Raw genomic sequence first — 257,927 nt, forward strand, 5'->3', positions numbered from 1 at the left:
GTGTATTTATTGTGAGAGCAAATGCCACATCAACTTTTTAAAATGTATTTTGGCCACAATTCTTCCAGGGTTACACTGTAGGCACAACTTCAGATTCAGATCTTTATTCATGTCCCAATGAGGAATTAAATATAAAGCAAGTCACAATAAAAACAACACACCAACATTTAATATTTAGTTACAACCCAGGGAGGTTAAAAGCACAAAACTTGTCGATCAAAAACAAAAGCTGAATAAACCAAAGAATTAAAATCCCTCAATGAGGGACAATTATCTAAAAAAAACAAACAAACATTAAAAGGACTGAAATAATTGAAACAAGGTATCAGTGAGGATAAATGGTCAGTATGTCCTCGTCTAAGTGTACAGTAGGATAACGAAGGACAACTAAGAGCAATTTGACTTTGTAAGTTAACTTCTTAATATTAGGCCTCTGTCTCTTTAAGAAACTCCTGCTTTTTCTGAAACTACGCCTTCAGGAAATCATCACAACATGGCTCCTCTATTAACCCTTTAACAGTGTTTTTACCAGTGTTGCACTGAGACATAGCTGGTATAATTAGCTCAGCTGATGCAGTTCAACCAGGTGTTTGCTAATTGCTGCTGGCTAGTCTGAAGGAGCTGAATGGGGAAGTTGCAGGGAGGGCTGCTCTGAGGGGCAGAAGCTTGGAGACTGTAGGTACGAGGGGGAGCTTCATCCTCAAAGGTGGGGCTAGATCCACCTAGACGATTTGCACAGATGAATGGTTGCCACGAGAAACATGCATGAAAAAAAAAAATCAAGACAACACAGGTATTTTTTTGATGAAGAAATAATATAACATGATGTAAAGCTCAAAAAAGTTCATTTTACATGATACCGCCACTTTTAAAGTAAACAGGACGACTTTCTCATACACTAATTATGTATAGAAACTTCTAAACCTTGTTTTAAGAGCTGAATAAAGGCAATAAAAGTTATTTCTACCAGGTTTTGGCATTAATACCATCATATTCTGTGATGGTGCAACTTGCCTCTTTCTCTAACTAACCAGAAGGCTCTGCAGCAGTAGCAGGCGCTTGGGTAGCAGCCAGTTGGGTTAACATCAGTGGATGACCTGGTTGTGTGCTGACTGTGGCAGATGTTTGTGATTCAGCAGCAAGGTGTTGTACAGATCCTGTTGGGAGACTCAGAATGTGCAGGAACTGGATCAGTTCTGGGCAGTCGGCTCTCAGGAGACAAAATGGCTTCAACATTGCGAGCGTCAGAGTACAATGTTTGATGCAACATGCGTAATTAAGCTGCTTTGTTCTGGAACTCTGCGTTGTTACTGAACATGATGTACGTAACCTATTGGGAAGTGAAAGGGATAGCGCTGCGATCTGTGTGCAATCATGCTGCTAACTGGATTAGGTTTCAGATGAACTTCACAATACGCACAATAACTGCTATGCAAATACCTGCTCCACTATAATGAATGGGAGCTGTTACGTCCCACATCCTTGCCAGTTTTTTTTTTCTTTTCTTTCCCTGTAGCTCACTGACTGTAAGAAAAATGTATGAATGAACCGACCACTGTCAAAGCTTCGGCTGTATGCAGACCCAAATTGCTGCCTATTACTAATTTCCCTTCCAATTACAGGTTAGGCTGCACTCTAGAACTCGTTGATTATCCTGTACAGCACAATTCATTGCTGTCATAGTTTCAAAAAGAAAGGGGAATTTCCCCAGTTGAAGTCCACTGAATAAGACTGAATGTTAAAGGAAGAGAAACGACAAAGTGAAAGATTTAAACCAGTTTAAGATTCAAGTAATATCTAAAGTATTTTCTTGAGTTTCCCTTTTCTCTGTAAAAACACAGCTTCTGTCTCATTAAAATGCAATTGAAAGTATTGGTATAATTGAAGATTTTAGCAGTTTTGAGAAATCCCACTCTTTTAAATCTTTGGTACATGTAAAAATGAGGAAATAGCCCCAACACCAGCTCATTATAATAGATGAATGCCATTGTTGAAAGAAAGTCAGAAACGTGTCATTTGCCACAATCGATGCAGGAGGCACAAGAGACATGAAGAAAAAGGTAAAAAAAAAACTACCGTATTTTCCGCACTATAAGGCACACCTTCAATGAATGGCCCATTTTAAAACTTTTTTCTTATATAAGGCATTATAAGGCGCATAGAATAGACGCTTCAGTTTCAGGTTGCCAATTTGTTCCATACTCTATTATTACACATCCACATTTGTAAAGAAGTGGTCCCCAAGTACTTTATATAGTAGTCTCCCCCAGTCGTTGTTTCACTCACGGTGTTGGTGTTGCGATATTGTGCCCAACTGCTTTCTGGGTAACACAGACCAACCGAAACGCTGCCGCCGCAGTCTCTGTCTCTCTTTCCCCGCCCCTCCGGCCCCCCTGGCTTTAAATGTATTATCAAACTTTATTAACAAACCAGCGTTCTGACAACTATCCCAGCATGCACCGCGCACTTCTTCTTCTACGGGGGAAAATGAAGTCGGTGGCTGCTTACCGTAGTTGCTAGACCTGTTGTGGCTCCATATATAAGGCACACCGGATTATAAGGCGCACTGTCGGCTTTTGAGGAAATTGAAGGTTTTTAGGTGCGCCTTATAGTGCTGAAAATACGGTAAATATCCACATCAATGTGAAAGAATCACGTTACTACTGACATCTTGCATAATTGTGGGGATACATTTGTACACTGCGTTTCCCGTTGCACCAAAGCAGACTTAAAAATGTACAAAAATCAAGATCCTTATTAGTTTTCTTGTACATGGCGGTACTGTTAAGGCATTTTCTTATTGGTAACTAATGATTAAACGCATCTTACTAATGTTACTTACTGGTCTGTTTGTGCAGCCGATCCTGCAGCACCCTATGACTATTTTTACAGTGAAATCAACTAAATAAATGGCTTAAGGTACGGACTGTCGACCACCATTGACGAGTTTTACTGGAGTAAGGGCACACATAGCTGGCCGCTGTCTGAAGAGCGTGACATCACGCGCAAAGGGTCAATACTGGAAGGGTTACATCCAGAAATAATCAGCTGTTAGAAAGACCCAATCAAAGTCTAGATCTATGTCCAACTTAGAATCTGTAGTAAAACTTAAACTTGATATTCACAGATGTTCTCCATCAAATCTGAGTAAGCTGAGGTTGTTTTGCCAAAATGTTTCAGTAGTCTCTAGATGTATAAGACTTTGCATCTTTATCACTTGTGGGCCACATGTTTTGGCGTACCCCATAAAATACAAATAAAATACATAAAAGTTTGTCGTTTTAAGGTGACAAAATTAAATTTAAACAGATTCCAAGCCGGAGTTTTCCGTTACTCCCACTCACTCCGTTTCCATTACTCCTGCTGCTGTGTTGACTAAAGCTGTTAAAATGAGAGGCGTCCTTTTGACATCCATCTGGAACTGCTTGGTCCAACACGCAGCCAACTGTGACCTGCATTAACCTGCAGTAGCCAGAGCCTGAGACAAGTTCCCAGTAAGAGGTCCTGCTTTGGGTTAGTCTTAACGCAATACTCACACACCGCATGCATTTGGACAGATTCTGTTTTTTGTACTCCGTGTATTTAACGTGTCTATGCTAGTGCTAGAAAATATGAGGAAGGAAATTGACACTCATTTGCACTGTTGTTCATTTTAATATTATTCATGGAGCACGTGGGCTTGGGCCCAGATGTGGTAAGCTTTCCCTGCGTCCATTGCAGTCGAGATGAACTTCCATAGTTATTCTTTTAGGCAGTTATGCTACATTTACTCTTGCTGCAGATTGCTCGCTTTCTCTCCGTCCAGAGAAAACATGTTTAGGCAGTATTGTCAGACATAGTGGTGATTTTTGATTCCCTTTAGGCATTGACCCATTGGCTGTATTCATTTTACATAATGCCTTTGTACTTGGTCTTAAATTTTCAATATCCAGCCATTTATATATGGTCTATATCCACCTAGGCTAGTGCCTATCCTCTAATTTTCAATATAGAGGTTTTAAAAGGAAACATGACTATTTTAGCCTAGTACTCTAGCTGTATGTGTCCTACTGAGCAACACCAAGCATGTGGAAATTTATAAATTTGACTCAAACCCATAAACCCATTAGGGCATGTAAAGAAATTTAGTCTAATTACACATAAATAGAAAACGACTTTGGAGAATTTGGTCCGTTCTGTTGGTCTAAATGGACCTTGTTATGGCTTTACGTAAGCAGCCCAGACCAGTGCTTGATCCGTAACTTCAATGATGCTATCGAACGCCTTGGCTGCCCAGGTTTCAGCTGGCCTGCATGAAGCTGGACCTGTGCGGGAAGGTAAACATCCATAAAGGAAGGTAACAAAGGTAAGGAAGGGTATTCAAAGGTGATAGGTTTTCTCATGATCAGCAAAAAGCACAAATTCCTAATTTTTTAAAATATATTTACACGCTGTTTTTTTTTTTTGGCTTGTCCAGTGGCCTTTTCTCTATTTTCCTACAGTAGGTAGACAGGAAAGGGGACAGAGAGAAGGGGGGAAGACATGCTGCAAGGGTATTGAAGTCCGGAGTCAAATCTGGGACAATCGTTACTACAGGACTATGGCCTCTGTAAACCCGGCACCCACTCTACCCACTACACCATGCCACACCTCTGAAATTTCTTACTTTTCAATATTCTAAAGTTTGAAAGAGAAATGTTTGAATGTTAATTGCATTAACTTTAAAAAGTGAGTGGAACTTTACAAATTCGCTGTGCTGTGTTGCTGTGAATTTGAGGTATTTCAACAGATCAGGGATTAAACATGAAACCATGATGTATGGTTTTATCAGATCTATGGTCTGATAAAACATCATATTCTAAAGAGGAATACATAGGCAGGCCAATGAATGGCTGGAACACTTGGATGGACTGATGTACAGAGTGATGAACAGATTTAAAGGAAAGATGATTGGCACATGTATTGGTTGGATTGATGGACTGATGCAAATGGGAGGATTTATGGATAGCTTGACTAACAGATGACTTTCCAACAGACAGTTTGATTGATTGATTGATAGATGGATGGATTGGTGAACAAATCAGTAATGGGCAGATGAAGGGGAGATTAACGGATGGACAGTTGGACTGATGAAGGGATGGTAGACAGGCAAATGGACGGACTAATGAAGGGAGTGGTAAAAGGACTGAACAGATGACTGACAGATGACTAGAGATGGATTGATAGATCGATAGCTTGACAAATAGATAATTGACCAACAGACACTTTGACTGACCAACAGATGGATGGATTTATGAAGTAAAGTTGGACTAACAGATGGATTGATGGATGAATAGATGGACAGGTGATTGAGGACGGAATGAGAGACAAATGGAAGGATAGATGATGTATTTAGCCAACTTTTACATGTCTTTTCTGACATTAGCAATAGAAAACAGAATAAAGACTGGTATTACAAATACTTTTTCCATAATTGACAGCAGTATTCCTAGAAACACCCTCCTCCCCCCAACCTTATTTCAGTCTTCCACAGTTAACTCCTTACTCTAAAGTTCTGACTAAAATGGCTCAACTACCACCACACTCGGGCCAGCATTGGGCCAGCATTGTCCCAGTGTCCGATACTCCATAATCCACACCCTCTGTCTTCATGCTCTGCAGCCAGACATGCACATATCCCACATAGACGGACATGACATGTGTACAGCGCTCGGTCCAGAGCCATTATAAACATCATTATGTCACAGCTAACTGGGTGCTATCTGATTCTGAGTAATGGTTTAAAAAAAAAATCCCCCTCCCACGTATTATGCTAATACTGTTTTTGTAGTCCCAGTTGGGACGGATGCAATAGACATGCCAAGGAGCTGAGACAGGGAGAAAAGCAAGTGGGCGAAGTCAGTGTTTGATGGGATTTCAGTTAGATATTAGCTGAGAGGTTCTACTTAAAGTGCACGCTCTCGAAACTCTTGATCCCCTTCCGCTGAAGAAAGGGAGTTTGTTGGAATAAATTTTCAGAACATGGTGCAAAGACAAACACTTTTTCTCATGGCTTTATTCCAGGTTTTAGATAGTCTAGCCCAGTGGTCCTCAAACTTTTTCCTGTGAGGGCCACATAACTTTTCCCTTCTCTGGTGGGGGGCCGGAGTCAGTCTGTAACAGAAAAAGTGTTACACGTTTACCACCTGCGCTGTCGGAAATTGTTGACGGGGGGGGTTTGAAGGTTGAAACTGTTCAGGAAGGGGTGCACGTTTTTCGATTGATTTTTACCCAGAAAGCACATGGGGAAAAACCGTTAGTGAAACAGTCACTATATATTCCCTTGAGGGAAAGTAACTTTAACATATGAATTCCTCATATGTTAATATAAAGGCTCGTTTTGAAGTATAAGCTGCTACTTACAGGCATTGCTTCGAAGAACTCGACCTGGAATGCAGCGTTCATAACAAACACGTGTGTTCATCTGCTCTACTGCTAGCAAACAACCGTACTGATTAAATAACGTAAAAGTCAAGCAGTTCCCTAAAAGTCCAACAGATGGCAGCAATGCGCCATGCAAAACAAAACACCCACAGTTTACAGGACACATTTCCTGCTAAAGAGCCCCCTGGTGGTGGAAGAAAAATCCACATATAAACCGGAAAATACAATATATGAAAAATAAATCTGAATGCTCTCTGGTATTGTTCAGGGGGCCGGACCAAATGTGGAGGCGGGCCGAATCCAGCCCGCGGGCCATAGTTTGGGGACCACTGGTCTAGCCCATGATGGTGAAATTAGGTTATGCATTTTTCAAATGCAACCTTGGAACTTTCCAGGTGGTTAAAAAAAAACAAAACAAGGGCACCACTGATAAAAATGACAGATTTTTGACAATTGAGTTCATTTAAGTAAGCGTGGGTAATATCAATAATATGATTTTATAAATTGTACAGATATAATTTGGAAAAAGTAGAAATTGTAACAGAGTAAAAAGTTTTGTGTGCATGTCTGTATTACGTGGGACAGTTGGCATGTATATCCACCATTCCCTTTTACATGAATATTTACAGGTTCAGGTCAAAAATCAACTTTTAGATTTCATTTCATTTCATAACATCTGCTAAGAAAAGAGAATAGAATAATAAAATATTTGTAACAGAGAATATATGTGTGTAATTGTCTTAAATTTAAAGTGATGCGAATTGTCTCACTTTGACCTCCGTTCACAAAAAGAACAGGAAGACCTCGACGGGGATTGTCTGGAGAACTGGGTTTTGGCCAAAATGCAGAATTTTGTGACAGATGGAAATAAACAAGTGTGTCACTGATGAGCTGAAAAGCCATTCAGAAAGGAAGAAGCGAGTTCCAACAGCAACATAAAAAGCCTGACTAAAGTTCTGAAGACTTAAATTGTCTTATAAAACAAAGATTGAACTTTTTAGGGGAAAAGTGGGATTTCTGCAAGCCATCCCGGCTTTATAGTCCCGGGGTATTCATCGCGTGGTTTGGGTGGTTTTGGAACATATTCTACTTGCAGAGTTTTCACTCTGTGTTTTTTGCTCATGGTGTCTCTGGAGTTTGTCTTCTTCTGTTTCCCAAACGTATTCTGTGACATTTTTTTGTATGCTAGCACACCTGTGTAAGATGGGAGTCCCCTGTTTGGCTCTGTGTGAGTCAGATGTTTGAGGATTGACAAAAGCAAGTGAAGACACGGAGATCAGGACTAATTAGAGACGTCTTCCAAAAGCTGCATTGCTGATGTCAGCTGCTCTTTATCCACACACACCTGGGCAGGGTGGAGGGGCTGGACATGTGGGGGGGTCAGGTGGGGAAGGTGCTGATCTGTCATTCATCAGAGATCACATGCTGACTCAGGCAAACAGCCACTCAACAGTAGCTTAGCCAGGGGCTTCCCACATAGGCTGCCATGCCACAATAAAAATACTTTATGAAAAACAAACTTAAATGTTTTAAACAAAATCAAAATCCATCTTCCTGCAAGGGAACAGTGGTACCGACTGAGTGCCACCATGCAGCTCTGCTCACTTTCCCATTTTCTGGAAATGTTAACAAGACATTGATCTCAATCTTGGAATTCTACAATTCCCTTCGTTACCAGCTGGAGGTAGTACTGTTTGCTAGCTCATGGATATCCACCATTCCCTGTAAATATTCCCTTTTACATAAATATTTACAGGTTCGGGGCAAAAATCAACTTTTAGGCAATAAACTCCTTCCGCTAGCCAAAACTTGCTAGCAGTCCTTTACTTTAGCTTTAGGTTTTTGAAATAGTTGGCATCATAGTTATAGGACTGTATATGGTATGATGCAGTCAACTAATCTACGACATACATAGCTCTTGCTAGGCTATTAGCTTAGCCTAGCATGCTGTAAAAAAATAAAAAAAGCTAGCCTGGCAGAGTTTAATAAGACACTGAAAACTTTTTTATGATACAATTTTTGTACAACAGGTTTTGTAGGCGTTTGAAAGTCGTTTTTTCATCAAATTTACATTCATTATGCTAAGCTGATGGGGTTACCATTGCTATTAAAATAAGGAAAATAAAGAACCATGATTAAGGCCCCGATTTCATTTATGTTGAACAACTTCTGGTGCATCACTTTGCACATGGTCGCTGCTGCCCTCAAATATGCAACAATAGTCTCGGTCCTGGCAGAGATTCTTTGAGTTTCTGCTTGAAATGTTGCAACATCTTAATTATACATATAGATATCTGTGCAATAGATTATTGCCGCACTTGTGGTTGTAATTGGGTGATATACTTTACATGTTAATTGGTAGAATTTGTATTTATTCTACTTCCATTTCTACAGTATCACATGTTGCATGCTCCTCTTTCCTCAGACATGTTTTATTTCCCCTTTTTAGCTTCTATTTCTGCCCATTGTTGTCTTCCCACCCACAGAAACCCAGACTGCTGGAACAGCTTGCAACACGACAGCCAAGGTTTCAGTCAACTGACTTCCTCCAAAGACAGTAATCTTGTTTGTGTTGCCAATTTGAGGACTAACAACATGATTCTAGTGTTTAGCTAAAGGTTCTTTATCAGCCCTCAGCCAACCTCAACATTCCCGCAGACACTTAATGATGACATCATTAAGAAGTGGTGTGTGCTGGTCGCTGATAATCCCTGAGGTCATCCGCAGAAACCGACCAGAGAAGATCCTGACATTGGCCAGGGACTGAGAGATCAGCCAGCATATCACAGTATGTGCAATCATAAATTTATAAGTTATCTGCTTTTGTAAAGAATTCTAGTTTGGCAAACATATAGGTATAAATCAAAGTCGCTAAGTTCTTATCTGAAGATTTTTACCTGAAGAGATAACCCAAGGTGACAAGCAGAACCTTTTCTCAACCTTCTAAGAGGAAAAAACTCAGAATATGCTAAATTTATTTCATCCTAATATTAAGCTTTTTTATTGAGTGTCCCACATCTGTTTTCTACATATAGAGCAGACTGCGACTTTTTTTCTCCTGCAACATTCTAGCTTGCTTTTTCACTGATACAGGATAATGTTGTGGCTGAATTTCTCCTTAACAAATACAGTGTCTCGCTAAAGTTTTCACACCCCTTTAGCTTTTTCACGCTTAAGTCATGTGGTATGCACTGGTTTCCAGCCCCCTTTACACTGAACCCTTTAATAAAATCAACTGCAATTTATTGATCTCAGAAGTGACCTGATTAGTAAATCGAGGCATGTATGTATCTCCATTTGAACCCAGCTGTTCTGTGAAGGCATCAGAGCAGTGTTTTTCAAAGTGGGTTCCACCAGGGGGCGCCTCAGACAGCTGGAGGAAAGATGAAAAAAAAAAAAATACATTTTTAAATACACATTTTAAACTTTTATATTTTATCATAAAATATAATATGCTTTTTAAAATCAATATTATTAAATGTAAGTTTATGATGTTCGTCTTTTTGATTGCAACATTTATCAAGCTGCTTTGCTCCTCAGGCTAACATAGCAACCACTAAATGGAGAAGTTTTTTGTAAAAAAAAAAAAAAAAAAACGAAACAGAAGGAACCTTAAAATCTCACGACCAACTAAAATCAGAAGGTATGAGGGAATATTTATGTTAGATGAATGTAATAATTACTAAGCAGTGAATAAAAGTGAGAAAAAAAAATCATCCTCAATGTTGACGACCAGAAGCTAATGCTGTTTGGGGGACGGCAGGGAAAAGTTTGGGAACCTCTGCGTTTGAGAAACAAACAGCGTAACAAAGATTCCAGAGAAAGTTCCTGAGATGTTTAATATAGAGTCTGCTTATAAAACAATATTTTCCAAGCTTCTCACAGACCTCTGGTTAGTTAATCATCTGCAATGTTAGTCATGTACTCCACAAATCTGCCCTTTTGGGATCAGAAATCATGTAAGGGACACAGTACGTACGAACGCAAAGGGAACAAGATCTTCCACTCAGAACAAACTGAACTTTTTGGCCTCCATTGCAAACCGCTTTGTGTGTGTGGAGGAAAACTTTTGCATCCCAACATCCTCCTGAACATACCAACCCCTCTGTGAAACATGTAAAACCAGGCATGGATACCCAATCTGAATTAGCATGACATATTTTGTGAAGAATGTGCAAAACATTTCGGTCTCTAGACGTGAAAAGCTGGTTGAGAAATATTCCAAACAGCTTGGAGATGTGGAATGCAGGAAAGTGTCTTTCTACAAAGTAATGACCTCGTGCTGCTGGATGCAAATGCAGTACAAAAATGTATATAATTTTCTTTTAATGTCATATTTACGCACTACTTTGTGGTATCCTGTCACATACATTAATGTTTACTGTTAAAACAGGATATATTATGAAAAAAGAATATAAAAACTACTTTGAACTCAAATTTAATGTGTTAATGTGTGTGTCTGAATGCTTGTGTGTGAAGAGTGAGGAGGTCAGATTATCTTATCTCTTTGCTACTGACGGACTTTCACATCATCTTTCCTTCAGAGATTTTTAGCTACTTAAGCCCAAGTTAGAGAAACTGTTGAGCCTGCTGTGAGTTTTGCTAGCTTAAATGTTGACTAAGGTAAGAAGCTAAAGCACTTTCTGAAGCAGCTGAGCTAATGTGTCTCTGGGGCCATGTTTTCCTAGAATATGACGAAGAAGCACAACAGTTGTTGCTTAAGTCTGGGCAGAGGTTGTAAAGAACAGAGATAGAGAGCACATGGTGTTAATGCTCTGGTTTTTATCATTTACTGCTTCTAATTACCTTCTTGTTCCCGTAAAAGACGTGGCTGAAGGCGCTTCTCCTGTTGTCCGGCCGGAGCGTGGTGCTTTACTGCCCTCATGAGGTCCAATGTGGTACTACGTGTGGAGAGAAAAGGAGGCGCATCTGTTTTGTCTCTTCCATTTTACCGTGCGGATCATGCTGTGTTAAATTAGGAGGCCATGTGCCGCTGCATAACCTCATTTCCTGTGGCCGCAAATCAGATTTAAGGTGGAAAGAATCAAAGTAATTGCTTCATTTTGAGAGAATGTTAAAATTACCACCAACTGATAAAGGTGATATAGAAAATTTGCATATATTACACCTTACAGCTTGTTTATTTGTGTTTTCCTACCTTAACAGTACTGTTTGTGATTACTGTCACAATTTTTTTGTCCTTTTGTGGTCTTCATAACACAGTATGAAGTATTGGAAGTATTAATATTTTTTATCTAACAGATCAAACAGCCTTTAATTATTTTTTTTTTTTATTTCAGAAGGGCAATTTTTTTGTCCATAAGAAAAAGGGTGGGTGACCTAGCGCCATCTAGTGTCTATTTCTCCACCCAGCAACCCCATGCCTTCAAAAGATATGTAGTCCCACAGCATGATGCAGCCACCGCCATGTTTAAAAATGTATTAACTAAATTACAGTCATACTCGATGAATTTGAATATTTTTTCCCATGAACCTTGTTTGTCGGATTAAAGGCACTTTCTGAAAATAACTTTTTGTAAAACCTGCATTTCTGTCTTACAAATGCTATTTTTGTTACTATTGGTTTGATGTAATATTCTAATCTTAAATGTCAGTTTTTCACTAACTGTAAGCAGAAAATTGTGATTGAAAGCATCAGTCTTTGTGTAACTCAGTGTACTTTATTTGTACAGCACCTTTTGAATAAATGCTACAAAGTGCTGTACCTTAAAAAAAATCAATTAGAACAGCATCAGAAACGATACAAAAACCTCAAAATGTAAACCAAATACTGTTTTACCAAAATAAATGAATTTGTCAATAATGTTCTCATTTATTAAATTAATCCATTGATCAGTCTTGAATGTAGTTTGCTGCTCTACAAAAGCCTGCCACACTAGTAAGATTCATATTTCTTGGTCCACTACATGTACAAATCCTAACAAAACCCACAGAAGATTAAGATTACAATGTGACAAAATGTTGAAAGTGCATTAATATTTTCGCAAGGCACCGGCGCTGACGTCAAGATTTAGTTTTGATGCGGAGAGGGAAGGCATTCATGTGCGATCTCTGAGATGGAAAAGGCATCATCTGAGCTCGCCGCGCTGCAGTGAGCCAGCTGGACTCCCGATCAGATCACAGACGCTCGGCCCATGGCGCTCGTTTCATACATCAGCTCCCTGCCTCGCTCGGCCACCGCACAGGAGACAGACAAATGGGAGGGGGGAGAAAAAAAAAATTATTGGTGGCTGGGGGAAATATTTTATATTAGCTATCATCTACATACCGATGGATACGTGGATCATCTTTCTAAAAATATTGGATTCCCAGAAAAATAAGCCTAAAGGATTGCAAGCTGCTTCTTGCAATACCTAAAAAAATCAACAAACCAGAAAGGAGTCGATGGGGCTTTTCATCAACAGCACACTGGATATTAAAAGAAAAAAATAACCAGCACTTTTCTAACAGCTACTGTTAGGATTTTACTGGGCGATTAAACCAAAGCTACATGTGATGACGCTTCTGAAAGATGCAGATCCATAAAGTTAACATGCAGCTGTCAGCGTTGTAGGTTTGGACTGGGAATGTCCTGATGCTGACACCTTATACAGTAATGGTAAAAAAACAAGTACACTCACTTTAAATTCTGTTGTTTTATATATTTCATACAGATATTGCAAGTTTAGGGTGTATGGGTTTGCACACTTGAAGTTAGAATTTAAGTCAAAATATTTGAATATTTAGTTAAAAGAAGACAGAAGATTTTGGCAATACCTTTTGGAAAGATTTTGTTCAGATTTTCACAGACTGAACCAACCTTTAAAAATAAAATAAAATCAGGTTATGAAGAATTTGCAATCATTGTAAAATACATATTAGTCCAGGTATGACTGATCCGGACATTGTTTTTATGTTCAACTTTATCTATGGAGGTCTGATCATGCCAAAATTGGTAGTAAATGTATAAATAAATTTCAAAAATACTCCGGTTTCCTCCCACAGTCCAAAAACATGACTAATTAAGTTAATTGGCCTCTCCAAATTGCCCCTATGTGTGTGTGTGCGTGCGTGTGTGTGTGTGCGTGCGTGTGCGTGTGTGTGCGTGTACGTGTGTGTGTGTGTGTGTGTGTGCATGGTTGTGTGTCCTGTGTGTCTCCATGTCGCCCTGCGACAGACTGGCGACCTGTCCAGGGTGACCCCGCCTCTCGCCCGTTACGCTAGCTGGAGATGGGCACCAGCACCTCCTGACCCCACTGAGGGACAAGGGTGTAAGAAAATGGATGGATGGAATTTTAAAAAATGATTTTGATAAAGTAATTAATGTACAAAATATTGCATCCAAAAATAGATTTTCAACAACTGACCACAATTAATTATTCCCATCCAAGTGAGATGTCTTCACATTGTATTGCTGTACTTTGTTAGGCTTCGTTCACACCAGCCGGTGAATCAACCTAAATCTGACTTGTTCATCGCAGTCCGAAGGCCCAGATGAGGTCTGTTCACCCAAAGCAAAAATCCTGCCTGTGACACTTTGATTAGATATGCATCAGATTGTTTTCAAAACCTTTGCAGCCAGAATGGTCATGTCGCATTTTCTCCAAATTTTACGTCATTGACATGAGACGTGCATCATAATTCTGCACCAGAAGAAGCCAGATGTGGTAAATCCACATGTAAACAATGTCTGAAACTTATAATTTACTTATGAAAGAAGTCTGTGTCACCGAAAATCATCACAATCCCACCACTTTTGGGTCCGGCTACGCATCCAATCAGACTTCTGAACAGAAGATGCATTTAATGCTCCACAAAAGGGCATGGCAATCAGCTGTTCTTTCTTTTTATTAGCTTTCTTTGTTGGATTATAATAATGTGGCATTACTGCCAGCTCCCATTGCTGATCTAAGTTTTAAAGTTGATCTATATACAACGGTATCCATTATTATTACTATAGCAAATGTGTAGCCTCTTTTCTGGAGAACGGTAAGATCAGGTCGTTTTGTTCAAGATCCACCATCTTTGAGCCAAAACATCTACCATCAGATACTAGTCCACCATTATCATTCAAAATACAGCATCTTCTTACTTATAACATTTTTGATGTACCGTTGAGAACTCGAAACACAATATTACCTCTTTCAATGCATCCCTTATTCCTAATACTGTACTTTACAGCATGCTCCCAACAGGGTGGGGGTTTTGGACTTACATGGCGGCCAACACTGTGAAGGTCAGCAGTGATCTGGATAAAGCCAAGAGCTTCGTATTAAGACTCAATCAGCTTCTAAGACTGAACCCACTGAGAATCAGCAACCAAAAGGTTTAAACCCCAAGCTGTCCAGCTCAGAGTTTCCAGCACTCAACTGTCAGCACAAATTCTTCTACAATCACATGAAGCATTTATTAAAATGTTACGTAGTTGACCAAATGTCTGAAGCAGTTAAATAACTAGAGAAAGTATGTAATTTTTGAAAAACCAAAACAGAAAAAAAAACACAAACCCAGATTGGTTTTTAACTGTTTTGTGCAAAAAAAAAAAGCAAAATGCTACAACTTCCCAAACTTGATTGCATTCAGAACTGTTTTACCACAATGTGCTTTGTAAATCAGACATTATGAAGTAACAAAATAATGAGTAAAGACTCATTGTTACGTCTCAATGTCTGATTTACAAAGCACATTGTGGTAAAACTGTTCTGAATGCAATCAAGTCTGAGAAGTTGTAGCATTTTGCTTTTTCTTTATTTTTTTCCATTTGTCCGATAAAAAGTAGCTTTGAAAATAACATCCATTATCCAGATTTAACTGTTACACTTTGACTTGATGAAGAATGCCAAAGATACTTTATTGCAAAATGTATAGCGAGTTTTAGATGAAAATCTTCCAGCAGGGCAAAAATCCTAAATGCATCAGACCTTATTGCTATGGTAACCATTAAAAGAAAAAAATCATGCAGCTGACAAAAAAGAATGCTGAAAATTAAAGTTGATATTAAATGTTTATTTTAAACAATCATATCCAGAAGTGAAAATTCAACATTGATGGAATCGGTTGATAAGACATTCAAACAAAAAAGATCAAGTCTGTCACATCTAATCGGCTGATGTCATTTTTTGCCCTGAAATTTGGGGAAAGAAAGACAAATTGTATAAGTTTCAATCTAACGAAGAAGCCATCCCCCTGGAACAGCATTTGATTTATTTCAGAAGGTTGAAAGTGCCGGGATTTGCCCAGATTCACCTCCTAGTTCTGTTTTTCTTTAACTTTGCAGCTTGGCTGGATGATCACAGGACCTGAAACGCTGCTTGTTTTTGATTTGGCAAAAAGTGCCAAAAGAAACATCCTTACATTTGTGCACTTCTGACACCCTGGTTTAAGATCCAGCATCTCGTTCAGGGGTTGAGGAGACGAGTGCTCCCTCCGTACTACTGTGATTCTAACAGTTTATATTTGACAAATAATTATGACATGAAATGACTGATCAGTTTGCTCTTCACATTATTCCTTCTGATATCGGAAAAATGCAAAAAATTGAAACACAATTTCAATTGTGTTTCAATTAAACAAAATGGTCATTAATTAAACAAAATTACATCAATAGTGTTCCTATTAATATTGAAACACAAGTGAAGTCACACGTGATTAAGTTTGTTCACACAATAAGTCATGTCGCGTCATGATCCTGTTGTCTTCTTCTTTGTGGTTTGCGCCAGTGACATCATCCGGTTGTTGGTCATGTGACTCTTGTGATGCAAAAAACAAAAAAGTGGTTCCATTGAGGTTTGCAAAATAAACTAATATCCAAAATAGCCAAAATAACCGCCTCACCACAGAGCCAAAACTTTTTTAAATCAGAAAACGACATTTTTCTAAATTGCCGTGTTTCCATAAAAGGGAATTTGTGTTCAAAATGTCAAATCGCACAAATCACACGGTCAATGAAAACTCAGCTGGTGAAGACAGTCTTTACAGCCCAGTAACTGAGGTGAGTATGGAGGACTGATCCTGCCAAAATTGGTAATGAATATAGAAATAAATACATGGCTTGATTAAATAATAAAAAAAAAACATAAACTTCCCCAACTTATTTATTGAATGCAGGTAAACATAAATTAATACTTATTGCTTGAAACAAAATTAAATTAACATGATCAACATTGTTTCATTTCTTTACAGTTCTTGTTTCCTTAACTATTTTATCAATGTAAAAATCGATAAAATAATGAGATTGGAAATGAAATGGGAAATTTAAAAAAAGTGAAATGTTGACAAAAGCTTTACGCAAAAGTAGCTCCTGTTTGCATTTGGGTTGTAAGCTACACAAAAACACAACAAATACTGAAACAGGCTTTTACTGTTTTCAAATCAGTGTAATAAAAATTACAGAAAATTTAGGAATAAAAGTTTAAAAATACTAAATATGAGAAAGGTATCCCAAATTTAGTAATATAATATGAATGGATGTGGACTTTCTTGTACAGTTGAGTGTGGTATAAAAGCCACATTAGTAAACAGATCAGATCGTTAAACATCTTTTTGTCTTAACCAAAACGTTCTTCCTTACTGTTGTCACCCTCTAAGTGACCTACAATTGTTCTGATTATTTTCTTGTTTTGTATGAAATACTCCATAATCTCCTGTCTGCGTTTGGGTTCTACGCTACACAAATATACTGATACAGGCTGATGCCGTTTTTAAACGTGGATATCGGGAACGTGTCTTGAAACCCAAAACACTCTGATTTCTTCCATTCCAAAGTGAAGTAAAAATTCATTTCATAGTAAACGTTCTTGCTTTTTCTCCCGTAATAACAAACAACGAAACATTGCTTTCCTGCCAAAAATGTTTGGCCACCATCAGCCTTTAAAATGTTCTGCTCTGCAGATCTGAATGGTGATAAATATTCTCAGAGAAAAATTATCTCATTTGAGAAATGATGGAGCAGTAGCAGTTTTAAAGCCAGGCCTCGCACCTCGTCCTAAAGCGTTTGTGCCTATTCGTGTGTATTTTAGTTGTGTTTTTTTTTTGACAAATGTAGGCTGGCATAGGCAATAGGTTTTCTGCTCATTAATTAAACAAAATTACAGTTAAACCAAAATGTTATCAGCAAACTCAAACACTCATTTGGGTTGAAATTTGAGCTCCTCTCTCCGCGTTCTGGCTTTCGCTGCCCCTCTCACACTTTATATAAACACTTTATAGATCCTTTCAGTTGCGAGTAAAAACCCGTACAAAAACCAAAATATCTTCGAGCGCCAAGCAATTATTTAGAAATGAGGGCCCGCCTTTGATTGTTCATGGAGAGTTTGCAACGAAAACCACAATCTGCGTGAAAGCGAGAGGCGAGAGCTAAAGAGCTTTGGCTTGGTATTCAGGCAGATTGGATCAGAGGGATTTAAACATTTAAACTGATGCACTTCATCCAACGCCTGCTTTAGGCTCTGAAAATATTTCACATGCGTAGGTTGATCAAGTACACGACTGCTGTATTAATATCAGACGATGATTTCAGGGTACTGGAGTCTTCCTTTTTTTTCAAATTAGAGACAGTTCAGGAGAACGAACCCCTGGCTGATGGAAGGAGGGAGGTATGGGGATCAGATGCAGAGGATCTGGCTCATGAATGGCCCACCAGAGCCCCATTAAAATCTCAGTACTACAATGGAGAAAGAAGAGGAGGGCGATGATGACAAATGGATGTATGTGCTGGACGGAGTCCATGAGCCGCTTTCCTCGCCGACAAGAGCAACAGGCCCGGATCGTGTTCCTCAAATCAAATCCCAGAGCTGGACCAATCGGCAAGAAAGTAGGGAGGCTTGACCGCAAGTCTAGAAGCTAGAGTTTCTCTATCTGCTTTTATGTATTTTTATGCATTCAAAGAGCATTACGATGTGGCAGGGTTTAGCTTAAGAACAATTTGAAAGTTGGCCGCTTCGACTCGGAGCTGTTCCATGGTCTCAGCTCACTGTTTATCATCAGGGCTCAGTGTTAGGCAGCGTTGTATGGTGACATTAGTCACAGATTAATGTGTTTTCAGCCCCCAAACTTCAGAACTCTCCATCTTTAACAGCACACTCAGAAATATTTTGGTTTTTACAGCAGAAATGTATTTTTGATTCTATCTTTCCTAACACTATTTATTGGCAGTTTTAAAATGAGCCTAACAACTAACAGAGTTTATCGCACTTGAGATCTAAAGATTAAACTCAACATTGCCAAATGCTCAAAGAAAACCACAAATTCTTCTTTGTTCTGATTCATTTGTTCTCAATTTAAGTTTAGAAACAACTTTTTGAAGGATTTTATATCAGCTTCTCTTCAAACTTTTTTTTGCCCATAAAGAAGAACAACTGAATCAGGCACGAATATGACATAACCATAGCTTCAAATGTATTTACGGCACCAATACAGTATGTTAGCTTTGTTTCTGCAGATTTCACAAACACAAACACAGGACTTTGGAAGAATCTTATGAGTGGTATTTAAGATCTGAATCTCTACAGAAATACACAAACTTTGTCGCTCCAACTGGCAATAAATTTGCACTTACCCATGATAGAAATAAAGGTTAGCTAGTTAGCTAGCAGGTGTATGATAGTGAGTTACCAGTCGCCTTAAGCGAAGACACAAAATAGGTGCAAATTGCTCCCACCTGGTGGACTCCATTGACCGTCTGCATCTGCCTGAATTTAGGGTCTTCTGCTCTGATAATCCAGTAATGAAGTTAAGGAAATAGAAATCAAAAAAGGAGGAGATAGTATTGTTTGAGAATTCCCTCCACAAAGTCCTTCAGAAGTGAAGCACCTTTCCTTTCACTTTTATAACCTTTTTTTAAAATCCAAAAGTAATGCCAAGTATAAACCCTATTGAGCAATATGTTGTACCGTTTTGTTACCAAAACCAGTTTTTCCACTGGTACTCTTTTTTTCTCCACAATTTATTTCATCAAAGTCATCTCCCCTCATTATTGTCTCCAGGGTCAGCAGCTGTTAGAAATTCTCCTTTGACTCGTCTCAGTTTGAAACGTATAAAAGCGTTCAGAGCTTGAAAAGAAATCCAGGAGCAGAATCTGTAGTAACCAGATGCAAAGCTTGTTAAAACGAAAATGTTTCTTGTTAAAATGAGACGGGTTTTATATCTCGCTGCAGCAAGAAACTTTCACGTTATATCGAAATGCAAAACTTGTTAAAAGGAGAAAGTTTGTTGTTAAAACATTTCTACGCGAGCGTTTAAATGCCGGAGCGCGGAAGTAAATTCAGGAGCAGAATCTTAAGACAAGAAAACTCTCTCGTTAAAACAAGACGTTGAAAAGTCATCATGAGATTTGTATCTCATTAAACCAAATATCTCTCTATTGAATAAGAAAGGTCATAGCAGTAAAACCTATTTTTAGATGACCAAACAAGATGAGTCAGAGCAAACCAATTTGACTTTTTACAAAGTCTCAATTTGTCAGAAGAGCCTATTTTTAATGTTCTCGTTTTAACAAGATGTGCATCTCGTTGCGTTAAAGTTTCTTGCTACGTCTCATATAAAACTTGTCTCATTTTAGCGAGAAAAGTTGAACATGAAACAAGAATGCTTCTCGTTAAAACAAGATGAGTGTGTGTTTTGATATAATGATATAACAAAATGCAAAACTTGTTAAAACGAGAAGTTTTATGTCATAACAAGAAACCTTCACGTTATAAAGAGAAGCAGTTTAAAATAACTCATATTATATCTCGCTGTAACAATTAACTTTCACCTTATACAAAACTAGTTCAAACTAGACTTTTTTGTTAAAACCAGACTAGTTTTAGCGTTATAATGAGATGCACTACTTGATTCATTTTATATCTTGTCTTAATTAGAGATAAAAATAGGCTCCTCTGACAGGAGGAGCAGGTTCGCTCTGACATTCCTCCTCCTCACCCCGTTTGGCCATCTAAAAATACGTTTTACTACTAGGACCTTTCTTATTCAATAGAGGGATATTTGATTTAATGACATACAAATCTCATTAGGACTTTTTAAAGTCTTGTTTTAACGAGAACGTTTTCACGTCTTAAGATTCTGCTCCTGAATTTGTTTCTGAGCTCCGGCAGTTAAACGCTCCCGTAGAAATGACCTTCTGGTTCTTCATCAGAAAAAGCTACGATGACACACTGTCCATATTGTGTTGCTTAGGCGGGTCTTTAATACCAGTGTGCAACACTAACATGACATTTCACTCAATCTTTATTACAAGTTATAAAAGGGGACAAAATTCAGCAGGGGAATTAATTCCATTCTTGGTTTGGTCATTTGGAGGATCCTTATTTTCTCTGTTTTTCCTTTGATATTGTGGTTCTGTGCAATGGAAAACAGGAAGAACACATTGTAACAGATGGGTAATGTTCCAGTACTTCCTCGCACCATTTGTGATGGACATTTTTCTACCCGGTGACCAGTTTACGCAAATAAAAAAAACACAAGGAAAAAAAAATAAAAAAGAGCTAAAGATGTGTGGCTCAGATAGCAGACCTCAGTAATAACAGCCTGGTAGCCGTGATGTATGAGCCAATTTAAATAGCATAATCCCTCACTTCATCTGGAAACCCGATACACGCAAACACCCGGCCCGAACCCACTCAAATATACTACATGCCTGTATTTAATATTCAGCCGTACATGTTCAGAAAAGCGCCGGGTAAAGCACATGTGGCATTAACAAACAAACATTCCCAGTTTGCTCGTGGACATGCCTGACTCCCTGGAGCTGCTGGAGCCGGAGCTACAACAACTGGGCTACCTCAGTCTATTTGGCCAGTCCGCCTCAATCTGCATCAGCGGAGCAGCAGGAGCCACAGGATATTGAAAAGTGAGAAACAGAAAAGCAGGAATTTTCACTCCCTCTGAATGTACTGTAAACACGTCGATTCCCATTTAGCTCTATTTTGGGAGAACGTAACTTCACTCAAAACGAGACTTGGTTCCAAATGTACTTTTAGGGTTAGCATCCATTGGCTGTTTGGGGAAAAAAGTAAGAAGTTGTGTTTAGGAGTTATGTGGTGCCTTTTGTGAAGTTATACAGTAAAAAATAAAGAGCCATATTTTATTTTATTTAGTTTGCCGTAGAGACATAGAAATGTTTGTTCATTTTCTAAAATCCACATTTTCACCATGTTTTTCATACATTTTTAAATGTTGGAGTTCCAAACTAAATATTTCATTTAGAAACAAAACATTTAGCTTTCAAGTTGAATATTTAGTTATGAATAGGACTTTAATAACAAATTCTGTTGGATAATGAATTACCCCAGAAATTATCGCGATATAATATTGTTGTTTTGAGATGATTTTCGAGTAATATATAGATGTTGGCGTAATAATAAAAGTTTACTGTCTCAAATATCAATAAACTTTACTATAATAATGAAGACTTAACACTGGAACAGGAAGATATTTTAAATATCCAAAATAAAACGACACTAATTAAAACAGAAATAAAAACATTTATACAACCAAAACAATACATAAAATGGATTAGGAAGACTAAACAAAATTCCTCTTCAAAAAATAGTAATTATTAGAATGGAAATTATGAAGCTCCTTTTATTTTACAATGCAATTTAATTAACTGCTTATTGTGACAGGCTTAGTTAGGAAGGTCCTGTACTGATAGCTGGACATTCTTCTACAGGATTTCCTAGTAATGTACAAAATTCAGGACTTCACCAACCTCTTCAGGTCGACGCCCGCCCTGTGGCGGGCATGACGTCATGCATTTAAAAGGCTTCCGTATAAAAAAAAAAGACGGCATGAGAAGTGTGCATTTCAGTTCTGTTGGACAGTAGAGACTTCAAACTTTATAAAAATTGTGTTTTTATATTGATTTTGTTTTATATTTACTTCCAAATAAAACCAGGAATATGATCGATCATTTTCGCCATAGCGTAAAGCGCATTTTACGCACGTTGAGTGCAATCAGTGGATGTTTAATGACCAAAAAGTGAACGAATGCGTCATGAAAGCCTTTTTTCCGAGTTCCTGCAAACTCACCACATTTCTGAAGCAACCAATCAGAAAGCATTTTGATTTGCGATCGGAACAGCAGCACAGAGTTTTGTGGGGGTAGAGAACGGCGCGTAGTTGACATTTCGGATTTAGCTAGTGGTGTTTTGTAGTAGATTTTTCGACCGTACGTGTGTTAGTTAGTGTGCTAGTGTGTGTGTGCAGTGTTTGTAGACGTTTTTTATTGTGTCAAAATGAGTCGCTACATGACTGCGGAGCAAGCCCTGAAGTACATGTACGAATGTGAAGAGGACGAAGGCGCGCTGCCAGATGGCTCGGACTCGGAGTTTGAGCTTGACGATGAGGTTTGTTTTGTTTTGTTCTTGTTGTTTTATTTCTTTGTTTGGCATCATGGGATATGTACAGTAAATTATTATAATCGGAGTAGATGCACACGGAACCAGATTACATGCTAATTTCCATCTCTAGGTTGGTGATCCCTCCATTTTGTTCGGTGAAGAAGAGGAGGAGGAGGAGGAAACTCCCGCCTGCTCTGTCCAGTTGAGGCCCACACAACGGAGAGCGCCACGGAGAGCCAGTGGCGGAGCTAGAGGGGGGGCCAGTGCCCCCCCAGTCATCTGATTGGCCCCCCTAGTGGCCCCCCAGATGATTGACATGTAACAGCGCCAGGTTATTCCTGCACATTATTTGGAATCATTCTAAGTCAACCTAATATCTAAATGTGACCAGCAGGTGGAGATATCTCTAAAAAAGTAACAAGACACACCAGAACACAGATTTAACAGTGTACAATACTTTATTAAACAATTATCTAAAAGTTCTTTTTAAAACACTTCTTTTAAAATCCAAGGCATCGGGCTCACTACTTGGTCGCCGGAACCAAAGAAAAAGGGAACACACAAGAAGGGACAGACAAGATGAGGTTGTTCCAAGAAAACAAGCAAACCATGCAAATGCAGCAAAATAAAGCAAGAAAACAAAAGAAACACAGCACTCAACAGAAACAAATGAATACTTCAACAAACGGTAAAAGAAAATACTTCAAATGATGGAACAAGTTGTCGTCGTCTCTCCAAGTGCCCTTCTATGGGGGCCAGAGGAGTAATGCCCCGCCCACCAGCCTGCCCAATCCACAACAGGCTCAGCGGAGAGCGGCCAGAACAAACAGTGATAAGACAAAGCAGCAGAGCGTCCAAAGCACTGCAGCTCCCAACACTCAGTTGCCTGAAACAGAAAACTCATTAATGCTAAATACAAAATAAAATAATCCAAAACTAAATGGCAGGTAGCTTACCCAGGGATGGAGACACAGCCTACACCAGGAGGGAGCAGATCAGCAGGCGAAGACTAGGCAGAAGCCACACACCACCACAACCTCCAGCCGCGGCCGGCAACGCCAGCAGAGCCGCACTGCGGAAACGCACGACAGGTGTAGCACCCAACAAAACCAACCACGATCCCAGCCCGGATAGCAAAAATGGCACTTACGATATCATACGAGTGGACCAAACACCACCAACATGCAGCCGCCAATTGCGCAGACAGTGGAGGAAACAAGGGCACACACACACCTCGCAGCGACTTACCCAGCTTTAAAGGCATCTGCCCCGCCCACCAATCAGTGGCGCGCCTCTCGCCACACCCGACGCAAAGCGTGGGGGGAGGGTGAAACACCATCCCACCACATAAAGAAGAAAAACAATAATAAATATATTAAAAGAAAATGTATAAAACTTTATATAAGTCCATGTGATGACATAAATAAATAGATTTAGATCAGGCACGATACCAGCCTCCTTTATGCTCATAAGAACAAGCTGATATTCTTCTCCTGGGTGTTTCAGTTGTGCTGCGCTGTGGTGCAACTCAAAGGCTAAAGCACTTCATACCTGGTGGTGATGGTAAAACACCAATAAGTTATTTATTGATCCTCCGCAAAAAAAAAAAAGAAAAAACCGAAGAGGGGCCGACAATGTTCATAGTTCAGAGCAGAGGTTGCGCTGGAGTTTATTCGTTGACCGTCAAAGAAAAAATCATTTTATTTTCAATTTGTAGTCATCAAACGAAACATTTATTATTTCTCTGCGAGAACGTTTTTGAAATCAGGTAACATTTCACGAAATGACGTGATTAGAAGACGACAGAACTCTGATCGTTTCCTGATCCCGCACTGACTTCCTTCAGGGGGAGAAAAACCCAGCAGAAGCAGATCAGCTGAGCTAGACGCTCCAAAGTCTCTGGTCCGTTAAAGCGTCCAGATCAGAGATGATTCTCTGACAGATGTTGTTCTTAGTATGATTAATAATGAGCTCCACGATGTTCTCTGTGCGTAAAGTTGAAACTGTCTGAGCACCAAGTGGTCAGCTGATCACAGTCTGGACAGAAACCAGCGAACTGCTCTCTGTTCTTATCAAGACGAGGTGAGGAGGGAATCTGACATATTAACTCAGTTAAGTTTTTACTGGTTTTGTTTTTAAAACACCATTAACGTAAGCAGTGTAACTATATATTGTATATTTGGCGTTTGTCGTCTCATGTGTGATTAATTGGAGCGTAACGGTGGAGCATTTATCGCCCAGCGCTCTGCGCTTGTTTCTGCCTAACGGATCTGCACTTTAATATATTTCCTCTCTCAACAGTCAGCTGTTATTCCTCTACTTGAACTACAATAAGTAGATCACATTCTCTTTAGGTTTTCTCTGTGTGCTCCAAACTCATTAAATGTAAACTCATGAGAAGCCCGAGCCACCATCAGGCAAATAATTCTGGTCCGACCCAAACTATTTTTATTTGTCAAATTACCTGTCCAAACAGAGCTTCCTAACCAAGGTGTCCATAACTCTTCAACACGCTGTCAGCTCCCGGTCAGAAAGACGCATTTAGTTCAGTGTCCATGAGATGATATTCAGAAAGGATCTTTTATTTGATTGATTTTAGTTTCCTCTGCAATGAACTCTTAGCGTAAGGTCTATCATGTCTCCATGTGCGCCAGTCAAAGGTGTTAATTATAACATGTCAAATGACAGAGAGGCCTATATATATATATATATATATATATATATATTTAAAATTTTGCCCCCCCAGAGGTAGTCCTGGCCCCCCCTTGGCCTCCCCAACTTTAAAAGTCTAGCTCCGCCACTGGTTATGAACGCCGCATTCCAGGTTTCCCTCAATGGAATATATACTAGGCAGTCCCAGTGACCGTTTCACTAACGGTTTTTGCCCATGTGCTTTCTGGGTAAAAATCAATCGAGTAACTCTCTGAGTTTGAGGAAAACTTTTCAGAAAAGAAAAATGTAAGAGTTTTCTGGATTGTATGAAAGAATATTTATTGAAATGTCTCTAGAGAGAGTATTTGAATCAAACAGAATATCTATTTGAATCTCGGAAATAGTTCGTGTAAAATTACTTTATATATATTTAGGAAAAAGTAACATAATTTTCGCTGTAAATCAAATGTTAGAGAAACCCTAATATTCCCAAAGGAGTTACTTACTATTGGGAGGAGAGGATATCACCCAGTTAAGTCTTTATGAGGCCCAAAGAAGAAGAATGTCTTTTATTTTAGCCGAACAGGTTTGATGGCCTGAAGAGATGTTCAAACTGATGAATCATCAGAAGCTGCGATTCTTCGTGAGAAGAGAGGACAAGGCAGAGAGGATGTTCCAGGAAGACACTGGGATTTGTATTTGACATGCCAAAAGGTGTTGGCACTCCAAACTGCTGACTCATGCATCAGGTCTGCAGGGATTATTGGGATTATTAGTTTTTAATGTGTCCTTGGCATTATTTTTAAAAATGTTGCTCCTGTCAGCAGAAACCAGAGGGATGCACAAGCTGAGTGACTAACTCTGGCAGAGATAAGAGATTTAAACAGCAGCGTGTGGTTACTTTTAGGTTGATTTAGCATGCAGCAGAAATGTATACTTTATCTAAAAACCCGACATGGCAACCTAAAGGAATAGTATTGCAGCTCTGACTTGCATCCAAGACCCAAAACCTGAATTTCTACCTAAATACAAAATGTCCCCTGAGGTTGAGTTGCAGCAGCGCATCAACTGTAACTGTGTTCATTACTTATTTGGAGTAAATTAACCTTTTTCATTGTGTTTCTTTATATTTAGTTACTGGCATTGACATTGATAATGAAATATGTAAAATGTTGACACTATTTATGTTTCAAACTTTACTAAATCTGGACAGTTCCAGTCAGAAACTCATCTGCATTAGTGTCAAATTATTTAGGGGCTTTTAATGATTCATATTTAGAGTGGGATTTGTTGTTTTTCAGCTTTTCTGAATGGTTTCTCGTTTTTTTTTTTCTATTAGGAGTGAAGTTGAGATGTTTAAACTGATAAATTAAGTTTATCTGCTGCAAACCCAGATTTGATCTGTGTTTCTGATCATATCCTGTTGGAACTGGCAGCTTTCCCCCGTCTCAGACATCTAGATGCTGATTTGATGTGGAATTGAAGAATTTGGAAGAGGAAGTAAGAATAAATCCTCGCCACTATTTTGCCTGGTTTGTGTAATGCACCAGGACCAATGGCAGAAAAAACAGTAATCCACAGCATGATGCTGCATGAATATGACAGCTGGTACGGTGTTCTTAGGTTTATAAACCTTAAATTGTATGATTTGGCTTCATTAGAGTATGAGATCGTTTGCGTATCTTTGACATTTATCATATTTTACTCATTCTTTTGTTCTGCGCTTGTGTAGTTTGCTAAATTTTAAAGCCCTACAGTTACCTTTAGTTACTCTTTAATGTGGTATCGCCAGGGGTGAAAGTAGTTTTAAATTCTTGGGGGTACTATGACGAAAAATTAATAAATACATTTTATATATATATATATATATATATATATATATATATATATATATATAAAATGTGTATTTTTGCACTACAGGAGATTTTAGACTTGTATAATTTGCACAACACTACAGTATTTATGCGTTTTATTGATGCCTCTAAAGCATTTGATCGTGTGAATCACCAAAAACTGTTCGGCAAGTTAGAAAGCAGAGGTGTACCCAAATATCTAATTAGAATTCTGGTCTACTGCTATGGTCATCAATCAATGTTTGTAAAATGGGCCAACACAATGTCTGATTCGTTTAAAGTTGGTAACGGAGTAAGGCAGGGAAGTTTACTGTCCCCTTACCTTTTTAACATCTAGACAATAATAATACAAAAAATTTTTTAAAAAAATTTAAATTGACCAAAAGGGCACTTGGGGGCACGGAGCGAAAAGGGCAGGTGCTCAAGCCCCCCCAAGCCCCCCCTCTGCACGTGCCTGGTCTGTATTCATCAACTCTGTAGAACTTTGAAGACCTTTGCACACTTACCCAGCTCAGCTTTCATTGACCTCACTTCTTGATTTGACTGACCTGACAATTTGTTTCCAAGTTGCTGTAGTTCCCAATTGCTTTCACTTCGTTATAACCCCACTATTCCAGCTACAGGTGGAATATTTAGTTGCAAGATCATTCCACAACTGGACTCACTGCTGGATTTCACACGTTTGTGGACACGGAAGTGACACCTGAGTTCAATGATTTAGAGGGGTGAATAAAAAGCAAAAAAATATTCAACACCTCCACCAGACTTCAACAAACGTCTTAAATTGAACTGCAGTAAAACTCAAGTAGCAGAAAAAAAGAAAAAAAAACCAACGTAGAAGTAATTGGAACGTTACTTTCTAACTAATCATAACTTCCATGGTAATATTCCATAAAAACTGTTTAGCATGAGGTACGTGTGTACCGATGCAGAGGTGCTGAAATTTTTACATTAAATACAATCGCAACGCTACCAGATTTAGTCCATTCATCAAACATGACCTGTTGACTAAAAACTAAAACATTGGCTTAGTGGACACTGTACACAAAAATGCAGCTCTTAATGCTAGTACTTTAAACATTCAAGCTAACAGGCTGTGAGATTTAATCTTTTATGCTAAAACTCATTGGCATACATAAAATCAACTGCTGAAAAGTCACAGTAGAGTTCAGGAAAATGTTTTCTGTATGACATTCTTACAGAAAACCAGTTCTTACAGTTCTGCACAGTAGCGCAGGGCTGCACAGTGGTGAAGTTGGTAGAGCTGTTGCCTTGCAGCAAGAAGATTCTGGGTTCTGGGTGCATGAAGTTTGCATGATCTCCCTGTGCATGCGTGGTTTTCATCGGGTTTCCTCCCACAGTCCAAACACATGACTCTCAGGTTAATTGGTTTATCTAAATTCTCCCTTGGTGTGTGTGTGAGTGTGTGTGCATGGTTGTGTGTCCTGTCTGTCTTTCTGTGTTGACCTGTCCAGGGTGACTCCGCCTCTCGCCCGGAACGTTAGCTGGAGATGGGCACCAGCAACCCACCCGACCCCATTAAGGGACAAGGGTGTAAGAAAATGGATGGATGGATGGATGGATGGATGGATGGTTTACAATTACTAATTATTCACATGTTGTATTCAATAATTTACACATGAACATGAAAGGTACAACACAACATGTCAAAGAACATTACTAATAAATTGGAAATACTTAAACTACCCACTTGTTCAATGGAACTTGGTTGAACAAGCTCATCACCTGCTTGACCATCAGTTGTTTCTGATGAAAAGTTTTCTGTATTAAGCTATTTGTGGGAGGAAAACGTACAAAACCACATGAAAAAAGCATGAAGACTGTTGATGGAGTCTTCAGTGGAGAGTCAAAACTTGTGCAGGTCACTTGAAAGAGAGCGTCAGGAATAAATCATTCTGTTTTCCTCTACCTCTCTCAGCTCTTTGCATGCTCGTACATACGTGGTGGTTTTCACACGCCCATGTGCTCGAAGCTAAGGTTGAACGAAATGACACGCTGGGAACGCCGTCTTTAGGCCGTAGCTTAGATAGCGGCCAGCAAAAGAAATTAGAAACTATTGTTAGGTTCCTCATCAAAAAATGTATTGATGAGGAAAACACTGTTGAGCAGATTTAATGGGAAACCAGGTGATTGTGTTTTGCACATTGTAAAGCCTAAATCAGTTACAGCCACATTGGCTGAATCTTGTCTAAATTGTTGGAAAAAGTTACATTTGTGTTAATATGAATGAGTTTATTTGGAAATGTTTTGATGGGTGGAAACATCTCCTTCACTAAGAAGTGTGAATCACTTCAGAGCTTTTCCTGGTTACCATAGCAACTGTTACACTTCTACCCAACTGATGATGTCACTAGGAACCCAGGCTTTGTGTCATAGATTCTATGACATCAGCTCTGAACCCTTTGAATATCTTGTTACGTGTGTTCTAAAGCCAGATGCGCAGAACTCAACGGATTTATAGAGAAGTGCAATTTTTCACCCAGAGACTGAAACGCAAGATGGAGCCCCGTCGATTCCCCAGGAGGCCTGATACACCTATGCCTATGATGAGAAAGATATTTGACCCAGACCTCCCATGTGATTTTGGATTCAAGAAGAGCGTCAAAATTGAGGATCAGGACCATGCTTTAAGGAAATCGATTTTAAAATTACCTAAAATTAAAAAAGATATCCATCCTACCCCCATACCGCAACGAAAAGTAGAGATTCGGGAGGATTGCGTAGATATTCAGGAGAATTCCGCCACAAGTGATTCCAACTCTAGCACAAGCTCAGGTTTCCTTCTAAGTTTGGTAGACGGAATTGATATTCAGGCACGCATTAACCAGCGTAATAAATTTCAAAAAGTACAGGAGATGAAAGAAAGACACGAAGCTGCTCTTCGTAAATTACAGGAGAAGAAGCCAAGACCAACAAATGCCTATGCACGGGATGTGCAAAACTGGAGAGACAAGCGGGAGAAAACTCCTTCAAAAACGTTGCTGCAAATTGACATAGATGGGCAAAAACTTCTCAACTTGTCCACGGATGTGGACAAGTTTAAAGCTGACAAGTTGAGAGTTTGTCCAAAACTCATTGTCCTTTCCAATGAGGATTCTGGAAAGGTCAAACATGGCATACAGTTTAAAAAGTCTTTGTCACGTGGAAATGAACAAAAATTCATCAAACAGGTTAGTGAGAAGGCAGAGGAACGATTGGTAAAGCCAAGGCAAACACCCAGAGTTAGTGAAGGCAAACGGTCAGAATATGTACATGACGAGAGGGAGAAAAATGTTCACGAGCAGGTAAAATTTCAAGAGAAATGTAAGAAGATGGCCTATGAAAATATAGAGAATATAAGGAGAAAAGAATATGTCAAAGAAGCTGTTGAGGAGAAAAAGCTTAATGAAGAAAAAGCTAAGCAGGAGTTTGCCCAAAAGTTACTTGACAAACAGGAGAAAGAAAAGAAAGTCAAAATGCAAAAGTATTTGACTGATGCATGGGATGATCAAGTTGAATACAAACGGCAAAAGCAGATTGAAATGGACAAGATCATAAATAAAGGGTCTGATTCCTTGATGGACTGCGACATTCCTGATAAGGATAGAAGTCGTGAAATACGTAAAAAAATAGTGTACGACCAACTGTCACTTACAAAGAAGGAAGAAGCTAAAAAACGGGCTTTTATGGAGGAAAAGTTTCTGAAAGAAAGGAAAGAGCGGGAATCTGCAGAGCAAAAGCGTGAAAAACTGGAGAAAGAGAAAAAAGCTGCAGCTCTAAAAAGTCTGACCAATTCTTGGGATTCCCGAATTCAACTCAAACGGCAGGAGAAAAAGGAACAGTGTGAGATTGAAAGGAAAAACATGCAGACCTTGATGGAATTAGACAGAGTGTGTGGAGCTGCCAGGGAGGTACTTCTGCCAGGGAGAACTACCTCCCTGGCAGAGTCTGCAAGAAGATCTGCAAGAAGATCTGCAAGAAGATCGGTGGGAACTGCTGACAAACATGACGACACAAAGAACAGACCTATACAGAGTAGTCAGAAAGTTAGGAAGCCTGTCACACTTCCTTTACTCAAATCCACCTCTGTGCACTTTGCTGAGGATCACCAACAGCAAAATAAAAGAGTGAAATTCCCATCCATTTCCAGTCCCAGATAAATGTCTGTTTCTCAGCTGGCCAAGGAATGTGATGGGAATCCCCCGGAGGAGCTGACCCAAGTGGCTTAGGAGAGGGAAGTTTGTGCCTCCCTACTTAGGCTGCTGCCCCCATGACCTGAAGAAAATGGATGGACGGATAGATGGATAGATAGATGGATAGGTTTTCTCTGGGTGCTCCAGTTTCCCTTCAAAAACGATCGATAGATGGATAGAAGATGGATAGATGGATAGATAGATGGATAGGTTTTCTCTGGGTGCTCCAGTTTCCCTTCAAAAACGATTGATTGATCGATAGATGGATAGATGGATAGGTTTTCTCTGGGTGCTCCAGTTTCCCTTCAAAAACGATCGATTGGTCGATAGATAGATGGATAGATAGATGGATAGATGGATAGGTTTTCTCTGGGTGCTCCAGTTTCATTTCAAAAACGATCGATTGATCGATAGATGGATAGATAGATGGATAGGTTTTCTCTGGGTGCTCCAGTTTCCCTTCAAAAACGATCAATTGATCGATAGATAGATAGAAGATGGATAGATAGATGGATAGGTTTTCTCTGGGTGCTCCAGTTTCATTTCAAAAACGATCGATTGATCGATAGATGGATAGATAGATGGATAGGTTTTCTCTGGGTGCTCCAGTTTCCCTTCAAAAACGATCAATTGATCGATAGATAGATAGAAGATGGATAGATAGATGGATAGGTTTTCTCTGGGTGCTCCAGTTTCCCTACAAAAACGATCAATAGGTTTTCAGCTTCAGAATGGAGGCCCAGACTTCCCTCTCCCCAGCCACTCCTTCCAGCTCCTCCGGGGGAATCCCAAGGCGTTCCCATGCCAGCCGAGAGACATAGTCCCTCCAGCGTGTCCATGTCTTTCTGATTAGCTTCCCTGTGTATTTAACCCCACCTGTTGTCTCTGTCCTTCGTCGGGTCCTCGTCATTAGTTCATCGTTCGTCTGTCCGTTTCCAGTGCCGCATGTCTTTCTGAGTTTGTTCCTGATTCTTTATTAAATACATAATTTCCTCATTACTACCTGGGTTTACCGGCGTCTTCCTCACCTACAACCACGCACATATGACAGAATGTCCCTAGTATTAGCTACGGCAGATATATGGCCAGGGCCGTACAGAGACCACTACAGGGGCAGGTGCTCAACAACAAAAAAGGGCCCATCTAACCGCCTTCTAGGACAGAATATTAACAGCCTCTCAGCTTCAGAGTTTAATAAACAATGATAAATTACAAAATTGTGAGACATACAATCAGAGCTAAAGGAAATCTCTACATAGAGCATAACACTATGCATATGTAAGATATTTTATTAGTAATTTCTTTCTGCAGGACTATTTTGTAAATCAGATCTAGTGCTCTTGCTCTGGTATACATATTTAGTATTTACAGAATTACACTATTAAAAATATAAACAAGGGCACAAAGCAACCTTTATGCCCTTGTAATCTTTTTATAGATTACAGATTAGTGGACTGTAATCTATAAAAAGAGCTTCCTGTTTGCTGCAGTGGAGATGAAGACGGTCCAATCAGGAAAGCAGAGCTGCATCAAACTTTAAGGTGGAACTGCAGAAAAAAGAAAAAAACAAAAGCAAAAATTGAATTGTTAATGCACGTCACCATGAGAAAAGCATACTGAGTTTTGCTTAAAAAAACTTTTTTAAACATTTAAATTACACATTTGTCTCATGAACAGCAGTCTCATGTCTCAGTGATTGTTTTTGTTAAACAAACTTATTTGTGCATGTCATAAATCTTTTCTTGATATTCTAAGTTTTTGTTTGACTCAAAGTTTTGCTTGTGATTCTCACATGACGTTGTGAGCAGTGTCGTAGCCAGAGGGGGGGGGCAGGGGGGCCATTGCTCCCCCTGTCATCTGATTGGCCCCCCCGATGATTGACATGTAACGGCACCAGGTTATTCCTGTACATTATTTGGAATCATTCTAATTCAATATATCTAAAGAAGAAAAACAATAATAAATATATGAAAAGAAAATGTATAAAACTTTATATAAGTCCATGTGATGACATAAATAAAGATTTTTATCAGGCGCGATACCAGCCTCCTTTATACTCATAAAAACTGATATTGTTCTCCTGGATGTTTCAGTTGTGCTGCGCTGTGGTGCAACTCAAAGGTATGTAAAACACCAGGTATGTTTTACATACCTGGTGGTTGTAAAACACCAATAAGTTATTTATTGATCCTCCGCAAAAAAGAGAAAAAACCGAAGAGGGGCCGACAATGTTCGTAGTTTGGAGCAGAGGTGGCGCTAAGAGTTTTTTTGTTGTCCGTCAAAGAAAAAAATCATTTTATTTCCAATTTTTAGTCATCAAACGAAACATTTATTATTTCTCTGCGAGAACGTTTTTGAAATCAGGTAACATTTCCCGAAATGACGTGATTAGAAGACGGCAGAACTCTGATCGTTTCCTGATCCCGCATCACTTCCCTCTGCGGGAGAAAACCCAGCAGAAGCGGATCAGCTGCGCTAGGCGCTCCAAAGTCTCTGGTCCGTTAAAGCGTCCAGATCAGAGGTGATTCTCTGACTGATATTGTTCTTAGTCTGATTAATAATGAGCTCCACGATGTTCTCAGTGCGTAAAGTTGAAACTGTCTGAGCACCAAGTGGTCAGCTGATCACAGTCTGGACAGAAACCAGCGAACTGCTCTCTGTTCTTATCAAAATGAGGCTGAGGAGGGAATCTGACATATTAACTCAGTTAAGTTTTTACTGGTTTTGTTTTTAAAACATCATTAACGTAAGCAGTGTAACTATATATTGTATATTTGGCGTTTGTCGTCTCGTGTGATTAATTGGAGCATTTATTGCCCAGCGCTCTGCGCTTGTTTCTGCCTAACGGATCTGCACTTTAATTTCTTTCCTCTCTCAACAGTCAGCTGTTATTCCTCTACTTAAACTATAATAAGTAGATCATAAAATTCTCTTTAGTTTTTCTCTGTGTGCTCCAAACTCATTAATGTAAACTCATCAGAAGCCCGAACCACCATCAGGCAAATAATTCTGGTCCGACCTGAACTATTGTTACCTGTCCAAACAGAGCTTCCTAAAATTTTGCCCCCCCGAGAGTTGGGGGGGGCCAAGGGGGGGCCAGGAGTAGTCCTGGCCCCCCCAACTTTAAAAGTCTAGCTCCGCCACTGCGGAGAGCCCAGCGAACTCGGGCAAGATCCAGATCTCCTCTGGCTGAGGCAGCACCAGAAACACGGGCTGGACAGTGGAGCACTGAAGAGGACACAGATGCAGCCCCTGTTGTCAGCCAAAGGAGTGAAGCCCATGACGCACAAAGACTTTCAATGTGGAGATGGCCAGTCAGCTTTGTAGTGTGGACATGGCAGGTGTTCCAAAGAGAAAGGCAGCTGAACACATTCCTGTGCCCATTAGTGCTCAGCAAAATGCCAGAAATGGCAGACTGCAGTGCAGACACTGCCTCCAGGTGAACAATGTCAGGAAGGACACTCCCTGGAAATGTGAGGGCTGTGATGTGCCACTGTGCCTTCTGATGGACAGAAACTGCTTTGCACAATGGCACAAGTAATTTGTTTGTCTTGTGGCACCCATTTTGTAAATATTGTAAATAGTTGAAAGTGGGTGGGGGGGGGGGTTGAGACATTGTGATGTTGGAGAAAATTTGTTATGGAAATATTAGACCCATGACTAGAATGGGTTAAGGCAAGTCAGGAGGAAGCAAAGCTGCCACGAACCACCGTGTTTGACTGTCAACATGATGGTCTGGTTCTGAAATGAACCTTTTCTGAAATGCCAGGATTGGCAGAACCCCTTTTCTCACTCTGAAAATGTCTCCCTAAGGTGTTGGGAATCGTTACGTTGTGTGTTTTAGGTAAATGTGTGATGGGCCTTCATGTTCTCTGTTTGGCCAGCAGTAATTTTAACCCTTGAACTCTCCCATCATGGCCATTTTTTGCCCCCCAGTCTGTTTCTTATTGTGGAATCACAAATTCTGACCTTAACTGAGGGAAGCAACAACTGCAGTGTTTTAGATGTTTTATTTCTGGGTTGCTTGGTGACCTGCAGGTTGAATCACTGATGAGCTCTTTAAGTAATTTTGGCCGATTGGGCTCTCCTGGGAGGTTTCTCCAGGTGTAGAGTGTGGCTCTCGTTTGGGTTTGCTGTGATGTCTTACTAATCCTTTCCAAGCTCAGAGACGTCAATGACTTTGTTTTCCTATGTGTTTTGGCTCTTTTAGAGTTGAGATCTTCCCACCTAAGTTAAAGCATTTAAAAATTAATCGCATTTAATTCATGAATTAACAGTGCAACTACTTTTTCCCCATGGAGTCAGAATGGTAAAATGTATCCTTAAATTTATCCAGTATTAAATTTTAGCAAAATAGAAAAAATCTGTAACATTTTTTTTCACAATGCTGTCTATAAATTATTACTGTGATATAATTTCCTAAAGCACATCTCTGTGTCGCTGTATGAATTTTGTATGACTAGAACTTTTCATTTTTTCCTGTTATCGTGCCCGTTGTCCAGCATAGCAGTGAACATTCTTCAAATGTGAAAACCTTGTTGGTGAATATGAGTCACTTCCCTCTGGATGAGTGTTCAAAATTTGATCTTCTAATGACTTGTTCTAACATAAAACTGCTGGTGACTCCACTTCACGTACTGACAGTCCGGCTAAGCTTCCGTACGTCTGCTACCAATTTAAACGATGTTGGTCCATGTTGACGGAAATACCAAAGCAGTAATTCAGCAAAACGAGGCAGAAGTGAATGTGAGCGCCACCTGTCCCTTCCTAAGCCGCAAAGACGGACCTGCAAGTTCGGGAAAAATAAAAAGCAGCACGGACTTCGAGAAAAAACATAGACTAAACAGAAAACAAAGAACTCCAGGCCTATCTTTCAAACAATCACACACCAACCTGAGCAGAACGACACAAGCACTGAGTGAGACACGCTTACACAATATGAACACTCCCACAACACAAGTATTCACACACATGCACTAAAAACCCAGTCGGTAGTCCGTGGTAACGGCGTAATAAAGAACATGTGAATGTCATAAGGAGGTCTCTGCAACTAACAAGGAGCAAGAACGTAAACAAGTACATTTTAGCAATTAGTAATGTCGTCTAAACCACAGTGGCTCACCAGATGAAGTAGGTCAAAGAAGTAACAAACATATATAAATATATAAGTCATAAAAAAATTACCTTTTTTGGAGCCACTTGCAAAACCACTGCCTGTGCAACTCAAGCCAAGAATAAATGTTTTCTTGATGTTCCTCTGATGTATAGATGAAAAACTGAAGTCAGCTTTCGGATGAGCAAGATAGGAGAACAAGATCTGCTCAGTAACAAAGGATCCCAGAGGCCAACAATGGACAAAACCAACTTTATTGTTCTGTAAATGGTGATGCTGTCTGTCTGAGGAGGGACTGATTTACCTCAGTGAGAGGTAAAACAAACTGAACAAGTGAAAGAAATGTGTAAATAATAGTCATCTCTAAGGATGCATTCACACCAGCCCTGTAGTTTGCTTTAATCAAATTCTACTTTGTTTTCTAGAAAGTTCTGTTCATAACAAGCTCATCGGTTCTGAATGTTATGAACTCTGACTACAAAAAGCAAACTCAGGTCTGCCTACAAACCTAAGTCTTGTTTAACTTGAAGGGGACTCTGGCATGGTTTGAATACCAAGTGGAGCTAAGATCACTCCAAAAGCAGGAGTCAGACTAAAACGCAGGGAATTCTGGGTAAACACAACCAAAACAAACATGCAAATCTAGCTCTAGCGGGAAAAATGAATCGCAATCTTTTGCCAAAGACAAAAGAGAAATCCTACAACCGCTAAAATCTGACCCCACTCCATTTTTGTTTCCATTTCATGAAGAATTAAGTTGCCCTAATGTTTTCTTCAGAGGTTTTTGTGTCATTTCATTCAGTGGTTCTTGGCACAGCGCCACCACAGGCGAGGAGGCGAATAGGTTTATTCAAAAGGTTTGGATTGTTTGACAGTGCAGTGAGAAAGTGAACCACAAGAGTGAAAATGTTGCAACTTTGGTCCTCAATCAAAGCGAGACTATCAGGTGTAAAATCACCCTTATTGATTTCTTCAGAATATACAGTGATATACAATGGAAGCCAGTAAGCAGACTAGCTCTGCATGAGGATACCATGCCTAAACATGGCTGGTGATAAGATGAATATGTTAGGATTCGGGTTAGTGTGGGTACTCTTTCCTATAGAGGATCTTCGGGGCAGAGTTCTGACGGGCTGACGCACCGGCAGCGGATTCCGAGTGATTGACTGGTGGACCTTTAAGAAGCAGTGGAGCCGTCACTCATCGCTCGATGGTCCCACTTGTTGGTCAGGGTCTAATCAGAAATCATGTTGAGGATGTTCTATTAAATGACTTCAAGTAACATTTTGGTCTTCCCTCAGAAACCGAGGAACTGAAGGAATCAAGCCAAGAACCAGGTCTGGACTACAAACGCGTTTCCTGCCAAGACCGGACATCTCCGCCTGCCGCTCTCCTCCCCTCTCCATCACTGATCAAGAACGCTCCCGGATCCTAGCCTTTTCCCTCCGTGCTGCCACCCTCCGAAAAAACAGTAAGCGTATCCCTCTAATCCAGTCAAGATCTCTCAACTCCGGTCCCTACTAAAGTCTCCCTTCTCCGAACAGAACCTGAGCTGACCCGCCTACCCATCCTCTGGAATACAATCCGACTGTACCGTTTGAAATGCATTAAACTTTCACTGAACAGTGTTCTCTGGTGTTGTGTGAACTTGCATGTGGGTCAGGAAACTTAAATCCAGCATGACAGAATAGGCTGGATTAATTCCAGTAATGGTCAACCAACCCACTGGTAAATTATGAATGAACCACAATTAACTACATCTTTTGCACAAATTCCAGTCATATACATTATGTGATTGGAAGTCTGGTAACTTCATTGTAACGTATGCTGGTTTTCCCAGCCTGCTTATCCTGTATCTTGCTGGGAATCCACACAAACACTATGATATTAACTATAATACTTGTGTTACTTCTTAACTTTTTATGTTATGGGGTTTTTTTTACATCATGTGCCTTTTTAAGCGAGTTCCTCTGATGACATGTCACCTCGGCTCTGTGCCACATACAGAAGTTGTTCTTAGTTGTAGTGCAGAACCTGGACAGAGGGAAAAGTCAGAATAGCAAATCTCTTGGATCTCCACAGAACACGCTCATGTTCACATCAGGAGGATATCCTTTAGGCGTCCTAATGGCTCCACAGAGTTTTACTGTAATCTGCCTGTCTCAGGAATAGTGATGGGGCTTACAGAGACTTGGCTCCTTTGCTTTTCTTTGTCTTGCTCTGTCTTTTTCTGCCGTGATTTTTCAAATTTTGCCATTTTCTTTCATAAGTTATTTTAGTCCATCTTTTTTTTTTAAAGCCTCTTTTTTTCAGCTCACCTTTTACCAAAATGTCATCAGGATACATTATGAATTTCTAATGAGGCCAAGACTTGTCAGAAGACACAAGAATAAATGAACAAAAATTAGAAATTGCGGATTTATTCAGGTTCAAAATTGAGTTAAAACATTTTAGACATGTTTAAGATAAGGCTTTTGAGTGAATGTAATGTGTAATGGTCTAAGCTATTTTTAAATATTTTTTTGCATTTTTTTTCTTCTCACAGATTCAAATTTGAATCAAATTGGGTCAAAAATAAATACCTGCCTTCTAGTATTGTGTGGATGTATTCGCTGACAAAATTTGTCTGAACACAGAAAAATGAGTAGCCTCTGGGGAATTCGGAGTTCTCTAGTGCAATAAAAACTTGCTTAGTATTAGCTTTAAAAGGACATTGAAGGATAGTTTTGCAAAAGGTGCTGGATTTAGATTTCGTTAAATCTTTCGTAATTTGTTGGTTGTGTTTAACAGGTTATTTGTATGGTTCAATGTGTGGTTTTCAAACCTAACGGGGCACCAATTGCCAAGCATGGTGATGTTAGGCTGTATCATGTTTTTGTTGGTGTGTTTCATTGCCAGAGCAACTAGAGCACTGCACCAATAGTGGTGTGATAGGGGACTGCCTCCAAAGTCTTCATTTTCTTCTCAAACAATCAGCCAGTTAAACCAATTGATTCTGCCAAGAGAAGCGGTCCAATATCCAGCAGAAATTCTGCCAGAAACCTGGTGGTGTAATTATTGCGATATATTACTTATGCGACTAGACATCCAACCCAATATTAAACAACATTATGAGTTTCCAATTGTGTCAAAGAAGAAACAATGTGTTTCAGGTGTGGCCTTACACTACACCCACAGTTGTAAATCCATTTAACTCAAGTTAAAGATTCAATTCTAAAACACCGCAGAAAACTGACATCGTTTGCAACTTCTTCTGTTTGCTGATTGGCCCAGTTGAAATTCTACTGGAGGGAATCTAAGTCAACTAGAGATAGATTTAAATCAGAATAGCATAGCAAGGCTTTGTTGTCACTTTGAGCAGTGCACTTCATGACCATACTGTCCACCCAGGTGGATGGCCATCCATTGGTAGATTTGCAATTTTCCACTTTCCGCTTTCAGATAATGGAACATTCACGCTTTAGTAAACATCATTTCCAAACCATTCTTAACTAAGAAAATTCATAATCATACATGTCATTGGCTCAAATAAACAACTTTAACCTAATAAATTAACAGTTGAAGTCAATATTATAACACATTAATCTGACAGCAAATTGATTCATATTATTTTTTGTTTCACTTTTTATCAATATTTATACATAACAAATATGACACGAGGTCATTTTGCAGTATTGGGAAGTATCTGGATAAAATGTGGACTACAATGTGCAAATGGCTAACTAATAACTTAGAATGTCCCTGCTTACATCACCTTTCATTAGGTTTACCTATAGTTAGCTATAGGTAAAACTTGTGTACTTTGAGTGTCTTAAAAATGTATTCTCTCCTATTGCTGAATAAATATCCTTGTGCTGTTTTGAGGTTATATTTTTCTGTTTGGTTTTCTCTATTGCCTATGACGTCGCCACATTTGCTGTGCAACTGCTAAACAAGGTCATGACTTCCAGTTAATCAGTTTTGTGAATCCACCACTACAAAATGAGCCTCAGAACAGGTGTAAACAATGTGTCTATGGAGCTTCAATAATGAGGAATTCAGACCAAAGCATTGTAGTTCTACTTTATATAGACCATAACTAATTTTTTTTCATGTAAAAAGGAAGGATTTAAAGATATGTTCAGTTTAAGTTAAAATGTATCAGTAAAGCATGTAACTAATGTGACTTGACTTGATTACAAGTTTGTTTCTTTATCAGCCATTTGTCTAATTTGTCTATTAAAGGCCTTTCTGTGAAACTTAGAACAGTGGTCTTCAGAGGCTGTTACGGATTGAAGCTTCTTCAAACAAAACGGAGGCTCATATGTCTTTTACTGAACCTTTCTGTTCAGTTTTTTATTGAAGAGAGAAAACGGCGACTGCTGATAACGGCAACAGCTGTTCGTAACCAAGACAACCAAAATACCAACAAAGCAAGATAGTGACAAAACAGAACCAGATACTTAAGCATTCTTCAAAATAAAAGACTTCTTCTATTCAAATAAATCATGTCTTGCACTTAAATATATTTCACTTCATCCTTGTAATTATATACAATCATGTTCAATTCAATTAATAATAATCATGTAATCTATGCTTAACATATAATTGTAAATCAGTCACTTATTATACTGAACAACATATAAGTGTAAAAAAGTCACAACAGAGGCACAATCGAACTGTTACACATTCCATATGGATCATTAAAAATTTAAAATAGTATTTTCTAACATTACAATGCTAAAATGTCAAAATTGTGAAACAGCCCTCTAGACAAATGTTATTTAGTATTGAAGGCAGAAATGTGTTTTGAATTGTATAAGTGGCTAAGCCTTGTCCAGTCCGACCTGCACTGACTTTTACTTTCACTTTCACTTTTTGTTTTGTCAATGCAGTCATGCCTCTGCAGAGATAACATCTTTGTCAAAACGTTCCTGTCTGTTACACCTGGCTTTCAGAGAAATAAACCAAACTGAAATGTTATTTTACTAACCTAAAATGTGTCTCACTCTCAGCATACATTTGTAGCACTTCTCATCTGTGCATCAGCTTAGGATTATGTTTATAGTAACACTTGCAGAAAATCTTTTGCACCAAGTTGTAGATCCTACAAGGTACTTAGTTGAGTTTAATGACAACAGGTTTTCAGTGGGTGTGGTTTCCAGCTTGTCCAACAGGACACTTTCTTCCTGGTATTTGTGCCTCATGGTACATGATAGTGCTAAGGTTGAGTTTCTTTGTTCTGTGTGTGTGTGTGTGTGTGTGTGTGTGTGTGTGTGTGTGTGTGTGTGTGTGTGTGTGTGTGTGTGTGTGTGTGTGTGTGTGTGTGTGTGTGTGTGTGTGTGTGTGTGTGTGGGTGTGTGTGTGTGTGTGTGGGTGGGTGTGATACACGGAAACAGTGTTGACTCAGGTGCCTGCTCGCTGTAGAAAACAGCTTCTACACAGGTAAGCTTCAGCTACTTTTACATTTATGTTTGGAGACAGGTTGTGTTAAAGTATTTTAAAAATATTTTTGTACAGATGGTGTGACAACTAATTGAGGGAAAAAAATTTGAAGAAAAAAGAAGCTTCCCCTCAAAGAACTGTCACTTTTAGTTACTAAGTAGAGATCGGAGACGTTCACTCAGACTTGTTTGCCTAGTGACTGATGACTCACACTTTAATTCTTGCAAGAATGAGAACAGCAAGCAGATATATTTAATGTCTGTTCAATCTGGTTTGTTCTACTTATCACTGAGGTTTCTCACAGGTTGTCTCTTTTTGAGGTAAAACACAGAGACAGAAGCTATTTTCTGAAATTCAACAAAATTTACATTTTGTATACTTTTTTAAATAATATACTTATACCTGTACCACATTTTGTCATATGTGTGAATCACAGTGATAATTTACTAAGCTAGTACTTAGCAGGTAATTCAAAATATGGTAAATGGTCTGTACTTGCATAGCACTTTATCAAATCCAGAGGACTTCAAAGCACTGTACACTACTTTCAGTCTTTCACATTCGCATGGTGATGAATGTGTGCAAATGACATTAATCAGCAATATTCCAAATAAGCTACATTGGTGAAAAAAAAGGAAAAAAAAAAGAAAAATGTTCACCTATAGCCATGAGACATGGATCATGACTACAATAATAGGATCCTGGCTATAAGGAGTTTATAACCAGGTAGCCGTTTATAGCGGGTAGCCGCTTCTTATTCTTCTTATTACAAGAAGAAGCGGCTACCCGAGCTTCTTCCATTGGGTAGCTGTGCTTAACCTTAATCACAGCCTGAGGAACACCTGCAGAACACTATGAAGTGTTCTTACCCCAGACTTACTCACAGCCTGGACTCACAATATGAGGTTCTACCATCTGGCAAACGTTATAGAGTCCCTCAAACTCAATGGGTGCAAATATTCAAGGAGGATTTGTATTGATTGCATGTTAGCTAAGAATAGTTGTTATTCAGTTTTAGATTAATTAATCTTTACACTAATTATTTCTGTCTTCCACAGCCAGCTAATCCTCTCTACTCTGCAACCAGTCAGAACTTACTGAGGAAATGTACTGGAGGTATATTATATTGCTTTTTTCTTAAGATTTGAAAGAATTTGAAGTACACAATATCAAAGATCTTTATGGGTTCACTTTTTAAATTTCAGACTTGTACAACAACGTCTTCATGCTGCTAAACGTCTGCCAACTGAGAAGTCCAAAGAACTTCTTGTGAAGTCCAATTTATAACTTGCAATTCAAAGAAGTAACTGTAGACATGGCAAGTAACCCAGGACTACAGAGAAGTAGTTCCATGGACAGTTTAATTTTATTCCAACAACATAGTAAATGTTCCCAATCATTCATCAGTCTACTGGATCAAAATGAACTAAGAATGAGAATTATTCTACAAGAACTGAAAAGGATTTCTGACAGAGTCAAAGAGCTACACAGTGAAACTAAAAGAAGACGCCTGATTGGAGGAGCAGTTGGAGCACTTGGTGTAGGACTGGGAGTGGCTGCAGTTGGAGGATTATTATTTGGAAAAGCTGAAAACACTCTGAAAATAATTTTAGGAGTTCCAGCTATTCTGGCATCAAATGTTATAACCTATGTTGGATTCAAAGATATTTATGATTCAAACTCAGAGATGATGGCAAAAGAGAGAGAAATGATGGAAACTGCAGATAGGTTAACTAAAGAGTTCAAGAACATCATTGAACCACAAAAAGCCACATTGGAGGACTTGAAGAATGTGTTGGAGGAGATAAATGAGAGATCGGCTGAATTGAGGACAACAGCTGGACCCCAAGCAGATGCAACTCTCTCAGAATTTGACAAATTTTTGGACCTTGTGCAGCAAATGGATGAATCGGTTGTACGTGACAGAGCTACACTCCTCTATACACAGTTAGTCAGTCAGTGTGAGAGAACTTATGAGGAACCCACCAGAATGAGGGATGTCCTAAGAGATTTTAAACAATGACTGGACATTGACATCAACGTTGGATCAAGAAACACTTGAAGACAGGTTATTACTATAGAGTAGTCTCAGAAGCATTTTTTATACCCAAAGAATCTGGAGACATATAGTTCTGTGTAGTATGAAATAAATTCTCCTTTTATGTTATAAACAAAGTCAAATGATCCTTTAGATGAGACATTTCCTCAGAATGGACACACTGATAGACTGAAAACTATTACATTTTGTGATGTATCATTAATCTTCAAGTTAATGATAAGGTCAGGCTTCCTCGGCTGCTCAGTGACCTTGTTGTTCCTCTCAGATCTGAAAGCTTAGTAACTCTTGCTGCCTTCTCATAAAACGTCTTTTGTTCAAACTGATTTTTTAAAGGATTTTTTTGGCTGTAGTGGTGTTTGCTTGACAATGATGTGACAGGATGAGGCATGGAGCAAAGGTCAACGAGGACTTCGAGAACCGTTGTCATGCAACTTTTACATTTATCCCTGGTCCAACACACTTCAATCATACAGCTGAATCACCTTCTAAATGGAGTTATGTTCTCCAGAGTCCTGCTAATTACCTCATTATTGAAGCAGAGACAAAATTTAAAAGTTTCAGGATGCTGACCTGCAAGATTGGATTTTAAGACCCCCGGTTTACAGACAGAGCTGTGGCCATGTTTTGCAGCCGCTTTGTTAAATTATTAAAATACATCAAGAATTCTCTGTTTCTGTTTGGTAGAAACAGATGATTCTGGATGTTTTTGTGTTAAAAATCAGTGACTAAATGATGTTTTTAATTACTTTTATGTTTTTATTATGTAATGCACTTTGAAATGCCTTGTTGCTGAAATGTGCTACACAAATAAACCTGATTTAAGACCAGAATGTAAGAGGTTTGAAGGGTTGCTTGTATAAGTAAAGATGAGGCCTTCAAACCTATGAACAGTGCACCAACTGCCAAGCATGGTGGAGGCAGCATCATGTTTTCTTTGGTATGTGGTTTCGCCAGAGGTACTGGTCCATTGCACCCAATTTCAATGTTCTGCTCGGTAATTATTTAACTTCCCTTAAATAAATACTGCTAGTCAGCTGGAAAGCAACCAATTGAAACAAATTCTGCAAAGAGAAGTGGTCCAACATAATCAGTAATTCTGCCAGAAACCTGCTGATGACTGAAAGTGAAAGTGAAACTTCCTAAGGAACATTCAAGGCAATACTGTATCAGGGTTCAAGAATAATTTTAACTGTTTGGGTAGAGAAAATCTACACTAAATTAAAACTTAGCACCCAATTATTGTTTTAAAAATATGTTGTGTGATCACTCCACTCTGGACTATGACGGATTCAAATAAATGAGTCAAGATCTAAAAATATCATCCCATGATGGATGCATGTAGGACTCTAACAGGAACTGTGCAGCTTCATAACCTATCTTTTCTGGATTGACCAGTTTCAGTTCCTCAGCCAGATGAAGCCAGTCCATGTTAACAACTGAGGCTATTGTAGTCAGAGCAGGGCAAATTATTATAACTCCCAAATAATCTAATGTTGGTTTTAGTTTCAATATTAACTTTATAACTAATAGGGTTTCAGCTTTTACTGAGACTATTAAGAAACTTTTCAACAGGATATTAACACATTCTAAACATCCTTCTCCTGAGAGATAAGTGATACAAGCTTGGAAAGCATAGATATTCTCACTGTATTTCATTAAAAAAGAAAAAAGCATTTTCTTTATCTAGTGACTTTTTCTATATCTGTTGTGTGTTTTATACAACCCTATAATTAGGAATTTGTTTCTGCCTGTATGCAGAGACAGCACTGTAACAAAAATATAGTGTTGCATGCAGACATCTAGAGAAAGTCCCTAGTGGTCAAGTATGGATAATGTAGTTCATGTCACACCAAATTTGTGGTCAGGTGGACACTAGAGCAGACTGGGAGGTATGAATTGGGTCTCAGTTCTGCAAGATGCTGCAAAAAGGAAAGGAGGATTGGAATCCAGCAGAGTTAGAAAGGACAACTGGAATAATTATAATAATTATAATACAGAATAATTCCACTTGTCAATGTATAGACCTGCTTAGAGAGACATACCCCAAGAGAATCAATCAGAAGGGAGATTACATTCATATAGAGACACACAGAAAGGTGCTTCTCTCCCAGAAGTAATGGCCTTTACAAAAACAACAACAACAATGTGCTCTAAAAGGTAGAACAGGTTGGATTATTTTCCTGGGAAGAGACGTATTCTCTTCCCAGGAAGAGACTGCCAAACTGGACTGCCAAACCCTGCTACATGAAAAGTTCCCAGTCTCTACTGAAAATAAGTAAAGTATTCATGACAGCATTATTGTGTGGTAGACACAGATAAAGTCGAGGTAAGAAAAGTCTTTCTATTAAAATCTGAAGGTTATTTTGACTTTTTTGTAGTTTGCTTTCAAACGACAAATAAAAAAGCCAACAAAACATGTTTAAACTCGGTTTGAACACGGGGTTTTAAAACGGCTAGACTAAGAACAATGATTGGGTTCTCATGGTTTTTCAGAATAAGACAAACAGCAAAGAGATAAACTGAGAAGCACTACATTCTGACCACAAAGACCAGAAATGAGCAGCTATGAAACTAGAAGGTCTAGACTGGATTTATTCTCGTTCTTACGGCTCATGTCCTGTTGCCTAGCAACTGTGACAATACAAAAGCAGGTAATCTGGGTTCGATTCCTGAGGTCTTTCTGTATGGAGTTTGCATGTTCTCCCTGTGCATGCGTGGGTTTTCTCCGGGTACTTCGGTTTCCTCCCACAGTCAAAAACATGACTGTCAGGTTAATTGGTCTCTCTAAATTGCCCCTAGGTGTGAGTGTGTGTGTGCATGGTTGTTTGTCCTGTGTGTCTCTATGTTGCCCTGTGACAGACTGGTGACCTGTCCAGGGTGACCCCGCCTCTCGCCCGGAATGTTAGCTGGAGATAGGCACCAGCACCCCCTACTGACCCATGCAGAGAAGCAGTGGTGGGAAGTAACAAAGTACAAGTACTTCGTTACTGTACTTAAGTACAATTTTCGTGTATCTGTACTTTACTTAAGTAGATTTAATAATGGGGACTTTCTACTTTTACTCCACTAGATTTTACAGTAAATATCTGTACTTTCTACTTCACTACATTTCTACAAAACTGTCACGTTACTCGTTACATCCAAGTCGCGTTGTGATTTTTTTTCCGTTAAAATGTGAAGTTCAGGGATTTAAGGTGGCGCCGTAAAATACTAGCAATAACGTGACTTACGTGTCTGTTGTCACCCATCGGCTCCACCTTTACTCGCACGCGGAGCTCCAAGACATGCGCAGTGGTTTCCTCTGTGCGTCAGTAATATAATAACGCTGCATAAATCATATGATATGGCGACATGTAAAATCAGCAGCGCTTCGCTTTCACAGACGGTGGGACTTTGTCCAATTTTTAACGTCACTTGGAAGGAAAGCTTAAAGAAAGGTAAGATCTGTGGACGTGATGCTAGCAAAGCTAGCTGTACAGAGACACATGTTGCATCTGCGATGACTGACATGTCGCATATATGGGACAACGCTGTGACCAAAGTGCAATATAGTAATATGACATTCATGGACGATCCGATTCTTCTGGACGGATCTTGACCAAGTCCTATAGTGCTGAAGCCTCACTGAGAGCCGTTCTTTGTTCTTGTAATGCTCTGCGTACAGTGCAGTAGCTATTTTATTTCATTAAAATATCTTTATATTTAATTGGCGAATAAATAAAACAAGAACGTAGGAACGCAGAGCATGCTCATTGCTCTTTGTTTTTGTCACCTGTCATGGTGGCAGACGTTGCAGCAGGAGGGAGGATGAGAACAGTCACAGTGCTCCTCCTGCCTGGTTACTTCTTGCTTATTGGGCCTTGGACAGTGTTCATAGTTGAGCGTTGTTAATTGCTATGTTTAATGGTGCAGACAATTATTATTTCTGACATTGGCAATATGGGCAACCGCACAGGGCGTTATTTTTTTAGGGATGGCAGGAGACCTCTGTGTATTGTGGCACAGAGATGAAAGCAAAACAGAATGAAGAAGAGTTTGAATTGTCACTGGTTAAATTTATTTCAGCTCTAAGTATTTAATATCTAGGTGGGAAAGTGAATCTTTCAGATCAATTTGAGAAGCAGTTTTGATAGGTGCACTAAATGTTATTGTCATATAGCACGGGGTGCTGGTTTTGATTTGGTCTTGGGTTCAGTGGTCTAGACTACAACTCTGCTACGAGGCTCCTTGGTTCCATGTCCTCCTGTGCCAGTTGGATTTCTTTCAAAATAAATGTGTGGCAAAAAAAGTGAAGTTCATGTTATGTTAGGACAGGAGACCAGATGTTTCCATCCCTGAAATGATGATGCATAGAATCATATATCTAAGTCTAAACTGTTACAGAATAAACGCAATAAAAACATGCTTTATCTGTGGCATATGATCATATGATCGGTACACTTAATGATATTAGTGATTAGGTAATGCATTCAGCAAGTACTTTTACTTTTAATACTTAAGTATTTTTAAAAACCAGTACTTTTTCACTTTTACTTAAGTAAAATGTTAATGTGGTACTTTGACTTTTACTTGAGTACATTTTTGTCTGTACTTTTACTTAAGTACATTTTTTGAGTACTTTCTCCACCACTGCAGAGAAGACAGCCAGCAAACATTCCCATTCTAATTAACAGACTGATTGGCACTACAACGGCCTTCTTTGCTCTATATGATCAAAGAAGGCCTAGGCTGAATGCTATAGTGCAGGAGCTGGGAACAATAGCTGATGAACTCAAAAAGCTGCATAATGACACTGACATTAAAAGCCTGATTGGAGGAGCAGGTGGAGCACTTGGTGTAGGACTGGGAGTGGCTGTAGTTGGAGGATTATTGTTTGGAGAAGGTGAAAAAACTGAAAAACTAGTTTTAGGAATTGCAGCTACAATTGCATCAAATGTCCTAACTGCAGCTGGATTGAAAACTGCTTATGATGCAGATTCAGTGATGTTGGTTAAAGAGAGAGAAAAGATGGAACCTGTAAACGAACTGTGACAAGAATTCAAGAATCTCACTGAACAACAAAAAAATGCCCTGATGGAGATAAAGAAGGTGCTGGATGAGATAGATGAGACATCAGCTGTGTTGAGCACCACAGCTGGATCTCAGGCAGATAAAACTCTCTGAGAAATAGACAGGTTTGTCGAGCTTCTGCAGCAGATGGATGAACTGACTGAACATGACCGAGCTAAACTCCTCTATACACAGCTAGTCAGACAAACTGAGAAAACTTGTGAGGAGCTCAACAACATGAGGAATGATCTCAGAGACTTTGAACAATGACTGGACATTGGCATCAACACTGGACCAAGAAACACCTGAAGACAGGTGGTCCTATGGATTCATTGAAACAAAATGAAAGGGAGGATGAAATGATCCATGCTGTGTCAGTCTCCTCCACACAGGGGGGAGCAACAGGCTGCTGTGAGAAGTTACAATTAAGGATAATCTGGTTCAAACTATTCTCTTTGACCTGCAAAGAAACTTTCTGGAATGTTTTCATGGGGAAAAATAAGTTGCCAGCAAAGAAAGGCCCGTCATCCTTTACTGGCGATAATGAAACATCACACTTAATGTTTAAGAATAATTCTAAAACATTTTGCTTTTAGTAAATAAACTCTTATTCTGAAACATCCACGAGCTGATATTGAATCCAAGATGCTTTTCAGGCTGAATATTTTCTTGGAATGTGTGTAAAGAAACTGGAAAAAAAAAAAACATAGTTTGGTTCAGTCTAATTTCATAATCTGATTAAGCCACATTGGATTAATGGATTCTGTTTGCATGCTGCTTACTGTCATTGTTCTAGTCCAGCCTGTCATAATTCATTCTTACTTTCACTTTTAACAGTGTAAATGGGTTTTTGCTTTGGATTATGTTTCAATGTTGAATAAAATAATAATAAAAAAAAGGAACACTTTTTAAAGAATGTTTTTAGTGAAATGGAGCGGAATGTGACAAAGTTTGGTGCTTCTAGTTATGATGATTAAACACTTCTGTAATAATACTCATTCTGAGCATCACAGTCTGGATCAGTTTTGTCAATGTTCGCATTCAGCGTATGTATACATCTCTACTTTGCATTCATAACCTGACAATTGTAGCAAAGCACAAAGGAGTACAATTGCTCCAGGCTCACCTCTGCCTGCAGTAGGAGGTCAGAGGTCAGGCCATAGCAATATAAATTTGTGTCAATCTTCTTATTATAGTGTAAATAGCGGAGTAAATTTACCCTGTTGAGGAAAGAAATAAGATAAGATGCAAGCAGACAAGCACAGTGCACTATTTTGAAAATTGTATAATGTTCACTTTTAATCTAAAATTCCAATCAAAGTAATTGTTAAAGTAACTGTGACAGAGCAGCAGGATTTGTACTGATATCAGTTTACACACAGGCTCCATTTAGTCATTAGCAGTGATCAGCTAACTTCTGAGGGGAATTAGTTGCACTCATAGAAAGGGGGCTGAATAATTTTGCACACCACATGTTTTGTTTATTTATTTGTAAAAACTGCTGAATCACATATAATATTCTTCCTACTTCACAATTGTATACCACTTTGTGTTGGTCTTCCACATTAAATTCCAATGAAATGTTTGTGGTTGTACGGACAAATTATTGAAAATTTCAAGGGAAATTAATACTTTTGCAACCCATTGTCTATATAGTCAAGGTGACTGCACAGCTGATCCACTAATACTTGGCAAATCGAGACCACCATTATATTTCTAATAAACATCTAAGACATATTGTGGACATCAAAAAATGTTGTATTTTGCACCAAATGTAGCACAAACAATTTCAATTTTATTTTGATGTATTTATGTACTTTAAAGTAATACATTTGCTGGTAAGTCATGCCCTTATTTTTTTGCCTTTATCCTATATGCAATGATATTAAGTGAGTTGTCAAGGTGACCATCATCTAATTGTTTAAAGGACCTACATGAACTAGGCAATGAAAGGCAAAAGTCCAATTAAATTTAAAATGATTTTAAATTTAATTTACATTTCATTTGAATCAGAAACAAGAAGTTTGTTTCTCAATCAAAATAAGACCTGTCTCAAAAGGTAATATACTTTAATAATGAATAAAATGCCATTTTTGTCAGAAATGTTTTAAGTAAGGCTTGTTTACAATTATTTATGCACTTTTCAATAATCAACTTAAATCTTATAATTGGTATTATACCAACTTATACTGAGTTCAGCCTGAACACAATTTTGAGCATCATGGGCATCTGGTTTACATGCAAAGTCTATGTGGAAGCATGTCCAGGGCACGTTAAGAGTGCTTCTAGCGCAGTTGAAAAATGTTCAGCATTATAATTGGTGAACAGCATTCAGCAATTTTCCACAAATATTTTCTTCAGGTCTTTAGACTTGGAAGGCTTCCTTGCCATAACCCTAATCTTTTGCTGTCTCATCAGATTCAAATCTGATTGAATCTGTGACCAATCCCGAGCTTGGTCACTCCAAACGTTAATACTACCTCCAATCAGAAGAAACATGTTGAACCCTCACAGGGGTGTGAATAATTCAAGCCTGGGTGTAACCCCAACCCTGTAAATTGAAAACAATAGAATGAAAGTCATTGTTTCAGCCATAACAGGTAAACCATGTTTAATTGTCTTTATGACTGAGGAGAGAGGACTGCTGTTAGAGACATGCCATTAACCTGACAAACATTCTTAGGCAAAATCACATGACAAAGTGAAAGGGATGACAGAAGGCTGACTTTGTGACTGTCTTCATATGGCTCTGAAGGTTCAGGTCAGAGTCCGTCACTATAGCCAAATTTTGAGATCTCAGTTTCTAGCTGCCATAAACAGCTAGATCACTATTCTCGTGTTTTAACCTATGTTGAGTTTCACTCACCTTAATAATATGGTTCTGAGTAGGAATGACAAAATCTTGAATACACTGTAAAGCAGGGGTCACTAACCTTTTTGAGACTGAGAGCTACTTCACGGGTACAGAGTAACAGGAAGGGCTTCTTGTTAGATACAGACATACATTTTCTTGGCTCAGCCTTTATAACAATAATACATTTACGTATATATGATTACATATATAACATTGATATGATGCTGCCTGTTCATAGGGACTACTCACAATCAGTAATGATTTACTATAGCAGAGATGATTAATTCCTATTATGTGTTCAGAAGTTCTTAGTACACAGAGTTTTAAGTTTGATTCCCTTTTGGAGCTTTTCTGTATGATTCTAAATTGCCCACAAGTGTGACTGAGGATTGCTGCAGCAGCACCTGCAGCTGTGCCTATTGTACCTACGTTGAATTTTTCTTTTAAATAAAAATGTTACTGGTCAGTTTGTTTGTTTTAGTTTATTTGGCAGCTTGGTGCTTCATCTGCAAGCTAAAAAAGAATTAGCAGTGCTGCTGCTTTTCGCTTCTTAGCATCAGGTAAAACTCTGGGAACCCCAGAACATTACGCGGTGTCTCTTTAAATGACTTAAACCTTGGCACGCCTTGATATCAATAACCTGCCCATAACTACATGGGACTCAGTATAGTTAGAAACATGATGAGAACATTAAGAGCATATATTTATTAAATTAGTTCCATTATAATCAGATCAATGGAAGATGGAAAATACAAGCTAAATAGAACATTTTAGACACAAAGACCATCAGATCACCCCTCTAGCTTGTGGTTAGAGGCTGTAGGTAATAGGAGAAAAGAAATCATGCTGGATTGTGACGGACTTCAGAATCATGTGTTTCCACTTTGGACATGCCTGTAAACCTCTTCATTATTCACCGGGGCAGAGTTGCAGGAGCTTCCAGCGTTTGCAGCGAATGCCTTCATGTGTGTCTAATTACATGTTTAACACGAGGTGAAGTCATTAACACACGGGCACCGCGTCAGATGTGGAGCCAGGCGGCCATGGGTGAAAATGGAGAGAAGAGCACACAGACGGTAACGTGAACTACTCCTACGTCTGACTTGTACTTATCAGCACATTTCTTTTATTACAAGATGAAGTTTACATGTTTATATTCGTCAGAGTGAAGAGAAACTTTCTCTAATGCATTCAGGGTCTCAAAATCCAATTTGAAAATCCTTTCAAATATTTATCCTCTACTTATAAAATATTCATATTAATGACATGATATAACATGGTGTAACAAGCTGCAAACTGAATCAATTATTCAAAGAAACCAAAAGTTTTGGTTTGTGTTAATACCTAAGTAAATGGCTCCACCTGGTGGCAAAGAGGTAGAACTGTAGTCATCTAGTGGTGACAGAAAAATATCTACAAATAAGGCAAATAAGGCTATTATATAACATTAATGTTATATAATAGTAACTGAAATTTTATGGCTAAAGAAGTAGAAAGAAATACTTAAAAATATTTGTCAGAAGAATATAATGCATGTGAGGATGAATTTAATTTGGATTTATCCAAATTCAAGGTGATTTTACTACACATGTTGAACACATGGAGAAAAGTTTCTGCAGCTCCACCATCTGATTCATAACTCAGCTGAACATTATGAAATAGATTTCTGACTGAAACTGGGTTGAAGAGTATATCTACACTGTTTGTGTTTGTTCATGTTTATATGGAATATAACTGTTAGAGTTGCTTTTGAAACCTAATCATGAAACATTAATCAATAATCTGCAAAATGTAATGCTGACTGTGTGTTCTATGACTTTGTATTTTTGTGTCTTTATGATGTAAAGCACTTTGAAATGTCTTGTTGCTGAAAGTGCTGTATAAATAAAGATTTGATTGAGTGATATAAAGTCATGAGAAAAGCCGAGCTAAGTCTTTGTGAAGTTGTGGTGTCTCACCTGAGCTTTTGTCTCCAATATTTTTGCCCTTAATTTTCTTTTAAGTTGGAGAAAATTCTAAAGAAGAAGTAATTTTAAATTCTACGGTTACTTAAAAGTGTTTATGTTCATCAATCAAGCAGTCACAATGTTTTTTACTGCATACATTATATTTAAAGATCATGCTATGCCCAGATAACTGTTTACAGCAATATACTCTCTCAGATACAGGAAAATATTCTCCTGTATCTGTAGCATCTCTGGTATATCTCACATTAAAACACTGTTTTACAAACCTACCATTTTCAGCTCCGTTCAGATTTTAAATATTTCTTTCATTGCCACTTGCTGTTTCATATTTATGTGATATAACATCCATTGTACCTGGTTCAAGTCCAGGTACAAGCCTTCATAAAATCCTCACAAAATCCTTAAAGTTTTGAATATTCTCTACATTTAATGGGAGCTATTCCTTTAGCACATACACCAAAAAAAAAAGTTAAAATCCTTCTATTACTCCTTCTTTTTTTTATTTTTACAGTGGGGAAAATAAGTAGATACACCACGAATATTTCAAGTTTTCCCTCTTAGAAAAAACAGAGGTGTAATTTTTATCAGAGGTACTCTTTAACCCTTGACAAATCAGCTATTTATCTCAATATAAAAATACCCATATGCAGTTGTGTGTGTGATGATATGACATCACCAGGCGCTCAGCAGTCGACAGGATTTTTGTCCTAAATGCAGCAGCTGTTCAGTATCAAAAAGAACTGAAGCTGCGTTCAAGTTCCTCAGTTTAAAATGAAAAACTTTTCAAATACAAAATTTTGATAAATTATTAAAATGACATATAAATCTCATTTGACTGCACGTGTTCACAGCACTCCAATGTGAACCAGAGCGACGTTAAAGGTGAGTTAATCCTTATTGCTGTTATGAGTTGTTTCATATTCTTCATAAAAAGTACTTATCAACTTTTTCCCGTTTTGTCATCTTACAAACACAAAATTCTACTAACTTTGGAAAGTAAAGCAGCCCCGGCTCATCAGCATGGACAGCATCCATGAATGTCATTCTTTACGTCTTGCCACATGTTCCAGGTAGGATTTATGTCTGGACTTTGACGAGGCCATTTTATCATAAGGATATGATCAAAACCCTTCCATTCCTATAACATGATACTGCCAACACCATGTTCAGGGTGATCACAGTTCCACCAAACATGCTGCTTTGCATGCAATCTTAAAACCATCCTGTCCATAAACTCCTTAACATAACACTGCCTTAACATTTGTTGTTTTAACTCACAGAAATCCTACAAAACTTCCATCATTTTGGCTCTTTGATTGCAGTTACAACCTCTAAGTATGCTGCATAAAAACAGCTTTTGTTCCAGACAAATCCAATCATCACCTGGCCTCCTGTGGGCCGCCGCCTTGTTTGCAGAGTTTATGACCATAATCTATCCTGCAGCTCAGCTATCTGACATGCGCTTGCTTCTGAGGCGATAAAGCAAAGAGACCTCAAACATGAGTAATGGCCCCTAAAAGAGGGGATCATGGTGGGTTTGATGAACCGATCTACTGATCAGCCTGATGATCTTGGGAATTTGATCCCTTTTGTTTGTGCTGATTGATCAGAGATGATCCTGGAATCAACTTAACAGGGGGAGGGAATAAACACGTCATTCTGATATGTCCCTGTTCAAATAGTAACGGGGGGGGATGTGGGAGAAGGAGCGACCATGTTGACCAGGGCTTGGGTTTTGTGGAAAAGTGAGCATTAACAGGTGGCTTTTGAAAACGCGCCTCATGTGCGTCACTGCTCCGCTGTTCGTTTGCTCTCTTGCGACTGGCCTGATGCTGATAACAGGAAACTGGCCGGAGAAACACATGAAGAGGAGGAACGGCAACAAAACATCACAACGCGACAAGTTTATGCATCACGTTAAAGTAGTAACACCTACTCTGTGCTGATGTTGCAAATATCTTTTGTAATTTGTTCTAATGTGGACTGAAAGTCTGCAAAACATGTACAGTCTTTAAATCTGATAAGAGTTCTACAGTTTGTAAAATCAAGTATATATACTGATTAGTTACTGAATGAGACAGATATCAGTAATTTAAAGTGTTGGTTTGCAACAAAATGTGTTGATTCCTAAGAATTTTGTGGAAGATTTCTTATTATTCTCGCCCTATTGTTCTCTATGCTACCTTAAACTTTGGCAAAGTTTTAATATAGGCAAAGGCTGTACAACATCTGTCATATCAAAAGTTCATGAAATGAAATTTTCTGATTCATACTCGATTCAATAAAGAGAAACATCAAAAATAGAAACTGGTTTGTAAATCATAAAATGTTACCAGAACAGTAATAAACTTATGAAATGTATTCTAACAGATACATAAATGTTTCACTGACAACAGCAGCTATGATGTGACCTTCATTACCAAAAAAAGCTTCTGAGTTATGAAGCTCAGCTTGCTAGCTAATTTTGCCGTTAGCGTTAGCTCTTTTGCTAGCTAGCTGAAGCTAGACACAGGCTTTCATTCTTTTTCACAGAATCTTCCTCAGCCACATGTTGACATATTCATTCATAAAAACATTCACAACATATACAAACATCTAACACATAACTGAACAGCTTTAATTAAATCCTAAACTAAATGTTTACGTAGGATTTGCTAGCTAACGTTGCTAGAAATCCAACTTTCTTAATCACTGCATTTCAAAACCAAATTGTTTGAGTTTAATATTCAATATTCTCCAAAAATCATTTTGACAGAGTACAAATTCAATTAACAAGACTCCAAACTACATAAAAAATAAAGGAAATTAGTTATTATTGAGCAATATGTTTAAAGCTAATGCGTCTGATTTAAACAATTTTGATTATCTGAAATTATATTGACCTAACCCAGCCCAAAAACTCCATAGGAAATATGTTTATGACTGAACATTATTGTACAAACTAATAGGCTTGATTATAGTTCTTTATTATTATTATTATTATTATTATTATTATTATTATTATTATTATTATTATTATTATTATTATTATTGCATGTGTGTTTGCAGTGTGAAAACCAAAAAAACAAGCCTTCACACTACAAATGAAGGAAAATAATTTTGATTATTTATGTTGAATTGCTTCCAGAATCAATTTTTATAGTGTACAAACTGCACATTGCAGACAAATTAGGAATATTTTTGTTTTTAGTTGCAAATACTCAAATAAATAAGCACAAAATAAGTCTGAATAATTCTAATGGCTTATATTTAATTCCCTTCAAAATTAAGTTTCATAGCTTAGGAATTGGTTGAAAAGGTCAAACTAGAGATTAACGGGAAATGAGTCATTTGTTTATTTATTAATTGTTGAATTGTTTTCACCTTCTCTTTGTCTTTCCTCTTCCGTCATCAATGAGGACCCAATGCCCAACCCCCCACCCCCCGCTGTTTGCAGAATACAGGGCCAGCCTGTGCCCCCATCCCCTCTCCTCTCCCCCTCACCTCATCACCCGTCCTCCCCGCAGCGCAGGTGCCGGGGCTCAGTCCACTCTGCTTGACAATGCCAGCAGGAGCTCTGCGCCTCTCCCTCTGCCTCCTCCTCGCCGCCCTCCACCTGAGCTGCGTCCCCGGCGGGGCTCTGGATGAGGCGCCCTTCGAGCTGAAGGATTTCCCCCGAGCTCCTGCGTTTTCTCCGCACAAGAAGGCGCCGCAGTTCATGCTGGATCTGTTCAACGCCGTGTCCGTGGCCGACGGGGCGCACAGAAGCCAGAAGGAGATTCTGGAGGGGAACACGGTGCGCAGTTTTCAGGACAAAGGTGAGCGGAGACACATTTATTACAACTTTATTGCATTTTATAGATTTACAGGGGGGTATGCATTTTTTTATTAATAAGGAAGATTTTTGCGCTGAAAGGCACAGATGTCAGTGCGTAAATCTTCGGGGAAAGGAACAATTACGCACGGACATGCGTCTATTTGACTTGATTTTCTGGAGCAAATGTAGCCAATCATGTTCCTTCTGTTTTCTGTGGCCTGCAGGACACACCGGGCAGAGGATCCACTTTTTCAACTTGTCCTCTCTGGGCAGAGAGGAGAAAATGATCAAAGCTGAATTCCGCTGGTTCCGAAAGAAACACAAGTTCTACCTCGGAAACTCCTATGGGCCTCATTTCTATAAGGTGACTCTTAAAAGTCACCTTTATTCTTTATTTGACATGGCTAAATGTGCAGAATATACTCCAAACTTTTATTTAATATGCAACACATGTCATTTAAAAAGTCAACTTTTGATACTTCGTCACAGTGTAGTTTAGTAAAATAGTAAATATTTCTGGTGATCATGATTTACAGCCATTCAGCAAAAATGTTTTATTTGTTTTTGCTTACAGGTAATGAAAACATGACATTAGAATATTACATCAAGGCTATAAAAAAAAACTTTAAAAAGTCATGTGGGCTTAAAGAAAATTATGCTACATACCTGCTTAACGTTTACTTTCAAAACAAAGTTTTGATCTGACAAGACTCATTGGGACTAATCGTTTATTGAATATATATGGAAAGTTAAGTGAAAGGAAAAAGTGAGACAAGAACACATTGAATTGATTCAGAATTCCTAGGACTAGGAATTGCAGTGATCATTCAAACTGATTTTTTTTACCACACTTCTACTGTCATAGCAACCAGAGCTTCCTCAACACCTGAGCAAATACAGTAATTTATGCCAAAGTAGCCCCAAAAAACGCGTTGATAGAAGTATTTCTTCAGCGAACGTTGCTGCGTTTTCTCGTCCAGGTGGGAGTATACGAGGTTCCAGACAGCAGACTGAAAGCCCAGAGAGGAAACCTCATCACGTCCAGGCTGGTGCCCCTCTACACACAGGGATGGGAGGTTTTCAATGTCACTCAGATGGTAGGAGAAAATGTTCACAGTAGAGATTCACCGGTCAGATATTAATATCGATGATGACAAAAATTCTAGGTCAGGTATCGGTGACGTTGTGTCCGATCCAACAGACTTGGACCAATCTTGTTTTGGTGAATATCAGGTGTCTAAATGGATCCAGAAGAGTCAGGAGAACAACGGCATCCTGGTGGTGACGACGTTCCCCTCCAGTGACTGGATGAACTCTGAATCCAAGCAGCTCCAGTTGACAGACACGAGTGCCTACCTGGTCGTTTTCTCAGACGACGGGAGGATGGAAGCGAACCGGTCATACCTGGGTAAGTCGATATGGGGCGAGAGCCTGAGACCAATTCAACTCCGTTGCCATGCTAACGGTTTCCATCCTCCTGGAACGGCAGCGTCCGAGTCTCTGGACCACCTCAGCAGGAGGAGACGCGCGTCCTCAGACTTCCCTCCCCGCGGTCGCCCCCAGTCCTGCCGGCGCGTGCCCCTCTTCGTGGACTTTGACGAGATCGGCTGGTCGGGTTGGATCATCTCTCCGCGCGGCTACAACGCCTACCACTGCAAAGGCTCCTGCCCGTTCCCGCTGGGCGTGGGCCTGAGGGCCACCAACCACGCCACGGTGCGCTCCATCATGCACGCGCTCAAGCTGCCCGGGGAGGACTTGGGCGCCCCCTGCTGCGTGCCCGACAGACTGCAGTCCATCAGCTTGCTGTACTTTGACGATGAGGAGAACGTGGTTCTGAAGCAGTACGACGACATGGTGGCGCTCAGCTGCGGCTGCCACTGACCCGGTTTGGCTCTGAGACATGATTAGAACTGATGATTAGAGCTGGTTAGAACATGTTTCCTTGTATATGTTTAAATATTGATTTATTTTAAGAAATAAAAGATTCCTTAACTATTAACCCAAACATTCTCTGGTGTTGTGAAAAACGGTTAGTGGGCAAACCGCTTTAGGGTCGATGAATCTATTGTACTCAGAATGGTTTGATAAACCAACGTTTTTCAAAGTTGGAGTTGCCAAGGGGCCCCAGAGGGGCCTCAGAAAGCTACAGGGAAGATGAAGAAGAAAAGAAAAAGAAATAAAAATGGATCCAGTACATTTGTGTATATTCCTTAAGCTAACTTGGCAAACGCAAAATGGAAAAGTCTCTGTAAAGAAAAAGAGCAAAGGAAGCGTCCACCAGCTTTGCTTTGCTGCTGCAATAAAACACTAAGAACTCAGACGCTCCAGGTAAGAAGCAGCACAAACATGATGCTGTATTCACTAATCCAGTGATTCCCAACCCTGGTCCTCAAGCCACACATATTTTAGAGGTTTCCCTGCTTTAATGTCCTTGATTCAGCTGATTGCAGTTCAACAAATGCCTAATCAGGAATCAATTGAAATCAGCTGGACTGAAGGAAGGCAATACAAGAAAAAAACCTTCTAAAAGTTGATGTTTGGTATATTATCTTAGCATTGTCGGTGCATTTGCAAAGAGAATGTGAGATTAAATACAATAAATTATTATTTAATGTACATAAAATAATAGTTATGTTAACTTAAATTGGAATTACAGTTTGACAGTTGAGAAGCATTTAATTGTTACATCTGTAGGAGTATGAAGAAATTTTCAGCAATAGCTTCACGTTTATCATGTTATGCACTTAAACATTGTTTATAGATCAAATTCCCTGTCAGCATAACTTTAAAGAAGTGGCTGTGTTTTCCTTTTATATTTTTTTTTATAACTTAAAATGAATAATCAGCAATCAAAGCTGACTTATTGTACATCCTTTTAGTCGTTACAGATCTTATTTTATGTTGCATGGAAAGACATTGATCACCATGTAGTTTTAGTTCCCAACATGTGTCTGGTTTTGTATTTAGTTTGTATATTTCCAGGAGAGTTGGAGTCTTTACACATTGTGGACAGTAGGTGGCATTGTAGAGTCGTACCTTGAACACCTGTACGTTACAACACACAAAGCAAAAGCCTGAAGGACAACCACATATTTTGTGCTGAATGGGCACAAAACGTTGGATGTACTACTTTAACTTGCTTTGTTGACCCAGTTATTAAATGTGAATCAGTACTACTGGATACATCTCAACTTGTGAGCCATCACTTTTAGAACACTTGATGGATCCAGTTGAACTGGAGTGAATAATTTGATTTGTATAAAGTTTTTTTTTTGAAGATACACAGTCTTCACATTTTTACAAATAAAACTCCAAAAGTAAAGAGCATTTGTATTTAAAGCTCAATACTTGGTTGAACCACCTTTTGAGGGTATTTTGAGGGTATTTTTCTAGCAACTTTTCACAAATATAGACTAAATTCTTTCCCCATGTCAAAAGTATGGCACTTGTTCAGCAAAACATTTCTAAATTATTAAAATTTAACTGATGCTATTGCAAAAAAAAGTAATACAAACCTAAGAAAAAGAAGCAAAATTATTGAAACGTATTTGTAGTGAAATAAAGAGTCCAGCTGAACTCTGTTGAAAACAGTTGTTTATTTCATTGGAATGGATCACAGACACAAGACAGCTCTGCTCGACTAGCTGAGAAAAATGCAAATGCAAAAAAAAAAACTTGCACCAATTCTTCTGCACATCTGAAAAACAATCCGTGAATGCAAAGTTCAAACTTTTCCAATAACAACTGGAATTTGTGGCGTTCGAAATACATTCAGCAGATGGCTAATTAAACACACGCAAAATGTCTTAAAAAGTGTTATTGTGTGGATGTTAACAGTCAAACTCAGCAGTATGAAAATTTTGTATTGCTATTTTAAGTGTTGAATGGATTCAAGTAAGTTTAATGGTAAAGGGTTTCAACTTATCAGGCGAAAATAGAAAGGCAACAAAATTACCACGTAAGAAAACAAAACCCACTACACCTGAAAATAAGTGACGATTTATGACTACTTCTGTAGTGTATTACAAACTTTCAGCATTTACAAAATATAAACATCTCGCCTTGAAGCATGTCTTTGCTGTTTAAACAGCAATATATTTACATCAATATGTCGGTTTTTCCTTACCAGATGCTGCTCATTTCAACATGAGTTTATATTTTTACATTGGCAAACAGAAACGAGCGAGCCAAAAGTTGATATTTCTTCTAAATATGTACTTGACTCAGACTCACTCCTCTATACAGGTGCTGCAGAGGCTGAGGTGCAGTCAGAAAGCCAGGACACGTTCTGTCCTGCATTAGCAAAAATTGAGGTCAACCAAAGTCAAAGAACAAAGACATGAGCATAAAAAGTTCATACCATTAGCATTTATTCCTCCATGAAGGCTCCAAGAACATTCATGGGTGAATAACTGGCATTGTAACACTGCATTGGTGGTGTGCTTTGCATTTGAAGGCTCATTTTTGTGGTGTTTTTAGGTGAATTACTACTGAAATATTAAAAAAATTGGGTAGAAAACATTTGGAAACTGTAGGAAACCTAAAGTAAAAGAAGTTAAGATTCGTTGAAAAAGGTTAAACCATGACAGAACATCACAAGAATAACTCCTAGAATGCAACAAACACCACAATGAAGTGAAACAACGGCCACATCAGCAGGGACAGTCCAGCTCTTCTGTCCCCAAGAACTCCCCTAACATCAGTTCCTGTTGACCATAGGCTGTCTCTAGGTATGGATGTCCCTCTTTAATATGCATTTTCCTTCCCCTTTCCTGGTGCCTCTGCTCTAACCCATTTGGTTCCACAAGCGTTGCTTGGATTTTGGCTTTCGGAGCCATGGGGGACAGAGGAACTGGCACAAAGCTGTGGTAAACGACCAGTGGTGAAGTCAGGACCTCTACGTGGGGCGCTTGAGGAACACCACCATCTGGCGGCTGGACTGGCAGCTGTACATAGCTTCCTGTACCGGGATCAAAGAAGGTTTTCGTCTTGACTTGTACTGGCAGGTCAACAAAGAAGTACTGCCCTGAGTTTGGATCCTGAAGGAGCTTTCGTTGGGTCATAGGGATGGACTGCGTGAGAATGGCGGGTTCCATGCTAGACTGACGAGAAAACTGGCTGGTTTGGCTTGACTGGCGAGACAGAGGCGGAATCTCAGTGCTGTATGCATCAATACTTTGACTTCTCCTCAAGGGGACACCTCTGCTCTGCTTGTCGGCGGCTCTGCCTCTCTGTTGAAGCTCATGCATGATGGATTTCTCAATGCGCTGATTCCTGGGTTCAAGCTTTTCGCTGGCTGGGATATCAGCACTAAGCCTATGCTCTACTTTACCTCCCAGGTACCTATCAATGCTCTGTGATCGATTGAAAGGCCTGTCTGACACGGGCCTGTCACTGATGTGAGCTTTGTACACTGGCACATTACTGATGACGCTGTCACTGCTGTAATCTCTGTGTTCTGACTTCTCTCGAGGATGTCTGTTGGCGCTCCGACCTTGTCTTTCCGATGCTGGATTGGGTCGTTCATCAGTTCTTTGGCTGTTCCCTTCCACTGAATCCTGACTCTTCCTTCGAGTCCTGTTTGTTTCTACTTTGTTTTGATTGTGGTTCTCATTGTGGGATTCGCGCTGGGGATTGCTGTCATTTCTGTGGTTATTTGAATTATGACGACTGCCATCTTTGTGCTTTTTATCACTACTCCTGCCAGTTTTAGCATTGCCACTGCTTTTGTGCTCTGATTTATCATTCCTCACCTTTTCAGCTTTGTGTTTGCTTTGAGATGACTTTTGTGATGATTTCTGGGTCTCTTCCTTCTTCATCCTTCTGTTTGTTAGTTTAATGGCTTTTTGAACCGCTTTTTCAGATTTTGGCAAGACTGCTGGAGGTTTGGGCAGCCCAGTTTGACTGTCATTACCACTGGAAATGAATCCTGATTGCTCACTGATGTCCTTTGTCATTTCACTCTCTTCAAGAACTTTAGCATTTGTCACTGCATCATCAGTTGGGTCAGCAGTACTAGTTGGTAAACTCTCAATATCTTCAGATGATGGGGTCACCCTGGAAAACCTTTCTTCTTCCTGTGGGATTAGTAGAGAATTCCCAACTTGGGATGTCCTGGGGCTTTCGTTTTGGATATCTGAGGACACTGTCAAGAACTGTGGTGATTTGCTTGCTGAAATCTCTATAGGTTTAAAGTCTTCAGGTGGAGTTATGATGATATTGTTGGTAGAAATGTAATTTACCAGTGAGAGCTCAGGGTTTTCCCTTGACTGATTTAACTCTTTGTCTATTTTGTCTGATACACTGTTACTACCTCTTGGAGACCAGGGTAGTACATGTTTCTTTGTCTTGCTATTAAAACTGTTGTCTTTGACTTTGAACAAGGCCGGGATTCCCAAAGTTGGAGAAAAAGTACTGGAAGATGATGTAGTTGAATTGCTTTCTTCATTGCCAAGTCTTTCATCTGTGATGACAATGTTTTTATCCATGCTATCCATATGCTGTAGCTCTGGTTGGTTTTGTGTGGACTTCAACCGTTTATTCATGCCTTCCAGCTCGCTTTCGTGATCGCTTAAGCAACAGTAACCCACCCCACCTCCATTCGAATTGCTTCGTTGTCCCAGTTCAATCACCTCCTCCACCTCAGCTGGTGAGTTCTCTAAAGAGTGGAAGACATTTGACTCAGTCTCTGTGGTTCTGTGCAGAGTACTTTCCACAGAGAAGTAGGACGACTTGGAGGACAAGCTCGCTTGATCAGGTGGGCTCTGTGCAACACTGACACCTTTTATCAGCAGCAAGGGTGATATAATGTTTCTGGGGATTTCACCAAGTTCTTCTGCATCTATAGTTACATCCTCACTAGTTATTTTGAAATGTTCATCTGGTTTGAAGTTTTTGATCAGATCGTCATTGTGTTTAATTAAATAGTCTGGTTTCAAGGGGGCTTTTCGTTTCACCTTGCAGGATTCCTGAGTGTTAGCATGACTTCCAGCTGTGACTTCCCTTTTTGGACTAGTGTTAATCACTGCATTGTTAACTAACCCATATGTAAATGCCACTGCTGCGGTGTTTTTTACCTCGTCCTCCCTCTCTTTTAAAGAGGTTTCTCTCTGACTAGGTAGAGCTTCCTCAGTATCTGCGTTTACATATATTTTAGGGCCTGTCTTGATGTCACATGACTGCTCTTCACTCCTTTCAAAATGTTCATTTTTATCATAGCCACCCACCAGATCTTTGTCACTTGTTGCCCTCCCATCTCCTCTACTAACTCCTTTTTTGCTCCTTGGTGGAACAGGAGGAGCATTTAAACCTTTGTTTTTCCTGTCATTTATCAAGTATTCCCTGCCGTCTTTACACACCTGCCCTGCTGTTTCTGGTAAACTGACATTGCAATTATGAGCATAATTATCAACTAACTTTTCCCCAACATCTTTATCTTTAACTTTTAAGCGTAAATGTTGGTCATTTCCTGCTTTGTTTACATCCAGTAGAGCTTCCCTACTTCCTAATCCGAGGGTCTCAGCAGGTCTAGGTTGGTTTGTTACTCTTAAATCCCCTAATCTCTGTTTTCTGTTTTTCTCCTGAAGTGGAGAAGTACTGTTATTCTTTTCTTCTCTTGGTCTAGTCATATAGTCTTTACAAGCTTTACCATCCTGTAACCATGTTTCACAACCTTCATCTAGAATGTTGTTTTCAGATGCTACAACTGCTTCCTGCTCTGTACATGTATTCCTTCTCTCCCGCTCTGAGATTATCTCCTCAAGAGCCATTTTAGCTTTGTCATAATTATCATTTAGAAGTACTTTGTTCACAACAACGTTACTGTCTACCTTTGTGAAGACCTCCTGCTTGCTCTGCTCCTTCTCTGCAAATATTTTTCTCTTAGCCGACGTGTTTCCTCTCATCGATAGCATACCTCTCTTAATGTTACGAAGCTCCCTGGAGATCAAGTTGTTTTTAACCTTTGCCTCCTCGTCAATGTTAAAAACCTCTTGTTTGTTTGTCACATTCTCAAGCATGCGATCACCAAGTCGTGCTCTTTCCAGCTCTTTCAAAGCCTGCAAATCGTTAAAAATATGCTCGCTATCTCTTATGTCTCCTACTGACTTTACTTCGACATCCGCCTCCATTTTTGCATTCACGTTCAAGTTGCTCTCCTTTGCTTGCTCGTCATCTGTCAATGTGCATCTCTGATGTTTGATAAAATTGTTCTGTCTGGATGAGAAGACATGCTTAGGTTTGCCTTGTTTATGGACAGGTTCATGTTCTTTATTTGGTAAATCTGGTTTTGCATCTACCAAATCACTATTAGAAGCTTTGTCAGCATAACGTCTTCGCTGCTTGTCAGGAGACAAGCAGAGCTGCAGATCTGATTTAGTAAAAGTTCTTTTTGGTACTGGTGGAGGCTCTTTGCTTATGTTGCTACTTTTGCTAACCAGTGTTGTATCAGATGGTTCATTTAGCAATAACCCATAGTTGTTTTCTGTTACCAAACTATCCCTCCCTCTTTCAAAGGGCTCTTTAGAAACTCTCTGATCCCTTTCCTTCTGCCTCATTACATCTGCGTCTGGTATCTGCTTGCTGTTGCTGTCTGAATGACTTGCTGATCGAGCTTTATTTTTGGCTGCATTAATTGCTTCCTTTGCGGCTCTGATTACATTTGTTGTACTAATGGTTTGGCCACCTGTGTTGTCTTCCTGTGAAGCCAGCTGAACTGCAAAGTCCTTTGTATCTTTCACTGGCCATTCAGTTTTCTCTGGGACATTTGGCTGTGTTTTCTCCCCTGATGATAGCCCCCCTCTCTCCAGTATGTGGGGTGAAATTATGGGTGAATAATCTTTGATGACATCTAAAGTACTTGGTGAAAGCCCTGTGTTTGTTGGCAGTGCATTTGGAGAAAGCTCTCTGTTTTTTGCATTAATCATTAAATCAGCGTTGGTCGAAACGTTGTTGCTTGGGGGCACTTGCAGATATTTCAGATCACTGTCAACAGGATTGGCTTTCTTGTACAAATTCAGGGATGGATAGTTTTGCTTTTTTGCCATTGGACTCTTGTTCTTCTTTGAGGACAGAAATGATGAAATAGAGTTCTCCTCTCCAAGATTGCTATTGTCAGCATCACATTTAGTCTGCAGTAAATTTGCCAACAAATAGTCATCTGATAAAGGCTTGTCACTGCAATGCCCTGTAAATTCAACATTTGATGGGGATACAATATGTTCCAAAACAGAGCCGCTAACTGTCTGCCCATCTTTGGCCGGTGTACTTAAGCCAGAGCCACTGCCTTCAGAAGGAGGATGATTCGCATTATCTGAGGGTGGAGATTGGACGCCACCTTCAGAAAGTTCCAGAGTTTTGAATTTATGTGGGCTGTATCGACTCTTCACCCTCTTCCTGTTATCCTTCAAGTTGAAGAGGATGCTCGATGCGAGCGATTTGTAGGTTTCTCGCTTGACAGGAGGTTCAGGAGTCACTTTGGCCTCAGAGTGAGGCCTGCTCAGAAGGTCGAGGACAGAGGGTGAGAGAACTGCCTGGAGGATTTCTGAAGTTTCTGTTGGCTGTCTGGAGGGAATGACGGGAGTCATCAGCTGACAGATGCTAAATGGAGTAGAGGCTGAAGAGCTTGCTTCCTGAATTGCCTTCACTTCCACAGATTCAGTGTCCTTTTTGACCACCAAAATGTTTTCATCCATTGGTTTTGAATTACTTTCTTGAGGTGGTTTTCGAAGTTGATTTGCTGGGATCACACTTTTTGCCCTGGGGCCATTGCGTCTCCATGGGGCAGCAGTCTTATCCCCTCCATCTGAGGAGCACCTCTTCTCAGCCAGAGGGGCCGCAGGCTTTGGCAGGACTTTTGGTGGAGGAGGGGCTGGGCTGGGTTCAGGAACTTTGGCGGTGGATGGCTCAACTCTTACTTTCTGGCATGACTGTACCTCCTCCGTATGCAGGATCTCTGATGTATGTGCCTCAGTCAGCTCCTTATAAAAGGGCAAGTCGTACCACTTAGGAACATTGTCAGCACAGAGAATATCGGTGACTGTGCTGTCTTGGCCAAAGGGGTACCGATTCAAATCTGTCCATGTTTGGAAAGGACTAAACTCGCTGTGGAGGAAAAAGTTTTTTATGTTCAGTTTTCTAAGCTTTGCTGTGGATTTTGCATTTTTAATCTTTGTCAGATTCCCAGATGAAAGATTGACATTCTTGCACTTTTTAGTAGAAGAACCACAACCAGACTTATTGTTCTCATAATGTCTATTGGTGAGACTAGTGTGATAGTCAGAGGAGAATTCTGAAAGCTCTCTTTCTATGCTGCGAAGTGCCGATTTATCCCACGATTCACCATTACAGTCTGTCATTCCTCCATTCCTTTCCTCTGTGACGCTTAGCACCTTGAGGAAGGACGACATGTGGGATATGTCATCCTGCTGCTGCTGTTTGCAGGGCTGAGCATCGTCTTTATCCTGTTTGTGTTGTCCTGCTTTTTTAGATTCCTTATGTGGGTTCTTTTTAAAAGGCTCCCCTGCTAAAGGCTTGAGGCAGCTGTACGGCGAGTATCCATACAAAAATTCGTCGTTGTACACTGCATCATCCCCGACGCAGAGACTACGGAAGGCCCTGTCGGTCAGGGTGCTGACCTCTCGATCCGTCTCGTCCATAAACAAGTCCGTGAAGCCGTTGGGGAAGCGATGGTGTAGCATGCTTCCCATCCGGTGGTTTACGTGTCGCTTTTCCACGCAACTCATGGTGTCAGCAAGTTTCTTGCTATTTTTTCATCACCAGTCTTGTGTCCTGTGTTGCTGCTGCAGCTCAGTGGGTCTTTCCCTTCAGCTCACACCAACATCAGGGAACTCTCGGGATCTGTCCTTCACCTACAAAGAAGCCACAATAAGCAATGTCAGTAAGGCAATGCATATTACAGGGTAAGCAGTGAGAACCTCGAAAAACTCATGTAATGAACCAATCGAGCATTACAGTATGATCAGTATTGACTAATCTGTGGCTATGCTCCATCAAACTGCAATTGTGCACCAACATTTGTTTTGCAAATATATCCACATTAATGCACCATTGTTTGCTTCCCACATGCATCCATGAGCCTGCAGTCGATCACTGGTCATAATGCTATGCCTGATCTTAATATTTTGAATGAATCTAAAGGGATTTAATCTGCCGTTGCACTAATAACCTTTATGTACACAGCATGTGGTGGCCTGGACCAAGCTGGAGCTATGCAGGCAGCAGACAAACACTTCAAAACATGCACTTGGCTATTTTAAGCAATGTGTGCTTCAAGCTGTTAGCACCAACTGACCTGCTGTTTCACTCAAAGAAATATAGTTTTGCTCCATTTACAGGTAACATTTAAAAAACAAATAAATGAACTTGATCCATATCATTTTTTAAAAAAAATACAGCTGCATCCCATATGTACGATTCTTTTTTATCAGGAAGGTTTAAGTCTGAGAAGCTAACATCCGGATTATTGCAAAGAAATGCAATACTATTAAAATGTCCAGCAGTTAAGCTGTAGCATGTGGCACAGGAAATGAGACACAATTAATTAAAAATCTCAGTCTACCTCAGCAACAGCTGCTCTACTGTATCTCGCTCTAGCTACCCCGAGTTCTCAGAATAGTTCAGTAACCCATTTATACCTCCTGACCTGAGAGCCTGCCACTCACATAAAACCTAAGGCTTCAACCACTCATGCAAACATCTCTTAAAAGAAAATGACTTTGACCAAATGAATAGTGAATCTTGCTGTTTGAAATATAATGAAACACAAGAAAACAAAAGCATTATGTCTAGAAATGTTCACATTCACTTTGATGGATGGCCTGATGAAAGACAAATTATTGCTGAATATACACTTTCCTTTGTAAACAACTTTAAGGACATGCTCAGATTTATTCAAAGCGAATTTCTGTCAAGTTGTTCCCTAACCTAAAGTATGAAGACGTGTTTTTAGGGGGCAGTGAGTTTGTAGAAAAGTAGATAAATCATTGAGTCATCGGGAAACTAACAAATTTTTATTTATTTTTTTCATAAATTTAGCCTTCAGAAAATCTTAGCCGAAAATTCTTATAGCTCTGCGATTCAACTCTTATTTGTTGTACTTTTCTAAGCTGAACGAATGGTGGGAGGCTTCTAATAAAGACAGACTAGTTGATTTTATCAACTGAAATTGAAAAACTTGGTGCCTGCTTGTGCAGGCACCAATATTGTTTGGAAGCTATCAACACTAAATCACAATTGGATGCATCCAGCAATCCAAACTAACAGAACTGTAGTTACATGCAACCTATTCGGTTGAAAAAAAACCCTGGAATAACCTTAACAGTCTCCTGTGAAGGTTTACATTTCATATCCATTATAATTGTCCTGCAAGTGATGGATTTAAACATTTTCAGTGAAGTTGTTTGAAATGACTAAAGTTAGCTTATCCGGGGAATGACTTTGACTAATGTTTAGCCTTCAAACACTTTGCAGTTGTTTAGCTGAGGAAAAAAGCAGCAAACTTAGCAAAAGCCTTTTGTTAATTTGTAGTTACAGTGGACGCCTGCCTATTTGCGGATTAGTATTCACGAATTCACCTATTTGCTGATTTTCAGTGGTATGCGACTAATTTATTCATGAGAAATGCACCTAATATTTTGTTTAACATATCTAAAAGTTTTGAGAGGAAATGCAGTTTGGGAAGCTAACGGCGTAATGCTATTTGACATGCCATTGGCTGGCGTTTTGGGAGTTATTTAGTTTCCTTAGCACTGCTACTCTGGAGTGAAAATAAGGAAGACTATTAATGTTAGCTTCTGCAATAGTGCTAAGACAGATTCTATGTGTAGCATTGCATTGTATTCAATAATATAGCATTGTGCTCAACAGAGATAAGCATTTTCAATTTGAGCTGTATCAATTGCTAAAATTAGCTTCCATAACTACCAGCAAACTTTCCATTGCTCTGAAGTTGTTTACCTGAGAAAACTGACACAGACTTAATGGTTTCTTTTTAAATATAAGTGTTTTATTGTTTGATAATATACAGTGTACCCCATGGAGATGAATGTATAATGTGAGTTGTTTTTATTGCTAAAATGAGATCAGTGTCAATTAAGCTGGCAGTTAGCTTGTCATGGCTCTGAAGTGTTTTGCCCTGAATAGCAAACAATTTAACAGTCTCTTGTTAAATTGTAGTAATTTAATATAAATAAAATGGAATTGCTTCCCATAAACATTTTTAACTTAGTTTTAATCACTAAAATTAGCTTTAATTGCTCAAACATATTGTCCATTTAGCTAGCAGTTAGCTTTCCACCACTCTGGGGATTTCTACACATTTCTACAAACTCGGTTAAGAGAACTATTACTAATTTATTTTTTCATAATATCCAGACAGCTCAATTCACCAGGTAAAAGTCTCAAGACCTTATTGACTTCACTGTATCTAAGGCCAGACTTACTGAATATTTTGGCTTTCTAGGACCTCTTGGTTGCCAGCAGCCTTCTACCTCTCATAACTAGATATCAGTTAGCAGCCACGGTACTTTCCCAGCATCTGCTTGTGTATTTATACTCACAAACGGAGATGGCCAAACTAACTGTACTGTACAAAGACTCAAACTATAAAGCGTAGACATTCTTTTTCATTGTAGATATTACATTATGGGTGAAATGAATAAGACAACATGTCTGTTTAGTGGTTTAAAAGTAAGAAAACGCATGAGTGATTAGCCAAAACACTATGAAAGGTTCAGTGTCGGCCATTTATCACATTTTAAATAATTTAATTTTAGTTCTTCCTTACCTTGGTGATGGGTGTGTCATGCTCACAGCAAGAGGTCTACCCACACTAATGTACGGTTAAGAACAAATCCCCAGAGTTAAGTCCAGCAATCCAGAGCAGCACCTGTAGCCAATACTCCAGTTAGTAATTCCTCATCACTAACTTTCTCTAAAGTTATGTGTTTAAGATCTAGGACAAAGAAAACTCACCTCAGTGAGTCAAGCCCCTGGATCCATGTTCAAATGCGCTGGTGTGCCCGGCCTGCTCAGCGCGAGCTCACAAGATACCAAAATAGACGCAAGTCAGCGTGGCCAAACTGAGCAGCAGCACAGGACCTGGCTTGATGCCTCTCATTGGAATAACCAGTAGGTGTCGAGTGGCAGGGTAAGACGGGCCAGCCGCCATGAAATGGACACTGTCATTGGTTATTTTTGTAACCGAGCATTCAGATCTGATTGGTTCTTGTATCGATCTTCCTTCTCTTTACTGTCTGGTACCTTTGAAAACAAGACTTGTCATAGAAGAGGAGGGAATTACTAGTTTGGACAATATATAGTGGCTGGAGGGTGAACTTAGCTGGTTATAACACTGGCTTATATTTAGCTGCCAACTTCTATTGCCTGAGTCACTCAAAGAAACGTTTGAGTGTTTGATATTGCACATTGCCTCATAAAAGTCCAGATTAGACATGCTGGGTGCAAACGTCTGCTGACTGGCATAATCAAGGCAGGGCTGGACTCATTCTTGTTGCTCAAGCTCTGTTTACAAGGCCGTGATGTGGAAATGTGTGACCGGATAGTCTAGTTTTAGGACTGATGCAGCTGTTGTTGCTGTGTGATTATCCTGAAACTTAGGAGGGGTGTTGTGTTGACTTATTGTGCCTCGTGGAAAGATAATATATGTGATTTATGTAACGGATCATCTCTGCGCATTCCGAAAGCAGAGATGTTTTTATTTCTCCAACCTCTACTGTGTGGCTCAATGCAAGTGTTAAAGCCATTAACAGCTTTATGTTTATTAAAGCCAATAAAGTTGTTTTTCCCACTTTTCCCACATTATTAATGTGCAAACACTACGAATGTCGCTTCAACCTCAGTAAAATGATACAGAAAATGGTCTTCAGGTTTTTCCCATAACCCATTAAATAACGTAACATTTCTATGCATTTGTCCTTGTAATGATGATGATTGGACATTTTCTTACCACATGCACAGCAGTTTCACAAACTTATGCTTCCTGTAAAAACGTCTATGAAAAACCACTCTGTAGCCATAAAAACTATCAAAACATCGAATAGTAAATAATGCAGTTCTATGGTATTTATGGAAGTGGGGGAGGAGGTTTGGATTGAAGCACAATCATGTATTGGAGTGACCCAGTCAAAGTCCAGACTGAAATCCAACTGATAGTCTGACTTTAAACACTTCATCCAAGCTTGGGCAAAAACATTCTGTCTCCAGATGCAAACAGCTGATAGATATGCTATAAAAATGGTGAATATGAATGCATGAGATGGTCATTTGCACAAAATCTAGAAAACCAGGCTAGATTATTTTCTCTTCACAATTATATGCTAATATTTATTGCTATGTCAGATAAAATCCCAATAAAACACATCGAAGGTCGTGGTTCCAACAAGACAAAGTGTGAAAAGAAATAAAAGGTGTAAATACTTTTGCAGGGCGCTGTGTGTGTTTTTGATGTGCCACATGCTGGACAGCAGACTTCCCCTTTTTGTCATGGCCTAAATAGACGATGATGTTCTGTGAAGTCAAAGTGTGAAGAAGTAGGTCAGTGTAGAAGTGAAACCGTGTGAACCTTGTGAATGAGGACCTTTAGGGATGTAGCACAGATGCTATCTTCTTTGTTGAAGTAACTCGCGATGCTGGTGTTCAGCATTTGTAAAGGAAGTTAGTTTGTACTGCTGTGTCTGGAGTTTGCAATAATTGAAACTAACCAAAGCTGACGAGGCAATTAGCAAAGATCAAGGCTCGTTTATCAGATTAAAATTTGATTTAAAGCTGCAGAATGCAACTTTTATAGATGTGTAAAAAAAAAACATTAATAGAATATGTTTTTTACATCTCTATTAAAACTGCCTCCATATTGTCACAGTTTGCTATAAGGCAGATAATCTGTGAAAAAATCGTTCTCTAACCTTGGGCTGCATCTGGAAAAATGCACCGCTCCAGAGCAAAAACAGCCAATCAGAGTCAGGGGGAGGGTCTTAGCGCTACCAATCAACCACATGTATGCACTGCTAATTGCGCTAATAGTGGAGAAACAACTTGCTGTTGGAGGAAGTTGTGGGGGAGGGAGGATGAGCAGCACCACATGAGATTGTGACTGACAGCTCTAAGACCCGCCTCCAGGCTCTGATTGGTTGTTTCCCATTACCAAAAGGAGGACTGGGTGAAGGTAAAGTAGCTGAACATTTTTTCACATATCTGTCTTATAACATTCTGTTACACAGTTTCAACAAATATGTAAAAAATAAAAATAAAAAAAAGCTATTTTTCTATTTTTTACAAGTTACCTACTGCAGTTTTTCTTATTGGTCTGATGTGATGAAATCTTAACTTTCAGCAGCTCAGAAAAACTTGAAAGATGAAAAGGTATTTTAGCACTTTTCACTGATCTGATGGTTGAATAACCTAAATAACAGATTAAAAACAATTTTTTTTATAAATAATATAAATAATAAATATATTTGTTGTTGAGCTCATATGTTGATTTATTAAATAATTTAGCAGCAAAGGGGGTTTGTTGATTTTTTTATCATCATGGTTTTCTATTCAAATACATGTAACTGTGATTAATTAATTACAAAACCCTGCATCTTAATTTACTAGAGATAAACAGTAAATACAATACCAAGTTTACAAATGATGATTTAATTTATTAACAGAAAAAAATCCCAAATGAAACTAAACTGGCTCTACATGGGAAAAAGTAATCACTAAATGATGATTTAGCTGATTAAAATAATTTGGAAAGTTGTGTTTGCTTTCCATAGCAATAGTTTATTGCAGTACCTGTGCAATCATGACATTGTTTTTTTAGTGGTTGATTTTAATATTTTCTTTGACGATCTGAAACGTTGGAGTGAAAAAAGGTCAAAAACAGAAGACGCTTGAAATGAGTAAATACTTTTTCGAAGCACTGTGGTTAAAACCCACATCTGTCCACATGCTGCATAAGTGAAGATAGAGAGAAAATATTGTACGCTGAGCGCAGAGTTTAGGACATAATCATTTAATCAGCAAAGCGTTGAAACCACAAAACACAGGAAGCTGCAAGTCTTTTGTAAGAAAGTGTCAGAGCTGTTTGAGAAGTCAGTAAGCGCAGCAGAAACACCCGGAGATGAGGACAGTTCAGTTCCCTGGGTGCATGCCAGCCGTAATCAAAGCTTTCCTGATTACTGGTGAGTATAACGGACGCCTCGTTTTCCTCTGGTGAAAAAGGTGCAACACTTTTAGAACACAAAACAAAACAAAACTACAAATTGGCGAGTCAGGGTGACAACAGCAAGTTGTCATCCTGACAAGTCAAGAGTCTTGTCAAGAGTCTAGAACTAACTTGGAGAGGTCACAAAGAAATTAGAACCTTGAATTGCAAATGATGTCTTTTTGCAACAGATTGGATTTAAATTATTTTAGAACCTTGTAACTAAGATACACACTAAAAACCCTCAAACTGAAAAGGAGGAACTCTTCTTTGACACTGATGTAATGGCAAACTCTGTTAAAGTCTGTACTCCGAGATAGAAAGGCCAGCAGAAAGAAAATACCAAAATAAAATATTTTAGGTGGTCTCTGGTTAGCATTAGCATATTGTTGGTTGCCAAAAGAAGGACTGAGCGCTTTAATAATTATTTTATTTGATATATTCTACACAATACTAGAATAAACATGGTTATATTCCCAAGGTAAAATGTAGGTTGGTGTATCGGTCACACACTAATGTTCGTTGCATTTTTGTGGTAAATCATCAAAACCAGAAGTCTTTTTACTTCCATGTTACAATTCTAGAAATTTTTATTCATAGATTATTTTTTTACAAAGTGCCTCAAATGTTTGTGTGTTTAAAAATAGACATGTCAAAAAGCATTTATACCCTTCTCAGTAGTTACTGACCTTCAACAGGTTTCTAAAAGACTTACCATTGGTGATAAACTCCAAGTCTTTGCGGTTGGAAGGTCTCTTTGTCAACACACAGGTACTTAACTCCCAACACAGGTTTTCAATCAGACTCAAGTCAAGGCTTCGCCTGGGCTGCTGCAAAAAGGAAGAGAAATATTGGTTAAATGTAAAGATTATTGTAAACTATTACTATGATAGCTAAGCAGTGATGATCCGCTTTTCATCTTTATCACACTTAAAAATAATTGAATTTGCTTCGTCAGGAGTTAGCAGCTGGTGATATGGAGGGTGAAGCTCCTGACATGGTTCTAAAACAAACAACAGCTAAGCTGATGTATGTTTGTTAGCTATGAAGGTTAGGAAAACAGCAGCCATCTTAGCTCACATTTTTTGAATGTATTAAACAAAAATTATTTAATTTTGATGGACGAAAATAATTTTGTAGTTTGGTTAACGTGTTGTAATGAATTACAACTTAGATGAGGTTTAGATCTGTTTTTAACCAAAGTCAGTTAGCGACTTCAGCTTCAAACATGTGATGCAGCCAGATCAAAAGATTATTTCAGCCAAGTGTGAAAAACAACACTTAAGATAATGAGGGATTTTGATGGATAAATTATCTGTAAAATACACAAAAATGTGGGTTGTTTGAGTATTTTGGTTCGTTTCCAGGTTTCCATTTTTGGTCATTTCCTTGTTTTTTCCTTACTTCCTGCATATTTAGTTATTCCTTATACTTAGCTTATTTATTCCTTCTCTTCCTTTATTGTATTTTTGTTGGTTATTGTTCATTTCCTGCCCAGCTCATTTAAAGTTTTACATTAAATACATCAGCCTGCCTGCCTGGTCTCACCTCACAGCCTGTTTCTAATTTGCCACCAGTTGTTTGTCAAGTCATCAAGCTCCTCACTGTCAGTCACACTCTGCTGGACTCCTCTGTTCATTTCCACCGTTTTCTCTTTATTTCCTGGTTTATCTTGTCCTGCCTGATCTTTTGCCTGATCCCAGTGAGCCTAGTTATAAGTTCATAATTATTATTAAAAGAACTTCACTTCACCAGTGGATGCCTGTTCCGCCTTCATTTGGGTCCGACCACAAAATGACGACAGTACTGAATGTTGAGTAATGAACACTGCATTATGTTAACTGTGCTTGCCACCACTATTTTGTGTTCAGCTTTTCTTTCATTTTGTACATTATACTTTCAATCTCAGTGAAAAATATTTACCCCATTAAAAATGCCCTGTTTTTTTAGGGAGGGATTTGACACTTAAATGTTTCAGATCATCACACTAATTGTAAAATCAGACAGACATAACCTGAGTAAATCCAAAAAGCAGTTCTCAATTGAATACATTTATTAAGAAAAGCTATCTAAATCAATATTTTAGTGAATGCAATAAAAGATGAGTGAAAACTAGGGCAGGGATTTTAACGCTTTAATTTTGATGAATTTATTCCATACCCTTTAACATGTCAAAAAAATTTCACATGGAAAATAGCTTTTATTTTTGATTTTTAAATAAGGGTTCCAGCCGGAACCTTTGTATTAACTCGTTTCTGGAACGCACATAAATCCGATGCACAAAAGCACCATGCACACAGCTTGATTCATTTTTTTTATTTTTATTGAATCCCATGGCTCGTGAAAAGAACATAATTAGAAAATAAACTGTGAACAATAGTTCACAGCATGTATTCAAACAACCCAAAGCGTTAGAGTACCAATTATATGCTATTTACTTGATATCTGAAAGACACAACTAGCTCAGCAGACACTGTATCTTGTATTAAATAGTTTTTCTATTCTATTGTTGAGAAATCAGGCCTTGGTGTGTCTTGTAACACAGTGAATTAGCGTTGTGGTGTAAGGGGTCAGTACAAAAGCATTGGGAGTAAATGTGTTTGACTGCTTGGTGTCCGTGTTAGACACGACCCATTATGTAAGAGGTCACACCCTGGCCACTGGAAACTTTATCTGACACTCTGAAGGCACTCAGCATGTCGAGCTGATGTGACTGAACTGATTTTTATTTTTTTTATAAATAGGAACAAGTTACTGCCGCTCACTTTCATGTGGTTTAGATTTGATGTGTCTTCCATACAGTAACGACTCATACAGCAAAAATTAAGAGTAAGAAGCGTGGCGAGGTTCGGGCTGTGACAGATCTCCTTACTGAGCATTTCTGCACTGTTTTAGCAGCGCAGTTCCCACAGCACCACTCCACCTATTTTGGCTCCAGCTGGGGGATCGAGTGCTTGGCTGATGGGTGCCATAAATTTTAGTTTTCCTCCTCTGCCCTCGGTGTCCTCAGCTAGATTAGCTAGCAATGACAGCTGACCAGAACTCACTCAAGATTTATAAAATCAAAACACACACAAAAAAAACAACCTAAGCAGAATTTTATTCAGCAAAGTCAGCAATTTTTGGTTGTTTGGGGCATCGTGCAAAGTTTGTGTTGTAGTTTTTCTTTTTGTTACTCGATTATAATTTGACATCCAGTAAGACTGAGGCAGCAAAGTTGCAGAAGTGAGTAATACTGCCAAATATTGGGAGGTAGCAGTCACTTAAAACCCAATGTTTTTGACAAATTTTTAAGAAAAATTTGCAATAAGTTCACAATTATGCATTAGCACAATAAAATGTGGGAATCCGTTGATTTTGCGTAAATTCCCATGACCATGAAATCACAAAAAACTGGAACGCCTGACTATTGAATCTAGAAACATTTCATGCAGTAGGCTCTTTGTGTTACCAGTGGTGCCCCCAAAAGGGGTACAGCGGGTGCCATGGCCCCACTTAAGAAATACTGGCCACCCCATTGAATTTCAAAAATAATGAAATATTTCAAATTCGTTTAATCAGATCCATAATAAGCATATCTACTGTATATCTTTCTTAGTTATGTGGAAGTCGTTGAGTAAGGTCTGAATTTTGTTCTTAGGTGTAGTGTACATGTGTCTGTAGGTACTGTGTTTGAGGTATAAGCCAGAAGTCAGAGGTTTACCTCTCTAACCACAGACAACCTGGCAGCATGGAAGCTGGTTCCATATCAGCAGAACAAAGAGAAGACAGACAGTAGATGTTGTGATTGTAAAAAAAAAAAAAAAACAGGAAATAGTGATGCTCTAAAGGAAAGACAGGCTGATCAGTGTTCAGAATATGCCTGACTAAAATAATAATCAAAAAAGTCTACGGCTGCAAATTTTTGACCCAGAAATGTTATTTTCAAAGTGCTGCTTGTGCATCAATGCACCCCCCAATCATCACCCGGTGCAGGCAGGTGTGCAAAACAAGTGTCACAATAGAAGTAGGCCTTATCTGATCGCAGTGACAGAAACAGCTGTGGGTTTACAGTCTTCCTGTTTATGCAGAACACCATCTGTGTGCTGAAAATAATGAAGTACAATCTCTGTTTTTCAGATTGTCTGCTGGTGAACGTAAAGGGAGATGGAGGAGATTCGGAAGAGAAGCTAGGTGGGTCAACAAAGAATGAGCTAACTCCGTGGCTAGAGCTGAACAGCATGTAGTATTAAAATGTACTTTTATTTTAAAACATTTCTAGTAGGAAAAATTGTTTCATATGAGGGGAAAAAAACTGATGGTAATGTAGATATTTAGTGTGCAAATTAGCAAAGTCACTTTACAATCTGTCCCAGAAGCACAGATCTGAGACATTAGCGCATGTGCAAATAAGCTAACGGTACGATCTATACTGTTATCTTATTGGTGCATGCACTAAAAGAAATACTTCCCGGAAGGATTTTTTTATTTCTTTTTTCTTTTCTATTGCATTGTAATTGTGTAAACAGTATATGGTTTAAAGTTAATAAAAATACAAATAGCAGTTCAATCGCATTTCACCTGACTGCTATTTCCTAAAAAAAAGTTACGCAAGTAAACATATATGTCTGACTACGAAAAAATGTGAGGAAAGATGGATAAATAAATGTGTTTCCCATAAACAGATTGGATATAGTCTTTAACATAATTAGTTAATGTGCATAATAAAAATAAAGGTCTTCTCTTGGTCCACCAGAGGACGCATTGACAGTGTAAAAACATTACAGTCCAGAGAGTCCAGTACACATTTTCTTTTATACAAACTAAATTGTAACAGTCATTATTCATTGAGGGAATTATAATATTGTCTAGGTAAAAATGTCTTAATAGTGAGTAATATTTTTAATTAATATATCCAGATTATTTTATTGTTTATTTTAGCGCATACGCAAACAAGCTAACTGCATGGATTGTGTTTCTGGGACAGATTGTAGAGTGACAAACGAATTGATGCAGAATTTGGAAAAAACACCAACCACTAGGTGGTGATAAAGTGCTTCCAATATGATTATTAGCATGTGTGGAATATCCATTAATAGTGAATAGGAGCAACAGTTAGCATCAACAAGCTAACTGCTGATCAGAATAAGGCATATTTGAGAGTAAAATCTAACAATTCAAATAAAGGTTTGAGCAAAGTTCATATTATGTATAGAGTTGAAAAGTGTTGCCGGGTGAACAGTTCACCTTGTAAGCTGTTTTCACAACTAAATCCGTGTGTTGCTGTGCTAACCGTGTGCCGTTGCTGCTAAAAATACCCCACCGCTGACCAGCTAACTTCTGTCGCTCTAACCAACAGTTCCTCCTCTGTATGTTCTGGTTCACAGAGATATCTTCTTATCTCCACAGAAAATGACACATTGCCTTTGTTTATATCATTTCTCACTTCACACATATATCCAGCTACTCAAATAAAACCTTAACTACAAGCCCAAAAAGTGTAGTGACAGCATAAACAACGTTGATGTGCATAGAGTGGCTTGCAAAGATAATCACACCCCTTTTTCAGGTTCGGCTTGTTACAGACACACAGTTTCTGTTCTACCACCATGAACTGTGTAGTCAAATTCTACTGCTGATGTAACTGGAGCTTTGTGTGTTGGTCAAAACAAATGGTCAAAATGTAAAAAAAAAAAAAAAAAGCACCCACTATTAAGCATGAAGGATTTGTGATGAAGAGGGCCTGTAGGATATTGAACCTTGTAAAACTAAGTGACATCATGAACTCCTTGAAAATACAACCAGAGTTTTATGAAACAGACTAGTGGTCATCTGTAGTAAAACAACAGAAATAGTTCAGCAGACAGAAAACCAACCAGAGAGATACTGTGTGATCCAATCACAAAGTATTGTCTTTACAACTGGGAGCAGCTGGTTATCGTCCGAAAAGCTCACATAATACCTGAACTACGACCCCAAATGCCAGAGGAGGAGAAAGGGAGGCTTCATGGAACAATATCTTCTATCGACCACAATGGGGAAAAGAATTATATCCTCTACTCCAACTTTTCTCTGAACAGGTTTCTGACCAAACAGCCAGAAAGCAGTAACCTGCCCTGGATAGAGCCATCCAGGAGTATCATCTCTGCTGCCTGAAAATTGAGCTGTTAGCATCTCATGACAGTCATTAGACTGCCATACTTCACTCTACAGCACAGGTGTCAAACTCTAGTTCTGGAGAGAACTGAATTGAAAACTGCTACCTAAGACATTTCCCCCACTGAAATGGATGGACTCAAACTAAAAGTAGCATTTTTCAAAGTTCTTGAAAAAGAGATTCTACTTCTTTTTCAGCTTCTTCATCAGAGCAGTCAAAACATTTGTTCACCATCCTTAGAGGTGTTGGAGCAAGAACACTGCAAAAACACAACATTTAACCAAGTATATTTGGTTAAGTTTCTGATACAAATATGTTAGTACACCTGAAATGAGAGAAAAAAATCACTCACAAGTAACTTTTCAGCAAGATACAAGTTTGTTTTAAGCCAACAATTCCTTAATATTGATGGAAAAAGTACTTGTCAATGGCAAGATTATTTCACTTTTAATTTGGAAAAAATGTCTTATTAGTTAAATAATCTACTGATTTCTTTGTAAAGTTTTGTGTTTTTGCAGTGAAACATCCAAACCCTGCAGGTTAGATCGACTAATCTTGACATGACCATCCTCTTCATCACTCCACCCGTCCCAGTTTTAATGCTTCTACTTGGTTATCCGGCTTTGGCTCTGACCTGCTGTGACCTCCTGGCCCTGAAAGATTCCCAGATATACAGGATTCGGATTGCAAACACTTGTGACGCAACTTGCATTGCAGACGGGGAGCGTGACACCGTGAATCAGACCGACGAGTAAACATGTTGCGAAATCAAACGTGTCTCCTTCATTCACGCTTCAACGCGCGCTTGCTTGGCATTCAGCAAGCTGGCTTTCTGCTTGGTCATCTTGGTCATGGGGGAGAGGCGCCTCGTGGTCACTGACACTTGTTTTGTTTCCAGACTTGAAGTACGTTTTGATCGGAGGTGGGATCGGCCTTTTCCTGTCCGCCCTGTTTATTCTGTCCAAGATCTGCATGATCAGGAAACAAGCGGAGATAAACTTCCCAGGTCAACAGATAAACCTGCCAGGTGAACACATTCACCCTCCCACGTATTAGATAAATTGTAAACTTTATTTCTTTGTTTTTTTTCATGATGTAAAATCGTTTTCCTCTTTAGAATCAAGCGTGAGGAGACCTTCAGAGGTAAGTTGTTACAGTATGTCACAAACTTCAATGTATTTTATTGCAATTTTATGTGACAGACCAAGACGAAACAGGACAGAAAGTGTGACCATTTACTCAGATGCCACTAAATAAAACCTAATGCAGAATGAGAATTCATTTAGTAAAGGCTTCAGAGGTTTGTTGGAGAATAATAGAGAACAAAAAAGCAACATGAAGACCAAGGAACCCAGCAGACGCGTTCCTTGGTCTTCATGGAACGCGTCTGCTGTCTTATTAAAAATGGAAAGTACAGGCGTGCGATTTTTTCATATTTTGATATCAACCCGATACCAATGTGATATGGGCCAAATCGCAGATATAGATGCTGATACCAATACTTTTTATTGAAGTTTTATATATTTCATCAAGCTTCTGACCTTCAGATCTTTTTTCTATTCTCTTTATTTTGTTCAAACCTAAGACAGTAAGTGTCTGCTAAATATTTTAACACCACATTAACTGGGCCTGTTGCAATGAATCAATTAATTGCATGATAAATTAAAACAAGTTCAAAAATTTCCAGCTGCATGATTTAGCATTTTTCTCTTTTCTCTCTTTCTACCAAAACCAGGATGTCAAAAGTTCTCAGTCTGGTGTTTTGGTCTCAACTAGCCCCTTTTATTTGAAGGACAATTTTTCACTTCATAATTCATTTTATTTGTCATCTCCATTGTTTTATTCATTTATTTTGGACATTTAAAATGTCTTACAGTTACAGTGTTATATGTTCATTAGAATTTTAAGTTTATTGATTTTTGAGAATTACTATACCATTATCATTATATTACCTGGAAATGGTCTCAAAACAACAATATTATCATTTATCACAATAACTTTTGGGATAATTTATCGTCCAGCAAAGTTTGTTATTGTGACCAGCCTACTGTTAACATGATTTGTGTGCATTTTTCCTAAATAAGTGTGAAAAATTTGCATTTGAGAGCAAATTTAAATAAAACATTTTTCAAGATAGAGCTGAGAAACTACAAAACAAAATGTCAAGACGGAATCTGAAACTAAACACATTGATTTTACCACGTTGGTATTGATCCAATACAGAATTGGCTTTGATGTTATTGATATTTTAGATTTATCCGCCCACTTCTAATGGAAAGAGCACTAACAACAGAACCAGCCAAGAGATTCTGTAAAAAATCTGTAACTTGTAAAGAAAGAGTGTCTAACATGGTGGTGGGGGCATCATGATGTGGGGTAAGCTTTTCTGTAGGTGCAGGAAACCTGTTGGGAGGTTAGACAAAGCTAAATGTTTAGAGGATGCAAAAAAATTATAGGACTAGGGTGGAGGAACAGCCAGCCATCACACAGCCAGAGCTACAAAATGTGCTAAATTGGTCCAATTAAAGTCCAGACCTGACAAAACGTGACAAAGTTTACCAGGTGTGAATATTTTTGTGACACACTGTCAATTAGCATAATCTGAAGCAATAAGCAATCTCCAATCATCGTTTTTTTGTTATTATTATTATTATTATTATTATTATTATTATTATTATTATTATTATTATTATTATTATTATTATCCTTCACCACAGCCACATTCTATCATTTTGAATCAGCCCAGCCACTCAGCTTGCAGCGGTATCCAGTGACAAGCGGTGCTAAAGGTCAGGCAGAGGTCAGAGCGGCGTCTGGGTGAGGAGTCAGTCACACGCGGCTCCATGTTGCTTCTTGTGTTGCAGCGCTGAACGGTTCCACCTTTTCTACCTCTTGAAAGGCATCACTGTGGAGCTGCTGATGCATGTCTTATTGGTTCTTTCTTGTCTCGAAAACTTTGTAAATAAAATATTTTTTGACATGTACCGTGTGTGTTTGGATATTTTTTAAAAAGTATTTTACTAAGAAAAAGCACTCTACTCAGGCGGCAGTTTTAAACATGTCCACCAGATGGCAGCACCCACCTTCAAAATGCCCTCTCATTTGGCTCACCAGAGAACTCTCAACATCAAAACGCTGAAATATAAAGCGTTTATCACTCATTTTCCACTATATGTGCTAACTTACTGCATATACAGTTTCATACATTAACTCATTCTGACTCCTGGAAAGGTAAGTGGGAGTAGAAAGTGGATGAACAGACTCATTTGTGCATTTTGCATCCTTAAAGCATGTGTTCAGTCAAGCCTGCGTGTCACGCTGCTCAGATTGGGCCTGCTGTGTTTCAGTGCCGATTTACCTCCACTGCATATGGTGGATATTAACATTATGAGACCTTTACCCGCTTTCTGACAGCATCTCCTCCACAATGGAAACACATGCAGGAGAATCAGAGAAAATCTTCTCTAATAACCCAGACGGCATTTATACAAACAGTGAGTAATAACTAGCAGATGGAGACGGGTTTTAAATGGTGATTTGAGCCGTTTTCTACATACTGACTGAAGTTCAGCTTTTTCCTCCTCATGAAAACTGAAGAAAACGTCACCCTCTTTAGCCACATGTACTATTAAGTGAAGTCAGAGTTAGAAAGGAGCTATATTTTCAACAAACTCCGAGCCTCTTATTCTGTTTGCTCTGTTTGCTGAAGTCGTCTGGGGAACTGCTATCAACACTTGCTTTAGGTCGGGTCCAAATTGAGGCCAAAGTTTGTGGAATTGAACCCAAACGCAGATGGGGAAAAAGGAGTCTACTTGAACAGAGACACATACACAAGAGGAACTGGAAAACATTCGACAGGAAACAGCAAAACAATGGGAACGACAATCGGCATGGAAAACAATAGAAGGATCTGATCAAGAGGTAATCGGTACCTCTTGATCAGGACACAAACAAACGAAATCAAAAATACTTTCACGAATATAAGAATCTAAGATTATAAGAAAGAACCTCAACACTAAAGCATGAGTATCTTACACTGGGCATGACAACAACCCAAAATGTCATGACAATTACCCTTTTTACCTTCTAAGCCAGCTCTTGCTCTGACGCAAGACTGCTGATTTGATTGACATCCCCCAATGAATCATGTCTAAACATGATAGATAATCCAACTAGCTAGCTAGCTATCTAGCTAAATAGCTATCTAACTAAATAGCTAGTTAGATAACAAGCTATTTAGCCATCTATTACTATCTATTTCAGTGGTGCCCAAAGTCGGTACTCGAGGGCCGGCATCCTGCATGTTTTATTTCTCTTTCTGGTGGTAGTAAGAACCTTTTCAGCATGTCAATGTTCTTCTTAGGTCTCTAATGAGTCATCATTTGATCCAGGTGAGTTAAACCAGGGAGAGAACTAAAACATGCAGGATGCCGGCCGTCGAGGACCCACTTTGGAAACCATTGATCTATTCTGATGGTTATCTAGCTAGCTAAAGAGCTAGCACTATCTATCTCACTAGTAGGATGGATGGATGGACACTTTGAACCACTTGAAAGGCCACTATCTCTACAGCACCATTTATTCTTACATAGAACCAATTAGAGATTTTGTCTACAAAAAGAAAAAAAGTGACTGACAATAAGTCAATAAGCCTTAGTGTTTTACTCAGTTACCCTTTAACAGATAAAGAGGCAATTTCTCTTCGTTCTAGCTATCAACCTAAGAGAATAGGAAAATGCATCAGAAATCATCTTGGCGTTGTGGTTCAAGCCCTAAGTAGGCAAATCATTTCCAACATTTTACACAACCTCTCAAAAGGATGGGGTCTTTGGAAAAGTGGTCTCTTCTTTGTCAGGGAAACATTTCTGTTTGGTCAACTGTTGCCAGACTAGGAACAATTTAGAGGCGTCCACAGACTGTCTCCTTTATCTTTATGTCCAAAGCCACCCTGATCTCCACCGTTCTGCTTTCTGAGGGTCAATAAAAGCCCACAAAGAGTCCCAAAAACTGACAGGGCTGTAAACAATGATTCACTGTGGGATCTTGTAACTGGAGACTTGATGGAAGAAAGATGGAGACACATACAGGCCATTCAGAGATCTGGCATAGAGAGTGAAAAAGTAGATGAAGGGAAAAAAGTAATCTTCTCATAATGTTTCAAACAGGTTCAACTAAGTATTTAGTTAGCAAGCTAAATGTTTATCTTCGAAATATTTAGTGCTGAGCTAAATATTCAGTTTACAGACTAAACATATAGCTTCAAAATAAATATTTAGATAGCAAGCTAAGTATTTAGTTAATATGCTAATTTACATGACGCTAACTGGAAGTGTACTCCCAAAATAAAAGGTAGGTCTTGCGAATTGTATAACGCCATCTGGCATTACTGCTTCAGTTGTTGCTCATGTTGTTTTTTTTAGGGTTGTCCTAACATTGGGTTTGAGTTTAATAAAACTAATTGGGTCAAATCGGAGATATTTTTGCACACCAAACCAGCCCTCCTCCTCCTGCCTGTGAGTTCCAAAATAACAGTTCTGACTGAGGTCTGCGCCCGCTGTCCTGCACAGCTGGAAGTGTAATATGCTCACAGACGATCTCAAACACACACACACACACACGCACACACACACCACCTCCCTGCTCTCCTTTCCTGCTCAGGAAGCTACATTTCCCACTTCTCTGACTAGAACGCATGTGTGTGTATGTGTGTCCTCACACACGCCAGCACGTCTGTTTTTGTCTGCTTCGCGTGCGCGACGCAGACAAATGTGCTTTTACTGTCTGGGAGGAGAGTGGGAGGGAAGGAAGGAGGTTCTGAGTGGAAACAGAGCGTCCAGTGTTTCATATTTCACCTCCCAGTTGAAGGGAGAGAAAAAAAAAGAGAGAAAAAGAAGAGAAGGAGGAGGAAACCTGGGGACAATTTTCTTGAGGCGCATTTAACTTGGAGTTTATGGAGGCTGCAGTTGTGGAAAATGAAGATCTCCTCTCTGGTCTTTGCTCTGCTAACCCGAGCATTGTTTGGAGGTAGGAATATGTTGGTCTTTTCCCCTCAACTTCTGCTGGAGTTAACATGGTGAAGGTTTTTAGACTAACTTTGAAGACAACAGAGAATCAGAGATGATGTAGAGCTGGATTTTGGCCAATAATTAGGGGATGACTACTGGACCCATATTCAGAAAATGAGAAGGGATTCTAGAGTAAAGATTCATGTTGTGGGATTGTTCAAAAAGGTTTTCCTTTCTCATTAATTTAAAATAGCTTCAGGGTTCCATTGAAACGGCAAAGACGTTTCTCTGTGATTGCATCTCGTTATTCTGACGGGCACTGATTGTTTCCTGACTTGTTTTTAATGCATTAGGGTTAAGATTACTCCTAACCCTAATGAGACTAGGATTAACCCTACTCCCTTTGTCGTTAGGGTGCTTTTGTGGCACTAATGGCCTTTATTTGCAGTATTTAGACAGGAAAAAGGCAGAAACAGAAGAAGAAAGACATGCAGCAAAGTTTCCCAGGTTGGTGAATTGAACCCCAAGCGGCTCTGTTGAGGTCCAAGAGCCTGTGTCTATGGGGCACCTGCTCTACCCCTACACTACGTGGTTTGAGGAACTGCTTACATCAGCACAAGTATGCATGTTATAAATATTCCCATTCAACACGCAATAGGAAGGGTTGTTCCTCATTTTCTGAACCCGTGTTTGTTGTCATGAGTACCAAAAATAACCCCATCGTCAGAGGGAAAAGGGAAGGTGACGTTCCATCTGGTCCTGGGACCAGATCTGCGGACGTGAACATTTTGGGGTTTTATTTAATCTGATAAACCAAGACAAAACAGCACAAAATTGGGAAGTGGACAGTAAATTATTGATGGTATCTGAAAATATTTGGAGATTATAAAACTGCAAATCTTTCCGTTTACGTCTCTACCAACTAGGTACATCTAGAGAGTTAAATTCCTGCCTGTTTTCCTTTGGAAAATGGCTCAACCCTCAGTTGGATTGGATGGAGATGTTCCGTGAGCGTTCACTTTCATGCTTGGCCACAGATTTGTGCAGACTGAGGATACGTTCACACAGAAAATCTCGATTCTCATTTTCAATTTTTTTTTGCTGAAATCTTATCATTTTGCATAGTTGCTCATGCTGCTAATTGAATACGACTGCAATCAGACATCTGTGTGAACAATTTAAAGCCCCAAAGTGGCCTGCAATCAGAGAAGAAAAACATAGACGTCACGGCAGCGCACTGTTTATGGAAGTAATAATGGATGCATCCATTTATGGGTTGATTTAAAGTTTATTCAGAAATGGGAGCCAACAGGTTTGTCACACAATAATAAGATTAAGGAAGCTAATAAAAAGAAAGCACAACTAATAGCAACAGCGTTTCATGGAGCATTGACTGCAACTTCTGTACCAAAGTCTGATTGGATGTGTAGTCGGAGTAAAGAGTGGTGAGATTGGGATGTGATTCACTTCGATCACAGAGACTTCTTTTATATGATCATATCATATAATTTATATGATTATTACTTTCATTTATTGTTTATGTCTGGATTTGGTTCAGTATTATAATGTCATGTCATGCCAAGGATGTAGAAGTTGGATAAAATGCGACATGACCGTTCAGACTGCAGATGCTTTGAAAACAATCGCATCCAATTTAGCAACATATAAGAAGAGGCTTATATCGGAATCAGTTATAGGGGGAAAGATCGGAATTAGACCATTCAGACTTCAGTTTATGATTATAACTTTGGACATGGGCAAAAAAGTTTGACCTAAATCACAAAATTTTTTGATTTGGGTCATATTTGCTTTCCGCATGAACGCAGCTTAAAACTGCATTTCACCCAGGACACCATCCCTATGGAGAAACATAGTGATGGAAGAATGATGTGAGATTTTTTTTTTGTTTCAGCAGGGCCAAAGAAACTGGACAGAGATCATGGAGCTAAACGCAAGAAATAAGACCAGTCAAAGGCTTGAAAAGTCTTGAGACTAGGGCAGAAGTTGACACCAAATGTACTCAGATGTAACTCAAATGTAACTTCATCCTCAGATTTCTGCTTGGCCATCAACGCCACCATCACTCCGTCGCCCTTCACGGTTGCCCAGGAGGGTCAGAACATCACACTGACCTGCGTCGTCTCCCAGAGACGGCGAAACACAGCCCTACCTGTCGTCAAATGGACCTTCTTGCCGGCAGGCGCTGATCGACCTGAGGACGAACTCCTGATTGCCCGGGTCAACATGCGGAAAGCTCGCTTCTATGGGAACTACACCAAGAGTTTCCCCTGGCCAAAGTTCAAGCTGACGGTGGTGAAGCAGGGGAAGATCTTTGAGCTGCTCGTCCAGAAGGTGTCCGAGGAAGACAGAGGACTCTACATGTGCCGGGTGCAGGAGTTCAAGAAGCACCAGGACCGCTGGAAGGCCTCGACCAACTACACCGCCGCTACTGAGCTCAGAGGTAAGGGGCCTTGACTTTTCTTTTCCTCGTTTTGGGAATTAATTGGAATCATATGGTTCTGTGTTAAATGTCTCATAGCCCAGAAGAGTGGCAGAAAGAACTCGCAAATTTAATAGCTATTTGTTTCACAAACCAACTTTTGCGTCTTCAGAAGCTGCAGTTTCTGACCACAAGTAGGTGATGTAATTTGTGTGGCTGTGATTCCAGGGAGCAAAAAGCACGATTCTGCTTTTTATTTGGGAGGGGGAAATGTCAACAGTTAGGAGCAGGCCTGGAGATAAAAGGAATCCTGCATGTCACCAAGCTGCAGCTCAGGCTGAGTAACTGATCCTGGAAAATGAGCAAAGTGTCTGAGGTTTTTCAATGCCAAGAACTGGCAGGAGAGACTTTAACACGGTGGGATGGAGACTTTAACATGCTGCATCATCTTCTGGCTCAAAGATGATGCAGAAAAATTCAAAAGTTCTTCTTTTGCACTTTTAACGATGCGTTTGAGTCAGTCTTTTACCTCCAGTGGAGAATTCACATGACAACTCCACTGAGTTTCAAAAGCAAGAAATTGGTTCACTTGTTTGAATTTGTCCTGGGTTTTTAGACAACCCACAACAACTTTCCCTAACATTTGGACCAATGTCTCTTTGCAAGTTACACCTCAACCTTGTGCTTTGTGTTTCCATCGAAGTGCTGTTTGTTCACTCTGACGTTTTATCACGTGTCACTTGTGATGTAGAGCCTCCTATTGAGGCTGTTTGCTTTGACTTTTTCCAATCCTTTTCCTGAAAACTCTAAATAAGGTAATTAACAAATTGAGGCATTTTCTGTATTGACATTTGCCTTACAAGGGTTTTAAAATATGCTTTAGCTCTGTCAGTTTGCACAGGTCCAGCTGTAATTAATTCTTCATTCAGTTCCTTTAAAACTGCTTACAGCTGCTTTTGAAAGAAACGTCTCTGGACCCTTGGATAGCTATAGACCTATGTACAAGGTTTCAAACCTTTCTATGTCTTTAAAAATGATTGACCTCATTTTAAGATTCCAGTTTGGTTTTAGAGCAAACCACAGCACAGTGATAGCATTACTGAGAGTAATAAATCATTTGCTCTGATTCTGGTAAATCCTCGGGTTTAGGGTTGGGTTGGGCTTTCTGGTATAATCTTAAGGTTTTACTTCCAGTTGTACAACAGATCTTACAGTGTGGTTGATGGCAATCTCTTGTCCTAAACCAAGATGGACCTTGGAGTACCTCAGTGTTTCGATCTTGGACCTCTCCTGTTTTCTTTAGGCATGTTTATCCTTGGGAGGCATCATCCGGCTGCATATTGTCTATTTTCATTCTTGATGATGATACACATCTCTTTTCATTCCAGAGACACTTTTAAAAGATTTCATGTGCTGTATTCTTGCTGCTAAATGACTGTTAATGGTGTGACTGGACCAGCAATTTTTCTTTATTTTTAAGTGCAGAAACAAACATGTAGGTTTGCTTCACTTCCTTAAAACAAAAAGCTCAAAGCCAACCAAATATTTATGCCATTAAATTAAAGTAGTCTTTATAATTCAGATATTTTTGCTGAACTTTTAATTCTGACAAAAACAAGTAATTTAAAAATATCTCCCCATGTACTGTTGCTCTTGTCCCACCACTCCCTGTTGGTTGGTTCGTTGGGCCCACTAATGCTTTGGAAATTATAATATGACTTGATTCTCATAACTTAATTTTTGTTAGTATGGCCCCAGTACTCTAAATAGGCCTAATAAAAAAGACAAAAAAAAACAGTTATAAGAAAAACTATATCAACATTTTTAGTCAGCTCAGTTCCTGACTAAAATAGTTAATTTGATACCATTTTAACTAATAAAATGCTGGTGAAGACAAAAAGCAGACGCAGCTCTGTCTGACGATAGGTGAAACAAAACAGAACGACAACGCTCCAAAGGTGTGTAATAATAGTAATTTGGTCTTCTGCATTCTGTTCCAATGTGTAATGTTTGGCCTGAAGCAATAAAATGTGCTATAACTTATTTTCTTTTTGTCCCGCCTCTGCATTAACTAGATTGTTCTCATGGCACACCTCAAACATGTGACTAATGGTCCTCAGATTATCCTCTATCCCTCTTTTTACTCTGTAATTGTATAGTTGTGCTTTATTTTCTAAAGCCACATTCCAAGCTACTGACACATACCTGTGATTTTATGTTGTTTAAACAAAATCTTTGGTGGTTTCAGAAAAGCTGAAAACTCCAGCTGCTGTTTAACAGAAGAAAACTCTACTCATTTTTAAAATGTAGTTCTTCAACAGTCTGGCATTAAATTTGAGGGCCACTGAGTATTTTATGCTTTGAACACCACTACTTGACTCTAAATGTACACTTTTCCTATGGGGTTTCTCTGATGCTGCAATCATAGTCCTTGATGATAAAACAAATGTAACACATAAAACAAACCGTGAGGATTAGTGTCCCTCTAACTAAGTGAAGTCATTGGCTATACTTTTACTTCAGTATATGTGCACTTCCATTAACCATACAACTGTGCAATTTGAATTTATCAAAATAAAATAGTTTAATGGAAACACATAAATTTAGAAAAATCTAACATTTTTGGATAAAATGTTTTGTGCTAGGATTATGTAGTTTTTCAGCTGTATGAAAATACATGTCGTAAAACTACGACATACAAACATTTATTGCTGAGCTGGACTTTTTCAAAGCAAACCTCTATTTCAATAAGCTTTCTACTGAGGTTAAGAGATTGAATCACTATGAAGGGTTATGCCTCATAACCTAAAATGTAAACATCCCAAATCTTTATGTCTACCAGTGTTTTATTCTCACCCGCTACGAGTTCCTCTACATGTTTTACTTCTTAGCTGTTATATTCAGCCGAGGCGGCTATGGATCACAGCAGATGCACATTACCCCTAAGAGATGTTGCCAGTGGCCTTAATGTGGAGTTTCTCTCTCAAAGTTGAGTATAAAAAGAAAATTCAAAATGCAGAAACAGAACAGAGATGGTTGTAGGGAGAAAGGTAAAGCTTGAACAGTCCACAGGCGAGCCGCCTTATGTGTGTGTCCTGACACACTGTGGTTAAGGAAGTGGGAAGTTATTTCAGTCCAAGGAAGCACTGCTCTATTATGGCTTGAGTAATAATAAAAATGCTTACTCCACTATATTTCCATGACCCCAACAATTTAGACACCAGAGCCATTAGCACAATGTGTGTCAATAGGAAACAACCCGAACAGGCTGTGTTCTCTGTAGGCCAGTCCAAGCTGAGTACCGTACGTAGATCCCATGTGAAAACACAACCACAGCCTTTAGAAAGCCGCTGAGAGCTGCACATTCTTTGGGAGTCTTACAGATAAAACGGGAGGAAGAGTTGGTGGGCTTCATTTCCACTCTCCACTTTCTGAGCCCCTTTTTGTTCAAGTTGAGAGATTTTTCAGCAAGGCTAGTAGAAACAGTGTGAGAGATCTTTGGCTGCGTTTACGGCTTCAGCAAATTGTATTCTTTCCAGAGGTTTGTCCAATTTAACAGGGTATTTTCATACCTGATAGTTTGGTCGGCTCAGTTTGATTAGGGACCGAAGTGCAATGTCATCTGCATATAATCTAATATTTAAAAGCTCTTTTTCATCGTAAAACAATGACTTACAGTGACTTTGGCAAATCAATGTTTGAAAAATCTTTTTTTCCTCTGTGGTACAGCAGGGGTGAAAATTTCATCCCATTATTTATGCAAAGCACTGAAAGCAGTGATATAACTCAGCCAGACATTCAGCAGTTTAACAGCTCCCCTGGGACTTTTAACCCCCAGCAGCATAGCTCATGCTTTAGATGACTCTCGCAAGAATACTGGAGATTAGATGTGCATACATGTGTGTGACATCAAACTAATTGGATTCTTATGGTGGGAGAACATTAGGTGACCAGGTGGTTTTACAATCAGGCACATTCACTGAACCCCCAGCGACAACTTTCTACGATAATAAACAGCTCATCAAGAGGTCAGGAGGTTTGCTTCAAGCCTTCGATAATAGCCTCCACCTGGGATAAGTAACAGATATTAGAGATTTCTTTACGCGTTTCTCTGCTCTTTTGAACAGTTATGGTTTTTGGTTTAGATACAGTATCAGAATCATGAATGTCTTATTAATTCTGAACTTTTAAAAAAATGTATTTTAGTGTTTGAGATTGGAACAACCAGATAGCACAGCACATAACTTTTAATGCACTTTGGATTTTGTCTTAGCTACACAGGAATAAATCTATAAACTTATAATTAAATTATAGACATAAGCTCCAACTAATGTTTTGGTGAGTGTTGACAGCACCTCTATTAGTCATCTACAAGTTTCTGCCACAATTTCGACTGGCCTGCTTAGTACATTTAACAAAAGTCATATACATGGTTGGCTTTGGTCCCACTTTAAAGTATAGTCCACATGTTTTCAAGCTTTTCAGGTAGCAAAATCAGTTTTTATATGTTTGTTATAGTTCAATCAACATTTTTTTTTTATTTTGAAGTACCCCATTAGAAAAGGTTGATGGAAATGGCTAAATTCTAAATAATAAAGAAAAGTTTTTACACTTGCCTGATATGGTTTTTGGCTTTTGTGGAAAAAGTCAATGTGTAAAAGAGAGATGGAAATGCATTTGCAGTTTGAATGTTGTGGACTGTCCCATCCTCTGGTGGGTCTGTGCCTTACCAGAAGCACGAAACTAGAAAACAGGCCAGACCTCTACTTTATGTTTTCTCATTTTTTTTGCGACATTTTAGAAATTTGCTCAAAATTTGCATGAACAGTGGATGGGAACAAAGCTACTGTCCAGTTTGATGGTTCACAATGTGGGATTGTTTTACTGCCATGGCAGTGGTGTGATGCAGAGTGAAATCGTGAAAATGGAGGACTATCTCCAAACTCTTTCAGTTGGACACCGAGCCCCAAAACATGAGCCCCCAAAACAGAGTAATAAATCAAACAGGCTAACACTAGGCTTCAAGAAAGACCTCAGTGGAAAACTGTTATGAAATACATATGTTACATGTGTTACATATGCGTCAAGTTGTGTATGCTCTAAAATCCTAATATAGCAGTAAAAGTTCCCAAAACTCTGAGAAAAACACCACAAGTGAAACTACCTTAAACCCTCATCAGACCTGTAAAAAAGTTTCAGGGATCCAAATTTACCTTACATCTTAAAAAGCAGATTAGATGGGAAAGCAATAAATATGCGAGACATGCATCAAAACTGACAACAGGAAGTCAGTGGATGGAGCAGTAAAGGCTTTGTTAACAGTTTGTCTTCTCATTCATTTACAGTCATCAACAGTACAGCAGATCGGAGCAGTGATGATCCATCACAGAGGTTCATTATGCAGTCCTGTTCATGTCTGCGTGCCGATGTTTACTGGCTTTGTTGGCCCACAGAAAGGAGCCACAAGTCTAAAACACAGAGTGCAGCTGAACACAACTCTGGCTTTTGTATTCAAACAGAACGTGAAAGAATCCCTCCACTGTGGCCTTTTGGCTTTGTCAGCCATTTGTTGAAAAAAAGATATTTTTCAAGATGAGAGGAAAACAGTTTCAAGGCACACAAGCGCTGCAGATTTAGGAGATCGGCCATTACTCTGACGCACTGCAGCTGCGCTGACTGAGCCACGGAGAACCACTGGCAAAAACGTAACCCTGATTTAGTTTGTAGACAATTTACTATGAAGGAATTATGGATATTTCTACCAGCTTAGCTGCTATTTAGGAGAAAATAATCAGTGAGAGAAACATAATAGTGTGCAGACTACTAAAGGTGTAATAGTACAAATATGTATGGGACATTTTCAGAATAGCCCATTTGGTTTTAGAGGCATGTTGTCTTAATGTTCATGTGTAGAACTAAGAGCTATTAAACACCAAAACAAACTTGAGTTTACTCCCAACTATCACTAAATTCTGCTACTTAAAGAAAGTTACTTTTTCTTTTCAGCTACTGTGACAATGAAGAAAGAAAGAACCTTCTCTTTAACACTTAACTGAAACAGCTTGAAACTGAATGTAAACACCACTGGTGTTAGAGGAATCAATCAATCAAATTTTATTTGTAAAGCACATTTCAGCAGCAAGGCATTTCAAAGTGCTTTACATAACTAAAATAAAAAATAAAAACAGAATAAACAGTGAGAAAGAGAGATTTTGAAAAAGATTAAAAAAGATAAAAAGATAAAAACATTAAAAACATCGATCCACGTGAGGACTTGCCCTTATGGGGTCTCCTCGAACAGAGTTTTAGAAGAGCGACATCTTGCAAGGATTCTCAAACCTAAGACATTAAAACCCACCTGTTTAGAGTTGCTTATGGCTTATCAGCCATAAGCAAGTTGCTTATGGCTTATCAGCCATAAGCAACTCTAAACAGGTGGGTTTTAAGTTGAGATTTAAAGACACCCAGTGTTTCAGCTGTTTTGCAGTTTTCTGGAAGTTTGTTCCAAATCTGTGGTGCATAGAAACTGAATGCTGCTTCTCCTCATTTGGTTCTGGTTCTGGGGATGCAGAGCAGAACCAGAAGATCTGAGGGGTCTAGACGGTTGGTACAGCAATAACAAATCTTGAATGTATTGTGGTGCTAAACCGTTCAGTGATTTATAAACTAACAACAGTATTTTAAAGTATATTCTCTGAGCTACAGGGAGCCAGTGTAGGGACTTTAAAACTGGTGTTATGTGCTCTATCTTCCTGGTTTTAGTGAGAACCCGAGCAGCAGCGTTCTGGATCAGCTGCAGCTGTTTGATTGATTTATTAGTCAGACCTGTGAAGACGCTGTTGCAGTAATCAATGCGGCTAAAGATAAACGCATGGATGAGTTTCTCTAGATCGCGCTGAGACATCAGTCCTCTAATCCTAGAGATGTTCTTCAGGTGATAGAAGGCCGACTTTGTGACTGTCTTAATGTGGCTCTGAAGGTTCAGGTCAGAGTCCATCACCAGGTTTCGAGCCTGATCGCTGAGGAAGGTTAGCTGAGGTCCAAATCCTGCTACAGCATTTAGCTAGCTTAAAATGCTACACAGCTGCAGACATGTGGGCAGGATTCCCACTCAAGAGGGAAGTCCCCAACAGCTGGACATTCACGGTGAGTCCAGGAAACACTCAAACATTGGGTGTACTAAAACGACTTCAGAGTGATGACAACATTTAGTATTGTCAAATATTCTATATCACATAAGGGTGACGGAGGCTCGGGAGGTAGGAGTTCCTCCTGTACGTCCTCAAATCCCGGCTCCATCCATCTCAGTCATTGTGTTGTTGGGTAACCCGCCTTGCCTGCAGCTGGTGGTCAAAGCGTCGGTCAGTCTGGCCCAGGACAGCTGTGGCTACAACGTACCTCACCCCCATCGGCGTGTGAATGACTGTATTACGACACGCTTTAGAGTCTTTGTTTTCAATTCTCTAAGGATAATCACTTATGGACACTTTTTTTTTATAGCATTTTATCCAGTCCAAACTAAATCTCCAGTCAGTTCTTTACAAGCCACTCTTTGCTGTTCTAAAACTTAGCATGTTCAAACTATTTCTAGAAATCTGAAAAATACTTTGCTTGCCATTGAAAACATGTTGTAAACATACCGACCCATTACAATGTTAAAACCGTGGTGTGTCCCGAACTGGGAAATTTAGTACGGTCGTATTCAATAAATTAGAATATACATCCTGATGAGTTTCACGTCAGATTAGAAGTACTTTAAGTAGCAGATAGTACCTTAAGCAGGTATTAACATTTCATTAAGCCCACATTTCTGTTTTTAGAAACAGATTTTCTATGGGTATAAATTTTAAGCATGTTTTTATTAACCAATGAGAAACTCGTCATAATTAAAGGTTTTCATCTGTGTGTAATTAGTCTACATAATGTGTTTCAATTACTGATAAAATGTATAAAATGGACTTCAGATATTCTCAAAAAAGAGGGTCTATAAAGTAGGAAGTGGTTTTCCTTAATACAATGAAATAAACACATTTTTAATGAAGTTATCTTTAAAATTATTATTTTTTTTATCTGAAACATGTAAATGTACCAAAAAAACAAACAAACGCAAAAACAAAAGAAATCCGTAGAGGTTGGGAGGACAATGTGAGCCGTCATTAATGTCACTTGGGAAAACGACATTACTATTTCTCCAGACGGACTTTTCCTGCTCACGTCCACCTCATGATGTCGTGCCGTCTTGGTAACGTGTCGGCCACGAGGTTTGGTTCGTCAGTCTGCCAGCTGGCCTGTGAGAAAGTCTCCAGTAGGCGAGATGGCGAGCCAGCCCGTCGTCAGCTGCTGGTGGTTGTGGGTATTTCGAGATGTACTAGTGGGTGTCACTTCACAAGCTTCCTGCCACTAGCTTGACAACAGTACCACCATGTTAAGACTCCTGTGGTTGGATGGGGTGGAGGAATGAGCGAGTGCGTGTGCGTGTGTGTGTGTGTGTGCGTGTGTGTGTGTGTGTGTGCGTGCGTGTGTGCGTGCGTGTGTGTGTGTGTGTGTGCAGAGGGGAGGAGAGGGAACTTCACTTTGAGCATGGGAAACATATTAGGAAGAAGAGGATCACCAGTGGCTTTTTATTTGAAATGTTCGGGGTGTAAATAAGACTTAGAGTGACTTGAAGTTAGCAGACTCAATAATAATAGTCAGCCAATTAGATAGTCATTGATTTCTCGTTTCCCGTCTCATGGCTGCAGTAATTTAAGCCTTAAACCAAATGTGTCCAAAACTGAACGTACTCAGAGTCCACTGGTTTCAACATTTTTCTCAAAAATTCTGAAGTAAATTTATATTGAATTTGTTTGACCTAAAATCAAAGACAAAAAAATATTTTAATGAAATGAACATACCTACTGTTGAAGAATTTGGATCTCTCATTACATAGTACTGCTGAATATACCATTCTGGTATATTCCATTCTGGAATGTACCATTCTGGTATATTCAGATTGGTATCTGAATATATCGATCTGAAAATATACCAATTCACAATAATCAGTTACTAAAAGTTTTCTAATTTTTCTGGATGGATTGTTTGCTACTTTTTTCTTGGGCTTAGCAACAACAACTGGATATGGGTCACTCTTTCTGAAAAAATACTTTCTGTATTTAGCAAAGTTGAACTCAAACAGTCCAGGACTGTTTGAGTAAAAATAGCTGAAAATGAGTGACATATGTGTCAAACTTAAAATGTTTCTTTAAAATTGGTCGGCAGGCTGTAAACATTTGCATGGTTCTTGGACTTGGTCAGGGGCCAAACAAAATATTTCTAAAGGCAATAGAAAATATGTGACATAAAGATCACCCAAGTCTTTAAAGGGGGTAACATTTTACTCAAATAAATAATTTAAAAAGTTCAAAAATGGCAGCTAGCTTGAAAAATGGCATCCTAAAATTCAAGCGGCCAAAGGGAAATATGAAAAACATGCAACATCAGGTATAAGCATTCAGTTTTTTATGCTCATATCCAGACATGATGGGGGGCGGGGATCTGAAAAGTGAAATAAGACATGAATGTGAAACATTTAGATGCTTTTACACAAGGGAGGAGGTCAGCTTTGGCTCCATGTCTTCCTACAGTTAGCTCTATTTAAAGAACAAGCCTATGTGTAATCAAGCTGCAAAAAAAAAAAGAGGAAAAAAAAAGCCACAGTGATGACTACAGACCTCACGTGTTTCTATTCTCTCCCCTCTTTCTGTGCAGTGCATGTTCTACCGACCACCGAGACCAAAGAAAGCCTGTGGAGTTTGTTTGAAGGTGAGTTGTAGTATTTTTAGCAGATGTGTCCACGTCTGTGGAGAACATGAGCAGGCGAAAATATCCCAGTCTGAAGGAGCAGCTCAGAATAACTGCATTATTTTCTTTACTTTGTTTTGCCTGTAGTTAACGAACATGATGTTTTTTGAACCAATGTGTGTGTGTGTGTGTGTGTGTGTTTCAGATGTGTACCTGTGTGCAGTGCTGATCTGCTCGGTGGGTCTGCTGTGCATGTGCATGTTCACTGTGACCATAACCTGCCAGTTCATACAGAGGAAGCAGAGGCTAAAAGGTCAGCAACACTTCTTTTTGTTTCATATTTTGCGGGTTATTTAATGTGATATACCAACATAAGATATCGTGAAATGGAAGGAAAAGGATCCGTGTTTTCCAAATGCTTTCAGCCCCTTTTACTTCAATACTCTTAGATAAAATGCAGTGCAAAAAATTACCTTCAGAATTCACCTCATTAGTAAAGAAGTTCCACTTCATAATCTCTAAAGTGAATATTCGCAGATGTTCTCCGTCCCACGTGACCGAGCTTGAAGCATTCTGCAAAAGAGAAATTTCTACCTCGAAACATATCTTTACACATTTCTTTGTTAAAAAGCTAAATAAAAAAAAAACATGTATGCTTTTCCTTTTACATCTTAATTTATGCAGTCAATAAGATAAATTCTTAATGAAATAGATTGTACTTTTAAGGAAATAACATTTATTCAGTTCTCTTCCTGTTCTCCTGCTAATGTTAAAACTAAAATCTGTTATATTTTTGCAGATCAGTACCACTTGGTTAAAAGCCCTCAGAACAGGTAGGATTCCTTGTTTTTTTTTTTTGTTTTGTTTGTTTTTTACACTTCACTTTCTTTCAGAACTCCTCTCTTGTTAAAAATGAAAACCAACTGAAAAAAACAAACTAAACTACGCTATTTACTTGGTTTCACTCCAGCTCAGGAGAGACAGTCACCAGCGTAGTCAGTGTTTCTCCTGCTCTTCCTAAGAAGGAGAGGAGATACAGAAAGAAAAGGAGCAGGAGCCACCAGGAGGAGAAACCACCAGAGATACCAGCTAAAGGTAAACACAAACATGTGGTGCTTTAACAAGAACAGAAGCAAGTTTGGAAGAATATATCACCCTCAACACAGAAGTACATCAGAATTTAGCTCTGAAAAATTTAGGGGAAGCTAAGTGCATTGAATGATTTTAAAGTTAGCAACAATGCTAAGCGCTAAATGGAAAATGAGCTACATGTCGAACTTCATCAAACTGAGAGTTTATAAAAACAGTCAAGGGTGGCAAAATTTAGCCCTAAAAAAAATTTGCGGAATCTAAGTGTGCAAAACAAAACATTAGCTTCGCTGTTAGCACAACAGTGAATTAGTGGAAGTGTGTCCACCATTGATCAACAGCAGAACATTCAGCTTTCCACAGAACTCATCTGGATTTTGTCCTTGCAGCTCCCATCGAAGACAAAACTCGCAAACCCAAACTATTAAAACCTCAACCAAGGAAAGTAGTTCTGGTGAGTTTGTGCTTTCAGTTCCTAATCTTGTTTTTAAGTTGTTTTTTTTAAATCCAACATGTTTGGAGGAGAGCTTTATATGGTCAATCTAGGTGTAAAACATTCAGTCACACAGTCCACATGCTATGAAAAGAGACCAACATGGAGTTTAAGGTGTGGAAGATGAATGTGAGAATTTCCCATAAAATGTGTGATGATGTGGTTTTTTGATTATATATGTTTTAAAGTGCTTTTAAACCCAGAACTCCTGGTTGGTGGCAGCTGCAGAGAGCATGTTCACATTTACCCAACCCAAAAAAGTTATGCACTTAGTAAATCTACACCATCTTTAGCCCTTTAATTAGCCTAATTAAGTTTTTTATAATGGATTTTTTTCTTCTTCTCATGCTTCCTCGTCCCACCGCTGACTCCCCTCTCCTCCGTCATTATGTTTTCCTCCGCCCTTGCCTCACCGCCATCTCATCCCCAGCCCAGGATAGTGGAGGAGAATCTGACATATGCGGAGCTGGATCTGGTGAAGCCGATCCCAGAGGCGAAAGCATCTCGGAGCGGGACTGTGTACGCTCAGATACTGTTTGAGGAGCAGCAGCTTTGAGACGGAACACAAACCACTAAAAAACCTGTGCCTTGTATAAAAACTGTTGTCTATTTATGCTCTGTTTTTGTGCTGTTTTGTAAAGAATGGTTTGCGGTGGAGATAAGTGGGTATTTTTTTAGATACGACAAACTTCTACATGTGGTTTTGTAGATATTTTGTATACCTTCTTCATATGATAGCAACATACAATGTGACATTTTTTTGCTTTCTTTCGTTTGTTTTATACCGGAGTATTTGTATTTAATGTGGTGAAGTCCTGTGTACCCCAAACTAACATGGTAGACGACTTAAGCTTAAGAAACTTTAAATTTACTGGAATCTGCGAAAGTATACACTTTGGAGATACTTCTGAAAAGCTACAATAAAATGAACTGGCATTAATCTGAAATCCCCAAAATCCAGATTATGCAGCCTAGAATCAACAGGCCCAGGCCACATTCCCTCGCATCAACCACCTTGTCTCCACTACCTGGACTAAGATGAACCAGTCTCCTTAACCTATGGGAGCCTCATCCATGGATGTGGTCTGAGATTCATCAAAACCAATGAACTGAAATTACTCTGACCCATTCCATGAGAAGACAAGGCCTTTGACAAGAATGCTCACTGGATTACCAAAACCCCTCCACCGTGTCAAGCTGATGATTCCTTGGATGTTTCAGATGAGAGACAGTTCCTCTGAGTTTGAGACCATTGGAAAGGGATTGTTCCGTCCATTCTTCAAGTAGAGGAGTTCCAAGTATTTTGCCGTCTTGTTCTGAAGGATGGAGGAAGCAATGGAGTCTTGTATGTGGTTATGTTAATTTCTTGTGCTGAAGAAAAAATAAGTTCACAATTTAGTGGCCCATCAATGTTCCGACTCTTACCAACAGCCATGAGACACGGAGCAAGGAAACAATCGACTGGGCCAGGTTTGCCCTTGGACATGATGGGAAGAGTGTCACCATCCAGAGTGAAGCATCAAAAGGAGTGAGTTGAAGTGGGGGATCTTTTTGCCATATTGAAATTTTTTCATTTTGGAAAACTGCAATGGAAACATTTCTTTTTGCATCACACAATAATCACATGATCAAAAACTGGATGTTGCTGCTGGCACAAACCAAGAAGAAGATGGCAGGAAGTAGTGGGAGGATGATGGCGCGGCATGTTTTTTGATGACCCATCAACATGTTGTTCATCACATGAACAACATGTACAAGTTGTTCACGTGACTTATAATTGCATAACAGAAACAACACAATTGCAGAATTTTATTTTATTTTTTACATTACTGGAATGTTGACAACGTTTTGCTCATGTTTGTAATGGAAATGCATCTAGTGAATGAAGTAAACATTTCTGAATGAGTGACAAAATTACTGACATATGTCATCATGATTGTGAACTAATCCATTCTCAAACATCATTTCCTTCTAATGTGTCCACAGCGATATTCCCCCTCTAAGCATCTGGGTTCAGTCTGTTTCTGTTTGTCCCCCAGCAATTTATTTTGACCACAGAGTTGAGACAAACCAGTAATTAGCCCCCCGTTTCCCCCCATGGGCAAGTATGCGAGACCATGCAGGCACTTTCATCTGGCGCCAATGTCAACTCAACGGGCTGTTCATGGCACACACACACATTTATACACTCATGAGAGATGGGACTGGGGTTACACTAAAGTGGATACAAGAAAAAGCACACCTGATTGTTGAGGTAATGCGCATGAATTTTGAATTCTGTTTGGTATGAATGTCTGTTTAATTCGAATCTCGGTGAGGGGGTTTTGCTGATCAAGAGCAAGAAGTCACAACATGTCCTACAAATCTGTGCAACTCCTGTTTTTCCACTTTCCATCGCTGTGTGTGTGTGAAAACAATTGGATCCTCTCTATTTTCCACTCAGTGATCTTTTGGACTCAAGAATGAGAAAAACAAAAGGGGAAGCATTTTTAAACGGTGAACTTGAAACCCAGACGCAGAGGCACCCGATCCTTCCCTCCCCTCAAGACTTTCACTATCTTCCCTGGACTTGTCCACACAGCTGGAGCTCTGCTGCCTGCATACTGAGGCTCTTAAAAGAGTTTATCTCAAAAGGGAAGTTTCGGCTCATTTCCTGTCAACAAACGTGAACTGAACCAGCATATGACTGTTTACCAGTTTAACTTCATATAAAGCCACCGAATAGACGGTACTGGCTAACTAAAGACTGATGTCAAAACCATCAGTTAATAAAATTAAGAAAGCAGAGTTGCATGACTGTGCATAACAAATGGGACACACTGTTCTCTGGGTGTTTGTAGGAAAAAGCTTGTTGTTGAGTTGAGTGTTTTTCCCAATGTTTGTATTCTCTCTGTATAAAATAAGTGACATTTTGGTGGATAGTAGAAATGTCTTAAAAATGCCTTTAGACTGTGAAAAGTAAAGTTCCTTCCAAACCACATTGTCCATAATGGGCGTCTACTAACCAGAACCATGTGTGTGAACTGTGCCTCTGTGCCACCTATTGCTTTTCACTCTCTCTGCCCTCCGCTGACCTTGGCACTGGTCCACATTCCTGCATTTAGGCTTGTGCCTTTTTGTATTTTTTTTCTTGGACCAACGTGTATAAAGAAGTGAAATAAATAGACTATAAAGGTGAATTCAAGTAAAACTTTGTAGGAGAAGCGTTTTGGGTAATTTTTTCATAGTTTCATGTATGTTGATGTTGGTTGGTGAAGGTAAAATGTCTCCCAACTTTGGAGAGAAATATCCTAGTTCCAGACAAAAAGTAGTCAGTATCACTTAATACAAAATAAATCATCTTCAAATATTGCTAAAACATAAAAGTGATACAATTCTTAAGTAATTATAATAATTTATATATAGCGACTACATGTGATCAAAAAACACAGTTTTTTTTTTTGTTTGATTAATGACGCCACGGAATCTTCAGTCGGTTCACTTCAAAGAGCCGTTTAAATTACTCTTTTTTTAATGTACATTTTAAGAAGTCATTTTATCCCTGATAGTCTCATGTTTTTTGTGGGTGAAGTTCACACACAAAAAAAGAATAATTCATATTAAATAAAAAAAAAAAAATGATGTCAGAGGAAAGACACAACCTATTGTTAAATCCAAAGAGGTTGTGTGTGTGTGTGTGTGTGTGTGTGCGTGTGTGTCTCGTGTACGTCCTCCTTCCGGTCCATAAAAACACAGCATGTAGTAAACACTTTGTCTATGTCCAACGGTTCCTGTGTGGTCACGATAATCCATAGCTACACTGACTTCGGAGCTAAAACAAAAATCAAATGAAAGGCCTTGGGAGGGGAAGATCACAGGACGGAGGAGTAAAATCACCGACTCACTGTCCAGCAGTCGGCCGGTCTTGGCTGAGTCTCTTCCTCCTGGTTCCTGTCTGAGTACGAGGGCCCACCAATCCCCCCAAACCCAATCTGCTTCCAACTACAAGACAAAGCAGCCAGCTGACCGTGCCGGCTTCACGAGTTCACAAACATTTTTCATTGTCCTCCAAGTCCGGCCGGTTTAAAAATACACTCCAAGTCAGTTGGCCTATAAATTTGCAGAGCTGTGCTTGTTTTGCCAAGAGCCCAGTTAAAGAGAAGGAAAAAAGGAGAAATACTGTAGATATTTTCATCTCTGTGACAGCAAAGAACATACAGTCCTGTGAAAAAGCACTCCTTTTTACTCTATAAGAGAAAAAACATTCTTGTGATTTTTTTTTTTATTACCACTACCTAAATGTGTCAGATCATCAAACAAATCTAATTATCAGACAAAGTTGAGCTGTGTTTCCATCGACCGTAAAATTGCACAAACTGGAGTTATGAAAATAAATCTGCTTAATTGAAACATGGCAAATAAAAAAAAAAAAAAAAAACGTTTTTCCATCAGAAGTTCTGGCTGTATCAAAACTAGTTTATTTCACAAAACAGCAAATGAAACACTTTCTGCATCACACGAGTCATGTGATCAACAACCAGATATTACTACAGGCGGAGAAGACGACAGGAAATGGTAGGAGGATTATGGCCAGGCATGATTTTTAAAGACATATTGCAAAAACGGGTTAATTCATGTGTGATTTTTATTACATTTCTTATTTAGCAGAAATAAGAAATGCAATTTCACAATTGTGAAATTGTGTTTCTTCAACATTAATGGAATATTCACCAAGTTTAACCACATTGCAGCTACTGAGGAGTTTTGTTCTGCCTCGTGTTTGTTGTCGTTTATGGATGATAAAGCAAAGAAGCTCAAGAATAGAACCCTGACCATCCTGCATGTAAGGAACTGAAATTTAATTTACAGATTTTTTTTGTCCCATTGAACAAATAGAAATAATAAATGGTTTTCCTTAACTCCATTTATAATTCTGACTCTTTGATTTTCGCATTGCGTCAACCTGTCAGCGCTTAAAACTCCAACCCAACAGTTTGACTTGAAGAGACATTTAGAAAAGGTTTCTCAGAGCCCTGGCAAACATTACGTCCAGTCTACAATAGGCTTGCCCAAGTGAAATGTGAAGGAAAAAATATACAAAACCAAAAGGAGCCCTTTGATTTTGTCGCGCTAAAACAAAGGCAACACAGCAGCCACACAGTTTAGAAAAAAGGAAATCCTTTAAATAAACACAGGACTGGCTCTGCCCCCACGGTGCCAGCTTTCCAAAACATGTCCTACAGTCTGTCACTTATCTCTGCTTCTCTAGTTTTCAATTAGATGGTTTGAAGAATAATGAAGAAGGAAAAGTACAGTGTCTGTCCAAAGTGTACACACCGCTGTTAAAATGGTGGCTTTTTGAGGTAGGGCTGCAATAAATAATTCCTTGCCTTTAATGAGACATTTATTCTGCATAATTAATTGGAAAAGGAAACGTTTGGGGGTATAAAACTTAAAAAGCTACAATCTGAAGTGTGTCTGTTACTACCCAATAGTAAGTCCCGCCTACTCCTCACAACCCTTCGGACTCACTACTGCCCAGTTCTCTGTCTAACAGGTCCGGAAAATCCCCAGAAACTCGGGTCTTACCCTAGCGATAGTTTGTGGAGAATTATCTGTTTAAACTGGAGTCGGAAAGGACTCGTCTAGCTCTGACTACCTTCGATCCAGAAGTTATGACCTTTTACAGTTGGGGGGCAATCCGCTGAGTAGCCCTCACAGCGACATAACCCCTACAACCACTCCTGTTAACGGTAGCTCCTCTCCTAAAATAACGGCACTTGTTAACGGCTAGATTAAATTTAGTGACTTAGAGTTAAGTCCCAAGGTCATTATTTTAGTTTTGGCTAAAAGCAACCTATAAAACATTTCTACTTTTTCCTCCCAGAATCAAACTTCATAGCTATTTCACAACCATCAAAGAACTTTAAGGTGACTCATTAATTGAATGTCCACAACATCTTTTAGATTTTCTTAAATGCTAATTATTTTATTAGTAAGGCAATTTTGCAAGGGTCAGTACAGCTTCATTCACTAGCAGAAATAATCAAATAAGTAAAATCAATAATCTAGCCTATCTTTCCCTAATGCTGACACTGAGAACTAAAAAAGGGAAACTTTGAGAGAGACGGACAGAGTTTGGCATTCCTCTGCTTCTACCCAACGCTCTCTAAAATCATCGCAGCCGACTTGGAAAAGGGACGGAGGTCTTTTAAAGATAAAGAGTCTGCACGTTTAATGGAAAGCGTGAGTCTTCTCTCCGCTTCTCTTCATTAAAGAGGACCTTGCTCCGGCTGGACAAGGACTCTGTCCAAGGACATCTAACAGATTACAGCTGCCGAGAACAAGGACCATCAGGTATGAGTCGACCTGCTTTCCCCAAAAGCCTCGCTCAGTGAATTTAGTGAAATAGGTTAGGGATAAGAACAAGGATAGGATGTGAATGATCCTAGTTGATTTCATCATAACTTTATTTCTTTTATAACTCTTGGGAATTTAATCGGTTGTCATATGCCCCTGCTAAAGCTTGCTTAATAAAATTATAATCCTAAAAATTCTAATGAGAATTGTGAACAGTGAGTTTAATTGTGTCAGTCTTAATTATTGTTGGTTCTCCTAATTGTGGTAAAGTTAACATACATGATTCTAGAGAATGGATGGCTTTGTGTTTTCCTCTGGTGAGTGTTAAAATAATGACCCTGGGACTTAAATCTAAGTCACTAAATTTAATCTAGCCGTTAACAAGTGCCGTTATTTTAGGAGAGGAGCTACCGTTAACAGGAGTGGTTGTAGGGGTTATGTCGCTGTGAGGGCTACTCAGCGGATTGCTCTTCAACTGCAAAGGGTCATAACTTCTGGATCGAAGGTAGTCAGAGCTAGACGAGTCCTTTCCGACTCCAGTTTAAACAGATAATTCTCCACAAACTATCTCTAGGGTAAGACTCGAGTTTCTGGGGGTTTTCCGGACCTGTTAGACAGAGAACTGGGCAGTAGTGAGTCCAAAGAGTTGTGAGGAGTGGGCGGGACTTACTATTGGGTATTAACAGACAAGTGTTCACACCTTTGAACGAAATCAGTTGGAAGTACTCTGTGGTTCAGTTTCAGCATTTCCTCAGCAGAGGTCTGTCTGCATCACACATATCGACTCCATAACACTTCCCCACTCTGCTTGAAAAGGACCAGTCCAACATCGTCATCAACCAATAATCTTATTTTGAATGTGAGCAAATCACATTCAAAATAATGTGATTATTTCGAATCACAAAGGGTTTGACCCTTTTAAAAAAAGGGGTCAAACCCTACTTTCAACACAGGAGAAGAAGCGGAGGTAGGGGTGCACCGACTGCAGTTTTCCGGCCGATCGGTATCAGTTGATACAAATTTTTTTTTGCCTTAAATGTTACTAAATATAGCAAGAAAGTCGCTGAGTTGGCAACATTGGGGTGACTATTGTTAATTCTATAACATGACCTGGTGGGCCGGTATTTCAGTCAAACCTCTCTCACGGGAGAGCCGAAGAGGACAGCGGCAGATTTTTAGACCGCTTACTTCACATACAACTACCGGCCGATTGGTGCACCCCTAGTTGGAGGTGTATAAATACCTTGTGGTTCAACTGGGCAACAGACTGGATTGGAGACTCAGACAAGCCGTCTACAAAAAAAGAAAGAGCAGGATGTACTTCTCGAGGAAGCCAAGATATTTTAGTGTTTCCAGCAAGATGCTGCATACCTTCGAGAATTCTTGGTTCACACTGCAAAATTTTAAAATTGACTGATTTTCCAAACCAAAGACACCACACATATAAACATTTTTAGGAGTTTTGTTCATAATATAAGAATTAAATGTTACCCCCTTATGATTGTACAACAAATCCTAACGGATGGGGAATTAAAAGTTATCAAAATCTTCAGTTTTTGAGCATGTTTAGGGGGCGTGACCAAGCCCCATAAACTGCATGAAACTTTCACATACAACAGCCGAGTTGCACAAACTTGCCATGAGTCATCCAGGTTGGATGAGCGACGATCCCATGTGGTTATATTCTGAAGTCACCTACAGAGCCAAAGTAAACAGAAGTTAGTATTCTGTTTATCCTCACTAATAATATGGCTTTTTAGAGTTATTTTTTTTTCCACTGTGTGACTGCCAGCTGTGCTTGTGCTTTTTCTATTAAAAACACTATGACAGTTCCAATTTATGGCTTGGATGGCCATCTTTTTTTCATTTTACTATTTTGTTTGACTTTGTGCAACATAATCAACTTTTATTCCACAACTGTAATGTTTTAACCATTTCTCCTTTTTTGTAACATTTTAAATGATAATGCTGTTTAAGTTGCCTGTTTATCCACTTTTCTATGTCTTCCTCATAAAAAAAATGTTTTACATGTATTGCTATTATCTAACAACTATTTATGTTTTTCTGTATCTTCTTTGATGGAGTTTATTGTCAAGCTGACACCGCCCCCTGCTGGCACAAAGATGCTACTTTTTAAAGCAACAGAAATCATCACACCTCATAGTGTCCTATGCTTTTTAGAGGCTTGGTACTCTGCTGCACTTCATAAGCTTTTAAGAAATTTTCCGTCTTGCTCATCATTTGTGTTATGTCATATTACCCAAAGCCGTTTTTTTTTTTTTTTTCATTTTTCCAGAATGAAATATTCCATTACAAAATTCATTACAATTCTAAACATTTTGATCAAAAATTATTTTTGTTTTGATTGAAGTTAGCTTTTGTTTGAATAATAAAACTTTTTTGTGAAAAGTCACTGGAATGTGAAGTTCAGTTTTTATATAATATTTTTAAGTGGAATCATCAATAAACATTGTTAATCCTTTCTGCTGTCTTCAGGCTGTAGATAGCAGTGCGAAAGTTTGTTTTTAAAATAGACTTATTCTGTTGTCATGGAAACAGATTCTGTAATTTAAATAAAAATATAAAAATCTTAGTTCCCCAAAGGAACAACCAGTTCCACTGCACAAGTTGGACAGTCAGGGCTCTAAAGTCCGTCCACATCAAACAAAAGTTGCTAGGGAACGGATAAAAACAAACGGCCTGTGTGGCCAAGTGAGAAATACGTTGACGCTCTAACAGCTTATATTCAGACTCTTTCTTGTGGCCGTTTTTAACAAGAACAATTCTTTCATGGTCTGTGATGCCGTCAGTCCAAAGATCCAGCCTCATTAATCCTGGTAAGTGACCAGATTTGTTGTTTTATACTAAAGTTTCTTGCTGGGTGTTTTTTTTAACTGCGTCGTCATAGAACTAAACTAAGTTCATCTGAGGACCAAGATGAAGCCTGAAGATCATATTTAACCGTCCGTTTTTTCTGACTGCTATCTGTGTTCTGCAGCAGTATGGTCAAGAAGAAGAAAGGCGGTAAAAAGCCCAAGCCACTTACTCTGAAAGCGGTTCAGAAATGTGTGGACTTGACGCTGGACGGCAGACGGAGGCTGGACCTCGGCTACAAAGGCCTCACCACGGTGCCTGCTTGTATCCAAAAGGTGATGGACATTGGTGAACTGAATCTGAGCAGGAACCTGCTGAAGAAGCTCCCACCTTTCATAGAACACTTCGACAGCACCACGGTGTTGGATCTGCACAGCAACTATGTGAGTATGACCGGAAGACAGAGGGGGATTGGTCAGGAGATGAATCCTTTTCACTAGTTGGGAGTCTTTTCGAGACGATTAACTGAAGTAGAACATTTACATTAATGTGATGGAGGAGAGACGTTAGGACACAAAGTTTTTGCTGAAATCCTGCAGAACAGAATGAGCCTTGCATTCCCCCCCCCAACTTTTCAAAGTATAGTGTTTGTGTAAAATCGCTGTTGGTCTCCCAGAGGTTTCAAGTCCATGCATGTGATTTCTGTGGTTTTCTGGATTTAAACTTTAACTGTTAGTGTTGAATTACATCATATGTATTTAAAGTAGACTTCACTTTAAGAAGAAAAATGTTTTCTGAAATATTTAACCATATTATTCAAGATTGAAAAGAAAATATTTTGTGACAAGTGTTCATACCATTTTTTCCATAATTTTTTAAGACGAGTCTTTTTCAGCTTTGCACAGCTACACCAGAGTTTTTCATTTAAACTGGATGGTGAGCATCTGTAAAATCCCGTCTTTTAAATCTTACCACAGATTTCATTTAAAGTCTGGACTCTGAGCCATTCTAGCACATAAATAAGCTTCACTGCATCTCTGGCAGTATGTTTTAGTAAAGTCAAGTCTATTTGTTTTTGCAAACAAATAGACCTGAATTTACATGAGAGTGCACACAACCAACCAAAAAGGAAACATTACACGACAGTGGGAAAATACAGAACAGTGATGACAAGTTTCAGATTTTAAAGTTTAAATCCAGACTAGAATTAGGATGAATTGACTTTTCAGGCGTATTGAAATTGGTGCATTTCACAAAACTGCAATGGAAACACTGTTTCACATCACACGAGTCACATGATCAACAACATGGGGGCGACTGTGGCTCTGTGGGTAGAGTAATCGTCTTGCAATCGCAAGGTTGGAGGTTCGATTCCAGCTTCCTCCTGCCACATGTCAATGTGCCCCTGGGCACCTAACCCCAAATCGCCCACCGATCTGCATGTCAGTGTATAAATGTGTGTTTGTGAGTGCAAATGGGTGAATGTGACTCTAGTGTAAAGTGTTTTGAGTGGTCAAAATGACTGGAAAAGCGCTATATAAGTTCAGTCCATTTAACTGGATGCTACCTCTGCTTAGCATTAGCAGCAGGGTATGTTGTGGTGAACCAGCTACTGGAGAGTGATCGACAGCACCAAAACCCTCCTCCTGGCTGTGATTGGTTGCTTCTGACTGAATAGTGTTTTTCTGCAGTTAGTACTGGGATCAGAGGCAGAGGAGCTCTTTTATTTTTATGCCAGATTATCTGGATTATCTGTCATAATATAATTTTAAAATGTTAAAAGCTTAATAAAATATTCTTTGGTTTTTAGAACCATAATCCCTTAAATTATTCATAAAGGCGTATTACAGTCATGGCAGATTGAAGAAAAAAAAAAAACTTGCCAATAAAACTCACATTTTTAGATTAATCTTAGAAATTTTCCGGAAAACCTTGGGAATTTCAGAGTTTGAAAATTTCCTTTAAAAAAAAACAAAACTAAAATTTTGAAATTAATCTCAGAAATATTCTAGAAAAAACTTGGAATTTAGGAGTTTGAAAATTCAAAATCTTAATGAAAAGAAAACTCACATTTTGAGAATCTTCTAGACAATTTTGGAAATTTGAGTTCGAAAACTAAACATTTTAATTACAAAACACATTTTGAGATTAATTTCTAAAAAAAAAGACTTGAAATTTCTGAGTTTCCTAAAACAATTCCTGAGATTAATCTTAAAATTTTTGTTTTCTTTCTCCAGCACATTTTAGAGTTTTGGAACTCAAAAATGTTTGTCAAATTTTGTGGATTAATCTCAAAATTTCAATTTTATTTCTAGCAAATTTTCGACTTTCAGAGCTGAGAAATTTCCTCTTTTCTTCTAGAAAATGTCTGAGCTTAATCTCAAAATTTCTGGAGTTTTTTTGACGGAAATGTACTCCTTCCACGCCGTCGTAGTTACTCAATTTCCAGATTATGACTCATCTGGTTAGGAAGCGGCAGCTAAACTGTGTGACCATGACTATGTTGCTTCTCTGATTGCAGCTAGATGAAATCCCTCAAACCATCAAAAGCCTTACGGGTCTGACGGTCTTGAACCTGTGCAACAACCGTCTGACGTGCCTCCCCATCGAGATCGGCAAGCTGAGCAACCTCCACATCCTCAACCTGGGACTCAATCAGCTGAAAGCTCTGCCCAACTCCATCGGCAACCTGAAGGAGCTGCGCTACCTCGGCCTGTCCTACAACCGCTTCGTCATCATGCCCACCTGCATCGGCAAGCTGAAGAAGCTGGAGAAGGTCAACCTGGAAGGGAACCCCATCAAATACACGGAGATGCCTGGAGTCAAGAAGTGGTCGAAAGCGGACCGTTTCCACGTGGTCAAGGAGAGCCTTCTGTGTCAGAATTGCCTGGAGACTTTTAAAATCGAAAGGGAGAAGTTGAACTGCACAGACGGCTACGACCTCTAGCCACCCGATGGGGTGGGGGAAAGGAGTTGGTTGACTTTAAAAATGCAATCACGCAACTCACAATGAAGTGAGTGAGAGCATTATTTATCCTCGATCCATTTTAACAGTGGATGCATGTAATGCTGGTTGGGTGAGAGTTGCTTTGGGTTTTTGTTAAAGCACATCTAATATGAATTAATATACACTAATTTAATAAACGATTTGGTTTTTATGCCAACACAAATAAAAATGATTTTCAGAAATAATCAAATATTGGAAGAATATTTAATGTAAAATTTAAGAATACAAAAATAAAAAAATAGTAATATTATACACCAACATTTAAGCTGGGATAAAATGTAAGGATGAACCGGCGTGAAAATTTGGGCCGATATCCGAAATTAGATATTTACTGACATATATATTTTAATACCTTTCGAGACCTTGGGTCGAAAAAATAACTAAAAATAAATTACTTTAGCACTTTTTCTCTGCTTCAGTTAAACTTCCCACAATTCCTTGCTGCATCATCAAGGGATGACCAATCTGTTCTTACATTTCTTTAGATTTTTTGGAATCTTTTTAGCCAACTTTAGGATGCATTTTCTGCATTCTACATCGGTGGTAGTCATCTGCAGAGAAAATTACATTTCTACTTAGGGCCAGATTACTTTGGACAGATCTATTTGTTCTGTAAAACTTTCCAAACACAGGTGGATCACCGTGTTCATGGAGGCTCGACTGTGTAGGTCATAACGCTCAAAGCCTCACATCTGAGATTAAAGAACATTTTCTAAGGCTCAAAAGACTTAAAGAAATAAGCGCTTTAAATGTTACGCTGCATGTTTAATGAATCTAGATATATAAGCTTAACTTTTTTTAATAAAATTATTTTTTTTTTAAATAGGTTTTCTGCAATATTTTAAATCAAATATTTGATATTTAAAACGCAGCACTGCATGTTTTGATAGTTGTAATCCGCTAGAGGGCAGCAAAGGCTGACTGCAGACGCTTTTGGTCACTACCACCTTATTAGATTATTTGCAATAAAAATCCAATCACAGTGAAGGCGTCTTTATTTTTCTGCTTTGTTTTGGGTTCTTATAACAATTGATGTAGGAATGTTGTTTTGACTCTACAGTTTGAAAGGAAACGCAAGTTTTATTTTTTCTCTTTTTATTCATTTCTCACTTTGGATCAATGAGAACAGTATGATGGTCTTTTTGGGCCATTGCAGATACGGGGGGGAAGAAAAGAGGTAGTAAATTTCTGCCAAAAGAACTCCAAAAGTTTGAGATGAATCTCAGAAATTTTCAAGGAAAAAGGAAATTTTCTGCACTCAAAAAGTCAATTTCCTTGTTTTTTTTTTCTTAAATTTGAAACAATTTTTAGCTCTGTTAATGTATTTTCTTTATGCTACACAGCAAAATAACATAATCTGTTAAATTAAATGATAAAAATTTAATTTTCAATATGATTTCACATTATAGGGCATAAATAAATAATTCATTTATTATTTTCTTTAATAAATGAATTTGTCACTTGAAAACAACATTTGTAATTTACTCAGGTTATCTTTGTATGATATTATTTTTCTATTATTTTCTATATTATTTTATTTATGAGTAACAAAAAATAAAAAACAGCCTGTTGGTAGAAAATACATTTTCACAAAACTGAAGGTAAAGAAAGTAGATCTGGAAATCAAAAATATATGAGGAAGGAGGATCATTTTTATAAAAGGTGTGAAAGTACGTTTGAAGGTTTCTTATATTTTTCACAATAAAAAGAAAACAGATGTCGTAAAAAGAGACAGTTGCAAAGACTCAACATTCATTTGAAATGACAGAGAGGAGTAACCGCAGACGGACGGCTGCTATCCTGTCTGCTCCTCTCAGAGTCATTAGTGGATGAAGCCATGGCCCTTTTGCTAATTGTCAGTGACAGAGAACAGGTGGAAGGTAATGGAGGGCAGAACCAGGGTCAGAGAACCAGACAGGCAGCACACGAGGGAGACCGCCACTGGGGAAATACCTGAAAGTCTTCACACAATCCTACTTCTCTCCTCTCTGCACTTAATTCATTCTATTTAAGGATGTGAGATGAGATCAAGTTGATCAGCATTAAATCTTATTAAGCTATATCCTAACTGAAGTTATTCAGTGGCAAAAGTCTCAGCTACCAGTGATGCACACTGTTAGCTAAAAGGTTAGCTGTACTATCCCTAAAGGACAAATCATAAACATCATACTAAAGCTACAATGCTAAACCAACATGGTGTTTAGCAGACGCTAATGCTAATGTGCTAAATTCAAACATCTTAATACCCACCAGGAGACAAAATGAGTGGCAACAATGTATATCTGAGGAGAGGAAAGGAACTGCTGTGTAGACAGCTCTTATTCAAAATAAGAGCATGAATGTAAACATCCAACTACTTCAAAAATTCTTAGGGATTATAACCAAAACTTCAACATACATGTTGAAATTTATTCATGTGAAAGTTTACAAAACCACCAAGTAATTTATCACCTTTGAATTTATTTGGAAAAATCAACTTAGGTGAAGCTAAGTGCGCTAAACGTTTTCAAAGTCAGCAAAATGCTAACCAAAATATTAACCATTAAATGATTGGCAAGAGTGTACTCACCACTAGCTGTGATTTCACTACAAATGTGTGCAAAACTGAGAATATTCAGCTAATGTTAAAAAATAAATAAATCAAAATTCGCAATTGCAGCGTTCCCTTTAAATATATTATGATGCAAAAAGTCTTTCCACCACAGTTTTGCGAAATAAAAGCCATAACTTTTTAATAAAAACATTTTCTTTTTAATTTTCAGGTTGTCATTAAAGGAATTTATTTTCAAAATGTCAAATTGCAAGTTTATATGATCAGCGCAGCCTAACTAATCCAAATACTTTTGAGACTTTGTGACATCTATAAACTGGCTCTTGGTAATATTTGATTTTCTAATTGACAACAGAATTAAGTAAAAATGTGTTTTGAATTAAAGAGTGCCTCACTTTGAATTGCCTTTTTGCTGAAAATGTGCTATATAAATACAATTACCTTACCTCAAATCAACATGCTGTAAAGATATTTACCTCCAAACCATTGGAAAATGTGCTTCTAGATAAAACAAAGTTTATTTTAGATCCCAGCAACCCGTCTGAATTCACTGGCGGCTTAGTTTTAATGCATTTGGTCAGAAGTGATCAATAAGTAATGCTAAGTCAACAGTCACACCTTCAGCAGCCACCCAGCAGTGTGTGTTTTGGAACAGCCCTCCAGCACCACTATGAAATATTAATCATGGTCAGTATCAATATTTTAAAAGGTTTTCCAAACATTGTGGATTCCGAGGCTCTTATTAGCATTCGGAGCGACATCCGTCTTGACATTATGTGACCTCAGATGTCAGGTGACAGAGGAACACAATTCCAGACATCTGAGACGGACAGAGTTATGCTAGCTAGCCTCATTCCACAAGTACACATCTTGGGTACTCTTTATGACATGAATGTTGCAAACCATTGAGCCAAAAACAAGCAATTGTTGACTTTAGGACCAGCAATTTGATCTCCTGGTCACTACTGAAGATGTTATGACTGCCTTAGCTAACCCATTCATACTGTACTCATTAGCTGCGTCTCCAATGACCATGTAATGGCGCCATTTTGAAATTGACATTTTGAAAATACATTTACCGTACTCAATGGAAACATGCCAGTTTCACAAAAAAATAGTTTTTCGATAGAATGTTTTGGCACTAGGATGGGGTGGTTTTGCGGCCATACTGAAACTGGTTTATTTTGCAAAACTGCAATGGAAACACTCTTTTCGCATCACACTAGTCACATGATCAACAACTGGATGTGACCACTGGCACAAGCCACGAAGATGATGATGACAGGAAGTAGTTGGAGGATCATGGCTCGTCAAGTTATTTAATGAGTTATAGTGCGAACAAAATTAGTTGCATGTGATCTGAATTGTGTTCCTTATATAACAGAAACACTGGAATTGTGAAATTGCGTTTTTTTAACATTAGCAGAATAGTGAAGTATATAAAAGGATCCAAACACCAAAAAGGAAAGACCTGGAACTACTGAGAATACACTAAAATGCAAAGGTAAACATAAAGGAATGAAAACATCCTTGTAACAATAAAAGGCACAAAGAAATTAACTGAATATGGTTAGATCTAAGGTAATCAAAAAGGAAACAAAACTCGATGTACACAAGATGGATGGAAAAAAGTCAACAGTAAAACAGAAAACCTCCACCCTGCGTCCAACCCTTCCCATCACTCCAAGCTGCAGAGAAAAGACCCGACTTTGAGACAAGCTCGTCTATAAAAAGCCATGTGGTTATGGCTAAAGAAAAACAGAATTTCTGGTTGTGGGCTGGCTTTTGCTATTTGGGCTTTACAATGTTCTCTTCCCTCTGCTTGCTTTCATTGTCCACCGTTCCAGGGTCTGATGACACCTGATCAATCTGGAGAGAGACAGACCCTGAACCACACCCAGCCTGTAACCCAGTCTCAGTTTTAAACCAAACACCACCTTTAACGGCTTTTTAATAAAAATTGTTCGTTTGGAGTTGTTTCGTTGTAGCTTCTAGTTTCTATTGTTGCAGCTCGTGAGATCCCATCTGTTAGTTTGACTCCATTTAGCTTTGGACTGTGTCTGCTTGGTTTTACCAGCTTGTTATCTTTGCTGTGTGTGTAGATGGTTGGATGTAATGTGTGGGCACACACTCCCCCTCTGGGTCTTTCTCCCTCTTTACTCTGTAATAAGAGCAGCTGTGGCTTACGCGAGGCCAGCTCTGATTCGATTGCAGTGAAACTAAGGCCATTATCCTTTGTACGCCGGAGGAGGGCCAAGCAGCTGCGACAGGAGCAGCGCCAAACGGCAGGTTTCAGGGTTTCCTTCAAAAAGACGGCAGAGTGGAAAAATTTCACAGGTTAGCCTCCTAACAAGCAAAGAAAGGTACATTTTACACATGATACCATGGGCAAATCCTCCGAATCAAATTGCCCTGAGAGCAAACAGAAATAAGCTTCAAAGGTGATTCTCAAGCAAATATAAATTAACTCTTTGTGGCTGATGCCAAATACTAAACTTGTCTCAATATTTATTTATTTTTGCTGATCCATAGGAGATTTTTAAAAATTTGAAGGTACTGCCATTACAGATACAAATTTTGCTCAATTTTATGTTCAAATAAAGCAAAACCTACTTTAGATACATTTTTCAGATTGCTCTCCCAAACTTATTATTCTGTGTTTCAGGAGGACTGGTGAGATTACACTCATCATAAACTGAATTACAGTTCATTAAAAGCTATCTCTGTAGATAACTGGTCTATGATAATGGCTGCTATTCAGACAGCAATCTGTAAACCATGGAGTGCCACAAGGCAGTTGTCTTGGTCCAATTATATATGCAATATTAAAAACTCCTGTACTTCTCTCTGATGGTAGGTCATTTGTGAGTTTATTTCATGGTAAAAATGGTTATAGGGTGATGACTGGTCGGCTGCACAGACAAAAATGCAAACCAAACTTTTTATTGTAAATCTTTTAATGAAGACAGAAGACGGCGATGGGAAGCAGCTGTCAATCATGAGGACTGGAATCCATTGATGTATTTGCAGATTTGCAGCGACCGCATTTTTATAAAAGATAAATGTTCATATACTTCATACTCAAGTAAGTTTAGTAAGATATAATCAAATATTACATTATGGAGAAGGTATGGGTCATTGTACCAATTCTGTATTAAAGAGCTTTTTGTTGGTTAGCACTGAGAAAAGGCCCTCCCATCATCTAGCCTACTATGTACAGAAAAACTTGTAAGCATCTAGACTTTTTTACGCTTTTAAGTCTGCTCTGGTCTAAGGGGAAACAGCATTTATGATTTTGTGGTGTAAATGTATTGTGAATTTAGGAAGATTTGATCAAATCAACAAACTTCAGGGGTAGAAGTTATAGGTAAGTTTCTAAGCTAGCTAGTTCCAACATTTGTAAATACCGCAGTCTATGAGCCCAACCTGCATATGCTACTTCCAAAGATAAATTAGCTAGACTTGAGCAAGTAGAAGACGTGGTGATACTGGCAAAGACAACAAGGACAAACCATCACAGTCTCACCGTTCAATACTCCTGTTCCTCATTTCCGATGTCTGTCATAGCGCCTCGACAACAGCTTTTGTATTTGTCTGCTTTTTGAAACTACTTCACATTTCTACCATTCCATCTAAAATTGCTTTCCATGTTCCATTTTCAGTATGCCTCTTATTCCAGCTTAGCACCAAGAATGTGACAGTCGTACTCCATGTCATGGTTACCGCTCTATTGGCGGCTATTGAAACTCTTGACTCTTGCTGCAGCCGTCGCCTCGTAAATCTTCCCCAAACTCATAAATATGCTTTGGTTCAGACCTCTCAAGGCTGTGATTATCAAGTTACTTGGAAAAAACTTACTGCATTTTTGCTTTCCACTCAACTTTCCAACTGTAAGTTTGAATGCAACATTCAGTGAACATCCAGCTCCTTTAACCATAACATGTCCAAATGTTTGACTGATGCAACAATCAACTCATGAGGAGTCTTCCTCATGACTGTCAGCCTTATTATACCAATTCTATATTAAAGATTTTTTTGTATTGGTTGTCTGTAAATATTAAAATATATAGACTCCAGAACATGTCATTTGTGTTTATTTGCTCTATATGGTATGCATTTAACTGAAGAACTACTTTTCAACTAAAAGTTAGCGCATCAAAGTTGGTGAGTTATTGATTTCTCTACGCTCCTCTTCTTTCTAAGCTCAGCCCTTCCTCTCAGTTTCTTCAGTTAACTACCGGCTGCTGCAGCTCAAGGTGACAGGAAGCTGCTGGAGGGGACCATTTTTTTCCCTCTGCCCTCCCGGTTGTTCAGAGACGTCCCATAGGAACACCGGGAGGCTCTAATTACGACATATTGTCTAAGCCGGCGTTTGCTCTTGTCCTGAAGTGAAGGTTCTCCGGCTAAAACAAAACCGAGGTACTCTGTTAAAGATGAGGATGGATTTGGGTTTTTTTTCTATTCATGGCAAATGAATAGAAAAAAAAAGAAATCTAGACCTTTGCATGTGTGCACATTTTGTCGGTGGTGGACACTTCCTCACTTCCCACAGGCGGGGATGTAAAGCTATGAATAATGTAACAGGGAGGGGCGGAGGACCACTGGGTGTGGGCAGAAAAAAAAAAAGCTGTAGTTGTTCCTCCTTCCTTCCCTCACCGCCCCCGTTTTCTTTCCATTCTCCTCCCCTCGCCACGGTTCACCCAACCCCCTAGCAGCCGGCCGCACTGCAGAAGGTCAGAAGAGGAGAAGAAGAGGAGAGAGGCAAGGCAGGGGTGGGGTGTGTGTGTGTGTGTGTGTGTGGACGTTCGGGAATATGCCGAGGGGAGAGCGATGACAACCATGCTGAGCCCAAAGATCAGACAGACCAGGAGAGGTAGGTCGCTTTTCCCTTCACGTTGTTCCCTGACAGCTGCAGCATCACCATCTGCTCTGCGCTCAGTTGGTTCAAACGAGTCAGAGACGCACAGATTTTCATGCAACTTTTAAGCATTTTGTGATAACAGTTTAAATTAAGATGAAACTGCGTCTGCAGAAACACTTTTAGTTGTCATATTTTCTCCTGCCCACGCAGGAAACCTCCTGATTTGCATTTGCGTTTTACTCCAGCTGGATGCTGGTGCTGGTGTGTGTATGCGCGCGAGTATGTGTGTGTGTGTGTTTTACAGGGAGAGAGCAGCATCTCTGGTTCCATCAGCACCACGAGTTTGCTGTCACACACCAAAACACGCGTGTGTGTGTCCCTGGCGATGGATTTATTAATAAAGCGTGTGGATGCAAGTCTTCCTTCCTCTCTTGGCACTAATCTCCATGACGACAATTATAGAGCTGGATCAGATTAAGTTGAAATGAATTGGTCCTCTTCATAAATGGGAGCGTGATGATCAAACCGTCTGCTGTAGTGGTGTAAAATTGGTGACAAAGTGGATTAAATCATATTTGCATAAATGCGCAAAGTGATTTTAGACATCATGGCTCAATTACATAAAACTAAAATAAGTTGCTTAACAATCATGTTGGTTTACCATGTGTTTAAATAACAATCCGCAAGAATTCACTCTTTTCTTTTTTTTGAAGATCAGTAACTTAATTATCTCCTTGCTTTATTTCTAACGTAGCGAAAGCAAACGGATTAAAACGTTGGTGCGATTCTGCCAGAGAAGCATCTACTCTGGCGTCGCTCCGGTAAATTGCAGCCCGTGCGCTGACAGCGCCACATTTGCCGCACGAGGCGCATGAAAAAGCGAGAGTGTGACAGACGTAGCAGGGAGTAACGCCTGCTGAGGCAGAGGTCAGAGCAGTTCAGAGCGCTAACCACAGAGCACGTGCTGGTAAGTAATTGAACCGCTTACGATGTCACATCAAAAACGTCAAGGAAAAGATGTAAGCGTAACCGTGTAATTATCTGATATTGACGTTAAAGGGAAGATGGTGGAATATTTATTACCTAGGAGGTTGAATGGGCTCTTTTCACCTCTTTAAACTCTAAATATTGGCTTTAAAACATTTTTATTTTGATTGTGGAGCTGCGTATTAAAGACACAACATATCCAGCTAATAACACGATACACAATACTGGACTCCCAGGAGTACCAGAGATTTTAGGTATAAATCAGTATCAGTATTACAAATCATAACCGGAGCTTCAAAGAGTCTGTAGTACCTACAGCAGAATATCTTAGTCTAGGTTTGACTGGCATTATTTTTGGTTGTCTAAATGTAAAGTGGTTCTAATGATGGAAGAAAATATCAAAAAATCTTTTTTCCCCACAAATAAATCTGGAATTTTGCAAACAGTGTAGAGATTTTGTAGAAAGTCATTAAAAACATTAATCTGCTTCTGCCAGCCAGTGGAGGCTGATCAATAGTGGAGTAGTGTTTCCTCTTTGGTTGGTCAAACACAAGCAACATTATTTTTTTTTAAATAACATGCAAATGTATTCACAATTCATACTCCTATTACAATGTTATCTTTTTGAGATACCCATCAAGAAAAAAAACTGCTCAATTGGGTGAAAATATATTTAAAGCTAAAGTTTTAAATAAGTGAATACAAAGTTTAGCTTAAAAAACACTGCCAATGCTAATTTTTAAATTAGCAGTACAAAATCTAGAAATATGGCTCAACATGGCTTGCGCAGACTGTGCTGGCTTGTTTTATGTTTACTATATTAAAGAACGGTGGTACTACCATCAAACACAACTTCTATTCTATTTATGGTAGATTAAACTACAATAATTTAACCATATTACGTTTTATTATGGATTCTTGGGTCAAACATCGATATAATTAGCCATCTAGCTTCCCAGAAAGCTTTCTGGTTTTCTAACTAGCTAATTAACTTTTAGCTGGCTTGGTAGATACTTTTTGTATAAATTGGTGCAATGATCTTATTCTGTCTTTAGTGTTTATTTAAATCTAAAAAAAAAAAAAAAGAAGGTTTAAATGAAAAAGCATTTTCGTGTAACACAAAACAACTAGCTACGGCTTGTGTCAAAATCCCTTTTGAATCACTTCAGAATCACGTTTTTAGAAACATTAAGATCTGAGAATAGTTTGAGACAAATGGCCCATAGAGGTTTATTTTTAATCAACAACAGCCCCATCCTACAGTGGAGAAAAAAAAATCCCACTGCTGTGGCTTCAGTAATCTCTTCAAATGTCAACATTTTGAAGCTGTAATGGGTTTCGTGGTGCAGTGGCTGGCACCAGGAATGAAGCAGCAGCTGTAATTGCCCACATATCAGCTGCTTCTCCCTCACGCTGCGTTTTTGATCTACGTTTCCATGGTTTTATGATCAAAGTGTTACAGTGCAGCACCACGCTGACTTTCTGTTTTTTCCGAGGCATGTGACTGAAAACTGACGGATCTGGGTTCTGTAAGCAAGAGTGTGGATTTAAAAATAAATAAATAAATATCACACAGATAATGTGGATGTGGGGGATGATTTAATGCACACACTCACTGCTGCAGATCTGTTCCACTTCACTGCAGGTTTCAAATAACAGGCGTGTATGTCAACTGCCACACCTCCAGAAAGTCAAGGGTTGATGCCACACGCAAACAGAAACACACGCACACACACACATGCACACGCACGCACACGCGCGCAACACATGCATTAATCAGTATGAGATAGCTGGATGTTCCAGTCTGATGCACCTGTAACTCTCTCCGCCGGTTTCCCCAAGCCATAAATCACCGAACAACAACTAGATTAGCCAAATTAAATTCCTCCACCATGCCAATGTGAACAGCTGCGTGTATGTGCATCCATATATGCAATGCAGCTTTCTGTGTCATTTTCTCTAGCCTTTGTAGAGAACCCACTTTAAGTTACTAATGGGGATTCAGCTCTCTGGTGTGCATAGAAGCCATTTACTGCTGGTGATAAATATACAACTCCATGATGTATGAGGTGGGACTGTAGAGACCTAAAGCATGCAGGAATGTTGCATCAGATATCATAACATTTGGGTTTTGTTGTAAGCATGTGGGTGACCATTTGTGCACATGGCAACAGATTCTCATGTGCCACAAATGAGTCCAGTTGCTCTGCGGCTGCCAGTTCAGAAACTGATTGAACAATTGAGAATTAAAAGAATTATTCTAGAAGAGTACCAATATAGAATCTCAAACTATCCATAATAAATTCAACATGGAGAAATGCTCTAATCAGCCATGTCTTGGTGAATCTGGTAGTGCATTAAAGAGGTTCGAAAATGATTGCTAGGTGATGCATCCTGGAGTCTGTTTAATAGGTATATTTTTTACATGCATCAAACGCAGCCAATGGTTTTTGGCTTTATGATTAGTCAACCACTGAAGACCATTTGTACCCATCTCTAGTCAGTTTTAAGATTGAGAAGATTGGCAAAAGTCACAACTTCAGGGCTAAAGTACAAAAGAAATCTTGGTTTGGATACTCTATATAAATGCACTGATGTTAAAACCTTGCAAGGTCACTTCCATTGGCAAAAGGTCCATTGTCTCTACCCACACCAAACAGCTTTGTCGGTGACCATCTTCAGCGACCACTGGCAAGAAGTCAGCAGCCCATCACAAGGCAACAAAGAGACACGACAACTATGCAAAAACAGACTCCTTCCAAAGAGAAATTTAGAGAAACCAATGAACCTAACAGTCGTGTTTTTTGATTGTGGGAGGAAGACAATATTAAAACATGTTGGTAGAATTAAATTGTCAGATGTGTTTTCACAAACACTGAGCAAATTTGGAAGGCTGGATGACTGGGTCAAAGTATCTGCGAAAATGCAACTTATCTGCAGTGGTCAGAATCTTTTAAAAGTTGTCCATGAACCGACGACTGGGTGGCCAGGATTGTTGTGTGCGTCATGATGAGTCGTAGAGAGAAACCTCAAGCAAAAGGAATAAATGATAGGTGGCAGGAAGGTAAGTACAGATGAACTGCGAAGATACTTTGAGAGTTGAAGAGGAACAACAGAAAACACAAGGAGAGCCTGGAATGAAGCTAGGAGCATGAAGAACTAGAAACTCAATGAACTGAGGGCAATAAAATCCAAATTCCAACTAAACATGGAAGCATGAGGGTTGTGAAAGCTGGCTTCTGTGGTCCGATCCAACAGACTACCTACTGTAGTTCAAACTTCGGAAAAAGTCTTTGCTGGTTCTGATGAATAGATGACAGAACCCAATATCAGTTTGTTCTATACGGAGCTGCATAGCAGGATGCCAGTTAGGGTACAAGTGATCTTCCCTTATGGCTGTGGTCTCCTGATTAGAAAAGGATTTTACCACACAGTCAATAAATCAGAAATGGTTTGAACTGTACAACAATGAAGTGTTGATCAAAATCAAACATTTGTGGGAGGTACTGGACAGGCAGGTCCAGTCCATGGATGCCCATCTCGCAACTTAAACTGACCCAAAATCAGTTTTAGATTTGAGAAATGCATTTGTGGGAAAACAAACTATTAAAAATTCCATGTCGGGATGCTGTGGTAGCGCAGAGGTCAAGCACAACCCAAGTAAGGATGGGCTAGATAAATGATAATGCCATTTTGAAACCATGTTTCAAGTTATATGATGTAATAATAATGCAAGAACACATTCTCAAAGATCAATAATCTTTAAATTGTAATGAACACTTAGCACTGGAACTGGAAGACATTCTAAATATCAAAAAATGTATAAAATATAAATAATATAATGAATAATGAAGTCTCTAAACAAAAACTGTCCTTCAAAAACACAAAAAAGTGTGTGTGTGTGTGTGTGTGTGTGTGTGTGTGTGTGTGTGCGTGTGTGTGTGGGGGGGTGTGCGTGTGTGTGTGCGTGTGTGTGTGCGTGTGTGTGCGTGCGTGTGCGTGTGTGTGTGTTGGGGGAGGGGGGGGCTTTGTTTTTCGGGGGTGTGGGGGTTGGTCGAGACCAAAGCACCAGACTGGAGACTTAAGTTTTTGGTAGAAAGAGAGAAAAAAGAAAAATAAATCATGCAACTAGAAATTATTACGCTCGTTTTAATTGATCAAGCAATTAATTACTGTGTAGAGCAAAACTGGGGACATTAATCTGCCCTCTTTCATTGGACTTAAAGGATCTGCTGCTGCAACATCTTGATGCTAAACATCAGCTCACACCTTCAGAGTTTTAGTGGAGGTTTTGCCTCTGTTGGTTTTGACACACTATTTTGGAAGAGTTCATCTGTTATTCCTGGATGTTGCACTCCCTACCTACAAACCCTGAAAAATCATTGCACATAGGCATAAATCATTCCTGAGAGGGCAAATCTAGGTCTAGAGTAAGTACATCTGCAAACAACCCAGGATGAAACAGAGCCTTTGACTCGACCCATCCTTAATTTGCTGTTGAGGACATGTTTCACAGAATAGCCATGATTGTGCCCAAAAGCTGTTCCTACAATAAAAGTGCCTCCCTTTCAGAGTTGTAGTTCATTGTTGCAGAAGTAACCACAGAACAGTTCCACCCAAAACCCGAGGAAGGTCTGAATCACTCTGCATAGAAGGTCCAAATTTGTGGAGTGGGCAGTCAGGCTTGGCACACACAAACATGCAGAATTAAAAATCAGTTGTGACTCAGGGGTGAATCATCCAAGTATGTTCCACTCAGGCTATGATCGGCGCGGCTCACGTGTTGAACAAAGGAGGCATTTTGTGTGGATCCTGGGAGGGTGAAGAGAGATGAAACAATGAAGGGGAGATAAATGGATGGGCCGACTGGGGTGGGGAAGGTAACAGTCATGGTAAGGGAATATGACTGAAAGTTTAGTAGTGCTTGTTTAACTACGTCTCTGCATGTGTGGACCATGTGTACAAACATGGTAATGAAATGGTCTTGATAAGAAAACTGCCCTAAAAATCCATTTGCTAATTTGAAGGTTCTGGCAGTAGGACAGCAATGTAAGAAAAGAACCATAGATATTTGCTTGGGCATTAAAAAAGCCTTTGAGCAACAGATATATCTAGATAACAAAAAAGTGTATGAAAAAAGCTTTTGCAGCAAAGGGGCATCAGAAAACAGAGATGGTGTCTCAGGTTTCAGATTTGGACTCAATTTTGAGTTCAGAAGAATTTGGACTTGACTTAGACTTGATTGTAAAGACTCAAGATTCACTTAAACTCATGGCCTACAACTCTATTTTTTGGCTCCTTTTCAGCTGATCTGTTTTATGGTATTTGTGTTTTTATTGGCCAGGTTTTATTTTATGAACCTGTACAGCACTTTACAGACTTTGGGGTCTAAAGGTCGACTGATTGACAAACTTTATCTGATGTAATCAAGAGTCAATGCAAACCAGTATTCACACTGCAGACATTTGGATTGCTGCATAATGTCCTATTGAAGGATGCACTTAATTTATTGAACAGAGTTGTTTTGTGGATCATCTGCTATTATTGGTTCATTGCATGTTTCACCTGTCCAAGTTAGCTGTAGCTTCCTAATATTTGACCGTACTTAAGACTTCCCACTGTCTTTAGAGACTTGAGCCCTAATTCCGCTTATCCTCTCAAAAATTTGAGACATGACTTGAACTTGATAAAAGTTACTGTAGACTCTGGAAAAACAAAAAATAGCAGTACATTGATAGTTTCCTGACCGATCGCGATCACAACCTTTGAAAAGTCTGACCTGCTGATTATGATAAATTTTTTTGTCTGAACTGTTGCTAAAAATAGTAAGAAAAATTGCCAAGTTGGTAACAGTAGGGTGACTGTAAATGTGCAGACATGACTTGGCGGGTCGGTCTGTCGGTCAAACCTCTCTTAAAGCAGAGCAGAAGATGACAGTGGTTGATTTTAGACCTATGCAGAGGCAGATAAGATTAGTGGGTAAGATCAGCTTCAAACGCAAGTATCAGCCAATCACAGAGTTCTTAAAACTAAGGAAATCAATGCTGATTTATCTGTTCACCCCTATTGGAAATCAGTTTCCACATTCATCCCTAAATAGAATTATTTTTTTTAAACTCTGCTAAGTCATGGTAAAGGTAACATACTCTGTCCTGTCCTGTAGAATATTGAATTGCATGACCTTTATCCCAATACACAAGCACTATTCAGAGTGTAGTGATTCAAAAGCATCACGCATACTTCCAAGATGCGAAGACTATATTCCACCAAATTCTCAAACAGCATGACATCATCATAAGCTCGGGCTTTCCAGCAACAAACAGTTCAAGCTCAATAGACACTAAAATTTAGCTTTTCTGTTAGATACACTCCCAGTATGTTTGGTGTCGTTCAAAAGACGAGTGTCTAGAAAAGGACCTGGTTAGCACAGTTAAGTAAGGTGGACAATGTGATACTCTGGGCCTGTTTATCTTGCCAGAAAAGTTAAAAACCATCATCACTGTGTCTTTCAGCAAGAAAATGGTCCAAAACACAGGAATAGTTCACCAGAAGAAAAACAAAATATGCCTTCTCACTCCTCTGATCTAAACCCTACAGAAGACTTTTGGAGTATGCTAATTAGTAGCATGCTTTAGAGAGGACCTAGAACTCTGGACAATTGGCAAATGAAACATTTGGGAAACAATAGCAACAGGGTGACTAAAGGTTTTTTGAAGTGAAATTCTACTCATCTGATAAAATGTTAATTCAATTTAAAGTTTTCTTTTAACTTTATCAGAGCTGCCAATAGGTATGGACACCACATTATGTTCATTCAGTTTGGCTCCAGTGTCTTGGTAACTCAGGTATGCTTTGGTGTATTTTTAATGTCTTTGCTGATTATTTGTTTTATTGGTTTTTATTGGAGTGAAATAGTCCTCCATCTAACTTGGAATGCAATTATCAAGAGCCGAGGCAACGGGGAATCATTTCATAAACACTATTACACAGGGACTTGTGTTGTCTACTGTACTATGAGCCACCATGGAAAGACAAAACCAATTTAAATGTAAATTAGCAACAGCAAAGAATGAAACCTGCTTTATTATGCTTATAAGTGACTCTGTTCTCATAAAAATGCAACATTTATTTATTTACACATATAAAACATTTGGCCAATGAGAGTTTGCCCATAATACAAGAACTGATATGTTTGGCAAGGAATCCTTAAGAACGGCGCTGCCAGAGAAGCTGATGGGCTCTTAAGGGGGTTTTGAATAGACCCAAGTGGCTGAGCGTAAGAAGGGAAAGTAATTAAATTTCAAGTAGGAGAAACAGAGCGTGACAATGCAGAGAGGGAAGAATAAAGATGTTGGTAAGGTTGGAATTATAGGAGAAACACCTTGGTAAAGGGACAGCGTTCATTTTAACTTTTCGCACCACAAACTTACACAATTTTGGGGAGACTGTTAAGTTGTATTTATTCGTTTAAGCAAAGAGGATGCAAGACTTGTGCTTCTCTTTGTTGCCAATTTTATTTAAGTTTTAAACAAAATTCTTATTGGTTTATTAAATGACATGTCATGTTCCTGTCTCAATTATTCAAGCATCATATCAATTAAGATTGTTCATTTACGGAGTGTTGTACTCACACCCAGTGCAGGTGACCACACCCATTTCAAGCATGACAAAACATGTTTTTACCTCAACAGGACTTTGTGATAGATCAACACAAATAATTGTGTAATGAATAATTGTAAAATGGAAGCAAATCCCACTTTCTTCAAATAATCTGAAACGTGTGACTTGCATTTGGTGTGTGCGTGCGTGCGTGCGTGCGTGCGTGCGTGCGTGCGTGCGTGCGTGCGTGTGTGTGTGTGTGTGCGCGTGTGTCTGTGTGTGTAGGGGTGCGTGTGTGTGTGTAGGTGTAGGTGTGTGTGTGTGTGTGTGTGTGCGTAATTAATCTATGTCACACTTTTTGACTTAAGTTACTGAAAATCTAATATTTTAAAAATATCCTAATTAAGGGTGGAACTCTTGAATTAGTTTTTATGAGTTACATTGATTTTAATGAGTTAAAAATTGTATGGCAATTAATCACTTTTTTCTTTAAACATACAAATGTTCTGGGTGGAACCCTTGTGTTTACGTGCTTCTGGAACATCCACAAATATTGCACACAAGCAACATCAAACAACAGTCCCACTGCTAATTCTAATTCATTGAGACGACTTTCTAACCCACTCGAAGTTGTGTTGCTAAGAGCTGCATCCCTGACCTGTGTTCCTTTGCTTTACATTTACTTTTGTGCCAATCCCTTTAATTCACCAGAAAAATAAATAAACAAATAAATAAATAAAACTACATTAAAGTTGGAGCAACATGTGAAGAAAAGCATACTTCTGTAAGGCTCTGAAAACATATTTAGGTCGTCTTGGTACCTAAGAAATAGCACAATGCTATGCCATTGGGCAAAGCTAGCTATATTAATACTAGCCTTACAGTTAGCATATCAGATGTAAAGTGAAAGACTACATTACAGAGATTACACGCCCATTATAAAGAGAAGGCATCCGGTAGCTTCCTCCAGCACATTAATCATTACTGCCTCACTAGAGGTTGCCATAGTAACAATTGATTAACAGTGGGCAAAGATTACTACTAGACTGCATTTAGCTTAATTTAAATAGAAAATTGACACTACTTTCACCAGTGCTAAGACTGTTCTATCATTTCATCTATTGTATTTCTGAGTCCAGCTTAAGCGGTTTAATTATTCTGTAAATAATTCCATTGTTGCAAATACACCTGCTTATCACACCAACAAGTCCTTTGAGTCAGCACTCTGATTAGGTCTAAACAGACAAATCGCACCTCTTAAGGTTTAAACATATGTTGGACGTAAGAAGGAGAGTCATTAAAAAGGATAAATATAGATTTTTCTTCTTCCTATTCTTCCATCCATTGCTTTAGCGACATCTGAAAATTGATCATGTCTAAGTGTGTGTGTGTGGTGTGTGTGTGTGCATGGTATTAGAGTGGACCACCAGGGAGGCTTTCTGCACAATTGAGCTGTAGAAGTTCTAATAAATCATTCAATAACTTTGATCTGTTACTAATGCTAAAAAAAGAATTTGATGCAAAATTCTGTTACTGAAGATGTTTTCCTAATCCAAACACTTCTGTAGGAATCAACAAGGTTTTGGGTATAACTGTAACGCCCAACAGGGCAATACATTAATTCAAATTGTCACTCTGGTTGCTAAACTTCATGACGCTTCCACCAACATGTTTGACAGGTGGATTTTCCAGAAGGCATTTAGATGGTCTACAGGTTTTATTTATGATTAAAAAAGGTGTTTTTCAAGCAGGAGCTTCTTTTTTCCCCAGCATCCTTTAAGTCCGTGTTGACGCTCACTGTCACTGGTAATGCTAGGATTTTGTTTTTAAGTGTTCATTATTGCATTTTAAGCAATACAATGTTTATTTGCTTATTTATTAATGAATTTAACTGTTTATTTGCATATTTTAATTCCATTCCAATATTACATACGAAAGAATTGACTTGTGACTAAATGAAAAATCTGAAGAATGTGCTAATTTTTTACTCGATTATTTTTGTAATCAATTATTCTGATGATTAATCTATAGCTGAAGGCCTAATTCATAGTTTAATCATGTAAAAACGGACATTTTTAAACCATATTCATCTACAATTTAACAGAGATCAATCTGAGCAGCGTCACAGCTCAATAGCTGCTCTGCCTTTTAAACCCGTCTTTGCCTGAGCTCAGGTTTCACACGTTTGCTCAAAATCAGTCAGCCAGTCCCATGTGGTCCTATTATCTGCTGCTCGGCCGGGGTGTAGAGCAAAACAATCTCTTCCAAGGACCTCTGAAATTGAAGTGGGGCATTCCCGTCACCTGAGGCTGTGTGGAACGGCTGTGTGTACATTTCTTCTCTTCTCTGTTGTGTCTGCTCTGTTGTTACAGTATTTATGTCTGCAGTCCCAATCCTCGTTCAGACAGGAGAACTAGCAGCCTGGGGCAGACGGTTGTAAGTGGTCATGTCTGAGAAACTGCAGAGCAAGTGTGTGTATAAAGTTTACAGAACAGCGAGATAAAATCTAATTTGCCGTGTTTGGAAGCAGAAAATATGCGAGGAAACAAACTGAAGGAATAACAAATCTGCCCTATGTCTTTATATAAAAATATCGTGTATGTGTTGCTTTTACTTGTTTGCAGCCAGGTCGAAGAGCATGGTGATGGGAGAGGTGTCGCGAGGCTCGTGCAGGCCAGGCTCTCCCAGCCTCCAGGAGGGGGCGCTGAAGGCCGGATGGCTGAAGAAGCAACGCAGCATCATGAAGAACTGGCAGCTACGCTGGTTTGTGCTGCGCTCAGATCAGCTCTACTTCTATAAAGATGAAGAAGAAACCAAACCACAGGTAATGTTTCAGACATGTCAGGGGCTTAGGTCAATAAACTCACAACCAGTATACACTTAGTATATTATACAAACATGCTCATGGATTAACCTTGAAAAACAAAAGGTTGCTTGAAAGTATCCAAATACTGGTTAAAAATGAAGTACTTTGTTTCACAAAAGTATTCCACGTTACACTTTTCAAGGGTTCTCTGTATACATGACGATTACCAAGCATTTCAAAGGTTACAGTTTTAAAAAGTCAAAATTCTGTCATACCATTCCAACACTTCAAAGTATTTTGAATGAGATGCCAGAGAAAGTACCAAAGTAACTGAAGGAAAAATTACCACCACCACCAATACCCAAGTCAGCTAACTGAAAGAAGGTTAGTATCAATTGCTGAGATTTTTTTATTACTCAAGCGGTCTTTATTCATCAGTAGCTGGACAGTAGGAAGGGCAAAGAGAGAAGAGAAGACATACAGCAAATTCTGTCATTCTGAATTCTGTCAGTGTAACACACACACACCTCAACAGATGTGTGCTGAGATGTGTGTACATCCCAATCACCTTCGGGCTGTAGTGAAACGTTAGATCTGCAAAACTGCAGCAGTTTCATGTTGCCATCAGGTCACCACAGACAAGAACCTCCAAGGAATTTATCCCAAACATTGAAATAAGGACAGTCTGTAAGCAAAAGGCTGTACTACTACAGTGAAAATCCTTCCAGTGGGAATTTCTTTACTATTGAGCCCAGAGGCTGACTCATATTTTCGAAATGAGAGAGTGAGAGAATGGAACACACGTGATGTGACGATCATGTAACCCAGAAGAACACACACATTCCTTTAAATGTTTGTGATAATCACCTTATATGATCTTGCCAAACTCTGAACATGTATCGATCCTGATCTTCACTCCGCATGACTACTGTTCATTTAAAGCAGTCCTACCCTTTAGTACCCATTATCATCCTCCCACCCACACAGTAACTGAAGGCTTTGACAGTCCGTTCTTCAATCAGACCTTGCCAATACTCATTCACCCTGAATTGATTTGAAACTCCCAATGGATTTAGCTGCACCCTTACGCACACACAATCACCTCCCCCTAAAAACCTGAATATGTGACTGTCAGTCTACCCTTTTTACACCCCCCTCCTCTTCTAATCGATTGGGAATCCAAATACCTAGAGTGGAGTTGGTTGTGTCTTTGTGGGGGTGAAAAGACTAATCTCGGAAACCGAACAAGACTACCCCCCCAACGAGATAAAAGGATGTGATAATTGGCAGCAGGAAAGTCAATACTGAGGGGGGGATCTATACAGGTTTTCTCCTCCCTTTCATCATGCAGAGATAAATCCACTACAGGGCAAATGGACTCTGGTTATCAGACAATGGATGATGGGAACTGCCATTAGTGAACACAAAACACAGCCCACCCTCAGATACAAGATTACTTTTAAGTGATGAGGCCAGAGAAGCTTTTATGGTCTCTCTTTATTGCTAAATGTTTTTAACAATATGTTCAGATGTCAAGATCATCATGATCATCTTGTAGTCGTCTTATCTTATTTAGCACTGTTGCATTGCAGCAAGATGGTTCTGGGCTTGAATCCTAGCCCGGGGTCTTTCTGCATGAAGTTTTCATGTTCTCCATGTGAATGAGTGGGTTCTACCTGGGTGCTCTGGCTTTCTCCCACACTCCAAAAACATGACTTTCAGGTTGACTGATCTCTTCAATTTCTCCTTAGGTGTGAGTGTGTGCATTATTGTCTCTGTGTTGCCCTGTGATAGACTGGCAACCTGTCCAGGGTGACCCCACCTCTCACCCATTGACTGCTGGAGATAGGCACCAGCACCCCTCAAACCCTTCTAGGGATAACATGTTGGATAATGGATGGACGGATGGACGGATGGACGGATGGATGGATGGATGGATGGATGGATGGATGGATGGATGGATGGATGGATGGATGGATGGATGGATGGATGGATGGATGGATGGATGGATGGATGGATGCACAGAAATGACTGTTGAGAAGCTAAAACATGTGTCCATAACAATGCATAGCTGAACTGTTTGAGGAAGTATTTCTTCCCCCATGTCCTGGTATGCTTCTAGGATAAACACAGATGTCAAGATCTGTGAGTTCATAAGAACTCACCGTGCTTAACTGGGCTGCAGCTTCTCATGAGCTTGCACACTTGCACACAATTTCAAAAGCATTGGCTAAAATGAGTCTCCCATCAGTCAGCACAATCAACTGTTTGATTTGTGTTCTTAAGTTACGAGTTGCCTTTATTCCTCTACCCATTCATCTTCCGCCAGCTACTACCCGTGTTATTCTGAGCACACAGCTCCCCTGGGATATTCATCCTGCCATGCCCCTGAGCCCCATCAATCCAGAGCCCCCCTTCCGCCCCTTCCATTTGTTTCCATAGCAACTAATGCTGGCGACAGCCCGGCCCTTCTGGCTGAAGCGGTTTTGGCAGACTCTGCACACCGTTTGATGGAGGGTGCCAGTGAAGAGATTAACGGGGGGTGACCTGCATAGGCTGGCATCTTTTTGCAGCTTTCTTGGCCCCTGCATCTTGGAGGCTAAATGGATATTGATCTGGATAATGTATTCTCATAATCTGTGTTGGTTCTGGTTCAATCACAGAAGTGGCTAAGCTTAAGAGGTGTAACATAAGAAGAGGAGAAGAAAGAGGAAACATTTTTCTAAAGAACATAGATCTACACGTGTTGGAGAAATCCAAAATGAACACAGGTTAAAACACAAGGAATAGAAATAAAAGAGTGGCATAAAGAAAAGATGTACTTCACTTTGGCACAGTTATTTAACTGAATTTCCCTGTGTGTTTCAGGGTTTTATACCCCTACAGGGATGTCAGGTCAATGAGCTCACTGCCAACCCAGACGAACCAGGGAGGCACCTCTTTGAGATCGTACCAGGTGAGAATTGATACCTTCCTTTTTACTCATCTGTGTCTTCTTTGATTTAATGCACCAGTCTAAGAAAACACCATTTGACTCCTTTTTCCATGCTCAATCCTAATATCCAAATATTCATCCAGCAGAGGGTGCCGTTTCTCTAACCACTTTTCTCTCTTCTCACACTCTTGTATCATTTACCGTAGGGACTGACACTGTGACAGTCAATTTCAAGGTGCCAGAAGATTGTCTAGCATAAAACAAAGCACCTCACCCTCCACCTCTTTTAGCTGCAGTGAGACTTTAGATTTCAGAGGCGTAGGAGAGCGGTCATGCTTCACACACCAACTGACAGAGAACCCTTAACCATTAGTTGTACGTGTCTTCAGACCAGCAAAAAGCTTTACTATCCAGGGTTATTGTGGTTTCTAGTATAAATTGGGCATGAGTTTTGACCATTCTTTAAAAATAAGAGACCTTTGGATTTTTCTCTGGACTCCAAAATTAGTTTTGACGTGAATCCGAGATCATTATTCTGTTGGAACACCCAACTGTGTCCCAAGTTAAAGAATTTGGGGGAAGTCGTTTCTCACAGTTTGACTTTTTATAGTACATCAACATCACTGGCAATGAAAGATTCGTAGCATAATCCCAATGCTATATTTATATAGGACTGAAACATAGATGTCACCGTTTGTGGATATTGCTTGTACGTCAGATTTACGGGTGGACAAGATATGCATGAATGCAAAGAGTTTAGTTTTTTGTTTTTTTTAGTTTGTTTTGGTTCTAGTGGCCTTTATTTTGATAGGGAATTGACAGGAACGACGGTAATGAGAGAAAGGGGAAGACATGCAGCAAAGGTCAACAGGCCGGGACTCAAACCTGAAGCAGCCGTGAGGACTTCTAAGTCCTCACAGCTGCATAAGTGGGTTGTGGCTTACCCTTCTGCCACCACAGCACCCGGTGATTGGAGATTCTTGGTGGAGAACACGCAAACTCCATGCAAGAAGACCCCAAACAAAAATTCAAAACCATGACATTCTTACTGCAAGGCAACAGTGATACCAACCATATCACTGTATATTTCATTATTAAATTGAAAGTTAACAAGTGCTGTAATCCAAATAGAAAGATGAAGCTCATCGCAGACAATAACTGTATATTCCTCATGCTTTCCTTCAGCATTTGTTTGTTGGTTTCTTCTTGTGTTTAGAATAGTTGACAGGTTTGCGAGTGTCTGTGTGTTTTCTTCCTAACCAGTCAATATTACAGGGGGGTGTGATTCCCCCCACGAGCTTCAAACTGACGGGTCTGCACAGCTGGACCCGGAGAAGAGAAGGGAGTTTAAGCAAAAATTCAGACAGCTGAGCAGAGAAGTGGTCAAGTGGAAAGAAAAAGGGGAAGGAAGCATGACATGATGGAAAAAAAGAGAAAAAAAGACATTTGAAAAGATATGTGGACTATCACTGATGGAAGTTATTGCAAGTGTTTAAGATTTTTATGGATCCACAGGGAAGAAACTTAGGTTACCGTACTTCCTCTTTATCCAATCTAACTTACTGAGAATGAATGATAAAGACAGTGAGGCTTTTCTCACTTACTGCTGTGTAAAAGGAAGAGGCTTGAAGCTTTAGATTGCACATGGTGTTCAGCAGTTATGGTGAAATAAAGGAAATTTGCATGTTTTCTTTAAAATTTTGGCAAAAAGTGATGATTAGGGTGATTGACACCAACGGTTGCGTATCATAAGTTTAACTGCAGTTGTGCATCATCCACAGTTGGCTTCAGCCGAGTTGTAAAATGTAAATACTGAGAAATGGCAAAAACATTTAATACTGATTCTGAGATTGACATTTAACCTGGGAAGCTACCAAATTAGGTTAATATGGTTTAACTTCTTGCCTGAAAAGAAACATCACTGGCATATATTCATGGCAGTCTAGTGTTTGTCATCAACACTCTCTTATGATTTTAAACTGTGTATTTTAATGTATTCAATGATCAATAAAACTATTCAAAACCATAAAAGTCACATTTTAAAAATCCAGCATGTGCGATAAACACATTGAAAGCACAAACGGATATAACAAAGCATATGGGCTGTACTTCATTTTGTTCTCTTGTTTTCCACTGAGGCATTGCTCTCACTTGCAACCTGATTGAACTGTAGACATGTTGTTACAAGACACAAAAACAGTTGCCTTTTAAATCAACCCTCCCATGCCTGGCTTACTCTGACATTTTAAAATTCCTCTCTGATTCTGGAAATGGTGAGCCTTGAATCAGTAACTGTATCACCAGTTACTGAAAATTTGCTATATAAATAAAATTACCTTACCTTGCCTTCCCAAGGAGTGTTTTTGTTACTGTCAAATGGTAATGCTTAGTATAGAACGTTCTGATTGGAAAAAGTATTGATTTGGGGGTAAACTGGTAAAGCCCGATCAACATTCAAATTAGAATCAAACAGTTTCTTGAAGCCTTCCTAGAAAAAAAATACAGCAACTTGTACCTTTTATCACTTGTAGTTTATCCAATTGGCATCTTAAATTTAGTCTAATGCAGTAATGAAATTTACTATTAGGTATTTATTGGTATACTGCACCAGAATGCCATCCATTCGGGTGGTATACAGTGTTCGTTTTATTTTAGTAGCCAAGGTTTTCCACAAAGTTCTTCAATTGATATGTTGTATGATTAGCCTGATAAAAAGCCGCTCCATGTTCTATGCTTACTGTGACATTTTAAAATTCCTCTCTGATTCTGGAAATAAAATGTGCCTCAGTTCAGAGGCTTTGGACTCTTGGCTTTGGAGAACCATTGCTTGCTGTAGGTGTGGACTGTGCTGAAGTCTTAAATTTTACCCAATCACTCATGTTTGGCTCAAAACCAGAAAAGTCATGTAGGCAATGCTCCAGTTCAAAGTTTTGAAGCTTACCGGAAATTTCCTGCACTGTTAACAACCATCCTCCACTGTGAAGAGAGAAGTGCCAAGTCGAATGAGATGGATGTTAATTCAATATTTGGAGGCGTGGCCAACCGGATGGCTTCTTTAACCTCCTCCACCGACATAGCCAAACTACAGGCAGACTACATTTCTAAAACAGCGCAGAAAATCTACGTCTTCATTGACAACATTGCCGATTGGCCCAGTTGAAATTCTACTGGAGAAATCCAGGTCAATGGAAGAAAGCCCAGAAGGAGCACCAAAGGGAGATGAGAATAAAATGGAACTGCACAGGAAAGCACTGACCAAGCTAAGGTATGATAAATGCTTTCATTGTGTCCGATCTAGTTGGACTTGAGAAACACTTTCAGAGTTGCCTGTGTTCATGGAGCTTGACTGGCTTTATAGGTCTTTCCTGTGTGTGTGTTGGTATGAGTTTGTCTGACAAAGCTTAGAGGACAGCCCATCTCCCAGTTACTCCTCACACACTCTAAACAGAAACTTGTTCCACCCCTCCTCGGGGATTTGCCTCTCCCTAGGGGGGCTGAGAGTACAGACCTGCTGCCAGCACTGCTGAGTGAGAGAGCAACGGAAGAAAAGAGAGTGTGAAAAGACTGAGGTGTAGGGACCAGGGCTCGTCTGACGGTTTCAGTTTCTACCAGAGTTGAGTATGCCTCAGCGGGAGGTTCTGGTCATCGGCACACCTACCTGCGTGCCGATCGGCTTCCAGAAGGAGCCTGTGTTGTTGGAGGAGCTGCCTCTTCATGCCGGAGCCCTAGGCCCAAGCCTCTCCCCGCTGCAGCCTCAGACATGGGGCCGGTCTGCTGCAAGCCGGACAGACTGAAGAAACAACATCTCCAAGGTAACAGGAAACAGATGCTGGAGAGTTTTTACAAGTGTGGCAGACAGTGAAGTGGAGACCCGAGTGGCTTTGAGACTGCTAGAGGCTAAGATTTACAGCAGAATCGGAACAAACCTTTTTTGTGTTTTGAGTTAGGCAGTCATTTGGGGCTCATTTTACTTCTGGGATTTAGACATTTGAGGAAGACTTAAGCATAATGTACATAAGTGAAATGTGCCGCTTACCATGGTAATAGCCTTGTCTCAGGCACCTTTTATCATGTTTGTTGGAAGAAAAAAAATTTGTGGGCGATAAAAGTTTGAGCTTTTTTCTTTTTTAAAAAACAAAATAAAATGTACTTTAGCATACATAGCATACATATTTCACTCAGGTCCCTCAGGACCTAGTCCAAGTCAGTCAGTTCCTCCAAAAGACAGAACCCCTAACCATAACTTGTTTTGGTGACTTAACTCATAGAAGTTTCTTCCTAAATGCAAGGAATATTCCAACAAATATATCACAGAAAGGAGGTATATGTATATCTTCTTATGCAAGAAGATGTTATGACATTAAAGGGGCATTCACATCAGCCCCGTTTAATCTGTTTTGATTGAACTCTAGTTTGTTTGCTTAGAACGTCCGGTTCACTTGGGGAGGTGTGAAAGCACAAACTCTGAAGAGAACCAAAAGGAGTGAACCCTGTTCCGCCTACAAACCTACATCTCGATTCGGTTGACGTAAACTTTGGTGCAATATGAATGCATGTGGATGCCAAGCAGAGTAAATACCGGTCTAAAAGTAAGAAGCAGACTAAGAAAGCAGAAAGCAGGCTGTTGCGTAGGCAGTGGTTCTCAACCCTTTTTGGGCCAGCGCCCCCCCTATCTATTATCCAGGTCCCTTACCCCCTACATCAAAAAGAAGATGTAAGCTACTTGCACCAAATATTATTTCATGATTAATATTACCATCATTATTGATGCCATCTTGACTTATTGTTTCTGCATTTATCATCAAAAATGTATCATCATTTTCTAAGGTGTCTAAGAAAAATGCAATGGACATTCAACTTAAAATTGGTATGCCTATCAGCAGCCAATCAGAGTGGAAAAAAAATTCTTGTTCTGTGCCATTTTCTGATGTTCGTTGTTAAATCTTGCACAAAATGAGCAGATAAAAAATGTACAACAATTCCAGCTTTGAACAGTTTGCAAAATTACCATGCTCTGCAACAGTAAAACATGGATAGAACTGCAACTATATTAATCAGAACTTTTCTTCTCTTCAGCATTTCTGCCAGTTTCTGGTGGTGCAGCTCTGTGATGCCTTCAGGAGAATGGGACATCAGAGTATCATCCATAAAATTTAATCCACGTGGCATTTACTGTGCAAACCAGAGCTTTAAGAACAAAAGTTCCAGGTCATTTTAATGTCATACAAGTGGGACAGAAATATGGATAATATTTTCAATAAATCTGTCTATTGATTTATAGATTAATAGTTTTACTGTACAGAAATGACAAAAAACAAGGCTGGTTCTTAATCAAATCCTAATGAATCAAATTGAAAGTGTCATGGACACAGTGGCATGAAAAATACTGAAGAAATAAATGTATAAAATTAAATCTAATTAAAAGCATAAATAAGTAGTAAGTTCCTTACTGTTATAGTCTGTAAAATACATTTATTCTTAGTACTAGATATGGTCTCAACAAACCCATGGCACTTCAACAATACTATCTTTTATCTGAAAATAGTGTCTGTTTGTTCTTGCATTTAGTATCCTGTTAATTATTGCTCAAAAGGTCTTGTCATATAGGCTTATTCCTCTGTATTTACTTTAGTTTCTTGCATTTTGTTCTTTGTGCATTTTCACTTAGTTTCCTTTGATTAGTTTTATTATACCTTGGTTTATTGCCGTTTCGCTCGTTTTGTTAGTTTGCTTCCCCTTTGTATTGACACACCATCTTCTCTCATTATGCCATTCACCTGCTGTGCCGCCTCATCATCTGATCCGCCCTCATTTAAGTTCTTGATTTTTCACTGTTGAGCAGAATCTGACTCTCTGTTTTCATATCGTGATTCACATCCAGTTTGTCCCCGTTTCTGAGTCTTGCTCTTTTTTAACGGTGTAGAGCTGTCGGGGAGCGTATCAATGGGGAAAGGCAGACTGACGTACCTGTTGCAATGATAGAAAAAGTCACTGATAAGTGAGATTTCAAAGTGCTGGCATTGCCGTTACATACCGGACCACTTACAGCACCGATATTAACTCTATAAAATGAACGTTCTATCATGGGCACTCTAAATAGTCATGCCAAAAAATGCCTATTTTGGCATAATAATGACTTCCATTCATGGAAGGATTTTTTATTTTTTTTTTATTTAAATGGGTTCATTTTTGTGATCGTGATTTTAGTCATTACATGTTTTGAGCAAACGCCCCCAAAGAAATTGCAGCGCCCCCTACCGTCCGCTGAACGCCCCCATTGAGAAACACTAGTGTAAGGCATTCTGGGTAAATACAACCAAGACAAATACATGAGAGAAAAGACGTGCGGTTTTTTGCCAAAGACAAAAGAGAAAGCCTACAACCTCTAAAATCCGACACCACTCCATTTTTGTTTATATTTTGTGAAGGAGGAAGTTGCGCTCAGTGTCTTCAGAGGTTTTTGTCTCCTTTGCATCAATAATTGTTGGTGCAGCGCCACAAGTAAAAGTAGCACCAGCTGCTCTGCCCAGGTCTGGTGGACCAAGCTATGAATAGATCTACGTCTACAGCTGTGTTTCACTATTCACCAAAACACACATACACTCTCCTGCTGCTCAAATGTTCAAATTCACTGAGCAGGTTAAAAGTTCCGGTGGGCATCTCTGACTCTTATCTTCCTGATAAGATTTTCCATCACAACAACAAGTCATTCTCCTTAATCTGTGGCATTCCACAAAGTACAGTTCTGGGTCTTTTCATCCTTCCATTTGCAGACAAAATTTAATCTTTTCTGATATTTCCAACTACATCTACAATTCAGTGTGAAATCCACAGTCAACACAGCCATCCACCAGAACATGTTAGAAAACTTCATGCTCTCCTCTCCCAACATGCTGTTACAGCTACGCAGTGCCACAGGCTGATCTCCAGGCCACGTTGTATTGACGCAATAATTGCAGCAAAAGTAGCCTCAGCCAAGTACAGAGTGCATGAATGTACATCCTTTATATTTAAGTTTTTCTAAGGCACTGAATTTGGGGTCTCCTTAATCTGCAAGCCATATTCATCAAAATTACAAGACTACATGCTTTAAATATTTCACTTTGTGTAATGAATATTTACAAAATATAAGCTAAGCTTTCTGAAATGAGTGACAAATACGTAAGATACTTTTTAGGGGAAGTACTTGCATTCCTTGACTTGAATTCGTATTAATTGTTAGAAGAAATTATTACATTCCCAATTCACTGTTTAGTCCCATAGCAGTTTAGGTACTGTTCATACTGAGCATCTTTACTTTCGTTTTGTTGTTCACTACTCTGCTGTCCACTACGCTGCTCTGTGCTGCCAAACGAGCACAAAACCCATCTCATGTTTGGCAAAACTAAAACACATCTCGATGGTCCCCAAAGCTTTGGGGAAAATATGTGAAACGTCATTGATGTTGTGCATCCTTACAACATTTCAGAAAAAGAGCAATTCACCAATAGTGTGCGTCACTGGAGATACAGGATGAGATGTATTCATACTCCTCTTCTTTTTTTATAACTTTCAGTTTGCTCGGGCAGACTGAATCCCTCATTTGATTTCCGTGTTGATCAGTTGTAAACCTCATGTTCCTGAATGAAGCTGGATTATACTCCTGTTCTACTGGCTGGTATGGTCATACGATGCAGCCCTGCTCATCATGAGAGTGTGACTTTAAAAAGCTGGGTGACAATGGCCCTCAGCTTCCATTGAGCTGCTGTTTAAATTTGGTTAAATGACTGTGACAACAATGGCTGTGGCTGTGGCAACACCACCGCCCGACACTAATGGGTCCAAACAGGAAAACAGAGACATTCTCTGAATTACTCAAGTGTGTGCTAAAGAGATAAGAAAAGTGATTTTTTTTATTTCTTGCTTCCTTCTGTTTTTTTTTCCTTTTCATAGAATTTCTTATTTAGCAGTATTACCTTATAGCAATCTTAATTATGTTTCTTTTTTGCCTCCCAAATTTAGTGTCTTTATATGTCGTGTATCAGTGTGTTTATGTGCTGATGTTTCAGCTAAAACAATCTGCTCAGGATTAGATCAAGCGCTTTGACCAGAACTAATGAAGCCATCTAGTGGCGAGACAGATGTAATGCATCTTTCTCCACCTTTAGAAAACAGATGGTTTGGGAGTATTTTGCATAAATCCAAAAGTAATAAAAATAGTGTAAAAATTGTTTGATTGTATAACAGTATTATGAACAATAACATAACCAGAGGTGGATAGACTGTGGCTGAATTAGAACAATTCCTCAAAGATTTGTGGTTTAGAGGGCAATTACTTTTTCCACACAGAACCACGTAAAAAAAAATTCTGTCTTAATAGTCATCTTCATTTAAATACTGCATTTTGTGTTTACTTGTGACATCTGACTAAAATTGGTTTGATGATTTGAAACACTGCAGTGTGACAAACATACAAAATAAAAAAAGCTCATCAGGAAAGAGGGTAAACACTTTCACACCACGATACTGTGCGTTCAGGCAGTAAGGAGTTCAACTTTGCTATACTCTGATGCTGGCAGCTAGCCCACATCTTTACATTTCTAAACCGTAGACATTGTCAATAACAATAAGGTCTTTGTCTCCATGTCTTAGTCTCCGTATCATAGCTTATTTGACGTATTAACGCTTTAGTTTAAATTTCCCACACGGTTTCATTCCCATAACTATGTAATAAGTGTGTCACATGTTCAGTCACCTGTACTCCCCTCTCTACTCGTCTTTGTCCCTCGCCAGGTGGAACGGGAGAGAAGGACCGTGCTCCGATTAGCCATGAATCCTTCCTGCTCATGGCAAGCTCGCAGACCGACATGGATGACTGGGTCAAGGCCATACGGCGGGTCATCTGGGCACCATTTGGTGGAGGTAAACTCAAGCCTCAACCAAAAACACATGGAAAAGACATGGTTTATGTAGGGAAGATGAAGACTAACATTCTTCAGTCTTCAGAATAACAGCAATGAAAATAAAAACCTATGCTAAATAATGTCTGGAGGCAGACCTCCAAAACCGGGGAAAATGTTCATTTCATGTCGGCCACACAGGCTCCAGAAATCTACAAAATGCATTTGAAACGAGATTTTAACGTTTAAAATGGAAATGCCAACATCATATCTCAGCTTTAGCTTATCTGTGTCAAGTTAGATTATATAGCCGGTCAGTATCCTAGCTGTTCCTAGCCAGCAACGTCTTCACAAACATGATCCAGTCTATCTATTCCAGGATCTTTCCAATATAGACTAAATTAGATCACGAGCTTCTATTTTGTTTCTGCCATCAGTTGAGGGGAACTTGTTGCTGTGTATGACTGGTTTTGGTTTGAATGATGGTTTGATGCAGGAACCAACTAGTCTGATGTTAATCATTAGCTTCACATCCCAGACTAGTTAACTTGACAGGATAGAAAGATATCCAGACATGTCTGACTGTATAGAGGACCAAGACACAGCTTAACACCAGAGTCTTATGTTACCACAAGAAGGAACTATATTAATAGGAGCATAAATTTGGAGTAAGTTACCAATAATATCATGAATGACATCACTGGCAGACTTGTTATATTTGTCATTCTGTCTCAAGGAGATGCTTTTTTAACTTGTACATTATTAAACTTTACATTTTTATTTATTTATTGTAAGTCAACTACATTGCTTAGAGTATAAATCTGAAAAGAAATATATAACAATGTGTAAAACTACGGTAGAAATGTACCCCAAAAAAAGTAACCATATTCGCTAGCTTTGTAACATTAGCTTAGCGACGTCTTACTTGAGCCAGTTAGCTCAAATCTTACAAGAAAAAGAACATTAACCCTAAACTGTGACAGTGTGAGGTAATTAGCAACAATTACATCAATGGAGCTAATAAACTGTGTTCTATGTGTGGCTCGGTCATGATTCCAGCCGCCCTCTCAGTTTCACAGGTCCCGGAGAGGCGTGTGTGTGTGTGTCTCGTCTCGGTTCACAGTCCAGAATAGACCTGTCGCCAGCTCTCGGAGTTTAGGTTAACAGCGCACTGACCTCATCATGTTCTTCTGCTGTGCTGCAGTCGTCTAGTTTGCCTCAGCTTACTTGATTCGGTTCTGGAGTTTGGAAATGAAGGATTAATCCCCTGGTTCCCAGAGTGAAATGCCAGACACGGGATGGATTAACGTTGTGAAATGCGGCTTTGGGATGTATGAAAGACGCTCTCTGCTGCCGTGCAGCTCCTGCATGGTGAAGTACCACGATTACTGCGAGCTGTCAGCCACCTGTGACTGCTGCAGCCAGTCAAACAGTAATTAGCTGCTAATTCAATACACATAGGCTGTCAGAATAGCTGGTTTAAGCTAAGTATATTTATGTTTTTATTAAGTATTACATCAAATAAATTCTAAAGTTAGTAACGACTAAAGTTGGGGATGAATTGTATTGCTCTAACAACATTTATTCTAATTACATTTTGTCTTAGTGTATCTTTTTACAATCATTTTCATATTGTTATTGCATTATCGTTATTAAGTGTTCACAGATTTCAGCTATTTGCAGGTTAGGGTTGGGGCCACTCACCAGAGTGAATCCCCTTGCTCCATATTCAAGAAAATACCTTTTGAATCGCTGTCTACTGTAATCAGTCCCACCAGTTTTTCTTCATTCTCCAATAAGGGAAATTCACGTAAAATAAACAGATTCCCACATTTTTCCATTCCACCACATAATTGTGAGTTTACTGAAAATGTTTTGCAAAAATTGTCAAACATTGGGTTTAAGTCGCTGCTCACTCCAACCTGCAGGTGGCAGTAGGTCTTACTTATACCCCACTTCTGCCTCATCCGTACTTGATGTCAAATTATTGTCCAGAATTTCTAATATTTCTAAAGAACCACCACAAAGTCAGTCATGTTGACTGCTAAAAAAATCACAAAAACAATAGCAAAATACTGGAGGACTGTGTACTGATCACTGTACGACTACAGTTCCAGTTACCTAGTGACACAGTAATCCTAGTAATCCTGTTTCAAACCACATCAACTAATGTTTGAAAGGTTGTTAGGTTTACAAAACCACCCTCCACACAGCAAAGCCTCGAACAATTTCTTGCAATCAGACTTTCTTTTTCAAATGTTTATCTTCAGGAATTTTTGGCCAACGTCTGGAGGACACAGTGCAGTTTGAGAGGAAGTTTGGCCCCCGGCTGGCACCGCTGTTGGTAGAGCAGTGTGTGGATTTCATCAGAGAGAGGGGCCTGGATGAAGAGGGTCTCTTTCGGATGCCCGGACAGGCCAATCTGGTCAAAGATCTTCAAGAGGCCTTTGACTGCGGAGACAAGCCTTTGTTTGACAGGTAAGGGGTAGAGGTTGGGAGGTTGACAAAATGCAATATCTTGTGTCCGTGACTTTTACAGTTCTGATACTTCCTTCTTTTTACATGTACTGACTCACAGTAACACAGACGTCCACACGGTGGCATCTTTGTTGAAGTTGTACCTGAGAGAACTGCCTGAACCAGTCATTCCTTTCTCCAAATATGAGGACTTTCTAACCTGTGCACAGCTTTTGGCCAAAGACGAGGAGGAGGTTTGGACTGTTTAGTTGTAAGGAGTTTTGGTGCCATCACTTTCACAATAACTAATATATTTTATTTTAAATCAGGGGATCCAGGAGCTTGGGAAACAAGTTAACACTCTACCTCTGCCTAATTACAATCTCCTCAAGTACATATGCAAGTCAGTCCTCTTCCTTTCAACGCAACCTCAGTAAACAATTTGTGTTTCTTTTGGTCTAATTTTGGGAATGTTTTGTTTTCAGGTTTCTTGATGAGGTTCAGTCCCACTGCAACGAGAACAAGATGAGCGTCCAGAACCTGGCCACAGTATTTGGACCAAATATCCTTCGAACCAAGATGGAGGACCCAGTTACTCTCATGGAGGGTATGAATACCAAATACACGACGGCTCACAAGTGTTTTCATACCCCTTAAGCCTCTTTACATTCTGTGATGCTTGAACACCAACACAGCGTAGTGCATAACTGTAAAGTGAATGGTTTCACTGCTGGTCTTCTTTGGTCTTTATCAAGCTTTTATTTCATTAATAGTTTCTAGGTCTTCACAGATCAGCTGAATTTGCACTGAAACTCAATTACGCTGAGGGCGACTCAGCTGGAAACCTTCTGAATGTAATTCCACTGAGTTTTATTTAAGGGTTTTAGAGTTAAGGGGGTTTAACAGAAATGTGTGCCAGGCATTTCAGATTTTTAATTGTGAAAAACATGAAAACTCCATACTACTTTGTGTTAGCCTTTCGCATAATCACAATAACATTTTGCATGCACATTGTCTAGGAACTTCTCTGGTCCAGCACCTAATGACAGTCCTCATTAGGGAACACCAGCGATTATACTCAGGGAGGGACCACGAAGGACCTGCTTTGCCCCTAATGGAGTTACCTGCCCAGGGGCATCAGCTCCAACACCGCAGCCTGGGAGCGTGGATCTCTGAGGAGGACCTGCAGAGTGGTCCGGCTTCCAACACTGAACAAGAACTCCACAGCAGTGCCTCATCTCTGGACGCCAAACTGTCTGCGGCTATCAACCCCAACCCAAACCCCGGACCAAAAATGGTGCCTACAACGGGGAAAGGAGAGCCCGTAGTCAGTCCAAGTAAACAAGCCAAGACCATGCCTTCCTGGAAATACTCTTTCAAAAGTTCTTCAACTCCCCGTTCACAGCCACAGGCTAAGCAAGCTGCCACAGGTGCCACAGTGGCAGATACAAGTGCTCCTTCCGGTGGCGGAGGTAACTGGCTCATGAATGGTCTGTCCTCCTTGAGGGGACACCGCCGCACTTCTTCAGGGGAGCGATCCGCCAGAGATCGAGACTCCACTGGGTCATCCCAGAGACTGTCCACTTATGACAACGTCACGTCTTCCTCCAGCACGGGGAGTGTTCCCAGTGTCTCCAGCACACCGTGGTCGAGCTCCTCTTGCGATATCTCTGTTCCAGACTCTGGCAGAGAACCTCTGACACATCAGAACTTTGGAGGTGGAGCGGATAGCGATGAGAGGACGGAGTGGACAGAAAGCCAGAGGGAGACTGAGAGAGAAAAGGAAGCCGGGAGGACGACAGAGCCGGGAGTGGACCTGGCCGGATGTGAGGCCATGGATCTTTGCAACAGCAGTGTGGCATTCGGCGAAAGCGAAAACGTGCCCGCGGTGGCAGGGGTACCGTCCATTATTATGACAGAAGACGGAGATGGGACTACCCTGACCCTGAACACTCTGGTGGAGGAACTGAAGGAGGAGTTGAAGAAACAGAGGACAACATACGAGACCAGTATTCAGAAGTAAGTAGAGACAGCAGAATCTTTTGAACAATGGAAAGCAAAAATACAATTTTCTTACTGGTTTTATCAGCATGTATAACTGTGATGACAGATATGCAGCCACATGCAGCTGGATATTATTTATGAATCCAGCTGTTCTGTTTCTAGCTTCAGAGGTTTATTAGAGAACATTAGAAAACAACCAGCTTTATGAAAATTAAGGAACACAGCACACAGGTGAGGGACAATGCTGTGGAGAGGTTTAAAACAAGGCTAGGTTGACCACTGTTCAAGCCATAATTTGTAAATGGAAAGAGTTTGGCATAACTGCAAACCGTCCACCTAAGCACCTAGGTAACAGGAACAACAATCACACAAGCAGCCATTTTAACTGGTGTAGATTGCAAACTCTTTGTAAAGTTAAACAGTCAAAAATCAACTGTAATAACTCAGTCTGTCATAAGGAAAATATATGTTAGTCATTCAGTCAGATATGTCACGGTCTCAAATGAGATATTTCATTAGCAAACTAGTCAGCTTACAAATACAGATCCAGAATACAGATACATCATCTCGTACGATCACCCCTGACCTTTGTCTGTCCTGTGCTGCACCCCTTCAGATTGGAAGAGTCCAGCACAGCACTGTGTGCCCAGGTGGAGCGTTTAGAACAAGAGATGGAGCAAGAGAAGAAAAAGCAGCGCATGCTGGAGATCAAGCTGCGGAACTCGGAGCGGGCGCGGGAAGACGCCGAGAACCGAAACCGTCTCCTGGAGAAGGAGATGGAGGATTTCTTCTCCACGCTGGGCAATCTGGCCCTGGGCTCAAGGACAAGCGACATTTGACTCAACATGGATTTCCTGTTTTAGCATTAGCAGAAACAGCGCCGTAACTGTCAACTGACGTCTGTGGGCTCGAAGCAGCAGGACGCTTCTTTAAGGAAATAACTTACAGTAGAAGAATGAAAGGAAGCATACTGTTGCACATTTCCAACAAGCTTGAAATTGATGAAAAGAAATGCTGAAGGAAGTAAATGTCATCATTGTTCTGTGACACGGTCCTTAGGAGGGTTGACTCTTTGGCATGCTTGAAACTGAACATGAAGATGGAGCTCCTGCTGTTAGCATTCCCTGTTCATGAGGTTTCATGTTTCTAATGAAGGCAGTGTCATAAACATCTCAGGTGCCTGTTCCATGACTGAAAAATGGTAACATAACTTCCCCAAAGCTTTGTACCAGAGAGCGCTTCTTCAACCACTACTTTCCATCGGTCTTGTACTAACACTGTAGAATTATAGGAACCATTTATTATTTATTTATATTTACAGAAGCAATAGTTTGAGATTTGATCAAATCTGCTTTTTACCTTTTGCTTAATTCTGTGGTTCTTGAACTTTTTATAACTGTTACCATCTCAGTAAATACCACATTTTGGGGGAAAACACCATCTTTCCCAGATATATATTATTTATTTTGTCATATTTTTTTTGGCAGTTATTTTAAAACTGTCACAACAAAATATTGAGTTTTTCAATTTCTCAAAAGGTCTCTTAAGTCAGAATTCCCAGTGAGAAACGTAGTTTTTTCTCATCAGCTCCAATTTAGAAATCCAACATGGCTGTCTTTCATGTGAAATTGGTAGATAAAAGAAAAAAGAATGTTATTGGGAATGTATGATAATTTATGCCATTAAATCTGTCACACACTACTGTTTAACATCTTTTAAGGGAACTGGATGACACAGCATTTGAATGCACAAAACAGATAAATATACATTGTTATTGGCTGGTAAAGCTAAGAGATGTTAGCCTCGAATACAGAATTTACCAAATCTTGCTGGTTTTTAATTTGGAACTGCTTTGGCTGAGTTTTATCTAAATCCCAGATTCTAGTTCCAACTTCAGGGGGAAAAAATGGAACAAAAGTCAGAAGAACTCATTATTGCTTCACTTTCACATTACTTCTGACAGGATTGTACCTTAGTACCTTAGTTTGAGAACCATGGCCTTAGGTTAAGTAATACTTTGACCAATATTTGTACCCATATATGTACATAAAGTGCTGCTACTTGATACTTGTTATCATAACACCAGACCAAGAAGAAGATGCCCACCCATGCTCACTAAAAAAGACGAACATAGGTGACTCAACATCTTTTTCAATGAGCTTTATGCAAACTAGCATATAGTGCTGCTAGCTTGCCACCAGACCAAGAAAGAGCTAGTCACATATGCTCATTGAAAAGCCCTCAAATACTCAGTAATATATGGTGAAATCTGTACTTATATAAAACAAAATGTTCAGACTATTTATTTGATTAGAAATAAGAGTTTGGGCTTCGCCTGGATTACCCAAGCTAACTGGGTTTGGCTATTGGCCACAATGAAAGGTCAGTTGATCATTGCTTTGTTGTTCGTTTTGGAAAAATGAACTAATCAGTGGTTAGTGTATCTTCATACCTGGTCGAATAAAATTATCTAAATACAAGATAACCAATTTACCTTTAAATAAACTTGGCTAACTGGACTATGTACAATAACAACTTTAGCAGAGGTCTTTCCATTTTCCATATTTGTACTACAAACATTGTGGAGGAGGTTGAATATTAAGTTTGTATATTGTATTAACAAAAGCAGGTATCAATAAACTAGACTTTCAATTTCCTGAATAACACATTTCCAAAACGCATCTGGAACGGACTTCTGACACAGCTGCCTCAGTCCTGTAGTTGTCCTCAGGCCCTTCCAGTGACACGGAAACCATATAGGGCATCTTGCCTGCCCTTGATTTCACAGGGCAGGCAAGATGGCAAACCCTGGCTCTTCTGTTGGACCCTCACGTTATTAATGTCTGTCATGTATCAAGGGTTACGTTTATAATTCCTCAAGCATTTATTATTTAATCTATCATACAGAGCCAGTAACCAATCACTTAGCTCCCTTAAAGACTTGTTCTGTTTTTACTTTTCTGTTTCACTTAAATGTTTCTAATTATATTTTACATCTGACAAAGAAAAATTGATTCCATGTATTAAGGGAAAAATAATGTCCAAAACAACCTTCAGTGAATTATAAGCCTGGTGGACCAACAGGCTTTACTTGCATCCAAACCAGCCTAATATTGTTTGTTTACTTAAAGTAGGGCTTTTTGTACACCATTAACAGCAACAGTAAAGACGGATTAAACAAGGTTTATAGTAGATGCGTTGAATCGGGTGCAAGGGGGTTGTGCATCAATTGCACCATCACCACACCTGCTCGTTGGCAGGTGCCTGGTCGTGCACCTCCAAATTCTTGTAACTTTTAAAAGATTTTAACACAAAAACGGGGGGGGTCGCTGGTAGATATCCACTACCAATGGGCTGAGATCTACTAGCCTACTTCGTGTTGGTTGACAGATTCTGTGTAAGATTCTTGATTTCACAGGGCAGGCAACTGAAACTGAATTTAACCTTCCAAATAATGTAGTTTATTATAATTCATAACTTAATGGGAAGACATTTTTCTCATAAGGCTTGTTTGGGTTGGATAAATTTTCCCCCTTAATACAAAAGATCATCAGTGGAAAACCTGCATCCATAACTAAGGTTCTCTTTGACCTGAAACATGTAGGTGTGAAAAATCAAAACAGAAGACAAAATCTGTAAGGGGAGGAGTGAATACTTTCCTATTTCCCTGTTGGACACAGTAAATACCAAAGCTGGACTGCCTCATCAGTGATTCACTCACATGAGATCAGAATGGACTGACTGGAAGCCATGTTGATTTTGGCACATGAAGCTGAACACTGCCCTCAGAGAAACAATGGAGTTTCCTGACTGTGCCTTCAGGGAAGTGTTTATGAACATGAAAAAAAAAAAGAAATGTTGCTTGCTTGTGGTGCTAATTTTCACCCACATGGTGGCTGCTCTTTTGTTTTTCCTCCGTTTTGCTTTGTTGTAGTATGGAACCAATGCCTGAGGCTACTGAATCATTTAATGGTGCCAACTGATGTTTGTAAACTGTAAAGTGATTGGAAGTTTTGCATCAAGAATGTATCAATATAGTGAATGAGCTATGGATCAAAAATTAATGGCAATAATTTGGGTTATTTAGTCAGTTATAAGAAAAATAAGGGGACTCATTTTTAGTCACATTTGCATGAAGTTATTCACTCAGTCATAAGTGTCACAGTTTCAAACTAAATATTTAATTAGCTAAGTATGTGGTTTCAAACCTAATATTTGGTTAGCATTAGCAAACAAAATATTTAGCTCCAAATTAAATATTTAGTTGGTATTAGCAAACAAACTAAATACTTAATTTGCTATGCTAACAAAATATTTAGCTCCAAACAAAATAGTTTTAAGCTAATTAGTTAGTTTGTAGACTAAATATTTAGCTTGCTATTTAGATTGAGGTAAAATATTTAGATTGCTAACTGATTTTTTTTATCTAAAAATGTACTTTGGAGCTAGATAACTAAATATTTAGTTTGCAAGTTCTAAAAATTTTGTTTGCTAATGATAACTAAATATTTTGTTAAATATTCAGCTTGAAGCTACATATTTAGTTTGCAAACTAAAAGATGGAGCTTGCAAATTAAATATTTATTCTTCGAAACTGACTGATAAATTAATTAGTAATTGTAAAGTGATTGGAAGTTTTGAATCAAGAATGTGTCAACATAGTGAATGAGTTGTGGATCGAAACCAGCCCTGTGACAGAAATCTAAGACTTTATTTTACTCCAGCCACACCTTTACAAAGTTGGACTAATACAGATGGTATGGATGATCATGAAAGAGCTTTTTGCAGTTTTATCTGACCCTTTATAAACCGACTGTTGCAGTTCACTGAAAAATTGGACTTCGATTGGACACTGTGATTTTTGTGACACAAGGATCAAAAAAGCATCGTTATTTTCCAAGATTGTACAGTTTTTGAGCTCCTCACTTCCTTCACAATGTTTAGACTGTGATGGGGAAAACACAATGGCAGGTACTTGTATGTAAGTTAGATTCTTCTTAATATCGATGGTGCTTATTTATTATAGATTCACATTGTTGTAATGAATGGCCATATCTGAGAAATAAAGACAACTGTCACACAAGACAAAGGTGAACCTGAACGTGTGAGATGGAAAACAAGTTCATTTGCTCATAGTCAAGGTGATTGGAATAATAATTTCATAAAACAAAGCATCTCGTAAGGATGCCTCCTGGACGCCTCCCTGGTGAGGTGTTCCGGGCACGTCCCACCGGGAGGAGGCCTCGGGGAAGACCCAGGACACGCTGGAGGGATTACGTCTCTCGGCTGGCCTGGGAACGCCTTGGGATTCCCCCGGAGGAGCTGGAAGAAGTGGCTGGGGAGAGGGAAGTCTGGGCCTCCATTCTGAAGCTGCTGCCCCCGCGACCTGACCCCGGATAAGCGGAAGAAAATGGATGGATGGATGGATGGAATTGGAAAGTGCTTGTTTTATGCATGGTGTTTATAACGTCAAGCTGCTATCACCGTTTTCTATCTTCCCATCTATGCTGGCCAATTGAAAATGAGTGTTACAAACAAATCCAACACAATCTGAATAGTGGGCATGAACTGAGATCAAAGGTGTGGAGTTCAAAGTGCGTTGCTGTATCTGGATGGGCTACATTACACTTTTGATTTATGACAGGTGGTAGACCTCAAAACTTTCTTATCTGATGATCAAATCTGTGTAAACAACCATGACAAATACTAACATGGTAATGCTGGAAAGAGACATTAGAGGGGTGGTATGACTTTTGGCTGTTAAATGTAGCGCGTTCCGTATGCATTCTTCAAATAACTAAGTGGTCCCCGAGTACTTTATATAGTAGGCTGCTCCAGTCATTGTTTCACTCACGGTGTTGGTGTTGCGATAGTGCCCAACTGCTTTCTGGGTAACACAGACCAACCGACCCGCTGCCCCCGCAGTCCCTTGGTAGCGCGCGCTTATGAGACTAGGGCGACGAGCATTAGTGGACGTCCCTTATTTTGATTTCTGAAAGGTGGCAACCCTACTTGTATGTGACCAAAACAGTTCAAGTGTCCGTAAGGCCAGAGAGAGAGAAAGAGTTTCTTTTTCATAGCATGTCTCCCAACAACAGATAGCATTTACTAGCCCTTATGAGGACTTGACATTTACCTTACCTTGTTATGGAAGTAAACATGGGTTCTAGTCAGTCTTGGTAGTCGTTGTCCCACTTCACCCTCACGGAGTTGTAGCGCGGCAGATTGCGTGGTCGGTCGGACTATAGGGAAGCGACGGGGGTCGCTCCCATCAGCCCGTCATTTTCCGAAAGTGCACGCGACGTTAGTGCGAGGCCGTGCGCAGAGCAAAAAGCTCACGCGGGGTCCACTGGACTGCGCGAGGTTTGAAAATGGTTTGGTTGACTGCAATATGGGCAAGTTTAAGCAAGTTGCTATTTTGTTCCTAATGAAGATCCACACTCCTCTGGATTAACTGAATGCCATTTTCTCTCGACTTTAATTTCAACGGTAAGCGAGAAAAATATATTTGTATGTAATATTTACCCTTTCGGGACACAGGAAGTCAGTGATGATTAACTCAAGATTTGTAGATTTAAATAAAAAAAGGAAAGGGTAAACGAATCAAAAGCATTTACATACATTTTATGGAAGTTGTTAGAGATGCTAATGGCACCGCCAATTATGAAAATATCATCGAAAAGAACCAAAAGTGCCAACTAAAAAAAAAAATCTAAACTTTTGTTTTTACAGTAAAAGACATGCAGTCACAAATCAAAGTGTATTTCTTTATTTGCAGTAGATGTTCTTTCCATTTATAAGAGGTGGCATCACGAGATCCCAGTGCATGTTTTCTTTTAGTGCACTTTTTTTTTTTCCATTGGTTGCGGTTGGGACGCACAGATCCAGGAATTCTTAAAACTAGTAGCATGGCTGGATTCACTGGCAAACATTACAAACCAGCACCATAGAATAACATAACGATTTCTTGTAGGTATTTACTCACTTTTTTGTGCATCTTATACTAATACAGCCCACATCAAAAAGATCTATCAGACCAGGGTTATTCGATGAAACATCAGTCTCTCCATCAAACCCTGACAGAGTTTTTGGGTGGGTGTGACAGATTACGTAACATTATAACTATAAAACAAATCACAAATAAAAATCAATTTGTAAAAAAAAAAAAAAAAACAGAAAGAAAGAAAACATGAATCGACAGTACCAAACATTTTCTTTACCTTCAGGAGAATGCTAACAAATGCTAAACCTATACATACAACTAGCACAGTTTGCTGAAGGTATTGCACATTTAGTAAAAAAAAATAAAATAAAAAGAAAACAATAATTCTTTTACTTCTGGGTGAAGTATACATAATGTACAAAACTAGAAGTCTGCTTGAAACCGACAAATAGTACACTTTCAAATAAATAAATAATGGAATCTGTTATTCACACACCTTTGAAAGCTCATTCTGCAGGTGACAAAATATTACCAAGAACTGACAGAAATTCAGCGTGAGGTAGTTCATCAAAGTCGACTTAAATCAGAGTAGATTTGCTTAGAGAGATGAAGTAATACTACTAGAAAAACAACAATGTAAAAAAAAAAAAGATACCATGGATATGTATATGACTCAAATTGATGCCCCCCCAGTGTTGGGCAAAAAAAATATTAAGAGCACTTCTGACAATAAATCTTTTTTTTTCCCCCTCTTTGCTAATATCAGTACTGGATAAATGCCACTGTTTGCCTCCCTATTAAAATGACTATTTTTTCTTTTACTGGAAACTTATACTTTGTTACTGTAAACTACAGCAACTGCTGCACTGAGTTTTATATTTGATGGATTTGGCTGCAAGGGCATCAAAGTTACTTCATAATCATTCTGATATTCTTTTAAAACGGGTTGCACCAATTAAACTCGCTACAAAAAGCAATCATTTGCTTAATACTTTAACTGTTCCTTCGTACACTAGTGCTTGCTTGCTAATAAGTTATGTTCAAATATGAGTGACAATGCTAAACGTTATTTTTCAACACCTGTGCTACTCAGAATATGCTTTTTTGGTTTTTCTATTATGTTTCAGGAAAACAAAAATAAAATTAAATTTGCAACTAAAGATCTCCGAACCTTACAGCTTCTTGTTACTTTATCAGCTGCGCAACCTTTCGCAATAGCCAGTGTTTGACTTTTAGCTACATTTTGTTGAAACAGAACAGAACTTGTTAGCATGCATATGTAGCAGTATTATTAACTGTTAAATGTATTACATTCAAATAAATTAAAAACAATGTCTAACTGCTAATGTACTGTTTGTGTGTAACTAATATGGTTAACTCATAAAGCTAATATTTCTCATATTAAGTATTAATATACTTAATACAATTAAGTATATTTGTCAAAAACACATAATTATTTCCAAAAATTAAATATTTCAAAGCTAGCTGACAAGCTAATTTATTTTGTTAAAATGCACAGCGGTACAGTTAGCACTATTTTTTACAGACATTAGCATAAATAAATGGTTATTGCTAATGCTGTTTGTTTTTGTCACAAAAAATTAAATTCAACCCAATATCATTCATCTAAATAATGAAGAAAATAAGTCATCTTATGTCAGTGTAGAAACTAGTACAGAATTATACCTCGCTTTGTCCCTAACCTTGCAGGAGTTTCGGAACTAGCGGAGAAGCTAACTTACTACTTAATGACATACTAAAAGATTCAATGGGATTAATTGCTGGCATTAGCATCAATATGTTTAGCTAGTAACTGCTAGTCCCATGAAGCTAGAGATAAAATGCCATTACTTAAACTAATTAGCATTAGTGGAGTTTTTTTTTTTTTTTTGCAAAACAGATAATGACATCATAGATTATCAAACATAATAAGTATCTCAATTATCTGGTGTGTTTACGATAGTGTGTGTCAAGTTTTAATGATGCAACCCGATTTAGTAAGTTCAGCTGTAAGTCTGCCAGCAGTTCTGACACAGATATGGTCACCGGTCGGGACTAAGTCAGAACAGAAACTGGAGCAGACGGTTCCATCTGTGTTTACCCTGACGTTTCCCAGATGACGAGACGCCAAAACTGATCGCAACAGCGAGCTACAGCTTACACCACTACAGTGTGAAAATAATATCATTGGCGGCTCGTCAACAAGCTAATCTGTTGCTTTCCTTATGCAAATAGCCAATTTCACCACAGGAACTCGACCGGACCGTTATAGTCGGGTTACGAAACTTAAATTGCTTAATCCAGTAATATACATTAACTTAGAACGTTAAGGAAATCTCTCTTTCAATTCAAACATCTGACAATAACAACCAAAAAGGAAATCCTAGAAGATGTGTTTTTAACGTATGTTCTGGTCGCTGTGAAACAGAGACTTCTTCTCACTTTGATGAAAGACCTCTGAAATGACTTAAACACTTGCTAAAACTCCTCAGTTTCTTCGACGTTACGTTTTTCTCCTTAGACCTGCGAGACGACGCTCTCCCATTTCCAGGGCCCAAACTCAAAACAAGTAAAAAAATAGACATTTTGTGAGAACCACAACCCCACCACACAGTACTGTTTTGACAGACACTACCGTTATCGAGACACCAGAAAAGCTTACGCATAACGAACACACACCCTTCCAGCAAAACGCAGGAATGAAGGACGAACGACAGGCACTTTACCTTTCCAGAATCAAAACACACTCAAAAGAGGGCGACGTTTATTGCATTCGTTAAGAATAGGTTGAGTCTGTTTGTTTGGCCGACACACACGCACAAAAAAAAAAGAAAAAAGCTCCCTTTCTCATTTTCATTTTCAATTTCACATGTAGTTGGAGCTGCATTTCCCCACCGCTCCACGCAACAGAATCACTTTCCTCTCCATGACAACAAACAGATGCACGTCAGGAAATCGGAACATCACTGAAAAGTTCATTTACTTTGACAAGTCAATTCAAAAAGTTGAACTTTCATTTGTGAAGATTCGTGACAGAAATTTACTTTTTGCCTTTACGGCTATTAAATTTGATGATTATGGCTTGTAGCTATTAAAAAAGCCAAGATTACATGGAAAAAAGATGTTAAATGCAGAAATGTTTTGGTTGAGCCTAAATTATGGCCTACACAACCAGGAAAGTCAGCCAGTAGATGCTTTTCCATTACAGATGTACGCAAAACTTTGTCAATATTCTGATGTCAAAAAGACATAATTTTGCAATTGCAACATTTTCATTACATAAGAAATTCAGTATTACAAAATAAACTAATTTCAATACACTCATAATTTTATGCTAGTGCTAAAACTTTTTATGAGAAATCATAAAATCGCCATAATCATCCAAACAGAATTACATATCGTGTATAGTTGATCTATACAGTAATAGTTTTATTTTTTTTGAGTGAGTTAATAAAAGAACCTTTTTGACGACATTCAAATTCATTGAGGTGCATGTTCATCTGCTTTCCCTACTTTACTGAAGCACATTCTAGTTTTGCCACCGACGTCACAAACCTCACAGCACTTTACGTTTTTAAAGAAACTCTCAAATCACAACGACGAATCCTTCCACAGAACTTTTCCACCCAACCGGGTCCACGCCGCTCGCTCCGACAAATCAGGAACTTCAAAGCACTTCAAAATAAACCAACCTACATCTTCCCTCTTCTAGGCTAAATATGACAAAAGGAGACTCAACCAAATCTCAGCATTTAGTCAGTCTTTTTTTTTTTCCAAATGGGAAGTGAAGAATATGAAAATTATAAAGCATTCATAAAAAGTGAAACTTTACAATGTAGGAAGTAGTACTGACTCATCGTGAACAACCTTTTTTTCTTTTCTTTTTTACAAAGAAATCTAAATTAGTTTCAAATAAATGGATGTCATATGCAGCCAAAAAACAAACAAAACAAAAAAAATCAAGATTCATAATGTTTTAGACTAAATCAAATAAGGGAAGATCAAAGAAGAATCTGGAAATTAAATAAGGTTTCAAAGGCTCACCGAAAGTTTGTATTGAAGACGAAACTGACAGCTACTGTCGAATCTGTACAAACGTGATCTACAATTATATGGCGAGTTGTAAAAAGCAGTAAGAAAAAAATATATCAACTGTCGAAAGATCTTTCATAAAAAAAAAAAAAGATCATTTTAGAGATCTGTCAAATAACCATTTTCTAAAAAAAAATAAAAATAAATTATAGACAAAAAAAATTATATTTTAGGACAGAAACAAAAGTCTACGAATGATTATTTGAAAAAGGAAAACAGGATGAAGATCTGTTGTTTCAGACATTTTTCTTAAACAGCTATCTGACTAATACACTAAACTACTGGAGACGAGCACAGAGGGGGGGAGGGTGCAGTGGGGTGAGGGGAGGCGTGATAGTCATCTGCAGCAGCCCACGGGGCCTGGGTGGCCCGCGGGGCCGGGGGCCGTCTCCAGGCTGCTGTCCGTGTCGGTCAGGGTGGGGTCAGAGGACAAGGATGTGGAGGGATGGTGCTGGTGCTGCTGCTGAGGGCTGCTGCTCACTGCTGCACCTGTACTATGAGGAACAGGAAAAGGACAGAGGTCAGTCGATTACTGTTAAAAAGGGTGGAGGGGGTCGTGGGCAAACCTGAGGCTGCAGATGGGAATTACTGCAGGTATGACGTTTCTGTGAAAAAGAATAAATCTATGCAGGTGACATTTTATAGCTACAACTAAATGGCTAAATAAAAAGATTTAACTAATTCCAATTATGGCTTCATAGATTGAAGTTTTCTGGCCGATCAATGATCTTTAAACTACCCAAAGAGCTACTGATTTTTTTTTAGATTGAAAAGGTGCTTTTAAAGATTTGTCAAATAAAAGGCTAATTAATGATTAAATGAACTATTTCTCCCCGTTATCTGGCATTTGATGCAAAAAACAGTTAGTCAATACAAAACATAACTAATAATAAAATGCTGGTTGTTTTGTGGTAAGTTTTTTAGGTGACAGTGTTTCTGTAGTTTTCTTACAGGCATTTATTACAAGTAATAAATGCAGAATCTACGGTGGCCCAGAGTGGTCAGCAGAATGTAAAAGCAACAAGTTATGCTAGAAAGTTTAGCATAACTTGCATTTTAGCTTTTGGATTTTGTTGACCCTTCTAGGCCACATTAACAATTGGGGACTTTTGGTTGTGGACTGTTACTACATATTTTGTATTTAATAACATGCCTACTCCTTTAAATGAAAGATTATAGGCATAAAGGTTTGAATAAAAAAGAAACACAATAACACTCCACCAACCTATAGACGCAGGCTGTCCCCTGATGACGCCATTCTTTGTCCTTTCCTCCCAGTCCAGCACTTCTTTATATATCAACTCTGCACAAATAGAACAATACACGCTTCTGCATTCAGCTGCTCTTTGGTTCATTCAGTTCAAAATGTAACAGGAGGAGAAAGGAAACAGTCACACAGTTTGGTGATCTAAATATAGTCTCTTCGTGCATCACTGTTATGTAAAGACTTTCTTTACTTTGAAAATAAGCTTTTAAGGATTTACTGTAGGAAAAAAAATGGATCACCTGTTTGTAAAACGACAGATGTGACATTTTTATGGAACATTTGGTGTGTTTTACACAATGCTGAGAAAAACAAGACAAAACTAGTACAGAAGTAGATTAAAAAAAACATGTTGAATGTGATCATTTTTGTACTATAAACTGTTTAAAATTCTGCTTGATAAATCTACAACACTTTTTCTCCACAGAATTTCCCACATGATACTAAATGAAATATAAAAAGTGGAAAAATTAGTAGAGTCTAGCAAGGAGCGTCCATCAGTCTGTCTGTTGTCTAAGCAGACCCGGATTCAAACTCCTGACCTTCTTGCTGCTAGGCAACAGAAACTATTCATTATGCAGCCACAAGGGGCATTTATTAAATAAATGACAGTCATATTGGTGCAGAGTATTGAGAGTGCAAACTGATATTTATTAAATGTGCTGCAACAACATTCTCCGAGTTGGTTTCGTGTAAAATTATTCAGAAAATGAATGTTTGCCTCTCAAATTACTGTGAAATGATCCCAAAATAAAAGACCATAAATGTTTCCGTCACTGATGTTTCAGGCTCATTTTAAACCTGCATGTGTCACTCTGATGTTTCCACATCACTGAATTCCACCACAACATCAGGAAATGTCTGATTTCTGGGTGAGACGATGTGACGTGTCGGCTGTTCACGGCGTGTGAAAAAAAAAGACGAGAGCTTCTCCTTTACCTTTCCACTCCTCCACTGTGTGCTCCCGCTCGTCCAGCTGCTTGTCTGTGATGGCGGGCGGCGGCTTTAAAACAAAGCAGAGACACAGACACACGGTCGGATGCTTTAGTCTGCCTGTTGAATGTTTCTCCTCAACAACAAGCAACGGGAAGCAGAAACATTCATTGTTAAATGACCGTGTATTTCAGAGTGAATGAACAATATCAAGGCAGATAGTCTGGATGTCTGCAGTGTGGGCTTCATGTGGTTACGTCTAATCCTAATCCACACCTTAAATTTTCATGGTTTGTGAATGTTTCTATTTTATATTATTGGATTGGGCGGATGAAATGTCCAAAACTTTGGATATTGTGTTATGACCCTAACTTTGCCTTAAAGTGCTCAACATCTTCATTTTTCTTAAGGTGTTTTCACACCGGACAGTATCTTGGTAGACTCTGTTCGACTGGAGACCAAAGTTGCAACATTTGTGACATTTTTGAATCAAACCCTTTACCTCCTCACCTGTGGTAGCGCTACACCAAAAAACACCGAGAAGAAACGACATGAAACTCTGATGAAGACACTGAGCGCAACTTCCTTCTTCACAAAACGGAATCAAAAATTGAGTCCATCCATCCATTTTCTGTACACCTTAGTCCCTTAGTGGGATCGGGAGGGTTGCTGGTGCCTAGCTCCAGCTAACGTTCAAAAATGGAGTGCCGTCAGGATTTTTCTTTCGTCTTTGGTAAAAAACTGAGTCATTTCTCTTGTTAGCGCTACACTTGTACATTTGTTTTGTTGTATTTACCCAGAATGCCCTGCTCAATACTCAACTTCCTGCGGTCTCTGGTCTACATGGTGTTCACATATGAATTCAAACCGTACAAGAGCTCACTTCAACTGAGCCCAGTTACAGGTTTTTAGGCAAAACAGGGACTTCTTTAAAAGCAAGAAACTGACTATAGCACAGGGGATTCTGGGTAAATACAGCCAAAACAAACAAGTGTCTAGAGCTAGCAGGAGAAATAGATTGTGGTCTTTTGTCAAAGACAAAAGAGAAATCCTACAACCTCTGAAATCTGACGGCACTCTTTCTTTGTTTCCATTTCGTGAAAAAGGTAGTTGCGTTTTGTGTCTTCTTCAGAGGTTTTTGTGTCGTTTCCTTCAGTGGTTCTTGGTGCAGCGCCCCCACAGGTGAGGAGGTGAACAAATTTTACCAACAGGTTTGGTTCGAAAATGGGGTTGTAGGGAAATCCTACAACTGCTAAAATCTGACACTCCATTTTTGATTACATTTCATGAAGGAGGAGATTGTGTTGAAAGTGAACTGCACCGAGTGAAAACGCAATAAATGTTGCAATTTTGGTCCTCACGACCAACTTTATGCTTCTAAAAAAATAGAAAAGGTCAAGGGGGTGTGAATACTTTTCCAGAGAACTGTAAATATTTAGGGTAAAACAAAAAACCTACAATATTGTGTATTCAAAACAAGTAGGTCTCAGTTTTCATTTTATGCTTTGTACACACATTGATCTTTTTTTTTTGCCTTAATGGATTCACACGTTCATTCAACCCAGCTTCCTCTCATCCACAAGTTAAAGTTTGTTTGCAGACCAGAAACGTCTTCTCCATCCAGAGACGGCCAGAGAGCTGATGTGATAATGAGGCGCCACACCAGTGTGTGTAGAAATGCACTTGTCAAATCTAAATGTTCAGTGTTCATGACACAGAAGAGACAAATGAAAGCAGCCATTTGCTCCATATGCCAATCTGCCTGATTACAGTCATAAATCATGATGTGTCGGATGAGTCATTGTGTTTCTAAAGAAACTTCTCGTGTTTGTCACTGAATTCAAAGGCTGAACTTTGCAGCACAAACGTCTATTTCTAGTCAAGACTGTTGAACTTGAGTCTACAGGGTTTCTGCAGGCTTCACCAGCTCAAATTCAAGACCATTATGAATTAAATTTAAGTGTATCAAGACTTGTAACATAGTGGTTATGTTACAGGCTGAAATGTACAGTTCCTTTAAATCTCTTTCTTTACTTATCATCATAGCTGCATGTGTGGCTTTCTATTCTGTATTAGCCACCAAGGGAGCAAAACTGACGCTTCTGGGGTTTGTCTGTGGCTCTTGGCAGTAGTTTTATGCTTGTCACACTACATATGGCTCTCTATAGTCTTAATAAATGTAGCATCATATGGGTCGGCAACAAAAGTGATACAATGGTGAAGAAAACGAACACCATCCAGCTAAATGCAGATAAATTTGCCGTTGCTTGCTAGTTACCATTAGCCTCGATTGCCTCAAGTAACATGGATGTAACAAAGTTGTCTGCATTCAACTCAATAATGAAAACTGCATAGATTTACACAGATATTAACAGTCCTGCCATCACAAAATGTAAGATTTGTGATTAACGAATTTAAGGCCAACTTACCTTTTTATTAATCAAGTTCAGACATTTTAAGACTTTTTAAGTGTGATGGGACACTTTTAATGTAGGAAATTACAGAAAGAGCTTCTCCAACAATACTTTTATAGTACGTATTGAGAGTTGCATCTAATTATCCCAAAGATTTAAATATGATGACTGCTATGACTTGGTATTGATGTATTTTCTAAATAAGGTAGGTTCTGTGGCTTTGAGCGATAAGTCAATCATGACTCGTTGTTTCTAACACGTCTTTGGTTTGACCTGAAGTACTTACTGCCTCCACTTCAGTCGGATCGTACCACACGTTAATGTAAGGGTGCTGGAGAGCCTCGTCCACAGAGATCCGCTTGGAAGCGTCTATTACCAGCATTTTGGATAGAAGGTCCCTGGCTTGGCTCGCTGAGAGGAACGAGAAAAATAAAAAATAAAATAAAATCAGGTTAGATATCTAATCTGTTCCAGCTGAGTGGGTTTGTCGTTTGGAAGTGTGATTCATTTCCAGCTGGAACCGGATGTCGGAGGTGGTGGGAGACGAAGCAGGGAGTGATAGCTGACAAATAAGAAACGGCTACATAAAAATGAGCAAAAAAGGGAAAAGGCTCATTTCAGAAAATGATAAAGGAGTACAAGAGTTTTTAAGTAGCTGGAATTAAACAAATGCAGTGTAGTTTAAAGTTCCTCTAGGTTAGATTCCAATCTCTGCTCGAGCAAGTAACTTATAGATGTAGCAGCCATTTTTAAACTAGTTACCCTTACCTGACAGGTTAGAAATGTCTTAGAAAAAAAAAAAACTAAAATATTTTTGTAAGTTCATGTAAACCAGTGGTCCCCAAAATACAGCCAGCCTTCACATTTGGTCCGGCCCCCTGAACAATACCAGAGAGCATTCAGATTTTTTTTCATATACCATATTTTCCGGACTATAAGCCGCTACTTTTTCCCTAAGCTTTGAACCATGTGGCTTATATGTGGATTTTTCTTCAACCACCAGGGGGCTTTTTTGCAGGAAGTGAATCATTGGAAGTCAAAATTGGAAATAAAAGAAGCGTCAATTAAAACGGAATTAGGTTTTAATAGGAAATTGAAATTTGCAAATGTTGTTGATCAGTTAAATAGCATTGAGGGGGGAAAAGAAGATTATTCGTTTTTTAAAATAATACTGGGATCATTATGAGAATTTGAGGTATAGATATTAGGATCCAATAGATGGTAGTAGTGCAACAATAATGGATGCAAGCTGCCGTTGAAATCTAAAGAAGAAGCAGAAGAAGAAGAAGAAAGCGCCCATTTTCATTTAGCACATGCTAGTAGCAGACACGAAGGATCAGCACTTTTACTGTTACAGTTACCGTTTCAGAAACTACCGTAATCAGTTCAGTTAAATCTAAACTTGGCAACTTTTCTTTTTCAACCGTAATAAATGTGACATTCAATTGACCTGTTATGACTCAAATTTTGGGTGTTCGCCCCCCTCTGCTGCTACATCGTTGTGGAAAACCTAGAGCAGCAGAGATATCTGAGGCTTATATGTGTATCTTTACTGGTTTAAAAAAAAAAAAAACTTTGGGGTTGCGGCTTGTAGTCCGGAAAATACGTTATTCATTTCATAAATAGTGTTATTTCCTGGATTTCTTTCTGTGAAGAACCCAGAGAGGGTTATTTGATTGTACTTTCTGGAAAACAATATATTTTACATTTAGGCACTCCTGCAATCGTCACACTTTTTCTGTTACAAACTGACTCCGGCCCCCCAAGGGAAAAGTTATGTGGCCTTCACAGGAAAAAGTTTGGGGACCCCTCATGTAAACCTTCACACCAGCTTATCACAGATTGGGAACCAAAGGAAGATCAATTGGCGCTCACCCTTCAGCTTGTTGTGTTCAGAGTCAGCAGGAAACAGGACATCGGGGAAGAGCTTCTCAAAGCTGTAGCCAGCGTAACGCGGCCGGTTCTCCACGTAGGTCCTCACCGACTGGTTGAGCTTCATGAGGAACTCCTGAGACGGCGTCCCCAGCTGCTCGATCACCTTGTTCCACTGGTCAATATCTTGCGTGAATGATATTAAGAAAACTACAGGGATGGATCTGCAAGCGCTCCAATCATGGTTGTAGATGAAGAGGAAAACATTTTTCTGAAGCTGGAGATTTTCCAGTCAGCTTCACTGAGAGGATCTACTTACCAAATGAATTCTGATGACCGCTACTGATTGTTTTACATGTCAGCTGAAGTTTGAGCTGCTCACCTTTAACTAATTCAGAGGGTGAAATATAAGAATTTGGCTTTTGTTTGTAAGGAGAAGGAAAAAAAAAAAAAACACCACATAAATACAGATGTAACACACAACACAACTAAATGCTTGTTGACATCTTTGTTCCACCTTTACAATAAACACAAAGGACAGGATTATATGTATAAAGGTGACTAAAATAAGACAATTGGGAACAATTTGTCTGTGACTTAATATTTCATTACAACAGTTGACTTTTTTGTGGTCAAAAAGTAATGCATTAAAGCTCTCAAAATGATTATTTTTCCAAATCAAATAATTTTTCTTATACTTAGTTTGTTTTATGAAACACATATGAACATAACTTGAAGAATAAGCAGTATACAAAATATGAAAAGTCTCAACACAACTGGTAAATGTAATTTCTAATCTTTTTCAACCTACAAAGTAAAAGACCTAAATGAATGTGATTGCATAAATCTTTGCATCCTTAAAGCTGCAGTTTGCAACTTTAATTAAAAAAAATTTTTTTTTTACATATTTGTTGAAACTGTCATTATGTCGTGACAGTATAATTGGATAATAATCTCATTATTATCTCATAGTACTTGGCGCTGGATTGGTTGTTTCCAACGCTAACAAGAAACAGCCAATCAGAGCCAGGAGGCGGGTCTTAGCGCTGTGAATCACCATAAGACGCTGCTTGTCTCACCCTCCCCACCTGGTTAATTCCAGTTAAAGTCACTGTTATAGGAGGGGGTCCACACCCTTCGCAGTCATTTATTTATTTATTCTGTTTTTTTGCAGAACATTTTGGTTTGTTTTCCACTGAATTTTACAGGTTTTACATCACAATAAAGGTTGAAAAAGTTCTGAAATCATTAATTGTGGCCTAAATTTATTTATTTTTTCAACATGACAAAAACCTGGTATGAGGGGTGGATAAACTTTTAAAATCCACTGTGACTTTGAGCTAGATAACACTTTTAAGTTAGGTTACATCCTTTTATAAAAATTGCGTAACTCAAAGAATAAGAGGAACATGCAAGTAATTTTCATGGCAAGAATGTCATAGCAGAAAATCAGCCGATGCTGAAAAGTTTCTTTAAACCTGGACATCTTTCTTTGAGTTCATAAAATTAGTTTACTGAAAAAATAAAATTGACTATTTTTGAATTTTCACGTTGGAAAATTATGCTGAAACACCTGGAAATGTTGGTATTCTGAACAGGAGGAGACGTCTCTCCAACCTCAACACAGCATTGAAAGTTGCTGAACTTTAACATCCACTTAATGTAGAGAAAACCTGAAGGTCTGGTTTTGTGTGCAAAGATGTCAGACAAACAGAGAGACTGAGTATTCAGATTACAGGGAGGTGGGGTTGGGGGACAGGGGAGCAGTAGGATGGAGGTTTAACTTAAGGATACGATCAGTGCCTGGAAACAACACACTACCTCGGACCATTTCAGCCATGATGCATCCAACAGACCAGACATCAACTGAAAAATGAAATGACAACCACCAAATTAGCATGCAAACCAAAAAAGAAAGCAAACAGGACAACAATAAAAACAAAATGTGGGGGAAAAAAATCAGAAGTAAAACTGATGATAGACATGAGGTGGCGTGACAACGGAATGATTTCATGCGGTTCAGTGCATTCTGATCGAGGTCAGGGTCCCACAAAGCTTTATCTACTGAAACAGATTAATAGAGTGTTTTAAAGGGGTTTTGTTAGAGGGTCACTGATTGTAGTTCTCTGACCGATCACTGATGAAAAAAAAAAAAGAAAAAAGAATTACTGATGCCCAAGATTTTTCTTGTCTGAGAAGTCGCAAAATATATCAACAAAGTCGGCCACAGTGTGGGTGACTATAGCTACGCTCACACAGCAAATCTTGATGCTCAATTAGGACTTTCTTTTATAGTTGGAATCTGCTCCTTTTTTTTTTTTTTTTGGAGTGGTTGTTCAAACTACTAATTAAAAGCGACGGCAGTCACTTTTTTGTGAATGGTTTAGAAACCTAAAGCGACCCCAAATAGATGTCACACAGCAGCTCATTGCTTATGGAAATAATAGTGGATACATCCGACTATGGGTCAGTTTTAAAGTTTATCCAGCAAAATCAGCCAATAGCATCATCACAAGCTCAACAGCATAAAGAAAGATATTAAAATTAAGGATAACTAATAGCAATGACCATTTGTGGAGTGTCGACTACAGCTTCTTCTCTAGATGAGTAGTCATGACTATGATGTGATGCACTTCTGCAAACGTCTTTTATAGTTCATAAATAAAATTTTCAGCCACTGTTTACGTCTTCTGGTGCAGAATTATGACTCGCGTTGTTTCACGTACATAACGTAAAAGTCGGATAAAATGCAACATGACAGTTCAGACTGCAGACGCTTTGAAAACAATCGGATACGTCTCTGAATTAATACCAGATATGGAAGTAGCTCAAATCTGACTTTTTTTGAGGGGGTAAAAAGACTGCTGTGAAAAAGTCGGGTGTGTGTGTATGTGGGCAAAAAATACAGATTGGGCCACGTTTGTCAGGTGTGTGAACATAGCTTATTGCTAACCGCATACATGTAGAAGTGACTGATAGTCAGTCCTCTCTCACAGCAGAGTAAAAGGGGATCGATGGTCCGATTTTCAGACCATTGCGATGGTGGATAAGATCAGTTTCACATGCTAGCATCGGCTGATCTTAATCTACTTTAAAAATCGGAATTGCACATCAAAACCTGCTGTGTGAACGTAGCCATGGTCATAGCTAACTTAGCAAGTTTGTCTTTATATTTAGCACAAGAAAATCTCACATTAAAGAGAAAAAAAAAAAGTCTGTCAGTAAACTGCAATCAGTGCATCCCTAGCCGAAGCCCTTTATTATCATTGCTGATTTATCAATGCACCCAAATTTGTGTTACTGAATTTGACTGCTTTTTAATAAGTCGAATTTAAGAGATTGTTTTGATGTTGAACAATCCCCTAAATGTGAGACTCTGACTCTCGTTTCTGTGCATCAATGCAGCTTCTATATCCTCACTGCACCCCACTGCAGATACTTACAATTTAATTTCATGCAAACATAACCACAAAAAGAGACATCTCTTTACTGATGGAGCTATAGAAAACAACAGCAGCAGGAGGATAAATAAGGCTAATTTATGGTACTTTGACTTCTCCTCTGTTGAAAAGCAAACTATTAAAATTCCGTTGGGGTCTTTCATGTGACAGTTACAGCGCCGCTAGCGACAATGTTGCTGCTCGAGCGGATAGAGTCGTCTGTGTATCCGTAGAGACAGCAGGTGGGTGGTAGCAAGTCACATTGCCACAGGGACGGGGTAAAAATATATATATATATTTTTTTAATTCAAAGAAATAGAATTTTTATAGTTGCATTTGACAGGAGAAAAAGTTAACATGAAAGACTTGGTGCAAACGTTCTGTCAAGCAGCTCAAGGATACAATCCCTTCCAGGAAAAAGGATTTTGTGGCGAACCATTTCTGCCATAATGCAGCCCACAGCCCAAATATCCACTACATGAGCGCAGCATTGAAGGAGGGAGAAGAGAAGGGGAGCCACAGATGCAACAGGTCAGCAGGAAGAATTAGGGCCAGTGTTTTACTGTTCAACACCTCAAAAATACTGCAGGATTATCAAGCCGTAATCACCAAAAACTCACCTAGTGGTTATTATTACACTCTGCTCACTAGCTACCATATCTGTGGACTATCAACACCAGACCTTGCTTTCAGGAAGACGCCATTTTGATTAGGAGGAGAAAATGGAAACCTGTCATTTCTGCCAGGCTGTTACACAGATAAACACTGTAAACTAATTCTGGCCCTGATTTTGGTGGAGTAGATTCTTGCAGAAAAAGAAAAAAAAAGTGTTCATGTCACTTCAACGTTTTGTATTTTGCCACAAAGGAGAAGATAAATGATTTTCAACACTTTTTAGAAGTAAAATTTGGACTTTTGCCAAACACTAATGAGTAAATAGTTTGAAGAAGAGGCTCTGATGAAGTGGTTGTTTTACATGTTTCTGATGTTTATGACCGCACTGCTATGCAAGAAAAGCTCCAGCTCAATCAGAGTGGACAGAGTGTCAGTGTGTGCGCTAAAGTGTGGACTTTGACTGGGCCATTTCAGAATAAGTACTGCCAAAAACATCAGTCTCAAAACAACTTAAAAAAAAATAGCTGGATTTAATTTCAAGACATCAGAGTGAAGAGAACCGACTAGAAACGCAGGTCACACTTTTTCCAATTTCTATTTGTTAAAAGTTTTTGAAAACCACAAATCCTTTTCCTCCACTTTGTGTTGGTCTAACAAACAAACTAGAAGGTTGTGTTTGTGATCTCTATCCAGGTCTGAAGGAGAAACTGCCGCGTCATGCACAGAAGCCTGTTTTTCATACTGGCAGCTTTTAGCCAGGCCTTATTAAGCTCAAAACCAAAAACTTTTTAATAAAACATCAAACACATGCTGAAGCACTGCTGCCACCACCAGAGTCTTCACACAGGAAGTTCACCCCACAAAGCAAGGATGCCCCACATGCCAACTTCCCCTTTGAGTGTAACCTTTACCGAATCTGTGTGCACATGTGCGTGTGTGTGTGTGTGTGTGTGTGTGTGTGTGTGTGTGTGTGTGCGCGTGTGTGGGAAGTGCCGCTGAAACACTTCAGCAGGAGGGAGGGGGCATTAGGGACATGCAGCGGTCCAGACGGCAGTCCCTGACTGGCCGTTCCCCGCCTTCTTCATCACTCACCGTTGGCCTGGTAACCCATGCCCAGGATGACCTCGGGGGCGCGGTAGTAGCGGGTCACTACGTAGGGTGTCATGAGGAGGCCGGTGGCAGCGGTCCTGGCAAGGCCAAAGTCCAGGATCTTCAGTGTGCAGTCAGACTTTACTACAATGTTGCTGGGCTTCAGGTCCTGCACCGAAAACACAAAGACAAAACAGACCATTAAAAACTGATCGAGCTGATGGATTTTGGTTCATTACAGGAAGTCAAATATTCTGTAGCGGTTTGAGTCACTTGAGAGTTCCTACATATTTATTACAGAAATGAGGACATTTTCAGGCTGAAAATTACAGAAAATTAACATTTTTAAATCATTAATCAAAAAGGGGTTAGGGATAGATGGATAATAAATGGATAGTGACACATATCGGAAAAATAGCACACAATAGCGACCCATGGTAACGGATAGAAACAGGTAGCAATGGATAGTGAAGAATAGCAACGGATAACGATGAATGCAGATGCATAGTGATGGATAGTGATAAATAATGATGGATAGTGACGTATAGTATCGGCTCCTAACAGCGACAGCTGCCCAACAGATGGTGTGTCAGCAGGACCCACCCTGTGTATGATGCCTGCAGCATGGAGGTGTTTAATCCCACACAGCATCTGGTAGAGCAGGTAGGACAGCCTCTCGTGGTCCAGCTCCATCTGAATCACTTGACACAGGTTGGCGTCCATCAGCTCCATCACCAGATACCTGCAGAGAAACAACTCCTGTTACCATGGATCCTCACAAAGGAGGCCCTGCTGCATAACCTTCACATGTTGGCCTAAACCAGGCTGCACTACATGAACTAGTCCTGCTTTGATGCCACTCCATGTGGTTATTAGGCAGAAGCTGGAAATATGATCGTCTAAAAATGGAGAACAAATGCCAGTTCCATGCACGTTTTCACAAATTTAAACAACATGCAGTCACGGCTCCTGTGATGCACGCGTGTGTTCATGTAAACAAACAACAAACCAAATGGAGTCTCCTCTCATCCTCTATCGCTGACTGAGTCTGGAAGCCCTCTGGCAGTGATTTGTCCACTTTCCTTTTTAGCTCCAATCAGGCAGACGGAGCCGCATAGAAACACACAGCTGAACCCTCTCTATTACACACACACACACACACACTTCTTTGTGTTGCATTAATCATGGGAGCGCTCATCATACTTCATAAAACAATAATCATTTGCAATTTATGTAATCTGATGTGACCTACTGAAATGTAGTACTGGGATATACTCCACTTTTTGGAAATTTAAAAACTTACTACAGGCATATTTTGTTGATGCGAACCCAGTTTAAACACTTTAAACTTCAAAGCAGGAAAATTGTATAACTATGTTTTTTTACAACCATCCTAATCCCAATTCCCTCAATTACTATGATGATTACATTCTAATATATCTTAGATAAAAACTCGAGACTGAAAGGAAATGTGACTGTAAGTAGTTTCCATAAAACAAAGACTTCCACTTTGATCTAAAGAGAAGAACTGCTGTCCTGAAATCTATTTCATCCGAGTTATGTCAGCGTATCAACAACTCCCAGAGAATCAGTAAAAATCGACATCATTTTCAGGTTTGACTGGGCTCTAAACTGGGCTCTGGTTCAGTCGGTTATCTTTATCAGAACTTTGTTAACGCTGCATGTTGCCTTGGAATCTGGAGGGAGATTATTAGAGTCATACATTGTAGGGCTGAAACGATTGTGTTAATTATGTGGTTAATTGTGGTTAACGAATTATTAAAACAGCCAATAGTAATCGATTAATGATACACAAACTAGAAAATAAGGACATTTGTTCAATAAACTGACTCAGAGCAGTAATTTAGCCAAAACTGCACAAAAATACATAAACATTTTGCATTTAAGACAAAAAAAAACCCCAACCTTTGTTAATATGTTTTATCCAATTAATCGATAATCTTCTGAACAACTGAGCAAATAATCGATAGCTAAAATAATGGTTAGTTGCAGCCCTGAGTCCAACCAATAACTTAAACTTCACAACCAGAGAGACATCAACACTCACACATCTTGGAACTCCTCCAGTGTCTTCTGAGGCGTGAATACGTTTAACAGGCCGATGATCTGAGGAAATTAAACAGAAAAAAAAACTTCAAAATGCAGGATTTGTAATGATCTCTGCAGACCCCACACATTCTGGACACAAGCCGTTTAGATTTTAACCTTCAGAGTGCCATTTGTTAAAAGCAGCCGTCACAGAGACAGCAGTGAACACTGTGAAACCAAACAGGCTTAAATGTATTACCAACATTTACATCAGACACATGGCTCTTCATAAACATACATGTTCAGTTCCTTTTATTTCATGTAAAGCTGGAAACCAAAGTCAAATTCCTTTTTTTGAACATTATCTTGTAAACAGCAGAAGGGGAAACCAGTGGCTGTGGATTGATGTATAATGGTAATACTGGTGAGCCAGCAGCTTCCTCGTTTACTCTCTGTCTCTCTGAATATGGCCGCATATCAGTAGATGATGTTTTTGTAATGAAGACAGATACAGCCCAATTAGAGGGATGCACAGTGACGGCTAACATTTTCCAGAGATTCCCTCAGGGTCAGCTTCGCTCCGTCTGAACATCTCGTCCTCTCTACTGATTCTTACTTGTTTGTCACTCTGGACGCTGTGCTGGCTCAAATATACATTTGTTTGTTTAAAGTCAGCTTTAATTGTGTGATCGCTGAAACCAAACGTGGGGGGAGATTAGAACGGTAAAAGCGGAGCTCTTACGTTCTTGTGATTGACACATTTCATGAGCACCAGCTCCCTGTAGGCCCGCTTGGCGTGGGTTTGGTTCTGGAAGGGCCGGCTCAGCTTCTTGATGGCAACGTTCCTCTCCAGGTTGTGGTCATATGCAGAACTGATGAGACGGAAATAAAAGAGAAAAAATGCATCTGGAAAAACTTTCATTTACCGTTTGTCACAGTTATTTCTTATATACGTTTTGATTTATTTTGCAAAAGAATAAAGAAAACCCCAGGAACAAAGGGGCATTTTTCCCTTTTTCCCCTATGTTAAGATATTTAATCTGTTTAGCTTTAATTTGGGTTTTTTTGGCTGAAAAGTGACTAAATACAATCTCCCAAAATGAAGGAAAACACTCTTTGGTGCACTCTTATCAAAAACATGTCTTCCCTCACATCTTTAGCTGGATGCTGAGAACGCCTCTCCTATGTATATAGAAAATTGCATCACGATAGGAAAAAAAAACTGTTGATAGCTATGACACCATCTGCAAAACTTCACTAAAATGTTTAGCTGAAAGTTTTGTGTAAAAAGTAGAGCACAGTATAAATAGAAATGAACTGACCCACATCTATAATGTCTAATAGTTCTTTCATTTGCTCTCAGAATGAACATTAAGTAGGAAGGAAGACGGCGACGGCCGGCATGGAGTCACATTAGCACTTCTTTGTAGCTTGTGTGCTGCTTATGCATCAATAACAAACAACAGTAAATATTCAATTCACTAGAGCAAGAGGTAGAACTTAAGAGCTAATATTTGTTAGAAACACTGAAATATCGTAAAACGTCGGTTTTTTGTCCCCGTCAGAAACCCGGACTCACCAGACGATTCCCTGTGCTCCGGATCCAATAGGTCTGAGGTTCTGGTAGCGCTTCAGGACCGTAAAAGTTGAATCGCCCACATCTATGCTGTAATACTCCTTTTCACGCTTGTTCCGGTTCATGATGAAACCTTGGTAGAACTCTGAGGCTGGGCATCCAAGAAGGGCAGGCCTCTCAAGATCTGCAGTGGAGACAGAACATACGCTTAGGTTCATTCAAAAAGATTTACAATAGAGATGAAACAAGTGATTTTGTTAGAGGTGGGGAAAAAATGTCTGCTCTTAAATATATATATTTAAAAAAAAAAGAATAAATAATGTTAAAAGGTTAAAATTATATTTTAAAAAATGTGTCAGTGTTTATTTTGTTGTAAAATCCGCCGCACCTTAAACTCCAGTCCGTGAAAATATTATTACTCATTCATATTTTATTTGACCATGAAACTAAAGAATTGCACTGAACATAGATGACTCTCTATTATGACAGAAAATATTAATAAAAAAAAAGAAATTTAATTTTCATCCATTTACTGACCGGCTTCAAGTAGTGGATACAGAGTTTGCTTCTCATCTTTTGCAAAGTCAGCATCGTGTGACTGTCAGTAAACGCACCATGAAATGTAGAAATGTATCACAGAGATCGTATAGATCCATTTGTTGGGGATTTCTTGGTTAATTATTGAGCTTTATTTGTTGTTGTTAACGCTACCCGTGAAATTCCACTCAGTGTTTTCTAGAGTATTCAGGCTTTGTTGGCTGTGAACAGAAGGAAAAATGGAAAACCACAAACTACACAGAACCAGTTGAACCGCCCGGGTCCCGGCACCGGTTCAGCAGTATGACAGGTATGTCAGTCTGTCAGTACCTCACAAAGCAAAAGCAACTTTAACATGGGCTTAATTCAAGATTCTTAAAGATCCTTAGGATTTAAACAAAATCAAGTTTTCACATAACTTGTATCAAAGTTACATAGAAAAGCAAAATAAAAATTAAAGTTAAGTTTTTACATGGAAAAAAACGCAAGTAGCCCGTTTCATGCATCATCAGCATATTTGACCCGTATATAATAATAAGCTACATCAGGATTATTGATCACAGTGGATGTGACGAGGATGGACCCACAAACATTTTGATCGATTGTTCTTTTTACTGATTTATAACTTATAAAAACTCAAGGTATCAATAATTGTCTCTCATACCTTCCTCCAGATTTTTTATTCCACCTGTTATTTTTAACGATTCCCTTCGTAATTATTTTATTGATCAAATATTACTTGCTAATAACTCTCCACAAATACACACAGCTTAGCATCTGTTTCTATAGAAATGCTTGACTTGAAACTAAAGTCAAGTCTTGCTTCTGCTACAATAGCTGCATTTCCATTGACCATATAATTTTGCAAATGGGAACTTCTACAATAAATTTGCTTAAAGAAAGTGCCCCAATTTTGGAAAAAACAAAAAGAATTTTTCAGAAAAATGCGTGTTATCAGCTTTAGCTTTTAGAGAGAACTCAATAGACGTTGATAGTTTAACATGTCGGTATCGGTCCGATAAGTAAAACTGGACTGACATTAACAACTGACGCTTATTTACATCTTGTTCCCTTTCAGTCATTTTTTATGGTGTCTAAAGCCCAGGGGAATATTCTACAAAGGTGAATAGCGGTTATTGGGTGTAACAGCACTATCAATATCAGACTTCGCTATTGGCCCAAATTTCAATCCTAAAGACCAAATCAGCAGAACATCACATCAGAAATCAGACACAATGGAAAACAATCGGTGCAGCTGCTGTTATCTTGAAATGGATTTCTTCCGATGTGGATGAAACCAACTCCTTAAAGAGAATTGTTGTCATAAATGATCAACCTTAAATGTGCAAATGCAAGCCTCATTCTACAAGGCTCAGATAAAGTCTACAATCACCAGCAAAAGTTCCGATTCAGATGGCAGAAAATCAACCTGGCCATGCACACAATCCAAAACGGCATCAATTCCAGAGATTACTGCACCTCTGAAATGCATCAGATGAGCTGTACATGTAGTCTACATGAAATCTAAACGCTGGGGTTATGGAGCAGTGACCCAGGCAGAGGGAGACAGGAAGCAGGAAGCAGGGTTTCATGCTGGGTATGAGGATGACAAACCATTAGTGGGATTTGGAGCACTGAACTGAGAAGATATAGGCTTTGCAGAGACTTGTCTGAATACTGCCATCTTACCCCGCCCATTCTCTTGTCCCATCAGTAAACCTACAAGCCTTTTCCTCTTCTCCCACCCCTCTATTCATAGGTAACCCCGGTTCTTTAGTTGGTCCGGTTTATCTGAACATCAGCCAATCCTGGGAGCAGTTAAGGCAGGAAGCGAACAACACAAAAGTAGCTGCCCAATTAAAAGTCAGTCAATTGACAAGATTGTCAAAGATTGAATGCACTGCAATACTTGCTCCGAAAACTACAGGTACAAAAAATAACCGATTCTATAGAGAATCACAATTCCTAATCCTGGAGATTCAGAGTCAGAGTTTGCCCCAGTGTACTATAAGCCTGGTGGGCCACCAGGCTTCACTTGCTCCCCACCAGGCTAAGCGTTGTTTGCTTATTTTAAATGGGGTTTTTTATAGAGTAGTAGCAGTGACAGTAAAGATGGATTAAGATATGTTTATAGTTGATGCACTGAAAGTTTCTGCACCAGCCCATTAGTCACATTCTTTTATTTCCAAATTATGATGCCTGCTGTGTACCTCCAGATTTTTGTAACATTTAACATTTTTGAAAACAAAACATGATGGACCACTGTGGATTACCCTAGTGCCTCTACCAGCAGGCTGAAAAGGCTGAAAAATGGATTTTTAAGTGTTTACATTGCTTGTCTTTGCAGCTCCAAATTGCTAGTATAACGCATATCACATTACGCGCCCACTCATCCGTCCTAGAAGTCTGTCCACCGTATGCATTTTGATGAATTCTGTGATATTTTTTTTATTTAAGAAAAACCAGTGCAGCTAAACTAACATAATACTGATAATTTAAATTACAGAATTTTATTCACAAACCTATTTTTTGTTTAATTGTAGGCTGATGAAATTTGATACAGTACAGAACCTTTTTGAATTGTTTTAAATAAATGTCTTTTCTTCTCGTCAGTCACAGATTTAGACAGAATCTGTAGAACGTTTGAATAGAAAAACATTTCTCAATCAAATCGTGACTTTAAAAATCGGAATGGATCGCTAGACACTGAAAGGTCCATCCAGGCGTTTTGGACCGCTGAATGGTTGCCATGGGAGATTAAAGGATTTCCCAAACATGCATGAAAATTCTTTCATGCATGTTTGGGAAATCTCTCTAGGTATCGTTTTGATGAAGGAATAGCATTATAACATGATGTACAGTTCAAAGAAGTAAATTTAACATAATACTGCCCCTTTAAAATTCGCATGACAATCCCCACCTTCCAACATGGCAGCTATAGCGATGCTTTTCTTAAGTCAGAACAGAAAGGATTGGCAGATTTGACTGAAAGAAGGATGACTACCGCTATCCTTAAATAAATCCAGTTACCCTCAGCAAAAGATTTAAGGCTGGTGTGTTAATTCAACTGAGAATTGATGCTTAAAAATTCTGTACACAGACATTTTGTACGTAATCTCACAGACCTGAAACTATTTTTGCAAAGACGAATGGACAAACATGTCAGTCTCCAGATGTTTAACCCTCAACTGACTAGCAAATGTCTGGTGGGGATCACTGAGCGATCAGTCTTCAACGTAACTCTTAATGCAACAAAAACTCTTTTCATCTTTTTTTCCTAAAACAATTTGAACCATCAATCCTCCAATTAGCAACTTTCCCATGCTGTGTGTTGATCACTGGTAGAAAATCCCAGTGAAACCCAATGAATTTGCGTGGCATGACACATGAAAAGCAAGGGTTCTGAACAGCTTCTGCCTGATCCTTTCCTCCGAGAGACGCGCGATGCTTTCTGCTTGGCTTCATCTGCGTCGTATTCCCCCTTCCCTCCTGCCATATTCACCGCATCTCAGATCAGAAGTGCATCTAAGCAAAACCGTCCTGGGGCACACAGAGACGGAGAATGTGTTCACATCACTAAAGAGCCGAAACACAGTCATCTTCCCCTACAGAATGAGGCTAACAGGGAGCTGTTTAGTTTAAAACAAAAAAAGAAAAGACATACACAAGAGTAAACACAGATAAGAAAGCAACAGCTGTAAAAACAGTTCTTGTCCATTCTTATCAGGGACACTTTCCACACATTTTCTCGGTATCAGAGCTACAGCAGGACTGATATCCTGTTGCTTTTGCTCTCTTAAGAGAAAAAATTACAACCGATTTATAAGTGCTGAATTTAGAGTGAGGACACTTCACAGATTTTTTTTTGGATCTGGGATGTTTTAGCAGTGTGTGTAGAGCACATGTATTGGGATCAGGGGTGTGGAAATCACAGTGTTTCATTGTGTCAGGATGGGGTCCTGACGCAGATGTAATTGGAAATGAAGTTAGCTCTTTAGTGCTTTAGCATCAGATTCTTCAAAATACCATAGCACTTTAGGTTTAGTGCAACCAACTTTTAGCTACTACTGAAATTAGAAAAAGACATTCTGACTAAATACAATCATATGATGATTTAATTCATTAAGGAAACACAAATCTTTCCATACCAAATTGACCTAGGTGAAAAAGTAACTTGTCCTTTTCCCAAATGACTGCCGGTTACCACCTTGCCTTATGAGATTTTTCTCCTGCTGTCAGAGTGGTTTGGTTTAAATTATGTATTATTTTGTTTCCATCCTTATAATCTCCCCCAGCTATGCAGCATATTGGTTTATAAAATCTATATTAGTTCTGGGGATAAATAAAAGTGAAAGTCCATCCAGCTGGATGGATAGATTACTGCCAAACAGTTTGAATTAGAGGTCGACAGATACATCGGCCGGCCGATATTCGTGGACTTATTGATTATATATTGTGACATGAGGTAATATTTCTCCATTATTTCTAACAGTATTAATGTAACATCAGTATTCTATTTTTATTTCTTCCCCAATTGTATGCTTTTGATCAGTTTTCAAAAATTTTTCTTTTTTTTCATATTCAGTATTCATTTGATGCAATATTTTTATTTACTGCAACATTTCATTTAATTATTTTCTCTATATTTATATTTTTATTTACTGCTACTCTTAAATCATGCATTGACTTATTTTCAATATTTCCTTTTCACATTTTGTCCATTCCTGTTTTAAATTGGCATTCGATATAATTGTGTCATTTTTATTGTATAAATCAAACAGGGGGTGAACAGAAGGAAAAAAGGCAGCAAACACTGGGGATCAGTTAGACTGATATCAAAATAATTGGCATCTTCCTTAAAAAACCTGCATCGGTCTAGTTATAGTTTGCAAGCATCGCTTTAGCAATGTCATGTACTACCAAATAAGGCAAACTTTAGCGATTGATTACATATGTTGAAAATGCAAAGTCGACTGTGACTTGGTGCAATGTACAGACATGCTACAAAAATCATTTTTCATCGTGTCGGTTGCAGAAATAATAATCAGAAGTCAATTCCAATCAGTGCATCTCTCCCCAATCTGAGAAAATCAATTAAAACACTTTGAATCTCAACGTTTAGCCACGGCTACTATGTGTGGCTATTTAAGAGACTGTTAATTATTCTTGTAAGTTCGCCATCTTTAACCTTTGAGATGTTTCTGCCACAGCATGTTAGTTTCCTCACATAATATAACTCAACACCCCTTTATGTCACATTTAGCCTTTTTTTCTTTTTAACAAGCAGCAAAAACCGTCAGCTTAATTTGTCGCAGAAACTGAATCACTTCTGACATGAAAATGCCAAAGCAAATATAGCCGACATTAAGAGTGTATATATTTACTCTGGCTAGTCATCAAGTGTGCTCTCCCTGACAATACATGTACCCGAGAGGTTTGATATATCCAAACACAACCCAGAGGGAGGGGTACACCAAAAACATATAGCGTCTAAATGTTGCTGCCCAGTTACAGAAATACCTTGAGATAACCCGTTACCGTGGGGATATGAAGCCTCAGAGCTAAACTGAATGGCTAGCCGAGACAGCTACGGCTGTCCATCGCTCCGTAGCTGGGAGACATTTGCATGGACTGCCGGTGAGCTGGCTGAAACAAGGCTATGCTAATGACTTGTTGACAAATGTGTCTGTTTGGAGACTTTTTGAATGGGCAAACCCACTGATCGTGATTGAGTGAGGACTGAAAGCAGCACCCCATATTATCCTTATTAAATTAGTGCAGTTTTTAAACTAGGAGTTTATTTGTCCAAACAGCTGTTAAATATAGTGACCAAAGAGCAAAGTTAACAACAGTGAGGTTATTTTGCTGGACAATAAATTTTCCCAGCTGGTATTGTGGTGATGTTTAGAGACCATCTTCAAGTAATATAATAAAGGCATAATAATGCAATAACATATTCTCAAAGATCAATAAATTTTAATTCTAATGAGCATTTAACACTGGAACTAGAAGACATTTTAAATATTCAAAATAAATGCATAAAGTAAAAAAAACAAGTCAAATGAAATATGAAGTCTCTGTAAACAAAATTGTCCTTAATAAAAAAAAGAGCCAGAGTTTATTTAGCTTTAATTAGGGATCCTTAACTGTGGAAGACACTTTCATGGAAAACCAATTTTATCACCACCGATTTTATCTACCGCCAAAAAAGTGTGAAAATCAGTTCACTGTTGCAAACTTAGAAACTTTGTCGCAATATTTAGCGATTTTTCAAACATAAAAAGCAAATCAGCATTGACTAATATCGGAATCAGGAGGTCAGGCTTTTTAAAGATCGGTGATCGGCCAAATACTTGCAATCAGTGCACCGCTAATCTAGATCCATTCAGGTTTGGTAACTTTCTGCATGCAGATGAGACGACTGTTAAGAGCCGTGCTCCGACATACTGTCAGTGTCAAAAGCAATAGTTAACTCACACCTTGACCCTACTGCTGAAAGTAAAAGATCAATAAACCCCATGCACATAAAAGATGAAAAACCATGACAACATAAGTCTTGTAAAACACCACAGATCAGTTCCACTCATGAGAATCATTCCTCTACATGAGCCTGCCTCGGTCCTTTTGTTGATCACTTCTTAGGATCTAATCAGGGCTAAAACAATGAATCAGATTAATTGTGATGAATCAGTTATTGAAAAAACTGTCAACTAATTCAGTAATTAAATAATCATTAACAGGAGTACAGAGACTAAAAGAAAAAATAAACCATTGCGCTGAAAGAACAACACTCAGAGTGATAATTAAGCCAAAACTGAACAAAAATGTATACATTTTGCATTTAAGAGAGAGAAAAATGCTAAATATGTGCTATCCAGAACTCCTCAGCTGCTATAGTGGTTCAAATTCTGTTAGAAAAGCACAAATAAAAGTCCTATTAAGAGCCTTTTATTATTCAAATATTAATCTGTTAATTAAAAAATTAATCACCAGATCAGTCATACACTTCATAAGGCCTGAGCTTTTCTAACATGTTGAGGTTAGAAGTATTTTTTTTAGCTACAGATACATTCTTTGATGCAAATGAACAAATGTTCATTAAAGGAATTTCGTGTTATTGTATTTTATGCAATAAATGCTTACTTTCTTATTTTAAAAAAAAAGACATTTAAATACTCATTTGCATCTTTTAACATTTTTCTAATATTGTATAAAAAGGCAGAAGTGGTTAAATGAAAAATCTGCAGACTTTTCAATTTTCTTTGTCAGAATAATGGATGGAATAAAAGATTATTAAAATAACTGTCAGTTACATCCCTAGACCTAATGTTAATCAATTTTACATACTGAAAAAAGAAATTAAAGTAAAAGTATTTGTTTGGAGTTAAGCCTTCTATTATCCCCAGCTGTTTGATTGAGGATGAACTTTGTTTTACCACCTTATGTCTTATTTGAACAGAAACACGAGACGTGAGCTTCGGACCTGTTTGCACAACGATGGCCGAACAACAGGAGGGCAGAGAAACAGAGAAACACCCAACCATGATTCTACGTGACTGTTGGCTGAACTGAGACATGCAATGCGTCTTCTACGATATTTGGATCTTTGCAACCGGATCAGACAAAAGACAAACGTCACATTGAACCACCAGCTCGGCACACATCTTTACGTACAGATGCGTGCATGCCGAGACTCTGGCCACCTTTCACTTTTTGGTGCAGGAGTCAGGTTTCTTGGTGCATTCCCCTGCAGCAGTGTGCAGTGCATGGAGCCAAAAACATCACTACACAAGCGTCTCAGATCAATAGTGGAACAAGATGCATTTACTGGAAACACAGACAACACGCAAGCTGAAACCTACCTCAGCTTGCTTCAGCTATGATCAAGCTTGATTAATAACGACACTGAAGATGGGTGTGTCCGACCGAATTCAGTCGCCGCGTCCTTTGAAGGACGCCGATGGAGGAGGCTAGAAGTGAGTGGTGGACGGTCAGGAACAAACAAACTACTGAAAACAGTTCAATAGTTGATGTGTTGTGTCGCGTTTTGAAGTAAGTTGGAGCGTGGCGTCACACGCCTCAGCTCCAAGCTGGATGATAAAAGGTTGCTCACTGATGATGACTAGCATTGGTGTTAGCTGTCAAGTTATCAACAGAATAAATCTTAAATGTATGCGTGATATATAAGAGAAGAAGCGACGCGGTGCTTTGCTACTGTCAACTCTATCACGACTACAGAACGAAGTCAGGAAAAAGATCTAATTTAACAAAATAGTGAGGGAGAGGAAAGTAGGTCAGTTTTGCTAGCTTGACTTTGACAACTTTAATTTGTAGATGTGCTGCAGAATTCTGCGAGTTTCGATTCAGTAAAACAAAAAAAGGCAACCCACACACCAACTCTATGGCTGATCATGAGTAGATTAGGAGTTTAAATTAGATAATCAAACACCAGTGTGTTAAGATTAGCTAACAGCAGCAGTAGCTAATCTACCGCAGCAATTACTTAATAATCGCAAAATAAACATCAAACCTAAAAACTGTAACGGACTTAATGCTCTGTTCTTTGTGTGGGGAAATGATGGAGGATTCTTTGGTGTTGAATCTTGAAATGTATAGTGGCGCTGTTGTCAGTTGCTATGGCAACAAGTGTGTGTGTGTGTGTGTGTGTGTGTGTGTGTGTAGCATATTCGACACAGAGAGCGAGAAAAAAGTGGTTTTGAGTTCTTCTTCTATTACTTTTCTGTTTTCTCTTTGCTGTGGAGCACAGCACTAAATTAATAATACCCACATCTCTAGGTTTCTTTTAGTTAAAGGAGTTAAAGATAGAGAATGGCACCAAATGGGTCCCTTCTTTAAGCAAAGGCCAACTCCTTCAACCTTAAAATAGCATCTCAATGCTATTGGTATAATAGCACGTTGCACTAATCTCATATAGCTGAGAAACCTAAATAACAGATTAAAAACAATAAATATTTTTGTTGTGGAGCTCATATCTACTTATTCAATAATTTATCAGCAAAAATGCTAAAAAAATTTTTATTAAAATGTGAGTAATTTTGATTGATTACAGACACTGCAGTTAACTCAATTGAAAATTTCTCACCAATAGCATATAGACAAAAGCAATTGAGAGTATAACTGACAGTCTATTGTCTTTTTACCTTGTAGTGAGTACCTTGCTTCCAAATGCCGCCCTGGGCAACTGCCCATATCAAAACTGGGTATAATATTCAACATAGCCAGCATTTTAAAACTACTAATTATTTTGGCAAATGTGCATACCCAAGTCTATTTATGAAATCAGTCATTCTAATAAATATGTTAGTACGACAGTGGGCTAGTTTTGCTTTACATTCATTCAGTTTCATACTAGCCCTTAACAGAAACATTATGCATGAGTCATTTATTCATAAAATAATCGAAACAGGAATTGGGTCGCCAAATCAAATTGTGTTTAGGGAAGCACAAAAGTATGAACCGGTGTAGCATTGACCTATTACAAAACAACATACAAAATCATAGCCTTGAGTCAGAAAAAGGCATACTCTTGACTATACGCTCCGTTTTACGCTGGCTTACACCAACATGCTCTTTACAGTATTACCTACTACAAAAGGTGTCGTCTTTTAAGGTAGCAACTAAGCTAAGTCACATTCAAAGTTGAGGCAGTCAACTTGATGCTAGCTGCTGGAAGCAGGGTGTATTCAAAGGCAACAACTGGTGCTCGGTGTTTACATGGAAGCTGGTATTCTGGCTTTATATGAGCACTGAGTGGAGGTCACCGTTATAGCTCAACATTGTGATAGTTTTATGAGTAAAAACAGGACCCGGGGTTTATTTACGGTGCGAGCTCGTGCTAAAGTGTACGCAGCGCCGACATAAATATGTAACTGTAGAGTGCTTCTCAGCAGTCACTCAGTCTGGCTGCCTTCTCGCCTTTAGGCCAGACCTGTCCTGCCTGCTGTGCTGCTCTTCCTAAACGCTACACTAATTTAGAGCAACTCCATTCGGCCAATCCCTCTCCCCCCCGGCTGACAATAACACGGAGAAAACAGGTAGAAAAAAAAAACCTAAACGCAGATCTCACCCCTCTCCGGTTAATTCCAGCAGTGTCGACCTGCAGCAGCCGCCGCCTGCTGCCTCCCTCAGACGCGAGCTGGACGGGTTTTTATAGGCAGGAAATCCTGGTGGTCTTTAATCCACGTTTTCCCCCCCTGACAGAAGCACTCCCGTTAGCTCTCAGTTCAGCAGGCCGGGGTCTCCACAGTAAACATGTGCAGCTCCTACGTCGCCTAATCTCGGTGCTTCCGCGACACAGGCACTTTCTGCCATTTCATACCGACGTCGTCGAAACCTTCCGATGTTTCCTCGGCTGCACAATGAGAGCCGGGGACGTTCAAGAGCGGCCCGGAAGAAACTGTTTTGCAACGTTTTAAAATGACGTCGCGCGCGACGTGTTATTTACGCTTGCATATACAGTAAACACATTTATTTAGCCAATAGACATTATAGTATTCTAAACATATTAGCAAAAATACAGGAAGTCATCATCAAGAAGATGATTTTTACTAATAATTATATTAAAAACTCATCCACATGGGGTGATATTTCTGTTTTACTTTGATGATTGAGGTTTCCGGCTCATGAAAATTCAGAATTCCACTTCTCAGAAAATTATGAAGGACCAAAAATAAAACGGGTTTTTAATTCATTATTAATATTTATGGCTCTCAGTCACAGTGGAAGACTGCTAACCGTACAGTCCTCCAATTAGTGACACCTTCAAATAAAAGGGCAAACCACAAAACGGGATTCCTAAAGACGCTTGCTGTTCACAAGTGCTGCTTCCAATCATAACAATTGAAAGTTGAGTGGAAGGGGAAAATGTGGTTTTAAAAAAAAGGCATATATAACTAGATAATGTCGGCTTTGAGATAATTGTGAAACAAACCCCACTCCACAATTACATGGAGACTTACAAAGTGTGCACTGCAGGTGGCGTACTACTGCTTGTAGGATCTGTGAAGAGTGTCTGCACACTTCTGGTGGTGGTGGTATCATGCTGTGGAGCAAGTTTGCCAACAGTGGCATTGGTATTTAGGTTTAGGGTCAGTTGGTTGGTCTTTTTGCCAACAATGACAACAAGTGCTAGCATTATGGTGTTAGCTCCATGCCATTCCATTGTTCAGCTACAAGTACAGTTGGCGTAATATAGAATTTTTTATATATTTACGAGATAAAAGGTAAATAATTTTAAAATATCACCAAAAATCACTAGTTCAAATCTGCATCGCATGTCAAAAGTGGCCTTGGACGAGATAAAGAGATAAAGTTCCAACAGATTAGACAGCAGCAACTAGCAAACACCTGGTGGAACTGTGCATCTGTTGAGCTCATTATACGAGATATTTCTTGGTGCAATGCTGGTAGAAATGTTGTCAAAGGGTCAATAGAAGAGCCATGCTGTGATGACATCCTAAAGATGGAGTTTCAGAAAGAGCAGGGGTTTTTAAAGAGACAGAGGCCCAATTTCAAGGCAATCAATTACAAAGTAAAAATTCCTTTAAGTCATATTTGATTACAAAGCATTTTTTGACAACTGAAGTTAACAGTTACTTGATTGTGCTTAAAATGGCACTATGTGCCTGGAAAACACATAATACTGCCCCTTTAACACCTTTTTCATCACTGCCTCTGGTAGAAAACAATAATCCTCAGTGATTTATTTAGATGGGCAGAAATGGCAAACAATCATGCCTGTGTTTATAGGTTCTGTCAGAAAGCGGGGCAATTAACTTATCAGTTGTAGTTAAAACACCAGATTAACACAGTCCTCCCTACAGTGGATTGGCCCTTTGCTGCCCCATCTGTCTTCGGCTTGCCCTGCAAATCCAATTAAGTTCTTACAGTAAGTTCCCCTTCGGCTAAAAATAGTCAAAAACTCCAGAAAAGGCAGAACATGGCGTCATTAGCCACGAGTCCAGAGGAAACAAAGTTACGGGGCTGATTAGTTCTTCCCCCTGGGGGGACATGATTGTGACCATCCCATGCCGACGTGATAATAGAGGGACGAACTGTCATGACAGACAGGAACACCGGGACGACGGAGAGGTGGGCGAAATGGCAGCAGGGGGTGTATAAGAGGAGGAAGGATTAGAGTTCAGAGTGGCGGATGTTTGGAGGAACTTAGAGACAATCTTCTCAGGTACCTGATGAAATAAGGTAAGCTCCATAACTTGTAGAAAGCTTGTCAAATGGGTTTTAAGTGGGACATTTCTCAACACAGCACATGTGGGAAGAAAGATGTCTTAAAGCGAGTGATGACAGTGTAATGTGGCTACAGAGAGCAGTGAATGTATTTATATTTATATATGTGCATAATCAACCAGGTTCCTGTGCTTTTCCTTTATGGTTGACGGTGTAACAAGTCAGTTATACAAGAGTCACTCAGCTTGGCATCACATGGTTTTGCTCAAAATCCTTCATATGGTGAAACCAGTTGTTGCTCAGACAAAAGCAATGTTTGCTTTTTTATTTTTACTGGATCGCCATAAAACCTCGATGTGAGATGTTTCATAGAACTGGAAACACACCTGAAAATGACAATCATGCTAACACTTTAAACAGTGATACAGAAAGTTCTTAGAGAGCGGTGTTTATCCTCTGGTCATGGAAATAGCTCAAAAGATTTCCAAGACTCTTTCGTATATTGTTTGTGTACTAATACCAGGTTATTTAGTCATAGAAACACAACAGATCTATTTAATGTTAGGCATTTGATTTTGACCTTCTCTTCCAACCAGATGTGTTTGGATGTGTCCCACATGTCTTAATCAAAGGTCACCTGAAACAGCTGTTGAACTCTCACACAAGAGCCGTTTCCTTTATAGCACATTTATCCACAAGGTCTGGGAACTCTGCTAGGGTTCTGTTGCTGTTCACACTGCCTTATCTGACAAGGTGAACAACTGAAACCCAGAGCAAAGAAAAGGTACTGAAATTTTGCTTCCCATAGATAATTTTATCCTACCATGGCGTCATCTGCATATTGTGAGATTCGTGATTTAAAGAAGCCGCCCAAAAATGCTTTCCAACTCCAGATAAAATATTCTAGACTTAACCACAATGCTATTTTTTTATGTGACTTTGCATTATCAGATAGTTTGGTTGATCTTATTTGAATTATATTGCCCATAACCTGATTAACAGAGCTGGAGTTACTTGGCCAGCTGTCAAACTGCCAAAGTCAGAGAATTAAATGCATGTGAAGCAGTGTTCTGTCGACTGGCAGCCAAGTCAGCAGCAACAGCTAAGAGAGTACATCCAGTTAAAGCACAATAAAGTAAGTTAAAGACTTTAAAACAACAAGACAGCCTGCTAAAAAAAGGACTAAGATGCTTCATTAACTATCAAGCAAATGATTGAAGATTAAATTTGCAACAAACGTCCGATTCGCATTAGAGGTTTGTGGGAAAAATGTCAGAAAGAGTTGTGTGTGGACAGCTGTAAATGGTCCAGGCATCATGACCTTGAACTAGAGTTCTGTAGCTTTCGCAGTCATAATGTCCATACATCTCGTCATCCTGGACTTTACCTTGGAGGTCTTTGGGATATTTGAAAAACATCAACCCAGAACTGTCTGTTTTCCTATGGAGATCCTGGCTGCATTCATAAGGGAACCTCCTTTTCTGTAAGTCTGTAATGGCCTTAAATCGCTCACAGCCAAGTCCAAAAAGGGTAAGCCTCGTGGTGAGCTTTGTGATATTTAGAATACGTTTTGATACGGAAGAACCACAAAAAAAAAAGAAGATATGTAAGATTTTGAATGACAAACTTTGAGATGCTAGTTTTGTGTAATTCTTGTGGCTCATTGTCTTTGTTTATGACAACATAAGGTAGCGGTCAACCCTCCACAGAAATGATTCTAGTTACTTGAAGAACACAGGAAGGCTGTAATAGTATCATCGAAAATATTTCTCTATTGGGTGTTTTCATGCCCAATATTTAAAATGGACAGAACTGCTGGCTTGCAAGAACAAGGTTCTGGGTTTGAACATAGGCAGACTCTCTTTGTTGAGTTGTAATGTACTGCCATGGATTCTGTCTCCAGGAGAACATCCCATCACCCTCAAGTCTCTGGTATTGCACCGTTGTCTTCTCCTTTTGTCTCTGGCTCACTTTGTGGTAGAATGGCAATCAGCACAAGGCATACCCCACATTGCCCATTAACCACTAAAAATACACACTAGTCCGCAACCCTGGGATGATTAAGCACATACAAGTACAGATGCTAGATGGACATTCATGAGATTGCAGTCTCTCATGCCTGACAGAAATCGTCCAGGGGTCTTAATCTGGGTTAAAACCTACTGTCCTAAAAGCCAATGGCAAATTATTTGAAATAATATTCACACTTTTCAAGGAATCCAAAAATGCTTAATTGCAGAAAAAAATCAGATCTGTACTCAGAGCTTTGTGCACAGCCTTGTTTTGGCATGTTACTTGCAACAAACGTTAAGAAACCAGTGTGTCGGCATCCTTCTAATAAGTTAATTGGCTGAATTGACAAATATTGAATGATAAATGCATGAAAAGTGCCCAATATTATTAGAACCACTGGTGCATTTGCAACTTCCGAAAATGTTTGCACAAAGTCTGCTATACAGTCAAGCAGAACTACTGTAACTCTGTTTGACATAGTTTGCCAAAAAGAAAAGCCACCAACGCTGTTTCTTGATGGTTTCAGATTCCAGAATCGGTGAAGAGGCCTCCTTGCTTTCACACTATGATGAAGAAAACAGACAAAACATAGAGGGCATTTGCAAGGTCATTGTGTAATCTTCAGCAGTGTGTTCAGAAAACTGCAGGCTTCCCATTATGTGGGGTTGGAATATTCCCCCCCAGGCTTTTGCGCATACACAAAGGGTTATGTTGCAATGTCATTTGTTATGGTGCTGTCAGCCCAATAGGGTTTTGGTGGAGTGTGGGGCAGTATGGTGGCAACATATCCATGACATGTTTCCAGGCACACCAGCAAGGCTTGAAAAATGAGACTCCGTGACCCAACACTTCATAAAGGCAGTTGGGCCATGCTCATGGGGTGTGATCTGCTAATAACTTGCTAAAGCTTGACACCATGTGAAAGAGTCAGGCCAAGACTTTGCCTGAAGCATGGTCTGATCATAAGCATATGTAGATGGATTGTTACACTTGGAAGCAAATATTTGACTAATGATACCAGTGCTGCAGTGTCAAGTTTTAAAACTCAAGGAGGTTTTTTAATTCCGCTAACATCCAGCCTCAGTCAAATAGATTGCCTAAATTTGAATAGTGTAGCAGGATTTTCACCCAGTGTAATGGTGACAGTACTAAAACAGCAACAATATATCTACTTTACATTAACTTTGCTGAAATGTACATAGCATCATTGTGCATTGGTTCTTTTCCCTTGAGGAAAAGCTCTTTAGTTTTCTTAAGTCAAACATCAGTTGCAGAGAACCTTCACATCTCTGTTGCAGCTTTAGACATGATCAGGACAGAAAGACCCTGACCTGGACTGGGGCAAAAGACCTGTACGATGTTAAATTGAGCTACGATAATCTTAGTTTTGAGATCGTTAAATGTTCTGACAGTAATTTGTTTGTTTGAAAGCATATCAGTACATGTTAAATAAGCCTTTTGAAAGGGAGTGATCATACACTGCTAGTTGAGAATTTAGCATGGTTTAAGGCAGTCCCATCCAAAGCATAGCATCTCTTTGACGTAGCTCGATAAAACATTGCGTCAGGAGTTTGGTGTCCTCCTCCCCCCCTTTCTCAACACCAGGCTCAGGTGGAACCATTTTGCACAGAGCTCTGTTGGATCTGGTGTGTGATTGGTCAGAAGTCTGTTGCCATGTTTTATGCAGAAATGCACTTGGTTCTCTTCAGCTAGTCCACTTTGATTATCGGATTTTTGTATCTGCGGGTGACGTGAATACTTTTGAGGAACACTTATCAGACTGGTGAGGAACATTTGTACAATAATGATTCTCAAATAGCTAAAAACTCCTGGATGGAAATTGCAAAGTCAACCATGGAGAAAGGACGACTTACAATCAAGGCTTTCTCCTTGACTATTTTGTTAAAGTAAAACTGAGAATGGAGGGATGGAGTGGGGATGCCGGTGTGACATTTACTGAAACAGGAGGTGTGTCCCCAGGTGGTCTGACCTATGTTTAAAAGGTGTGCGAATATGAACATCCTGCAACCACATGATGGCGTGTCATCTGTTTGGCTTTGGATGAAATATGGGAGAATCATTAGAAACAAAAAAAATAGTCATTTTATCCAATGTAATGACTGCTTTACTTTAACCTCCACCCAGTGACACCATTAGCTTATCTTGTGCTTGCTTTCAAACAGATTCTTCTCAACCATGTGAGCAAAAGAGGTTTGAAAAGTTGTGAACTATTTTTTCAGAGCTATCTAATGGGACTGAACATCGAGTGTCTCTGAACCAAGCAGGCTAAAGAAGAGAATGATGGCAGAGAATGATGTGCTACTGGAAACAGAGACACAGTTTTTATGTATCTCAACTTTTTGTTTAGCTTGTTATCTAATATTTAAAGTTCTAGTTTGTTTTATTTATTTTTTGCCTTTGTGCATCAGTGGTAGAGACAAGCCAGCTACCCAACAAGAAGACTTCCTTTACATGGCACCTTGGTTCTGAGGTTTAAGTAAGCTAACTCTCAAGCCATTCAGACATCAGTATCAGGAGTATCAGGTGAGAAAATACTGACCCAAGGTGTTTATTGAAGTTTTTGGCAGATCAGAAAGCAGTGTGGAAAATGCACCTGCTGAGCGCAAGGTGGTGGGTTAGTCTATAAAAGTAAAGCCCGGACCAACCCAGCTTAGCTCACTGAATTCATTTGTCTTTTTTCCCGCCTCTTCAAACCTTTTAGAGTATTTACAACTTCTTTACCTTTCTGTAACATTTTCAAGCGGAAAACGTTGATACTTTTGAGAAAGTCGGATCTCAATCAGCTGGTTGTACTTTGAATGTATCTGTTTGTGGCCCTACGTGCTACAAAAAATTCCATTGAAGGAACACTCTAAATAACTTTAGTTTATTAGCAAAAAATAATAATTTGGGGCTAGTTACACTTTAATGTTTCAAATTGCATGCTTTCTAAGCCAAGCACTTGATTTGAAAATGCTATATAAAGTAGATTTTTCATCTCAAGTTGAAAAATCCAAAGGCAGATTTTGGACACGAACAGCATAGGAAATTAAATTGTACGTATTTAGATGTAATTAAGTTGTCCTTAGTGCCCCAAAGCATAGAGCAGACTGAGTGGGTGCTGGTACAACAGATTAATGTAGCCGTGCATGTACAGCAGGACGATCCCTTCAGAGTTTATTTTCTTAATCTTTGAAAACTGTTAGCCTCTTGCTGTTTCTATTGATTAATCTAGTTACGTTGATCACTAATCCTCTAACGTCTCCTCATCCAACATTTCTCGCACACTATACAAGGTCATCGGTAAATATCTGTTTCTATTTCATGGAAAAGATGAGCAGAATTAAGTGTTGAATTGGTGTTGGGTTTATTCCAGCCTCTCTCTCTTTAAATCCTACTAAACTGTAGGCTTAGTGGTGAACAAAATGTGTAGGGTACCTTTTTAAAACTGCAAATGTATCGGTAAGGTTGTGCTCAATGCAAATGGGCTGGACCATTTACTTCACAGTCTTGTGTCATTTTTGCATGTGCAGCCCATGTGCAGCAGGATGGGCACATTTGTGACCCTGACGGAGGTGCTGGAGGCCCGGGGTTCACCCCTGGAAGAGGATGAGGTCTGGTGTCTGCTGCTGGCCACCGCTGATGCCTTACTGGACATCTCCAAAAAAGGTGACCACGTTTAAGTACGAACTTACACGTACAAGAACTGTACCTTCTTAAAAATACAGTTTTTAAGAATCTGCAGACTCATAGAAAAAGATGCACTGTCCGCACTAGATGAACATGTGTCGTAGAGTCACAAAAAAAAAATCACAATTCTCATTTATACGATTCAGAATCGATTTAAAATGTCTCAAAATTAATCCACTGTTTGTTGGTTTACGATTTGTAACAATGTCTTGGTAAAGAGTTTGTGGTCTGCTGTGTTTAGGTCCAGGTAATATGTGTACTGTGTTGAGCCCTGGCTCAGTGCTACTGTCAGCCAATGGGAGCCTGGCCTTCAAGAGCTGCGCACGAAGTGAAGACGTGGCTTCTTACACAGCTCCCGAGGTCCAGCAGGGTCTCACTCCTTCCACCAGGGCTGCTGCTGAAAAGGTCTGAGAGCAGGAAAACCTTTCTTCTGCTTATAAAATTGATTTTTTTTTTTTTTTTACCAAAGTTCCTGTTGGTTATTAACCTGGGTGAAGACCTGGGTAACCTTGGTGCCCCAGTTCATGTTAGCAACAAGCTGTGGTATGCCTGAATACCACAACGGTACATGACATGTAGAAAAAATAACTACATAATTACTCCTAAGAAGAATCCTTTTATGTCTGTATGAACATTATACTAATGAGCTGCTAAAATGATACACAGACTGAATGTTCATAGGTGTTGACCTCACTAAGAATAAACCTGAAACCTCCCTTTCTGCAAAGTTTGAAATGTTATGTTTTTAGCTTGGAACAGTTATTAATTATTCATGAGGGATGTAATAACCATATGTGTACATAAGAAATTTGAAGAACTCCCCAAAAGTTCAGAATACTCAACTGTGGGATGTTCTAAGCTGTTTTCAACATGTTCTATTAGCAATTAGCACAGTTAGCACTGTTCGCCAACTGTAACAGCACTCTGAACAGCAGTAATTTTTATATTTTAGATATTCTTTACTTAATTATAATGTTATACAGACAAATTTACAACTCCGTTGTGCTTTGTGGCAGATAGCTCAGTCAAATAAAATAAAAATAATGTGTTTTTGTACTCTGGTTAGCTTTGTTTATTTTAGCTTCAGCTTTTTAGCTTCTTGAAGCCTCTCGTTGCTCCTCTGCCAAGCTCTGAAGTTCACTCCCCAGTTTCTATTGCCATTAATAACTGAGATAATTCCCCACAGCACAACTTTTGTAAAAAAAAATAAAATAAAACCTGTACCTATTTTAGAATAAAATGTCTAAAACAGTATTGTGTGTATGACCCTCAGGTGGTAGTATACTCACTGGGAATGACTCTTTACTGGTGCGCTGATTATCACCTACCTCAGAATCAGGTATGTTCCTCACTTCTTTTCTTCTCATCCCGGTCGCCGTCTTCCATTCTCTAAGCCGTTTTGGGTTTTGCTGGCCTCTCCTCAGCCAGTCCAGATAAGCACAGAGCTGGAGGGTTTGCTGCTGAGCATGTGTGAGGACAAGGCGGTGAGGAGGACCGACCTGCTGACGGTGCTGGAGACCTGCGAGTTGCATCACAAGTCCTCCATGCTGCCATCCGCAGAGCGCCTCATCAGGCAGCTGGTAGAGGATGTCTACAGGAACTCGGCAAGTGGCTGCATTTTCTTCCTTTGTTTTTTCTGTAAAAGCAGTTCTTTGTTTGTTTAATTAAGCCGGAACGTGCTGTCTCTACAGGCCGACCACGTGGCCATGACTGAAAACGGATCCCAGCTAACAGACCGCAGTCAGATGGTCAGGGAAAGATTACACAGTAAGAAACTGATCCCATTTGTTTGAGCTGAAGTTTGACATCGTTTGCCTTCTTCAATAGTGTGCTTATTGGCTTTCTTGCCAAGAGACACAGAGATTAATACAACTGTTCACAAAGCAAAGTACTAAATATGTCTACAGTAAGCTTTTCCATGGCAAGTTCTCAACAACCAGTTTCACAACAGCTGCGTTTCCATTACAAATGTGCGTCAGTCTTTTGAGTATATTCTGCTAATGTCGAAAAAACACAGTTTCGCAAATATGTTGTTTCCATTAAATAAAATTTTTTTATGAAAATTACATATGAATAAGCTCGTTCATATGATAAGTCATTAAAAAACATGCAGTGCCATGTTCCTCCAACTACTTCAGCGATGGTGCTAGCGGTAATCATCTGCAATGTCTGGGGACAAAAAAAAAAACAAACATCATCCTCCTAGTTCCTGTTGTTTTCACCAGTGGTAACATGTGGCTGTTGATCATGTGACTGTTGATCATGTGACTAGTGTGATGTGAAAAACGTGTTTTGATACGACTGAAAAACCACTTTGTATTAGAGCAAAATCATTTCTCAAAATGAGAAATGATTTTTCTCATTTTGAGAAAAATGAGAAAAATCATTTTTAAGCAAATTAATTTTCATAATTTCAATTTGCGCAATTTTGCGGTTAATGGAAACCCAGCTGCAAATAGATACCAGTAATTGTACAGAAACAAAAGACATTGTAGTTTATTGCTAAAATCAAAGATGCCTAGTACAGCAAAATAATATTTGTAAAAATCTGGGTGGAATGGAAATGCAAAAAAAACCCCAAACAAAAACAAATCCAACAGCATCTGATTAGTAAATAAAAGCAGTATTTCCTTGATGGAGACAGATAATTATTACTGGTGCACTTCCACCGCAGAGCTGTTTGATCCGATTTAAACGGACCAGAGTCCGTTTCCTCAAATAATCCACTTTGCTTGGGAAAGTGTGAAAGCTCATCTGAACTCTGGACTGATCAGTTGAACTCTGATCCACCTGGAATCATCGCCTGGAGTTTAAGTGTTGCTACGTAGCAACCCAAAGAGAGACAGAGTACATGTTTTATACATGTGATTAATGAATATGGAACCAGGATGCCTTTAAATCCTTGCGGGTAGGGCTGAAACAATTAGTCGTGATGAATCGATTATTGAAATAATCATCAACTAGTGTTATCGATTATCATTAACTGGAATATACAGACCCCAAAAAAGGCAATTTTGCTGAAACAAAGTCAGAATAATAATTAAGTCAAAACTGTACAAAAATATATACAATTTGCATTTAAGATACTCCAGAACTCCTCAAGAAGCCAAGTGTTAGCTTTACCTGCAAAAAATACTTCAAAAAATTACATAAAATCTCCTTTTAAGCATATTTTACTATCTAATCTTGAATAGGTTAATCCAAAAACACAATCACCAGACACTGTATTGATGTTAAGTCAGGCAGAAAGGGCTGAGCTTTTCACATTTTGATGTTAGAAGTAATGTTTTAGTTGCAGATGCATCTGCAAATGATCGTCCACTAAACGAATGCTATGTTATTGCATTTCAGGCAAATCAAAAATCTGAAACATTTGCATTAAATTGATGAGGTCCATTTTTATGTTGAGTTTCTTGAAACCACAGTTGCTGTCAATTTTGCTTAAATTATGCATATAATAAAATAATGTGCATTGTGCTATTTTTAATAATTACTGATATCTTTGGACAAAAATAAAGAAAATCTTCAGTGACTTCTATAAAGTGGAAGACAAAGAAAAACAGGATTGTGAAAGCTGGTGTCTGTAAAGAGCAAAACAAAACAGTAGTAGTAAGTGTGGGTTAGTGTTAAGAATGGCAAAGTTAAACCTGACCCAGCCTTTAAGTAGAAATAAGTGCCTCCGACTGAACGGCTAAAGCTAAAAACGTTAAATAAGAGAGTGGAATACCTCAGAGTGTTTTTCATACATTTTCACTCTCGTTTAACATTTTTAACTTTAGCATTAGCTTTATCTGTTCAGTCTGAGGTACTTATTTAAGGACCATGACATGCATTGTTTTAAATACATTTGTCTTTTGACAAAGGTGCTAGCGAGTAGCACGGTCTTTTGATTTTTACAGTCTATCTTTTCAAAGAAAATATCAAATAGAAAGACTAATAGAAAAAAATGCTAACCCGAGACTTTGCAAGAGCAATTTAAACACAGAGGAGTCACCTTGCAGGGGGGATAGTTCCAACCTTTACATACAATTTTGAGGGAAAACAGCTCAGTAAGCTAAGCAAGTTAAAAGTGCCTCAGAACGTCCCATCTAATTTCTTTAATTAGTGCATAAGCTGAAAAGCTGTGGCGAGCCGTTTCCTTCTGCACCGCGTCTTTAAGCTGGCTTACTGGAACGGTTGAAGGTCCAGCGCATAGACGGTGGCGACATTTAAAAACTTAAAAACAGTCCTGCACCATGATTTGATACACAAGTGCTTACTCCAAAGTCCGGAACATATTGACTGTTCATTGGGAAATCATTTGATAAATAATGTCCAGATTTTCTGCAAAACAGAAGTGAGACGTTGCAAGTCATTACCCCTAGTAGCTATCTTTGCGTTTCAATATGGCCTCTTCTCGCATCAACAGTAGTGAGCTGGGGCGGAAACATGTTTGTTTTACAAGAAATGCATGTAAAAGTGTGTCTAAATTAATGGTATATGGGGCACTTTACCTTGGCCTTTATAGTTTGGGGGTGTTAATTTCACTATTGATTTATTAGCCAGGAGGCTAATAAGTCTATTTTTCAAAATATGCAATTATTAAGCTTATTTAGAACAGACACAGCACCAGAACCTAATGTATAAGATGCAAAACTGCCAAAGCAACTACTAATCTAATCTTACCTAATGTGTGTTTCAGGAGGATCTTTCAGTAACTCGACATGGACCCTAAAAAAGAAGATCCACAGAACCTTTTCAGGAACATCGTATCCAGCTGATACTACAGGGTAAGGAGTCCAAAAATATTCTACACCGACTAAAACACACTCAGAAGTATAATCAGAGGAGTAAATCCTTGCAAATCTTGGTTCCTTTGCAGTCAATAGAATCTTGTTTTCATTTATTAATCTAAATAATATTGAGTATGGTAAAATATAGCTGGTTTTATTAGGTACACCTGGTAGATATTCCAACTACATTGCACTCAGGATGCACTTAGGCATCCAGACATGGCAGAGAGCAGCCTTGAACATTGTTGATGGTACCAAACAGATCAGTCATGATTAATAGAAATAGCTTATCTACTGGTGTCAGAGGTCAGATTTGAATGGAAAGGCTGGTTTGAGATAACAGAAGAACTACATAAACTGAATAAATAAATCTATTAATCATTTTAATAATTCTAACTGGACTAAAACAAGATAAGTTTGGTCTGATTTAGCTTCAGGTTCAGGTAGTGAGGAAAAAAAGAATGTGTATGTATTTTTATTTGGTGTATGTAAACTACTGGTTTTAACTGTAAGTCAAGTCTAATCTTGAAGACGGTAACAGTAAAATAAAAACCAACACTGGGTGTTGGCTAACAACAAGGAACTGAAGATTGTTGGCATGATTTTGTCACAAACCAGACAAAATCATTGCCTGGTTTGATGAGTCGCAATTCTAGCTGAGTCAAGCATGGATCCTTGTATCACTGTTTCTTGGTGGTGGTCTACTGGTGTATGGGATATTTTTTTGGTACATGTTGAGCTTCTTAGTATCCACTGAATGTCATTGGATGTCACAGCCTACGTGAGCTCTGACCATATAAAACTGATTTAACATCAACTGTGTTTAAACTGATGAGTTTTTTTGTTTCCACTGATGAGTTTTTATGCACATTTTGAAGAATTGCATTAGAAACGGTTGATGGAAATAGCAAAAATTCAAAAAAACTTCTCAGTCTTGCAAAAAAAAAAAAAAGAGGGGGGGGGGGCAATATATAGTACTTTATCCTTGTTGGGGGTGGTTTTTGGCTTTTCTGAAGTAGAGTTAATACACTAAGCAGAAGATGGAAACACGTGTCAAATAAGGTCTAACAACAAATGTCTCCATAAACTGGAGGGACTGTGCCTTACCAGAGACACTGTCCCGCTAGTTACAGTGAAACTAGCCAATGTGTTCACTGTAATCCACAGTGAATTGTCCTCAGTTTAACTAAATACATTTGGAGCATGGTGGAATGAGAGATTAGCATCATAGATGTGCAGCTGACAAATCTGTACAACCTCATGATGCTAGCATGTTAGCCATGATCTCGTAAGTGACAAATGTCATCTCCTATCCAACTGAGACTAGAAAATTCTCTTACCCCAGGATTCCTTCGGGAGGTCGGCTCAGAGAAAGTTATCCCAGCTGGCAGCATCTGAACCGTACCCCCTGCAGCCCGTACATGGATGGCAATCGAACTACCAGCGCAAGATCCCTCCTACAGTTGGAGTCCACAATGAGTTTGAATGACAAGAAAATGAAAGTGAGGCAGCATTTCATGCTCTATGGTATCAAAAATAAAACTGAACTCTTATTTAAATGGCATCTATGATGTCCTGTTAGAGATTCATCTCCCTTCCTTTCTGGGTTGTAGGACATGGGTCCAGAGTTTCTCAGAGTTTTAGAGGAACCCCTTGTCGTTTTAGAGCTGCCTGGATCCATCCTGGTAAGTTCATGTTCTCCAAAACTACTTTCAAGCACCTTTGCTTTTTTTGGATGTCAAGTTTATTCCTCTGCCCCTTTGCCCCAGACAAAGAAAGGGAAATCTCCAGCCACCCATAGAGAGCTCAGTGTGGTGATGCCAAATGGTCAAAGCATCCTGGTCAAGTGTGAAGTGAAAACCAGAGGAGGGGATGTGTTTGACATGATCGTGGCTCATTCAAACCTCGTGGAACATTTCTATTTTGGCCTTGCATATATAGATGGTAAAATGATTGAAGTGATTGGTTTGCTGTGACTACCTGTTGAATGGGTCTTTCTATGTCAAGCCACTTATCAAGTCTCTTTGATCTTGTCTCTATTCTGTGGTCAGATAATGAGTTTTTCTTCGTTGATAATGACACCAAGATTTCCAAAGTGGCTCCAGATAGCTGGAAGAAAGTGCCTACAACAACTTTTGTCCTTTTCTTCAGGATCAAATTCTTTGTGAACAACATTTCTCTTCTTTTGTAAGTCTTTTTTTTTATTATTGGTGAGGGTGGACACTTGATAGCAAGTGCTCCAGCTTACTGGTTTACTAAAAGAGTTTCTTGTAACAAGTCTTAATAGATTCACTAGTAGAAGAAACTTTCTCTCATGATCAAGAAATACTTCAAAGATTCTAATTATGCGTGCTAGACCTACAGCTCCAGTTGATTTGTTGCTGGAACAGATCAGGAATTACCAATAGAGAAAGTAAAAGTTTCCCAACTGATCCTGAGTAACTTAATGTCCCCGGTTTCCTCTCTTAGGCACAAACAAACCTGTCATCAGTACTACCTCCAGCTTAGGAGGGACCTTTTAGACGACAGACTGTCCTGCCATGAGGAGACTGCTCTGTACCTGGGAGGTCTGGCCTTGCAGACAGAGTATGGAGACTGCATGCCTGAGGTTGTACATTTAGAAGAATGAGAATACAGTGGACCGCCCAGTAATTGTAGGGGTTAGGCACCTGGGCCCTCATATATTTTCATCATATAAGTATGCATTGTGTAGTATTCATTGTGTAGTATACACAATGAAATATAATATGTTGTGAAAGCCTGTACTCTACTCCGTTTAGGTGTATGGTAGAAACTACTACCGACCTGACCAGTACGTCTCCAAGAGTGTGATGGAGAAACGTGCCTTGCCTTACATTCAGGCAGAGCTGCTGAGACTTCATACCAATAATGCCCAAATGCTCACAGATGAATCAGAGCTTGAATTTCTGAAGGTAGCAAAGTACTTAGAAACAATAAAACTCACGATGCTCCATCTGCTGCTTCTGAAAGTGAACGCTGTTCTGTTCTGCAGGTTTGTCAGCAGTTGCCTGAATACGGCGTCTTGTTCCACCGTGTGATACGGGAGAAAAGGCCTTCGGACGGAGAGATTGTTCTCGGAGTTTGTGCCAAAGGTGTCATTGTCTACGAGGTTAAAGATGGCTGCCGGTCCACCGCTCAGAACTTCTTCTGGAGGGAGACGGCTACCATCTCCTCTAGCGTGAGAGTCCTCCACAGTGGCACGGGACATTCTCGCGTGTTTCTGTTCGCGGTCTAAAATGCGCCTCTTTTATGAATCTGCAGAAGCGAAAATTTATAATCGAGTGCCGGGGCAACCGGAAGAAATACGTCTTCATCACGGAGAGGTCCAGGATAGCCAAGTACTTGTGTAACCTCTGTTCTGCCCAGCACAAGTTTAACAATGAGATGAGCTCCCGGCAGCTAAGCCACAGCCTGGTCTCAGGTAAGGTTTGGCTGCGTAGACGTCTGCTGCCAGACTTTCTTTGTAGTTTTATTGCACGTATTTAGCAGAAGGGACTACATTCCACTGCAAGCTCTGCGCTTCAGCTTCTACTCTTGCATACTGTAGAGGATAGCAAGCATAACCTCTGCATCTTTGTCCAGAGGATAACATTGTGCAGTACGCAGCTGTGTGCCGTGCTCAGAGCAGCCAGCTCAAGTCCATTTCGTGTTCCGAGACGCCCCAGGACAACAGCGGCCTGACCACGCCGCAGGAAGAGGCTCTGACCAAGCTGTGTGATGACGTCACGGCCAGAATCGAGCCCCGTGTGAAACATCACAGGTATTTCTTTCACCTTTTGTACTAATCTGGGTTTCCGCCAGTGTATTATAAGTCTGGTGGGCCTCCAGGCTTTACATGTAGTATCACCACCAGACTAAGCGTTCTTTATTTATTATAGTTTTTCTTATACATTATAACAATGATAGCAAAGACAGGTTAAAGAGTCTCTTTGGTGAAACGGCTGGAAGCATAATGGCAACATAGTAAACTCAGTACTTTGTTTATTCAGCAGAATTCTGTAACAACTGCCTGTGTTTACCAGGTTACATGCTAACAACTTCAGCTAATAAAATGACAAGTCACAGATAAAAGATCAATGAGTTTTGGACACTTTAATTAGGATGAAACAACTGAAGTGCAAAAAATGTATATTCATTTTAACTGGTTTCTTTTGTATTTGCCTATTTAAAACTTTATAGTTCATGTTTAGGCATTAATCATGTTTTCCAATAACAGTTATCTAGTAATATTTTCAAAATTCCTGTCAACTTTAAAAATCTTTTGATTCAAACATACATCGAGTCTGTATACATCCTTTTCTTTCACTTTACCATTATTCCTTAGTTTGTTACTTCAACATTGTAGTTTGTAGTAAAACAAACTTTTCAATGACATTTCAATGTCATTGAAAGACATTAAAATGTCTTTCAATGTGCTATTGAAAGACATTGAAGTTAAGCTAAAACCTGACAAGATGTGAAAAACTTCTAATGCATCAATGCTTTTCCTCGGAAAACCAGGAAATGTACTTGCTTTTTTACCCTCTTGAAAACATGACTTCCCCTATGCACAACATCTAAACTATTTTATGTAAATTCATTTAACCTTCATGTGTTCCTTTAGCAGCACCTGCTCCAGCAGCCAGCCCAGCAGCACAGGTTTACGCTCTCCATCCTGTTCCCAGAGGAGCGGGTCGGAGGCCCATTCCGGATCCCCAGCAGCCCGAGGCACAGCGTCTTCACACTTATAGCCCAGCTTCATGTGCTCGTGTGCTTCTGCTCTAGTCAGCCAGTAGTTTCCCCTTCAAGAGAATTTTGTGTCTCCTCACTCATTCAGAGCGATTTCTCCTTTTGGCTAATGTTTGGTCGTATCACTCGTCCAACAGAAACGCCACCTAAACTGGGCACTCCTTCGGAGAGGGAAGTCGTCTGTATTTCGCTGAAGAAAGACCCAAAACTAGGCTTGGGTAAGGACATCACTCTGCACTGCATATAACCTATAATTTATAATTCCTAGTTATTGCTAAATGTTTTCCTAGGGTTAGAATGTGAATACTAGCTGTCGGCGTGTTGACAATGATTAGCAAAACACTGCATCACTTTTTCACTCTCTATATTACACATATATTTAAAATTTAGTGTGTAATGTTGACAACTTGACAGGTAAAACCAGTGGGAGTCATTGTTATCGAGCAACTTTTTGCCCTCCTGCAGGAAGCTTGGGGGCGGGGTCTTGCGTATGTGATGTCATGCTGCAACATGTCAACAGAAGCAGCCCTGATCCCGCCCACTGAGCTTGATGTGTGAAGTTGACGGTTTAAATTCATTCATGATCCAGAACATGAATAATTTACCAGACATTAAATACTAATATGTAGTTTTTAAAATGAAGTCAATACATTTAATCGAGACTCATACAATTAATTCTATATTTAATAGTGTATTTATTTCTAGTCTAAAAAAAAAATTATGACACATTAAAATAATTATAACAAAAGGTATTGCGCAAATTTATTTGGCACTTTTCACTTCATAATGAACAGCCTGTCATCAAAATCAAATTTTTCTGGCATTTCATTTTTGGTAATTCTAACTGACCTGAAACAGGAAACGTTTGGTCCAATTTGACATCAGGTAGTGAGCACAAAAAAAAAACGGTTAATGTCTCATTTTATCCAGTTTATTTAAACTGTAACTTGTACTTACACAGGTATAGTTATAGTCGGAGAGGACACAATAGGCCGCTATGACTTGGGCATTTTTATCGCCTCCATTGTGCCTGGAGGACCTGCAGACAAGGACGGACGCATCAGACCAGGTACATGCTTATAATACTAAAACATATTCATTCTACATTAAATAATACTTAAAAATGGATCATCTTGATTTTTTTTTCATGTAGGAATGCCTTTTTTTTTTAACAATTAGTCTCTAAACGTTGCTCTAATGTCTAAATCTTACTTATTGAATTCTTCAACACCTTTGATGAATGACTATGGGCAGTGTGTATCAAGTCATGTGCTCAGAAGGACAAAGATTGTGTTCCGCATGCTCTGGTGGGGTCACCCTTTAATGTTTGACCTTTGCCTTCAGGGGGTCGCCTGATATCCCTGAACCACGTCAGCCTGGAGGGCGTCACTTTTAGCGAGGCAGCAGAGGTCATGGAGGGCAGCCCTGAGGAAGTGCAGCTCATTGTCTCTCAGCCTAAAGGTGCTTCACGTGCTCTATATCAATAGTAGAGCACGAGTAGTCATCTGGTGTTCTTTGTCTCAGTGTTGTTTGAGTAATTACTCCACAGATGCACATATTTTAATAAGATGTAAAATGGTTACTAGATATTTGTTTCATTTCTATCCTTTACTGTTCAATTTTGCCCTTTTATCTTTAGTCCTTTTAATTGTGGGAGTTTTTGTTAGCATTAAGGCTACACCCTGTAACTGAGAATCTATAATTTGATGTGGGCTTTCTATTTCTGGAGACAAAATAAAATAAGAATATCTTGGGGAAAAAATTACATTTATCTAAACTATCTGGATGAAAAATGTATTCAAAACAGTTTCTTCAGTACTAATTTAGTAGCAGATTAAGTGTTGATAGCTTTTCTATATACCGGTACTTCAAAAAACCTACATGTTAATTCGAGTCACAAATTCAAATATATCTTAGAAAAGAAAATAGTTATTTTTAATTGAAATAAACTCAATACCATTTCTCTAGATTAACTTGCATTATAGGCGTTAGCAGGCATCTTTAACAGACAACTTGCTAGCTTGATTTGTTGTCAAGTTATCATGTTAACAGTCACAGTCATGTCCAGAATTTTTTTTAAAGTATACAATATAACTGAGAAAACATACATGCTACTTCAATTGAAATTTGAAATTACACATCAGAAAATATCTTTGAAAAAAAAAAAAATTCTTTACAACTGAAATAAATTCAAAGAAAGAATTTTAAAAAGCTAGGAGGCTTTAGTTAGCATGTTTGCCAGACACTGAGCTGTTTGCCTGAAAGCAAACACACACAACAACATTCAAAAATTTATTTCAGAAAATTAATATAGTTAAGGTATATCTTCAAAAAATGTATGTCCTAACTTGATTTATATATTTTAGAATTTTTTTTATGCAAGCATGGAAAAGGACTAGTACCACTAAAAAGAAATTCTGAAATTAAAATCATAATTCTGCCATTTCACTTTGAATTAATTATCAGAATTTTGGAATATAAAGAAAGTGAGCACAGAAAGAAACAGACTGTTTAGGTTTCAATTAGCATGTTTACTTCGGTTAGCTTGCGCATTTGCACTTTGAAAGAATAGAGGAAGGTTAAAGCAATTCTGTCTGAAAATAGCCCTTTCCACAAAAACATTTCATGGATTCAGATGAGTAACTGCTTTGGTAAATGATGATTGTCTGCTAGCCAGAAACGACAGCTGACCTTATTAATCTAGTTAGCATCCGGGCTAGCTTAGCTCAAACATAACAGCTGTACCTGGAACAAAAACCTACTGTGGTTTGATTTGAAGGTAGAAAAATGTATCTATAACCTCACACCCCTTCTACATGGCTTACTAAACTTTGGGTTGTTTGTACATAACATGTATTGCTTGCATTTCGTCACTTATTTGATGTTAAATCAAGTCTGGTTTCTAGTTAAAGCATTAAAAATAAACAAAATGTCTCGGTACTGAAAAGAAAAGCAGAGAATGAAGTTTTGATTTGATCTCCACAGTCCCACTAAGTCCCATCAGCATTCGCTCTCCCGTGTTGAGAAAATATGGGTCCCAGACTACGCTGATGACAGACGGACGTTCAGGAGACGATAGCCTGGATGAGATTGTCTCCGTTGTGATGACACCAAAGGCCTCCAACAGGCTGCACGTCCCACGGGACGTACGAGCCCCCAGTACACAGGTAGAGCCATTTTAGTGGATATATTTTATTTCTTTTTATTAATTCAGTAACTCGGTTCACCAAGTGAAACTTATAATATAAATGAATTACAAAGACTGATGTTTTCAGGCTCTATTCCTGTTATGATTTTCCAACGTACAGCTAATGAAGACAACAATTTTAATTGGAATATTACATCAGACCACTAAAACCCATTTTTAATTTACATATTTGGGATTAATGAAGAGGAAGTTTAACACCTGCATAAATGTTATTTTTAAAAGGTACTTTAAATCTGACAAACAAGCCTCAGCTGAACACATTCTATTCTATTGAAAACGACTGAATGTAAATTAGTGTAGAAAAAAAAGGAAAGCATGATGGAACACCAAACGTGAGCATCTGCACATAACACAATGGCTACTTAAACCATAAAATACAAAAGTATAATAGGATATAAAGTGAAGATTTATAAAATTATGACGGGCCTAATCTACCTAGTTTTTTTTACAGCAGTGACCTATTGTGACAAAAAGTATAATTCAGAGACTAAAATTCTATCAATCATAAAATATTTGCTCCAGTTCTGACCAACATTGTCGCTACAATGAGAATGGGTATCAGCAGCTCTATTTCTCCAGATAACTGGCACCATGCTTTACTTAACCCACTGTGAAAAACACAGTGGCAGTGGATGGAAGCAGCTGAAAATCTCACTCTAAATGAATAACACATTGCTCATCATGATTCACCTGATTCAAATTATTTTTTCGAGGACACTGACAACACTCAAACTCAAGCTACACTTAGTTCTTCCATTTCAAGGTGTCATTGATATTCATATTCAGTCAACTCCTTAAGGTGTGTATTTTTGAAAAATTGTCTTTTCTCCTTGTTGCTTCTGTGTTCCCTTCAAACGTTTTGGCTTAAATTTTGATATTTTCTCCTGTTGGAATATTCTCATTGTTTACTACATGGACTAATACACAATGTAATGACAAGGTCTTTGTGTTTTATTTGCCTCAGGACGGCTGCCCTACACCTCCATCTCTGAACTGTGTGGGGCCAGAGGAGATCTCTGTGGAGCTCAGGAAGATCTCTGGAAATCTGGGCATCAGCATCTCTGTTAGTGTTTGGCAAGTTTTTAGGTTGCAACGCACGGCGGTTTTCCAGCTTTACTTTCGAAAACCTGTCATTCTGATAAATGTGCTTTCAATGCTGGCAGTGAACGGTCAACTGTAGCACCTGATCTGAAGCAGTGGGCCCCAAAGACTCTTCCACTTAAGCTGATTAACATCTGAGGTCTGACAGGATTAGATGGGAATGCCAAGGGTTGGCTCATCCACACTGATATCCTCAGCAAAACTGAGCCAGAGCATGACACAGAACTTTACACCAACAAAATACGGCATGTCAGATTATAAGGATATTATTATGTCTTAGTTTTAATCTATAAATGACTTATTAAATATTTATTATAAGGAAATATAGTTCTCAAACTAAATATTACAAATTTTGTAAGTTTCTGTATAAACGCTAATGACTGTGGTTGAGTGAACCTAAAGCACAACTGTAACCAAGTAGGAAAAAGAAACGTGACAAAACACAAGTTCATCTTATAACCAATTAGCATGAAAAAAATGACTCTCTTGGTTGGTCATCATATACAAGAATGTCTTTAGTTAAAGTCTATATTTACCACTTTAGGTAAATATAGTTGCTCTTATAAGGTGCTAAATAAATAAAATGGCTCAACATATCATGAATGCAATTAAGGAAATCCTCTTCTTATCTAACTAGGGTGGAGCAAACACTAACATTCAAAACGGGGGAATCTACATCAAGAGTCTTGTTCCCGGAGGGGCAGCAGAGAGAGACGGACGTTTACACACAGGTACCACATTCCGTTTCAAACGTATCAATGTGTGAAATCTGATCAGTCTGACTGTTTTTCCGTCTTCATTTTCCACTTTTTTTTTAATTTACAGGTGATAGAATTTTGGAGGTTGATGGGATTAACTTTCATGGGTTCACCTACCAGCAGGCTGTGGAGTGTCTGGGTAAAACCGGGGAGGTAAAGGACAACATGAGAGCAAAGAACTTGCATATGCAGATGACAATTGGAAGTTTGGTGTATCAAAAGCTCATTTTGGAAATGTTTGCAGAACACATTTCAGTTGGGACAAGTCCCAGTAAAATGAAGCCTAGAGATTCTGATACCATCTCCAATGTAATAATCATGATCTGGTCAAGGTTTTTGAACTTAACTGATATGAATAATGGACGGGAATAGCATGGGTTTGAACTGCACTCCAAAGATCTGCAATTCTTCTGCTGGACCCACCAATACATTCATCGTCTCCCACTTATCCAAAATCTGGTAATGAGGATAATGAGTATGGGAAATGTTTGGCTCAGTTTTTCTTTACCACAAAGAGCTATGCAACGCCTCCATTACAGCAAATGGAGCTCCAATCCATCTATCTTCTCCTGCTTGCACCATCACTCATTAACAAGACACCAATATGCTCTCCACTCGAGGCAATCGCTGACCCAAACCCAGAGAGAAAAGTTTATGTTTTGGCAGTTTAGAACCATAGCCTCAGACTTGAAGGAACCAATTCTGAACATTGGCCAGCTCAGACCTGACTGCAAACTGCTGTAGTAGTACCTACTGGATGGAGGTCATGGCCTGAGGAAGCCAAGAGAACCACTAAATCCACAAAAAAAAAAAAGACGAGCCCTTCAGGTTTCCAAACTAGACACTCTCCTCTCCAGGACTGTACCTTGAGATTCTGATCATGAATTTCAGGGTCTTGAAGCCCCTCCTGGTGGAGTCCAACATGCCCCAGGAACAGGCTTAAGATTGTGACTAGAATACGGATACAGCTCTTTGTTCATAGTGGGACTGGACAGCTGTCAGGATTTTCACTGGCACACTGTACTCCCTACAAAATGCTTCAAGGTCATGACCGTCTTTTCTAAAGCAGTTTTTTTTTGTTTGTTTTTTACAAAAGTGGCCTAATATGCTTAGAATACTAGGCCTCATTTAGCAAAGACAGACATAGGTTTGGTTGCAGAAATCTTCTTATGGCATGTTCAAATCTGTCTTGTGAGGGCTATTCATTGCTCTGCTCTTCTATCATCTAGGTGGTCTACTTTGTTGTGAAACGGGAGTCAGTCAACCTGCCTAAAGTTTCTGTGATTGCTGACACAGACAGTCCGATGTCCAATCAGACAGTTTGTCAAACCACCAGCCATCTGAGGCTCAACAGCTCGTCATCCCTCAGCTCTCCCACAAGCACAAGGTCTGACCGTTCCAGAGACTACAGCTTCGTCACTGATGGTAGGACATTTCAACGCAGGTTAGGACCAGTGGACTGAACTGCACAGCACTAAAAAGTCTGAAGTCATTACAAATATTAGATAACTAGCAGTACACTGATTGTAAAATGTAACAGAACCACATTTAGCAGCAATAACCTCAAACAGTTGTTCTCTGACACTGTTGAGGAGGAATTCTGGAACCGTCTTCTTTCTGTTGTATCAGATGACTAAGACCTCCATGTTCACAAACTCTTAAGATCGCACTGCAAAGTCCTCATTAAAGATAGTTCCAATTAAATAAGTACAAGTGTGACATTTTATATATTGTCCTCCACAGGGGCGCCGCCATAGTGGTCCATAAAACAGTATTGATGCCTAGGGCTGGACGATATGCTGGGAAACGTATCACAATACAAGTGTTTCATATAATAGTTATTGTTGTTTTGTTTGTTTGTTTTAAATATCTGAAACAATGTCAACTGATGATGTAACCTTTTATCCTTTATCCAATTTCCTCTCAAGCTGTTACACTCGTATTCTCCGTTCACTCCATGCCGTTGTTTTTTGATTTTTAAGAAGTTATGAGGTACGATGATGGAACCTAAAACATGTCACTCAATAGGTTGTTGCTAGGTAACCAAAGAGTGAGTGGGTTAGTTGATGCCGTCAACCTAGCTTAGTTGCTAAAGCCTTTCCTCTGCCTACGTCTCCCAGAATGCTGTGCATTCCTGAATTGGAGTTCAGTGAAATTATTGAACATTATATTGGACGCATCATATATTGACATTTATCATGCCTGTATTGTGATATGCATTGTTATTGAGATATTGCCCAGCCCTAGAGCCCAATGCTAACTACCACAAATGCTAATTTATTTAATATCATAGCAGTTCCTATATTTATTTATTGGAAAGGCTAAGTGTGACTGTTATTATTTGAATTTTTTCATACAGCAACATTTGTTTTCTAGTCAGTCAACGAGACGTCTGCCATACGTCTGTAATATCCGTCACAAGCCCAAACTGCCCACAGATGGCTCTAATTTCAGCTGTATCCAGAAGGAGTGAAATGTATTTCACTCTCAATGTTGAATTATCATATTGCCTTAAATATATTTTCTGTTGAGAACACTGAGCTATGAAATTTCGACTCACTCTATCAAACTGCAAATGATACAGAAAATGCAACAAAAGCAAAGTGTCTGTTAGTGTGGACAGAGCCTCAGGATATATGTTAATGCAATAAAAAGGATGATATAATATTCCATTAGCAGTGGCAGGAGCAATAATATGTAAATGTTATGTCTTACTTAGCATTTAAATGAGTTGCATCCATCAAGGAAAATATAATCTCAGCCTTTACTGGGATAATATCAGTTGCATTAGAAATGCATCGGAGCGCTCACAGCATCATCAAAAGTTTAGTTTGTCATTCAATACTGATGAATCCACATCTCTTCTGTAAAATGGCCGACTACAACTTTCTTAAGTCAAAACGCCGCATGAGTGCCATCACCGCCATATTTTTATTTGACTTATCACGTGAACAAGCTTACTCACGTGTGACTTCAATTAGATTTCTTCTTCAGTGTTAAATTACAAAACTGTGTTTTTCCGACATTAGCAGAAAATCACACAAAAAAATGCACATTTGTAATGGAGAAGCAGCTACTGTTTGGGTTTCATTTGTCCTTTCTTTCCCACATCCGTTTCTTCTATCCAACCGCCACACAACCTTTGACCTTATCACATTGCTTCACTGTCCTGCCTCCTCCTCCAAAACCCCAAGAAAATGTCAAGGAGGTGACTCTGACCAAGGATGTCAATGGTCTGGGATTTAGCTTTCTGATGTGTGAGCTGGACCCACCCACCAAGGACTTCAGCAGCCTGGTCCGGATAAAGCAGCTCTTCCCTGGCCAGCCTGCGGAGCAAAGCGGCAGAATTCAGGAGGGAGATGTCCTGCTGGCTATCAACGGCCAGTTGCTAAAGGACCTGTCCTATCCAGTATGTGTGAAATTGAGTTTTTAAATTGTTTGTTACTGTTGTCATGACTGTAAATGGTTGTTAGCTAGATACTTTTAGGTATTCATTTGAAGCAATGGTTGTCTGGCTTGAAGCAGGCCAGAGTCATCAAGTATGTCACGTTTTAACACAAATCCAATCTCAAAAGCTGTCGTCGCGATTAATGCGCTTTCATTAACAATTAACCTTTCGTCACATTTATATGTCGTGGAAATTTTTAAAAATGGTAACTAAAGAGGAAATTAAGATCCGAGGTGGTGCGCCACCAAATATCTTCATGTGTGAAACAGGAACTTTCATAATCTTTGGGGGGGTTTTTTTGTTTTGAGATTTGTTGTCACTCTTTGTTGTTCATATTTAACTAATTAGCTTTAAGATTTCTCATGCTTTTGTAGGTGAGAATTTAGTTTTTGTATTCTTTCTTTCCTTGGCTCCTTGTGTGTAGGGTTAATCATGTCAATGTCCTTTTAGTTTCTGTGTAGTCTTAAGTTTGTAGTTCTTAGAGTTTTTACTAAGAACTGTTTGCTTTTCATCTTTCCTCTCTGCATTTGGATCAATTATTACACCACTACATTATTGACATAAATTATAAAACTTTAAATGGTTTAAGTGAATGTTTTTTAATACAGATTTTTACACTAGCTTGCTTTTCTATTACATAATGAGCCGGAATGACCAACTCATTCAGGTTTATGCTAAATGAAGACAGCAAGACAGTTATCTGCAGCAGAAACTACAGTTGTTTCTTATCGCTGTTCAATTGCACTTAACTTCAAAAGTTGTGAAATATCCCTTCATGAATGAGCCTCAGTGAACCCTGATATATCTGTGTAAACCGCTGTTCATCTGTTGGTGCAGAAAGTGCTAAAGCTGTTCAAGAACTCCCCAGCTGAAGTGAGGCTAACTCTCTGTCGGCCGTCGCCAGGTACAAACATCCACTCATCTTGAAAAAGATCCACTCGTCAACTTCCCTAACTCCTCTGTTTCTGCAGGGATTCTCCCTTCCATGGACCATTTCACCAGCACCTGATCCAAATGTTGAGCTTCACACCAGCACTGGTTGATGTTTTGAAGCAACATCATGCTTTCAGATGAAGCAGGAGGTGGTGATGGATACTGAAGGCTTACAGTTGTTCTGACCTGTTAGCAGAATGCTGTTGGCACTGTGGAAAGGTCAGCATTGTTTCTGATAAACAGCTACATTAGGGAAATGCACCGAGTACTCATCTAGATACCAGAATCATTCGCAATCCGACCAGAAAGAAACTCAAATCTTGTGTTTTTTTCCGCTCAGTGAATGCACCACACCTAAACACTACGGAGCCAGGTTTATCTGTATGCCGTCATTCATAGGAAAGGAAATCCAAAGTGCTTTACTCCAAATCAAAGGACTGACAAGAAACGTGGAAGTTGTTTCTGCAGCAAAGTGATTCATCGTTTCCTCTTGTCAGTATTGTCAAGGTATTAGGAGAAATCCAAGGAAGCACAGGGACACAAGAAGCTGTTCAAAAGAAAACTATTTTCTGACACGTTTCGAGACATGTTTGTGGTTCGGTTCAGGCTGCTAGAGAGCGCGAGAGAGCAAGACTTTGCCAGATCACAAGAAGGGTGGTCAAACACTTCAATGTAATTAAATCTCTGTGTTCATATGAGGATCTGAATTCCCTACGGAATATACAAACACTGCTTTTTACAGTCAAAGCCCTGGAAGACCCAATCATGAGTTAAAAAAATTGACACTACATCAGTAAAACCGCTGTTCTACAGAAATCATTCTCCTACACATCACACAGTATGGCTTGATCTTTGGTCCTAATATTAGTAATTTATGGCAGAAAGGTTAGAAACATTTACAACAATATTTTGATATTTTAATAGTTCAAGAATAATCAGAATCAGCTCAAATCAGTATCAGAAGGTCCAATTTTACCAAATCTGTGGTATAATCTGTGCATCTCTAATTTATTTCAGTAAGTACATTTTAAAAATGTGGTTTAACTTGCCCTCTTTCTCTATTCTTTTCCAAGAGTAACGGTTCATTGGTTCCTTCCTCTGTTTTCTTTACACAGTGAGGATAGCAGAGGATAGAAAACTGGCTCAGAGAGTTTTCTGCCAGGTGCCGATGCAATCTAGAACCTCACAGTGTGTCTGAGGATAGAGGAACCTGATTCCAGGTATGTTGTAGGTTTTTAGTTAATGTGATGTGGTCAACAGCACCTTAGAATCCATTGGTCATAGCTTCTACCTTTCTGCAGTACAGATAATATAGATCTTATAAACAATGTAGGGAAATGTACCTCATAATGAGCAAATCTGGGAAAAAAAGCCGTTTTTGAAAAAGAAAAAAGGCAAGCGTGTTAATATCCACTAGATGGCAGCATTTACCAAAACGTGACTGATTTCAAATAATGACTTTCATCGATGGATGTCTCCTTCAGGAAACATCATGACTGAAAGAAGAAGTCCAACACAGAAGTTTCCACCAAGAGAAGAAGACTGAAGTGACGAGAACAAAACATTGTTTAAAACATCGGCTTACATTATGTAACCAAACAAAAATAAAAGCTACTGAACCGAGTCTGAAAAGACTATGATGATCCAGTCTAAAGCACTCATTTAGTATGTGAACAAACATAGACAGCAAACACACACACAGACACACATCTCCCTGGGTGAGAAGCCAGCAATGGCCCCTCGTAAATAAGGGTTCCTGTATATTCTGTGAAATCCAACTGTGCATCTGGATCCCATCAGAGCTTGTGTTCTTTTGCAAATGATCCCAAATGTTTCTAATTATGCCAGCGGAGTCGGCACGAGGCTGTTTGAATGTGTGTGTCCCTGTATGCGTGTGTGCGTGCGTGTGTGTGTTCCTGTAGTCATCTCCAGGAAGGAAGATGGACTCCAAAGCACTGAGCTCTTTGTTCTGGAGGCAAATCACAACGGTGAACAGAGTGGTCCTGACCTCTGCAGGTCACTGGTAGCCAACTGGCAACTGATGTAGTGTGTCTGAATTTATTTATTTCAAAGTGTTACAATCCTGAACCAAAAACTCATTTATTAGGTAATAACAGAATACTGGCTGCTGTTTGTAAGGCCATTTTATGTGGGTTCATAGACAAAATGTCAGAAGTGTATTTCAACATTAGCCTTACAGCAAAAATTAGCATCTTTGCTAATTTTGGATATAATAGCTTAGCTTACCATACTGAATGGAGTGAGTTTATTTAAGTCAACACTTATAGTGATAGCTAAAATCTTATAGATTATATTTTAGCTAACCTTAGCATGTTGGCTAACTTCAACTTGTACACCAATGTTTGCATATTTAATGGAGAAAAGAGTGGAAATGTCTTATTTTTCCAAAGTGGGGGAGTAAGTCAACTTAAATCAACACGCTAATGATAGCCCACATACTAACAATTGCAATTAAGATAACATAAGCATTTGTAAATCCTGCAATGATTCGCTTTCAGAGACAAAGTGTTACACTTAGAAAGGAAGCACAAAGAAAGCTAATGTTAGCAGTCTGCCTCGTGACCAAAATTCTCTACCTGGCCATCACGCAAGATTAGCTACACATAGTAAGCTAATTAACTGCATATACTGTATGTTTATTGACACTGGTTTCCGTTTCCTGTCAGCTGCTTGACACCTAGCTTAGTGAACAATAGATAATGTCACGTAATATTAGTGTTGGCACCGATCTTGGTCTCGACTTGGTCTCAGCCCCTGAAAGTCTTGGTCTTGTCTGGATACGCTCTAGAGTTGGTCTTGACTTGACCTCAGGTTGGGTGGACTCGACTGCAATACAGGATATCAGAGAAAACGAGTATCTCATTCCTGGACTGTTACACACTATATCTGCTAACCATCTTAGCTCCTGCTGCGAGGTCACATGTCGCGGACCTCCAAACTACCAACACCTAGAGGAGTAGACATGCTAATGGTTCGACGGACCTCAAAGACCTCTACCTATAATGGAAGACATTGTTCAGGATCACGTTTTCCACTGCTGCTCTATCCAGAGCCTGGAGAGGGGTTGCATGAGTTGGGTTGATTTCCTCTCACTTTGAAGTTCCCTCTCATCCTCCTATTTCCCCAATTAAACTGATTGTACTAGTGTTGTTTTTTTTAAAAGCGCTTCAAATCCATCACCCAGCAGCGGTATGCATCAAGTTAAAACAAAGCTTGGAAAAAGTCCTAGAGCTCTATAAAACTGGAAGAGTAACTCCTCGGTTTTTTTTCCCCCTGTTAATTCCAAGTAAAAACAACCAAAACTGGTCAATATTTATGGAGCGAAACTGTGATAATTGCTCATTTTACAGCAACTATTGAACATTGAGCAGCTTTTTTGGAGTTGCTAAAAAAAAAAAAAAAAAAAGACAAAGATTAGGCTTAGACTGGAAAGTAGAGGGAATAAAAGTTCAATGTGTCAAGTAGATGAATAGAAGGCGAAGGACTGAGTACGCACACTTAGAGGGAAAATGACAGAATCAAAGGAAATTAGAGTTACTCAGTTCACAGCTCAGTGTGGGAGGTTGCCTGAGGGGGTCGTGCGGACGCCGGCTGGCGCACAGGGGAGAAATTCAACAGCTCTGTCAACGGAAATCCTCATCATACATCTACAACGCTTCAGGAAAGCAAAACAACCTGACGGGGCTGCGGTTGTCACCGTCCGCGAGGCAGAAAGAATCGTGAAAGGTTTATTCATTTTAACGACAGCAATCCAATACATCATGTGGCGAAACTGAGAGGAAAAGACACACGGTGTTCAAATATTATTCTACGCTGCCCGGAGAAAGACGAGCTTCCTGATTTCTAGATGCTCTGTGCTTTTTGCTTTGTTGATAAAGGCACGTTGCGACCGCAAACCTTAATGGGTTTTATTTGGCCGCAATGCAACGGAACAACCCAAAGTAGAGTGTGATTGAGCGGAAAGAAGAGGATGCCTGCTTTTTAAAATGTTTTTACAAGTCGCAATCTGAAGTGTTGTGCAGGAACTGGTAGAAGCTTTTTTGAAATGAGCGATGTTCGACATGTTGCTGGAGACACACCCAACTTGGCTAGAACCGAATCAGACTGTTTGATTCGGAATGACGATGGAGAAGAAGTCAAATATCAAATTGCTGTCAATAAAACGTATTTAACGCTGCAGTATGTGACTTTTATAAAAACACCTCTTTTTTTTACACTATTTGTTGAAACTGTCACTATGCTATGTATCATGAGACATATAATCTGTCTCATACTAAATTAAACTCCTCTGCCTTCTGCTATCTAGAAACAACCAATCAGAACCAGGAGGCGGGTCTTAAAGCTGTCAGTCATCCTCTGTGTAGCTTTGCACATTTCCCTCCCACTTTTCTCCCCTTGCTTTCAGTTTCGCTGTAGCTAGCATAGCTTGTCGTGAATGCTAAGGCTAGTTAGCAAGGCCACTGATGACAGCAAATAAACGGTTTTCCTGTAATAATAGCTTGTTTCTTTGCCATTAGCAATATTTTAGGACTGTATACATGAGAATGATTAACAGCGCCAAGTCCCTCCTCCTGGCTCTGATTGGTTGTTTTTGACTGGAAGCAGAGCATTTCTTCAGATGATTTTTTCATAGAGCATCTGTCTCATGACATACTATCACAACATGGTGACAGTTTTAACAAATAAGTAACTTTTTTTTTTTAAATAAAAGTTACATACTGCAGCTTTAACCTTTTCTGGGTTTTAGTCTGAAATCTGTGTCCAAACTGTACTTATTTTATTACTAGTTTTTTGACATTTTTCACTGTTACTGAAGGGGTTTTGTCTGGAATAGCAGCACAAATGGTAACAATTCCTGGCAAATCCTGCATACTTAAAGGACATTGAAAAATGACGGAGGGACAAATGTCGCCTAAATTGATGCTTGTTAGTAAATATGTGAATGAGAGCAGATGTTTTGGAAGTTCAGCCTCCATAAAATAGAGTTTGAGAATAAAACGGATGCCAGACCACAATCCATCTGATTAATACCACGACCTACCATCTATTAAACCTGTACGATAAATGAGTAAGAACTAGATCCAGTTAGAGCTGTTAACAGATCAGAATATTTGGATCAGGAATCAATGAACATGAATCAGTTCATAACCTGATTGAAACGAGGTAAGGACTAGTTTCTATTAAGGTTAGACTCACATCACTGGTTGAGTGTTTCGCTCGTTCTTCTTTACCAAACAGCTCAGGCTCAGTCATAAATGGAAAGCAGCTGTGAACATCAATCTTCCCATCTTGCCAATTAGATTTCGATCTGAACTTTGACTGGGCCGTCCTAACTTACGCTGATGCTTTAATCTAAACCAGTGGTTCTGCTCCAGCCAGGTCCCCGGGTCACGCCATCCTTCACTGATCGAAACAGATCGATCAGTGAAGGACTGTGGATGATTATTGTTGTTATTATACAATACTTTCTCTGATTTTTTTTTCAGTAGTTTCAGGAGTAGGAATTAGGACTAATAATTGAATAATGATTTTAATCATTATTAATCTACTAATTTAGTCATCGATTAATCGTTAAGTGGAAAACAGAGTCTGCAAAAATGCCATTTGCAGAAAAAGCCAAAAACATTCAGAGCAGCAATTAAGGCAAAACTGTACAAACTAGATAGACATTTTGCAATTAGGATAAAAGAAAAACAACCTCTGACTGTAAAGGTGTTTGAGCCAAAACTCTTCACATGGCATAGTTTTAGCTTCATCGGTCCAAATTCACTAAACGAATGCTACGTTCCTGTTATTTTCTTATTTTTAAAAGGAGTTGAATTCTTTATGTATGTGAATCTTCTAATGTATTTCAAATATTGTACAAATAAGGCTCAAGTGGTTGCATGAAAAATCTGCAGAATGTGCAAATTTTTACCCCAATTAATCGTCAGAATAAGATTAACCCATTACTAAAATAATCGTTAGTTGTGGCCTTAGCAGGAATGATGCGACTTTCTCTTAAAACAAACATTATTTTTAACCTTCTCAGACAAAACAAGCACAATTAATTATTCAGCCAGATCGTTGTGCCATGCTAAGACCGATGAGCTGTTCTGGGACGGACCCATATGACCGCTCAGTCTTACTGGTTCCGTCTGATGCCATAAACCAGACGTCTCAGCTCTCACTCAACGCCTTTGCTCAGAAGAAAACCAGCTGTGCAGAAGATCAAACAGGCGAAAGGAAAGAGGCTGCAGCTGAGGTAAGTTCAGGGCCCAACGTTGTGTACGGTCTAAAGTCAGGATCTGTAACAGCCGTGAGCAGAGAAGAGTGATTGGGCTTTAATATTCCCCAAGTCCCACTGCAGTGACAATAACACCAGAAGGATGAGGTATAGTGTGACAAATTAACCTGGTTTTCCAGATGCCTTAATGAGGCTTCCATAAGGGGAGACGGAGGCCTGTTACTGCCAAAAACCACGAGTTTCTTTCACAGGCACCGGCCACTGTTCTCGATAAAAGGAAGTGGAAATTAACACAAAATAGGCTTAGATTTCGTATAAATAAACACTACCATTTTAATCCACTGCTACAGCTGTCGTTTAATTCAGTCCGCTCCAGAACATCTGAAAAAACCACATCTACTCCAGTGAGGTTTATTTGCTTAGTTTCATGTCTCAACAATGCAATAAATCATGCAAAATACAAATATATTTCGTCCAATGAACAAGTTAAAAAATACCAGATAGTGTCTGGAAGCAACATTAGCCAACAACTATTGGAAAGCCTCATCATGAAAAGGGAAATTATGTATAAAACACATCATATCATATTCTATGCTATATACACTGTTTTACTGTTGCTTAAGTAAAAGTTGAATATATGGATCATAAAGGTAAAACGGTACAATAGTACAGCGAACCCCTGCCTAGTCGCCGTTCAGTTTATAGATTTTTCTGTGAATAGTGACACCAAATTATTTAACTAAAACTTATATATATATATATATATATATATATATATATATATATATATATATACTGTATTTTTTTTATTTTATTTTTTTTAATACAGCATGTCGTCACTTTCCTAAAATAATGCCGCAAGACATTTTTGCCAAAAGTCATTTTGGCAAAGAAAAAAAACAAACAAAAACAAAAAGTAAATATATATAAACCCTTTCTATTGAAAAAAGATTATTTAGGAAGGTGACAATATCAAAAATATTGCAGTTGGCGAAGCGGCCAATCTGCCATTCAGTTTCCTTTGTGCTGATTGGCTCCAGCCCTAAGAGTAGATATAACAAAGATCTTGGATGTTAGCTTCTGTCATAGTACATGATGCATATTAAGATATATTTTGTGTTGAACGATTAAAATAGGCAGCCATAAGTGTTTTTAGAGAGTGTCTCAAGTATTCTGGTGTTTCAGGTATGTGCTTCCCAAACCCCCTTTGGGAGTAGTGGTGGCTTCTTCTTCTTTGACATTCTTTGAAGGAAACCTGAGCGCAGAACTTTAAGGCATATACAAATTCTACCCCAGGATGAACCAGATGAATGGGAGTTCTCAATATTCTAGCTGATACCTTTGCACATTTCTTTTGATATACGTGTAACGAAAGGAAGCAGTGTGTTTGGGGTGTGGCTTCCAATCAGTTTAGATGTTGTGAATTAATGGGGCTTTCAAAATTCATGACATCATCTGTACTTTACCAAACTGTTTAAATTCAAACCCTTTTGATTTTGATAGCCTGTCAATTCCTTTCGATACATTCAGCTTGATTATCATCTCCCTTCATTGCTCTGTCTGGGATTTCTCCCATTGAGCTGGATTTCTTCCGGTATGACATTCATTTTCAGCTTGGTTTTGTAATTGTAGTCTGACTGTAGTTTTAGCAATGGCACCAGAGGAAGCATCGGCCACGCTCCCAAATAATGAATCAACATTAATGATCATCTCGTTCAGATCAGAACTTCTCTTTTCGAAGTGGAGGATGGTTGTTCACGCAAAGCGTTGAACAAGGGACTGGTTTCTACCAGGCTAATTTTGATAAGACATTGAGGAAAAATAGGTCCGTTTTGAGAGTGGTTTAATCTGAATGCGTGAGAGAGACTGAGTTCTGTTGTTTTACAGTAGAACGCAGTATACTTTATGAGCTGCGATTACCCCACATAAAGGACAAACTCATTCAAGAAAGTTTACCAAGCGCTGAACAATATGATGCTTCTGTGGGTAATTAAGCTTCGTGTAGAAGCCAGAGCTTCAGATTTCTATCTGTGTAAGAATGATAACAAATAGGTGCTCTCAAGTGAAGTGAAGGTTTAGTAAATTATGTGTTTGATGGTGCATGTGGGCATTACATCCTATGTGGAAGGGTTAAGGAGAGCTAGAAGTTTGCGAAGTCAACATTTGCTCTCTCTCTCAGGTGGGTGGTATGAGCAGAACGAACAAACACGTCTAAATCCACGTAGTGCAACTCTCTTGGGTAGTGTAAAGCCCACCCAGCTGCAGTTAGAGTCTGGATCATCCAGACTCATCTCCTTCTGTATTTTAAGGTCCCCAATCACCTTGGAGGCCAGGATAAACAAGCTGACCCCAGACCCTCCACCACGCCCGACGCAATTAATGTCAGCCTCCATGAAACGCAGCGAGACCGCATCTGTCCCGATAAAGTTTTACAAGCCCCACGCTCAATCAGCCCACCCTCCACCCCACAGCCAGAAAACTCCCATGGGTTGTTTAAGACTCACAGCTTTGAGTTTTACTGGTAGGAAAAAGGCATGTTGGATGAGCAGATATATAAAGAGTTATTAAACCAAGATCAGCTGTGTTTTGAATTCTTAAAGCTTTAGTGCAGCAGATAATTCCACAAACTTTCAAATCCTTTCACATGCAGATACAATAACCCAACTGGACAAGATTTTCCCAGAAGATTGCTTTTTGAATTTTTTTTTTTTTAATTAGAAAAAGAATGTCAGCCACTGAAAAATTCAAGATGGGCACCAAATTGGTTGTCGTGGAAGATTTAGGCCCCGTCTACACAACAATGATTTCGGGTGAAAATGGAAGAGTTTTGTTGCGTTTGTACTGTACATTTACATGAAACCACCGAATGTTTTCTCTGACAACGGCACAGATTGAAAACGGGTCCCAGAGTGCGATGTTTCTGAAACGTACCGATGTCCGCTGTTGTGTAAACAGAGAAAATTTATCTTTTCTTCCAGAGAATCCCCAGCTCATGCATAGTATGCGAAGTCTACTATGCATGAGCAAAACATAGCTGCTTCCTACAATCCACAGAAGAAGAAACTGCTCACAATGCTGGTGTTACTACAATTCGTGTTTCCCCATCAGATATGGTTCCCTCAGTATCTCTTCACCGCTCCGCACTCCCCAGGTGGCAAAATACGGCTGCTTGTTCAGCATTCTTATCCATAGACATAATATAAGAGTAAAACCCGCATTGGCTGCTCCGGCGCAGGAAATACGGCGGCCATCTTGGAGCGGTCGTCCCTCCTACTTTACTCAACCAAAACAGCAGAAGATGTCTCAGCACTGAGGGATATTGTTGTTCGGATCGATGGACTGTTGATTTGAGGGTTCTACAAACAACATTTCACAAGTAAGATGGACATATTACTGTGTATATTTTGTGATTAGAATATTACTTTACTGTATTTATGTCCACCGGTGAGATACCAGCTAATATTAGCTATAGTGCTTGGTGTAATACGGGTTCAGCCCCGCTATGAAGGCTAACTGAGATTCCGTACATCTAAAAAATGTATTATTCTCTAACACTGACTTAGATTATCTGACACAAGAGCCTATATTAGAAATGAAACAATGTAACACATATTATAAAACTTAAATTATGTGTTATAACATTGTTATAGCCACAAAGTTTACACAGGTGGTAAAGACTATTATTTATATGTAATTCTTTCACTCTGTCAACAGTAAGATAGCTCCCAAATCTTCCATTTTTGTTTTGAAGGTTTCCTAAAGACACTATATGAGGAAGAAGTGGGCGATACCTATAAAGAGAGACAGATTCACTGCAGCACGGATGAATCTCACATCGGATTTTGGACTCAATCTCAGCTGCTGAATCTCTCTGAAGCTGGAAATCCTCGGCTGAAAAACATATTCATATACATACATACATACATACATACATACATACATACATACATACATACATACATACATACATACATACATACATACATACATACATACATACATACATACATACATACATACAATATATATTATTAAGTATTAATCATTATTTATTTGTGTTTGTATATTTAATTAATATCAACTAATATGTATTGATATTACTAAATAATTTATTAAATAAATTATGAACGGCTGTGTGCTTTGTAATATGCTCATCATACATCAATATCAGAATATTCCATTCCTATTCTATTGTTATAGCCACTAAGCATATTTAAATATGCTGAACTATGTATTAAAAACATACTTAAAAATACAATTGTTTATAAATGTAGCTTTGATAGATGTTTGAATATGGTTTCCAGTAACAAAAAAGCGTGTTATGATCGATTAAATGCGCTGATACGTCATTGTGCTGCTAAACACATAACGCTGAGTGGAGTGGTGGACCACTCCAAGATGGCCGCCCTAAATCTCGTCAGCAACAATAGGCGAGAGCGGTCCATGAGGCGTCTATTCTTATATTATGTCTATGTTCTTATCTAGAGAACTACGGACCAGCCCCGGCTCCAGGGAGTTTAACAGGGGGGACATTGACTTATTTTTGGGGGGCAAAATGAGTCTACGTAGCTGAACATAGACAACAACATCAGTAGCCTACAGGCTACTTGTTAACAAGCTTAAGGTGCTGTATTGATATTAGCTAGTCATTGTTTAGCTATCATCACCTGTATCCAACAGCTTTACTCAACTCAGTCGGTTAGTTTGGGGGAAAAAACTGCAAAGTTCTTTGCGTTTTGCTGGTTTGCTGCCATGATTCTAACACACACCTGCGCAGCAGCAGGTCTACTTCGCTGCCTCACAGGTGTAAACCCAGCGCGAGCGTCTCAGCGTTCATGTTGCATTTGAAGGCGGCTCGGAAAAACAGGTTACGACTTGTTAACAACGGATTCAATTGTTTTAACTGCTGAAAAGGGTGACAGAGGACATGGATACAGGAGAGGGGTAGGGAGGGGATCAATGTCCCCCCCAATGCCCGCCCATGCCGCCGGGCCCGCTACGGACACCGTGAAAGCTTAAACAAGGTGTTTTAGCAAAGTTATCCCACTTTTTCCAACTGCATGCGCCCTAATCAGACTCACACAATGCATGTTTTCTCCCAATCTATGGGAGAACGGTACCTGATGGGGAAACTATACCCCATCAGGGGTATAGTTAGGGGTATAGGTACATACTAACTATACTAAACCACGTGCCTTCAAGAAGAACTTTTTTTCAACACATGCACACTTAGTTTCAAAGAACCTAGCACCAACTAGGCGCAGCGAGAGCATTACACGTTTTCGATGTGTACCGTTACTGTGTAAACAAAGATTGTAATTAGAACGTTTTCATGTAAATGATAAAACAAAAACGGAACAAAAATTCAGTTTTTGTTGGATCATTGTTGTGTAAACGCTCCCTTACACTAAATCTGCCAATTTTTTAATCACATATACTACTTTTGGTGTCAAATGGACCAATAGAAATATTTACTGATAATGTTTTGAGCTTTTAAGATGGCCACCATGATTGTCATCAATTAGATGAATGTGTTTGGAGTCAACTCGTAGATTTCTGTACCATATAAATCATAAAAATTTTTTGAGTTTGCGTCTCCTTTTTCTTGTGGACATTTTTCAAAATGGCCGCCATGTACTAAAGTTGGCATCACCTGTTGCCAGTGGTGGGCACAGATAACCAAAAAGTTAGACTAATTTGCTAATAAGCAAGAATCTTAGCTCTGCTAACTTTAAACCATTAAGCGCATAAAAAATTTTAAGTTAATGTTAAACTACTTTACACACACACAAAAAAAAATCATAGCAACTAACGTTAAACGATGACAAAACCTGAAACTGCTGCTGCGCAAGTTACTCAACAGGTTCTTACAAGGCAATCAATGAGTGAGCGAGTTAGTTGATGCCACCAACGTTACTAAACTGGCCATTACTAAGAGGTAAATTAATCTAAATCTGGAACCTCAGGGGAATATCATCCATTCTCAGACGGATGAACAATCTTTGCTTCAGGTTTGCTTTGTTATTTTTTATGGTTTCAGTTTTAACGGCACTGTCATTTTTTTTGTCCCTGGTATTGACATGTTTATTAGATGTTCTTAAGTTTAATTAATTTTTGAGTCATTAGTAAAACCGTTTGAAGCCTGCAAACCGAGATGCTGAGGTTTCATCAACAAACTGAACCCCAACTGTTGTGTAACCAGAGCCAGTCAAGCGTTCAGAGCCAAAATGCATAAAACTGAAAGTCCAATTGGCTCTTTAAACGCATGGGTGTCCACATTCATTGCAGTTTTGGTGTTATTCAAACCCATGTGGACTGGGATGCAATCATTTACACTCACAAACTGTGGAAATATAATATAATCTTCAGCCTCTATTTGAGTCATTGTCAAACATTCAAGAGTAACGTGTTATGATGTTAGTCTAGTTTAGTTTAGTCTATTTAGTTAGTTAGATGTTAGTGGTTTCTCTACTCGAGCTGGAGACGCAACTCTTTGTAGTGGAATGTGAGCATTGCTCTTTGCTTTTCCTCTGACATGAACTTAGTGGTAGTGAATGAAAAGAATTCAACAAACCCCAAAGCCCTCCTTCCTTCAGTTTTCTCCAGTTTATTTCCCTTTTGGACACTCATACTCTTTCTTTTTTCCTCTTCACCCTTTATGCTTCGTATTTTCTAACTCTGCTTCTCTTTTCCTACTTGATGTTTCCCAGCGGGTGAGTAGACTATGCCAGAGCAATAAATTGCAGCCTTGTATCTGTCCATCACATCTCATAAAAGTCTGATTCCTCCTAGTTTAAAAGTCCAGCTCCTCTGCTTATCTAATATGTCGCCAGATTATTTCTGGAATTATTATTTTTCCTCCAGCCACAATCTGTTCTAGATGAGAAGGTGTATAGCATGCAGAGGTTGATACAATGTGGACTTGAGCTGCATATCCCCATCTGCTATAGTGTTTTAGTAGCACAGAATAAAGTTAATAAAGCTAAAGCTAACTATCTCCACAGCTATGCTAAGCTGTACAAGCACCACAACTTAAACACATAATATCTACAACACACATGGACCACTGCTACGGAATATATGCAAGTGAAAATGTAGCAAAACATTTTCCATGACTTAAAAATTAATCATGGAATCCCACAGGGATCCATGCTTAGACTGCTTCCAATTCAGGTGTGAATTAGATTTTAAAAAGGAAATAAATCTTCACAAAAAAAAAAGCAAAAACATAACTTTAATGTCACGCTAAAGATGTCAAATATGAATGTCATTTACAGAAAGTTTTTGGAATTAGAAATATTTTAAAACACTATTGAATAATATAACCGCTGCAGCTGTCTGATTCCGAAATGGCAACCAGTTAAGTTAATAAAGAAAATTAAAAAGCCTGGTGTTATCAAGAGCTATATGTGAAAGAGCTATACTAAAATCCAACATCCTGCTTCAAATTTTTCTTTCTGATTAACCATGTCTGAAATTGTAAAGAAATTCCACTGAAAACTGAGTTTTGGCAGAGCTCACTTTCTTTCAAAAACAAACACTTTTGCTAAACCAAACCACCTGAGGTGGAAACAGGTTCGGTCCAGGTAACACACAAGTCACCCTACATGATCAGTTACATTTTACAAGTTGATTAGGACAAAGCCTCCACAAAGTCTGTTATAAAGATTAGGAGCCTGCCTGGTGTTCACGCGTAAGGTGGGTTTTAAGAAGTCACCATAATGGATAAACTGAAGACAAAAGTGCTTTCATTTCAATTTGGTCCAGGCAAGTCTAAAAATGTACGTTGAATGTGATGCTGAAGATCACTTTTAAATGAAGATAAAATGAATAGAGCCTCTGGTTCCGTGGCTCTGTCGGCCAAAGCACAGCTCAGCCAATAAAGTGATCTGTACGTCAGCAGCGGTCGTAAAAAGTAACCTCCCCCAGTCAGAGCACAAATCAAGGTTACAGCAGTGGTGCGAGGCACTCAGCATCTGTCACATTTGCGATCAAACACAGAGAACACCAGCAGTTAGTGGTTGGGGACATGGATTGTGTGTTAGGGTGCGCTGGTGTGCGACTATTACAGCACGGCACAGTGTGTGCTTATGTGTGATACTGACTGGCCCATCTGCCATTACCTCACTGTAACACGAACTCCATTATATCACCAAGGAAGATCCCGTATTCCACATCTGATGAGTGAACCGTAGCTCCTAGCCGGCCGTACGCGTCAGGACACCCAGCTGAGCCAGCTGGTGGAGGATGATGTTTCACAGCGTAAAATGTACCATCTTTTCCTCGACGTGATGGGAATTATGTTTGAGCCCCCCACCCCTCCAGGTGTCTCGAATCAGTTTGACTGTGTGTGAGCCATTTTCCAACTTGTTATACGCTCACTATAATTTCAGTCACTTAGAACCCTCAGAGGCTGTTTCCAATGTCAAATCAGAACAGACGGGGTAGATCTTTGTCTCCACCATGACGCTTTTCATAAATGCCTGCATTTTTCCCCTTCTACTCTATATCCTTGAAGTAGATTAAAAGCATAAATCTGAGGAATATTGTGTTGAAAAGACAGAAAAATGTCTATGCCCTCTGACTACAATGCATGTCAATGTCACGAAATGAAAAACCATTGGCAGCATGCGATGATTGATAAATGGTTAAAACGTTTTTAGGGTATACAGGACTCGGTTTGTATTTTTGTCCAAGAACTCATACATTGCTAGCCTGGCCATTGCCTTCCTTCGCTATTCCACTCGATTCAAATCTCGCTTTCTGGAGATTTGGTCTTTTTTTCCATTGACTTGTGATTCTCACTGGTTTGAATTTCTACCAGGTCAATCAGCGATCAGCAGAAGTCGTAAACAAGATCTGCTTTAGAATTGTAGTCTGCTTGTAGTTTTAGCAATGGCAGCACATGAAGCGAGCGAAGTCGCTCAGTCCGTGTTGGCCAAGTTTTCAAATACTGAAGTAACATCAACAGCCGCCTCATTTGGGTCGGCCTTTCTCTCAAGTCGCACATGTGCTGATGATTTTCTAAATATTTTTTATGGATTTCATCATTATAGCACAGATTTGTTCACGACATAGCTGCTGGTTGGACCTATTAAACAACATGTTACTGAGAAAAAACTGTGAACTGGATTTCAACACAAACATTTAATTGCATCAGGAGCTGATGTGTAATGAAACAGGACAATAAGGCTTGTTTTAGTATGTGCTAAATATGTAGATAAAAAGAGCTTGGATCCAGTGGTGGAGACTTTACAATAAGGCTTAGAGCCACGGTGCTAAAAGTGGATCAAATCCAGAGCTGCAGGAAGGGATCCAGACTCTTAAATGATTTAAACATCGGAATGATTGCTAATACGTCTGCTTTGGTCTGGTCATGCAAAATAACCTCTCCACAGCATCTGGGGAAAACACACACAATTGTTTCCATGAAAGTTCATAAAGTTACCATTTTTGAGGAGATTGTTTGTTTTAAGTAGCTTAAGCTCAGAAGCAATGTTATGCACCATTAAGTCAGGAAAAACATCATTCTGATCCCCCCGCCCCATTTAATGTATGTATTGTTTTAATATAAAGAACATATGCAAGATATCCCTCCATTAGAAGAAGGCAGATCAATCCAAAATATCGGTAATATTGACACCAAGTCGAAATCAGTATAAGATCAACACTAAAGTGCTAAGATCGATACTTTAGTTTCAGATTCTGCTTTGAAATGTTTATTTTATATCATAGTTTCTCAAATCTACCTAAAAAAAAGAGATTATATTTAGATTTGCTCTCAAATTTGAATTTTTTTTGTACTTTATTTACTTGGGGAAAAATGCACAAAAATGTGTTTTGTTTTTCTATTTTTTCTCCATCATGTTTACATACTCAAAGTATTTCGTAGACACCATGTCCAATTTATATAGGTTTTAACAAAACAATTCAAAGAAAAAAAAACACACGAGGGTTAGAAGTTTGATGATATATCAAACCTAAATTTAAAAAAAAAAGTATCAGTATCAATATGGATGATAATGGCTGTGTGTTTACTTAGTATCAGATCGATACCAAAATATGCAGCAGATGTGTTGCATAATTTTAACAAATTTTCCTATCATTCATTTGAGGCACCAGAGTACGTGGATGGATGGATGGATGGATGGATGGATGGATGGATGGATGGATGGATGGATGGATGGATGGATGGATGGATGGATGGATGGATGGATGGATGGATGGATGGATGGATGGATGGATGGATGGATGGATGGATGGATGGATGGATGGTTTATTCATCCCTTTGGGGTTCAGTCTCCCACACAGCACCAATACATCAAATTATTGATAATCCTAGTTCCCAACTAGTCTTCTTAAATAGGATTAGCAAGATACTTCTTATTAGTATATGTCAGAGTTGTATTAATATCCCCTTGCTATGTCAAAAATTTCATAAGAACATGCATTTTCATGGTTTCGTTTTAAAAATAAGAGGCCCACAGCATTACACCTAATAGATACCTAATAGTAAAGATGAGATGGCTTTCTACTTTTCCATCCTTTGTTTTACGCTAAAAAGTTCAGTCTTAGTCTAATCACTCACAATACTGAGTGGAAGAAAAACAAAACAGTCCTCCTTTTCTCTTTTCTCTGTCGTTCAGAAAGATACAGAACAACACATTTGTAATTTTCTGGGGTGTCGTTTTCTCGGTACTAACCAAGATATTTGTGTGTCTGGCTGGATTTAATGTGTTTTCATCTAAAACGCTCAACATCAACATAGAGAGGTTAGTGAGGTCCAGTGGGATGCGGACAGGAGAATTCCTGTTAATCGGCTTGAACTGATTGACTGGACATACTTTTCTATGATTTACTGAGAATGCTGGGGCTTTTTTTCTCCATACAAAGCCCGATAGAAATTGATCATTTCCATCAAAGACGTTTAAGTAAAAACCTCACTCGCATAGAACTGAACCAATTCCAATGAAAAAGGTTCATCTCTAGGGCTCTGGTGCAATAAGATGGAGCCGTTCTGCATTTAGCCCATTTTCATTCAGTCATTAATCAGAACAAAGTGCTGCTTTACAGTAAAAAACTGGTGTGCAAGAGATTTTCTAATTAACAGAAGCACAGCCAGGGTACCTGGATGAACCACAGCCAGGGCTTTTAAATGTGGGTAGGGGAAAAAACGCTCTGGACTGTGTCATACGTTTATTTGTCCTGCATCATTCATAAGCGCCTGGCACAGAACCGCACGGCCGGCCTGAAAAGCCCTGCTCATATTTGGTGTTTGCAGACCCCCGAGTACAGGGTTAATCTGTGCAAATCTTCAGCGCTCATTATTTGCTTAGCAGGAATTTCAGCTGAAACGGTCGTCAACATTTTGCTCAAGACAGATGTGCCTCATTAAAGGTTAGAATTCCCAAAGCAACCCACAGCTTCTTGTTTAATTCCCCTTCCAGTAATTAAGAGTCAGGTTTTTCCTCACGTCTTAACAGAGAGGATGTCTGAAAATGTGAAGAAAAAAAAACAGGACTTTGTGTTAACAATTATAACCTATACATCTCAAAAATAAAGACGAAAAACTCTTCATCTTTATTCTGATTAAATGTCTTTTAATCAGATGATGTGTTTCCATTACAAATATGCGCAAATCTTTTGTCTATTTTCTGCCAGTGTTGGAAAAAAAGAGAAATGTGGAAATTAAATTAAAAATCACACATGAATAAGTTCGTTCACGCAACAAGTCATTAAAAATCATGCCAACGACAGATGTAAACAGTTATATGAGATATATTCATAAGTCAGCCATAGTGCTAGTGCTCATCATCTAGCAACAAGGAACTTATACTTGGGAGTGGCTGCATATGCACCGATTTGGGGAAATTGTCAGTAATTTTATGGAAAGTTGTGGATTCAACACATTGGATTTACATGTGCAGTGAAGCCAGCTGCATTGTCCAAAAAATGCAGAAGGCGGTCAAAAAAATAATTCATCATCCTCCGATTACTTGCTGTCATCTTCACTTTTGTTTTTGCCAGTAGTAACATCCAGCTGTTGATCACAACTTGTGTGATGTGAGAAAGTGTTTCGATTCAGCTGAAAATCCACCTCATTGTCACACAAAAATTTTTTTATCAAAAAACTTTTTTTTCAAAAAAATGCAGCGTTTCCACGAAGCAAATTTATTTTCAGAATTTCAATTTGCTCAATTTTATAGTCACTGGAAACACAACTAGGGAAAGATTAGTGGATTCTTAACAATACATGTCCAGCTTACAGGTTACAAGATACATAAGGTTTATGCCTATGAAACTGTGTTCCAATTTATTCATGTGAGGAGGCGGGGCTAGGTCCAACCAGGTGTTTTGAACAAGCTGAATGGTTGCCATGGAGATTAAAGGATTTTTCATGAAAGAATCAAAGAAACACTGCAGGTATGTTTTTGAAGAGGGCATAACATTATAGTGCAATGTAAAGCTCACAAAAGTCAATTTAATATGGCACTGCACCTTTAAAGCACTCACATGTGGAACAACGGTCATGTACGAACAGATTACGTATTTTACTGCCTTTTTTTTGTTGCCAGGTTCACGTCGTCAACAAAACAGAACGGCAGTGAAAATTAAGAGCAGCATTAACATATAATGTCAAGTTTACATGGTTGGAAAAATAGAGCCCTCAAACAGTGTTCCTCCGTTCCACCAGAAACACAGTAATGATGCAGTTAGGAAAGTCTTTAAAAAGTTACAAGTGAAATCACGTGGGTGGTACGCGCTGCTGTTCTGACTCAGGCCCAGCTATGCTGGACGGGAGGCCGAGGGGGTTTCACTCAGAGAACCTCCCCCCCCCCCACCAAATCTCCAGGGTTATGTACAATTATTCTTTTTTTAACGTTCTGCCGGACCCTGACAGCGTTGTGTAAAACGGCGAAGATGCACGAAGGCAGACGCGGACAATGGCTGCTACTGTGCGCTCGTGTATTTGTGTTTTCAAGGAAGGACTATTAACCGGTTAGTTACAGGGAAACTCAGCAGGGTTCAGATACGGTTTGTCTCGCTGCCGATTCAAGCTGTGTGACTCCGAGACGCCGCAGTCTCCATGGGTGGCCCTTACACATACACACACACTCACACATACATATATATTTTTATATATAAAAGAGACTTTCTGCAGAAAAAAAATAAATGAATTTGTACATAAATTATTGAGAATATTTGCTTAAACGCATGCTTCGTATCGCTCTGACATGCCACATAACATGCATGATTGAACACATAGGTAAGAACACACACAAAAGGGGACGAAAACTTAAGATGTTTGTTTATGCGACTGCTACATAATCCTATCTAAAAAAGACACACACTGGGTTATGTTTTTCACTCGCATTTACATTCCCACTCCCCGCTGGGCCGTAAAAACAAACCACACAAAATATGGCGTTTGTCCTCTGATTAAACAGCCCCGCATTCCAGCGAACCGTGCTGGACCAGCCCGGCAACAGCCGTCATATTGACAGTGGGACGTGCGGTTCGTCTGCATGATCGCTCATGAAGGGAGGCTTTATGGCTCAGCCAGCTCCCTATAATCAGCTTTAAATGGACCCAAAGCGTAGAAGACAGACAGACACCTCCTTCCCCTTCGTCTCGGCCAGCCGGCCTCCGGGGGTCAGGAAAGACAGTGACAACAACTACAGCGGTCATTAAGATACAAGGGGGTTCAGATCACCCCAATGTCTATAAAAATTCATATTTATGGCTGCGAAGGTGCAGAAAAGTTTCCTTTTTTTTTGTTTTTTTTGTTTTTAGATCGGCTGATCAAGTTTGTTTGATCAGCCGAAATCAAACAAACTTGAGTATGTAGCTGGTCGAGCATGCTGCTGAAAGTTGGTGAGGTCTGACAAATTCCAGACAGAAATTAAGATTTATATTGGAATTTGTCCCATTTGGGACAAAGCAAAGTTAAAGAAGCTTCTCAGAGTTTGAGACTGAATGGACTAGTAGGAGTAGTATGTAACTTTTATGAAAACAATTTTTTTTTTTCCTTTACATATTTGTTGAAACTTTCACTATCTGGTGACAATATGGTATGAGACAGAATCTGTGGGGGGAAAAAAGTGCTACAGAGAAACAACCAATCAGAACCAGGTGGGGGGTTTTAGGACTGCTAATTAACTTCTCCTTGTTCTGTGCTATTGTGAATGCTAAGCCAAGCTAGCATGACCACCGATGATGGGAGGTAAACAGTTTTCCTGTAACTGTAAATTGTTTCTCTGTCATTAGAAGTGAGTATAAGAGATTGATTGACAGCACTAAGATCCTCCTCCTGACTGATTGGTTGTTTTTGGTCAGGAGTGGTGCATTTCTTCACGCACCAGTATCACCTCAGGGAGGAAGTGGAGGAGAGCGATCTTTTCAGATTCTGTCTTACATGTCGAAGAATAAGCTTTTATGAGTTTTAGCATCATCTCTGGCATCATTTAGGTAGACAAAGCCTAGAACGTGCTTTCCTACCTTAACTTGCTCGAAATAAAGTGAAATGAAAGTTTTGAAGCAGAAAAGTGAAAGTCTTCATGCCTCTAAACTCTGCTACAAGTCTGGAAACAAGAGTGGGCCCAAAATTCCTCCACAATGACGTCAAAGTCAGTCATTGCAATGCTCGATTGTCACAATTACACTTTCACATACAACCTCTATTCATTGAATCCCAACCGCTTTTAACTGGTTGTGAAAGCCAAGAAAAAAAACAAATTGGGATTCTTATGGTTCCCCTCTTCCCCAAGAAATATTGCTAAAATCTTTCTCGTCTCGTTCTCATGAAATCAATATTGCGTATCGTCTCCACAAGTATGACGGATTTATTACGACACCCTTATTAGTCATGCAACTGCACTTTTACGTTCTCTGTTCTTCAGATTGACTTAGAGAAGCTCTTTCAGTTGACTTAGCCGATGTGCCTGAAGCTACACAACATAATACGCCAAGGCTTTACGACTGTATCTGGTGACGGTCAGAAGCGATGCAGTCAGTGCCCCTATGGCGGGACTCTGGGGTTACATTTCTCAGTATTTTGTTTTATGTCTCCTTTTGGTTCATACTGTCTTGTGGAAAGGTTTTCAGGCTTCAGCTGTTTTAGCCGTTGGTTGGATTGAACAGGGTGGCCTCACAGGGAACTCTGTGGATTCAACTCACCTCTCCTCTGAGAAGTGCTTCTCAAATATGGCCCAGTCTAAGAGACAGTGCTCAAGTGGTATCCCAGATGTACGCTACGCATCAAGAGTTTGATTGGTGTCCAGAGTAGACGGCGCCCAAGCAGCCTCTAATCCAATGGCTTTCCAGTGGCTTTATGACTTGAGATCTTAATAAAGTGTTTGAATGACTTTCCAGTGCTTTCATTCAGCTTAATTCCCTTTAGTGGAGGACAGCAAGCTGACTTTGAGTGCCAGGAGGATCTGCCCTGAAGAGCTTTGCAGGTTTTAACCACTGAAGAATCCTTACAGAAGGGGATTTTCCCAGTGCAATTCATCACTGTCTTTACTGTGTGTGTGTGTGTGCGTGCGTGTTTGAGAGCGAGTGTGTGGGTCTGTGACGGGACATTACAGCTATTAGTGGGGATTTCGCCTCACTTTGACCCGGTGATGTGTGTCGTTTTAATAGGTGAGGAATCAGATTAGTCCTGGATGTCCTCCACATGCTCTGCGTAGGGTGATGGACCTCGTCACACAGAGGGAGAGGACCACCGCAACCATGAACATGTGGTTGGTCTAACCGATATGACATCATCATCGACATTAAAACAGTGTTGTGGGTAATTTGTGTAGTGTTCCCCAAGCGACAACACATACAGTCTCATTCTGACCATGAAACCTTTGATGTATTTTTGTCCCCTCTTCTTGCCGTTTCCTGCCCATACAACTTGGACCCAAAAAAATCTCCATGTCCCTTGAGCTTTTTACATTTTCACATTACAACCAAACTTGTGTTCTTTATGTGTAGTGTAGTGTTTCTCTAAAATGCATCATATTTTAGAGAAACTTGAAGCCTTGTTTACACAGAGCTGTTTTTTTAGTGAAACTATCAAATGATTGTCGTCATCGAGTCACTTGTTTACAGGTCTCCAGTGATTGGAGTCTCTCACACCAGCACTTTCTGAAACCAGGTCTCAGAGTGAAACTTTTCAGGAACACTCCCTGCGGACATGTGAGGTATTCCGCAGGTGTGGAGCGCACAGGACTTGTCCTAAGCATGCATGGCAGATAAGAGTGGGAAAAAAATGGCTGTAGTATTGTACTGCACTGCAAAAACACCAAATCTTACCAAGTATTTTTGGTCTAATTTCTAGTGCACATGTCTTAGTGGATTTGAAATAAGACCAGATATGAGCGCTAGTTTTAAGTGAATAATTCTTAATGTTGATGAAAAAGTACTAGTTTCATTGGCAGATTATTTCTCTTACAACAAGACATTTTCCTCATCTTATAAGTGAAACAATCTGCCAATGGAGCAAGTACTTTTTCATCAATATTAAGGACTTAAAACAAGCGTGCATGTCTTGCTTAAAAGTTATTTGTAAGTTAGTTTTGTCTTATCTGTTTTTTTGCAGTGTGTGTGTGCTACTTAACCTTTTAAGGTTAACACATCTTTTGATACAGAATATTATATATATGCATATATATACTTGGTTTACCAGAAAATGAGGCTCACTTTGCGTTTAATCCACATACTGAATAAAAAAAAATTGCAACGGCAAGCTAAAATCACAGCATCACACTGTGGTGTGGCATGACAACTACAGCGGATTCTAAACAGTGATGTGGTGCCATTAAAATGTGGAACTTTTCCCAATCAGCATCCAAAAATGCACTAGACGGCAGTCTTGTGTACACAAAGTCTGAGTCAGCACTAGGCCTGTCACGATAACAAATTTTGCTGGACGATTAATTGTCTAAAGAATTATTGCGATAAATGATAATATTGTTTCAAGACCTTTTGACACTGATTTAATGGAAATGACTAATAATACATGCGATTTCCTTATAGAAACACCTTATTTTCAAAAGAATATGTAACACTGGAACTGATAAACTAAATAAACAAAAACAAAAATAAAATGGATTCTCAGTCTCCATTAACAAAAAAACATACTTGAATAAAAACTAGACAATATAAAGCCAAAGTGGAAATAAATACTGCATTCAACCAAAAGAGTGCAGATTATGAAGTTTGTATATTATATTGCCCTTCAGTAATCACTAGATTTAAATAGAGAAAACGGGTACATCTGACTACCTAATGCAATAGTTCACACTACACCATTTTTTGCCCCTATTTTCCCCTTATGACAATCTTAGATCGTTGGCCGATCTAACCGATCATCCTGCAGTGTGGTGTGTTACGGTAGATCGTCGTGGCCGCTCCGATCTAAATCAGGGGTTTTCCCTGACTGGGAGCTTTATGCAGCCCGTTGAATGTGACAGGTAGCCAATCAGAAAGCACGGATTCTCCTCCTGCTTTCTGAGGGGAAATTACGGAGTGGAATCCCAAACAGCTGACACTGCGCAACACGAAGTCCAGAGGACATTGGAGATGATTTGTGGTATCATTAATGTTTATTCAACATTTCGTGCAAAGAATATAGAAATGAAAAGGGGAGGAGTTGGAGCCAAATTGCTACCTCAGTTGATAAACCCGGTAGGTATTCAGCTGTTCTTCGTTAACGTGACATAAATAGGCTATAATGATTTTCATTCCGTCAGGACTTTACGCTGACTCTAGCCATGCATCACAGGTAGATTCTAGTAAAGCATTGATTAATGCCGGATTTTAGTTAACTAGAATCTGGCATTATTTTGTAGCCATTATTTTGTGCTCATGTGGCTGGATACCATACGGCACGACAAACCCAATCGAACCGTTATACCTAAGATTTCTGCCGGCTAACGTGTCCTCAGGGTTTGAAAATGGGCCGATAACTCGTGTAATGTGCGCTGGACATTAGACTAAGGAAATGAGGAAGGGAGGGTCAGTGGGGAGCACCGGACTGAGCCCCTTTTTTCAATCAGTGTCATCAACAGAAAGAAAAAAGGCCGGAAGAGACGATAAAGACAATAATTAAAATGAGGTCGATAGGTTTAATTGATCATCCGATTAATTGATTTATCGTTTATCGCGACAGGCCTAGTCAGCACTTTGTAGAATCACCTTCAGCTGCAGAATTTTCAGGTATATCCAGGGGTGAAAGTAAGGGGGTACGGCAGGGTACTGCGTACCCCTAAAAGATTTAGCGGGGGTACGCAGTACCTGCAAGAGAGTGGAGAGGCTGTTTGCTGTTGCTGTAAAGAATTAATGGGTTTACTGTGCAGCCGTGAGTTCACCCACTAATCAGCCGTGACTGATTAGTTTTTCAAGAACAATCAAAAACACGACTTAATCAGTTAATGAATACCTTTTTTCTCATTTCATATTGTTTCTGAACTGTTTGTGCTTTGCTAGAGCAGTGGTACAATACGACGATTGTGGAAGGTTTTGAGTTGATATAGGCATTAGGTGACAAACTGAACGCAGCCAGGAGGCTGAGAGCAGCACGTCCTCCTCTGACTGGCTTAAAACGTTCGTAACTTTATGAAAGAACAACAAAAAAATCAACAAAACGTGTTCAAATTAATGACCCAACAAACAATCTCAGCAATTATTGTTTCAACAAGGTGTTACGCAATTCTGTGCGTTTCAGTTCCATTACCAAAAAAATAACTAGCAGAGCAGGAGTTTAAAATTAACTAATTAATCGCTGCTGTGTTCATGAGAGGTTTATTAATGATCGCAAAATAAATATCAAGCCTGCAAACCTAATATCGTAATGGACTAAATGTTATATTTTTAACGTAATCTCGGGTCGGCTTGTGGAGCGCAGGAGGTTGCCATGGCAACGGGTGTGCTTAAATGAGAGAGAGAGAGAGAGAGAGAGAGAGAGAGAAAGGGTGCGAGTGGTTTTAAGTTGATCACCTGTTCGGGTCGTTTTACCTTTCTTTACCTTTGATGTGGCGCATCACAGCTGCTGTAATTTCTGAACGTTCAATAAACGAAAAACTTAGACTAATTACCTCGTTCTTTGTGAGTGCAAGTCATTTACAACAAACATCAAACACGGTATATATTTTTCATTAACAAACAAATGGCTTCTACTGCGATAATTATGTGAAATTTTCCTTTATCAAACAATTTTGTTTTTTGCCTCTTATTTAGTGGAAATATTGATGTTGATGAGACTTTCTCTAAAATAATAACCTTTTCAACCTTTATAGCTCCACTGTTGAAAATGAGGCTCTAACATTCACAAATGACATTGAAATAAAATCCAGTCCAACATCTGGTTTGAGGTGATTCCTCTGGAACCTGTTGGAGGAAAAATATCCCAACTTCAGAAGATGTGCTTTTAAGCTAACAGAGCTCTGTGGTTCCTCCTATCAGTATGAGAATCAGGGTGAGGAGGCACCATGTTAGGAAGAGAAGTGGAAGCTGCAGGATCTTCAGAACAATCAGGTCACGAAGCTCGGCTACTGATTATTCCTCTGTCTGGACACAGGATCAATATAACCAGCTTAAAAGCTCAAATGAATGGTTATATGGAAAACTGGGATGCACTCCATGCCATGATGTTCAGAATTTAGGTCTCACGGCATCTCAAGGTATCAACATTGCAGCCAGTGGGCAGAGGGAGGAAATACAGCTTTATTCTGTAGCAATTCAAGAGCTATCCAGCTTTTATTGCTTCTCAAAAAAAATTGTCAGCACAGAAACTCCAAAGCACACAAAAAGCAATATATATATATATATATATATATATATATATATATATATATATATATATATATATATATATAATTTTTTTTTTTTGTCATAGTACCTCCAAGAATTTAAAACTACTTTCACTCCTGGGTATATCTCTACCAGCTTTCCTCAATTCAATTCTCAGCTGGTGATAGCAACTCATTTTGTTTCAATAATGGAACTTTCCAGCACACTTTAGAAGCAAAATAGGGATAAAGTCTGGATCTTGTCAGAGTCGGACTTGTAAAAAAAAATTTTAAATGTCTCTCATGATGTTCTTGTGTATGCTCAACACACAGCAGAATACAAGGGGAAATTTGCAATTTAGAACTCAACATCAATCCAAAAATCTCAGAGTGCACACAGGCTTACCAAAAATGTACTTAGATAAAGTCCACATGTCGTTTCCATGGGAGCAATGGTCAAAGACAGAGTAAAATGGGTTGGGGTTTTTCTTCGCAAACGTATCTGTGTAGACAATGGTTAAAAAACAGAGAGAAGTAAATAAGGCATAATGTTGTACATATGTTGAACAAATTCGAAAAATGTATAGTCTACTATGTGTCAAAATATGACTTTTTAAGTCTTGGGAAAATTATGAGTGGAGGAGATTAGCTAAGTGTTTTGTTCAAACCCTCCGCTGCGCTCACCACACAGAACGATGACACACACACACATACACGCGCGCACACACACACAGAGTCACATTCCCCTCTCCCAGCGCTCCTGGCATCTATCATAGTACTGTGTGTAAGACATCCCACATTAAGTTTGTATTGGAATTTGGACTTCCACCCCCCTCCTCCATACATAGGAGGGGGAACTACCATAATGTTACTCTATAGGTTTGCAGAGCTGCTGTGTGTGTGTGTTTGTGTTGTATGAAGCTTGCATCCTGCTGTGATCACAGAGGGAGAATGTTTCTGTCTGCTCACAAAGAACCTCTGTTCAGCATGGGACCTCAAGAAAATATGTAGAAAAGCACTTTGCTATGTGTTCTGCCTCAGAATTTCATTGTTCATGTGCGGTCTTAATAGCTGCTCTGCAATCTTTACAGGATGTTGAACAAACTATCTCTCTGCTGTCAACTTTGAGCGGGATATGTTTTATTAGCTCAGCGATTTGCTGTGATAATGTATAATTCTTTGCAAACAATATTCATATGCTGGTTAAAAACTGCTTTGATATTTCAAAATTGTATCATCAGTAATTGCACCAATTACTGATGGTGATCTCAAAAAAAGATTTGAGGAGCAGTGATTTCCAGCAGAAGAAGATAAAGGTTAAAAAAAGAAGCTTTGAGTAACTTAAAAAATATATTTTAGAAGTTTTACTGCACCGTATTTTTTACTTTTACTTCAGTAATATCATTAAGTATCGCTACTCTAAGTTGAGTTAAATTTCTAGCTACTCTACCTAGAGCTGTGTAATAATATCGATTTTGCGATATATATCGATATTTTTTTCCCTAGAAAAAAATCTATATTCATCCGCAAGTATTGTAACATCCAACTGTCACCTTGCTCACTCACTGCTTGCTTCGCTGGGAGAGTGATTAGGTCATCAGGCTTAGAGTGATTCCTTCAGATGTTAAGTGTCAAGGTTAAAAAGGTATCAAACTATTCAGAGCAGATACTTGGTGCACTTTATTTACTTTACAAATGCTTGTAAACTACAGTTTGTACTGTTTCAATTAAAAGAAACATGTTTTCTCACCACTTCTTTGATTCATTTTGTCCAGCTGTCGACTTTAAATCTGTGTCCATGTCCAACCAGAGCCAGGTATTGTGTAGTTGGTGCTTTTAATCAGTTTTCAGTTAAATTAATTAAATCCAACTCTATAACAGTCACAAAATGTCACCAAGATCACTCTGTCCCTCTAAAATCTTTCAGAAAAATCGCAAAAGTGTATTGAATTGTATCGTGTGCGGAATATCGCAATATATATTGTATCGTGAGCAGAATATAATGTATTGTATCGTGAGATTATTGTATCACTACAGCCCTAACTCTACCCACAGCGAGTAACTTTCCTGAACATGTTTTAACCAAGAATGCACAGTTTAAGTCAAAGTGAAGGCAATTTTTCATACACAAGCTTTGTTTTAATGTTAATTTCTATCTAATGACGTATTTAAAATGCTCAATCCTCAAACAACAAACCATTAACATTTTTCATATTTAATTTACTCAAACTGCTCTCGTGTTTGTTGTTAGCAAAGCTAGCAAGGAAAATATGCTAACGCTCTCTCAAATCACACACAGACTGAGTCACTGTCCCCAAGCGATTGATGGATGAATTAAATAGCGAGAGTCCGTCACCTTCTGCAGACATTTCCTTCACTGCGAACTCAATTGGACTTGTGTTAAAACGTCACCTGGAGAAAGTTGGGCGGCTCAGTGGCTCCACTCTGCCGGGCTGCAGACAGAAAGCCTCGTAAATGTTCCTGTGACACACCACCAGCTGGTGCGGCCACGCAGCGGGAGCCAGACAGCGTCACACAATTACTTCAAGGTCGAAACTAGTGGTAACCAGCGCCATAGCAACTATTATTATTTTTTATTTTTTTACTTCCTCTTCTTCTGTTTTATTAGCGTTTGGCTAATATGAGCATTACCGCCACCAATTGGCTGTAATGTTGTATGACGGAGAAGAAAAACGTACTATCTCTCAATGGCAAAAATGTTAAGGCAAAATGCTTTGCCTTAACATTGCGATCATATCTTATTTTTTCCCACTTAAGTCCTAAAATATCAAGATACTGCTGCCTAATTTATTTGCATCTTCTTGGTTTGGGATGTAACATTGGAAGTGGCATTAATGCAGCATGCATTTTTTTTTTGTTCCTTTCCTGTTTCTCTAATTTCCTGAATCGCAGCATAAGAAAATTTCCCCTTAAATTTTGTCTGCTGCACAATAATCTCTCTTTTCATAACGTCACATCCCCAGTAGGCCACACTGTGATTTCCTCCCTGTCCATACTTACCATACTCAGGATCACCAACACACCTTGCGCACTTCTTTATCCCTTTGCAATCTTTTGCTAAGTATCCAAATTGCTATATATTCCCTTATACTGAACTTTACAAATAATAATATAAAAACAGCTCTTCAGGGATCTTCTTGCTTGCAGACTCAATCAACACAAATTCAGAGTCCTTTTTCTCAGCCCGTAGTCAATTTTTTAGCACTTTTGACCATTTTATCTCATACCTGTAAGTTCAAAACAAGCTCCTTCATCTCCATTCCCAAAGGCACACCTGAATAACACCTCCCTGGAGGCCAGACATGTCTCCTACCTTTGCAACTTTACTCACCTTTACATTGCCAACAAAAGTCAATTTCATTGCTTTTGCAATCTGTTCATCACTACTGCACCAAACACAACAAATCCAAACGGGACCTCTGCCACCTGTTTTCTTCTTCTTCTTCTTGGTCTGAAGCAACATCTAGCAACCTGTGAAATTACTTAAAGTCCAGAGAAGCGCAGCCACCATCATGGTTCTTGTTAACATTTTGTCTCTATTTATCCATCTACACGGGGGGAACAAACAGCTTGAACTCCAAAGAAAGAAGTTTTTTTTTTCTTACATCTTGTTTGCCTCAGCAGTGGTTCTAAAGCCAACCCCATAAGAGAGGTTGGATCTTTTAAGCCGTCTCTCTGGGGGGCTAATCTTCCATTCCATGCTTTAAGCCAAAAACCATTCCGGGACACGGAATTTTTCAGTCTTCACAATACGTGCTTCCCAGCCTCCCTGTGTACCTGGCTGGCTCCCCAGACAGCTACCAATTGCTTGTAAAATAATGATAATAATAATTTAAAAAAAGAACCCGCAGAGCACATAATCAAGATCAGATTTGTTTTCTCCATCCACCTCGAATGTTTTTCTCAGCAACACGAGCAGTAGGGTTTATTTTCTTCTGATATTTCTGCTGATGGTGCAGAAATGTTACAACGTGAATAAAATCTCAGGGCCCCATTACTCTTATTTATTTAATCGCTGGCAGTAAAAAATAGCTGTAGACAAGACCTGAAATCAGAAACCAATTACACGATGTTACAAGCTCAAAGAAGCTGGACTGCAGTTCCTTAAACTAAATTGTTATAAACTGCAATTGTCTTTATATACAAAGAATCGTTAAGAGTTTTGTCCAGAAGGATCCCTGCCTTACATGTCTTTTCATGTCAGCTAATTGTTTCCGTACCATGAATTTGTTGAAAATAGATGTATATAAGAGTATCAAACACATCCAAGTGATTAAGCACTTTGATGACAGTACTTTTTCTAGAATAAAGCTGTCAAACAAAGACTGAAGAAGAAAATGTTTCACACAGTTCTTGAGATTTTGCTTCTGCCATCACACAAGCTGCAGTTCTTTCCTACCACTTGGTTCACCTGCCAGCTGCAGCAGGAATCACTTGTATCAGAGATATTCTGTAACACTTGAGTTCAAACTCCTGCACATTTCCAATGGAAGAAGGTTTGAACATCAAAAGTAATTCTTAACATGTGGGGGGTTTTAGTCTAAATTTAAAGGAACTCAATGTTTCGGCTGTTTTGCAGTTTTCTGGGAGTTTATTCCAGATTTGTGGTGCATAGAAGCTGAATGCTGCTTCTCCATGTTTGGTTCTGGTTCTGGTCAGAGCAGAACCAGAACCAGAAGACATGAGAGGTCTGGAAGGTTGACACAACAACCGCAGATCTTTAATGCCGTTCAGTGATTTATAATATAATAACAGTATTTTAAGTCTATTCTCTGAGCTGCCACACCCAGATTTCGGTCCTAATTGCTAGTTTCCATCTGTAATAAGTTTGTATTGTTTTTCTTTGGAAACAAAGATAAGAGGAAATTGTGATATAATTATCACAATAATGATAATTATTGTGCAAATTATCATCTGCACAATAATTTGTGTATTATCTGCACAAATTATTGTGCAGATGATACAATAATTTCAGTTTGTATCATCTGCATAGTAGCAAATCTTATCTCTTGCTATAACCTGAGCTAGAGGCAGCATATATGTTAAATAAATAGAAGGGGACCCAGGATTGAACCTTGAGGGACTCCGCATGTGACTTCTGTTCGCTCTGATGAGAAGTTAGCTATTGACAGAAAGCAGTTAATAATAATCTCTTAGTCTTTGGGTATTCATTAACAGTTATCTCTTAATCATTGAACATTTATTTTAACACCCACAAATCTGCTCCAGGTTGACTTCTGTTGTTTTACAAATGTATCAGATGTAATATTTAAACATACAGCCAAAGCTACAGTGGAAAGGAAATCAAGGCACAGTCATTTATTAGAATTCACAATTAACTCCATGCAAACACACTTTAGAGTCTAAACTGTGTTTTAAATAACAGCAAATAAGAGATTTTTTAATTTTTTGGCCATGGCATTACGTTACATAAGTATAATTGAAAACGTTCTGCCTTCTTAACAAAGTTACTATTATTTTAGGTTGGGTCAAACAGCCACTGGGCTGCTTCCAGATCTGATATATCCCGGAATTAATCAATCAAATTGTTCAGCCTCCAGAGGTTAAGGCCTGACAACTCTGGAAAGGTACTGAAACATTGTTCAGCTGAAGGACGCAGACTAAATCTGGTTTTTGAACTCAAAATTATCTCACTTTTCTATCTTTATCCGTCAAAAGTAACCGCAACCGTTGTGATAAAGTGAGTCTGTGACATGGCAATCAACCCGGATCCTTAGAAATATCAAAGTCCTGAGAAGAATTCATGACGTGTAGATCTGGAAAAGACTGTATCACTGAACCCGGAGCACCCTGCTTTTCTCTTTAACGTCTCCTGTTCCCTCCTGGCTGTCATTTTTCTCAAACCCCTCCACTCCCTTCCCTCTCTCTCCTCGCATGCAGTTACACACATCCAGTTTGGTTATCAGTTCAAAGCATACAGAGAGGTCATTGAGGCAGCGTGTCAGTCACACAAGTTGTCACCCAAATGATGACAAATTGGCTGCCTCTCGCTCAACTTCCCCCCCAATCCCCCAATCAAGTCCAGACCTGGCTTTCAAGTACGCACTGGCTATGTAGGTGGAGATCGATGACTCGCACATGAAACTACCGGCCGCTTAGCGCAGTCGCATGAAGTCAGTGCTCTGTCTTTGTCATTCACAGTTAAAGTCGGATTTATCTCAATGTCCAGAAGGTATAAAACAGAGAGAGAGAAAGAGAGAGCTCTTCACGTGTTTCTGATCTGGATGGACTCTGACCGCCCAACCCGGCTGCTTCTCTAATGGGCTCAGTCCAAGCAAGACGAACACAAAGCAGCGAAGTCTCCCAGTCTTTCTGAAACATTGGTTTTCAATGTCCGCAACGGATGGAATCATTCAATTTTGCAGCCGAGAGAATATTCGGAAAAGTGTTTTCAGCTGGTCGTTATTCAGAAGAACGTAGTTTTAATATTTGTCGTCTATCTTTGAAGCTCTCTTTTATCCCTCTCTTCCTGGATCTCTGTGAATGGAAACATTGCACAGAGTTGTATCTGTTTCTTTTGTTGGCAGAAACATTTGCGCTGACTGATGTGTTGCAAAAAAGTATTTGCCTCTAGACAGATTTCTTCTTCTGTTACTATCTTTTTCGTCACTAGGTCATAACAGTGACCTACAGACAAGGGTCACTGATACTTTACTCAATATAAGCCAGTATAGTAGCTTATACCGAGTTAAGCCACTACCATGCTTACCTCAGTATATTTTCCTAGCTTTAGATCAGATGTTACGAGATATATATCTTAAGAAAATGTCAAATTTTCTCCCAGAATATTTTCCCTAATGTCTCACAGATCATCAAGATGATTGTCCCGGTCTTTCTTGTTCTTGGATCATCAACACTGTCCTTCATTGATGCAAATGTCATTTGCAGTGCTTTACATCTTTTTATGGCTTCTATCTATTGTAAAGGAATCAGTGTTAGAAATAGACCTGGGATGTAAGCGTGATGGCAGAGAGAAATAGGAGACTGGACTCTTTGTCCCCAAGGTGAAGTAAGGGAGACGATCAAAGATCATCGGAGGTCATGACACGAAAGCAACACTGTCAGAGCAGAGAACAGGTGGGTGGGTCTTTCTTTTAAATCCAAATCCCACCACCTGACAGTTTCATACTAGATTTTTAAACACTTGACAAAAACGTAAAAACCAATCCGCAAGAGGGCAAATACTTGTTCACAGCACAGCGTCTGTTTATCTTTCAGAAGTTCTTTTCCTTTTTCACAGAATTTAACAGCATGACTACGTGCAAGCTGCAAAGGATTTATTCACGCTGGCAGTGATATGAGAGAGGCCTGTCAACAGAAAACAACAAGATCAGCTTGAATCCATTCTACCTGTCATCGCTCAGCCTGAAACCTGTTTCCCCTAACCCAAGACTTGGAGGGTCAGCATTCTTTTCAAGTCATGTGAGGAAAGAGGTCAAATATTCCCCCCAGAAATGGGACGGAATATCAGGAAGCCAAAACACCATCAGTTGTTGCTGGTTTCGGTCTTTGCTAAGCGTATTCATACAAATTCAATTAAAAACTATTTCACTGATCCCAAAGGGAAATTAAATGCTGTTGTTACTTATTTAATTAAAGGGATATGGCAGATGGTGATGGATGTAGGCAGGAAAGACCTCCTGTTACCGTTAGTGTTAGAACAATTTTGAAGAAGCCTCCTGACTGAAGACACTCTGGTTTTCTGTGTAGAGGATCACTGTTACCCCCAGGAACTGCAGTCATCTGAGTATTTCTATAGCTGACAGGAGAGTGAAAATGAATGGTGAGAGTACAGTCCCCTGTGGGGCTCCTGTGGTTTCTGTATTTGATAGAGTATTCATATGTCATGTTAGCAGATTTTAGATGACAGTCAAACCTGTATTAATGGCTCCATTGGTTGTTTACAACCCACCAATCAAGTTCTTGTCCCTTAGTCATGACTTGACTTGGACTATATAATTGTCCTTCAGAGGTGGGTGAACTTTAGACCCCTCATTTTCAAACTCAGAACCAGGCGGTGTGCTCAAGACATAGCATCACAGGTCTGATGATTTGATTTGATTGTAGACCTTTGACTCAAGACTAACCTTAACCAAGTGCACTGAAGACCAGTTACATATTTGAAGCTTGTGCTTTGGCCAACCCATGCCATAGTACAGACATTCAACAGCAAACAAGGCTCAGATTCAAATCAATGACTCTGCTTTTCTAATAACAACCGTCCAAGTGACTCCAACATTAACCTCCTGAGAGCCTGAGAGCTGTGGAGGCTCTCAGGAAAACAAAAACAGAATATTCAAGTAGGCCGTCTTCAAGGAATCAACCAAACACCCCTTCTTTGATGACAGGACTTCTTCTGTCAAAGAAGGTTGGGTGTCTTTGTGTGCAAATCTCAATCGGTCCTCTTACCTGTTCCATTACTCTTCACACTCCACCACACAGCAGCTGTTTCCATTACAAATGTGAGCAAAACGTTGTCAATATTCTGCTAATATAAAACCAAACAAAAAAAATCTATTTCACAATTGTGGTGTTTCTATTGACTAAGAAAAGTAATTAAAATCACACGTGATTAACTTTGTTCAGGCAATAAGTCATTAAAAACATTTCATTTCCTCCTCCCTGTTGTTTTCTTCTTCATGGTTTGTGCCAGTGGTAACATCTGGTTGTTGATCACGTGACCCGTGTGATGCGGGAAAAAAAGTGTTTCTATTGTCCATTTTTTTTCCATCCATTTTCTTTACACCCTTGTCCCCTGGTAGGGTCGGGAGGGGTACTGGTGCCTATCTCCAGCAAACGTTCCGGGCGAGAGGTGGGGTACACCCTGGACAGGTCGCCAGTCTGTCGCAGGACAACACAGAGACACACAACCATGCACACACACACTCACACCTAAGGGTAATTTGGAGAGGCCAATTAACCTGACAGTCATGTATTTGGATTGTGGGAGGAAACCGGAGTACCTGGAGAAAACCCACGCATGCACAGGGAGAACATGCAAACTCCATGCAGAAAGACCGGGGCCGGGAATCGAACCCATAACCTTCTTGCTGCAAGGCAACAGTTCTACCAACTCCGGCACTGCAGCCCGTTTTTCTATTGTAGTTTTGCAAAATAAACCAATTTTGACACCATGAAAAAAACTCATTCCCCCAAAGTTTTCATCGAAAGCTAGAATCTGTTCAAATTGATGTGTTTCCATTTAGCAAATTTATTTTCCAAATACCGCCTATGGAAATGCAGCTACTGACAGGCTCTCTCTAATGTTGGGTTTTTGAAGATCCGATGAAGGGTTACGCCTCAGTCATTGGGTTTTGCCCACCAGTGTTCCTTCTGTATCTATACATCATACATTCCTTTTGGTTTTCTCATCTCCTTCTGGAGTTTGCAGTTTCAAGCCAAAATCTGAAATTGCCTTGGCTTGAAATGTGATGTTTCCGAGCAATGGTGGTCAATATTAGTGTTTCTTCTTGCAGGTAGTGGTTCCACTCGGTGGACAAGGTTGGGTTGTGGGTTAGGTTTCCTGTTACCTGGCCGACCCCAAGGGCCAGAGCTCCACCACCAGGTGCTTTCAGGCAAATTTCACTCCCAACCCTGGCTCCAGCAGAATGCCCTGGTCTGGAAAAGGTATGTTCTTTGCTATGGTCATCCTTCATCAAGTTTTGTGATTTATCTTTAATCTGACTCGTTCCACAAGACTAACAGGCCCTTTGGAACCCCATCGGGAGACAAAACTCAGAAAAACATCCTCCCTAGGATCACAGGAGATGCTCAAATCCCTCCAACCATGTTTAGGTGGAAGTTCTGATGACATGAAATATTAACATGGAAAAGAAAACACACAGCCACAAACCTTTTTAAACACAGTATGCCTTACAATTCATAATTTACTTTCATTACTCGTGTCTTCTTCAACCCAATCTTCTGTTATTCCTGCTGCCGTGAAAGCCACAGGGAGCCATTAGGTTTAATGTTCTGTCACTGAACAAATCCTGCCTTTTGCTCAACAATTGCACTTGTGAGATTCACTGGTTTCGTCACTTTTTACGGCACAGCGGAACCAGTTAACAAGAGGACAAAGGGGACTGAAAAAGGGTTAAGTCCCTGGTTGAGGTTTGTGCTCTGATTCATTGCTATCACTACTCTCATTTCCCATGGGCCAAAAAGTCCTTAGTATTGGGAGGAGAGCTGAAGGGTTGAGGTGAAATCCAAAACTTTACCACAAGGTTTGCATAAAAAACAACCTCAGACCTCAGATGGGGATTGTTAAAAAAAAAAAGAAGAAGAAATTGCCTGACTCATTTTCGTTTCTTCACCACAACCTTCCTCGAGGCAGGGGTCCGCCAACTTAAAAATTAACATTGATTTAGAAACAACAGAAGCCTTTTGTCTGACAAAGCTCGGATATTTTTTTTCTTTCTTGCTTTTCTTTGGGCTGTTGCACTGCTTGGCTCTGTGCCTTGTTATTTTTCCATGTAAAAAAATCTTCATGGTGAAATAAAGCAGAGGGGCGGGCGGCAGCAGCAGCAATGGGCCGATCCTTTGCCTTTGGCTGCTATCACTCATGAACCCCTCGCTGACGAGCTGAGGTAGAGCAGGACGTCTGTCGATTTCTGTCTTTGCCTGCATCTGTCTTCTTTTCTGCCTCCCCCTCCCATTTCCCCTCCACTGATTCTGGATTGCCTTTTCTTTCTCTACTATAATTTTCTTCTCCTTCATTAAAACTCATTAACCAGATTCTTTTTTTTTTCTTCCATTCCTGAAATCAATCTTGTTGGCAAATTCCAATCAGTCCTCCTACGTGTTCCATTACTCTTCACAATCCACCATGCAGAAGCTAACACATTTGCACCGATACAAATGTGTGCAAAATTGTGTTGATATTCTGCAAATGTCGGAAAAAAGCGTCGTACTTGCAGCGTTTCCATTAAATAAGAATTGCTGTTAAAATCACACGTGAATAAGTTGGTTCACGTGATAAGTCATCAAAAAACATGCTATCCCATCATCCTCTAACTTCCTGTCTTCTTCTTCTCGTATGACGTGAGATAAAGTGTCTCCATTGCAAACCAATTTTGGTACAGCCAAATAGAACAACTTCATCCTGGTGGTAAAAATTATTTTTTTTGAAATTGCTGTGTTTCCATTAAGTAAATTTATGTCTGAAATGTCAAATTGTGCAATTATATTGTCAATGGAAATGCATCTACTGACCTGCTCTCTCTGATTTTGGGTTTTTGAAGATCTGATGAAGGGCTTTGCCTCAGGTTTTCCCCACTAGTGTCCTTTACCCATAATATCTATAATACAAAATGCAAAGTTCATAGGATTTCATCTATTGAGGGAAAAGTTGTTGCCCCCATAAATCCAGTGTGCCACTCTACATGCCATCTAGTGCTTGTCATAATGGGCAGTGAATTTTTTTTTATGTTAATTTGAACATATTTTGATTCTCTATTCTCTGCAGAATATTCATATTTTGCCTCCCTGGAGGGTTTTCCAGCATGGACGGCTAAAGGGTCACCATCCGTTACTCTGTGCTTACAAATCATTTGTATTCCGACAGTCTGTCAATGCCTCCTTTTCCTAAGGACCGCATAGTTCAAAGCTAATAACACTTTGAGGAGACAGAATTCTTATTGACGTGAAATATGATGGCATTTTGAATCTTGAGCTCTTATTACAGCCCTACTAAAAACAATCGTTTTAAAACTCACAGTAAGTGTCAGGATGTGTGCTTACTATAATCAAATGACTTAACAACCCAAATATTTGTTACTTTTTATTTCATAATTAGAAGCTCTTGACAGAAATTAACAGACTGACCATCTCCTTAAACACACCTGACACACAGACAAACAGACGGAGCGAGAGGAAACGGGAGAGACAATTAAAGGTGGAGGTCGAGAGAGAGAGAGAGAGAAAACAGACAGATGTGGAGTTCAACGGGGGTTTGATAAACGAAGCACTCGGGTTTTTGGAATCCGGTCACACCGCATTTAGAGGAGAGGAAGTCAGCAGGTTCAGGACCGGGTCAAGTGGCCGCGAACAGCAACCTGATAGAGAGTGTAGCAAAAGCGTGCGGTGGAAGATTGTGATTACGGAAACAATTGAGTTTGGAAGCAGAAATTGGCTTAACTGGAGTCAGAGCTGGCTCAGTGACACGGCGGTGTGTGTGTGCGTGTTTCAACATTAGCAGAATATTGACAAAATGTTGCCCACATTTGTAACGGAGCAGCTGCAGAGACCAGTCCGCTTCTCTGACGCAAATGAATGTTTTTGAGTCGTTTCTTTCTCACGTAGGTTTCGATTTCGTCTCTTTCGTGATAATGGACGCCTTCATTTAAAAACTGTCTTTTTTGCTTGTGCTATGTTTGACTAATATTCATGTTGGTTTGATGCACTGAAACACTAAAGTGCGACAAACATGCAAAAAAAAAAAAGAAAAAGAAACTGTTAATCCCGACACAGAAACAAAAAACTAAATTCATTCCATCTATCTGTGACTGACACTGCAGATGTAGCATGCTTTCTCTGCTACAACAGATAGCGTTGCCTTGTGTTTCCTTCCATCACTCCTCTAGTCTCCATAATTCCGTCTTATCTCTCCTCTCTGCGCCTGCTGCCGCCTTCCTCCTGATTTCAGAGACAGGAAACAGTTCACTAACCCTTTTCATCGCCACTCCAGTTGTTCGCCGGGTCATTTTCTTAAAGACCATGACAATTCATACGCAGTGAGCCCGCCATAACGTATTAGCGCTAACATGATGGAGTGTGTGAACGTGGACCACAAATCTGTGACTGTGTAGGGTGAAGGATCTTCCTAAACCCCTTTCAAAAGAGCAAGCATCCCCTCATGGATTTATGAAAGAAGTCCATTTATAGGCATGAGAAAAAGGGCCTGTTTCAACAGACTTTAAGTGCGGCGGCCAAAGAAAACAACGTGCCTGGCCAGAAAAACCGCAGTCAGTAATGCGCCGACTTAATTCCTTTCTCTCGCATGAAAAGAGAATAAAAAGTTCTGAGCTTCCCCGCATAACTCACTGTGTCCGACTCCCGCGCAACTGACAGAGGCGCTGACATACCGAGTATCACTCTGCACGAAAAGCAACCGGAGGCTAAATCACACCGCAGGCGACCCCAGCGGGGTCCAGAGTGCATCACTGTGACATGACAAGCGACTCACGGACAACCGAGCTGAAACGCCGAAAGATGAGAGCGAGAGGGGGGAAGAAAAAAAAAAAAACAGCTTACAAAGAAAGATTAATAAAGTAAAGAGGGGGAGGTGGGGCTGGTGCCAGTCGTCAGTCTGTTTGGTCCATTAATGTGGAAAGGAACAGCCTCACTGACAGACAGCTGATGGGAAAATGGCCTCTTCCTGTAGGTTGGTACTTGAAGTGATGTATGGCGGAACGAAGGCAGCGCTCACTTTTCCCAAACTCATCACAGAAATAAACAACACGGGGGTCTTTCTACGTTAAGAGGGAGCTTTTCTTTACAATACAAAGTCCAGCCCAACGAAAGTGTATACATTTCCTCTGAAACATCAACATTTGCTGTACCTATTCAGAGAATGTGACTGCACTAATGTGGGAGCTTGTAAGTGCAAAAGGCTAATGGACCGCTGCTCTTGAACTCCACATAATCCTCTCCAGTTCGGATCTCGTTTGTTCTTTGACTTGTTCCAGAGTCCAGAAACACTGTTGTGTTTTAGGGAAACGAAGGCTTCTATGTTGCCTTCACATATTAGCATGCGTACTACCTCATGATTTCATACTCTTTCCTGATCATCATTTACTAATAAACTTTGTTGACATGGGAGACATTCAGACACATTTTCAGCCTGACAATAAGATCACAGTGACTCTAAGGTTTGTGCTGCACTAAAAAGACTTGAGTCATAAATGTAGTGAGACTGATACTCTCCAGATTCCTGTTGCAAGTTCCTAGTTTTGCACCTGTTTATCCCGGATACCTTCACCTTATGTCCATCTTCTTGGTTCAGGTGAACAACAGCCTCAGTATCAGACGGCGTCAGACTCTACAAGAACTTCACTTTGTCAGAGAGCGGAAACTCAACTCAACAAAAGTGTTTCCCTAATTGGTTCGCTTGAGGAAAGGCGCGTCACGACTAAAATCCATCACGCCGATTGCTGGCCCTATCTGCTGTCGGCCTCATGGAGTGTGGGGGGCTGCTGGGGATCTGCTCCACACATGCCAGTTGGATCTCAAGAGAACGGCCAACGCAAACCGGAGAACAACTCGTTGCGGTGGGTTAGTCATCGGCCTCGTTGTCTGCAGTTGGATGATAAATGAGCAGGTTGTCATGTGTGGCTCTGACACTTCTTTGGCAGAGGGTAATGCTGTAGTGTGCCACCAAGATGTAGGGAAAAAAAAAGAAAAAAAATCAACCGTGTGTCCAAGAACCTGTGAGGGCAGTCAGAGAAATATGCTTTGTTTGAGGACTTCTCCATCAGCTAGTTGTCTCTAAAGGGGCAGTATTATGTATTTTCAGCCACTAAGTATAATTTTATAGCACAACCAAGTAACTGAGTTATCTTCGGTTGCTATAAAAATGCTGCATATATGAAATAGGACTTGACTTTGTAATTTTACAACTTTGAAATTGAGCGTCTGTCTCTTTAATTAAGTCCTGCTCTTCACAACATGGCTCCTCTAGTAACCAATTCACAACATTTTTACTGGCGTTGCACTGAGAAGCAGCTCCTATAATGAGCTCTTCTGATGCACATTTCCACCAGGTGTTTGCTAATTGCTACTGGCTAGTCTGAAGGAGCTGAGTGGGAGAGTGGCAGGGGAGGGATGCAGTTTCCAAGCTTCCGAGCTTCCGCCTCACAGAGCCCCTTCCCTTCCAGTCTCCAACTCAGCTCCTTCAGACTAGCCAGTAGCAATTAGCAAACACCTGATGGAACTGCACATGTGCTATTTCTCAGTGAAACTCTGGAAAAAACGTTGTTAAACGGTTAATAGAGGAGCCATGTAGTGACGACTTCCTGAAGGCGGAGTTTTAAAAAAGCAGGAGTTTTTTTAAAGAGACAGAGGCCCAATATTAAGGTGCTAAATTATGAAGTCAAATTGTTTTTAAGTCATGTTTGATACGTGTAGCGTTTTTATAAAATGGTTAATTGATTGTGCTATGAAATGATACTATGTTGCTGGAAAACATGGAATGTGCCATTTTAAGCTAAAGTGGCACAGATATAACATCCAAAATCTAGGCTAAGTTTCATATTGTATTTGCTTGAGAGTGTGTGTGTGTGTGTGTGTGTGTGTGCGTGTGCATGTGTGTGTGTGTGTGTGTGTGTGTGTGTGTGTGTGTGTGTGTGTGTGTGTCAGTGAGAGAGAGAGAGATCGCGAAAGCAAGACCTTGGCAGTAGAGAATGGGAAGAAGCCTGAGGCAGTTGCACACTCGAATACACACACCCACATCCAGCATCAGTGAGCATGAATGGTCATTCAGCTGAAGCCAGAAGTATGAAAACAAGTCAAAAGAGGGAAAGCAGGGGTGTGGGGTTGGGGGGTGAAGGATGGGGTTTGATGCCAAAAGAAACACGGTCGGCTCTTCTCTCCTGCTCCCCTGTCCCCATGAAGACCCCGGGCAAATATTCTATGAATAAGAACATTTTTGGGGAAGCTACATTTTAATTTCTCCCTGCAGCTGAGGAGGTAGCAGAGAGGTGACTCATCGATGATGTCATCCAAGTGTAAAATGATAAATTAGTGTGGATGTGTTACTGAGGACAGGAGTGTAGCATAATTATTGGCCTGATGTGTTCTTTCTTTCTTTCTTTGTCAGTGGGCGATCAATAAAAACCAAACAGTTACTGTGATTGTTTCAGAGATCAAAAAACTAAAATTATGCTTAATTTTTTAAGCATGATTCAGTTTAGACGACGATTGCAAGTCTTATTTAACCTAGCAAGAAGTAACACACTCTACAGCTTCAGACATACTGGATTCATGCCGGGGGATCTGCTTTATTTGTTCTGCAAAACAGTTTTGATGATTAAAAAATAAATAAATAAATCTGAGAAATGATTAAAACAACCTGGAGTAGTTCAGTAACCACAGTGGAATGAAGTGCAAGTTACAATTTTTATATATTTCTTTAAAAACAAACAAAAAGGAAAGGAGAACCATACATAATTTTCCTTCCACTTTATAATCATGTATATCTTTGTGTTGGTTTATCATAAAATTGAATTAGAAATATGAAAATGTTTGCACTTTTCTTGTGGTGTTGTTTGCAAAACCCTAGGATGTCCTGCAGCAACATTGCTGATTAGTAAAATATGTCTGCGTATAAAAAATAAAAAACTAGCATCATTATGGAACCGCGGGTCTGCAGGTGTTCGATAATAATGCACAGATATTCACGGATAAATGAGCTGAAGAGACGAGGTGTGGGACAGGCAGTCTGGACACGGTCTTCTGATCTCTGGAAGCAAATTCCCGGTAATGAGGCGGCTTTATGATCATTTCAAATTTATGCTCACTGGATGTAACAATCTTCAATCCTAGAAATGATCAGCCACGTCCATCTAAATGCACTTTAAATGTTTTCTAAATAGCTGTCGCTTACTTTACAACCACTACGCCAGGCGAAACCTGGAGGGGTCTTACAGAGTTTGGTGGGGTACAGGGAGGGGTTGGGTAGAGAGGGTCTCACAAATACTCCAACATGTAGAGCAGTGACTGTCTTCTTGCCTGTCTAAACAATGAGAGAGTGAATGCCAGAATGGTTTCTGGTTCTAAAGTGAAAAACGGTGTCATCCAATCAGTGATGTCTCACATGTCCCACTGGGACCTACATCTTCTGTTTTGTTAATGTTGTGTTTTCTTAAAGTGACAGTATTATGTAAAATAGATTTTACTGAGAAACCGTTCAGCTGTGCAAAACGCTTGGATGGACGTAGCTCCGCCCATGAGATAAAGCTCCTCCTCAGAACTGTTTCCAAACTTCTGCCTCACAGAGCAGCATTGCCCCATAATTCCCCCACTTAACTCCTGCAGACTAGCTACCAGAAATTAGCAAGCCCCTGGTGGAACTGCACATCAGCAGAGTTCATTATAGGAGCTACTTCTCAGTGAAACGCTGGGTTAATAGAGGAGCCATGTTGTGATGACGTCCTGATGGAGGAGCTTCAGAAAGAGCAGGAGTTTTAAAGAGACGGAGACCCAATTTAAAGGTGTTAAATTACAAGGTCAATCTTTTTTAAGACATATTTCAAATAAAGCAATTTTTGTTAACAAATTAAGGTAACATAGTTACTTGATTTTGCTATAAAATGGTACTATGTGGCTGGAAACACATAGCACAGGCCCTCTAATTTGTAATTGTGCTTTGCTAAATATCGTGTTTTTGAATATGTTGTTGTGTTTTTACGTTCGTAGTTGTGTTCAGGGATTTGTTGAAGTGGTTTACACTGTAAAACAGGAACACAACGTGTTCCGTGTGAGATTTGACTTCTTCTGCCAGAGGTGGACTGAGACGTTTTTGTCCATTTGGACTCGTTTAGCTCCAGCAAAGCTGCCAGGTTAAGAGTCAAGATCGGGACGTGATTAGAGAAAACCACAGGCTGGATGTGAAGCACGCTCTCCGATATCAGAGCTCTGCACTTTGTCCCCCCTGCATTCATCTTCGTTGACCTCCTCTGTCAGAAGTTTCTCGGCACCTTAATAACATCAAGCGATGTTCAAAGCACCAAATCCTGGGGGGCTGATTGGTAATCCAGCCTCGCCCTACTGTCAGATTAGCTTCCAGCAGGAAGGACTCTTTGCTCACATGACCACAGGACTTTGGTTTGTGTTTAAAGTGGTTGATCTAATGATTAATGCCTTTTGTTGTTTTCTGCTAAGCAGGAAAAAAACAACCTGATTGATAGTTATTTTTGGCACAACAAAGCCTCCCTGACTCCTTGTCGATTTTCTTGTAGACCACAAAGAGGGAGAGGAGGGAAACAGGCATCAAAAGGAAACTCACAAGAACAACATTTGTTTTTCCTGTCCCATTAAAATCAATTAGACAACTCCACGCTGAGTGATAACAGCTTCTGATTACTCCTTGGGAGGAGACTGATGCTATCGCGCTCTTTTTGCTGAAACGGCATGACAAGTCGTTCTTTTTACCAAATAGGGATTGGGGGGACCCCGGTCTCAGCTCAGTCCTTTATCTCTGATGTGAGACACAGTGGTGTCAAAGAGCGCCTTGTGATCCCCCCACCTCCTCTGCCCCCGGCCCGCTCCGGAGCAGTAGGAGGTATTTTAATGGCCGTCTGACCTGTGGTGGCAGTAACATGCTGCCACGTCTGTCACAGGAAAACCGTTGTGCTGCATCAGAAACCGCAAGTCAACCCGTTGCTTTTCAGCTGCAAAATTTAAAGAAAGGCTAAAGATTTTCTTAACAATATTTATTAATATCCACAGTAACGATGTGTAAAAACTTAAAAACTTTAAACTTTAAACTCTTTTTGTAATTTACAGTAGCATGAGCTCACATGAAAAGAAATTGCTGCAGTTTTCTCAAAGCTAGCATTAGAGCTTCATGAGTTGGCAAGATAAAGTTGGGTTTTAATATTTGTTAGTAATTTTCAACTGCTTAAGGATGAGGCTATTGTCTTGCTACCATGTCCGCGCTAGCATGCTAGCTCACATCTTTTCTTGAACAGAATATTCTCTTACCTTTCCCATAGAGACAGTTGGCTAATGGCTGTACCATTTTGAAACCCTCAGATCATATTAGCCGTTGTATCTTCCCTCATTTACGCCCTAGATTGCCACAAAAATTTATACGTTTGCAAATCAAAAGTTCCTCCATCAACTTAAAAAGTAAAAGGTATATCCCACCCACTGAAAAAGTGTACTCAAAACATTTACACTGATTGTTTCAGCAAGCTAAATCTATACGAGAAGGAAAGTTCAGAAACAATAGAGCACTATTTGTCAGGAAACAAATAGTGCTCTATTTGTTTCCTGACAAATAGAGCACTTTAAACAAATTCCTCTTTTTGAGGAATACAGTAAGAGACACGTTGTCATGTTGCGTCCAATGTCTTTTCGCCTCCAGCTGAAGCTCTGCTCATAAACTGGACTGATTCTGAAGTCTGGAACCAGCAATGAAACTACATGCAAAGATCTCATGTTTTTACAACTCTTAGAAGTTACATAAACTGTGGCTAGCTCGTGGAAAGTGTAAAATTACATGGAGTCAATGTTGTCATGATGAAATCCAATACTCAGTTGTAAACTTTTAGGAAAAATTAAAATTGATGTAGTGTAAAATATCTGTGTGGAAACTGACAGGACAGAGACGTTTCTCCAGTTAGTTTTGGCTTGTTTGTTAACTTTCTCTCTTTTAAGGAGAAAAAAAAAGTCTAATTCATCTCAGTTAACCAATGAGAGACTTCAATCACAATAGAGAGAAAAGTTTCCCTTTAAAGCTATAAAAACTATTTGGCTTTCATGAATATGTAACCTGTAATTCTTTTATATATTAAGCTTCGGTAATGGAATTAAATGATGCAGCAGCAGAAAACCTGTTACTGTGTAAGCTATCGTTTCTCAGTAGCCATGAGTCCAGACCTTCTGCACAAAGTAAATAGCACAAGGTTTTACCAACCTAACACTTTCCTAAATATTGTATCACATTTCAAAAATAAGTGTCAAATAGTAATGAATATTAAGTGAAGATGAAAAATAATTATGGCCAACCAAAGTGGTCAATATGTGTTGCCATTACAAATCTGTGCAAATTTTTGTCGCTATTTTGCTAATGTTGAAAAAACACAATTTGGCAGTAGTGGTTCATCCATTACATAAGAACTGAAACTGGAGTTACACGTGAATAAGCCTTTTCACGCAGTATGAAAAATCATGGCAATTTATGTAAATGTTACATAAAATATATTCAGAAATCTGCCATGGCTAGCTAGCACTTATCTTCATTGTTGTTTTCGCCAGTAGTAACATCCGGTTGTTGATCACGTGACTTGTGTAATGCGGAAAAAAGTGTTTCCGTTGCTG

The 257,927-nt window shown here is 39.2% G+C and overlaps 8 protein-coding genes and 5 long non-coding RNA genes across 23 annotated transcripts; 8 read left to right on the forward strand and 5 right to left on the reverse strand.

The window, feature by feature from the left end:
- Positions 1–23,181: 23,181 nt before the first annotated feature.
- On the reverse strand, positions 23,182–25,505 carry LOC145549176 (uncharacterized). Its single transcript, XR_014085157.1, has 2 exons — positions 23,699–25,505; positions 23,182–23,628 (listed from the first exon to the last, which is right to left on the reverse strand). It is a non-coding gene; the product is annotated as an uncharacterized LOC145549176 (long non-coding RNA).
- Positions 25,506–27,647: 2,142 nt separating this feature from the next.
- On the forward strand, positions 27,648–32,439 carry LOC145549194 (uncharacterized). The gene is made up of 2 exons (XR_014085168.1): positions 27,648–31,137; positions 31,206–32,439. It is a non-coding gene; the product is annotated as an uncharacterized LOC145549194 (long non-coding RNA).
- A 377-nt stretch (positions 32,440–32,816) lies between these two features.
- On the reverse strand, positions 32,817–131,739 carry LOC108167289 (uncharacterized). The gene is made up of 4 exons (XR_014084959.1): positions 131,648–131,739; positions 75,648–75,762; positions 57,390–57,666; positions 32,817–32,987 (listed from the first exon to the last, which is right to left on the reverse strand). It is a non-coding gene; the product is annotated as an uncharacterized LOC108167289 (long non-coding RNA).
- On the forward strand, positions 41,693–44,871 carry LOC103482030 (uncharacterized). The gene is made up of 3 exons (XR_536376.3): positions 41,693–41,977; positions 43,036–43,093; positions 43,183–44,871. It is a non-coding gene; the product is annotated as an uncharacterized LOC103482030 (long non-coding RNA).
- Positions 57,390–59,701, forward strand: LOC103482029 (bone morphogenetic protein 2). 2 transcript variants are annotated; one of them, XM_008437941.3, is made up of 5 exons: positions 57,390–57,703; positions 57,927–58,066; positions 58,683–58,799; positions 58,936–59,110; positions 59,192–59,701. In XM_008437941.3, the coding sequence occupies exons 1-5, from the start codon at positions 57,448–57,450 to the stop codon at positions 59,581–59,583; spliced, it is 1,080 nt and encodes a 359-aa protein (XP_008436163.1). In that variant the 5' UTR covers positions 57,390–57,447; the 3' UTR covers positions 59,584–59,701. The 2 variants fall into 2 exon arrangements, with proteins under 2 accessions (XP_008436163.1, XP_008436162.1); XM_008437940.3 differs by having other exon boundaries at positions 58,936–59,701.
- On the reverse strand, positions 61,280–71,826 carry LOC108167288 (uncharacterized). The gene is made up of 3 exons (XM_017310893.2): positions 71,695–71,826; positions 71,507–71,608; positions 61,280–68,570 (listed from the first exon to the last, which is right to left on the reverse strand). The coding sequence occupies exon 3, from the start codon at positions 68,442–68,444 to the stop codon at positions 62,355–62,357; it is 6,090 nt and encodes a 2,029-aa protein (XP_017166382.2). The 5' UTR covers positions 68,445–68,570; positions 71,507–71,608; positions 71,695–71,826; the 3' UTR covers positions 61,280–62,354.
- LOC145549042 (uncharacterized) lies at positions 74,788–84,052 on the forward strand. Of its 2 annotated transcripts, none has more exons than XM_081600171.1 (5): positions 74,788–74,909; positions 79,052–79,105; positions 81,967–82,095; positions 82,186–82,211; positions 83,786–84,052. In XM_081600171.1, the coding sequence occupies exons 1-5, from the start codon at positions 74,849–74,851 to the stop codon at positions 83,840–83,842; spliced, it is 327 nt and encodes a 108-aa protein (XP_081456297.1). In that variant the 5' UTR covers positions 74,788–74,848; the 3' UTR covers positions 83,843–84,052. The 2 variants fall into 2 exon arrangements, with proteins under 2 accessions (XP_081456297.1, XP_081456298.1); XM_081600172.1 differs by having other exon boundaries at positions 74,790–74,909; positions 83,810–84,052.
- Positions 86,872–104,078, forward strand: vstm4b (V-set and transmembrane domain containing 4b). The gene is made up of 8 exons (XM_008437939.3): positions 86,872–87,092; positions 89,127–89,534; positions 99,261–99,314; positions 99,499–99,606; positions 100,093–100,126; positions 100,264–100,388; positions 100,772–100,836; positions 101,306–104,078. Exons 1-8 carry the CDS (start codon positions 87,041–87,043, stop codon positions 101,429–101,431), a joined length of 972 nt encoding a protein of 323 aa, XP_008436161.1. The 5' UTR covers positions 86,872–87,040; the 3' UTR covers positions 101,432–104,078.
- lrrc18b (leucine rich repeat containing 18b) lies at positions 109,833–114,032 on the forward strand. 2 transcript variants are annotated; one of them, XM_008437938.3, is made up of 3 exons: positions 109,833–110,051; positions 110,216–110,471; positions 112,550–114,032. In XM_008437938.3, the coding sequence occupies exons 2-3, from the start codon at positions 110,217–110,219 to the stop codon at positions 112,973–112,975; spliced, it is 681 nt and encodes a 226-aa protein (XP_008436160.1). In that variant the 5' UTR covers positions 109,833–110,051; position 110,216; the 3' UTR covers positions 112,976–114,032. The 2 variants fall into 2 exon arrangements, with proteins under 2 accessions (XP_008436160.1, XP_008436159.1); XM_008437937.3 differs by having other exon boundaries at positions 109,834–110,051; positions 110,213–110,471.
- On the forward strand, positions 120,120–155,302 carry arhgap22b (Rho GTPase activating protein 22b). Of its 2 annotated transcripts, XM_008437934.3 has the most exons (10): positions 120,120–120,459; positions 131,658–131,857; positions 134,708–134,795; positions 143,547–143,675; positions 145,924–146,131; positions 146,232–146,364; positions 146,440–146,513; positions 146,596–146,717; positions 147,130–148,129; positions 148,731–155,302. In XM_008437934.3, the coding sequence occupies exons 1-10, from the start codon at positions 120,417–120,419 to the stop codon at positions 148,951–148,953; spliced, it is 2,220 nt and encodes a 739-aa protein (XP_008436156.1). In that variant the 5' UTR covers positions 120,120–120,416; the 3' UTR covers positions 148,954–155,302. The 2 variants fall into 2 exon arrangements, with proteins under 2 accessions (XP_008436156.1, XP_008436157.1); XM_008437935.3 differs by lacking the exons at positions 120,120–120,459; positions 131,658–131,857; positions 134,708–134,795 and adding an exon at positions 134,811–138,586.
- On the reverse strand, positions 154,868–185,352 carry mapk8b (mitogen-activated protein kinase 8b). 4 transcript variants are annotated; one of them, XM_008437931.3, is made up of 12 exons: positions 185,026–185,352; positions 174,405–174,585; positions 173,568–173,697; positions 172,845–172,903; positions 171,380–171,518; positions 170,780–170,945; positions 167,427–167,498; positions 165,636–165,818; positions 164,047–164,171; positions 161,353–161,416; positions 160,375–160,452; positions 154,868–159,638 (listed from the first exon to the last, which is right to left on the reverse strand). In XM_008437931.3, exons 2-12 carry the CDS (start codon positions 174,524–174,526, stop codon positions 159,487–159,489), a joined length of 1,290 nt encoding a protein of 429 aa, XP_008436153.1. In that variant the 5' UTR covers positions 174,527–174,585; positions 185,026–185,352; the 3' UTR covers positions 154,868–159,486. The 4 variants fall into 4 exon arrangements, with proteins under 4 accessions (XP_008436153.1, XP_008436154.1, XP_008436155.1 ...); XM_008437932.3 differs by lacking the exon at positions 167,427–167,498 and adding an exon at positions 169,475–169,546; XM_008437933.3 differs by having other exon boundaries at positions 159,500–159,643; positions 185,026–185,351.
- A 1,518-nt stretch (positions 185,353–186,870) lies between these two features.
- On the forward strand, positions 186,871–213,441 carry frmpd2 (FERM and PDZ domain containing 2). Of its 4 annotated transcripts, none has more exons than XM_017310636.2 (30): positions 186,872–187,160; positions 192,692–192,827; positions 193,090–193,253; positions 194,122–194,187; positions 194,273–194,452; positions 194,540–194,615; positions 197,530–197,617; positions 198,966–199,122; positions 199,234–199,305; positions 199,390–199,564; positions 199,672–199,807; positions 200,090–200,228; positions 200,401–200,553; positions 200,634–200,819; positions 200,903–201,062; positions 201,224–201,401; positions 202,245–202,348; positions 202,507–202,587; positions 203,331–203,438; positions 203,714–203,830; positions 205,355–205,536; positions 206,542–206,640; positions 207,316–207,409; positions 207,504–207,589; positions 208,666–208,861; positions 210,631–210,845; positions 211,722–211,788; positions 211,856–212,036; positions 212,933–213,037; positions 213,302–213,441. In XM_017310636.2, the coding sequence occupies exons 2-28, from the start codon at positions 192,695–192,697 to the stop codon at positions 211,891–211,893; spliced, it is 3,450 nt and encodes a 1,149-aa protein (XP_017166125.2). In that variant the 5' UTR covers positions 186,872–187,160; positions 192,692–192,694; the 3' UTR covers positions 211,894–212,036; positions 212,933–213,037; positions 213,302–213,441. The 4 variants fall into 4 exon arrangements, with proteins under 4 accessions (XP_008436149.1, XP_017166125.2, XP_008436148.2 ...); XM_008437926.3 differs by having other exon boundaries at positions 202,248–202,348; XM_008437929.3 differs by lacking the exons at positions 201,224–201,401; positions 202,245–202,348.
- On the reverse strand, positions 203,332–240,494 carry LOC145549136 (uncharacterized). Its single transcript, XR_014085102.1, has 3 exons — positions 240,255–240,494; positions 238,249–238,344; positions 203,332–203,408 (listed from the first exon to the last, which is right to left on the reverse strand). It is a non-coding gene; the product is annotated as an uncharacterized LOC145549136 (long non-coding RNA).
- Positions 240,495–257,927: the final 17,433 nt, after the last annotated feature.

The sequence above is a fragment of the Poecilia reticulata genome, chromosome 19 (assembly GCF_904066995.2).
Source record: "Poecilia reticulata chromosome 19, P_reticulata-male-v2, whole genome shotgun sequence".
Taxonomy (NCBI): domain Eukaryota; kingdom Metazoa; phylum Chordata; class Actinopteri; order Cyprinodontiformes; family Poeciliidae; genus Poecilia; species Poecilia reticulata.

Coding starts and splice junctions, on each gene's coding strand:
- LOC103482029 (XM_008437940.3), top strand. CDS start 57,448: ATGCCAGCAGGAGCTCTGCGCCTCTCCCTCTGCCTCCTCCTCGCCGCC. Junction 57,704..57,926: donor GCGCAGTTTTCAGGACAAAG/GTGAGCGGAGAC, acceptor TGTGGCCTGCAG/GACACACCGGGCAGAGGATC. Junction 58,067..58,682: donor ATGGGCCTCATTTCTATAAG/GTGACTCTTAAA, acceptor TTTCTCGTCCAG/GTGGGAGTATACGAGGTTCC.
- LOC108167288 (XM_017310893.2), bottom strand. CDS start 68,444: ATGAGTTGCGTGGAAAAGCGACACGTAAACCACCGGATGGGAAGCATG.
- LOC145549042 (XM_081600171.1), top strand. CDS start 74,849: ATGAGGACAGTTCAGTTCCCTGGGTGCATGCCAGCCGTAATCAAAGCT. Junction 74,910..79,051: donor CAAAGCTTTCCTGATTACTG/GTGAGTATAACG, acceptor TCTGTTTTTCAG/ATTGTCTGCTGGTGAACGTA. Junction 82,096..82,185: donor TCAACAGATAAACCTGCCAG/GTGAACACATTC, acceptor TTTCCTCTTTAG/AATCAAGCGTGAGGAGACCT.
- vstm4b (XM_008437939.3), top strand. CDS start 87,041: ATGAAGATCTCCTCTCTGGTCTTTGCTCTGCTAACCCGAGCATTGTTT. Junction 87,093..89,126: donor AACCCGAGCATTGTTTGGAG/GTAGGAATATGT, acceptor CTTCATCCTCAG/ATTTCTGCTTGGCCATCAAC. Junction 89,535..99,260: donor CGCCGCTACTGAGCTCAGAG/GTAAGGGGCCTT, acceptor CTTTCTGTGCAG/TGCATGTTCTACCGACCACC.
- lrrc18b (XM_008437938.3), top strand. CDS start 110,217: ATGGTCAAGAAGAAGAAAGGCGGTAAAAAGCCCAAGCCACTTACTCTG. Junction 110,472..112,549: donor TGGATCTGCACAGCAACTAT/GTGAGTATGACC, acceptor CTCTGATTGCAG/CTAGATGAAATCCCTCAAAC.
- arhgap22b (XM_008437934.3), top strand. CDS start 120,417: ATGACAACCATGCTGAGCCCAAAGATCAGACAGACCAGGAGAG. Junction 146,132..146,231: donor GACAAGCCTTTGTTTGACAG/GTAAGGGGTAGA, acceptor ACTGACTCACAG/TAACACAGACGTCCACACGG. Junction 146,365..146,439: donor TGGCCAAAGACGAGGAGGAG/GTTTGGACTGTT, acceptor ATTTTAAATCAG/GGGATCCAGGAGCTTGGGAA.
- mapk8b (XM_008437931.3), bottom strand. CDS start 174,526: ATGAACCGGAACAAGCGTGAAAAGGAGTATTACAGCATAGATGTGGGC. Junction 173,698..174,404: donor GGAGCACAGGGAATCGTCTG/GTGAGTCCGGGT, acceptor CCGTCTCATCAG/TTCTGCATATGACCACAACC. Junction 159,639..160,374: donor GGGACAGCCTGCGTCTATAG/GTTGGTGGAGTG, acceptor CTCATAGTACAG/GTGCAGCAGTGAGCAGCAGC.
- frmpd2 (XM_017310636.2), top strand. CDS start 192,695: ATGTGCAGCAGGATGGGCACATTTGTGACCCTGACGGAGGTGCTGGAG. Junction 197,618..198,965: donor TATCCAGCTGATACTACAGG/GTAAGGAGTCCA, acceptor CTCTTACCCCAG/GATTCCTTCGGGAGGTCGGC. Junction 200,820..200,902: donor CGGCTACCATCTCCTCTAGC/GTGAGAGTCCTC, acceptor ATGAATCTGCAG/AAGCGAAAATTTATAATCGA.